Consider the following 269,712-nt stretch of genomic DNA (forward strand, 5'->3'; position numbering starts at 1 on the left):
TATGTAGAGGAAATAGTGTGTCAACAGAGAACACGCTGTTTTGCATTAAAATCATACAGCGCTATATAACCAGCTGCAACAGTAAAGTACCTGAAACATTTAGCGTCACTTAACCAACTAGATTTAACCTCCAGGCACTTTTACTTACACATTTGCTGTTACACATATAAGATTATTCTCATCCGAACAACACTCCATGAAATGATAGCTAGCACTGAGGTTCAGGATGTGGATTTGTAATCAGGGAAGTTTGAGTCCTTGTAACCTTGGACTGCTCCAGTAATATATCCAGCTCCACAAATAAAAATATAAAAATCATATAGATAAAACTTGTAAGTCACCTTGCATTAAAAATGTCGGCTAAGCAGCTAAAGTGAAGTCTTTGGAATATAGATGTACCTCCCCTTATATTTCAGTGTTAGCGTTACAGCAAGTATGGCGGCAGAATGAAAAATGCTCAAAGTAATACTTAGCGTCTGTCGGCTGATCGCTCTCACGTGTGACAGGGGGTGGCTTGCTCTGACCGCCTTGACGTCGTAATAAATCTGGCTCAGAAATTCAAAGGGCATTGACTGGGGGATAATTACAGCGGAGGGCAGGATAAAGCCCATGCTGGACGCTAAATGATGCATGATGGGGATTATGGTGAACAAGGTGAATCTATTCTGATGGATTTCTTCACTCTTGGACCTGAAGAACTTCAGTCGAATGGCTCAATGTGTTACACGCCTGTGTAACGAGTGACCTAAAATAACTAGGGGGAGGTATTCGGAAAGGATGAAGTGGATGTTTACAAAATGTAAAGCAATGCGTCTCGAGGAAATCAGACTGTGCATAAGAGGCTGCATCAATGGTCAGTTAATTTGGTTGGACTCAAATTAACATTGCAGCTACATTAGCTGATATATAATTCAGCTAAAGATATTGGTTGAATTTAGCTAAAGTCGTCCATACATCTTATCCAAAAAGGACCACGCGGAGCTTGTGGAATTTCCCAGAATGCAAAGGGCAAGGGAGGGCCTAGGGGTGTTTCTCAATATGTGTACTTCACCATACTGGTGTTCTCATGTGCTCGTTTCATGTCATCTTCCATGGCCAAAGACCAGTTCCAATACTAAGAACACAAGTACAGAGGACAGCAAAAATCCACTGACATTGGTCTAGCGCCGGCCCAGATATCAAAGACGCATCGCTTGCATCCTCTCCGAATGAGAACAGTCCCCTGATTCATTGCGCCCCAAATTTGATCTTGGGATGTAAGTTATCAAGACTGGTCTTACCAGGCCCACAAGTACTATCTTTGTGTGTTTCGTATTGAGGAACAATGGTGGGTCACGACCCAAAATGTGTCACGGAACCATCTTCACTGGGTGGTGGATTGCATGGTTTTTGAACAATGCATGTTCTATTTGGGATTACTGCAGTCTTTTTTTGTAAAATAAATCTGGTTGAAGATTTTAAAAAAATTTAGGTCGTGACTTAATGACCAATGAACCACTGCCCTAGATGGAATGCCAGTCCCTTAATCAGGGGCAGCATGTGACTCAGCACGCTAAGCCTCAGTGCTGGTGACAGGAAGCTTGCTGGTTTGAGCCCAGCTTTAGTTACGCGTAGGTAGTGATTATGGGAACCTTATGAATATTCAGTCCACCAGCCAATCAGGTAGAGCTCTCATTAATATTAATGAGCTTTGCTTTCCCAGCTGCCCTATACAATGAAAATATGCCCCCTTACCACCAAGCCTCTTCTCACCTACATATGCGTCTGTGTATCATGGAGCGCAAGATAGAGTAGCCAAAACAAAATTTCCCCAAGTGGATCAATAAAAGTGTCATTATTATTATTAATGCCCCATTATGGGCAATTTAAAAGAATCAATCCACTTACACTGAATGTCTTTACACTGTGGGAGGACACCCTCATAAAACCAGAGAGACTCTCAAGCACATCCCGAAATGGAAATGAACCCACAACCCTGGAGTGTGAGCACTATTCACCGAGTCAGATCGCATCCCCGGCTACAGTCGGACGCGTATGAAATATGTTTCGCTTTTCTGTACGTTATGAAAATATATGGATGTTACTCGGCTATCAGTACATTTCAGAGACTAGTTGTTGTATATTTAATTTCCCTCTAAATAGCTTCTGCTGTTCACCGTGTCGCCCACCCCCCCAAATCAGACAAGGTGCCAAGTCAGCCGACACTCCGCGCAGATATACGACACGTTTTAAACCGGTGCGTCGAGACGCACGTGTCGGCTTGAGTTTCACGCTCTCAGGTTTCGCAGCTCAGACGTGCCTGTCTGGCCGTCACGAGGAAGCGTCGGGCGCGTCAAAGCTTCCGGAAGCGTGGCGGCTTCGCCCAGCCCGCTAACAAACCGACTTCATATAATTGCGGAAATAAGCACTTTATCCATGTAGCTCCTCTAGCTCTACAAATAAACACGTCAAAAATAATGTTTCTCTTCCCGTGCCGCTAATTAGTATAGCCCTTCCGAAACCTACTGAATTCTAATGTTTATCAGAGATTTTGAAAATGAAGTCAAACAGGGACCATAGCTTGGAGGATTACGAAGGGTTCAGTAAACTGTCGCTTGCTTGATGGAGATATTTTTTCCAGTATTCACCTTTAGTTTGTTGCTAGGAAACAGCTCTTACTGCAGACGTTAAATATCACTATTATTAATCCTGTCTTGATCTCCGGGAGACAATAATGAGTCTAAATGAGACGCTTGTCAAAGACGGCCCTACTGACTCAACCTGCCTTTTGAGTTTAGTGCCACTTCCTTAAGCACTCTGCCCCCTGCTGGCCTTAGTCAAAAAGGACATTTAATAACATATAAAGGGAAGGTTTCATGTCCTGCAAGGGTACAAATATAATCCTAAACATCCTTACATACCGACTCTGTGTTTGACTAAACACTCGGGTCACATACACACTATGTAATGCTGATTAATAAGTCATCACAAACGGTGATATTCATGCGTGAAACTTTCAGTTCGTTGCCCCCAAGCGGCCAGCCGCCGTCAGTGGCCCCACCGTGCGTGACACCGGCCCCGGGAGCCTGCAGCGCTTCCGTCCCGAGGCTAAACGTGTATCAGTTCACGGCTGGAGGCCCCCCCCGGCCCCCCGTCCCGTGTGCAGGCTGCCACTCCGTGAAGTATGACACAAAAATTGTGCTGGTGCAAATTATCTAGGATCCCAAGCCACTGGGAGAAGACAGCTGACTGGTTATGCTACATTTCCACTGGTCAAGGCTTCCCATCTTCATATTTATGTCTAACCAAAATGCTATAATCGTACTTCTGCCACTGACAAACTGACGCAGGCTGCTGTGTATACACAATTATGACACAAAAATGATAAAAAAATAATAATACCACACTCACCAGTGTCCTGTCAGTGCATGCGGTCTTAAACTTTTCCCGGTGCTGTTTCGCAGACAGTGCTTGTCTTGTCTTATTTGGTGATAAGTGCAAGTCCTGCTGTCCATTTAAGCGCCCTGGAATTCTCCATGACAGCAAGCAGGTGAGGGTGGTCGAAATCCAGAAGAAATTGCTTTTAATTGTCCCCAAATCAACACTGTTCCGCATTCCCGTCTTCAAGAATGCGTCCTTCTGCCTGCAGCCAAGGTTAGGGGACAATTCCGGATGTTACTCTGTCCTTTTTGGCCATGTGTGTACTGGCATGACAGTCTGCTGTGGCGAAAGGCAGGCTTCAGGTTTACCTAAAAGGGCAAATTAATGACCCCGATCCAAGTAACTGCATGATATCCAACTGCGTATGCCACCCATTCAATCTACATGCTCACCTGATTAATATTATATGAAATATTTGTTTACATTTAAATTAACATATATTCTACCCATAAGGTTATAAATGTTTCCCAAAGTGCTGGCATAAACAAAGTGAGTTGGAGGTCCACACACAGTGTTCCGTGACCGATTATTATCGGAAACCAAAACAGAATCCAAAAGCCTTAAATAGTCAATAGGCAGAGAAGAAGCATATTGCAATGAGAATCCAAATGGCAGGACTGAGGAACAGGCAGCAAGTCAGTGAAATAATGGTAAATATCAATGCTAACCACAAGCAGAACCTCTCAGCACAGAGGAGCACTCAGAATACCTCACAATGAACAGACAGGAACAAGCGGAACAGGAAGTGCAATGCAGCTGAGCTTAATTAACAGGTGAGGGTGATTGGGGAAGGATAACTGGCTCTGCTGAAGATCAGGGCCGGATTTCGGATCCGGGTTGGAACTGGACTGAGGCCAAGGCAGCTGGTCTGACTATTTTTTGCCAGTACCCAGGAAAGTGAACCAGATTTATTGCACGTGTAAGTTAATGAAATTGACTGTAATGTGGTGGTTAATCTCTTAAAGAACAAAACCGGTGCTGTCATCTGTGCACAAGGTAGGTTTAATTTACTGTGATCAAAAACCTCCTGCAGATCCACCAACAAGCAGATGCTACATTAAACTCAAGGTCAGACTTGCCTTCAGCAGCTGTAACGTCATAAACAAACGGCAGAATTTCCCTTTGAAGGAGTTGGCTGATGAAGAGCGGGACGGCTTCAGCGGAATCTCGCCAGGGTGTAACGGCAGGCGGCCGCACCCTCGTAAAGCGCCGCGTAGAGGACCGGGATACGCTGGACAGGACCTCGCTTTTGAAGTGAAAAATCCTCCAAAATAAGTCTAATAACGAAATCCCAAACTGAGTACAATCCTTGCAAAAACATCAATAGCACTGGCCTTTATACATATGTAAGCCCCCCCCCCCCGAAATATCAGAAGAGACCAAACCACGACACGCCATGTCTCTGTGAACTTCAAAGATGCCATTTAAATCTCGCCCCGGAATTCAGGACAAAATGATAGGTCTTAAAAATCTACAAGGTCACTGCTTCATAGCACTGTATCCTGGGGCATATTACAGATATCTTGGATAAAAAGGCAAGCGATGTCATTCTTCAACAGGGGTCGCGCACTGCGGAAGCCAGACAGGCGTCAAATCCAGCCATGGCCAGCGCTATTGTGAGCTGGCAATCAGTAACCAGCACCGTGGACATTTCATTGGCTATATCCATCAAACCAGCGCTCAAACTCTTACCCAGAGGGTTCATGGGGCCTATCCGTGGCAGCACAGCATGCAAAAGGGGTACGCTCTTTTTGCAGGTCTATTGCAGAGCACACACACACACACACGCTACAGTTTTGCACAGCATAATGCCAGTTTGGCCAACAATGGACTGCATGTACGACAGTGGTCCCATAAGATTATAATGGAGCTGAAAATTCCTATTGTCTAGTAACGTTGTAGCTGTCGTTACGTCATAGAGCAACGCATCACATTTTTGGTGATTCTGATGTAAACATACTTACTGGGCTGCCAGTCATATACAAGTAAAGCACTCAGAATAATGTAGAGTACATAATACTTGATAATGATAATAAACAACGATGTTACTGGTTTATGTCTTTACTGTGCCGTAATTTTATCGTTATTTAGGGTATACCGCATAGCCTAAGTGTGTAGTAGCCATTTAGGTATGTTCACACTTCACTCTATGATGTTCGCAAAACAATGAAATTGCGTAGTGATGCTTTTCTCACAACCGGCAATGGATGACTGTGGTGGCAGTTAGCAGAGGTGGATAATTCAAATCCAGAGAGTAAAAATCCAGACCAAGATTTTGTTTCAACCAACCAGCTGAGTGCTCTGTGACTGTGACTTTTTATACGCAACTGGTTGGTTGAAATGAAATCTTGGTCTGGACTTTTACTTTCTGGGTCTGAAATATCTGCCTATGTGAATTAGTCTCTATGAGCGGAACAAAATTCACGTAATACGAGAAGAGCATACAGACTCCACACACACACAGACTCAAACTCCCAGCCCTAGAGGTGCAATCAGCTGAGCCATTGTACTGTACATAGTACAAACTGGGCCATAATTTCCAGCACGAGGTATGCAGACACTCCCATCGTTTATGGTACTGAATGCTCACGTCTTCACCATGACTGCAGCGTGGCCAATAGTGCAGTAAGCCACGCCCCCTCTGCTACCTCACAAGCTGGCACATCTGCGTGAGACACGGGCAAATGCACAAATATAGCTGTTCTCCGTGTGCATCGCAAAAGGTGATTGTTGCATTGATGCAGTGAACCTGTGGGCTTCACCGAACATGAGCGCATGTCGATGCAGGTCGGGTGGTGCTCCTGCATGTCAGATTGTTTACACCTTCTGTTTGGGAGCAAGACAAAAAAAAATGTATTTAGCGATTTGGTTAAATTCAAAGTGATTTTCACCGTCTGCATTCGTACAGTGTGTATACATATACATCTTGTACAGTAGTTTTATGTAAAGTTTGCATTTATTTAATGTACTGCACTGCTGATAGGAAATTCATGAGCCAAGACTTTCACTCTCGAGTTCACTCGTTCGAGTGAAGTGACAATAAAAGTCATTTGATTTGATGTTACACAGCTGGTTACAGTATAATTAACAAGATAGTGCATGTGCCCATAGTAGATACAGCCACCACATCAGGATCTGAGAAACAATCTCCAAAAAATTAGGGATTATTTAGTCACAAATACTCAATAGCGTTTCACTCACTATTTATTAAAACGTGTGCATTTGTGATGGTATATGGGTCTGTTGTTTCCCAGACTGTGCCTCTGGAAGATGAACAGTTAATATTTAGTAATTATAAAGAACGAGCAGCTTTTGAGCTGCACTGCGATACATTTCTCTCAGATATACTCCATAAAAACGGACATAAGAGTTAAGAACCCTGTATCTTCAATCTGTAGAGAGCCGGGGAGCGATGTTATTGTGTTTGCCGCATTTAAAAATGCTTATTTACATAAGGAAAGAAGAGGTGGAGGCAGAAGGGGGACGGAATAAAAGCAGAACACTTCGATAATTAACATTTGAATGATAAAAATGCAGGCACAGGCTATTGAACTTGAAGATGTCTTTATTTTTTGCCAACAATGTTGTTTCTTTTTCACCTGCATGATCATAAGCCTCAGAGAGAACTAAAATGTCACTTGTCATTTGTATCACGTGGAGCGTCAGTGAAGTATACTTATACACAAGAGTAGTGCGATACTCTTAGTGTTAAACGCAAGCCCCCCCTGCCCAAGAAGTGAAGCCGCGCCGCTCAGTGATGCAGTGCTTAGCACCAGGTCTGACCTAAACCTGCTCAGATCCAGTGGCTTTAGAGCTGCACACCTTCAGCTGAAGACTTACTGTATATGATGACTTTTTTTTTTAATTCTTTACAGAACCCCCCCCCCCCCCCCAGACCCTCAAGGTGGAAGGCAGAACTCTAGCAGATTTCTCTCCTTTAAGGCATAAATGTTTAATAGAACATCTGCATTTCCCATGATGCACTTCCTTTACCAACCTTCGAGACCATAATTACAAGGCCTTGACCTCCTCTATAACTGAGTTGATTATATTAGGTGATTCTAAAAGGCACGATCAACAGACACTTGATAAAAAGTCTTCTGTTCATCTTCTATACTGAAGATTCTCATTCTGATATGCAAGGCTAGTCCAATACAGTCACATAATATGTATTGAACTTAATAATTATTATTGGTGTTTAATTAATAATTCATTAATTTAGAGGACTATTAATGCCACTTTGGCTGGTCTGGTTGATCAGGGGTAGAAATGGCACCCCCAGACCCCCACACTCCTCCTCGGTGTACATGGGGGAGGGGTGTGCATGTTACCCCTGTGTTGTGTGCGTACTTGAGGTACGGTGTAAGGGTCTTTTAATTGCCCATCCAGGGTCTCCTCTGTCTTGTGCATCCTGGGATAAAGTCCAGCTTTCCCATGAGGCTGTAATGGATAAGTGATCACAAGACAGATGGCACAATATGACAATTCTTTAAGTTCCATCATCATATCGATCAAGTAACGGACAACAGCAAGATTCCGATACTCAAATTCTGGGTGATGTCATCTTTAAGTGAATCTCTTGGTGAACTGGGGATGACGTTATATTACGCTGCTTGAGAATATCATGAGAAAAGAAAATTTATTCACATTTACATTAATTTCCATTCATAGGTTGATGATGCCCAATTAGCGTTCTTAATTATAGTAAATATAATGTGAAATTTCCGTCTCCAAACCATAAAAAGCTGAAGTCATACAGTATTACTTTGAGGCAATGGAACAAACTAATAAGCTTACACCTTTGTTCAGATCTTATACCAGCTTCATATGGCTTAGAAACCCCGCAATAACTACTAGAACATTCTAAGGAAGCACGAATCGCACACACTCCTCGCTTCATTCAGGCTCATGTTCATGGAAATGCACTTATTAACCGGTACGTTGCGTCTTGTAATTCCTCAGTTGAGCAAAATTCATTTCGGTGGAAAGTCCCCTTACAGATTTACAAAACAGACTGGCAGCTAAAGTAAAGAATTGCTCCCTCATTCTTAGTATTTAAATCTAGACTGAAGATTTAAATCCTGGTTTATTTTCAGTATACATAACCGAAAATAGCAGCGGTGCCGGTGGTGACTGTACAGCTAAGTGACCTTGGGTCCCCCGGAGATGTGTTCCTACTACAGGCATTTCTGTTTCTTCCACAAAGTTTTTTTTATATAACCAGTTACACTTTAATAGTACATAAATTTGACTACTGTTGTGGCTAAATATTCGCTGCATACTTTGCAGGAATTATGCTGGGTAGGATGCTACATAAAAGTAAATTGAATTGGATACATAACCGTCTTACTATGCATCAGTAGGCGTTATTGGTCTTTTCTATTATCAGACCTTTCACCATCCTTAATGTATAGCGTGCGTGTCTCTCTATGGCACCGTTTTTAAACGTATAACATATGTAGACCTACTCATACGTATTACATTTTGTACTATTTAAATTCAAGCCATTTTCCATTGTCCTATTTTGTTACATACCACAATACATCTATGTTTATTTATTTATTTTCCCATACTTAACATAATGTAAGGTGACAAGTTTAAAATGAACAATGCCTAGCTTCTTCTTTTTACTGCATTCTTCTTAGCCGAAATTTTAATTCAGCCGGTCATATGCGAAAAAAAAATAATTTTATTCCATTGGTCACGTAAAGTCTAGAATCATATTTTGCTCGTTATATTTCAATTATCACCCTGGTACCCAGAAAACACATTTTTTAAGAATAATTCTTTCCTTTTGTTTTGAAAATTGATTCTCTTTATTTCACTTTACACCGTGTCAGAACAATTTAAACCCGATGATGGAGGCTGCGGTGAGTAAAGGAGAGACGAAATGAGCAGGAAAAACCCACATGCATGAGAAGCGCTGCGGACTGTAATGGGATTCAATGCAGCGGCTGGGAGTCACGAGCGCGATCGATCCCTTCATTTAGGTGGCATCGGGATTCTGCGCGGGCGTTCGGCTGCTTACAGCCCTTAATGCGCCCCGCTTAAACTAAGGGGGGCGGGGGGGGGGGATGCAAGCTGTTTACTGTCCTGATCGGGCAGAATTTAATTTAAGAAATGCAAAAAAATGATGCGGATGTGCATTGACTTGTATGTTGTTGATGCTGCGTCGGCTGGTGTGGGAGAAAAGTGCGTCTGAACCCTAATGCATTTTTTTCCGAGGATACGTGATCTTATTATTAATAACTAATTACGCAAAAATTCCATCCCATTTAAAATCGGTCTATTGGGAGGGGGTTGAGTCATTTGCGCCGTATCTAGGCATAAACTTATTTTAAGAAGCTGCAGAAAAGACAGCATTTGCTGATAAGGACGTGTAACGTTTCGCAGGCTATAGATCATTCTGCCTTTTGACTGAAAAACATCGGGGAATGATTCAAACCACTAAGGGATGCAGCGGCTTCTTTTATACGGAAAAAGAAAATATAACTTAATTTAATGTGATGTAATATGCACCCTGCAGGCTTTGCCTGGTATGAAATACGGTCGTTCCAATATGATCCTTCCCTTCGTTTTGAACAATATAAACGGACAGTATGTTCAAAAACTGCATAAAAAAACAACTGGCTAACATGGTTAAAGGCAGATTTCTTCGCTTTCAGCGGGCGCGAAAGAGCGCAGCACAATTTCCAGGCATTTTAAGTGCCGCGGGTTAAATTGAAATAAAACTTCTTAAAGCAACATTTACAAACTAGTGCTTTTTGAAGGGCTGTCGCCGGGGATAATGGGACGCTCACCTAACTGTCGAAGAGGTGTCGACTCGATCGAGGAGCTACAAAGATGGGAGAATAAAGACATGTTGTGACAAAGCTGACACCCAGTGGTCTCAGAGGAGCCAAGTCGACGTTTCATTTCTTTGTGTCTTGGTCTTACCGTTTCTCTTCGACCGTTTCCGCTAAACACATCTCAGCACAGCAATGGTACGCAGCTGGAATTTTATTTAACACATTCTTCTGTTTGAACACCTGCTACAGGGTAGGTGGTCCAACTTTGGTGCATCGATGTGCATTTCTGCTTAATGCAGAAGAATCTGGCAAAAGCTGATTCTGCCACCGAACCCAACTGATATGACGTGCAATTTAGGCACTGACAGTTACCCCCTTGATTAATGCCTATAAACACATCTGCCTGCCTTAAACTATGTTTCATTTCAGAAAAAAAACAGCCTTATCATTTCAAGAGAAAAACCAGCACAGTGTCTGTAGGTCTTACAGCCCCTTAAAATACATTTTCTTCCAAGGTTTGTTCTCGCACATCAAGCAAGCCTTAATGCCAAGTAAGTGTGACAAGATTTTAGTTCAGAATTTAACTCAAATCTCAAACAATATTCATCAAATGGGGACGCATCAGCCAAAGAAGCTCACAGTAGCCAAACTCCTGTCTGATTTGAGCGTAGTCTCATTCTAACCCAGTTAATGTGACGAAGCCAAGGCAAGTCGAGGCAAGTTTATTTATATAGCACACTTCAGACGCAAGGCAATTCAGTGCTTTACGAAGGCAGAGAAATACATTTAAATAAAAGACATTAAAATCACATTTAAAAGACAATAACAATAAGTAAAAAAAACAAAATAGTTGATTGAAAAGAAGTAAAAATTTAATAACAGTGTATGAATTGATTTAATTTTTGAAAAGCTGCACCAAAGAGTACTGGTTTAAGCCCTGATTTAAATGAGCTGACAGTTTTAGCAGACCTCATGGCTTGTTCCACAGATGGGGAGTACAAAGGGAACTCGCCTTCACCTTGCTTGGTTCTGATTCTGGGGACAATGAGTGAACCATTCCCAGATGGACCTCAGGGTTCTGGAAGTGAATTAGGAATGTAACCAGTCCGTACAAATCAAACTAAACACCATATTGTGGTCAGTGTCTTAAGTATTATCGCCTTTCATAATTTTTAATAATTGATTAACTATCTCTATGATGGTTTCGTGGAAGCTCCCAAATACTCTGTGCTGGATAAATAGTAGAAGGCAGGATGGATGGATTGATGTTAGAGTATTCCACTCGAAAACATTCAAGTACGGATTGCCATTCTTGCAGAAATATCAGACTCTACTTATAACGCGTGTGTTGTGGATTATAATATTGTCAAGTCGACAGTATAAGAACAAAAGAAAAAATCCATTCCCTAGTCGGTTCCTTATGACCACCGGCAGCTGATGCAAGGACGTGAAAGTGAGAGGGAGCTGGCTGCCTCATCAGCCTGTCCCCATTAAAACAAGCACAGCAGAGATCCAGAGGCAGGCCACACTGGCTTTTGTTTTCCCACCCACTGGCAAGGTCACTGGAGCCCTCCACTGCGACTGGCGCTGCCACGTCACCTTCGAACTTTGTCGAAAACTACTGAGTATGGAGCACGACCAGAAAAATTCCCTCCGGGGAGAAGGACATAAACCTGGTTTGTTTCATGCTCACCTCTTTCAGTATATTTAATTCAAAAATGTAGCATATACTGCAAAATGAGCAATGCTAAGTAATATTCTGAATTAGCCTTTCCCTGGTGACAGAAGCCTTGAAAAATTAACTTAACGATCTAGTTAAACTTCTGGGGCTGATGCCATTCATTCATCCATCAAACTATCCATTTATCCATTCATTTTCTAACCGCTTATCTGGGTCAGGGTCACAAGGGGGCTGGGAGCTTATTCCTGGCAACAAAGGGCTTATAGACTGCAGTACACACTGGATTGGATGTCATTCATTCATTCATTCATTCATTCATTCATTCATTCATTATAGCATAGCCTTGGATGCCAGCATTTTTGAAGGCTTTGGTTAAGATTCCTGCAGGTGTTGGGGTCATCCAACCCTTGCTAGCAGTTGGATTTCCTGTTATTGAAGACTGAATAGACAGTGACCGTCACAGGACAAGGACACCTCCGTCCTGATATCCGCTTACAAGCGGGGGATAAGTGATAGCAAGCAATAGCCTAACATATGACTGGACATCACTGAATGAAAGAATAAGGGGCGATGTGTGGTTCAGGGGGGTTACAGGTTCCCGCCCATGTCCGGAAGGGTGTAGGTTCAAATTCTTAACATAGAGTATTCTTGGGATATAGCAGAATATCCAGCAGCATATTCATATCCCTGCTGGCCCTCTAAAGCAAACCTTCTATGCTCCAAGGGCAATGGATGCTGTGACCTCTGACCCTAAAACATCCTCTCACATTTGTGGCTGTGTGTTTCACAGAGGGCATTATGGGATATGCAAAAACCAATGCAAATTCTTCCATGGAGATGAACAAAGTACTGCTATTCTATTTAAAAAATCCATCCCCCACAGGCACCGGTCACCTTATCGTTAATATTTGTTTAGTTACGCTCTTGCTACTGTGCTGCTTACTTTTATGGTTTATGGGTTATTTAACCGCACATTCAGTATCCTTTCATATTTCTGCCCTGTAGTGTATTTGCCTTGTTTGTGTTTAAAATGGCCTGCGTATACATTGCATGTTGTTGCACTTAGCCTGCCTTCAATTGCACTGTGTTGTCTGTAGTCCTGTGTTCATGTACTGTCTGATGATTTGCACAAAAGTCCATCTACACATAACCCCATTTTGTTTTATTGTGCCACTAGCCACCTCTGTATGGGTGGTGTGGCAATAAAGCCCTGTGTGTCTCAATTTGAATAATAACATATTGATTTTTCTTTTAATCCAGCGTTGCAGTTCACTCCTTGGGTCCTTCGCTCTGTGTTCTGTAGTGTCAGTGACACTAATATATCCTGTAGATCGCTTAAGAGGCCATTGTGGACGAAGTGAGGTGTCCATTTATTGTGACCTGCGCTGTATTACGTAAGAGCTATATTTGGAAATTTCCTTGAATCACCTTTTTGTGTATTAGTTTGTACTTCATACACTGATAGACAGATGTCAAATATAAATTGTGCTTGAAGATAGTATCACCTATGGGGCAGGTTAATGAAGGCTTTAATTTTAAATTACACTGTGTAGTATCTTGAATGGCATTTAACACTGTTCTGCTGTTAAAATCTTTCAACCTTAGTTTATGATTTTTTATCCTTTGCTTTTATTATGCCCCAGACCTTGTAACCCTCTAAGAGCAGATTTCTGAATAATAGCAGGGAGTAAAGGACAGTAAAACACTACAAAGTAACATGACCCTGTAGCATTTGAAGATCTTTACTAAAGAATATTTACTTCAACCACACTACATAAAAATGTCTCCCAGAATGCAACGGCAGTTGCTCTGGCTCCATTACGGAAATGTTAACCCATGTTCAGCTGTTAAAAACAAACAAAAAAAATGCTCACCGTTTATTTGCCTAAAACAAACAAAAAAAATGCTGTTTATTTGCCTAAAACAAACAAAAAAATGCTCACTGTTTATTTGCATAAAACAGGCAAAAAAATGCTCACTGTTTATTTACCTAAGTAATAAAGCTATAATAGTTAATAGCGACTCCTGACTAATCGTCCCGGCCCTCGAGACAGGCATCAGGCGACCCCACGTGGCTGCATCAAGAGGCAAAATGCCCAGTGCCACCAGGAAGTGAATTATTCCCTTTAATCCCTCCCCACCCACACACACTCGCCATTAGAATCGTCTGGCGTGCATGCCTCCGACAGCGCAGCGTCGTGTTAAATCTCCATGCGGCGGCCCGGGGGAGGCTGGCTGTTTCTCGGCATTCAGAGCGAGGCAGCCTCAAGCCAGCCAAAGTCAGCAGGCACAAAATAAGCCAGTTAAAATAGTGATGCGCAATCGGACAATAACACGCGTGTGTGTGTTCGCACGAGTGGCCCTCGTGACAGTAGGAAGTCGTGCGCATGACTCAGGTTTCTGCGAATCTGCGGCACGAAATCGCGGCGTGAATGGAAATGGAAACTCGGTCTGGAGCGTTTTTGGTTTTTTAAACTTACAGGCCAAGTGTGCGGCGGAAGCACACAGTGATTATTATTTTTTTTTGTCCCTTTGGGACGTTAGAAAAACAAGAAAGGAAAAGCACAACTTACAGAGAGACGTCGTCCATCCCCGTGGGGAACTTGAGCAGTTTCCTCATATTATGGAGGACGCAGGAGATTGCGAAGAGGGAGACAACGCTGCAGAAGGCTGCTCCGTGACACCTGAGGTTTATCACGGGAAGAAAGGGATCTACTGTGAGGTGATGGTCCATTCTGCACCACCATCCTCCGAAGTTCCCTACCCTGCAGGTAGGGGGCAGTAATCACTTCAGTGTGGTCGTCCTCCAATACCCACCTGCAGAATCACAAACATGCATAGCTGCCACCCTTTCTCCTGCTCCCTGGCTTCTTCCCCACACGGCCCCCACAAGGGAGAGGAGACCCGCCCCGCCGGATAGAGCAATCATCAGTAGCCAGCCGTGTCTCATTGACACTTCTCAGGGCCGGCAGTGAGGAAACCATGGTTACCGCGTGGTGCTGATCGCCACTGGCTTCCCCGTAAACCGTCATGCCGTGATTTCCCGCGTCTTACTCTATGAGGAGCATCCCGGTATGAGCAGGGATCGGAGCACAGGGTCGTCTGGCACTGCTGGAGCAGATGTGGTTGAGGACCTTGTTCTATGTCACAGTAATGATATGATTCAAACTCACAACTCGATACAGGTACAGAGCCCTGATCCATTAGGCTACACACCACAGATTTGGGGAGGTCAGGTTACTTTGTCACCTTATACAGATTTGGATCCGCAAGGTCAAGATCTGAGTACGTTAAGTTTGAATGTTCTCCAGGTTCCACCTATGGTACAAAGATATGAAGCTGAGATGGATGGATGGATGGGTGGATGGATGGATATTTGGGTTTTAGAGGGCAGTCCAGGGCTTGTCCTGCCTTACACCTTATATTTCCAAGAATAAGGCTCCACAGTCATAATTAAATGTTTGGTCATTGAAAATGGATCACTGCATGGTCTAGGTGGATGAGTATAGTGAAGACAACAGCTGGGATTTCCCCTGCATTAAATTAAATGAAATCGCAAAACCTAGAGGGACCACAGGCAGAAGACCACCAGACAGCCCACGGACCAAGGTCCTACTGTGGAAATCAATTTCTGATGAGAATGTTGTTTGCCCGACACCCCACTGGAGATCAAAACTCTGTTCCTCTGCGCTTTGCAGAATCGGGGATTCGGTTCTGGTTAGGAGATTACCGATTATTCAGGAGATTAGTGATAATTACATGCTTTATGAAGCCCCAGACAGCCCATCCCGGCACCTGGGCCCACGGAAGAATCGATGGCGGATCGATGCACGTACAGCCTACCCACCGGCCGAGTTTCATTATTTCAGCATTCTGGTCGGTGATGAATCACTGATTGCTACTTCCTACCTCCGTGTCCTCGAGGCTGCGTCATCGCCTGACTCATGGCGGACTCCAGTTGGAGATAAAAGCCTTATAAAGCAGAGCCATTGCGTTCCTGTCCGGTGCTACACCCCCAGACTACAGTCACAAAACCCTCAGATCATAAGAAAATACAAACCGGTGCATATAAGGCTGCCTTTAAAATATTATCATTAATCAATCCTTTGGACTCTGATTATCACCAAGAATAAAAATGGTGGTCTCAAATTCAGTCCATTCATCAAGCATTAATCCATCCATCCATCCATCCATTTTCCATGCCACTTTACCTCTTCCACACTGACCCTGGGACCTATGAATAATAATCATTAGAGAAAAAATATCATGAAAAGAATCCAGTATTATTTTTAGTTATATTTCATTTGATGGGACACAGATAATGTAATAGTACACTCTTACTTAACATGTTAAGTAATCAAAAACATTAGTTATGTAACGATCACATGTTCGTTCGTCATTAATAAATCATAAATTCATGAATTTCATGCAGTTACTATATTTGTTTATTATTTGTACCTAAGTAGTAACTGGGTTACTACTCTACTTGTGCCCCCTTTAGTAAAGTGTAGTAAAGTGTTACCTTATTCTTTTGTTTGCTATTATTAACTCAGGATCCAGTTCCAGCCTTTTTATTGGCTAATTTCTGGGTCTTGCCAAAAATATGTGCTATTGCCCTTGTTATAGTGCCTATCGTCAGACCTTTTGCCAGGAGGAGCTCCAGCAGGCTGGCACCAGCACCGTGGTCTGCTGACTGGCAGGAAAACTCAGCCAAGCTCTGGCCACCAGTACATTTCCAGCAGCCCCAAGCAGTCCGAGGTTCCGGGACGTGATAGTGACATGAACAGAACCTGCTGCTTGCGCTCCTTGGTAGCCCGGAGATGGAAGGGTATTTAAAAAAAAAAAGAAAAACATATTCCAGGCTTATGAAAATCGTTACAGCTGCATAGTACTTCATGGAGCAAAGAGAGACCTGAATAGCGTCATTAAAATTAAAATTCTACAACTCAACTAATTATAAAATTGTCCAAAATGAATTGTTGGTAAATTACACATGAATCAGCTCCAATCCTTCCTTTCTTTATATAAAAATCCCAAATTAAATCTGAAACGAGGAGAAAGTGTGGATGTTTTAGGGAGGGGAACAGCCCTTCTACACCGGTGTCGTGTAAAGGTCACTGTGTGTTAAAGATGGGGAGTGATAGAGAGCCTTAGAGAGTGACATATTCACACACAGGTTTGTAATTATATCTTTGTGGGGACTCGCCATTCATTTCTACGGCGAAAATTCTAATCCCAGCATGATGACCTTAACCCCCACCCAGCCCTAACCTTAACTATAAGTAACCAAACAAAATACGAGATTTCAGGCATTTTTAATTTTTTGATTGCAATCACAGATCTTTCTGAGAACCTGAAAAATGGTCCCCACAACTTCAAAATAACAGGTTTTATAACATTGTGGGGAACATTTGGTCCGCTCAATGTAATGTAAACATAATACACACGCACACACACACACACACACACACACACACACACACACACACACACACACACACACACACACAATCATCCATCCATCCATCCATCCATCTATCTATCTATCTATCTATCTATCTATCTATCTATCTATCTATCTATCTATCTATCTATACAGTACATATATATGTATATATGTACACACACATACACACACACACACACATATATATATACACATACACACACACACACACACATATATATATATACACATACACACACACACACACATATATATATATACACATACACACACACATATATATATACACACACACACACATATATATAGTGTTCTTCATACACATAAGTTCTGCATAAGTGTTTGTTTCTTTAGCCATTTACCTTGATAATGTGTTAAACTGACGAGCCATAGAAGGCCTTTTGTTACATAAGAGACATGGCGTTTGACGAGCGGCCAAAGCAAGTCCATGCACTCTACATAATCAGCGGGATGATGCAATCCATCCGCGGGGAACACGAGCCGCTCTCGAGCACTCAGAACAGGAAGGTTCATCGTTTTACATTAGCTAAGGTACCATCCCGCCAAAGGTGTTGTTCTTAAAAAAAAAAAAAAAAAAATCAGAGTGGGAAAAGATGAAAGTTTATGGAGACCATCCATTCAGGGAGGCCTGTAGGGAAACTAAGGGCTAATGAAAGGAAAATGAAGAGCGCCGAGTGCGCTCTAGATGGGTATGTTTTTGGAGATGTTAGCCTCAGGAAAGTGCTCTTTGCAGCACAAACCTCTCACCCAGCAGAAGAGAAAGGCTTCAGCTTGTTCTAAACACTAGACACCTTCACATCTGAAGACAACACTTGAAGTAAATGGGGATTTAAAACAATATAGCCACCACAAGTATATTCCTGTAAATAAACCCTCTGAAAACATGGTTCAAAAACACTGCAGTGCTTAAAAGAGGACAAAAAAAAAATGTTCCCATTTCTCAATCCGGTATGTGTCCCAAAATCAATATCATCACAGAATGGCATCCAAATAACATGCAGTCAAGGTCTCTGTTGTCATGGATTTTCTCTTGTTTTTCTTCCAGATAGCATTAGGAAACAAATACCTGTGGCCAATTAACTCATGCTGATTAAGTCATCTGTCATTAAAGAGCATGGATTTCAATCTTTAATCCCTCAGAATGTACTTTTCACACACATAAGAAAAGAATGTCGCTTCCTGCTTGCTCAGGGTCCAGCTTCTCTGTTTATATGAAGACACAAAATGACCAGCAGCTTCCTGAAGCCTCTTCAGCCAGTTCTCTCTATCTGTATTATAAGCAGTATTTTTTAATTCTGGGGCTGAAACGAAAAGCCTTGTTGGGTTTTCCAAGCCGTTGGCTTTTATGAGCTGATATGACCCGTGAGACAACTTTCCATATTATTTTGTTATTAAGCAATTATTTAATAACAAAGGTGTCACTCATTTTGCGTGTTTGTACTCAGTAGTGGATAATTTAGGTGTCTGGAAATTACTTTATCTGAAACAGCCCATAGTGCAGCATGTTTGTTGTTAAAGAACTTAAGACACCAATTCAGGTCTGATTCTGGGGTACAACAGCAGGGGCTTCACCTAGAGAACTATACCAGCGCCTCTAAGAAGCCTAGGTCTTCGAGGGCTGGGTCTCCGGCCAGTTCTGTTAGACCAATATTTCTTTTCCTTCTCTTAAAAGGTGTGTAACGCATTCGGCTGCATCCCCCGTATTTTCATATGAGCTACGAGCAGGCTGGAGACCATACAGTAGGGATTTAAATGTCTGTTTTATTATGCACTTGCGGATTAGGGGTAATTTCATCCCTGGGGAGACCATAATTCACTTTTTCCTTTAGTCATTCAAGCAGGGGGTCAACATTCATGCCACCTGTGATTTTTTTTTTTTCTCACCAGAACATAAATTCTAATTCAATCTGTGGGAAATGAACACCAATTTGTCTACACTATAAAATTCATGAAAAGAGAGGTTTCCTTTGCACAGGAAGATAGTCATCATTGTTTTTTTTTTTTTGTTTTTTTTGGAACCCACCAGAAATCAAGCAATTGTTACAGCGGCTTCAAGAAAGTGTAGTAGCCACCTTTTAGTTTTGTGAAATTACGGCAGGCACCGCGGTGTCTGCGATATCATGCGATGAGATCATTACGGGGGTCAAAGAGAGTTGAGCACGGTACTGATTCAATTTTAGTATCGGGGGGGGGAAGCATCAGTTAATGGACACAACTCACTCTTGCTTTAAATGGCTAGTGTGCGTTTCCGTCGGGCCTGAACGTCTGCCATCCGTTGGCTTTTCATCCTGTCGCTGCAAGTGACAAACAGGCAGAGCGGTAATGGCGGGGTACATGAATTCAGAGCTGCTCCCAGACTCCAGGAAACACTGTAAACACAAGGAAAACGGCGAGGTTAGGGTGTATCTTCTTCGGGAAAAAAATCATGCAGGTTCTGCCGATCTGCCGGTGAGACCCTGCCGGTCTTTTTGGTGGGAGACAAAGTCGACCACAGGAAGACAGCAAGCCCAGCGAATTAAAAAATATGATCATATTTATTAATGATATTAAAAACTTCTCATGAAAACCATGAATGTCCATACACAGTCACTGAAATCACCGAAGGCAAACCAGCCTTACATATGAATAGGAGCGAGGGCCTTTGTCCGTTTTACATCCTAGAAAAACAATTTAAACCAATAATGTGCAATAACTGAAGGTGTGGCACATGGATATTTGTACTGAAGATGGTAACACGCACTCTGCTTCTGGCTGTGAGTGACATTTAAAATTAAGTTGCATGTTCTTTTTCAGGATTGGCTAAAACAAAAGGCTAAAGCTAGTCATTCAGAATGGAGCATTCTGGGACAGTCCAGCAAGCCACCCTGATGGAACATGTACACTAGGTAACATACAGTTTGTTTCTGTCTTAGAGAATTAACTGTGTATTTCGACCAAACATTAACATCCTAGGTAAAACATATTAATATATGAACTTTATTCATAAAACATTGCTTAAATACACAGCAAATATTTAAGGCTATAATTATTTTTTTGTCAAAATATGTCCATGACAGTAAGGATGGATTAAAATTTGTGTGTGTGGGTCAGATATACATTACATTGTGGGGACCAAATTTCCCTACAATGTGATAAAAACCTGTTGTTGGGTATGTTTCGTCGTTGTGGGGACCATTGTTTTGGTTCCCATTGGAGAAATTAAATTTTTAAAAAATCTGTGACTGCAATTAAACAACTAAAAATGCCAAAATACATGTATTTTGTTTGGTTGCTTACAGTATGATTAAGCTTAGGCTGGGTCCCCCACCTCCCCCAAGGTCGTCATGTTGGTATTAGAGTTTGCCCCATAGAAATACATGGACAGTCCCCACAAAGATACAGTATGAGTACAGGAATGTGTGTGCGTGTGTGTGTAGTGGGGGTGGGGCAAAAAAATGATACCATCTATCATAGCAAAAAGCAAACATTTATCCAAAACGAGGACTTACAGAGTCTGTTATCAGTGTTCCCCAGAAAAACAAGCATCCCACATTCCTCGCACCATAATTCTAAACAATAATGTCTATTTGTTACTTCAGCTGCCTACATACTGTCTCCAGTCTCCAGTCAAATGGTACAGTGACAATGTAATATACAAAATCTTTTAATACAGAGCTTATATGATATATGACCATTCAAATCTATCACTTTAACATCTGAGATAACCATATATTTGTAAGGTGAACATATGGCTAGTACCCAGTACTTATATAAATAAACAACAGATTTGCAGTACAATTTTCACAACAATGGTGGAGGGGATTCACAAATCAGGGAAAAAAATATTTTAAACAGTAGCTCATTTGGTAGGTTTATGAAGAAAAAAACATATTGTCAAAACGCGTGACTGTCAATGAATGCCAAAAATCTTTGAGCTAACCCTAAGAAATAAAATGAAAATAAAATCATCAGGGGAAGGCAACAGAGAAAGGGGTGTTTGGTTAGTCTTTAAAGCTCTAAAAGAAAGCTTTAACTGCAAATGTGGGTGAGAAAACCATTGCTCACGGCCAGGAAAGTGTTCTAAGACTAAACGGAATATATATTGCATTATATACTGGATCTGTGTGTGAAACTGTACAACAAATAATTACAGCTTTCAGTGGTAGAGTTATCAATTAACAATAACACGTGTCTTTTGATTTAATATGGAAGGTAATGTAACAAGGTAATGCAACAAATAGGGGACAGGTGTTTTTATTATTATTATTTTTATTTTACATTTCTAGTAGAAATTTTAAACAAGTCATGTCAGAAGAGCAAAAATCAAATACTGTTTCATGACAATATAGAAACCAAGACCCCTTCAGTAACTGTGCCTTTTTGGAAACATTATATATTTACAAAGGTCAGTGACACTGAGTGAAAACGTCAGAATTGTAATGGTCAAACACAATATTTAACTACAAGTTAAAAGCTTGCTTGGTGGTGAGAACAAACGTGAAGGTTGAGGTTCTTCCTTCCTGACTTTATTTTACAGCCGTAATATAAACACTGTCGTTTGGCACCCGCTGTCATGTTCCGACTATGGGCAGTTTTACATCAGTTCCTTGTATGCGGATTTCATTTTTGCTACACCAATATCAATCAATTATATGATGTAGCTATCAGAAGCCCACATATTCAGGAATAATCCTTTTTGATATTTTTTAAATACAAAAGTAGCATATATTTTAACAACAAAACACAGTGCTTGACTGCTTAACGTTATATATTAGCAAAATAGGCAAATGTATCACATCCCCTCTATTTCGACTACAAAAATGCTACATTTTGTAATTGTGATATTTAGGCTGTGGTTTAGTGATGGTTTCCATGCCGTTCTCAAGTTTATTCTCTCTAAAGCCATGAGATACAGTCTGTTGTGGTTACAGCAGGTGATGCTGTTTTAGTGTAAAAGGGGGTAATGATATAAATGGTGACATTTCCATCAGGGTTATGGTTGGGTTGGTGGGATCCATTTATCCATCCACCCATCTTCTAAACACTTATCCAGTACAGGCAAATGGCAGGGAAAACTCCGGATGGGATGCAGGACACAAGGAAAATCACAGAAGTCCTTCCCATTTACAATAGTTCTTATGTAAGTTACATATAGTACTGTAGTACTCTCTTATATAACTTTATCACCAACATGGGGCTGAAATCAAAGGGTTCACAAGCTTATGACAATAACAGACCAAAATAATGATATCAACGTGTTATGTGATAAGTTTCACACTCAGCGTTACATTCGTCCCACAATAGGCTGCCGCATTTTCCCCTTCTAAGATGACTCAGTCCATTGTCTTACTGTGAGATACAGTCCCTCCTAGCTGCAAAAACACACATTTCCACCCTAAACCTGTCACCAGACAACATGGTGCATGGTTAACATAAGGAGGGGACCTCAAATGTCCGCCGATGGAGGCGACGGAATGAGAAAACTAGAAAATACGTCGGGAAAGACAAGAGTAGAGTATGGGAGTGGGTACAGGAGTGTGTTTGGGGGCAGCGATAACAGAAAAAGAACATTCTAGAAGGTGTGACTGAGCCCTAAAAGAACAGAGGATTGCATATTCATTCTTCTCTTAATGAAAACAATGGGGGAGTCAAGAAGGTGGTCGCGGAGCTGAAGGTGAGGTTTTCTCAACATGCGTCGCTCATCCGAGTGGAAGACGGGCTCTTTCAGCTGCTCTGGGGTTGACGCGGTGTTGCGGACACTTGGCACTGTACAACCAACGAAATTACTACAGGAACTTACCCTGCGGTCATCCTTTGTCAGCAAAAAACTGCTGATGGAACCAGGGCCACTAGCGAGACTCCAACGTCACTGGCTAACAGCTCCAATCTTACTCTCTAAATTAGCCAAACTGTAGTTCCTTTTCATCACCAATTGTATGACGGTCTATTTGCATTTGTATATTTCACGCTTTTGAACGGGTAACTCTAACCTAAGAACTTAGTGTCCATACTATGGTCAGCTGTATAATGACAATGACCAAATCGAGTTAAAGTATAAGAAGCTGAATATTGCCTGGCAGTTTTTAGTAGTTCTGAGATTTCCTTCACGTTTTTGATTCATTATTGTAAGAGTATCTTTTTTTGCCATTTTTGGCGCTAGGGCCACAGTTGTATGTGGAAACCCTGCAGCGCCCCCTAGAGTATGTGGTTGGGAGCATCAGTGTAAACCATAATGCAGCCGTCGCCAACATTAAAGCAGTTTGGGTAAGACGTCCTCTGAAGGGACATCATAGACAATAGTAACATTAAAACCCGAATCTCTGAAAAGGCATACAAAGTGTACATCTAGGACTCAAATTAAACACCGATTACAGCTTTCTGCAAAAAAAAAATCATGCCACAGTGAGGGACATTCATACAGTCTTTAATCTTTAAATAGCGTTACAAAGCATTTCTAATAAAACAACCAGTTGAATCTCGAGCTAAACCCCAGCGGTCCAGCCTCATCCGCTACTCGTCAGCAACCTGTTAAAAACGAAAGGCAAATCAGACAGCGAATCGGAGGGGAGGTGAGGCAGACTTTGGGCCAGAGGAAGTGGAGAAGCCTGATTTGGGTGACCTGGCCAACAGCGGAAAGAAGGAACAGAGAACAAACAGAATAACGGACTCCCTCGTGTGATAAGGAGATGATGGATGACAAGTCTCTCACCACCGTTAAAACATTTTTATCAACAAACATTGTACAAAAAAAGAGGAGTCCCTATTATCCATGATAACCGGGCTTCCCATGTACACGCCTCCCTGCCCACCCCTCACCAAACCCCTACCCTAAATCTCCCGGATCAGCCCTCCCACGTGAGTCTGGAGTCCCGGTGCTGAACGAACCCAACCGAGGGATGAAAATTATTTCTAATTGCAACTTAATCAGCAGAAGAGCCACCAAGCGGTTAAATTGTCATGCGCCGCACCAAAAATATCCAGTTCTTCTGTCCGCCAGCATTCAGCGCAGACGGAACTTACGTGACGATGCTTCATCTGCGAAAATCGGCCAGTGTTCTCCTTGCTTTTGATGGTGCCCTATTAGGGATTAAACAACAGTGCCTTGTGTACAGACCTAGATAACTAAACGTTCTACACAATAAATTGCCCCCCTCCCACCCCCAAAAAAAACAACAACGATGAAACAAAAAAAAAATTGGAGATATTTTTTTGTAAATACCTCCCTTGTGCATATTTTGAATAGTTTTTCAAAATATCTCTTTGTAACACCAGTATATACCCCCCACCCAACGCCACATTCCCCCACCCACCCCCAAGCCAGAATCCTTTGGGGCATCGTCTTCTTTTGGCTCCATAAACAAACGTCTGTGGCGCAGTGTGTATCGATGTGGATGCCTGATTCATGATCCTCTCCCATCCCTGTTTTCTCCAAACCAGCCGTATCATTCAGCTCGAGCTCCTCCAGTAACAGCAAATTGACCTTCTTTTATGCTTCCCATCACATATAAAAGAAATGTTTTCTATGTAATCCCAACATTTTTCCTTTATTTTTATGTATTTTTTCTTTATGTATTTATTATTATTTTTTTTTTACAAAAAAAGTGATATTTTCCCTTTCAGCAGTACCATATCCCCAGGTTCTCATGACAATGATTTGCAGAAAAGGTAATTCCCCACCGGCTATACCCTGGTTGTTGAATGTGAATGGGGGTGGGGCAAGGTGTTCTGTCCACTAGGGAAGGTGCTGAACGGGTGTAAGGATGGTATCCCTGGAATGCTGTTGGGGATCATGGCGATGGTGTTGGGGGTCATTAAGGGGATGTCGTCTGGGGACCTCCTCATGGTCAGTGTGTAATCTGGCGGACAGGCACTTCGGAGGACCATCTCGTGTGAGTGGATGCCGTCACACTGGTGGCCCAGGTCCGTGTGTTTCATCTGCATGGACATGATCTCCTCCTCCTGGGCGTGCGCCAGGTCGTTGGTGGTGCCGCGCTGAGGACTACAGCGCTGGTGCACGTTCTGCCTCCGCTTGTCCTTCTTGTAATAGAGGGCGGCGAAGGCCAGGATGTTGAGGAACAGCAGCGAGGCGCCGACAGCGATGGTGACGCTCAGCTCCGTGGAGTAATCCCGTCTGTCCACCAGTAGGGGGCGCTCCAGCTGGCTGTGCTCATCCTGGTTCTCCGTTGGGAAGGGGGTAGGGTTGGGCCTCCTGGTGGCAGTGGGGACCTTCTTTGGTGTCCTGGGCGTGGGCTCTGGCACGGGGCCTTTGGTGGTAGTGGAGACGACCTGTGTTAGGTCATTGAGGCTGTGCAGGTGGGGCACCAGTTCCAGCCACAGGTTGACCTTGTTGGCGCGGTAGTGCTCTTTGACGCGTGGTTTCAGGCCGATGTGCAGGTACAGCTGGTCCTTCTGGTTGTAGCGCGTCCAGGCCACCTCCTCAAAGCGGTTGGGTTTGGTGTGGATGAACTTGGTGTCCTGGGGGACCGGCTGATTGGGGTCGCTGCGGGAAACATCAAAAAGCCATCGATTTACAAATACCGTTCAAGCTGGTTATTTCGACATTCCGGTACTGACAGCATATGCTAAATAACGCCATACAAATACCAGAAAAGAATGCGATATGAATTATTAACAGGGGCTTAACTCTCGGGGCATGAATTACCATGAAATGAAACACAATGTCTGGACAAACAGGTCAAATACAATCCAAGTTACTCCAAAAGGAACTCACCCAGTTTTCGCGAAGTTTGTCCAGTACGTCATGACGACGGCGCTCAGCATGACATCGTTCTTGGAGAAGTTGCAGGGGAAGAGATCAGTGGGTCCAATCATGGGCAGGCCAAAGACGTAGGGGATCTCGTCGCCATGGGCGGCATCTGCCCAGGGGGGCACCTGGTCTGTCTGGCAGTGGTGGTAGAAGGCGTAGAAATAGGTCGGGGACCCGAAGCTGGAATGTAGGTCGGCCGTGGCGATGGCGGGGGCGACCCACTGGTGGTCCGTGAACAAGGCCAACAGCGTCTTCCTCCGGGTCTCCGGGTTGTGTCGGTCTGCCCAGTCTGTATACATGAACTTGATGGTCTCCCTAAGAATGTCCTTGCCGTCCGGGTAGCCGTACAAATCGTCCACGAAGCTGGAGACAGCGTAGTCGAAGTCGTTGGCCTGGACTCCATTTTCGCTGTCCACGATGAGCTCCACGAATTTCAGGCCCTCGCCCTGGTTCACCCCCAGCATGATGTCATAGTTCAGGAATTCCCCCTGCTCCATGAGGATCTGGGGGTCATCGGGGATGACGTCGCCGTCGATGACGGGCCCGAATGCGATGTGGTACCGGGCGGGTTGGATGTCTTGGTCCACAAGCTCCTTGTAATGCTTCTTCTGCAGACATTCCACGAGCTCCACAGTGCCCCGAAGGTTGCAGCCTACTTTCTTGGCCAGCAGGCGGGCATATTTAGCGGGCTGGAAGCTGACCGCCCAGCTAGACAGGGCCGTGCCGCTCTGTGCTATAGCTCTCTGGAAAAGTCCTGCAGAGAGGCAAGAAGCAGAGCACAATGCGTGTTATGGACGAGGGGGAAAGAGGATGCTGAAAAGCAGCATATTTAATTCACTTTCACTCCATCAGTATTAGCCTTCAAAATCATACAAGATCAAACAAATATAAATGAACCGGAATCAGAATCTTTTTAAATAAAGTACTAAAAATACGGGGAGTCTGTTTTGGTGCAGCTGCCGTCATTAGCATGCAGTTAAGCACACAATCAAGAGAGAAATACAAAAGACAAGCAGTAGAAACTTCAAATAATGAATAAATGTGCAGGCAAATAGATAAATAAATAAAGGTTACACAAGCAGACATGAGGTATGTACAAAAAATCCTTATGAAGTCCATTAGAGTATAGATTCGTATGGAAATTAAGTTTCTTATAATAAAACGGCAATGTAAATTCTTTTAGATTAATCAACATAATCCTGCAAGTTTTATATCTACCTCAGTCTTCTTCTGAATGCAGTAAAAAATAAGCTCAACATTTAATGGAGGGCCAGTACCCAGTACCTTTATCACTGATTTCCAAACAAGAAGCCCTCTGACAGCCAAGAAGAAAGTATTAAGTGAGACTGTCTAGGACTGGAGCCACTTGATTAATGCACACAAGAGGGGAGAGACTGGGGGGTGGGGTGCGCACACCTGTGAGGTGAGAGCGACGCAGTAGCACACATCATACCCGCTCTCCCTCACAGAATGCAACAAAGACAACAAACAGAATGATCTGGAATCACGTGGGACAACAAGAGCCCTAATGATGTCCCCCGACAAGATCTGACCTTTAATTTAGCTCACTGGGATTTCAAGCATCCAAAACATCAATTTTAAAACACGATAACCTACTTTGTTTTCATGGCTCACGCCAACCCAACTGTATCGGGGACAAAACTTTTTCAAACGTTCCGTGTTTCGCAACAAATGCGGGGTAGCTTTCGGCACACAGACACTTCAAGAGCGCAGCGTCTCTCTCTGAAGCTGACTGTGTTTGCAGATTTTACATGCCTGCTAACAATAACAAATCACTTTGCAATTTTGAAAGGAACATGACAGCTCTGTCCCTCCATGGGAGAGAGACAGGTGACGCATTGATTATAAGAGTTTATGCTGCTCATATTCAACACACAGACACTGACACACACACACAGAATCATCAAGACTGGCTGTTTGTGTTTGTATTAATGGAGCTGATACAGTCTCTACATCCAGCTGCATTAATATGGTTCAATATAATAACCACCCACATACAATTCTTATCATGTTCATAAAAATAGACACAACTGTCATCCTGTGCTGGATATGCAACTGGAAAATACATCTCATCCATCCATCCACCCACCCATCCACCCATCCATCCATCCATCCATCGTTAACCTTTTATGAAATATGATTTCTATCTATCTATCTATCTATCTATCTATCTATCTATCTATCTATCTATCTATCTATCTATCTATCTATCTATCTATCTATCTATCTATCTATCTATCATTTTACTCATATGGGTGCTGTGTTTTACTGAAGAACTTCAGCCCAAGGACTCAATGTCAGAACCGACAACCTTCACTTCCGCATTGGCTCTCCACAGCGGCAAGAACGTCAGAGGCTGCCTCGCGTACCTTTGGTCGAATTGCTCCAGCGGTTGCCCTCGGAGTAATGAGACAGGGTCAGCAGGTTGACGCACGAGGCGCCGGCCCCCGACCCGAAAACGGTGATGCGCAGAGGGTCGCCCCCAAAAAAGGCGATGTTCTCGCTGGTCCAGCGAAGGGCTTGAATGAGATCCAGGAGCCCATAATTCCCCTTGGCAGCTTGGTCGCCAGTGCTCAAAAACCCTGAAAGACAAAAAAGACGGAAACAAATAGCGGTGGGGTCAAAGCCTCTGTCATTTCAGGCTAAGGAGTGACATTATTATGTCAGGAGTGGATGTGCACTTCCAGGGCTACTTTGCATAACGCCACAGTTTCACTATACATATACGTTACCTGACAGGTTTTCTGTCATTCCAATGAAACCACTAACAGTGCAGAATCATATTGAACGACAGCATAAAATGTGCAGGGTGTTAGGATCCCATTCAATGTACAGGGTTTTATTGATCAGAGCATCAGATTAAACCCTGCCTTCCCTAATTCACTGATCACTCCAGAATATACCAAATCAACGGCCGGCTGCATTTCATTATTTTCGGCAATAAAATGCGAGTTACTGCCCAAAGTCAATTTTGTTTATGTCGAGTGTAATAAAATTCCGGAAATTCAATTTCAGAGTAGACACGGAAATATATTTACACTATAATACATATTTTAAGAAATAAAGGAAAACATGAATAAATAACCTAGCTATGTATGTACATACATTAATATTTTTATATGTATTCATACATTCACGTGCATCTTCAAAAACGGAACTGAGCCGGGAAGTGGAGTGTATAATTGCGGAAGGTACTTTAATGCTGTCATAAACACGCCTTCAGCCCAACAAAACAACTCGCTACACTTGTAGTAAAAGGATCCTGCCCAGTGATCAAGTAATTTAAGGGGAACAACCACCATAAAGGCCTATAAAGGAAAGAAGAATCACAAAGAAGAGAAAAGCAGAAGCATGTACATAAAACACACCAGTGAATTTAAACTCTGCCACACCAGACGCCTAAAGACCTGATTGGTTCAAAGAGAGAGTTGCTGAAATCGCCACCAACACACTTTATCATGCTTTGTGGGAAATATCTAAGTGACTGATTTGGGGTCTGAATCTACCAATCATGATGCAGCTTCTCCCCAGGTTACGATGGGCTTGTTTCGATAGAAGAAAACTTCGTAAGGCGAAAATGCGTTTTGATACGGTAAACCTACCCGAACAAACGTCACGGCCTAGCTTAGCCTACCTTAAACATGCTTAGAACACTTACATCAGCCTACAGTTGAGCAAAATAATTAACACAAACCCTATTTTAGAATAAAATGTTTAATATCTCATGTAATTCATTGAATAATGTACTGAAAGTGAAAAGCATTTACCCATCGTAAAGTTGAAACATTGTAACACAGACCATTTTAACCTGGGGAGCGTCTGTACTAGTTCTAAGCAAATCAAAATAAAGCTGACCTATTAGGAATCTCCTTTCCTGGTGCCTCTTGCAATTGGTCACTTTACCAAAAAGCACAGAGTCCTATTGGCCTGATCTGGAGGTGGGCGGCCCTCCTAGGTTGACATAGGTAAACTTTCAGGTAGAAGAGGGCATTCGGAAACAGGGTGACAGCGGCAGTCGTACCATTCGTGACAGCAGTAGCAGCAGTACCTCATGGGGAAACTGGTCCCCAAAAGGTAAAAAAAAATAGGTATTCATAACGTTGTGGGGACATTTGGTCCCCACAAGGTAAGGTATACCTGGACCAAACACACACATACACACACACACGCACAAACACCACCTACCTCGCTTCTGCAACGTTTCACAGCCGGCCCTGTCGTTTAAGCCAAGAAATTCTGCTTTGATGTCCACTTACCTCTGACGGGCAAAAACCGGCCCAAACAAATGGACTATGACTAACCGTATCAGTCACAAAGCTGGAAAGTTGACAGAAAGGTTACGCCTGCCTGGGAAATATTTTAGGAGGAGAAAACAGACCATTTACACTTTTATATTTTTGGATGTGTCTCCCGTTATGTATTTTACATCCCAAAATTGATTTCAGACTCGTCGAGTGATGCACCTCACTTATGTTTTGAAAGCGATTTTGGGTTTTGTCGTCCGGAGAACTCGAACACACTATTGGTCCGCAAGGCAAACGTTCATTAGAGTGTCAACCATGTGTTTCCCTACATACAAGCCAGCATCCTTTAAGCATTCAGTGGAAGAAAAATCCTTAAGCAAGAGCAATTGTAGCTGAATGGGACTTAATTGTTTCAGCCGAGGCAGGCTCAGGTGGAGGGGAACCGAAAAGGGTATGCAACCAATTAAAAGAAAAATGATTAAACAATTAAGCTCCAGCTTGCAAACTGCTGTTTCACAGGTTTGCCTACAACCTGCAAGATGCCCCATGTTTAATCTGAGTCTGGTTACTACCCATTGGATGATGAAGTGTTACCAGAAAATAATGAAACCTTCACCGGTGGGATTTAACATCCCAAAATCTTCTAAAAACCGAATTGAATTGAAATTGGAAAATTAAGAAAAAAGAGAATCTAATTCCTTGGGACGAGGGAATTTGGATTTGCTTGTGCATGTTAGAAATGCAAGGGTTCCAAATAAATTTTTTATTTTCTCTGGGCTATGATGAATCAGCTAGCTTTGCTCACCTTGCATATTTAATTTAATTAATTGCTGGTTATTTGAACTTAAACATCTTGGTATCCGGGTAAAACTCTTCTTTCCGGCTAATTAATTTGAAATTTCACCTCCCCAAGCTCCTCGTACCTGCCCCGAGGAAAGGGATCACGCAGGCTGATTTGCAAATTTGTTTCCATCTGCCGTCGACCTCTTTCGCCCGTCAGTTCAGGTACAGTCGATGTAAATGCACCGCACTCCATTGGTAACTTCATAGTCAAGTTAACTCACCAATCGCCATAGCTAAGGCCCAACCAGGTGGCGTGACATGACATGCTGCTGCCTGGCAAATCTGTTTGTGTTTCTCGGGTGAAACCTCTGGATTCCCTGCACTCATTGGCACCGTGTCCTCTATATTACTCTCAGCGTAAAGCCCTTCGCTCGAAGCGAAATCGACACGCAAGCAAGAACAGGAAGAATGGTCCTTCCAGCAGAGGCAGACCATTCCATTCAGGGTTGGGGGGGGCAGAAAGTTTTGTTCATCTTTCACATACTAAAGAATATTTTTTTATATTTTCAAATAATGCCACTTGGTATTGAAGTGTAAGGAATTTGGTATGATGATTGCATTAATTCTTAAATTTCTCAATGGGGTCACCCTTAATGAGCCTCCTGTCCTGTCGCTTTGGTTTAACCCAGAAATGTGTGTCTCTATAAATTATCTAAACTACGGCTGTATAACAGCGGATTGTAACAAACAGCCCTGGTACTGATGTGGCTACGGGTTAGAGAGGGTTTAGAAATGCTGAGAAGTTAAAGGATTCAGAAAGATTATGAGGGACAGGAAGTAGTTTTGTGGCGACCCTCTCAAGGTGACTTCTGACTTCTGACTGCATGGTGACAATCCGACCTTCACGAGCGTGAAGCTTCGCAGGGACGGCAGGGCACGTCCAGCCGCACGGTTCTCTCGCTCACGCTTAAAGGAGCCGCCCCCCCCGCTGCCGCGCCATCCGCCCATCTGCGGTCCATCTGTCCGCTCATCTGCCCCCTCCGTCCATCCAGCATCTCAGCGACTGCTCGTGGGAGTGGGCTTCCGGAGAAGTCGAGTTGGCCCTGGCCAAGGGATGCCCCGGATGTGACGTCACTGGGCTCTGACACCCACGTCGGCATGCACCACACATACACAGGCATGCGCGGAGTGTGGGACCTAACAATGGTCCCCACAAAGTCAAAATAATAGGTTTTTATTACATTGTGGGGGACATAATCCACACACATACACACACAAACACACAGAGACCTGCACTCATATCTTTGTGGGGACCATCCCTTCATTTCTATGAGCAAAACCGTAACCCCAACAATGACCTTAACGCCTACCCAACACTAACCATAACCATAAGTAACTATTACTACTTTTTTGATCGGACTAAAAAAAACTGATTGTTTCCTTGTGATTTTCCTGATTATTTTTTACCACATTTTGGTCCCCACAATGCCATCTATACATAACCCCCCCCCCCCCCCACACACACACACACACACACATAACCATAGTCCCCTGAACTGCATGCCTTTTAACACATAAAAGGAACTCAAACACACAGTCATAGACACACTCTCCAGGTATGCACACGTCTTCCTTTCATGCTATATTAGCATGAACATCCCTGCATCTTGATAACAGAAAGGCATTACGTCTATGGCAGCCCTTTATCTAAGTAAGCGCTTATCGCTGGAACCCAAACAAACACCATGGGGACTGCTCTCCGAGTGTCGTGTATTTTAATGACTTTTTCTTTCAGCAAAGTAAATACGTCGGATTAATCTCAATTTTGCCCGAAGGACGGCGAGGAGCAGCGAGCGACTGGAAGGACAATAGTCACGCTGTGTGTGCCTGACAACTTTCAAAGAGGCATTATCCTCTGTGACATCAACTGGCAGGACCCTGAGAAAATAAATAAAAAACCCTTTTTAATCATTTGGCAACCCCTGGCTCTACAAAACGGTACATGGACTTAACACATGGTCGCTTATTCGCTCGCCGTGTCTGCTTCCTCACGCAGCTGTAAACAATGATCCTTTCACGACACGTCTCTCTGAATATTTACAGTGATTGAGCAGCGATTCATTCACATCTCCCATGGCAGCCACCGTCTCCAAAGCCCTTTCAGCCGGGCACAATGCATTGTCCTGCTGGAAATGAATATGTACTGTAATATGTGCTGTTTACGTCAAAAGCGATTGAGGTTTCCTTGCCGACGGACTCGCTAGGCACTGCTGATCCTGCACTATCAGCCCAACAGTCAATAATCTCGTGGTCAGGAAAAAAAAAAAAAAAAAGGCTTTGATGTAACTCGTGACCAACCGGGAAGAGTGCTTATCGTTTCTCATTAAGCACCATCTCAATTATATCTAACTATCCTATAAGGTGCGAAACATGCCCACAACACTGCCCCCACTGGTCACGCACGTTATTGCGGCCTCTTTAATTAATCTGCACAAACACGCATTTTTCGCCCTTTAGCTTTGTGTGTTTGCTTAAGATAAACACGTAATGACTGCTTATTACCAGAATAAAGGTTACTGATGTAATTAACGTACTTGTAATTAATATAGAAAAGTTGCTTGGTGTGACTCTCCAATGTACACCGGTATAAAAGTCATTAATGGTCGCCCCCGGTGGGAATGTGGAGAAGGATATAATAGACCCTGTCCCCAGTGCTATCCTAACTGCAACACCACACGAGACACAAAATAGCCGCTCATATTTGCGGGAGATATTTCGTGTCAAAATGAAGACAAAATGCGGGTTAAGAATTCTGTCCCCGAGTGCACATTCCTGGGAAGAGCTGTAACTAGTTGTTTTATTAGCGGTACTCCCATTCCGGCTAACCTCCATTTAGCTCACAAGTTAATGGAGCTGGATTCAATCAAGAGAATAACCCCATTGCACACATCCACAGCAGACGGCATGGCAGTTAGGAGTGCAGGCTTATAGCCAGAATGGTATTGGTTCAAATCCCATAAGACCTGCTTATATGTTCTCAAGAAAGGTGCTTAACCTCAGCAATATCCAGGGTAAGTGGCTTTGGAGTCAGCTAAGCAGTAGCGGTATCAGCGACGATAAAAGATGCACACTGTGGAGAAAGCGACTAGGAAGTATTCATTCAAACAGGATGTTAGAGCCGTGGGTGGATTATGATAGGAAGGTCATTGGGTCAAATCCTGCGGTTGGCAGAGTGATTTTACTGTTGGGCCCTTGAGTGCGTCCCTTAACCTCAATTACTCCAAGGACTGTCTGACCCCTCTTTCGTGAAATAAAATATTATTGCGAAGACCACATTCAAATCTGGAATCAAAGTGGTCTAAAAACAGCTGCTAGCTAACTAATCCGACACAGTCTGAAGTTGGGGGAAAGACTTCCGTGGATGCTTGCAGCGTATGGTCTTCCAGAGCATATGTTCTGAAAGGACACAGGCTTCTGAAGGCCTTCTTGGCAAAAGATTAAAAAACAAAGCATTAAAGGAAGCCAGACAAACAAGCAGGAGAGAAGCTCTTAAACATTCCACTTTCTTTTTTTGAGGGGGGGGGGGGGGGGATTGGGGGCTGAATTTCTATGCCAAATATCCTCCTATGACAAAGTGATTTCAGAGAGGTTTAAAAATAAGCCCATTAGGAATAGTAATGCCCGTTGAAGAAGATACACTGTCAAATGGCAATAAGAAAAAACATGTAGATGACATGCGTCATTGCAATATCATGCAATAAGATGACATGCGTCATTCACAGATTTCCCACTGACGCAGCTCGTGCTGCAGTGCTGTAACAGCCCGTGCGATGAGATGGGAATCGCAACAATGCTCTGAAACGTGCATTACTGTAATTATGTGTTCTTTCAAATTAAATATGATTCAATTAGACTTAAGTACTGTAATTACAATATCCTTTGCCATTTATTTAAACCGTCGTGCATTTCAAATGGCACATTTTCTCTTAATAACATGCATGTCCAATTAAAGTTTAGTCGAGCGGGATGTTGTATCTGAACACAGTGAGACCTGCTGATTCTGCACTAACAAGCAGAGCAGGAGCGACTTCCGAAATACACAGCAATGCATAATGATTCCACTGCAATTTTGACAGAAGCTGTTGCTGTAATACCAACAGTCACTATTAAGAAAACCATCAGAAATGATATTATTCTGTTTATTTATTCATTTGTTCCAGCACGATTTAAGCCGGTGGTAGAATGGCGGCATGTAATTACCCATTTACACATGTGCCTTTTTTGCTGCATGACACATTTGGATAATGAATAAACAAGGTTTGTTGTTTTACATCCATGTTTTTATAAAGGCGTAAATCGACAGAAAGAATCACCACTGTTGAAATGCCTGTGTTAAAAACACAATATAAGTCAGCTATAGTAAACTTTACATCATGACTTTGTATGCAAGGTTGTTTTTCCTCTTGTTGTTCTAAAAGTCTCATATAGTTTCCATAGTTAATAATAAATGTGTTTATACAGTCGAGACATGGGGGCTTAGTCCAGCACCTGCACCTTTCTGATCTTCCATTCAGTCCCAAAACGTGATTAGGTGACTAAAATGCTCCTTTGGAGGGGCTCTTGTGACTCAGTGTCGTGCAATTTAGGGGAGATGTATGTTTATACTGGTAACATTATAAGCATTACCATTATCCACTAAACAAACAGACACGTTTATGCTAGGTAAGATAGCTATATGATTATGTAATTGTGGCTGCATTTGTGTTCTAACTCGTAAAGGTGTGCTTTTTGAGATCACGTCCGCAGGCACCATCCTGCCTGCCAACTCGGCAAGCCCCACAGGAGTGCGATCGTGTTGTTTAACGGGGCCACCCAGGTGTTACGTGTCGCTGGCATCATCGCGGCAATTAAAAGCGGGATTTCCACAGTAAGATACCGCATCGCCTCGTTGCCAAAGCCTGGGATTTGAAGCCAGGTGGTTTTCAAGCTAAAACTGACCAACGTTTCGATCATCTGAATGGGGCAAAAAGCCACTGTGATCAATATACACCAGAATATCCCACCGGCACATGCTACATAAGGCATACTGATGTTGTTTTTCCGTCGCCAAATGTATGCAAAATTAGACACGGTGGATATTACAACAAACGAAATTACAACAAACGAAAGCATGAGAAGAGAGCTGAGAAACAGTGACGAACAAACACAGAAATTATTACAAAATAAAAGCTCCATTCCTGCACAGGTTCCATAAAAGTTATGTCTCATACCCAGTGGCAGTTCTAAACCATTTCAACTGGGCAGGGGGGCAGATTGGGGCCAGTTGTTCTGTTAGGGGGAGCAGATGCAGGACCGTAATGTCCTCCAGGTATTACTTACACTAGATTGTCAGCATTAAGAAGCAAAAGACAATTTTGAAAATTTATGTTATTTATGCAATGCTTTGCAGTTGCTTTTTACATTTTTTAACAGATACGTAACACTTCTTATGCACACTGTCGTGCTTCCAAAAGACTGATTATGTTTTCTGTTAGTAACTTCACTTTTCACCAGCTGAAGCGACTCGACCTCCCAACGCACCCAGAAAATGTGCTTACATCCGCGTTTCGCCTGTTCCCAGCGTACAAAATTTTAGTTCACATATACAAATGTAGATAATAATAGTGATGATAATACATCTATTTCAGACCCAAGTAGCATACATATTTAAGCGGGGGTGGAGGGGGGAGCATGCATGTGGTCATGGGGTCACTGGCTCATGGGAGTTTTACTTAGACAAATATATGTTCTGAAAGCAGAACAAAAAATGATTGGTTCAGAGAGATAACTAATCAGATTGTATAGAAGATGGGTCCAAGCAACTAGAGGAGTCGGGACCAACCAATCAGGTGTCTTGGTCCCACCTCCTCTAGTTGCTTGGACCCACCTCCTCTACAATCTAATTGGTTACCTCTCTGAACTAATTATTTTTCGTTTTGCCCTCAGAATATTTTTGCGTAAGCACTCCCACAAGCCAAGGGGTACTGCCACCCTCCCCCCAGACCCGTCCCTGCTCATCAGGTTTGAAATGTTGGCTGTTTCTCAGCCTGAAATGCTAGCCGACTAACCGTAGAAGTGCATTATGGGAGCAGAACGGACAGTGAAGATAAATGCCGCACGTGGTGAAAATGCCACAGACGGATCCGTCACCTCCGCTGACAACTTTACGGGATCGGAGTGGCAGCGGAGGCAAGCCAGCGAAGACAGAAGGCCAGCGAGACGGGGCGCTGGAAAAAAATATTTAAAGACCGGTACATATTAAAGATTAAATATTAATAATGATCCTGCAGCTCCCCAGGGAGTGTCCGACTCACGCCCTTCTCCTGACAGGTGCGGGGAGTAACTTTTAAACGCTGCCAGCTGCATCCTGCGGGCAGCGTCTCCCTAATGAACCCCGACGGCTCGAGGAAAATGTCGCGGCTGGACACTCCAGCGCATCCCGCCTGCACGGAAAACAGTTTGTTTGAAGATGTTTTCATCTGCATATTAATTCTCTGGCAGTATAAAGAAAGGTCACACTGCAGCACTGCAGGTAGGGGGTGGGCATGAAGAACGGACAGGGAATAATAATAAAATAATAATAATTTAAAGACAAAAAACAAGCCACAGACCTTCTACATTAATCAAAGTGTAGAAGGTTGTTTTTATACTTTGTCAGAAATGTTCAGTTTATGAAATTACAAAGTGAACTGATGCACTAAACATTAGAACATTACATTTAATGCTCTTTTGGGTAAACAGTGCTTTCCACTGGACACCGTAGCAGGAATAAGATATATTACATAAAATGAACTCATACACTGTAAGGTGGAGCACTGGCTTGGTTGGCAACCCTCTGCTTTTCCTCCCATGGTTACCCAGGTCTCCTCTAGGACTTCTCCTGTCCTTCCCCAGTCCAAAAACACGCAATAAGTTGAAATAGTGTCTCTAGTTTGCTCTTATTGTGTAAATGAGTGTGTGCTCTGGGATGGACTGGCATCCTGTCAAGGATGTTGTAAAGCTTCATGTTTTGACATGGGCTATGAATTATTTAACTGGGAATGAGATTTAATGTGTCATCATTATAATTAATCTTATGATTATGAGACAGGCAGGTAGGACTGGATTGCTGTCACTGGGCAAGGCATTTGTCCTAAGGAGCGCACCATCCCTCAAGTATGTGACAGGTTTGGCCCGTCAGTGCCCTGCATACAAGATTCCTGTTTCAGTGGAGTTTCAGAGTCCCCCTCTGATTGGAGCTGGCCTGTCTACCACTAGTCTAATTTGAGAAGTTGGGGGGGGGGTGGTGGCAGAGGGTTACTGAAATGACTCAGACTGTTAAAGTGCAGGTCTGGTTTACAGGCTGGGTTGTGCATCTTGGGTTGAAAATAGTTAATGCTGGGACCCCATGGAGGTGAAATGGAAGGACCAGATATGTAGGCTTTAAATAAAGCTACCTCAGAATGTTCCTCTCAGGACCATCTGGCTACATCCCCTTCTGAGGGAATGTTGTTCACTCGCGCAAGTTTAGCATCGCTTTTGCCGAGGGACATGACGCAACTGGTCTGGGAATTTTGGCTGTTAGCAAAACTTTTGTTACCAGGGTGTCTCCTTTTATGGAGGCATCGGCCCTCCAATCAATTCTGAGCTCCAATTTACAATGAAAGGGGATTCGCCACCGGAGAGAGAGGGGCGGGGCAGTCCCAGGGTCATAAATAGAACAAGCACAGGTCAGCAGACAGGTGAGTCAGTCATACAGCAACATAATACCAAAACTAGGAGAAGGTGGCATAATAGAAAAGTTAAGCAATGGCTTTCAATATGTACAGAAGATGGAAATAAGGCGCTGCGCCTATTCAACAGTCATTGGTATTAATCTGCTGGGAAAACTGCGGATATTTCCACAGGAGGTGAACTCATTTCCATCTCTGTGATCCAGGAAGGAGCCTATTAGATAGTACAACGGCAGCTCAGAGATGGGAAATTGCTGTAGAAAAGTTCTTACATATATTTCCTCACCCATTTCACAGCGTCAGAGCTAAACACGCTGGAATCAAAAGGGGAAATTGGCTATCAATATTACAACAAAAAAACTGATCAGAAGGTAATTATTAATTCATGAGCAATATCACGACAGCTGCATAGAGAGCAATACCGCAGAGTACAGAAACTCAAAGGGATTACTGTGAGGTGTTCAGTCGGTTCATGAAATAGCTAAGCGCATTGAGATGTGGACTTAGTTCACTAAGGGTGTGGATATGGGTCCCACTGAAGCCATGTTCTTGGGGGGCAGTAAGTGGACTAATGGTTAAGGTTGAGGACTGAAGGTTCCAGAAGGTCTTGCTGAAAACTCCGGTGTTGAATGTAAAATATAACTATAATGCAGGCCACTTCAGCTCAGGGAGCAGGCCTACTTTCAGAATGTTTGTGATTCGATTTTATTCCATTTCTACTTTACTAAGAGTTTCTGTAAGATCTGCTTTGTGTAGGACGGCCAGCAGAGACACGTGACACAGGGACTGGAAGGAATGAGGACTGCGGAAGGTGACCGAATAGTGATATTTTATCCATCTCCCTGGGGAAATTGCATTTTCGCCTATCCCATCCTGCTCTCCAAAAGACACACAGACATATACAGCTGAGAAGAAATTGGGGTGTGGGAGGTAGGGGTCACAGCACAGGGTCAGCCAGTGTTTAGCAACTTAAGGGCCTTTGCCCGATGGTGAAGTCACTAATAAAGCCACAAGATTCGAACCAACAACAATCCAATCGCAGCCATAGAGTCCTACCCTGCTGATCCACACACCTCAAGAAGAATGGGAATGAGGGGGAGGGAAAACATGACTGCTGCATCTGCATCAGGACAAGAGAGGAGAGAAGATTCAAAGTGGCTGGTCTTGGGAAGCGCAACGAGTGGGTGTTGGTTTGGGCACTGGGGTGTGGGCATGTGTTCTGGAGCCCGAGAAGTTGACATTATATAGCTGGTAATTAGGCATGAGTGAAATGGGTGAAGGGGCATGTTGCCTGACGTAGCCCCATTCCGGAACATACAAACCACGACTCTTGTATCACAAATTCGTCTGTAGTACAAGCATACTTACATGTACAGTTCTGATAAGAAGAAATGGCTGCTTTTTTCAGGCTTCTTTTAAAATGTTACCCTTTATTGGCTCTAGTATATACTGTCCGCATCAATTTCTACCTTCCTGTACTTTGACATCTTCTAAAAGGAATGAGTTATTTAGGGGGAAATCTGAAGGGCAAGACTGAGATGCCACATGAAAGGAATAGTGTTTCCACAATAGAAAATGGCTCCATGGAAGCCAGAGCTGTTAACTTTGCCCGGCAGCTGAAATGTCTCGAGTGTCAAGAGCTGAGGAATCTGCTTCTTTGGGAAGCAGAAACCACCGACATCAGAGAGGAGGTGTATCAATCCACCACTGTACAGGGATGGACCAGGACGGGTGACGTCTTCCAAAATCGATGAGCCGTTTAAACCAGCTTAACGTCCTCAAAAAATGACGCCTTCCCAAATTTCCAAAACAGGAGGGTCTTGCCTATCTTCCAAATATTAATGTCAGCAATGCCGTTATTACTTAAATCAAAAGCAGAGTGTATCTGGCACGGATTGAAAGTTTCATACCTGAAATACAATGAGCTCCTCTCAATTCCGTGACTCTGACATTAGCTAATATAGCAATGCTTACCGTGATTAATACCAACACTTCCCACATAAGACGTCTTTAAATATACTCTTTCGTTATGCAATTGATCAGTTAGACGCCTGTAGGTGAAAATACATCAGAACCGAAACTGGCAACTGAAAATATGTTGCAAGTTAATATCTTTATTGCTGATTACATTACTGCCTGCAAACCCTTAATTACAGGTCAGTGAAGGCGGAATATGCTTTCACTTTAAAACATCGGACAGAAATCCAATGTTAATGGCTAAAAGTCTGCAGAGGTTATTAGCTAATTCGTCAGTCGTGCTCTGTGAAAGATGGTGTGCTGTGTGCACGTGTGTGTTTCTAAATATATTTGCTTTACATCACAGGACTCATAAATGGCAGTGAGTAATCCTTTATCTCCCATTTGTTTTGAGTCAAAACTTTCTGCTCTAGAGCAAATTGGTTCCGACACATATATGCCAGTGTGCTTCGTATCATATTTGACTCAGTTTTAGAGATTTAACTAGCTTACCTATATATTTTTATGACATCACTATAATTATGATTCTGATTATTAGACAGTTATGACTATTCCTGTGAACTATGAACTATACATATAAGAAAAAATATATAATTTTATGATTGATTTCTATTTGCATTCTTGATGAATTTCTATATTTAAAAGCAAGTTGTTTATGAAAACATTTGCCTGCTTCAGAAAGCAATCAAAAGTCTGAAATGAAATTAAGACATTTCATTTCTCCCCCCATTGCAAACATTGCACTTCCTGTAATGTAAAAATTTCAGTTTCATAAGCTGATGCAACAGGAAACGGTGGGTGCCAGCACAAATTTGATATAGATATATATAAATATAGATGTTGTTTAGACATTCAGACACAGCGCCAATGGCCTTGAGACGTATGAAAGAAATTCCCAAAACAAACCAATGTAGCTGACAGAATGCATGCGATGTCTCTTTCTGAAACCGTGCAGGAGAAGGGAAACGACACACAAACCTATAATGCAGCTGACAGCGCAACGGAAAAAAACTGCATCAGGTTAGTTTCGACAACATCTACAGGTAACGAAAGGGGCCATTCAGAACAACAGACTGTCAGTTAAGCACTCGAGAAGGAGGGACACAATTATCACACTTTCAACGGGGTCAAGTGATTCGGATGAAAACAGGTAACGTGACACAGGTGGAGAGAACATCAACACTGCAGCGATATTACAAGGGAAGGTAATAGCCCATTATTCCACTATTAGATTTACACCACAGTTGTCATTGAGCGTGACAAGATCTTTGTTGTTACGGGGACGCTGACAATCACGCCGTGATGGGATCCGTTCCTCCAGCGTGTGACTTTCATCCTGCGTCGGTGACAGGCCCGCTCGGAGCAGACCCTTGGCGGAGATGCGAGCGCGGCTGCCTGCTCGTCCTTTTTCGTTTCAGTGAGCAGCGGGAACAAGCATTGAAGCCCATATTCTGATCAGCCCCCCCGAGATTCTCCCAGGACCCATATGCTTGTTGTTCAAGGTGAACTACTCACAGTTTATATATAAAAAGACATTATCTATAAATGATCTACAATTTACATGGCCTGCTTTTCCTTTGGATTCAATCCATACACAACAAAATATTTTTGTTATTATAATTACATTCCGTATGAAGGTTCGCTTGAGCACCATAAATTTCTGTAATTAACAATTAATTACTTTGAATAACTAATGAATATATTTTTACTTTATTTCATGTTTTCTCAAAATACTCATTTCATGCTCACATTAATATACTGCAGTAGCATATAATCTGATCATAAATTAAGTACATCTGTGTAACGTGCCTCTTTCGCTAGTCCAAAGTACCATCTCCAACACCACACCCCTATTCCCCACTCTCTTTCCCAATGATGCTATTGCCATTACTATAGCTACAAACGATCTCCGAGGTTAAAGGCGCTTCTGCAATCTAGAAATGATTAAGACAATTAAATTATCCACTGAGGTTTCCAAACTGATCCATCACTCTGACACATTGCATCATTTATTTTTTGTTGCACGCTGACTGATTTAGTGGAAGTAAGCACTTTCCCTTATCGATTACACAGTACATGCATTCTATGGTTCTTGTGAGCATGACACTTATGACCTTTGGCATATGAACATGCTATCATATGTGCAACATAATAAGCTGTAATAGTATTGATTGCATGATAAGTGGCTACAGAAGTTGGATGGATGGGATAGTATTGATTGCTCAACCCATAGAGAAACCAAATAACTCGCATAACAGTGATCTTTACCTAGGACAAGGTTAAGTTATCACCGCGGCTTAAATCTAGCCAGCAACCAAACCTCCTGGCTCCTTATTCCTTCACTGAGGAGTCAAAATGCTCAATCTAAGCTCTCAAAATCTACACTGGGACTGATTGACCTTATTGCGCAGACAATCGCAAGCTTAAACCTACAAGGAATTTGTCAGCTGAGATCCAAACGCACTGAGCTGGAGTTTCCTCCATGCAGTGATTGCATTCCAACTTCTGCTTCTCCTACTGAAACGTCTACGACATTAATTTTCTATATTAAAAAGCAAACTGCTAAACTAAGGGCAACGGAGGTGAATAAAGAATTACAATTAACATTCATAACATATATATGAGGCATCCTTCCTTTCTTTAAAGTAGCAACGGCAGTTGCTTAAGAAAAACGTCAATTGGTCTTTAATTGCATTATTGGTTGCATCATTAAAAAGAAAATTGCATTTTTTTTTCTAAGAAGGAAACAGAGAAGGTAGGAAAGCAAGCAGACACCTGTCTAATAACATGAAGAATCAATATGTTGACTCTAGGGGGTTTCCCCGTAATCTCATCTTGCTCTACTCTGAACCATAATTTCTCACTGTGCTTGTAATGCTCGGAGGAACGGAAACAATTCAATCAAAGTCAGAAAACAAAAGGATTAGATCAAAAACAACTGCGGTGGAACTTTTTAATGGCAACATCTGCAGAGGTGCAAATATATCTCAGCTGTATTTATGTCAGTATACCAGCCTTCATTATCGCAAACTTTAATAGATTTTAAAATTTAATAAATCAAACCTGCAGTGGTTTGACCTTCTCCCAAAAGCAGTAAAAGCATAAAATATACTCTGAGTAATACAATATTCACTTAATGTCAGAAGTTGTGTCCATTATCGTGATAATTTGGTTGCAGTTTGGTTGACTAAAATTCAATACAACCGTGGTGTTCCTGAAAACGAATTTTCAGATATTGTCACAAATTTTCACCTGGGGACACTTTTTGTTGTCAGATGTTCCCAAATGTAAAAGGTGTTTATTGTTTCATTTCATTTTCACAGGACGGCACTCAGATGAAGCTATAGATAACCAACTTGATTTGTTTGTGAAACACAGACGCAACAAAGGACTGTTTACAGAGGCATTCCTTTTGTGTTACGCCAAACTCATACCCGGCTAACGACAGATGTTGGCCCCGCAGAAGCTACCATTCCCAGCTGTTCCAGGCATGATATGGGCAAAGTGAAACTCAAGACCAAAGAGCTCTGACAGAAAAAAGGGGACGGGGGCGTGGGGGGGGCACCACTTTTATTGCTCGCCTGCTGCATGACTGCGATTTGGCTGAGCGAGACTCCGGTGTGCCTGCAGTGAGGGGCGAGGGGGGGGGTCTCAAACCTAACACTCAGAAGCACAGCCCCTATCGATGTCCTCAGCCGTGTGTCAGCAGAGTGCGTGTCCGGACCCGGCGTCTGCTTCTGCTTCAGCTTTGTGGGAAGAGGCTCCCTTTCTGACGCCTTGATATATTTCACGGTCAAAAGCTAGTGGGTTATCGCCCCCCACCCCAAGCAGAAATGCTCGTCTGCACATGATACGGAAACGTCTATGCCCACTTAATTCCCATCTGGGTTCAGGTGCCCGGTGACTCACTGCGTGGACAGGAGACATGCTCTTATAAACGTACCTAGAGCCGATGGCCAGGAAGCGGCGGAGCTGTCAGGGATTGGCCAACAGCTGAGGGGAAACTCTGCTTTTTCAAGCCGAAAGGGAAGACCCTGAAATAACAATCAGACATAATCGCGCTCCAGGGCCGAGAAGAGCACTCGTGAACACGCAGCATCATGAGGGTGACATCATGCTCGTGTCGTATCGGGGATTCGGAAATGATTTTCCTCCCTGAAAAGTACTGGAAGAGATGGGGGGGGGGGGGGGGGGGGGGGGGGCGGATCCTGAAAAAAACCCGTCGAGCAGAACGGATTCTTGGCAATTTTTCCAGGGCTGTCAGTGAATGGGCGCCGAACGCAAAGCACGCGATGAAACACCAGCTGTGATTTAATGCACGTCTAGTAGGGCGTCCCACCCCCCCTCTTCAGATTCGGTTTACAGATCCAGTAATGCAATTAAATATTGCAAGTCTGACTTGCACCCATCTGTGGGTCTGATAAGCCTGACATGTTAGAAATCTAATCACAGCACAGGCATCTGGAGACAAGCCGTCCCCCAGCACCTGGAAAATGATGCATCTGACTGACAGCTCCAACCCAAATCGCCCGGCCACCACATGCCCCCCTACACCTCCACCATACAGTTTTATAAAGTCCCCCCTGCCTCAGTCTCCAAGACAACACACCTTAACCTCCCCCCCATCTTTTCTGTGGCAGAACACACTTCCAACAGCCTCACTCCCTGCCCCACAACACCTTGCAGGTCCCCGTTGCTGAGACAACACTCCCCACACGTCCCTGTCACCACGACAACACAAATCCAACACATGGTCGTCGGCATGGCGGCACGTCTCCGCTACGTAAACGTAGAAGCTCAATCAGCAAGAGCTTAGCAAAGGACCAATGAATGCTCATCCAAGTAGTGCACAAAAATAATCAACCGTGCCGTGAACAAATTATGTAACAGCCCCCAATATGATTTTTATTCTTCATTCACAGCCCCACCTCTTACCCACAAGAAGGTTGTCATGGCGACTTAGTGTTGCCTTTTCCTCCCAGGCTATGCGACACAACTTTCACTTAGTGTTCCGTAGTTCTGAAGCTTTCGGCTTTTAAGCTAAAGTTTTCTGTCCTATCCGACTCAAAGCGAGCAATGACCAATCCAATGCTTTTCATCGTCAAGATCTTCAACATTTTCGGATGAGCCCCATCTGTAGGCCATCATATGTCTCCAAAACAGATGAATTTAGGGAAAAATTCAATAACAGGACTCTTCTGAGAATCATATGATGCTATCGCAATTGATTTACCACTAACAACCCTACTGCAATATCCAAATGGTAGAATGACAGATTCAAAAACAGAATCCAGTAATACAATTAAGATGTATTTTGAAATGACACAGATTTTCAAGATGACCATCTATCTTCGGTCTTTTCAGGCATACGAGTGTAAATGATTCTTGACTCTCTTCAATTGTGTTCAACTGAATAACTTACACACTGTAATCGTATTTTTCATCCATAAATTAACATTTATTTAAAAGCTCTATAATAATAAATAAATAAATGTAATAGTAATAACGAACTTCTTCCTAGGTGGGTGCTTGCATCTCGGCTGCTCATGAATCCAGGTGCGATTGAATGGAATTATGAGATGAAGCTAACTGGATATGTAACAGGAAACCGTCACAGAAGTGTCAGGAGTGCTGAAGTGTCTGGGAGCACCATAATCAGCCGTGTACTGAATCTAACAGCTTCACCAACACATGGTTTCCATCTGGTGATGGCTGAACACGGCTCTGAAAGGACGGATCTCATGAGTACACCGGCGAATCACCTCCGTGCCAAACGAGGACCAGTGAAATTTCATCTGTGTGAGACTGACGGCACCCAACATCTTCACATCACAAAACACATTTGGCTCTTCAGAGTCTCACCAAAAATCAACAAGTCTGGAAGCACGGGTACCCAGCCAGGCAAGAGGAAGCTCTCAAACGGAATGCAGAAGCGGCAAATAATAAAATAAGCTAAACATTATTGTGGATGCTCATTCTGAGATGTTCCTGTGTCTTACCAGACTGGAAACACCTCAGGACAGGATTCTAAAGCATCAAGCCAAGTCCGGAATTGGCCTGCGAAGGTGTGGTGATCTGTCATTCACCCACAGTGCTTCAGGTGCGTGTCGTACTGGCGACTCAATTCGGGGGCTGTTTCCACAAATCGCAGGGCCAACGGAGCCCTTCCGTAGCACAGCGTTCTGTTGCCCAGTGACCACCGACGGTGCCAATCTGAACAGCCGCTCGCCAGACGACCCAACCTGGCTGACACCAAATGGACAGTCGGGGAAGATATCCCCTGCCGCACAACCCCTACCGCCCTCTCGTCCCTCATCCCAGGGAAAGTGAAGTTTACCCAGCCCCCACTTGTAAAGGGGGTGTCATAAATTACCAGCGGAGAAAGCAGCACAATCAGCCAATTAACTCAGGAACCCAAGAGGCCAATGCAATTTAATCTACATAGTGCCATGCTGGCACGAGCCGTAGCTTCATTATGGGGTGGGGGGGGGGGGGGGGGGGCTGACAACGACACTGTCAACATTTCTCAATCAGGTCCCCTTCATTTCCATTCTCAGTTATTTTTTTTGTCTCTCAGCCGCTCGCAATCGATTCATTTATGACTCTTAATTAGGGCGTGAGGAAGGGATGCGACTTCCGGAGCACTGGTGTGCAAACCGCCCACTCCGTCTCGCGCTCCTGTTACTATCCCCACTGCAGTGCCCGGCTCGCTGCCGCAATTAACTGTCAATTTGCGTAACACTTAGCAGCTAATGGGTAAAAGGGAAGAGTCACTGAGACGCCCATGAGAGATAGGGGGTTAGGGGCCAGTGTTGCCTTGGAAACACACTCCGTTTGGGTAAATGTCGGGCAATGTGGGAAAACACTGGGCTCAACTGTGATATTCATCTGGAGAGTAGTATGATTTCAACCAGGAAATTGTAATTGCATGCAATACATGATATTTTTTTTTATCTATCCATCTTCCACCTTCCATCATCTAGCACTTTGGCAGTACAGGATGACGGAGAGCCACCCCAGGAAGCACAGGGCAGGGGAACATTCCAGATGGGACGCCAGTCCATCCCAGGGCACGCACTCGCTCGCTACGGGCAGATCAAAGACACTTCATCACTTTTGTAGACTTTCGTTCAGATATTATCAGAGGGGGAAACTAGGGCATGGAGAAGACACCCACGGAAATGTCGGAGGAAATTCAGACGGGAATCGAACCCCAAACCTCAAGGTTCGAGTTTAATTGTTGAGCCACGGTTCTACTATACATCCTGTACAAAATACACGAGATATTGATGTTATACGAAAGCTTTTAATAGATCCAGCATAGAGGATGGCGAGAACAGGACCTCACAGGGAGCGAAATGGCAAGCACAGTTTGTCCTGGACCCGACCGGCCCTGATGGGATCTGCCTGCTGCCGCTATAAATAACACTGTCCGCAGCAGCTCGCTATTTCATTTAGCAGACTGATGGTCGGCAGCGGGGAGGGGGCCGAAAGGTCAGGCTGGCGACGGGCTCCACAGACGGCTCACCGCGCCATGCACCCTCCGCTCGACCCCGCTGGGGGGGGGAGGAAGGAGATGAGGCCCCAGCGGGATGCGAAGGCGGGACCGCGGCAGATGCTCAGCGGAGCCATAGCCTCCTGTATGCCTACCTCTCACGTGTCAAGCCTGTTTACTGTGTTAATATGATGCTGGCTAACTAATGCTCACTTGTACTTTGTTCTACAGGTAAGAGTAAAACTATTAAATGCCATGCAGTCTAATCTAAGACCGTGTAATAATAAAGCTGTTACATTCACCAGGGCCAAAAGGAGATATAATATAGTACAACATAGTACAGGATGGCATGGCTCAGTGGGTAGTGAGGCAGGGTTGTGGGACAGGCCGTGTGTGAAGTTTACATGTTCCCCCCAACAGCCCCCCCAGATGCTCGGCACAGCCCTCTATGAGCCAGGACGTCTGGATGAATGAATGTGTAATAAAATTCAATAAAAAAATAAAGGTCTTGCCAATACTTCTTACACTCCGTGTCAGGTCACCCCACTGAGAGCGGTAAAATATCGGACAGGAATCTGTGCAGGATGGATGCCGGTGTCATATTTTAGCAGATCCTGCATCCAAACAGCGTGTAATTAAAGCACAGGACATATTTAAAACAGGGCATTTCATCTGTTTTGAATGTGTGGGGGGGGGGGCATGGTTTGGGGGGGGGGGGGGCAGTAATCTCTCCCTGACAGTCGCCCAAGTGCGACAGATTTAATTGAAGGTTCTGAGACGAGACGGACGCCCCTTCCTATCCTCAGCACAGCAAGGCGGCGTTGTGGATGTGGCGAGGTGCCCGCTCTCAGCAGAGAGAGGGGAGGGGCATGCAAATTAACAAGGCCCCCCCTCTGAGCGCCCTGGCCTTCAGGACACGAAGACCATGCCTCCATCGTGAGGATGCGGGAGTTTTTTGCTTTTCCAGGAGCTCAGATGGGCTCTGCTCTAGAAGACCAGAACATATGCTCTGATTTTTACTTACCTACCTCTCAGTGGGGAGTCATTGATCCTTAAAGAAATCAGCAACGACATGGGACCGTTTTCAAACAACACATTCTACACTGCAGATTTATTATTCCATAAGTAAAGACCTGCAAGCTTAAATACACAAACTGCAAGACACATCATTTAAAAGTGCTCTGCCGAATAAAACCGAATGGAAAAAAAAAATGTAGCAAAATAATTCATAATTAAAAGTATCGGCTGAGCCATCAATCGGAAACTAATTAAAAATGTTTCCTGCGGCATTGTTTTGCTCTTCAGATCCATTATAAAGCATTTTAATGGGAGGTATTTACTCATTTAGCGTAACAAATAAAATGGAATCATTCACACTCCATCTCACGTTTGACCGACGTCCCACCGCTTCCTGACCTTCAGGAAGCTTCCACTCCGAACGCCGACATCGATAAACTGCCGATAGACAGCTAAACGACTCAGCCGTTAAGAAGCACAGCGGCGACGTTAACGAGAGCACCATGTCGGCCGTTAATTGTTTTGAGTTGTTGAGTCGGCCGCACTTGTGCCGAAGATGACAGAAGCTCGCGGCGTCGGTCACTCTCCAGATTTCCGGCGTCTGTTCAATGATCAGGAAGCTTGTTAGTTTTGAAGAAAAAAAAAAAAACAGCAAAAACTAAAATTCTTTAAAACAGACATGCCAATTATATTGCCATAACCGAAGGTCAGTAAAAAATTACTGAAAATCCCCCTGATCTAAGATAAAAGTGCAGCTTTTGAAAATCAAATACGACAAAATACCAACACAGAATTTGAAATTTTACAGAAAAACACGCCTTATGTACTTGCGCGATCACAAAGAGCTGACCTACACCAACAGATCGTTCACCCTGCTAATTAACTTCGGGCCATATCTAGAGAGCTGTATCCACAAGCAGAGGTTTGTGCTGTCCGTCGGCTTTATTATTGCAAATGGTCATTCGGATAGATGGATGAAGAGAGATGCAGGCATGTTGTCAGACTCCTGACCAAAAAGAGGACATAAAATTTTAATGTAACATAGCAATCATGTTTGTGCATTGTTAGACAGGAATCAATCAATCAATCAATCAATCAATCCATCCATCTTCTAACTGCTTACCCAGTTTGGTAGGGTGAAGGTAGGGGTAGAGCCTATCATGGGACACGCCCATGCCGGGATATCAGTTAGGTATTAATTTAGTTTTTATTATATTTTCAGTGGACCTTCGATTGTAACATAACATAATGAAAAAATATGACGATAGGTGGGTAAAATTTGGAACTTTGACTGAATCCTTTTGAACTCCATCTCAGTTTAGGCAGGGCTGGTAACAATAGCGGGGGCGGCGTGTGCTCCAGCGGGTTAGGACGCGGTGCCTGTGATCGGAAGGTCGCTGGTTTAAATCCCAGGGTCAGCAGTGATCTCACAGTTGCGTCCCTTCAGCCCCAGTTGCTCCAGAGATGCTGGCTGACCCCGCTTTGTCAAAAACAAACGACGTCACACTGGACAAAAACCATCGCAGACACATACAGCGCAACGCAAATCTACAGCTGTCGGGTGCGGCTTTTACGGAAAGCGGGGCAGATTTACTTGGGAGAAGGGCGTAAGAAAATGACTGGAGGCGATCTATGACAGGGTGCGGATGGGCTGCTAAGGTGTCTGCTCTGAGTGGAGCACAAGGCTTTGTAACTGTACTCCGGATCACGCTTTTAAGTGACAGCAGCTGATGAGCGACCTTGTTCCAGCCCCCTCCAGGGATAAGGCTCAAAACTCTTGCGCGAGGCAGATGGAAATGCAGATGGGGCTGTTTTTACCCCTCCCCCTTACCCCCCCCTCCCTTTCCCTCCCCACTTAGCTCGGTGTGCCTGACACCGACTTGGGCTCTCTGTCGAATCACAGCCAAAAAGACAGGGAAGGCCCTACTTCTCCTGACGGAGTTCTGCTCAGCTTCCAGGATGACAGTCTGTCGAGTTGCGCTCAGACGCAGGGCTTCACATGCCGACGGAGCCCCAAGCTCTTCACTTCTGTGAAATTAGGGACCATGTCCAACAGTGTGAAGCGTCCGTCCATCGTGGGCTCTTTCCTACTGCGGGGGGCCACTTCGTCAAAGAAAACCATTTTAAATCCTGCTGAAGCAGGTCTATCTCTAGGCTGGTGCTCCATTAGCATGGCATGGCATGGAGCTGATTTCATAAACCGCCACAATTCCCCCTTGCCTTTGTCATGTACACTAACCCCTTAACATATCACCTATTTCTATCCATTACAGATCAAGAATTGCCTCCACTCCCTACTGACTCCAGTCTCATTGGCCAGCATCGAGGAGCTGAAGCTCTTACTTACCAATCACCTGCCTGGACCCCAAAGGTCAAAGGGCAAAAACTCTGTACAGTACAGAACTTAATGCAGCTAGAGTTATTGAGACAAATGTGATGATCTGAAGCATAATTTCAAGCAAAAGGGAGTGTAATGAACAGCTCCTTTATAGATATTTTCCAATTAGAAAACGAAAAGCATAATAAAAGATTTTATTTAGCCCAAATGCCGCAGGCAAAGATGAATATTTAAGAAATTTTTAATGAAAATGGCAATCATTAAAGCCGCGAGTTCAGAACACGGACAAATTAATTCCACTTCTGCCATCATCGCAAAGACTGAACAAAGATGACAGACCATAAGAGAAAGATCGATGGACCAGATGAGTCTGGTGACCATAACCTTAGGATGATTTCGGATTTCGGGAGAAACGACCAGAGCTGTTTGTATTAGGTTTGTCCTTCGTGTGTATTATGTCAAGTCACACACTGTCCCTAAGGACAATATTCCAGTTAAGCACAGATACAAACTTCCATATCCACAGCCACAAACCCTGGGTACAACTCAGATACTCCGGGTAAAGGGGCTTTACTCACCCGGCCCCCAAGCAAACGTACCACCGAGCTTGTTTATCTGGGTTAAATATAAGAGACACTCTGAAGGTAAACCCACGGGGGTACAGGCACATGCCCTCCTGGCAGCGAGTCCGTGAGGTTTATTAAACGCATTTTAATGCAATCACTTGGGCGGGCGCCTTAAAATTGGACCTTATATGCTCTGGGCATTTAAAACAAACAAAAAAAACAAACAAACAAACAACCAACAACAATACGGGTGTGGAATTCAGGCTGCTGTGTTCCCCAAAAATTGATCCAGACTGAACGGTTTACCACTCTTTCAGGTAGCGCTCTCTGAATCGTTTGGATGCCGAGATGCTGAGAGAAAAGCGACAAGCGTGTTTAAAATAAAGCATGGTGTGGAATCAGATAAACTGTTATTTGAGGGGAAAGCTCACACTTCCGTTTCCTTGACTACCTTTGTCATTTATACATCACTTAGACACCTGTCCACCCATCTCTCATAAACACATATCCAGTACAGAATCACAGGGAGCCAGGAGAACATCCCAGGAAGCACAGGGCAGGGGGATATGATGCTTAGGATGCCAGCCGATCACAGGGCACAGGGCAGGGGGATATGATGCTTAGGATGCCAGCCGATCACAGGGCACAGGGCAAGGGGATATGATGCTTAGGGTGCCAGCCAATCACAGGGCACAGGGCAGGGGGATATGATGCTTAGGATGCCAGCCGATCACAGGGCACAGGGCAGGGGGATATGATGCTTAGGGTGCCAGCCGATCACAGGGCACAGGGCAGGGGGATATGATGCTTAGGATGCCAGCCGATCACAGGGCACAGGGCAGGGGGATATGATGCTTAGGATGCCAGCCAATAACAGGGCACAGGGCAGGGGGATATGATGCTTAGGATGCCAGCCAATAACAGGGCACAGGGCAGGGGGATATGATGTTTAGGGTGCCGCCCAATCACAGGGCACAGGGATATGATGCTTAGGATGCCAGCCAATCACAGGGCACAGGGCAGGGGGAAACCTGCAGGAAATCTGCAAACTCCACACGCAGGGCAAGTATTTATGACGAACCTCCAACTCTGGAGATGAGAAAAATCTCCATAGTCAGAGGAGCATCTCAAAGACATCATGAGAAGGTAAAAGGTCCAGCAATCAAAGAAGAATTCAAGCAGCTACCAAACACAAACCAGCTCTTCTGGAACCACATGATGATCAACCTTGAGGTTAGAAAATGGATGTATGTACTATACTGACAAAAATGAGCTTCTCCAAGTTCTACAGCTGATAAAGCAACCCCCCCCTCCCCCCCCCCATATCCTCACACTAGCCCCGTCTGCAGGTCTGTCCGCTCGGTAAGAACATCATGGAACTTCCCGGAAAATGGATCACTCTCCTTCTGGACCGAAAACACCTGGCAGGAGCCTGTGGAAGATTAAGGGGAAGCGGACCGGATCAGGCGGGCGGGTGTCGCCTTGGGGGTTCTGCTCATCTTGGGCTCACTGAGGCCAATGGCGGGTGGGGGACAGGGGGGGCCGACTGTCCTCCTTCTGTGGGAACAAGTGCTTTTTTTGGCCTTTTTTTTTACTGAACGTGGACATTTTACTAGCAACAAAAAATAACTGGAAAAAAAAACCCAAAAAATTGCCCCCCCCCCCCCCGCACACCCAGGAGAGCACATTCCCTGCATACTGCCGGGCCAGACTGAGCCTCGGGAGCCATGGTGTGGCTCACAGCCGTCCATAACCAGGCACCTTAACCCTCTTGTGCGTTCAGTCTTATGGGGGGAGTATTTCATATTCACGATAATAAGAAGGTGGGGGTGTGATCGCACCAGTTACTGCTTTAAAGACTTTAAAGAGGCGTGGGAAATGAAAATCTTCACTTCCCCGACTGCTTGGGGGGGCGGGGGGGGGTGGGGGTGTCCATTCCGTACAGTACTGTAAGCGATCTCAAGATTAATGAGGGGCTTTACCCAGGCTGGCCTGCCAATCCATAAACTCGCACAAAGCACTTCATTCATCAGCTGCATTGTCGACGGAAGAAAGGGGCCACACAATGGCATTAGGCACCCTATTGTTTCCGTCCACAATCACGCACGACGGCGGGGGCCCAAATCGAATTAATGCCCCCCCCCCCCATTGCCGTCGCCAACCCTGACGAGACGAGATGACCGGGCTTAATTTGGGCTCCGGGAAACCGTCGACCTGCCGACCGAGCGTCTGTGTCCGGGGCATAGACAGTCAGGGTCAGAGTGAAGGATGCTGGGATGCGGGAGGTTCTGTTGGGCACCATCATGCGTCAGGACCAATCATGGAGCATTCCGAAGGCGGGCCCAGAGACAGGAAAGAGGGCGGTGTGATCCTTGCCGCCCGGCTGATCCGAGGACAGCTATCGGGCGTCGGGCCCGAACAGCGCAGCGGATCTGCCCGGTACAACCTGGCAGGCGTGATGCTAGCAGAGCTGAAAATGTCATCAGAGCAGAGGACCGTTCCACCCTGACATCCATATGCTTCCGGAAGATTCTGTCTGCCAGGAAACAGGCTGCAGGTTCCAGGTTGAACTTTAGAATGACTTGCTTTCGTTGTTCAAAATGTGTCTGCGGCACGCGAGGCTGGACAAGCGGAACGGCGTGGGGATCCGTACCGTAATGCCGGCCCGCCCTGGAGGACGTCGCCACGGACGACCGGTGGCGCGGATCCCGTGGCGTTTTCACGGTGAGCGACGCGTAGCTCGCGGGTTCCGGCCTGCGGGGCGGCGACATCCTCGCCCCTTTCTAATAACACACCACACAATGACGGCTACACAGCATTTCCCCAACAGGTCACTAAGGTTAAGAGTGTAAGAGGTTTCCGGCGAAGCTCCGTGGCAAATCGGTAAACGGGGCTTTCGAGATGCACTCTCTTCTTATCTCAGGAGAAAATGTTTTTTTTTTTTTGTCTCCGGATCCCCTGGAAACCCAGCACAAAAGAAAGCAGATATCCCCCCCCCCCATAAGCACGATCAAAATAGCTCCACGCCCGCCACCTCTGCAGATAAAACGGTCCTGCAGATGGCTGCAAGGCTTCTGGGTGCGCTGAAGAGGGGCATTGTGGGGACCACAAGGACCTAAAATGGGACAATGTTCCCCTGATATCTCCCAGCATTTTTCCATCAGGAAAAAAAAGCAATTTGCAGCTGGAATCAGAAAGTTTGCTGCTCAGCCCTCCGGCCGGACAGATAAGGTTATCACCTCTATCTTGACAGTTGTGACGGCGTGGTGAAAAAATATCATAGCAGCTCAACCCGGGTAACAAGATTTGCAGGACACTTGTAAATTCTGAATGGCTTTTCGGACACGCAGAGGCATACTGGCATTTAGCTCCTATTTCCCCGCCATATTTCCGAGGCAATTTTCATTTCCATCAAGAGCCAGTAACCTTTAAGTCAAGTCTTGAATCCCTGATTGACCAAAACCGGTGACAGAAACAGCAACTGTAAAAAAAATAAATAAAAAAAAAAATAAATAAAAACACACTTTGTCCTTCAGGGTTTACGGAACTGTACTGTATTCCGATTTTGTTATGTAAAAATCCCAGGCTTTAGCACACAAAACTTGGAGAATTAAAAAATGAAGAATTAGCAGCTAAAGTAATCAGGGCGGTGTGGCCACACTGGAGGAGCGACCATGAATCTCCCCAGGAGGTCCAGGTCCACCGGGGGACCGACGTGGTGAAATTAGTATTTCGAGAGGCCGGTGCCTGGACTGGATTGCACAAATAAAACCCTTGACTTTACAGGCTCATGAATTAAACTGGGGAGGGGGAGGGAAGCTGGGCCTGGTCAGTACCTGCAACGCTGTCCTGGGGCAAGGACACAGACTACCCCCCCCCCCCCCCAAGAGGAGCCCCATTGCTGTGGTCACCTGAGCTCTGGGTAAAAGCAAAAACATGCAAGGATTATTACATTTGATTATGATATTAATGTACCACTGGGGAAGCGGGACACTGGAGGGCCAAAATGACCTGATTCTTTTTAAATAGTCTTCATTCTAGGCATGATTTAGGGCTGCTGCAGTAATGCGCTAAAATGACAGAAACGGTAATAACAGGCTTGTGCTGTTATTAATGCATTAACGAGTCGGGAACGAGGCACAAAGCACCATATCTCACATTATAATGCAGTAAATAATTTCAGAATGAGATCACTTTTATAGGCACCAGCGCTCAAAATTGCTATATAATGTGACATTACGACTGTTTACTGGCATAGAAAGACAAAAAAGATGAAGTTTTAATGAAGCTGCAGACTCACAGACAGCGCTGGCATAGCTAGGATGTGCGGTGAGGACAGTTAGCATGCTAAGGGAGGCTAAGGCTGTCCTCAGCGGATGCGTTATTCATGAAGTGTGCCTCAATTGGAGGAGGATAAGATGGTTTCCCCAAGCGGACCGGGCAACGTGAGCTGCTGCATGCGATTGTGTAAATCACTGACACCTCCCGCATCGTCACACCGCACCTACTAGACGTTACCGCTGTTTTATAATGGGGGGGGGGACGTCATTGGGATACGTTTTCAGGATCAGCCTCGGTGTAACAGAGGGTGGCGCACAGTGGAAAGTTATCGCCGGAGTCCGTTATCTGTCTTCTGGCGGCTCTGTAGCGCCTCCTGGCTGGAATTCAGCGTCATTTGCCGCGGCGTCTTGCCCACTGTACCTGTCTCTGCCCCCCCCGTCAAAAGCCAAAAGCAAAATAAAGGAATATGAACGGCACTGTGTGGATAAATGGGCTCAGCTCACACGCTTCTGCTGCTGGTTTTCCGGAGCCTTCCGTTCCGCCCGCTAACGTCGAACATCCTGCGCGGCTGCTGCCCCAAAGCTGCGACTGCGGCTGTACGTCGGAGCGCCGTGCTTCGGCGTGCTACCCCTCTATATTTCTCGCAGATTTCACTGAAATAGGACACAAGGCCCTCCTGTTAATTAATGCGGCAATTAAACGATTCAGTTTAATTGTTTTTAATATCAACAGCTTTATCGCAGATGTCGCCGTCGGTTACACAATGTGCAGAACTTTGACGACGCATAATAATATTCTCAATTATTCCAGACTAGAACCAAAAATGGAGCTGTGCTTTTTTGAAGTGTGAAAAGTTTTTCTTGACTGCCTCGGTTTGCTGGTAGGCAGTTTTGGAGAAGGCGCACGAAAGCCTGCGAGCTCATTCTGCACACGCTCACAATTCATTATGCCTGAGATGTCATAAACAAATAATCTTACAGGAAAAACCTTGCTCTGCCTCTGCCAGTTGCACAATGACGATCCTGGAACGGGACCAAAGGACTAAATGATTTACAATATGAATTCTTTGCATGGACAATAAACATAAAGTATTTCCAAAGGCATTCTGGGCATTAAAATGATACGAATATCAGCACGCCATACGAGGAGAAGTAGTTTGAAGCAGTAGGGGGATGTGAGGCCAATGTCACCAACCCACCTTAGAGACTTACCTCAGAAACTCACCTCCAGGACCCAACTAGGAGTCCTACATCAGAAACCCACCTTGAGGACCCACCTTGGGGTCCTACCTCAGAAACCCACCTCAAGGACCCACCTTGGGGTCCTTTTTAGCCACTAGCCTGCCTGATTTCCCAACAATCAGCAAGCTTAGTGAGACTCACATCTAGAAGGTAGACTCTCAACCATCATTAAGTGCTAAAAGCTTTTCTACAATTAAAGCAATTAAAAATGGAACAAACTGTTTCATGATTATCAAAGGGACCCAGGACAGAACTTAAAAACTGTCTATCTTCTAAAGCACATTCACATGTTTCTAATCTGTCCTACTTTGATTTCTTGTTTATGTCCTAAAACAGAATTGATTATACTGAAAGGCTGAAAATGAATTCACTCAAGCCTACGATGGAAATCATGACCATACGGTGGGCTGAGAGAGAAAGAGCTGAAACAGGCCTCCTCATTAGGCCTCCTCATTAGGCCGGCTGAAACGCCTGCCACACTCTGCGTTAAAAAAGATACATTCTGCTCTGTGAGCAATCAAGCTGAAACGCTGCTTTTGTTTACCCTCTCTGCGTTTCCGTGACGATAATGTGTGAAAATACTGTGCTGCGCAGCAACTGGATGAGAGGATTCAGCATACCTGCGAAGAGCCAAGAACAGCCGAGGGCCGTGAAACACACCCCTCATCCTCTGTAACAAGCACAGTCACTTTAACATCTGAAATTTCAGCTTGGCCCCTTTCAAGACTGTCTATTGCAGGACATCATTAAGACCTCCAGCAAATGCAAAACACTGTGACAAATCAAGGCAGTGTGTGCAAAGCCAACATAGCAACCTCGAATCAAGATCTTCACCACTGTGTCTGCCTCTAGGAACGAATGCATCGTAAGAGACAGATAGGGGTGAGGAGCAGAGTCAGAGACACATGGCTTTGGTGTCTGTTTCCATCCACAGCTCCCACGATGACTGTCTATATCCCATCAACATCCCTCCCATCTAGGACAAGGCTGATCACACCCTCCAATGTGGCAACCCATAGCTACATGATAATTAGGTTCCAGGTTTGCTTGCTTTCATCTTTTGCTGACTTATCTCTGGGTTAGTATTTAGAAAACGTCTAGACAGAAAACTTTTAGTCCAAAACAAAAAAAACAATTTAAAATTGCTTTAAAAAAAATAATAAAGTGAAAAGTTTGTATGGTTGTTCTGAGGTAAGCATACTGTCCCACAGTATATAGATACATAACGATTTTACGCTAAACTGAATCGGGAAGGATATGAACATCTCCATGATTGGCCAGAGCAAAGTCACATGAGCAGCTCTTCATTCATGTCGCCCATCTTCTGTTCTCCATGTCTCTCCAACGATCCAGACCCAGTCACGCAGTCCCCAAACTCAATGTCCAATTTCCCTCCCCCTGGTTTTCGCCAGTGCTAATGAGGACACGACTCACTTTCATTCCCATCTCATTCTTTTGATCATTAACCTCCCAAAACACTAAGAAATCCATAGATCACGTGGATCTATTTGCTCTCCAGGTGGAATCAAACCTGACACAATCAGACGCCCTTTTGTTAGTCCACTAATGGAAAAATCTACAATAGTTTGTGATTTTTTTTCCTGCCACATTGTCTGCAAAGTAAATATGAATAAAAATCTCATTATAATGTAGTAACTGATATATTTTTAGACAAGGCCTTGCCATTTTAATTGTTTTCTCATTATGTGGTATGTCTAATACTCTCTTGGGCTGTTACATTTCAATATGCATAAATGATTCATTAATGCCAAGTTTTTTTTAAACTGGTGAAACAGATGAACCATGACAAACTTCTCCAGCAGTAACTTTGCAAAACCTCTGCTACTCCATTCAGCTAAAACCAGCCAGCATATGAATGTCTTGGGCCACAGAGAAAAGTCCATCATTACCACGCCTTCCAGAGGCTCATTACGCACCGAAGAGCAGAGGTTTGATGCCATGGAAACACAAATAAACCGCGTCGGCTTTTCCCATGCCTGCCTCATCCGTATCCCACACACTGAGGGGAGGAGGGACTTTCCCAGAGTTCATACTCTGGATAATACACACGTCACCGGCGGATGGCGAAGGAATGGCGACAAACGTGAGCGCTTAAAGGAGGAAGCGGCAGATTAATGTGTCTCGCGCTGTTCGTTTACCCCCGCCGTGCTGGCCGAGGCCATGCGGTGCGAAAACTCCCCAGCCGTCTGCACTGCTATTTACTTTGGCCTGGGGCACCCAAAGAGAAAAACCAATGTAAACAAACAGCCCAGTTATGCAACCAAACAAACAACAACAAAAACAAACAAACAACAACAAAAACAAAGGGGCCCCGTAATGGGGGGAGTTTGGATGATTCCAAGGACCCCTGAGTAACAAGGGCCCTAAAAAATTTGAAAAATAACTGTACTGGTCTGGACTGGGGAGAGGGGGGTCCTATATGAACTGCTATCATGGGGCCCAAAATCTTTAGCAATATCTCTGGTTACTACTAATTGGTAATACTACCAATTCTACTCCTACTACTACAGTAATACAACTACTACTACTACTACTAATAATAATTATTATTATTATAATTATAATAACAATAATATCTTTGAGGACAAAAACTGAGAGTGAAACTATAAACCGGTAGCATTTTCATGGCAGAGAAATCCTTTCTTTGGTTACGTTCCGTGTCATCGTGAAAAATGAGCATTTCTGACCATTTTCCCACTTTTCCCATTTCTGTTCGCTCCCCATGCGATGTCCCAGTGCCTTGTCATGTCACCACTTCTCTCCCAAACTGTGCCTGGCAGCAGAGGAGGTGCCCGCATGAGTGCAGTGTGGATATCCGGATAGTCCAGGGCGCCAACTGTAAGGCTGCCCCATGGTCTTCCATACCAGCTCAGGGTGCCAGGGCACCACCCCACCACTACATGCCCTCAGATGTGGGTAGATTAGGTCCAGAGCGTAAAAATCCAGACCAAGATTTTGTTGCAACTCATATATTTCTTCAGTGGAACCTCAGGTTCCTTTAGTTGAATGATGAGGCAGGTTCCTTAAGCTTAAGCAGCTCATTAAGACAGAATGAAGATGTTACAGAAAGACGTTACACACGGCCGGTTCAGTGTCTGTCTGTGTCTGTCTCTGCCCCCACTGAGGGAAGCAGGTCCTGTATCTATGGTCTTCATACAGACCCCCGGAGCCAGGGGGTCAGACAGCCTTGGTGAGAGTAAGTTGTATGAGAAAGAACGTGATGAGCGAGTAGCAAGGATATAAATAAATGAACTAAATGAACATAATTAAATAACTACAAATTAACTAGAGAAATCCCTCACAACCAAACAGTTGAGCACTCTGTGATCATGATTCTTTATACTCAATTGGTTGGTTGAAACAAAATCTTGATTTTTACTGAACCTGAATTACCCACCTCTGCATATCCCCGCCTAAGCATCATACCTCTACCTGTGATAACATGATCGTCTGCCGCTATTAGCGCTGGGGCAAGATGCAAACTCTTCTTTTTAACCCAAAGCAAAAACGTACACAGAAATCGCATACAGGGTGTCTAATCTGGGTAGGGATAGGGAACACGGACTGTTAATTAATTCTGCTTATCTTGCAAGTAAGCTGCCACGTGAAGTGTCCCCCTGCTCGATGTCATCAAAAAAACAAGGAGATGATTGGTCTACAGTATCTGACAGGCTGGGTGGGGCCTGGAGCTGATTGGCGCAATGGCTGAGCAGAGAATGCCAATCTGACAGGGATGGCAGCAGTACGAATCATGTGCAAGTACCATCTGCGGATCGTGAATAGCTGCTCTTACGATAATGAATGTCTTAAACAGAAAAAAGGCTCTCGGTGAAACCAACATGCTGACATGGAAGCAACAACAGACAAGATTACTATTGTCTAACTGCCAATGAAGCCAGCAGTGAATATGCATCACCAATCAATTCAGCACAACCTTTTACATACTGTTATCCCAACAGACACGTTTAATAACCTTTTTTTGTCTCCTCACAATAAGGAGCCGCGAGTTCCCCAATTGGCATAATCCTGCACATCGTCTCATAATTAATGAACTGAGCTATTCCATTGGATGAGATTCTTCACTCTCCACAGAGATAAAAACCAACTGTCAATGATCGCTTTCATTTCTTAATTTTTTTCTTTTTTTTTCCTGCTCAAAAGTGAAAAGCACAATGGAAATAAACCCTCAATATCTGCCATATAATTGCATTCATCAACTCAGTGTCACTTCACAGCGAACCCATTTAGAGCAAACTTAACGAAAAGTGGCCTCCTTAAGAGAGTCCATTAAGGAATTTTCCACAACCGTAGCATTTTCTCGATCCCAGAAGCATTTCCCCCCCCACGGCAGGCCGCACAGCTCGGACATGAGGAAAAATGAAGACATGATACGGGACAGTGATTAGGACACAGGACGGCCATTAATCCATTTGCTATCCCGAGGTAAGACTCGGCACACGTACATTTGGCTCCTTAGCTTTAATGTGATGTATTCCTGTTTTAGATACAGTAGATGGAGATTTCACTGGAGCAGTTCAGGCGGAGTTTCACTGTTCTACTGAATTCCACTGCAGTAATGCCCCCCCCCCGCCGGCACATCAGTGAGCCCCCTTCAGCTGACCAGTGCAAGATCCTTAACCAGCACGCCCCCTGCTGCCAAGTCCTTGTTGAACTTTACTCAGAGAGCACAGCCATATCTTACTCCGTGGTTTATAAAGCACTGTAAACTGTAATCTGGTGAGTATTACCCCAAAATGATAAAAGTGCTTCTTTTAAAGGTATTCTAAGGCACTGGAGGCATTCAAAATAAAAATGCGTTTCACAATCACACATTTAAAAAATGTGAACGACGTCGCCTGCCCATTTTGTCCTGCACAGGGTTGCGGTCATCCTAGAGCTATCCCAGGATGCACTGGGCGCCACAGAAATCAGAGGTGGGTCTATCGTAGGATACACACGCTGGCCAAAGTCAGAGGCACCATCTCACCCCACCGCATATTTTTCAGTTGTGGGAGGAAACCGGGACAATCCTGAAAAATAATATCAGATGCTCACCCACCCACCCCCACTCCGCCGGGTCCCCAACAATAAAATCTGCCAAGTGCTGGGCACAAACTGTATACAAAAATACGGGACAAATTGATAAACGGTTTTAGATATTCTTTTTTTTGGCAGGGGGCTGAGAACCTAAATTGGATCTGGAACCACCTTTGGGAGGAGACCCAAGAACCCAGGAAGCCCACATAGCAAGGGGAGAACTCGCAAGCTCCTGAAATAGGCCATAGTCTGGGCTGAATGAGAACCCCCACCCTGGGAGGTGTGATGCAACAGTACTACCCAGTGCACCACCACACTGACCTGCACCTTAAAACATTCTAAAATGTTTTAATTGGCTTAGCACTTTTGTCATACTTTCAAAAAAGCAGCACAGAAAACAGGTGGCAGCAGAGAAATTCTGCTACAAATCATTAATGGGTTTGGATTAAGAAAGGATTAAGAGATCCCACAAACTGATATCTTTTAGGACCGACATCCCAAAGAAAGAGGGCTCCTTACACAACAACAGAACTGGTAAATGGCTAATAAACTCACAAGGCATGATGGGTCAGCGGTGAACCAACCATGAGTGGGATGTTCATAAGAGATCACTGCACTTAATTTTCATATATAGGAAAATGAAAAGATTGCAGTTTTGAAAGTCTCAAGAGTACTTGACCATTTCAGGATAATTTGGGACCCCATTAAATTTAATTAGACGAACTGAATGTACGCTCTGAAAAGTCCTTAGTGTTTACCGGAATACCTTTAATTATCCCAAAGACATTTCTCAAAGCAATCACGCGCATAACCAGCACGGGAATCTCAGAACACAAAGCTATCAACAGCTGCTTATGCGATTTTCGTCAGAGCCAAGCATGGGATCAATATTAATATTTAAATAAATGGTCACAAACGTGAATGCTAAACAGCTAATGACAGCGATGATATTGTTGAAAACGTTTCTTTTAGCTTCTATTAGCATTAATAATCTTTTTCTTGGAATTAAGAAGGCACTTCTGAGTAATTTTAACACAGAACAAGAATAATATCTTAAGTAGATATCTAAAAAAGACATCCTTCCTTATGTAAAATAATGCTAAATTCTAATAATGTTATTTCACAATGTAACCAAGGGGTGCGTTCAATTATCCCCAAAAGTCAAGTACGCATATTACAAAGTAATAAAGGGTTGATTTCCTGCTTGGCTTTTGTGCCCAACTTCCAGCATACTTGCTGTGTTCAGTTCTCTTGTCAGGATGATGCCCATAATTTAAGTCTCGATTACATTTTCATTATAATAACCCAAAGCCACTGGATTTGAGGTTCAGTGCACTGTTCATTTATTTAACTGACGCTTTTGACCAAAGCAACATGCAAGTGAGGATCAGAGAACAGAGTCAGCCAGTGGCCGGAACATTTGTGGTTGAGGACAGTGAATCCACACTGCCAGTTATGGGATTTGAAATGACAACCTTCTGATCAAAAGCAGTCGGCAATTGCAGAGCCACACGCGACCCCATTGAAACTCTGCCCCGAATTTCAGCAAACGCCAACCAAATACAAAAACAGTGCATTTACTAGGCTCTGATCTCTGATCGTGAACCTGAAATGATCAGCCACATTTACGAGAGTAACATACCTGATATTAACACATCTTCATTCTTCCATGGTTTTCTGTCACATTTCAGATTAGTATCTTATCTAACTGTAACTGGCTGTAACTGGGTCTGAGATACAGAGACTTCACCCAGGGCCAAGAACCGTCCTTTCTGGACAGCTGCTTTATGTTCCGTTTCCTCTTATCTTTGGGAAATAACTGACAGACACCACCACCCATTTACTAACACCGGCTAATTAGATCCTTATTTGAGCACACGGAACACAAAAAGCACCCCTCTATCTCCTTCCAGTAACGTTCCAGAACTTGGGAGTCTGTCACTTTTCGGCCTTATTAAAGTTTGTGCTTGCGGTGATGAAATGCTGATATGTTGCCCGAAGCACATTCAAGCAACCGCATTACCATGACCTGCTGTTATCGCACGTCACGTTGACGGACTCTTGTGCTTACGGAGGTATGTCTGGTTTTGTGTCAGCCTCTGCCGTCACGATGCTGAAATATGGCTACAGTCAGACGATCGCTTTAGACAGCAACCGGGAGAATCCAGGTGTGAAACCAGCAGGTTCCCCAACATCTGGAACCTGACAAAGCGTCTGATTGAGCTTCCTGAGCGAGCGTGAGGCCCAAAGGAAACACACTGCAGATTGAGGCAGAGTCCTTCCCAAACACTGGACGGTGACTCCAACTTTTTCCCTGAAAGTTGTTTCAGTAAGAAGATCCATTACACAACACTAAAAAAAATCACCAATAAGAAAAGCTGTCACTGCTTATAAGAGACTGAGGACCTTTCACTCAGCAGTACAAGCAGACATGCCAGTGCACATCTCCTGCTTATTGCATTGGAGGGATGTTTTTGGTAAGGCCTGGTCCATTAGGAAGGCTTGGGGGGGGTGGGGGGGTCCTGATACTGAAGTAAGACTGCCTTTCTGAGCAGATGTCTCAGGGACAAGGGAATAACTTCGGTTTGAGCAATCGGAGGGTTGATGTCTCCACCCATTTAAGGAGGTTGTATTGGCTGTTTTTGATTACTTGGAGAAGGTGGGAGGGAGGGTTATAATTTATGCCCATGCCCTGGGATCCTGCCCCCCCCCTCAAAACCACCCCAGGTCCATGCCGCAACCTCCCCACGCCATTCTTCAAGGTCTGGCTGGCTTGCAATTAAAAAAACAAACAAAAAAAAAAGATCGATGACACACTGTGGGATCACAGCCGTTACCAGCATTTACGCCGCCGTTATCATCCCGGCGGAAACAGGGCCGATTTTTACATGGAGACTGGACAACGTCATCACCGCAACGTATAAAGAAGACTAACATAATGTCTACCCCACTGAAAAACACTGCAATCTGCGATGCAGCTGGATAATTAACAGGTGATAAGACTGACCTCGTTCTCCCGAGTGCATCGCATATCAGGCCGTGACGGTGACACTTTCAGTCAACTTAAGCACTCCTCAATCCGTAATGGATTCCAGAGGGTTTCACTGACCACGACGCCCGCCGGCACACTGATGCAAATATCTGCTGCTGCTCTCTGAGGGTAAAGATTATAATCTTGCTCCTGCTCTTTTTAAATTACAGGCTTTGTCTATATAACAATTGGCCGGGTGTTTTCATTCTCTTCGGCGAGGCAGAGTGGCGATATCCGCTATAAATAAGTATGGAGGGACGGACTGCCGGGCCTGCGCCATCCTTCATACGGGAGTCGTTATACATCCAGGCGCGATAAAAATGACAAACAACAGCCGGTCGCCTCATCATTTCTCGGGATCCCTTATAACCATGATTGTCATGGTCTGGGGAGAGATTGATTTGGCTTCTCCGGAAGCACTTCCCAGCTCCCCTTCCAGACGGGATGGGCATCTGCGGGAGACTCGGGGCTCACCACGGGCGCGGATAACCGAAATCCGCCGTCCGCATGCCCACTCGCAGCCACACATCCTTCACACCTCCACCGACGGTCCGTTCTCACCCCACAGTAACTTACGACGTCTCCTTTTTTCCTTTTTTAAACCACCTGAAAGCAGCCCCAACAAATAGCATCAAGGTTAAATTATTATTACGTGAGTAAGTCTGAGGGTCTCCCTACAAACCGAGCGCCATTAATTAAGCTGTCCCACTGAGTTTTAACAGGTACTATACCTAAGGGCAATTTACTCCACGGGAAGGTTTATAACCCAGGCACTAAAACGCTCCCTCTTAACCGCAGATGGCTTTGCTCTGGCGAATGGGATGCTCTGTTCCATAAGTTCAGATCAAATGAAAAGTATTAAGGCTCACTCAGGTTTCACTCTCCAACCAAACGTTCATTAACTATTCATTTAACCTTTCTGCCAGCGAGAGTCCAATGTACAAATATCCTGAATGCCAAAGATACAGCAGTCACTCCCAGAAGAAAGCACAGCACTCTCTCCGAAATGCTGCTATTTGTCTAACATTTAACACGATTTCACGCTGACGTTTGTTTATGGATCTCTCCTTATTTCGGGTTACTGTGGAGGCCCCTTGTCCCGGAAGAAGGGACCTGGATGCGCGTTTAGCTTCTAAACAAAGGGACTCCTTTGAAAGTCATCACGCTAATGTCCACTAACTAATGTCCACTAACGAGAACGAGGAAGCTGCAGGAATGAAATAACATGGACCTGGAGAAAAAACACAAAACTACTAAACAGAAAGCAATAGGATCTAATATTAAAAATAGACATATGATGTCATTAATAAATTGCTGTTACTATGCACTGATCTGTATATTCATTTAAAATGAGCACTTACTCAGCAATAACACGATAAGTATGAATTTGCCGGCACATGGTACAGTATTATTGGCCATGATGTAACCGCTCCCGTGGGAGGGCACCTACACACACTTATACAAGCCAATTCTAATGATGGGTTTGGAGACACCAGTTTCTTTGAACTGCATGGATTTAGGTTGTTGGAGGACACTGGAGTGCCAGGGAGAAACTCTTTCGAACAAAGGGGAACCACGAAGTCGCCACACTCTCACAAAGCTGGGCCAAGATGAGTCATGCAAAGCTGACTGTGACATCACTCAAGGCACGAGGGGAGTCACCTATGCAGTGGCCATGCGGAATGAAAACAGTATGGATCTATGAACACCTTCATTAAAATGCATTCATAAAGCATGCTATGCCTATAAATATTTATGAAGAGGCATAACACATAATAGCGATGTTATCAATGCTTTATGAACGCTTTCATCTATGATGCACAAGAGGAACCTTCATAATGCAGTACAGAGGAACCTAAATGCTTTAATAATAATTTATAATGCATTATAAAGGTATCCATAGTGCATTATCGATGAGAGCTTCATTGGAGCTTATGAAGTATTATAATCGACACTATAATGGTCATTAGAAGATGCTGTAATGCTTAATTAATTCTTATACCGACCATTATAATGCATTATAACATTTAAAGTAAAAGACTAAAATCATTCTTATAATTATTACCCTGGACGATCCTCCCTGCTGAGACTCTTATTATTATGGGATGGATCACTCTTTAGGGATCCTTTAAGGTCATCAAGTAGCTGTTGCATCATTTTTGTCAAAAACACAAATCATTCGAGTGCAGAAGCGGAATGTAATCCTCACTAATATAACCAAATTGCCACAGAAATGAAAATAAATTAGCCTGATATGCAAAAACAATGTTAAAGAAATTGGATTTCTTACAGTGCATTTAATCAGCCGCAAAATTAATTAATCCTGACAAAATGGCAGTACTTGTATATGTTTCCACATAAATGAATTTCACAGTACATCAGATGCAAGCCTCTCCTGTAAATTCAAATAAAAATCACGGCGACACGGACGCATACACACTTACTGTTAACACCGTCTCAGAATGAGATTAATGAAAGCATCACTGAGTAAACACACCTAGTTCTCTATCATCCTCCTCAATGAGCACAGATAATGCGGTGATCCCATCTACGCATTTCCGCTGTAGATGAGGGCTTAGAACAATTTTTCTCTGTTGTTAGCCAGAGCTAAGCTGAAAAAAACAGTTTGGGTTCCTTGAAAAGCTCCATATTAGCGTACAGTTCATTCCTTCATTCATTCATTCATTCAGTCATTCTGGAGGGACAGGGTTTCATCGTTGTACCATGCAAAGAACCTTGGGTAACGCTTTTCTCATCAAATGTGATGACATGTAGAAGTGGACTTTTCAGGTCCAGAAAGTAAAAATCCAGACCAGGATTTTGTTTCAACCAACCAGTTGAGTATAAAAAGTCAGTCACACTGTACACAACTGGCTGGTTTAAACAAAATCCTGGTCTGGATTTTTACTTTCTGGACCTGAAATGTCCATCTCTAACAACATGCCAAAGGCCCAAAACTCCAACAGCGTGGCAACATGGACATCTCTACAGCTACCAGACTCCACAAGGTCAAATCCCACTCCTACAGATTCCAGAGGATAGATTTCAGTCAAACAGGAGCTCTCTTAGCCTGCCAATCTCATTTCTGATACGAGCAGCAACTTGATTCATCATGTCACGCAACCCCGAGTCTGATTTAAGCAGCTCAATAATGAAGGATACCTAGAGTAAAAGTCACAAATGAAATTAATGCCATGCATTCCGCCAGTGGTACAAACTTTAGTCCAAAACAATATTTGTCAGGCACTGTTAAACAAAACGTTTAGGGATCGTGTCATGATGTTATGAGCCGTCTGTAAATTTCACAGATGATATCAGCACGCAATTCAGACTTTCCTCTAAGGAACTGCAAATGGATTCTTCCACACCTCATTTGAGGGGCTCTTTTTTTGGCTGCTAATGGAATATTGCCTTCTGTCTGGCCACCCACCGGTTACCGTCTCCAGGCACACCCAGGGTCACATCGGCTAAATTCAGCCCAAGTGGCGGAGCTTGCAAAATTTGTCCAGTCGAGCAATGGATTAAAAAAGGATGTCGACAGACCACACCCATTGCAGCTAATTGGAACAGCCGGAGGACTGGAGCATTTCTGAAGGTTTCTAAGCCTTTTTTTTTTCTGGAATCAATCCAAGATTGACCCGCCTCTTTAGCATGAGATTGAGAAAGAGGGGAAAAAAAGTCACCAAACTTAAAAATAACTTCTGTCATTTGTTTGGAAGTTTCATGACAGGCTACAATGAAAAGTGTCACTAAAGAAAACACCCCATCCTCGTCACCGGGAACAAAACAAGAACATGTGACAGCCACCTGTTGGGGGATGTTGTGACCCCTTCAACAAAACAGAACCACCCACTGGAAATTAAATCCACCAAACTGTTGGGTCCTGATTACTACTGTAGTCCCCCATATTGATCCAATAAAAAATTGACACCATAAAGTGCCACAAAAACCACCCATTGGACGAGGTTTGGCCAAGGACAGTTTCATAGGATGATAATCTCTTGGTCTCCGATGTTCTAAGGACCCAAACACATGCACTGGACATCTGCCACTATTAATCATTCACGTGCATAATGAGCCCCTGGATTCAACATGGCAAACCATTAATAAATCATCACAGCCGTAACACACTCTGTATAGGATATTATGCATGTAGCTGTCATGTCGGCGAACATGAAACGATTTATAGACAGATCACAGAATCATGGGCTCGTCGGAATGGAAAGTTTCTGAGTCTGTTTCCTTTCAGCCATCGCATATTTTGTTTTAATCTTCCCGCGGCTCTGTGTCTACAACACACTGCTGCTTCCGGGACTTTCAATGCGTATCTTCCTGCAATTTAGGGCATTACTAAGGTATTACTAAGGTATTACTACTGCGGGCTAAGGGAGCAGGGCCCGGCTGTGGGATTGTGTTCCTCTGCTGCCTGCGTTCTTGAGCGTAGAGGGAAATGCCCTCCTTTAATTTCTCTGATTTGCAGGTCTCCGTAAATGCCGGGTTTCTCGGGGAACTGCTCCGAGTTCCCGATAACCATAAAATGAGCTTGAAGCAAGCTTTCACAGCTCCTGGATTTCAATGAACATCTCGCAATATTGTTTGGCTGTAAAGAAAAAAAAATGGCAAGATATATTCGTGGCAGATTCTTTTATTTTCAGGTAGGGAAGCCTGCAGATACTGAAAACTGTTTTATTCTTCGTATTTATCTACTGGTGTGGGGCATTCATATTACAATCATTCTCTTTATCTGTATACACAGATACTGAAATATCTTAAAGGTTCAACAACAGTATCTCTCATGGGACAAAAGCCTGGCAAAAAAATTGATGGCAGTTTTAAATCCTTAAATTATGATACGGTGCATATCTACGGATCTGGATTTTCTACCTGGATGAGATTCTGTCGAATTCTGCAAAAGAGAAAAAGCAATTTGCAGCGTGTTTTTGCATCTTAAAAGGTGCCAACCATGACCATGTAGGGTTCTAGAGCAACTGTCTTACATTTTTTAGTCTGACTTTTGACCGAACCCTGTTGTATTCTCTGGGCATCGGGACAAGACACGTGTACATGCAATGATGCAGCTCCTGACAAGGTGCGGAACAAAAATGTGCACGTCCCAGGAATAAAAAAAAATGTCAGCACAGGCCGTCACCTCAGGACAAATATAACCAACACTGAGCAGAGAATATGACCAGCGATGCTACTGGGGGGAAAATAAAGTACCCAAATTCTGGCAACATATGGAAGAACAAGCACAGGTGCCCCTAACCGTGTTTGGGATGGCAAAGACACGGCTGTCACCGGGTAACGGTCGGTCGCCACCGGAAACAGCTGTGCGCGGAACGTTCTGAAGAATATCTCAGTCCTCTGAGGGCGCCGTCTGGCGTGAGAGCGAGAAGAAAAGGCTTGAAGTTTCTGAACAGAATTTCAAAGAAAATCTTGTTTCCCTCCCCTTCTTTTAAGGCTCCGTACTCGGGAAGAAGAGCCACTTGGTAAAGGATTTACATTTGGTGAGGGATTTATGCAGTTCTTTACTCCTATACTCACATTTCAAAAGGCGAAAGCAGGGAGGGAGGGTCTTTAATGTGCAAACCGCTACCCTGTGCTTCCGGACGCACCCAGATTGTTGATCTAATTTGGGCCTCGGAGCTTCAAAAGAACACGTTATATCATGCGGGATATTATTAGCCAGACGAATCGGTGGATAATTAAGCCAGTGTGCCCGGTAGCTCTGGAAGGATACTGTAATAGTTGCAGAGCTCTTGCGGGAAGGTCTTCTCCAGATGTTTGTGTTCCTTCAGAAGTATTTACAATGAATGAGAAACACACTACCTAAGCGTGGAAGATGAGTCCGGGATTACTCAGACAGGCCCCAGGATTACATCAGTGGTTAAGAAATGGTTAGTTATGCTTATCTTCCAGTGTCATGAAAGTATCCATCCATCTTCCAGGACTCGCCCGTGATGAGAGTAGAACCTATTACAGGAAGCATATTTGAGGGGATACCCTGGACAGGATGCCAGCCCATTGCTGGGCAATTAAGAGACACAAAATAATCTGGGTACATCTTTTAGAACAGCAAGAGGATGTTGGAGAACCTGGTGGAACCCATGGAACCAGAGTGATAACCTGCAAACTCCACACACAAAAAACCAGAGTATCAATCTGTACCCTGAACCTGGAAGGGATAACAGTGTCACTCGCAGAGCCACCAGATTTTAAATAAAAGGAACGGTAAGTCTTTCCTTGAATAGATGCACTGTAATGGTACTCTTACTTAATGTATTCTTTAAATAGAAACTAAGTGTTAGTTACATACAATCTTAGATCAATGGATGTTCTGCAGTTTGTTGCCCCTAAAGTACGAACTGAACTGGGCAAGAAAGATTTTAGGTTTTCGGCACCTCATACCTGGAATGACTTGCAATCTAAGCTTCAACTTCAAGTCCTTCTTCCACTGAAGGATCTTAACGCCATGGTGATGTCATCGCAACCACTTTGTCTGCATGCAAATGTTTTATGTGAGAACATTTTAATGTGTTCATTAATGTATGGTTTTGTTGTGGTTGTGTTGCTGCCTTCTTAGCCAGGTCGCCCTTGTAAAAGAGATCTGTGATCTCAATGGGATTAACCTGGTTAAATAAAAAAACATACAGTACTCACCTGTCATTCATTCATCATTAATCAAACATAAAGGCTCATGAATATATTTGTTCATGTTTTGTACTTAAGTAGAAACCGAGTTACTCAGTCACTTGTGCCCCCTCAAAGAAAGTGTTTGCAAAGAGACTGCTAAAACACAATAGTATGATTAATGCATGTTGTACCCAACAACTCAGACGCATTAGGCACCGACTTCCATGTTTTTTGCTAAACATGAACAGACAGCTGTAGTAAACATAAGCTGGCCTCAAGGGTTATAAGCAGATGCCTGTTATGGTCATTTCGAAGATCTGGAGGCCAAACTGTTCCGGAGGATGGTTCCGGAGACCGACTGCAGTAATGATGTGCGCTACATCTGACGGAACCCAAACTGACATTCGGTGTTTTATCTCTGCCCCCTTCAAAAATACAAGCAGGACTGTAAAACAGCAGGCTGCGTTCTGTAGAGTTACTGGCCACCTAACACTGCCCAAGAGGATATCACAAGCTGGGCCAGAGGAGACTTTAACGTCAGTCTACCGTTAAACATATGTCTGCCGTCGGATAATTAAGTGCAACGCCGCGCGAAAAAGAAGGTTTTATCAAGGTGCATCGGTTCCTCTTTTTCTCTTCAAATTGCTGATATTTTAATTAACGCTTATAATTATCTGCTGATAAGGGTGAATAACTCGCTGCTCATCCACAGGCTTAGCCTTCCCTCAGCTGCCAATTTCGTCCGTGTAACAAATTGTGCTTTGTACCGAGGAAGCTGCTGCTCAGAGCCCATGTCCTTTACTGCTTCTGGGTATCTTTGTCTTTCAGGCCGGTGTCTTTCTGACTGTAACTACCTGGTACAAAGAAACTAATATTAATTAGCATGAAAAAAAGAATACTTCTCTAAAAAGATATAAAGCAGGATTTCCCAGTTCTGGTCCTGGAGGGCTATTCTGCACCACATTTTGCAAACTTCCCTGCTCAAACACGTCTACTAAAGCTGGCAATTGGCTGGTGAGCTGAATGAGGTGCTTTTGAATGAGGAAATCTGCAAACTGTGTCGCAGACTGGCCCTCTGGGTCTGGAATTGGGGAACCCTGGTATCAAGCACAACCCCATCCCATAGGCGACAATGTCGGCCTTTTTCTGTCTTAGAAGAAAAGCATACTTCATCCTTTCGAGTCGTCCTCTGAGCTCTTTTGTTTACGGCACCGGCAGTGTTCAGGATGGAATGTCTTTATGTAACTAACACTTAAGCATCATTCCGGGCCCAAAACGGCCCATGAGCTCCTTCGCCTTGACTGTAGCATTGCGGAGGGCACAGGTGACTTTAATGGGCGTCTCGTCGCCGCCAGTCACCGTCGCACTTCACCGTCTCCTTCGCAGCCGCTGGGGTGAAACGCTGCTTCATTTCTGCTCCACACCCCAGCAGTTCCAGCTGCTGTCATTAGCTTAAAGGCTAATGTCCACCAAGGGGATTACAGCTTTACGAATAAAAAAAAAAAAATTGCCAAACGGCTCCAAAGCTTCAGCCGCAGATTAACCCTTAACCTTTTTTGCAGGCGGTAACATAAATAAGCAAACATCAATAATAAGGATTTCGACAGTCATCTTCTCCTCGTTTCAGGCTCATCGTCTTGAAGAAAAGACCTCCTGGGTTCACAGACGAGGCCCCAACCCCAGAACATCAGCGTCTCCGCCATAATCATCGTAATAACCTTCATAATATACCAAAAAGATACCAAAGCAATTAAAACAATAGCGGGAAAAAAAAACCCAAATGCTCCAACCCCTCAAGGCACCAAGCCACAGGAGGCTGGTTTCCTATTCAAATACAAGCAGGTTTCAAGCAGACATCTGTAGCTCCATCACGTAAATTAAATTCTTTACTCCAAAAGGTACACCACCTGCTGACAGGCGCTGTCAGCGCACGCGGATGAGTAACGTCTGTGTAGATTCAGGAATCGTATCTGACATCAGAAAGTCAGCTCCCATCTGGAGAGACACACCTCTAGACACGGGCTAAGTAAGCACACCAGCTGGGAAACAGGGATCTCTGAAATATCCATCCATCCATCCATTTTCCAAACCGCTTATCCTATTGGGTCGCGAGGGGGGGGGGGGGGGGGGGGGGGGGGTGGTCCAGAGCCTATCCCGGAAGCTATGGGCATGAGACAGGGAACAACCCAGGATGGGGGCACTGGCCCATCGCAGGGCACACTCACACACCAGTTACTCACACATGCACACCTACGGGCAATTTAGCAAGACCAATTAGCCTCAGCATGTTTTTGGACTGGAAACCGGAGTAGCCGGAGGAAACCCCACGACGACATGGGGAGAACATGCAAACTCCACACACATGTGACCCAGGCGGAGACCCGAACCCGGGTCCCAGAGGTGTGAGGCAACAGTGCTAACCACTGCACCACCATGCCGCCCCATACAGTGCTAACCACTGCACCACCATGCCGCCCCCGTTCTAAAATATAACACAGGCTATTATGACACTGACATAACATAAAGGAATGCGATTTCTTTTTCCTCCTCTGTGACATTAAACACAGATGTGTACATGGCTCTGCACATCAGGCACAGGAGAAGGTGACTGCAGTATTAGCTTCGGGTTCTTCATTTAAACCACCAACCTTGAATGCTTTTCTGATATTTTTAGGTGATATTTTGTTAAGGACACATCAGGCACATCTAAAAATTAAAATGTGGCCAGAATTATGGTGTGATCAAGGAAATCAACCCCACTTTAAGCGATTAGCCAAGAAATCAAGATGGCCCACGGTAGGACTCTTAATTGATTTAAAATTACACAAAATATTTAGCACCCTGGAGACAGGAGTTAATGAGAATTTTATAAACAAAAACATTTTGGGGGTACAACACAGGATAGGAAATAGCAGATATAGAGAGTAACTAGTAACTCTTTACATTAACTGTCATAATGCATCCATAGAACATTCAGTGCACCTTCATAAAGCATTCATAGAACATTCATAAGCAGCTTGTTAATAGACCTTAACACAGTGTTTCGAAAACCAGTCCTCGGGGACCCCCAGATGGTCCACATTTTTGCGTCCTTCCCAACTCGCAAAAACGTGGACCGTCTGAGGTCGTGAACTGTCCGGGGGTTCCCAAGGATTGGTGTTTGAAACACTGCCTAAACATCCTAACATACCTTAACAGCTTTAATATGGATTAATAACAAACATTATCTGATCATAACAAACATTATAATCATATAATATTTATTCAGTCAATTTAAAGCTGTTAATGCATGTTAGGGTGCTATGGTATACTTACGTGCTACTTACGAATGTTCAACCAATGAATTACAAAGGTGCACCGAATGTTCTACGGATGCATTAAAAAGGCATTATGAAGGTGCAGTTAATGTAAAGTATTACTGAATAACCAACAATTTGCCTAATTGGGATTAGTTTTTGTTTGAGAAGGACTGTTACTTATGGGAGAACTCATGGTTAACTAGCTGCAGAAGTAGGTGCGAGAACTCAGTCAGATGTAGTTTAATTAAGAACTTGCTGATCGCACTCCAACACACAAGGCACACGGCACTGATTAGCATGAGCAGCCGCTAATCCAAGTTAATCCAGAAGTGAGCAGTGCAGTAACTCAGCGGTAGCACTGAAGCCTCAGAGTGTGGGGGTCAGGTTCCTACCCCTGGTTCTCTAAGTGTGTATCTACAGTATCTCGCATGTTAACCCCATGTTTAAACAGGTCACTTCCCGTGAGTTTTAGTGATCTGTAATTTGTTTTCGCCCTAATTTGTCCATTGTGTCGGTGCCCTGTGACGGACTGGCATCCCATCCAGGCTGCTTCTTTCATAGTCTCCAGGTCCTCCAAAGCCCTTTATGGAAGATAACTGAATAATACAGAAGTGCAGATTTTAATATCCTCATTTATGGCCGCAGTGCGAAAGTAGATGAACTTGTAAAGTAGCCAACGCAGCCTAAAATAGCAACTCGTCCATTAGGAACAGAATTACATCTTCAATTACATCGTCCCCTCACGTCGGCCATTTTGTCAATACACACACCACTGCACATATCCACGGACGGCGGGGAGCACTTAACACTGTTAGCATAAACGTACGTTGTCAGGTGACGCGAAATCACCAAACAGGCTCTGGCATTTCGCATTTGATCCTGCCGCTGATAATGATTTATTATGGCTACACATTTCTTCATGGAGACGGATGCTCTATTGCTGTAACGCTAATTCATCACTCGCCTTTGTGGCTGACCCACATGCTAATGACAGAGAGGGCTGAAAAAAAAACCTAGCTCTGTCCTACAAAATGCATGTCATCTTCCAACAGAGCGATGAACGCAGCACCAACCTAAATATTTATAAAGAAACAATATCGATTTCTTTTCCTGTGAAGCAGCTATTGACTCTATTTCCATTGCTGTAAGCGATCCTTCACAGATGCTAAGTTGCTAATCTCAAGGCTTAACTCCACACAAGAACACCAAACAACTGAATAAATGAATGCTGAAACAAACATTAACACATCTGAGTTGCATTAATGGAATCTGGTACAATAATTGAAAAGTGAAGAGTGTTAATCGACAGCCATTGATTTCTGTCACAGTGTGAAGGCACTGAAATGGACCACTCTAACTGCAACACCACTGCACAGTACTGTGCCATATTAAATGTTTTAACTTAAACCTTCAAAGTGCATAATTAGTACTGGATGGTGCTGCTTGCTATTTGCAGAATAATCTTAAGAGTCCCAAGCCTGCTCTTTTATCTCGGCATAATTGTCAGATGATTTCCCTGTCAGGCTGCCTTGCCATTAATCACAGCCATATATGAGCATTTAAACCTTAAATGAACTTTTTTTTCCATGCAAAGCTCCATTTCCCGAAAGGCTACGTGTTATTTTTAGCCCGCGTACCGCGACATTCGTTTGGGATTTTGTTTCAGTTACCAGGTATCCTTATCTGCAAGTCCATTTCAGCGTTGGCCTGTCTGGTAGCATTTGGCAACCTGATTTCCCGGTTAGATATCATGGACAACCTTTCCCCCTCCTCGTCCTCACTTCGGGCGACTGTACGTCGCTTTCATTCGAGGTGATTACAGTCGCCGTCACTCACTTGAGTACAGCCAGCTGAGGCGCGACGGCTCGGCGCTCCGAGTCTCACGCAGACGGAGGCTTTTATCGCCTCCACGTGGTTTCGCCCCTAATCAGATTTATAAGGAATCCCCGATTTACAGTGGCCTTCTTACACCACCGCGTCAGGGGATAAGCAAGATGGAAAAGAGGCAGGGCGTTAAACAGCCGACAGCCACCGTGCGAAGATCTGATTGGCCGTTTGGCAGCTGAGAAATCCAAGCTGTGACCGCTAGGCCATCGGCTTGGGGATGAGCTGTGGCCAAACATGTGAGGAACGGGATTTTATCCACGTGAAGGTCCATCCGAGTCAATGCGAAGGTGCAGAAACAGCAGGTTAAAGACACTCTGGGTGGAGGCGAATTGCTAAATAAGGCGTGAAATCATATGGAACACATGAATCAGGGGCTGTGTCACCGATGGACCCCATTAACAGCTCTGGAGAAGAGACAGACATTGTCACATATTACCTAATGCATGCTAAATCGTTTCTGGTTATTTAACCCATCTCCTATTGCATGGAGAAATCAGTCTGTCCACAAACCTCCCTGTCAGTGGTTCACAGACCTTCTCAAAGGTCACAGACCACTGCAAACTGTACAAATCCACTGCCAATCAAATATTCAAAAAGCTTACCCAAAGCAGCGGCCTAACTGACTAGACAGTGCTTTTCCGCTTCCCTTTACATGGTATACAGCACTGATTACTGTTGGACCAGGCTAAAACCCAGATTACAGCAGAGCTTAACACCATGTGATCTCCTGTGGATCCAGCAACGAGACTTCCACCACATTCTCTTCAAATCAACCCCGTAGCATGTAGCATTATCTGTGCGTGTGGGTCAATGCTACATTGTTGAACCACTCACTGCCCCTCTGTATTATAGAATATTGGCAGAATACTCGCATGTCTATGGGCCCCTGAATAAGGCCTGTAACCCCCCGCTCCAGGGGTGCCACACACTGGTTAACTCTGCAGTACGATCCCAATGTCTGCTCTCACCAGTCTCTCTGTCCGACGTACAGCAAGATGGTGTAGGCAAAGAGAAGCGTGCTAATGAATGTTTATACCTCGGCAAATGGCAAACAAAGGATTTAAACTGAATCTAATCCAGAGCATCGATGAGGGTGCTCAGTAAGATGATTATTAGGTCATTATTATTACACACCTACTGTTTACAGCATAAGTCACGTGTCGAACGCTAGGGTGCATCCTGGCTAGGATCCCAATCAGCAGCAGGGTGCTGCACACAGTCGCAAGCTAGAGTATTTTGAGCTTCTGATACGCCTGCATTGTGGGAATGAGCCAGAGTAGCCAGGGGAAAGGCACATGACCTCAGGGAGAACGTACAGCCTCTGGGGTAGATCTGACCCCACAACCTGGTCGCTGGGAGGCTTAAACACTCTCTACACAGGCACGTTTTAAAAACCGCCAATGATGATTTTATTATGATTAGGTGCTGTCAGGTCAGCATCAATTCCCGGTGACCATATTCATAGTATTTGCCAGGACATTCTGTTTCCTATTTAGGTCCACAGTCCTCCCTGTGACATATTGTGATGTTTGGAATAAATACATTGCAAAAGAATACATACAATATACAGATATGGACATTGTATAATGCATACCGCGTTAATCGCTGCAGTTACACGTAAACTGGCTTCACTCCGGTCTAAAAATACCCCCTGGAAGCGCTTACACTGACCAAAGCTTTTAACGGCGGTGATCCCAGTGGCCATTAGGACGTAAGGGCGAGATTGATTGCACTGCAGTGGGAATCCCCGGACGCAGGCTGGCATGTGTAGTAAATATAAGCTAATATCTTTGGCCGATCAGCTTCTTCCATTAAGAGGTTCCGACTCGGGTCCATTTACAGCACGTGTTCCATCTATACCTAATTTTCGACTGAATTAGTTAACGTAATTCACGATCTGAACTTTTTCCATCGCTGTATGCTGTTTGTCCCCTCCGCACTGTACCACCTGCTTAATTACCATTTACCTTTCAGAGATATAATCAATGTAAATGAAAATTTCCTCTCAGCATACCTGGAGAAATGAAAGATAAAATAAAAATGGACACGCTCATTAAAAACGGTCCGGGCTAATTAGCTTCTATACTTTACCTCACATGCGGCTAATGTACTTTTCAATGGACAGACTGCAATTAAGATCGTTATCTTCCGTGACATAAGGAGATGAAAGGGTAACCTTTAATGGTAATTCAGCTACAGCAAATCAACCTTTTCAGGGGTAATATTATCAGAGATGCACAGGGAGCCGAGCCGCATTCATCCGGAGCCCCGCGGCGCTGTTCTTGCGAGCTGAGGCCATGCGTTTGTCACGCCGCCGCCGACCCTTGCAGCCAGGAGAGCCGATTCCCCGCTCAGACCTCCCCTGCAAACGGTCTGCGGCTTTACGCAGCTCCACCTCCTGCTCGCTGCTCCAGGGCTGCAAACTCTAACGCATCTGCCGTGACACTCACGCTGTCAGACGCTTACGCAAGAAATTTTACGGTAATCTGTATTATTCCATTATAAAAGTAAAATTACTGACATCAAAAGCACTGGGGTAGTTTGCAAACCCAACAGACTATTAACAAGGTAATAAAACTGTTACGTATATGCAAATGCGTGTACATGTGTGTGCAGACTTGTCTGGATTTGAAAATCTCTAGCCTGCTGACCAAAACTGGCAGGTCACTGCAGCACAGGACCCCACCCCATGCTAATAGCACAGGAAAGCAATATCTGGAGTCAGCAATGAGAGGTTACAGAGAAAACAGAGGCTGTTTTGAGGGCGATGCTTCGATCGTCACACCCTTCAGGAAGGTCCTTACTGGGGTCCCTGATCTTCCCACGTGACTCATAGACACGCCAAAGTTAAATCTCTCCTAATGCAATTTTGTGCAACAGTATGAAGTTCAGGAGAAGCTATTTAGTCAACAAAGACATCCAAGTTAAAATGAGGTATCCCATTTTCCCCAGAGAAATGAAAAAAAAAGCTTTGAGCAGTATGATTTGTCCTGTGGGAAATCAGCGTTTCGGGAAGCTGGTCGTGGGCTCCGATTCACTCCCCATTAAGGTTTGCTGGCCTGTTACAAAATGTGTAAATTTGGCTCATAATTGTTACTCCAAGTGACAAGTCCTGTTAGGCAAACGTAACTGACGGAAAATAAGCCAGTCCCACCATCGGACTCATTTTCACAAATGATTATTCAGCTCAATTTGACGAATAAATCCTTATGTTACATTATGTTAAATTGCATCAGGTAATAAAGTTGTGGGCCGTTATTGAGTTTAACAGTGAAATTTTAACAGTAAACAGACCACAAATAAAAACTCATTTGTAATTTAAATTTGTATTATTAGCAACATGCCTCTAAAACTGTTACAAAGAATTACAAAAAGCAAAATGGGAATCATAATTTAGTCCACAGCTCCCTTTAACCGCTGAAAGTAGAGCCAGACTCCTGGAAATTCCCTGTAAAATGAGTTAGATACATGACGTGTCATTGGCCCCTCACCACGAACTCCACCTCTGCTCTGGGTATGTGTAGAGTTAGCATGTTCTCCCATGCAGAGGTGAACAGTTCCGGTTCAGAAAGTATAAATCCAGGCCAAGATTTTGTTTCAACAGACCAGCTGAGTGCTCTGTGACTGTGATTCTCTATACTCAACTGGTTAGATGAAACAAAATCTTGGTCTGGATTTGTACTGCCTGATCCTGAACTTTCCATCTCTGCTCCTGCGTTGTGTGAGGTTGTTCCATACAGTCCAGTTTCCCACATGCTGTCCAAACAAATGCAACTGGGCTAACTGGCATCTCTGTCCTGCCCATAGAGTGTGAGTATTCTGTGATGGACTGCCATCCCATCAATAGTCCAGCTTCCTGCGATAAGGTCCAGGCTCACAGGGGCCCTCTACAGCAGTGTTTCCCAGTCCGGTCCTCGGCGACCCTGAGACACTCCATGTTTTCCCTTCCTGGGTGCTCCCTGCCAGACAGTCCATGTTTTCCCTCCCTCCCAGCTCCCCGCCAGACAGTCCACATTTTTGCTCCCTCCCTGCTCCCTGATAGACAGTCCATGTTTTTGCTCCCTCCCAGCTCCCTGCCAAACAGTCCACGTTTTTGCTCCCTCCCAGCTCCCTGGCAGACAGTCCACATTTTTGCTCCCTCCCTGCTCCCTGATAGACAGTCCATGTTTTTGCTCTGTCCCAGCTCACAGCAAAAATGTGGACTCTCTGGTGGTGCCCAAGGACCGGACTGGGAAACACTGCGCTAAGGGAGAAGCGGTTGGAAGGTATATGACATAGAAACATAAAATGTAAAATAACCTGTTATTTTGTTGGTAAAATAGAGATATTTTTGAATCTGTAGAATGCAGTGTAATGTATCTGTAAACAGTGTTTTTATGCATAAGCTATGATATGATTCAAATTATATTTTCTCGGTAATTAGATTTTTTTGTGTGTTTTTTCTGTCATAATGGTTGACGCTTGGTGTACTGTAAAGAAACAGTCTGACCTTGATTTGAAATCCACATCTGTTATTCTGTGCAGGGAAAACAAGCTGTCTGCACCATTCACTTTCAGGGAAGTGCTTACATTTCATCATCAATGAATATTAATGGAATCCGTCTTAAGTGGCTTTATAGTTATGAGACGTTTGAGGCCACGTGCCAGCAGAGAAATTTATTCACAAGTAACCGTTTCAGCGCAGTGGCACAGTGGTTGACCCCATCACCTTCCTCTTCCAGAACTGGGTGGTTCGATTCCTGTGTCTGCGTTTGGCTCTTGTCTCATGTGGGTGTCCTTCAGGTACTTTGCTTTCCTCCTGCTGTCCAAAGACATGCAGTCCAGGGAAGAAGTATCTCTGAGCTGCTTTTTGAATACGATTGAGTGCGTGTGATCGCATGCGTGGGCGTGTGATGGACTGGCATCCCATCCATGCTGTACCTCAGGCCTGTGCTACCCAAGAGGCTCCAGACTCCCCTCGGACCCTGATCAGGTTAATCAGTTAGCAAATAAACCGACAAACTGATCATTCGCTATTTCAGCCATAACTATGCCAGTCGGATAACATAATCCAGCATTTTTGTATTTAAACCTGAACCCTGACAGCAAAAACTGCCTCGATACAGAACTTCGACAACATCAACATATTCCTGGTCGCCGAGAGGTTGCCCTTGTCATGAGCCATGATGTCATGAGTTGTGCCGCAGCACGAAGATGTGTGAACAAGGCTCCGGGTTCTTGTGTAAAGGACGTTATGCGTCTAGGGTGCCCCCAGAGACCTGACAGCTGCGTGGCAAGATATCTGCGGTTACAAGCGCGTCACACGGCGGAAGGCGTCCCAGAGGAACACGCACCTGTTGCCCCATTTCTCGCTCAGCTCTGGGTGTTGCGTCACACGCCGAGAGGGGCAGCGGGTACCCACAAGTCATCCCGTCTCATTGACTTTTCATAAACACCTCGCATCCGCAATCCATAACTAAATCGTGCTGTCAAAGACTCATCCAAACCACAGCCTGGACTTCGGCTACTAAACATATGACTGATCCAAAGCTGACACAGTACATAAATATTTTAGTTACTGGCTCTCAACTGCAGAAAAAAACTGCAGGCATTAGAATAAGCGGTATTAACCACTGTTTTATTATATGCTTTCAAACAAGAGAGCTACGCATGCACTCATAAAAACACGGAATTCAACTTTTGGTGGTTCCCTGACACAACTCTGCGGCGTGCACGATGCACTTTTGACTTTTCACCTTCAGACATCGCGCACGAGAATGAACTATTCAGAATGGAACTGAGCAATTACTTTTCAGCTTCGAGAGCCTTGCATGGGATTAATTTTATGATCAGGAACTAAGAGAGATACTCAGCCTTTCTGGATATCCCAGGATTATCTGGTTCTGGGTTAAAATGGGCCCTGAACCTATTAAATCTATAATAACAATAAAAGACTGGAACATTCATGAACTAAAGATTATGTCAGTCCTTTGTAGACAAGAACTTTTGTACTCATTTGGGCAAATAACATTCCCCTTTGGCTGTACTTCAGCGCCATTTCATAGTGTTACTTTCCATTACAAAAAAGAAGGATTACTCAAGGATAATGCTATAATATTAAGACCAATATTATTAAGTAACTTTTCCCATAATTCCTAGACCACTAGTGGAGACAAATCAAAACACATATGATGTGCAAAATGTAAACACCAAAAAACAGCACGTTGTACCTCTAGCTATATCTTCAAATGTAACTGAATTTTAATTGATCCACCACGGTTTATACATTTGGTACGGTGGTTAGCACTGTTGCCTCACACCTCTGAGACCCGGGTTCGAGTCTCCGCCTGGGTCACATGTGTGTGGAGTTTGCATGTTCTCCCCATGTCGTCGTGGGGTTTCCTCCGGGTACTCCGGTTTCCCCCCACAGTCCAAAAACATGCTGAGGCTGATTGGACTTGCTAAATTGCCCATAGGTGTGCATGTGTGAGTGAATGGTGTGTGAGTGTGCCCTGTGATGGGCTGGCCCCCCATCCTGGGTTGTTCCCAGCCTCGTGCCCATTGCTTCCGGGATAGGCTCCGGACCCCCCGCGACCCAGTAGGATAAGCGGTTTGGAAAACGGATGAATGGATGGATTTATACATTAAATACAGGATAGTTTATAAATTAAAAAATTGTGCCTCCTTTATTGTGCCTCCTATGGCCTAATTGTATTTAATTGCTGCTCTAACACCTATAGTTTCATTCAAGACAAATGAAGTTTCAATCAATCAATCTATGAATCAATGAATCAATCAATCTATGAATCAATCAATCAATTCTGTATTTGCCCACACCATACCAGAGCTAGTGCCGGGCAACAAAACACAAAACATTATAACACAACATTGAAATAACATTTTAACATTAACTGCAAAACATGACGCTAAAATAATATGTTAAGAGCTTGTAATTGCACCACAACACCGTCGTAAACACTCGGCTTTGTGATGAAGCCATTGTTTTACCCTTTTGGTTTTTTTCCTCGCGCTCATTTCGGATTCACACCATTGCACTTTTTACCCGCAATCACGGGTCTATTCAAACAGTCTCGGGGAAAAGTTATATTCGGCAGCTGGGTGATTTTCATAAATTATTCCAGGCTGGAAATTCTTTCTACATAATAGTGTCTAACTCACCTTGCTGCCGAGGATGGCACTGGTGAGACAGTGAAATGCCGGAACATCAGCACCAGAAATCACTGGCCCTGGTTCCGGGGGTTTTAACTTAAAATACATGTCCTAAATGCACTGTCTATAAATAAAAGACATAATACATGTCATGGAATTATTTAATAATCACCAGATAAAGGCTGGATAATGCATTTTTGCTGGTATATACTTTATAATTTCTCTTCTTTTGACAATTTATTTCTTTATATTGGTGTTGCATGACAGATACTGCAGTGATCCTCTAGCGAATTTTTGTTTTGCTGAATCAAGTGAAACGTGTGCAGGTGGAGATATATGATTTTGCATAAATATACACTCTGTGGTCAGTTTATCAGCTTTACACCTGCTTGTTGATGTGAACAGCCCTTCTGTTACCGACAGTGATTCGTGTCGCTGAGACCGAATACATACAGCAGAGGGTGAACAGGATCAGTTACTGTGTGGCTAAGCGTTAAAACCAGTGTGACATGTAATCTAATGTTGTGTAGTTTTCAACAAAAAAAAAAAATGTTCTGAGGGCAGAACAAAAAAATGATTGGTTCAGAGAGATAACCAATCAGATTGTAAAGGAGGTAGGGCAAAGCAACTAGAGGAGACAGGACCAGCCAAACAGATATCTTGGTCCTGCCTCCATTAGTTGCTTGGACCCACCTCTTCTACAATCTGATTGGTCATCCAACTGAACTGATACTTTTTTGTTCTGTACATTTTTGTGTAAGTAAAATTCCCACTAGCGTGCGGCAACTGGCGGCCCCAGCCTCCCAGAAACAGCCACATTCCTGGGATTTTCACACACTACAGCGTGTTGAGTTTACTGGGTGTTATGCCTACATCCAGCTAAACCCCCGTTTGGTCACACAGCCTGGCCACCATTCACGTTGCCGGAGTTTACTGGGGGAATGTCTCAGGACCTGGTTTCTTGCTCCCCCCACACACTTTGGGACGTGTTGTGTGTTCTCGGCATCCTGAGTACTTACTCTCTCTGTGTAAGTCTTTGGCCTGATCTCCCAGCATCCCGGCTCTTAATCTCTTGTCTCGGATTTGTTAACTTTGTTCTGCACTGCCCAGAGCTACAGCCTACTGCCTTTGTTTTGACTGTGGATTTTGGGGTTAAGATGTGGACGTGGATTTGGATTCTCTTTGCATTGTCTGCTCTATAACACAGCTTTCCATGTTTTAGATTGACGTTCTGGGAAATAAAATCTCTTTGCTTCCACAATTATATTCTCTCTTGTCAATATATTACAAAAATATTACATTTATTACCTCAAGCCATCAGGTAGTCTATTGAAAATGTGCTTCCTGTATTTTTTAAACTTTATACTTTATTATTGTCAATTTACACATCCCACATACAGTGGACACCTCATCCCCATATTGCACTGCTCACTTATCACTTATTTATCACAAAGGCTTTTTGTTCTTATATTGCACTGTCTTGTCCTGTATTGCATTTTGTTTTACCTTATTCTCCTCCCCTACCCACCCCCCCCCCCCGCCCCACCCCCTCCCATGCACCCATCCTTTTGCACCCCCCTGCAACTGTGGCACAAGAATTTCACCGCATTGTCCGAATATATGCGACAAGAAAACTTGAAATATTGGTGAGAATGTTGCAATCAACAACGAAGATGCAGCCATTCCATGGATGGAGACACGGGGGAAGGTTGGGGCAGGACCACCTACAGGAAACACTGGACTTCTATAAGGAGGCTTCCTTGCAAACGTGCAGAACCGCTTGCTAAATACCTAGCAGAAAAAAATCTGCTGGTAGTCTGAAATGGCTGCATTAATTAACAGGGATGGCTGCTGCTCTTTACGTGAATCCACAGTCAACATCTGAGCGTGACCTTCACAGATCCTCCTATTCGGCCGCCACGGCCCATACAGCAACGGGATGTGTTACACGAAAGCGGAATCACGCCGTATCCGTGCAGCGCTGTGCAGTTCTGGAGCTCTACCGTTCTCGCTGCTGGATTCGGCCAATTGTCACGGTGAGGGCGGGGCCTTGCAATGGCCCGCCCCTGCGTGGCCATCTAGGGCAACCGCGGCCGTATTTCGGATTCGACGGCCTAACTAGGCTGTTCTAAAAACAAACATGAATCACGGCCCCCTGCTCCTGCTGCTGATTGCCACGTGTTTGTAACGGAGCTGGGCCACAAAACCGAGGGGGGGCGGAGAGCAACAGGCTGCCACTGTGCCCCCTACACGTCTGTCGACCCGCTAACATCCAGGGGGACCGTCGAGGGGTGGCTATATAAATCGCCAGAACCTTGTTGCGCGTGCAACAGAGTGAATGCTCTTTGAAATACACGCTTGGTGTTCCCAGGCAACCCCCCCCGGTTGTAGCCCCATCCTCATGGACTCGTGCAGCCCTCTTTCCTACCGTGTCCAAAGCGCCCCCTGCTGTCTCTCGTTGACGGGCACTGGCCTGGTCTCCTCTACAGCTGGGTTTACGCCCTCCGCCGCCTCCCATTTTTTTTACGACGCTGGCTTAATTAAAGCCGCAGCGGCACGTCGATAAACACAGGTGTGCAGAAGTACTGCGGTTCCTTTATAAATCCAGCCACACACGCACGACGGCGTAGGCCAGCCTGGGGGAAGAAGGTCAGGAGATCAAGGCGGCCGGAGGAATTCATATTAAACACCAAAGGGTCACGACGTGCCCCCCCCAATGGTAACAGTGTCAGCACATCCCATGGGGCCACCCCAGCCTACTCTTTCTGCCCTGCCCTTGGCCTCGAGGTGCAAAGCAGGCGTGAAAGCCTCCTGGGAGGACACCGTCGGACGGAAAAGGTGCAAAAATGACTGACAACCCCCCCACCCTGTTCGGCGGTTGGACCTGCCCCCCCCCCCCCCGATCCACGGAATGCATGCATGCCTAATCCTTCGCTGAATCACCGTGACACCTGCGCGGTAATGCTTTCCGCGTGCACACGCACGCGCGCACCCGGACGGGCACGAAAAGCGGTAGCCGTGGAAACGGCGGGCTTGACGGCGGGAATTAGACGATCAGATGTGTGACACGCCAAGCGTGGAGGAGCCGTCGGCCGCCTCAGGCTTCCCGGGCACCGGGGTAGGGGAAGGCGGCTTCTACAAAGAGAAGCTAATGATTATTCATCTGCTACTCTTCATAAATATGCATTAAGGAAACAAAGTAGGGAAAAGGACATATTTTAAATGCAAGTTCTTTGTTCCCAGTAAAAGTGCATTTTCAGAGGATTCTTAGTGTTTAGTGCAGTGTTTTTATTTTGGGGAAAGTGTTTAGAAACTGGATCATGGAGAGTTACAGGTTGTGTAATTTAACCTCTTGCCAGAGATGTTCGACACCAAAACCCAAATGGCTTTTCTGCTGTACTGGGCTATTTTGCATGTGAGTCATGGAGCAAATAGAGTTTTTAACAACTGCAACTGCATTTCAATTATTTTAAAAAAGAACAATAAATTACCATTTCGATTTATATAGGAAAATTGGCGTTTACCCACAAAATGCTAATATCACATTGTAATGAAGTCCATTTGAGTGAGAAGAGAGCTCTTTTCATGCCAACAAATACTTCCCCTGCACAAAATGAAATTGCATCTCTTCAGCTGTTGTCTTGGAAACAGACCCTATGTCCCAACATTAACACGATTGCGTACTTCTGTGGAAGTCGAATTCATGATATTTTTTTTGACTACAGCACGGGCATGCGATGTCGTTGCCTTTCATGACACATGAACCTTTTTCGCTGCTCCTTTCCCTTGCTTGGTACCAAATGGAAGGACCACAGGAGCTCCGATAACAGAAGAAGTCAAGACGTAAACTTCCACACGCATCCTCCCCACATCTGTCCTCCGCGCTAACACGCTAACATGCCACCTTCTCAGCTTTGAGATACATCCACCGAACCCAGATGGAACTGCAGCAGATCCACTACCATGCTGCGGGAGGCCTTAGCACTGCCAATGCAGGTATCGGCCTGGTTCCAACTACGCATGGAGCCTACCGACCAGCATCTGAACAGACACAGCAGTTGCTGGGGAACCAGACGGACCCGGGCCCCTGTTGGGCCCCTGAACCGATGGTGTAAGGGGGAGGGGCAGGTGAGTTTTCCGCGAGGGGCACTAGCCTTTTCACAGGTCATTCCTTCCCTGGCTGCACACTGAGGCTGCCCCCGGCAGCAGGAAAGAAGGAAAATTAAGCTTTCAGTCGTCAGGGAAACGACGGGTGGGTGAAGACAGCGCCGTGTAATGAAGATGAACTTCGCTGCTGCCCTGTATCTGAAGAAGCCTCCATTAAACACACATCCTTAAACGTGCCATTCTTTCTCGAAGGGCCAAGAACTGGAAAGCTATAGAGGGCAGCCCGAGTCCCTTGATAATATCAGCAATGGCAAAGGCAATTCAATGAACGACTAATGGGAAGGCAGCAATAAAATTATTCCTACAATGCAATTATTCTTCCGATCCGCCTGAGTTAATAATGAACAGGGGTAGAGGCTGAACTGGCTATGGGCCTGATGTAAACAGGACGAGCGTACAGGGAAACCATGGATGGTGCAGGAAAGTCCTACACCCACATGCATGCCTGTACACACAGGAAATACAACAGAACTCCGTATTCACTGGCCTAATTATACTCAGATAATTCCAACATTGCTTTATGCTTAGTGCTAGAGGTCAGAGAAAATACAGGCAGCAGAGTCCCAACCATATAGCTGAATGGTGACTCTGAAAATAAAATCTGCAGAGAGGATTTGAAAGACGTTCAAAATGAAGTCAGCATCAATAGCTGGGTCGTTTCAGTTCTCCAGGTCAATGAGATCATTGGAGATGTTCTGCTTTGATGTGATCAGGGGGCAGACATCTTTAATTCGACGGAGAACGGGTGCTAACGTGGTCGCCGGAGTCTAACAGAGAATTGCCAGTGACCCTAGCCGGGGTTAGCTACTTAGCCCGACGTTTCCGGGAAAAGGTAAATGCATCCGTGACCCAGAAAGGGAACGTCTGCCGCTCCGGATCCTCTCCGCGGAAAGCGAGTGTCGGAGCTGCCGTGATTCGGAGCGTCGTTCTGGCACTGTGGAGACGTACCGTCGCTTTCCCCGCGCCTTCTTTCGGCCGGGTTTCTCCGTCATCGAAGCCACAGAGGAGGACACTCCCCCCCCCCCCCCCCCCCACCACAATCAATTCACTACGAAACCATGCAACTCCCCCCCTGCACCCCCACCCCTTCCGGCACAATTCCACAGAGGACAAATTGAAAACCGTTCATCATCCCATGAGGATTGATCTGAAAATAAATCCAATAAACGTAAACAAAGCGGCCGCAGGGAAACGTGCTTCCAGACAAAGATCTGGCGGGAAGTCCCTCTCCCTCTGATTCGCGGCTGACTCGTGGTTTAAAGCCTACGGAGATCTTATTAGCTATTGACAGCAGCTTCATAAGGGGGGGGAAAAAAATCAACCAAAATAATGATTAACACCCAATACTTCACAGCTTTCTGAATGAAATACAACCCAAATACATTGCATTACGGCTATTGAGATGGAACCTAGTGGTTCATGGTTCGGGTTTATTCATCCATTTTGCCACTTAGCGGTTTTATGACACACTGAGCCGATCAAAGGAGACCTTGTTAAACTCTTCTCGGGGAATGTGTGAAAGTTTTCTGCACAGTTATGGAGAAAACAAGGGAAAACACACTGATTCAGACATCTAGGGTGATGTACATAAACAGGCAGAGGGCAGCCTTCAGTTTCCAGAAAGGTGACTGGCCTCCATTTTGATTCTAAAGGGCTGGCAAAGGAATCGGGGAGGAGTCTGTGACTCTGCTCATCTTCATCCTGGTCAGTAGTGGCTGAGGGGATGAGGGGGTGTGAGGAAAGGACACAGCGGTACATTCCGGGTGTGAGGCGCAGTGTGGCTAGCCGTGGAAAAACCCCTTGGACGCCCCCTCCCCCGTCCCTTCACGCTGTTCTCTTACATCCTCCTCTGCTGACAGTTTGTTCTTTTGAGGGCTGATTAAAAGTTCCTGAGAAATTATTGCATCCCGGCAAACTAAAAAGGTGCCACATGACAAGATAATGTGAGTCCGATATGGGCCTGGGGCTGTTGCGTAACACCGTGCAGCAGGCCAAAGCCGCTGCTCGCAAGCCGGACGGTTTTCCTCCCTCTAAAACAAGCCATGCTACAGCTATTGATGATTCTGCATGGCATAAGGCTTTGATCAGTGTTTCTCAACCCCGTTGTCAGGGACTCTAGACAGTCCACATTTTTGCTCCCTCCCAGACAATCCACATTTTTCCTCCCTCCCTGCTCCCAGTACACCTGACCAAGCAATCAGGAATACAGAATACTTACTGCAGGTGTGCTGGGAGCTGGGAAGGAGCAAAAATGCAAATTGTCTGGGAGGGAGCAAATATGTGGACTGTTTGGCGGTCCCTAAGGAAAGGGCTGAGAATTATTGCCTTAGATACATGCTGAACAGAAATACATGCTCTAGAAATTTTTCACACTACACTGTTTAAGTATTCAGTACTGAGGAGTATACAGTATGTTACTAAATACCCAGGGTTCACATTTATAACATTTTTTTGCTCAATCTATTACTAATGATTCTATGGCTTTCTGCCCCAGATAAACCCTAGAATGTAACAATAAAACAAAAGGATTATGGCTCCTTTAATGACCATTGATTTCACACACAGCATTACACTAATATTTCTGTTCCTGGAAGTGATAATTACGGCCACTTTGGTGCCCTAAAAGTCATTAAGAACATTTTTAAAAGGCTGCATCGATATGACTGAATCCGTTTGAAGGAGCGAAGCTGGTCTGCAGAAGCTCGATCAGAAATTCAGGAGAATTATAAGGACAAAATAAGCCAGGGTGTCATGGAGGCTCAGACACTTGGCGGTTAATGGTCGTGGGTGTGAGTCCCCCCCACGCTTCTGGAGGTTGTGTTCTGTCCCCAGTTCAGCGTGGGTTTTCCTGCATGAGCGTGCAGTTACGTAAACTGCTGTTTCTGTCTGACTCTGTGTGTGTGTGTGCCTGTGAGTGAGTGTGTGTGTGTCCTGCTTTCTGCCCTATCTTTCCTGATACAGGCCCCAGACTCACCGTAATCCTTTACTAAATAAGTGGATCTGGAAGATGGAGAGGTGGATAACACAAGGTCCTTTTTAATATCTGAACCTTCTTGGTCACTCATTGCAGAAGATCCTGCTTTAAGACTCCCCCCCCCCCCCACCAAAAGAAAAAAAAAATCACATAATACGGATACTTACTGTATGCTTACTTTTTTTTAGAAATCATGGAATTCAGAAGTGCGATTTACCCTGAAATCCATGAAAAGGACAAGCCCGTGCTTGGGAGGCAGAAGGTTATGACACGCTCCAGTTTATCCCACAGAGAGGAGATCACGCTATCCACAGGGTCACGGTGCAATAGGGTGGCACTTAAAACCAGTCTCTCCCCAACACCTCCGGGGAATCGGGTACAGCAGTCCTCGGCCAGGATTTAAGCGTGATGCACTGTCAAAGGATGAAATGCGACCACATGCTCATTCTCTCCCATGCAGCATCCCGTTACATGACATCCTTGGCCTGCTTGCAGAACAAAGCCTGCACCTCTCAATAGCCATTTTACCTGCTGCAAAAAAAAGGGATTTTCACCCCGCAGTTCTAGCTGTTATCACCTGAACGTCCAGGACATCAACCTGCCCCTGCTGCATGGACTGTACCATCGGTGACACAGAGGGGTAAACACCTGCTCTGCTTTCCTTGTTAGAGAAGGATCTTCCCAATTTTGTGGCCAGAAGAAGAGAGGTAATGAAGCGAAAGGCTGGACTCCATTAGAGATGCACGATATATCAGTTAATATATCGGTATCGGCTGATGTTCAGTAAACCAACATGTCAACCATGGTCGATATTCAGTATTCAAAGTTAGCAGAACAGTTGTTGTTCCTATTTGCTGTTATGCTAAAAAGAGCTTTAGGTTTAAACTTCCAGCGGTATTTCATGTGATCAAACAAAACGCATCCTGTTAGCTACAGTACAAGCCATATTAGCGGTACCATGAAAAACGAGGACGACAGAGACAGTTCATGCTATCCAGATAACATCGGTACCGATAACCGGAAACCACGCAGGCAGAATTTTCTACACTGGGCTAACGTGGAAAACAAGTGGCACTAACCATGCATGTCAGATAGCTGGCCGGCAGGCTTCTCGCGCCAACGTTGCCGCTAATCCAGATAACCGTTATTTTTTACGTTACTGGTGTACGATGTGTGTCGGTGACGGTGTTTCGATTACGCCGCCTTTTTAAATGCTGACAGGCGCTGCTCAGGCGTGGACCACCTTGAAGTGTGACGCTACGAGGCGTCTGCTGGGCCGCCATGCTCCCGATGACGAGCGTCCCGGAAAGCACGGTGACATTTCGGCGCTGAGGCATTTAGGAAGTATGAGAATAAATTCAGCCGCCGAGAGCCATTCCTTTGATCTTCTATATTGTTTTTTTTCCCCCTTTTGGTAAGCCTCCGCACAAGCGCTTGTCGAGGCACTTGCAGGATGGGCCTGTGAGTCACGGCTTACTTCCATGTGAGGCGGGGGGCTGCCAGAGATGCCAACCAGAAGACATGTGGTCTAAAGTGGTGGTGATCCTGCGTGGCTGCAGGGCCAGAGGAATCAAGGGGATGAGAGCTTCCAGCAAGCAACGGTAAATGAAAAACCACAGCGACAATTACGAGAATAAGAAATACTAAAATCCATCTTAATTAATTGTCGAACTGTAATTTAACCAAATATATACCTGTTTACACAGCCAATGCCGCATGCAGGTATGATATTTAATTCCAGACATCATCATCATCATCATCATCATCATCAAATATTTCACATAGTCTTGCTATGTGAATCAAGCCTGCTGCGCATAATTCCCAGGCTCGTAACAAAATTACTTCAACTGGGCCTCGCCCCCCCCTCCCCCGCCCCACCCTCCCCCAATACAACTTCCCCAGTCGCCCCCCCCTGAGATGCCGCACCTGTTCAGAATTAATCTGGACAGACAGGAAGGTATGATAGAAACCTGGAGCATTCTCTCCCCTTCAGGAATAGCTGGAGGACAAGGGGAAAAAAAAAACGCACCCTTAAGGGCCCCCGTTCCTCCGTCCTACTGTCACCCCCTCCATCCCAACACTTGAGTCCCTCCCCCACAGTGTCACAGCCTGCTCATATCTGTCATTTAAAGAGTCAGCTGAGGCCTTCTGAAGCTCACAGAGGGTAATGAGTGCAGACGTCTCAATCCAAGGCATTCGCTTTCAAAACTTCCAGAAATTTCTGCTTAGGATCCGGAATGTCCCCGTCTGCAGACATTCCTTTGATTGAAGATCTGCAGAGTGAATCGTTAGCTTTCATAATGCTCTAACCCCCACCCACTAAAATCGTGTATTAAGCTGCATATAGATTGCCCATTGCAACAGCAGTTCTCACGTCCGATTCACCGTTTTTCTGTAGAAATGACATCGCCCGCACTTGACTTTGGCGCTAAATCACCATAATCGTGGACTGGATTTAGCCACCAGCCGGTGATAAGATCTCAAAACACCAGCGTGCTGATTACTGCTTGGTAGGACAATAAAAAACACATTTATGTTGGAGGAGAAAATCAAGCGATGAAGATACTAAATAGCCGTCAAGACCCTAATACTTCCTGGGACGTATAGATGAACTTGAAAAGAAGTAAAAGAGAATGTAAATTAGTTAAAGGTGCTCACTGGGAACCAGAGAGAAGCCTGTGGAAGTCACATCCCAGCACATTATGCGATTCCAAGAGACGGGTCACCAGAGCTGCTTACTACGGTCACAGCCAAACCAGGCCTCTTAAATCACTTAATGGATGCACCTTCACCTACTTGTCACTCGTTCAGACTCTTCAGAAGAACTCAGTGCTCAGAATGGGCAGAATCACTTTTTTTACAGGGTAATTATAGTATGGCTGTGTTAGAAGTTGTAATGGATCGGAGCTGCAGGTAGAGATCATGGAGCAGCTTCAGCGGAGATGGAGGTGAGCGTCCCCCCCCCCCTTAATGTGTCACGTGACACCCGGGTGATGTCACGTTACCGAAACGTATGAGTCCAATTAGATGGAGGAAGTCGTTTCTGGTGCTTCAGGCTTGGGACACGTAGATCCCCCAGAGTAGAAGGTTCAACCAGGTCTATCTTGCGAAATGTCGAGATTCCTCCGCAAAGTCCTCGGGTGGCCAGAGAATGACAAACAACGGTGCGGCCTGTTCGACTAATTACTCCGCCACATGCCTGTAGCCTTCATCCTTAGATTACGTTGGGAAGAGAAGGAGCTGGAAAATGAGCAGGTTGAGTTATTCCCCTAATCCCATTGGCGGGACAGCCTGCTTGACTGTACGCCCAGTGCAATCCCACACAGAATGTCAGCAGGACAATTCGAGCAGCCAAGGGGGGAAATGTAATCTCGGATTTCCGTTGTTGAGGCGTCGTGGAAACGGCCGCCAGTTCGGCGGAGCGGAGCAGTGCGTCCCCACAAACCGGAGCCTCACCGCGTACCCTCTCAGCCAAAGCTACTGTTCCTCCACAGCCCCAACCAAATCATGTGACTAGCTCACAGGGTACGATGCCCGGGCACAAAGCAGGGGAACACCCTGGATGGCACGGCAGGAAGGTTCAGCTAAATTCTTTACCTTCTGGGTCTGATAACCAAAAAAAAAAAAAGTGAATGAAAACAACACAAGGGATACATTAATCGTGATTTAAAACGCGTAGGCTTTGAGAAGCCGTCACTAAAGCGATTGCAAATCAATATCCAAATGAAAATTAATTCAGTTTACCAGAAGTGTCGATGTCTGTTTGCATCACTTATACGAGACTCTGTAGTCAAACATCTGTAAACAGCTCTGATCTCCAGATTTAGCGGTACGGTCTGGAGTGCAATCGGGAAGACGTGCTCATTGCCTCTAAAGTGGCTGCCGTTCAAATGAAACGAGATGGAACGTCCACTTTTTGGGGCTACATTTGCCACTCCAAAATACTCATTTGTATTGTAAGAGAGGGAGGTAAGTGTTAAGGGCCAGCAGTCACAGCCGCTAATGTAATGTATAAGCAAATTTCAAGACTCATTATAAATCAGTGAACGATTCCAAGTTGTTAATCTAGACCATGCAACCCCCTCCCCAGCCTCTTTGGATATCACCTTAAGGGTTTGCCCATAAGAAGATATAAACTACCTTCCCAACTCCTTTGGATACCACCTTAAGGGTTTGCCCATAAGAAGATATAAACTACCTTCCCAACTCCTTTGGATACCACCTTAAGGGTTTGCTCATAAGAAGATATAAACTACCTTTCCAACCCCTTTGGATATCAGCTTAAGGGTTTGCTCATAAGAAGATATAAGTTTCCTTCCCTACCCCTTTGGATTTTACCTCAAGGTTTTGCTCATAAGAAGATATAAGTCCTCTTCCCAACCCCTTTGGATATCACCTCAAGGGTTTGCCCATATGAAGTACATTCTTGATACTGGTCATGTGACATAATGGGCATGCTGTGAGGAGTGAGGTCCACTAGTTACATGTTGCTCATATGACTTTGCATGGGAAGGCCCTGCTCACCCCAGCTACCCACCAGCACAATCCCAACTAGACAGGGATGTCAAGATTTCCTCTACAACTCTGCCTTAGCCTTTACAAATCAAACCATTTAGAATGGTGCAAAATCTGCATAGAACACTGTAAGATTTCTCAAATATTCCCCAAATTCCATTCAGAGTAGGACACAAGATTGAAATGTATGGTTTTGCGTATTTTTGCTTCAAAAGGTTCTTCTTCTATTAAAAGAAAAGCTACACAGGAAAATTTCATAGTAATTCGATCATTTCAACTGTCGTACTGGGTATCAACACCAAATAAACCTTATTATGTTTAGATTTATCCAGAAAGTTGTGAATTTATCCGGAACTCAAGGACCAGAGACTGAGAAATACAGAATCCATCACTCATAAAAGCAGAAGCACCCCAATGTACTATACTTGAGTGGAGTGAAGGGGCGATGTTCAGCCGAGAGCGTGGTAACATCACAGGAGAGTTGCAGTTTAAGATACAGTAGTGAGAGGGCAGCACTGTGATGTGGACAGCTGCTGCAGAATCTGCATCCAAACGCATGGCCCACAACTGTGATGATAAAAGTTGCCCAGAAGTTGCATGGAAACAAAACAAATGACTGTCGTACGAAGGTCCCATCACGCTCTAAACGGATTTACAGTCATCGCAGAGGGACTGTGCCATCATCCCTTAAGGTCGGCCGTCTCCCATGCAACAGAAAAATAATCCCACAGCACACTTCAAAGAAAATCCGGGTTTTAGAGGAAGCCGGCTAGTAATGTGACTATTTTTAAATTAAACGGCGGTGAGTGGACAGACGTGAGTGTGAGAGGAAGGCGAGAGGGGCCGGCCATCTCAGCGAGCTGGAGGAAAGCGCTTCACGCCACATTAGCAAACAACGCTAATGTGAAAATGTGCACATTAACCCAGAGTTTAAAAACAGCTGGGGAATTAAACGGACTACACATGGCCGTTAGCTCACCGCTCGCAACACAGTGTGCAAAAACAGCGCCGGTGTCGTTGTTAACGCATTAAGCAGATGGGATTGGAAATGACTGTTTATTCTTCAAGCCACTTAGTTTCTCCACTGCTTCACTCAGACGGGCAAAAGGCCTCGTCGTTTCCATTCGGTTCAAAAATTCATCATGCGGGTTGCTCCAGGTTGGACAGCGACCACATTACGCGAGGAAGGGAGGAAGGAGATTAATTGTGTACAGTGGGGACGGGTTTACAGGAAGAGTGGGGAAAAAATGAAACCAGAGGAAGGCTGTTTTGGCAACAATGCAACAGAATTCACACAAGAAAAGGCATAAGGGTTTGGCTGTGGGTTGTAAGGACAGAGAGAAAACACTGGACCCATTCCCAGGTGATGGGCAATGCTAAGCAAGAGAATGTCACCCGTCTATCACCCCTCCCTCCTCTAAAGTCTTTTTTCCTAGCGCACCACCAAAGTGTTTTAAATCAACTGGCTTTTCAAACGTGGAAAGAAAACGATAACCGTGAGCTCGTGGGAGTTTTACTTACGCAAAAATGTTTTGAGGGCAGAATGAAAAATGACCAATCAGAGAGATAACCAATCAGATTGTAGAGGACACGGTTCCAAGCAACTTGAAGAGGTGGGAGTAAAACATCTGATTGGTTGGCCCCGCCTCCTCTAGTTGCTAGGCCCCACCTCCTCTACAATGTGATTGGTTATCTTTCTAAACCATTTCTGAATTCATTTTTCCTACTGCCCTCAGAACATTTCTGTGTAAGTCAAACTCCCATGAGCTAATCGTAATTCCAGTCAGGACTGGTCATAGCCCATGAGGTACCCTAGGCAAGCTTCACCACCAACACCCCCATCATCAACAAAAGCGCTAATTCAGCACCCACTCAGATTATGGCACCCTAGGCAGCTGCCTATGTCACCTAAAGGGTTGACAGGCACTGATTTCTGAGAAAGATAATTCTGACAGTCGGCAGCATGCAGCCATGAAGGGGAATGGATTCTCCAGGACTTAGTGAGATACTCACATAACTTAGAACATTATACTTCAGTTAGATATTTCTAAAGCGCAGCACCTTCCTTAAGGCTAAAATGACAAGACTCCATTTTATCAGCTCAGAACAAGGGGTTAAGTCTCAGTCTAATAGCCATAACATAAAAGGTTTTAGATCTAACAATCAAATAGGACACCAAGGGAGCATATTTCCATAACCACACCAGACGAGATCCATCTATCCATCCATCTTCCATCACTGCTGATCCAGAGTCAGACTGGATCTGGAAGCTGTCCCGGGAAGCACATGGCACAAGGCGGGGGACACCCTGGACGGGATGCCAGTCCATCGCGGGGCACATGCTCTCATACACGACGGCACGCTCCTTGCACTTCAGAGAAACCGAGAAACACCTAAACTGTACGTTTCTGCATGGCGGGACGAAAGATTCTTTACAGACGCGCTTCCATGCAGTCACTGCGTTCCACGCATGTTCGAGGTTCCTTCCACGTCAATTACAGCCGTCGGACAAAGCCAAGGTTTTTTTTTTTCCCGCTTCTCTTTCTTTTCTGCATCTTTCCTGCCGCTCGCCTGCAGATGGCTCACTCATAAAAAGCTCCTATAAAAATAGACAGTGCAGAACTCATATGAAAGTGTGCTTTGGCACGGAGACATACAGAGGCATCAGAAGGATACTTGGCTCGTCTCTAAGTGATGGAGCAGCTAAGAGACTGTGAAAAACTGTACGTCAGCGGCCAGCTCCAAGATTAGGCCAGAGCCATCTGCGTCTGGCGATGGCGGGCCGGGCGGCCGGGCGGGCGAGCGAGAGCGTGCGCGCGGGAACCTGGCACCGGCAACGCCGCTCAGATTTATTACATCAAGGTTCGCGGATAATTGAAAGAGTGAACGTTCTCAATGGAGACTAGAGAGGTAAAGGCACTCGTGCAGAGTACTGGTTTACTTAGGATGCTCTCGGATTCCTGGAGGCATTTCAGAGACTGGTAGACTGAACGATCATGGAGTGGGGGGGGGGGGGGTGGGATGTAGATGGATAGATGGAGAGGAATCAGCCCACCCACGCATCGCGTAACTCTTACCACCGGTCCGGGGTAATTGGGTAGGTCTTTTTCATTGAGAGAGGAGTAAAAGTGAATAAATAAACAGAAAGACGAAGGGCCAGCTTCAGACGAAGGGCCAGCTTCAGACAAAGGGCCAGCTTCAGACGAAGGGCCAGCTTCAGACGAAGGGCCAGCTTCAGACGAAGGGCCAGCTTCAGACGAAGGGCCAGCTTCGTCAGGAATGTTTTCAACTGAACGAACCCCACAGTTTTCTCGAAAAAAAAAGGTGACTTTCTGCAGGGCAGGACGCCTTAAACCTACTGCTAAAGCACCCGCTAACCTGCGGCTAAATGCTAAAGGCCGCTCAACGGCTGGACAACGAGGGGCTCCTCGCTTCCTTAAGGGCTCCTGGGGGGTGGGCCCATCTCATCAGCCCCCACCCATCTGAGTAGCAGGCCTTTTCGCACAATTAAGGCCAAGATCACTCACCTTTCCACTCGCCAGGGACAAACAGACCCTGCCTCTCCTGTACTACTGCCCCCCTGGTATCACACTGCACTCGCTGTATTTCTGAGAGGCAGATCCGCCCGATCGCTGACTTTATGCTCGCATCTCAAGCTACTGCTGCTTCCCACATTAGCAAACAGAAGACGGTACATCTCCCCAGGCCAAGAGGATAAAATGCAGATAATCAAAGCTATCCTCTGGCATCTCATTTAGAATGCAGAACTGGACCTAGATATATATATTTATCAGAATAGATGCCTGAACAATTAAAAATCCTGCAAGAGCTGACATTATGAAATGACAGTGAGAATATAATACCCCCCCCCCCACACACACACAGATTGATTTACTTTTGCAAAGATCAGGCTGTTGCAAAGTTTGTCAAAGAGTAAAGAAGTAATTTGCAGTGGATATTTTAATTGCATGCAAATGACAATTGGATTAGCCTCAAATTTGTCTGCAGTCAATTTCCAAAATAAACGTTCTTTCATATGGGCAGAATCATTTAAAAAAAAAAACACGTATACAACTCAATTTTAAAATATTTTGTTGGGGGCACAGATCTGTAAGAGGCAAATAAACTGTAGGTTGTTTTAATCTTCTGCCTCCAGGGTTCCTCCAGGGCACTGCAAGTTCAAGTCACGTCGAGTCGCTTTGTCATTTCACAGGCGTGAAGTGGGACAGCGATTCACTCAGAGCATCAGGCACCCAGAACAGCTGAGTTCTAGGTAATGAAACAGTAAGGGGAGGTTACTGTTTGTCTGACATACAGAAATGAATCTAGAGCAAAGCTGTTGTTACTTAATGCTGGAAACTCTGGTAAAACCCTAAATATCGATGTGGCTTTTTATTTGCTTTTGCTTCAGTCTGGTTCTGCCCGTAAAACAGATGAAACCTCAAACCTCAACCCCCCCACCGGAGGCCCATCAGGGTCCGAGCCGACGGCGGCTTCAAGGGCTCGTCAACAAGCCTCAGCGCTGAGACCCAGTCGTACGGACACTTTTCATAGCGATAGTCACTTCCCTCCCCCCAAATCATCCCTGACCGCACCCCCCCCCCCACGGAGACCGAACGGCGCACACTAAATCACAGCAATAATCCACGTCACGTACCTAATGGAATGTGTGTCAATCACGGCTGAGGAGAGGGACCCCGAAATACTGGACTGTTAGACCAAAGTGACCTTGGATCAAAAACAAACCTAAAATAATAAACCCTATTGATTCTCACAAGATGACGCAGCTACCGCCTCCCTTACGCCGTACATTAATATTAGCGGCAGGGCCTTGCTGTCGCTGACAGGTAATGTTATTAACTGAGAGGCGCGGATTTGAATTAATGAACAGCCGATCGTTTAAGGAGGAAGCCATCGGCTGCCTTCCTCAACAGCTCTTTAGAGGAGCACTTCGGCAAACCTGATTGTGTAAATATAATCCCGGCAAACGTAATTCCTGAGGTAAATGCCGCCGTTTTTTCCCCCCCGATGCCTCACAGAAAGCACGCCTCCGGGTCCCGGTGCAGGCAGCGGGCGTCACCGGTCAGGTGGGAGGGGGCAGCGTTGCTCATCGCTTCCGTGGAAACGAGGCCATGCACTGGGACCTGCAGCAAGTGCCCGTGGCCACAGCAGGACACCGAACAGGGCGAGGCGCCCGTTCTCCAGATGGGACGCGACATTCGGAGATCCACGTCTCAATCCCGCCATAGAGCCACTGAGAAATCCAGCACGCCCCCTCTCCCCCCACCTTGGGCGGCAGCCCAGCAGGAAGTGCCCCCACGCTTCTGAGCTAACACCCTCCTCCCAAACAACCCCCATTCACATCAAGCAGGAAGCTGAGAGAAACCAACATGCCCCCCAGTCCATGTTCATGGCATCAGGGGCAGTCCACCCCCCCCCCCCCCCCCCCACTCACCCGCTACGTGCTAACCCTCGCCCACCCCCACCCATGGCATCAGGGCAGCTCCCTGGCCTCTGACAGTTGGGTATGGCGCTGGTCTGGAATCTTACAGCCAAGAATCAAACCTACAACTCCCCAGCCATAGTAGAAGTGGCCTCTCTGCTTTCAGCGCCCCCCCCAGGCCTGTGGGGGCCTGTTATATACCTGCATTGGCAGCACTTACAAATTAATCTCTGCTCTCTATGCACAGTGGCCAAAGCCATTGTTTCATACCCCCCAAGTGCCTCAGGCCTGATCCCCACCTCACGCCCCAACCCCCCCACAGGCTGCAGTCAGTGATTTATTGACTGGCAGCAAGCGGAAGCCTGCAGAGCTGGCGGGGGGGGGGGCTTGGATTTCAAACCAGTGTGTTTGTGCAGGTGCCTCAGAGGGTTTCAGCACGTGTGCATCCCTGTGTGGGCGGGCAGACCTCTTTCACGAGGGTGGGGGCATGTTTACAGAAATTACGGGGGGACGCAGTTAGATAACAGGCATGTAGCCTGTGTATATATACACATTACATGCTACATTCCGCACAGCAGGTCATAACTGGACTGCACTGCAGAGAGAGGGGGAGGGCAAAGAGGCAAAGGCAGCCCATCCAGATGTCGATATGCATGCATGGCATCGACTGGCTCTGGTTTTGTTTTAGCAGACGCTCATTATTAATAATCATACCAATTAATATTGATGATTAAAAGTTGCCATTGCTGATTAGGCCTGGCACATGAAGAGGCCGTTTATAATTGCAGATCAGCCAGACCTTATTGTCCTTATTAAAAGCAGTGAGCACATGAAGCACAGGCACAGAAAGAGACGGAATTTCCAGTGTATCCAGTTAGGGGCTGGACAGAAACTGAGCTTGGTCACTGGTTTGTCCACTCCTGCTGCTGGTTAACCGGGAAACCACTTCCTTAGTGAAAAAGAGGCAAACAAATGTTTTACCGGGTAGGAGCATTACCCAGGGGAAAGGACCTCAGTCACATGACATAATTTAGTACCATGTGACTTTACTTAGGATCATGTGACTTTATTTAGTGCCATGTGACTGATGGCACATGTATCAGGAAAATGGCAGGCAGCTGAGTCCTGGCGTTTTTGTATATTTTTGGTGAATTAATACATTTGACCTCCGATCCAGTATGGAATAATAAATAAAAGGGGCATCGGCCCCCTCCCCAGGCCACTAGTGGATAGGATTTGACTGTGCTGGCTTGCTGGGGCCGCTAGACCATCTTCGACAGAATTTGTAATGAAGCGACTCGTTGGCGGGGTGGGGGAGGGGCATTTCGAGAGCTGCGAACGTGCTACATCATCGTCAACATCAACCCCTCACACGGAGCTCGCCCCCTGTTTAACTAGGACCTCCCGGAAAGCCCCACCCCCCCACCCCCTCCCAATCAGAGCTTGCTGTTTCCCAGGGACCACAGCGACTGCGGCAGCTGTAGGCATCGATAATTCATCTGTTGCCCACCGCCGCGAGTCTCTCTTTCTGCCGTTTAGAGGAAAGGCGCGGGGGTTTCCAGGAGGCTGGGGGGGGGGGGGGAGGCACTCCCCCGCCTGACTGTCCCAGGAAAAGCTACAACCCCCAAAGCAGTGGGCTTTTTCATACTCTTCATTTCTGTTTTCTTGATTTAACGTCCCTTAATGAAAGGTCTCAAATGACTTGTCCCAAGTCTCCAACCATGAGGGACTCCAGCATTAGCCCCAAGTTCCAGGGGGTCACCGACATCCCTGTACTCCCGCCATTAGGGACGCGGGTCCTTCACCGACATCCCTGTACTCCCGCCATTAGGGACGCGGGTCCTTCACCGACATCCCTGTACTCCCGCCATTAGGGACGCGGGTCCTTCACCGACATCCCTGTACTCCCGCCATTAGGGACGCGGGTCCTTCACCGACATTCTCCCTGTGCTGTTTTAGAGGCGTGGCCAAGCTGCGGGATGTGCTGACTGGTGAAGACAGGAGAGGATAGGAAAGGCTGTAGCGGGACAGTGGACTAACCCAGGATACCTCGCTGATCCCCAACAGTCAGGCCTGTCATTCCAGGCAAGAATCAGATCCCAGACACCAAAGATACACTTTTTTTTTTTGAGGAGTGCAAAGCATATCGTTCCTGTCCAGGAATCATAAGAGATGAGATATCGGGTCTGCTAAAGGGGGGAAGGCAAAATATATAAAAATTGAAAGCTCTCCTGTAAAGATCGGATTCAATGGGTCTGAGATGTGGTGATATGATTGTGGGCCTGTCAGACTCCAGCAGAAGCTGGGGACAGAAGCTCGGCCCGACAGTGGAGACGGGGCTGGAGGGGTGGTGGTGGGGGGGGGGGGGATAAATCCAAATACTCCCTCACCCATGACCCTGCGTTAGCAGGCTCCATCCCCTAGGGGTCAGTGTTTTCTCGCTCTACATACATTTACCATTCTTGTTTGCATCCCATAATATAATGCCATAGTGATCCAACGGAGACCAAAAAACTAGCTGCGCGCACCCACAAGAGTGCATCTAAACACCCTCTGCCAAAACACCCCCACTTTGTACTCTGCTTATTTTAGCGTCTTTAGCGTCTATTATTATCATTCTCCGCGGGACCATAATGAACACATGAATAAGAACAGCATTTCCCATGATGCAATGTGCGTTGGCCACAAAGGGATTTTGATAGAGAGGCGAGCGGGTGGAACGCGCGAATGAAGAGCCATTAAACACGCCATCAAGGGTGTTCATTTCCAAGGCACAGAAAATCACACAGCATGAAGAATAATAATATCCATTCGAGTGCACACAAAATATTAGGCATGAAAATTAAACGTGGAGACCAATTCATAACGCCTGCAAGCAAACATAAAACAATTCAGCACTCTCCGTCTGGGGTATTCCAGCGTATTCCCCCGACGACCTGTGGCACCCCCCGGAAGCGGGGGCGCCGCTGTCCTCTGCCCCCTCACCAGTCATGCACAGGTACGTCGGAACAAGGCTGACGAACTGCTACCAGGTGCATCGATCCATTAACAGTCATATAAGGGCCGTTTTTAAGGCCCGATGCGGGCAGGACGGTGAACCGAATCATGTGACCCAGAGATGGGAGGAGCTTACGGGAACTTAATGAGGGATTTACCCAATCGATGGGGAGACACAGAAGCAGAACTCTCACTACTGGCATCAGCGCACAGGAAACGACGTGGAGTCGAAGCCCCAGATCTGTGAGGGAGAATGAATCACATGGATCATATGTGACTGATAGCAACAGGCTCATCTGAGGTGGATAAATGTCCTTGTCACCTGACTTAGCCCCTCTTACATCATAATATAAGGGCTGGCTGCCCTACTGACATGATTTACACTTCCTTAAAGTAATTGTTTGTTTTTCATACAGTGAAAGAATAATGTGACACTTAATACAGATCCATACCTCTCCCCGCCTGCCCGGACGAAAAAGAAAAGCTTAGCATGCAGCACTGAAGGAAACGCGGCCTCTCGCTCTCGGTGGTGCCGTTACATATTTATGATGTGCTGCTGGCACCTTGTCCAGGATGCACCCCCGCCTGGTGCCCTGAGCCGTCTGGGGGTGGGCTCCTGGCCCAGCTGGTAACCCCAACCAGGGTTTACGAGAAGGATGGACGGACATTGGCCGGATAATCAAAACCTAAATGTACTACTTGAATTTAATAGTAAATGATGTAATGTTTTGTATCCTCTACTTCTGTTTAACTCCCATGTTCCAAAAAGGCTAAACAACAATTATATAACAATGAATGCAGAGTCATCCGGTGCAGCTCGATGCCCAGTCAATGCAGGCCGTCGAAGGGGCGGCATCTCTGTCTGAACACAAACGCAGCTCAGGGTGAGCGAGACCTCATTACGGCGCTTCTGTCCATCTGAACTGTCAGCCCCGGACTGTGAAATACGGCCAATAAACACGAGCGCCGATCCGTCATGTGACCTCAGGCAGAGAGCGGGAGAGATATGAGCAGGGCAGAAGCGAGATGCACTTTAATGCTCTCGATGCAGACGCACCTACATAATGAGCAGCTGGTCAATCACGAAAGCGCACTGGGATTCTTTCTGAATGCAGGGAGAGCTTAAAAATAACAGTATCAAAGACGTGAAAACCCGCCAATAACTATAGTATTGTCAATACAATTGAAATAATATTCCCCATAAAATTTCTCCTATTAATATGCTAATAAGGGCAATTTGAACCAAGGGTGCAACTTCCTTTCTTTGCCTGTGGTATAAGTCCTCAGTCCCAGTCCTCGGAGAGCCCCAGACAGTTCACGTTTTTGCTCCTTCCCAACTCTCAGCCAATCAGGAACACCGAACACCTGGTAGAGGTGCGCTGGGAGCTGAGAGGAAGCAAAAACGTGGACTGTCCGGGGCTTCCCCGCGGACTGGGTTGGGAAACACTGGTTTAAGTAAGGGACCTTTATTTATAGCGCAATTACATTCAGCCTCCACCAGGAGGCGCCTGATGGGGCAGGGGGCTGCACCCTTGATTGCTCGCTCTTTAGCTCGGAGAGAGAGGGCCGGGGTGACAACAGGCCGCAGTCGGTCGCGCACTTACCTGCCTGCAAAGGCCATTACAAACAACAACCCTCAAGAAGGTGCAGGGGCGAGTGTAGCTTTTTTGAAGGTGGAGGGAACAAGAGCCAACTTCATCATTAACCAATGATATATTTCGAATCATTAAATGACACTCCGAAGACCAATCAGCTTTCAGCTAGGACCGGTGCCCCTGTGGCCCGCCGCCCGCCCCTGACAATGCGTTTATGTAGGTGTGACACAAAGCTTCAATCTTACTACAGGGAAATTTCTGGAAATTTCCACGGAGCCATTTTCACGGACAAATCACCCAACTGGCATTAAAAAACATTCTTCCGAGAGATCAAGGACATATTTGAAAGAAAAGTTGTATCTGGATCCACAATGAACATTGACCATCTTGCCGGAACATTAGGAATCAGGTAGATTTATATATAGCAGGTAAATAAAATAAAATAAACGATGAATATGAAAACAGTAGCGGCCTTACCTAGTACTCCAAGCCGGTAGTTAACAGTGATGACAATGACATTTCCATAACTTGCCAAGATGCTTCCATCAAACATATTCCCAGTTCCTTCCATGTACGACCCACCATGGATAAAAACCATCACTGGTTTGGGGCTACCGCTTTCCCGGATGTCTGGAAGAGGAAAACACGTCGTTAAAAGGACATCAACCCCAGGCGTTGTAAAACTTGCAACTGACTCACACATTGGTCTTCACGGGAAGTTCGGACAGATGTTTCCTAAGCAACATTGTGCCATGTTCCCCATAACTGGCAATCCCTTTAATTTGGGACGAGGTTAGCGTCAGGAAAAGTTCTGGCCAAAAATGGTGGAACGTCTATCAGGTAGTTCCATTCCAGCTGGGAGGAGGGAAAAATTCACAACCACTACTGTACAGCTGGGGGCCTCAAAGCAGATTAAACACAGAACCCCCCCCCCCCCCACCCAAAAAATAAATAAATAAATAAATGAAGAAGGAAGCAAACATCCGGAAAATACTTCTGCTCCATGATGAAACAGCTGTAATCCAGAAGTGAGGCCCCATTCTTCTCTGCTTCACTGTTCCACATGTCTGGAGCCTCACACCAAACATGGATCTGCAAGTCAACACTGGGGCTGATTTTCATCTTCAACGGCTCAGCAGGGGAAGCTGCATATTTTTGCCTCATTAAGAAAGACTGGTGACTGTCATGAGCCAGTCCTTTGTGTGTGTGTGTGTGTGTGTGTGGGGGGGGGGGGGGGGCTGAGATTGTTTTATTACATCTTCTGTTCGCTTTGATAAATTCATTTAATAACCAGGCCAGCTGGATGCATCCAAGTACATAAAGTGCATTCGGAGTGATGTCAAGCACAATGCAATGTGCCGCATCGATCGCATAAACAATAAATAATTATGGCCGCGTGCAGAGAACGAGCAGCCGGCAAGCATCAAAACGCGCCAGCGTGGTCGCATTTAAATTACACTGAATTTTCACGAATCAATTTCCGCGCATTTTTAAAATTATGCGATACTTTCAAGTGAATGCAAGAAAATTAGCTTAACTGGTTAAAGAGCTATCGCTGACGTCATCTGACGTGAAACAGACGGAACAAAACAAAACCCGCGCGCGGGCATAGATCGGGCACCCGACACGGCCGGAGAGCAGCGCATCGCGTAATCGCCAATGCCGCCAGACTTGGAAGTCACGACTTCCCTCCGCCGTTAAAAGGAGACTCTTCCTGCTGAGTGACAGGTGTTCTTCAGCGCTGAGAGCTCAGCGTTTACAGCAGGCACTGGCTTAAGTGCAAAGATCCCATTGCCTCTGACCGGCAGAAGGCTGCGGTGAAGCGTAGCAAACACGTGCGCGACTCGAATAAAGTCTCCTTCGGAAAAATAAAAATGAATGCAGGACGTCTAGTCCCATGCAGGCGGCGAGAGAAGATATCTCCTTTGTCATCTCGACCCACGGTGAAAAGTTACAGCTTCCTTATCGAAATTCTGTTTACAGCGGATGGAAGGTATTATAGGGATCACCTTTAGGCTATGAATGTGAAACGTAAAATGCTTGATGAGGCAGACTTCTCTCCCCCTTAGCCTTTAAAGTCACCCTACCCATAATCCCCTGCAAGGAAAAAAAATATATAAAAACACCTGAGGATAACTTGGAAATAAAAGCACTAGGATGGGGTTCTCGGCGCTGGAAAAGCACGGAAAATCATTGAGGACGAGAGTGGCGACTATTCCATTATCCGTGAGTTTGGCAAGAACAGACTTCAGCACTCGGACATTAAAATGTTCTTAAGTGCTCTCAACAACTAACACTGTCCATCCCTAGGTTTGTAGGGTGTCTGCGGCCTCTTTTGGGAGAACATGGCTGTAAAACATAACACAGGATGCAACCTCCTGCACAGATCCAAGGAACATAACCAAATGTTGCTTAGAAAACACTCAGTATCGCACCGCCCCAAACAACATGACCTGACATGTTAGTATCAGTAATGTTTACAACACCTTTCTCAGTATTATCCGTTTAACACTGAAAAATTCAATGAGTTGGGAGGGGAAAAAAACATGCAAAAACGGTGGTGATACGAGAGTATTAGTCAGTTTTGACAGTTTTGTGGAGGTGGGATGAAACATGTAAATATTAGAGGTAAAACAAAAAAAAAGAATTCAAGCAAAAAAACCTACGAAAGGTTTTGTACAATGAGGTATTCAAGAACGAGGAGGGACACGGAACACCAAGCAAAAAAAGATCAAACACATCCATCGAAAAACAGGAGGGAAAAATTCTTCAATTTTAAAAAAGGACAAGAAAATTAAGAGAAGCAAACGAGGGGAAGAAAAAAAAAGAGATTTCCCTTGTCATGCATATCAGTTTGGCATCAAAAAAAATACCTTCATCCTCAGCATCGTCATTATCACTTAAATCATCATTCTGTTTCTTTGAAAGGGGACCTAGAATCAAGAATGGAGAAAATGGAGGAAACAGTGCATTCAAGAGCAGACAAGCCAGAAAAAAAGGCATCGTATTATAGAAAGGCTTTACTTTAGGTGTCCTTATGAAGTCAGAGTCCTCAGACAAGAAAAGAAAAAAAAGAACACATTCATTTGATGTAAAGACAACTGCGCGATAAGAAAGTTATTCAAAGATGTGTAACACCAAAAACCACACAGAGAAAAAAAAAATACTCAGAAACAAGTTCTGCATGCTTTCAAATTTTTAAAAGAGTGACAGGATTAAAGATATAATATTTTGGGTTTATTAATATTTTTCGCTTGTCTCCACCGTCCACAAACACAGCGAAGATCCACCGGCTCGCCGCAGTCATTCATGCCGCCTTTGAAAACTTTCTGCTTTGTATCGCGTCAGAAATGTGCTGAGACAGAGTGCAGCCACTCCACACAAGTTCATACCAACCTTGAGAAGGAATCGAAAATCAAAAAAACACCCTTAGGGTAAAAATCCAAGCACTTTAAGTGAAGCGCCATCGCATTTAGCGGCGGTTGCAAAAATGCGGGCAGGGTCACTGTCTGATATATAAAGCAGGAAGTTATCAAAGGCTACGGTGGATTATTGTTACTGGGATATAGTTCTAAGGGATACTGGGGGAACAGGAAACATGTTAGCAGCATAGAGGAAAAAGACACTTCAGAACCAGACTAATTCCCAGAATGGGTTTATAGCAGAGGTGGTTGGTCCAGAGAGGTAGAGGACGTACCTCAATATTTGAGATTAAATTATGAAATGAGTAACTTATTACTAGAATTTTATTGTCTTTTAAAAAACACATTTTTTTCTCTTCTTTGGAATAACTCCTGTGTTTCTGTAGGAGTAATTCTCCTGTCTGTGAGAATTACTCCGGTAATTCTGTTAAACGTATTATCTTCTTACCTCCTCAATTTTTTTTTTTTGCCACCAGCCACCACTGGTTTATCGGTACATTTCAGAGACAGGGATGAAGCAGCAAAAGCAGAAAAACATGCATGTGCAGGACAGGATACACACACACACAGACAGCTGACATATTCAAAACAATCATGCAAAATATATGAAGATCACAGTAGTGTGTATTAAACCTTACAATCAATAACCAGTGTCAAATGGCACACTTCCAAAAGCAGAATATAGTCGTGCTTTTTTAATCTCCCACATTTATTATACATTTTCCCACCCTTTCGCAGTGGCTTAATTGCAGTCGTCATGACAACACCTTTCTGCATGGCTGAAAGTGTGTAAAGAAATAAAGTTTGCTCGTGGCAGTACTTGATGATTTTACATAACGAATTATTCCAGTGGCTGAAAATGAATTAATGCCAGAGTTTTATATTTTTAAAAAAGCACCTGTAACTGGCTGCCATTTTCCAGACAAAAAGGACTCAAACATAATGCAATAAGACAGCACTTCAGAAACTGCTATAAAGGCAATGTCTGATATAGTGGCAATATCTTCACTGCACAGGTGAATTTAACCAGAAGGAACACCATCATAAAAACTTTAATAAACACATATGATGCATACCAGTTTGTCATAATTGCCCAATAGCATTTGGGGGGGGGGGGGGGGGGGTTGTAATTTTGCTGTAATCACACCTTCAGAGTATTTCTGTGAAACAATATTGGATATTGCCAAAGTGAATTAAAGAAATTGCTTTCAAATCTGATAAAGGATACAGTGAAATACAAGCACAGGTGAACTGAAATAACCATGACATTCCTTGGAAATTTAACGAAGAAACAGACTAACTTCATTACTTAGAGAGATAAGACGATCAGCAATCAGACAACTGGGATACACTCTGACCTGTGCCATACAGTGATGGAAAACAGTGCAAAGGGAAGGCTACAATGGATGGATGGATTACTGTCAATCACCAGCCGCTTAGACCTACATCCCATTGGCTCTTATTAGGACGCCTATTAAAGATTACCATCCAGCACGTAGCATATGAGGTTACTATCCATGAAAGATGGAATTAATCTCTTTCACCTGAGAGAACATGACAAAAAGTGGGGAAAGGATTAATACCTAAAGAAGATCCAAAGCACCGCCTCAATTGATCCTTATCTCTATCCCCAAAGACGAACAGGTAACGCACAGCTAGAACTAAAAATCACATCAATGACACATCAAACGTACCAGGCTGTATGCCAGTTAAAAGGTTGGAAACCATAAGCTGAAGGTTGCCTGGACAAGGTCTGCTGTAATACAAGCTACTCGCCTCAGCCTTTGCTAGTAAAACATCCAGCAATATAAACGATAAAACCACATGTTGCTTTGGAAGAACCGTTAAAAAGCACTTAGTCTTTCAATAAATAGGGCCCTATTGAGTAGTGACCGGGGTTTAAAAAAACGCCAGGCTGATAGTGTTTTGGTTTGGTACCCATCACAAATGCAGCAGCTCTTTCTGAAAGCAAGGCGAGGATAAGCACTGAGGCTAAAGACATGAAACATGCCAGGTTCACAGATCAAAACCTGTTTATGGGGGGTTTCAGCTGCCACTGAGATTTAGTGGGTGTGCGGAATCTCGACTCCTCAAACTTAACTTTTAAACTGCCGAGATTATCCGACAGACACCTTCATCCCACGCCACTGAGAAGGACACCTGGCCCCAACGTGATTTGTCATCCTTCAACAGTAAAATATGCTCCTTTACAAGAACTACTCGATCCTGCTGGTGACCCCAGGAGCTGCTGAACTGACGTCACCAGGAACTGTTTTTAGATACTAACTAAACTCACTTCTGACCATCGCCAACTTGGTCGATCAACAAGTAGTTTATTCTAAGGTTTCCGATACTATTAGCAAGAACTTAAAGCATGTAATATAAAGCCTTTCTGTCATGTTGCTCATCATTAACTGTTACTGTTGATGACATGACTGCCATCATCAACAGTCAGAGGAAATGACAACCTCTGATACCCCTAGGAAGGGTTTTTCCTAAAGTACATTTTTTATGCAATAAAATTCAAATTGAGAAAGTTTGTTTAAATGTTAAAGTTGAAAACGACTTAGTTATAAAGTAATTACTGAGTGGCAGGCATTTATCACTGGTTGATTAGTCTAATTATCAGTCTAATTACCCCAGACATAAGTGCTAAATGTAATGGCTCAGCAGAGATGGCGTATAACTGCAGGAGTTTAGAAACACAGATATAATTGTTAATGCAAAACAGACAAAACAATGTAGCTGTTCATTGTGATGCCCCAATAATGGTTAGGGAAGCGCACTTGTAATTGACAGATTTCAGGTTCGAATCCCCGACCAGCAAGGCACCACTGAGGTACCCTGAGCAAGGTCCCGCCCCCACGCACTGCTCCCCGGGCGCTGAATTAGCTGCCCCCTGCTAAGTCACATTGTCACATATGGGTTAAATGCAGAGGACACATTTCTTTGTTGTGCACTGTGTGCTGTGGTATCTTAACGATGACTACTGATCACCAAAAGGTTCTAAAATTTCACTTCAGACGATGGCAAAACGTTTTATGGGTAACACTTTACTTGAGGGGGCACAAATGACATAGTATTAAGCAATAACTTATTTATTAATTAACCACAAACTAAGTCTTAGTTACATACTGATCTCACATTCATTCATCATTAATGAATCGTGACACATGTAATATATTTGTTACTGTCTGTTAAATTTGTAAACCTTTGTGAACTACTGAAGGAACTACTAAAGGAACTATTGAAGGAAAAAGTAATTACACAAGTGAAATACCGATATTCTGTTTGTTAATCATTAATGAATCAAGATGCATCTTTTATCTCTAGTAGCTACTATATTTGTTCATGATTTGTACTTCAGTAGTAACTGAGTCTTTGTGCCCACTTCAAGTAATGTTATCAATTTATGACATATTGCTTATATTAAAATGCTCCAGCTTTGTTTTGATTTAATACACACGCTAATTCAAAAAAAATATTTATCAGAATAGGATCAGAATACTTTGCGCTGTGAGTGACTTTAAGAATAATTTTATTAGTAACATACATTAAATTAACATGCTGAATGTAAAAAGTGCACTTACAAAATCTACTTTATTTTCAGAACATATTTTCATTAAATTGCTACGCGTCTCCAGGTATTATCCGAGCTGTCATGGTAACAGTAACTATTCTTAGTTTGCTGTACCATCAATCTAAAAACCTGCAGACACTTCTACAGAATAATGAATCTCCACGGCACTTCTGTTAGAACCGAACACATTTTTCCTTCATTTGTATAATTGTGCAAAATGAGGATAGAATATTGTTTTATAATAAATATAATAAATAACAAGTCCAGTGGCTTGCATAGATAACATTGTAGACAAGCTACAAGTTATATATTGTCAACTAAACTTAATGATATATATATATATATATATATATATATATATATATATATATATATAGATATATATATATATATATATATATATATATATTATATTATATCATTTCTGTTCAGGATGAGAAAGGAACCACATGACTGCTGTGGATTCATAAGATTCACCAGTTTGGATACTAAAGTTTTTGTCTGGATTTGGGTCTGCAGGCCAGAACCGATTCACAAAGGTCCCCATTAGCTATATAAGGTGAACAAACAGGTTCCATAAAAGCGGAGATTTCTGTCTGAAGGCAGAGACCATTTGCTCCCTTTAATGACCAGCAGATATCAGTTTTAAGCAAATAACATTTTGTATTTGCATTCTGAGGACACGGTTCACCAGCTCAAATGGAAATTTCTTTTGGTCGGTTTAGAAACATTACATTTTGATCCATTTTCATTAGAATGATTTATAAGCTGGGTAATACACACAGTACTTCATAGCAAACTAGATGCGTTTAGTAATTATCAGTATGTGAGGTAAATTGGAATAAATTATCCCTTTGATTTTACATCTGAGGGTTGAGTTTATTAGTCTGCCCTCTTGTGCCCCAGCTGTGCCAAAGGTTATTAAGTGAGATATCAAAACATGCCTTTCCTGTACTACGGCTAATAAAATAATTATCTGCACACTTGAAATTTTGCAGGATCTTGACGCAGACTTGTTGCTGTTACAGAGAGTTTCGTCAGTGCAGATTAGCAGCAGAAGTGTTTCTGTTACCTTCACTCACAATATCCACAAATATTTAATTTAACGAATCTAATCTAATGACTCTGCAGGTCTGCTTTCCCTGATCTGCCTGCCAATCCAGCATCACTATTCATGGTTTTCCTTAGCACACGTCACACGAGCTGTGGAACTGGCATCCAGTCTTGAGTTTACATGTAAATGTACTCGGTCTTGTCACGCACTTGGGTGAATTTTACTCGTGACTTGGATTCGAATGCCTTCCCGGGTCCATCTGAGTCCATAGCACACATGTGCAGCCTGCATGCAGCCCCTCGATTTCTTGTCTTAGCTTAGCTACTGTAGTATCTGTCATTTATCGTTTTTCAATTCAGATTCAACGTCGAGAATTAAGCTTGGACTTGGCTACCCAGACTGAGTAATGGTCTCAATCTTGTCTTTGAAGGCAGCCCCCCCCATTGGACTTGGTCTTGCTCCAACCCAACTAATTTAATTTATTAATTAATCATTGTTGACACACCACAGCATACAGTGCACACAGCACCACAACACAGCAGGGAGCAGCTAATTCAGTGCCCTTTGATGGGGGCGGTACCTTGCTCAGGGTACCTCAGTGGTGCCTTGCTGGTCGGGGATTCGAACCTGCAATCTTTCAATTACAAGTGCGCATCCCTAACCATTAAGCCACCACTGCCCACAGCCATCACTGCCCAAGGTTGACTCAAACACGACTCTGGTATGTCACTAAGAGGACGTCTCGAAAAGGTCTGTAAATTGCTCTTGGCCTGTGCTCCCTGTGACAGTCCACCTCAGGCACTGTGACTCTGGAACGCTCCTGTGATCCTTCACTGGATAAGAGGCCACGGATACATAATGGACAGATGTCTCAGAAGAAGATCTAGTCACATAGCCTGATTGGAACTTACTTATCAATAATCAGGGTTGGTACAGTGTGTTATAACGAAATGAGAAACACTACAAAGAGCTGTTTCATTTCCAAGGGCCAGCTGGGAAAGAGGCATCACATGAGCACAAGGCAAAGGAGGAGCATCCACTGCCGGCCACATGCTCACCCTGACTAGGTTTGGGCAGTATCCGTCTTTCAAACTATGCACACAATTTATAGGAATAAACAGTATTTTGATGGTATTTTCAACAGCATTGCTTATAATTCATTATTAGTGAATTGCTGGAATAAAGTTCAGTGAACAAGGGGGGCATTCACCAAGTGGGGGTGGGGGGTAATTACTGTAATACCGCCCAAGCGTAGTCCCAGCCCATCAGGTAAACAAGAGCAGCAGCCAAGAAGAGTCCCTTACTCTTGAGTAAAATGACAAAAAATGTAAGCATTAGGACACAGATGCATAATAAGCCCTCGTTTTAAAGTCCCCCCCAAATGCAGAATGGTCTTTCCCAAAATCTTAACAACACAAGTGGCCTCCTGAGCTGGATAAGAAAAAGAATTCCAAAACACCGTGTTCCGCTTCTGGGACATTCTCCTGATGACGCTGGCCTCGCTGTCCCGCCTGTACGTACAGTATATAGATCAGCAGTCACAAAACGTTTAATAAATATTTTATTCACCTCACACGGCTGACATTCTCTGAGTCTAAACACAAGGGTCCAAAAAGCCCGGCGAAAAAGATCTAACATCGCTTTCAAATACCAGCCCTGAATGTCAGAAAGGAGGTTATTTCTTAGGATCCTCCCTGGGGGGCGCGCCGAGGAGAGCTGATCTGAATGTCAAGGTGGCATCAGGGTAAAAAAAAAAAAGGCAGGGCTCGTTAGAGCAGGAAGGGACATCATTTAGAGAGGTAACATTCGGGGAGAGAGGGTGGCGTTGTCAAGGGGTAGGTGATGACAATTTCATTAGGAGCAGGGAGAATGATGACAGGCTACAGCGCGCAATGACACATCCCATAATGAGCGCCGGGCACGTCGTGCGGCTTAACGCCCCTGAAGTGGAAATCCAGGCACGCGGTCGCATAAACATCCCGGCACGGTACTCCACTGACACAGCGCTGTAGGTCCCCCCCACCCAGCCCCCCCACCACATAGACAGGAGGGGTCCTGAAGCTGAGGATCTGCTACTCAGGAACCGACATGTTCATCTCTAACTCAGGGATCTCAGTGCTTAATCACCATGATTACGTTTCTCAATAGGGAAGTAATGAATAACTCAAAATCTGTACCCTAATGAAGCATTTTATCGGAAAGAGTAAGGAAGTGGGGGGGGGCAGTTGGGGGGGTGCCTGTGCATTCAAAGTACCTCCCATTTAGAGGCCCTCTTGAAGTTTCCCTTTTGGACCAACTTAGCAAACCGCAACCCGATCAATTTTGTTTTTGTTTGCTGAGGGGGGACTGCACCCCCACCCCCCAGCAGAGCACCCATCCCTTGAAAATTCTCTGCAAACCCAGGGAAAGAGCATCCTTGTAATTGACTGAAACAGAATGCAAGTAATTGCAAACAATTATTGAGCTGAACTGCATGAAACTCTACAAATTGTAGCTTTCGCCTGTAGGGTGTGACATGAAAGGCTCACGGCCACAGAGAAAGATGGTTTTCAAATGCAGTTTCACATCGAGCTCAGAGCAGCGGAAGGGAAAACGTATTCTTGTCTGCAAGCTGAAACATCTGTATGTTTTGTTCCACTTTGTTATATCAAGACGACTCGAGAACGATTTTAGACGTGGAAACTAAGGCAGGAGATGGAATAAAGCCTTCCGAGGGCAAAACGGTGCGAGCTGGCAGCTGGTAAGGAGGTGAAACAGCAGAATAGACTCAGAAGATAATGTCCACTGACAACGTCCAAAGCGTGGAACTGAAAAAAGCTTTACTGCTCCCAGATACACCTGTAGGGCTTTCTGCAGAACCCAAACACTCCCCTTTGTACAGGACACCCTTCTGCTCTAGCCCATCTTTTCCCTTTTGCTCTCCCCAAGGGCTCTGGCAGTGATGACTAGGAGGTGCCCCCCCTCCCCCCAAACCCCCAGCCCAGAAATTTAAAAGGGCCCTTCGCTGGCAAAGAAACCCAGGCTGGTTGTTTGTGACGGTTCTGCAGAATATGGCAGCACTGTGCTTTTTTTCCAGCCGCGAACAAATATTTTGTCTCCCCAGTATAAAATACAAGAAAGAAAACCAAAAAAGACAGGAGGGCTTTGAGACCGTTTGATTTAAACGCCCCCCCCCACCCCCCCACCCCCCCACCAATAAAACATGCCCATATACACAGGAAGACAGCGTTAAAAAGAACAAAACATCCACCACATCTTTCCTCTAAGAGGGTGAACTAACTGGCCTGATTTGAGGCATCTGGGCAGCGATAGATACTGCCTGGCACTCCGCGCCCAAACACTAAGCAGCCTCTCCCAGTCCATAAACCAGTCAGGCCCGTGATGGAGTTCAGAGAGATTTTACCCCTCGCTACCAGTTAGCTGTAATTCACAGACACAGGGGCACTGGGCACCTGGTTCTGACAAGGGGGTGTCAGCAGACTCGAACACCTTCTAGGGGAGCCCGGGGTTGGGGGTGGGGGCGGGCAGACCAAGATTCTTGGCGGGAGGGGGAATTATAAAGCGGTCACGCGCGCTGGCCAACAGCAAGGGGGCTAATTTGCCACCGAATTACATTTTCAAACGATTCCAGTTTCAAAGCTCCGAACCAAAGGGAGAAAATCTGGACGGCGGTCAGCGTGTCTCGGGTTCCGTCCGGGCTGGCGGCGTTCATGAAGCCCAAATCCGTCACCAAAGCCAGGGGGCGGAATTACTCTCCCAGAAAAATCAGCTTCATTTATTCATGGAGCATATGGCATTCCCGGTGCAGCCAAAATAGGCCACTAGGACCATGACACGGTGCTTTCAATCTCACCAATATCACACGAGGAAAAGGTGGCCATCAGTGGTACCACTACAGATTTTAGGCCCCATGAAAGAATATTACACTGGGACCCCAACCCAGACCAATTTTATTATGTTCCAATGTTTTTTTAGACAATCACAGCACGCTTGGTGACAGTAACTCTCTTATTGAGAAACACAGACTCCATACTGATCAATTTCAGCCTCTAAATAGGTATGACATTCATTCGCATTAATGACAGAAGTGGCCCCATCGTCTTCATCACATTCAGTTGCGGTATTTTAAATCCATGATTTTGAATGCTGCTTTCATTCAGCTACTCCCACACAGAAGGTAACCTAACCCCCCCCCCCCCAACTGCTTCAGTTCTGTAATACCATAACTCTGATGAGAGTTCAGCTCCTTGGAACTCAGTTTTCACACTAAATTGGTAAAAGCTACCCCCCCCCCCCCGCCCTACCCCCAGCATCTATAGAGAGCAGGACAGTTATTTATCAGGGTCGGAAAATAAGTAACAGGAAGATCCCTGACAGTCATTCACCGGAACAAATGGGAAACAGTTATGATGGTTTGAGCAACAGTTGTCATTGAAGTCTGTGGGTGGAAGGCGGCTGGGTGGTGGGGGGGGGGGGGGTGTGGTGCTGTAACTGGGCACCATGACAGAGGCGATGATGGAATCACATGAGCACTTTAGCTTCAGCTCACGTTCTGGAGAAAAACCCTTCAAAGCCAAAATGTTTATCATCATCTTTTCACACCCCCACCTGAGCATTCACAATATATCCTGCTCCATTTTTAATTCTTTTGTTATTTCTACATTAAATATTACATCAAAGGACCTGCCTACTCCCCACAGTGAGGATTTATAAGAAGAGTCAATCAAAGGCAATAGCTACAGAATCACATATTCGATGTGTGACTTTCATTTTTGAGTCTGTCTTCTTTTAAAATCCGAAAACACGGACAAACTGATTCTGGCTTTTTTTTTAAAAACGGGGAATGGGGGCAAATATAAAGTGTATATTTATCCAAACGGTGCAGTGGGATATAAAAATAACCTGGATGAGAAGAGTAGGAGTACAAACTTTTTCCACTCGCCAGAATCCAGCCGCTGTCTCTGCGATTTGTATTGGTCGGTGGTACGTTTAATCAAAAAGTGAGACGTTTCACATCACTTGTCTTCAAAGGACTCCGCTACATCTCCCCGGAATACCTCCCCCCCACCCCCCCCCCCCCCACCAGGACAGGGAATAACAGCCTTTCTGATTCAGTAAATGCTCTTCGCTCAGTCCCAGATATATCCTGGAAGCAAAACTATATACACAGAGATTTAAAAACCCGGGAGAACGGATTCAAATTTAAATATGGCCGTGTTGCCGGTTTGCAGAACCAAGTTCTGCTGAATTACGCTGGAGAATTATCAGGGTAAATGTCTACATACTAACACTGCAGGAAAAGGGGTAATGAACTGGGAAATTACTCTCGGGCGACTTTAATTACTATTGAAGTATGTCAAACTATAGGCAGGCCGTTAATAGGCTTCGGGCTTGACTGAGAGCCATCTGCGGGCAGGGCAACCTGAGCAAAAACTGGGTAGAAAGACTCCCTCACAAAGGACAGGGGGAAATGATTCAGCGCTTCTTTATGCAAATATACATGAATTCCTTGTCACTCAGGCATAACGCCGTCCCCTAGTTAAATCCAACAATCACAGTGAAAACACCCAGTGGGGTGGTGCAGTGGGTAACACTGTTGCCTTGCACCATTCGGACTAGGGTTTATATCTTTGTCCTGGCTGCGTGCCCCACGATGTGAATAAAACCTGTTATTCTGACATTGTGGGGACCATTTCTCAGGTCCCCGCAAAGATCTGTGAATGCAATCAAAATAGTACAAATTTAGTTTGGTTACTTATGGTTAAGCTTAGGGTTGGCTAGGGCTTAAGGTCTTCATGTTGGGATTAGAGTTTTCTCCATAGGAACGAATGGAGAGTCCCCACAAAGATATAATTACAAAGTTGTGTGTGTGTGCGTGTGTGTGTGTGTGGTGTGTGTGTGTGTGTGTGCGTGTGTGTGTGTGGAAATTGAATGTTCTCTCGTTCCCCTCCCCCCCCCCGTGTACCATTTAGTAATCGGAATTACCAAATGGTACACATGCCCTGTGATTGCTTAATTCCCCCATGACAAGTGGGTACAGAAAATGGATGGAATGCACCCAGCTGCATGGGAGAAGGGGGTGGGACTAGTGCATGAACTGGGATCATGGCGCAAGTGTGTCCAATAGGTGCAAAGCAAACTCAGCGATGCAGATGGGTGAATGCAGTTCAGGCCCGGCAACAGATAAATCAGCTAAAGACAAGGATTCCTGACCATATGGTCACGGGATCAAGTCCTAGGAAAGGAGTGCGGTTTGGACCTTTGGGCTGGTACTGTGCTTAAGTTTACCTGCCTCAGCAAATGTTGCCCTGAATTAGCAGAGAACAGCGAGAACATTAACTGGGTTTTCTATAGAACCGCCTGAGTATCTTTAGCATTAGCATCACTTAGTATCTTTAGCTAATGCTAGCTGATCACAGCTTTTGAACAATATCTTCAAGAGTAACAACATCTCACAAGACAACAAAGTTTAAATAGAGGAAACTGACGAACGACAAGCATTTACTGCTAGTGTTTACTGTCCTCCCTATACAGAATGTGCTTCACTTTATATTGCGGACAAGGTCCTTACTGCCCTCCGATAAAACAGCCCATCCATGCTAGTCTCACTTTTGTTACCTTACAGATCAAATCCAGCGTGCCCCCCCCCCACCTCCCACCCCCAAGCCTGAGATAGCAAACGCCTGTTGCTTTCACAATTTCCGCAGAATAGGTGGGTTCGGGGTTGCCATGGATATTGCATCGCTACGGCCTGCAGTTTTTCTTCTCTTTCTCCTCAGCACTCCAGGGGATAAATGGCAATAGATATTGCGTTCTGGTACCACTTCACAGCCTCTAATACACTACAGAAGTTAGCGGAGATCTGCACCTGATACAGTCATATCGGCTACGTGATCTGGCCAGTCGGATGCCAGATGCCTCCGGTGCATCTTAGACCAGCTAACCTCACCGTCGATGGATGATCAAACCAGCCGGGGAACCCGGCAGTCAGGGACGGGAGACAGCAATTACAGACCGTGTTTCGTTTTTAAGCCACACACAGCGGAAAAAGCCGAAAACGACACCAGCGATGCTCAGAAACTCCCCCAGATCTGATCCATCGATCTGTTTATTACCGGAATTTATTAAACGACTCCAGACTCTAAATCATACGGGCTAATGAGCCCCCCCCCCCCCCCCCCGTTCCCCGGTGAAAGATATTTTTACTCAAATCCCCTATTACCTATTCTGGGAGTGACTCCCTAGTGATAAGGATTTATGGCACTCGCAGGTAGCCTTGAATTCCGCTGTCGGATTTCGCAGCTCTATCGAGTGGGAGTCCTATCAGATCAGGGCCGTCGTCTGAGATCTCGATTTAGCCGCGGCAGCATACGCATGCGCGAGATCAAATTAAGATTCCTGGCATCGAGAGCAAGTCAAACCAGGCATTTGTTAACTAACACACTCACGAACTCTGACCACACCCACTTATTCTTCATTAAAAAGAATCTGACCTTATGCTGGCATACTGTACAGCATGTGTACCTGTTTCTGTATGTGTTTCCCAATCCAGTCCTCGGGGAACCACAGACTGTCCACATTTTTTCTTAGGAGCTGGGAGGGAGCAAAAATGTGGACTGTCTGGGAAGGAGCTGGGAGGGAGCAAAAATGTGGACTGCTGGAAGGGAGCAAAAATGTGGACTGCTGGAAGGGAGCTGGGAGGGAGCAAAAATGTGGACTGTCTGGGAGGGAGCAAAAATGTGGACTGTCTGGGAGGGAGCAAAAATGTGGACTGTCTGGGAGGGAGCAAAAATGTGGACTGACTCTGGGTCCCCGTGTACACTGCTATACAATATTCGGTTGATTGACTGTAACAAAAAATACTACGATGGAAGCAACAACTCTTCCGGCTTCATGTGATCATCTCCTCTTTTCTCCTCTTCTGAATTATACTCCCCACATCCTTGCTGGCTTTATAGTTACTGACCCCCCCCCCCCCCCCCCCCTTTTAAATGAGGAAAGTGACAGAGTGAGAGGCGGCACCCAAAGAGTGACCGAAGACATGAGCTGAAGAGGTGACAGCCATTGCGTCACGCCCTGGGGTGGGGGTGGGGGATCTGTGACATACCTCTGCTCTGCTAAAACATCCAGCTGCTTAAAGAGTGAAATCTGTGCACTTCCTTTTGGACTGAAAGCACAACCAAGGCAATTAACGGCAGAACTTTTGGCGAGATCATCAAAGTTCTACCACCGTGATGTATTTTACGAGTCTGTCCAGGTAGACGCTGGCTCCTGCTGGCCCACTGCTATTCCATTAGCGCACAGTGGGGGGGGGGGGGGGGGGGGAGTGGAGGGAACAGAGAGGCACTCCCACTGTCGCCGTAGTAACCAGAAGTAATGTCAGAGATAAAGAGGCAGAGGGGGATTTTAATAAGCAGCCCGAACATCACCTGCGCGTCTTCATCACCCCCCCTGTACAGGCCCTGCAGTCGGGCGCTGATGTGTGAGTCACCCCCAGTGTGGGGGCTGTCAGACTTCTGCTCCACAGCCATGTTTATCCGTCTTTACTCATCACTAATTTTGGGCAAAAAAGTTCACTCTTTTTGTTTATTGCCCCCTTCCAGACACATGCAGCAAGCCCGCAGTCAGCACTAAACACTGATTAACGCACTTATAGTAGCTCCGGCAAACATTAAGTGACGTTTGAGGAATTTACTCATGCCACATATACAGTGAATTTAACTGGCAATTAAATTTAGTGATCTGAATGCATGAAGCTGGCTTGTCACGCAAACCCTTAAAGCCAGGGTTAGTTGTTTTAATAGCGTTTGAAATGGCGAGTGTGGCAAGGCAGAAACGCGGCAAGAGCCCCGCCCTTTCTGTCCCCTCACGCTCCTCCAGAAACCCAAGGTTAATGTATTACCTCAAAGAGCAAAACTTGCCAATAAGGTCCCACGGCCTGACCTAAACTCGGTTGCCACGGCAACGGCGCGGCTGTTAAATCGCCGTGGCGGTCGGCTCGCCGACGTGACGTGCATTGCGATGGGGGGGGGTCTGCCGGCTTTCGAAGGAAGCCCTAGGGCTCCAGTGCTGCTCCCATGTTGACTCACACACACGCCTCGGCCACCGGGGGCTCACGTCACAGGAGAGCTCCTCGGTCTGACACGCCTTGACACCCCCAGATGGCAGCGAATCCGGCAGACCCCCAAGTCAGCGCACCATCTGGCTTGACGATCCATGCACCGCAAACTCTAAACCGGCTGGATCTGGGATCTACAACAGCCAGAAGAAAGAAAAGAGGTAATCTATTTCTACAGGCCGACCCAAACCTTAACGGTCATAGGGGACTCATCGAGTAGTCAGACTCACTGGTTACTGGTACTTCTACTGGACAGAATCTCGCTTCAGACCCAAACATGCCCTGCCTGAATAGGTTGGTCCCGGGTCGCCCCAGTGAACAGTGATGTTTCACGTGCCATTAATTGATTTCTTTGCCTTATCTCTCCACCACAGTACATGTACAAGCATCCTGCCCTCAAAACCTCCAGGACGGCTCCCTTGTCATCCCACGCATAATGAAGTTCCCTTCTGCTTAAGGAGCGGAAGATTACAGAAGCCATGCACGTCACGGCCGGCAGAGCGGATTACGCCAAACTCAGTGTGGGATCCCACCAGAAGCATGCCTTCGTCGGCCATTAGCAAACAATTATACACGCCCTTAAAGGACATCAGTCTGGGAAATCGCACCATGACAGTCATGAGCCGCCATCAAAGTCGAGGAAGTGTGACACTAGGATGTCCAAGGTGTGTGTTCAAGCCAGGACACACAGCATCAAAATGGTATGTCCAGACTGAGTAGATAGAATGTATAGATATGTGACACCGAAACCGATAAACAATAATCAATCTCACTGCCATGTCTATATACTGCAACACATTCACTGCGTCTCTTAGTGGATTAACAAAGTACTGCGTCCCTGTATTTACCTCTACATTTATTTATTTAGCAAACACTTTTGTCCAAAGCGATGTACAAAGTGAGGAAGTAAGTACCTTACAGGCATACAGCTGTCCAGGAGTCAGGAGACAAAAGTGCAACTAGGCTGAGCTTCCAGTGCGTGCCCAGTTACAAAAGAAAGTAGCTTCAGAGCTAGCCAGAACAGTCGACCCTTTCACAAAAACTGTGTACATTTTTTTTGTCCCCTTGGCAAGCGGAGTGAATTGAAGCAAAAGATACGAGAAACACTAGATACAAAGATCACTGTGAGATCACTGCGAGATCACTGTGAGATCACTGCGAGACGATATGTGAGAGGCTGTTATAAACACGCTTGACGTCCCCCAAACCGACACTGTACATGTGTTTTATCCATTTATGAGTTACTAAACTTTTTGTGTGTTGGCTTTCAGAAAACTCCCAAAAATTCCCATTTAATTTCTTATGACGACCCTGCGATGTATCAAAACTGCGACAGGGAAAAAAGTCGTGCAGAAGGGTCGATTGTACAGACATAGCAAGAACCTATCAGGCAGCTATTCAAAAGAAGACAAATTGCAAGAGCTGAGGAGGACCAGAGCAGGACATTGGTCTAGGGTTAGCAGAGGCGTAGGGCTAGCAGGGGTGTAGGGTTAGTGGAGGTATAAGTCTAATATGGGTGTAGGGCTAGTGGAGGTGTATGGCTGCCAGGGGTGTAGGGCAAGCAGAGGTGTAGGGCTAGCAGGGGTATATGGCTAGCAAGAGTGTAGGGCTAGCAGGGGTGTATAGCAAGCAGAGGTGTAGGGGTATCAGGGGTGTAAGGCTAGTATGGGTGTAGGGCTAGCAGGGGTGTAATTGAATCAAGTTGTTGTAGAGAGAACCGTCACCGAAGACCAGCTCAATGTCTTGCCCGTATGTGGAGGTCATAGAGGTTACCGCCAACAATCCCTGTCTAGCAGCCAATCCTGACATGTGGCCACGGGGAGATATTTGGGGTAACTGCAAAGTGGAGATCCTCCTGGAGGACCATGCCAGGCTGTTCGTGCCAGACAAGCCAAGCCTCCAGTCGCTGTGTTTCTGCCTCGCTGGTCTGGATCAGGACATCTCTAATAAGACTTGCCCTTTCCCTCTGCCTGTTCCAGTATGTAGCCCTTAATCAATGCATCTGTGCTACCGAGTGACTGATTCTGATAGACCTAGGCTCTGGATTAAGCACCTTTAATTAAACACTGTTATAAATTGCTAAATTATATTATTTACTCTACACAGCGGCAATCTGTCTCGAGTGCAGCGCTCCACCGCTAATGATTACATTTAGCGTGAGCCTGATTGAGTGGCATTCAGCATGTATGATGAATCCCATTAAGAAAGTGCAGTCGCTCCTAGAGCAGGTTTTTCCGCAGAAACGTGCATCAGCCTCGCATCCGAATAAGCGGATGTCACGCGCCACTAGGCGGGCTCCTTTCGGGCACAGCTGCCCACCCAACCCCACCCCTCCTCTCCTCCAGGGCTACTCACACTCCGACGCCTCCCCCGGTTAGTATTCAGCACTCCCAGCAAAAGTTCAAAACTGCCTCAATCCGCACCCCCCATCCACCCCGGGGGCCGCCATTTTGTTTCTCTGTTTGTCAGTTTGACACCATCCTTACAAATCACAAGGGTCACGGCGGTACCCCTTTGGGCCCGGCGGGGTGGAGGGGGGCACCCAATTTTGACGTGGAACACGAGTCTGAACGGTACCCAATGACGTGGTGCGGCTGTCATCCCTCACCCCCTCCTGCCCGCCCCACCGAGCATCTTCCTGCCTGACTTATGTGAGATTTTGACAGAAAGAGGAGTTTGCGGCAAAACACCAAATTCCAGCTTCCCTGTCTTAGGGCATCATAAACGCAGCCCTTCCAGACCTGCAGGTGAGGTGCCTCTTTGGAGATACCATCACCCGAGATCAGTTACCTGCTGCCGATCGAGCACGCTTCACTCATCTGATGAAAGCAGCAGAAGACTGTTAGCAGAAGGTACAGTAGCTGGTTAAGCTTCCAGGACGGGACCTGCTGTTGAACCCTTGAGGAACCTTAATCTGGATTGTTCTATTAACGGATCCACAAGTATATCTAGATAATATCATACTGGATGAGTTTTTACAGTAACAAGAGTAAATAACACATGGACAATGTGTGACTCTGCAGGTTAGGACCCTGTGCCCCTGATTGGAGGTCACTAGTTCAAATCCCCGGGCCAGCAGTGTGATGTCACCATTGGCTCCTTGAGCAAGGCCATTAACTCCACTTGCTCCAGGGACCCATCTGACCCCACTTTCTCAATTGTAGGTCTGTTAAATAAATAAAACATGAAGCGTGAAACGGTGGCAAAATCCAGCACGTGAAGGTTTGCTTTGCGGCGATGTCCCTACAGCCAGCCTGTTTGCCCAAGTCGCTGATCCCCACGCAAACATCCCAGCGGGGGCGCGGCGAGGACCTTTACGGCCGGCCAGACACAAAAGCGAATCAATTCGAGAGGAAAATATCACGTACAGATCAAAAGCTTGATGGAACACAGTACGGCGTCTGCTGGAGATGCCGATGCACGTGAAGAGGCGAACGATGAACCTGAAATCCCAGTGCAATGAGCAATTCGGGCGGGAATACAGCAGGTAAATATTTACGGTGGCCGATCCAGGAATACCAAGCATCTGATCTTACCTCATCCATCAAGCCACACCAGCGCATTCATCATACCTCTGTATTTACAGTAAACAGTTTCTGAGCAGAAAATGCTTCCCCTGTCAAGAATAATTAGATTCCTGCTTATTCAGAGCATCTGGGATTGATTAATTGCACCAAAAGTCATTAGTTTTACAAACCATTTTGCCAATTATGAACAATAATTATCCCTGTTGCTTTATTAACTGAAAAAATGTTTAAAAAAAACTAAGAGCAACAAAGAAATAAAATTATTGTTAGTAGTAAGTAAACAAATGAATGCAATTAAAACACCTGTCGACTGAATACAACAAAAGAGTCAAACATTGGGTGCATTTCAGAATGCATTGATGATCATTATAATAATGATACAATTACTCATTCGTCTACAGACTGAAGTCTCTTGATAAAGCCTAAGACTGCACCCTCACCCCCTCATTAAAACCAAACTAAATAAATAACAGGCATGTTCAGTGACATTCCGATATGAACGCAGCCCGTAAGAAAACCGTCCTCACCCCATCCCTGCGGGTACGAAAACCGTCCCCACCCCGTCGCCACGTATACCAAAACCGTCCTTACCCCGTCCCCACGTGTACCAAAAACATCCCCACCCCATCCCCACATATACCAAAACCGTCCTTACCCCGTCCCCACGTGTACCAAAACTGTCCCCACCTATCCCCACTTGTACCAAAACCATCCCCACCCAGTTCATTCAAGTACCAAAACCATCCTCACCCCATCCCCACGTGTACCAAAACTGTCCCCACCCAGTCCATGCGTGAAACAAAACCTCCCCCACCCCATAGTCGCGTGTACCAAAACCGTCCCCACTCAGTCCATGCATGTACCAAAACCATCCTCACCCCGTCCCCACATGTACCAAAACTGTCCACACCTGTCCTCGCGTATACCAAAACCGTCCCCACTCAGTCCATGCATGTACCAAAACCATCCTCACCCCGTTCCCACGTGTACCAAAACTGTCCCCACCTGTCCTCGCGTGTACCAAAACTGTCCCCACTCGGTCCATGCATGTACCAAAACCATCCTCACCCCATTCCCACGTGTACCAAAACTGTCCCCACCTATCCTTGCGTGTACCAAAACCGTCCTTACCCCATCCCCACGAGTACCAAAACCATCCTCACCCTGTCCCCACGAGTACCAAAACCATCCTCACCCTGTTCCCACGTGTACCAAAACTGTCCCCACCTATCCTCGCGTGTACCAAAACCGTCCCCACTCAGTCCATGCATGTACCAAAACCATCCTCACCCCGTTCCCACGTGTACCAAAACTGTCCCCACCTATCCTCGCGTGTACCAAAACCATGTACCAAAACCGCCCTCACCCCATCCCCACGTGTACCAAAACCGTCCCCACCCAGTCCATGCATGTACCAAAACCGTCCTCACCCCATCTCCACGTATACCAAAACCATCCCCACCCAGTCCATGCATGTACCAAAACTGTCCTCACCCCATCCCCACGTGTACCAAAACCGTCCCCACCCAGTCCACACGTATACCAAAACCGTCCTTACCCCGTCCCTACATGTACCAAAACCGTCCTCACCCCATCCCCACGTGTACCAAAACCGTCCCCACCCAGTCCATGCATGTACCAAAACCATCCTCACCCCATCCCCACGTATACCAAAACCATCCCCACCCAGTCCATGCATGTACCAAAACTGTCCTCACCCCATCCCCACGTGTACCAAAACCGGCCCCACCCAGTCCACACGTATACCAAAACCGTCCTTACCCCGTCCCTACATGTACCAAAACCGTCCTCAGCCCATTCCCGCGTGTACCAAAACCATTCCCACCCAGTCCACGCGTGTACCAAAACCATCCCCACCCTATCCACACATGTATCAAAACCGTCCCCAACCTGTCCACACATATACCAAAACCGTCCTCACCCCGTCCCTGCGTGTACAAAAACCATCCCTGCCCCGTCCTTAAATTCACCTACACACCAACAATACAGTGTAAAATTAAACATGTCCATATTTAAATAATTTTATTTACTATTTAGTATTTTAATTATTAAATCACTCACTTGACACTGCCACCAGATGGTGGTGGGGTAAGAACAAATAATTTAACAGCTCAAAAGCACTGATAATTCGTATAGCAGATATAAGAATATGCAGCTTCATTACCATTACCGTGATGTTACCATACACTTTATTCCCTTCCCCGCAGGAATACCACTGCCACTGTCACCACAGGAATATATTTGTTTTCCCGGCTCCGGCGCATTAGCGTGGATATCCTCAGTATTACCGCTTTCCCCATTCCCACGTGGCCATCTACACTGAGCATACCTGAAGGGGGCTGGGGAGGATTGGGAGGGCATACTGTAAAGTCATGTCCATCTGTCTGTCTGTTTTGTTTTGAAAAACAACGATGCAACCTATTAAAAAAAACATGCATATAATTCACACTACAGTTTTATTGGTTTGAATTAAACTATTTGCAAGTAAATTTTTCACGATTGTTCCTCACCGTAATCTTAATGATGTTCCAAAAGTTACTTGGCACATGGTACATGGAAAGGTCATTGAGATGGGGGGGGGGGGTGGGGGGGGGAAATCCCGCATAGGTGAAAAACTTAATTTAAAAAGTCTTAATAGTGTCCGACTCCACAGAGCTTCACCCGTCAGCAAAATCCTTTATTTACGCCGGAGAATAGTGTTTGCTAGCAGATAGGGCTATAGGTAATCATGTGGATAGAAAATGCCAGGCAGGACTAATTGCTTATCTACAGATCAATATATCAGTAAATTGGTGGGAGCCGCGGAAACAGTCGGGGTGGGGGGGTTGTGTCTATTTCATTTCTCTCAGCAAGAATTCTCTGTGAACTATATGGTGACATTTGGCCAGGAAGGGGGGGGGGCTTAAAGACAGTCCAGTTATTATCCCGTAGTTGGAGAGGCAGGAACAGGACATTCTATTTTCTTTCGCGTTATACAGAAGAACCATGGAGCAGGCAGCGGGCGTTTAGCTTGCCATGTTTGTTTGACATCAGCGTACATCCGAACGATTCTGGTTTTTAATAGTAGCTGTGACGCGAGTTAACCTGTGGTGAGATTAGTCTCAAGCCGCTAAACGGTTTGCCGCTTGTTTATCTTTTGCTCTGGTTTGTTTACTGTCATTTCCTAATGACCATGGTTGTCTCACTGGGAGTGCCAAATGAGGTTTGGGTAAACAGGGCGGGGGAGGAAGGGGGACGAGAGGGGAGCGTTTGAGGGGCAACACCACATCCATCTGGAGAGGACAGGCCTCTTGTGCTGACCCATTAAATTACCCTCGCCATCCTCTGCCCAGCTAAACAACATACGCCAGCTTCAGACCCCCTCTATTAATCTTTTATTAATCCATTTGCACGTCTAAGGTTCTGGCTTTTTCCTCATCTCCTCGTTCGCCGTCCGTCGACAGTGAAGACGAGCCCAAAATAGAGCCGCCGATTTGCCCCGGAGGTCCGGCCTGTGATATTATCTGAGAGAAGAGGAGCCGCAAATGAAGCCAGTGACGACTCTGTCAAGAACTTTAATTAACTAACCCGCTGATATAAGAGCAGTCTTTGGGGCCCAGTAGACTGCCATTGCCGACCTGTAAAGGCACTCGGAAGGCTATGGGTTTGAGTCCCACTGCTCTCATGCATTGAAGAGAGGAACTTCAACTATTTAGGTGTAACAGCCAGTCATATATGTCGCTCTATCTAAATCTCTCTTGACTATTGATAATCTAAATGTTAACAGTGATCCAAATAATATTATATTATAATAAGCTCCTATTGCAGTCTGTAAAAATGTCATACAAGCTTCATAGTGACTTTTCAAAAAAGTGTTACGAAAAGAATGGTTACACTTCCTGAATATATTTAGTCCAAAGTCCTGTGTGGTGGTTAGATTGAGGGGGGTGGGGGCAAAGGCAGGAGAACAATTCACTAACGATTCATTTCAAAGGCACTGATCCAAGGAGGTTTAGAGCTTTGGGCTGGGACATCCTGGGCGGGACAGCGTCAGGACACTCTCAAAGTCACACAGTGAGTGCAGTTCACCCAAGCGCATGCTTTTGGACTGTGGGGGGGGGGGGGGGGGGGGCACAAACCCAGCAGAGCAGGCGCGCAGCTTGAACCTGCAACCCCGGAGGTATGCGCCATCCTGTCTCTACTTAATTATTAATTGGTTAATTAGAGAACTGGCTTGCTCAGGCTGTGATCAAGGTGCCACCTCTCTCCCAGGCCGCCCCCCCATTCCGGTGTCAGCATCTCTGCTCCCCGGAGCGTCTCCTATCCCAGTGTCCCCCATGGCCTCCGTTTTCAGCCGCAACCCCCGCGCTCCTGAAAATAAATCTAGCGGACGTCACGCCCCGATGGCTCTCGTGGTGAGGGTCCGCCCCCGGCACGGACGCCGCACTCTTGCCGCAAAGGTCCAGGGCTGTGATTGGGGAACGATGCCCACGCCTTCTTGGCCATGTGAACCGGGGGGGTCCAGAGGAGGTAAGGGTACAGTAGCTGTCACAGCAGAACACGCAGCTCCTCAAACAGGCCACGGCGGAGAGCCCTACTCTGACAGGGAGCTGCCGGCTCTCCTCCCTCTCCCCCCAGCCATGCTGCTCCGGTGGGATGAAGGAGTTGGATAATTGATAAGCCACCTGAAGCCCCTGGGGTCCCCGAGCCCCCCCACAGTAGAGCATAGGGCCAGGGGAATGTTAAGGCTTTTTAGGAGATCCTAGTTCCCATGAAATGTTCTCCAATCCCCCGAAACCCCCGTTTTCATAAATCTGCAGCGACGATCCCACATGGGGCCCCCTTCGGCTGGCGAACCACTGCTGACTTCACATGGAGACCCTTACCCCAGACTGGGGGGTAACTGAGGGCAGCGATGAGGCATGGGCGAAGTGGCAGCCTTCCCTGCTGAAACACACTTTAATCTGAGCATTGGTTAAGGGGGGGGGGGGGGGGGGGGGGGACTTTCCTTCAGATAGTGTGTCGTGACATCAGGTAAATCAGCAGAGTGGCTAGGAAAAGGCTGAAAACCGCAGTGGTGCATTAGGTCGCTAGGTCGAGTCCCATGAGGCAGTGCGCCACTGAACCTGAGAACAACGATTGCATGGGCGGTCTTCTCACTTCAGGTGTCTGCAAGACTACCTGAGTTTCTCTTGCCAGTCATTAGAGTAAGGCGTGCATGGTCTGCACGCCATTTCCTGCAGTGTTGTCCAATCCATGCTCACCCATGACCACCCTAATTGGCTCTTGACTGGAACGGCAGCTAAAGATCGGCTAATTAACTTCTAATGCTAGTACCGCTACTAATTAAAATCTAAACGCTGCTTCGAACACACGGACTGAGTGTTTTTGCTGTGGGAGGGACACAACCTCTCAGATAATTAGCAATACAGTCAAGTTAAGGGGCTGTGACAGCAGATTGAACACCCTAGCTGGCTTTCATGCTGACGCGTGAAGCAGTAAAATCCAGACCACAAGTGGTACGGGTACCAGAGTCCATCTATCAACAATCCACCCATCCATTCATCCATCCATCCATCTGGTCATCCATCTGACATCCATCCATCTATGATCCATCCATCCATCCACCCAACCATCTATCCATCCATTATCCATCAATCTATTCATCATCCATCCATTTATTATCCATCACTGCATCATCCACCATCTATTCATCCATCCATCTATGATCCAACATCTATCTATCAATCAGCCATCCATCCAACCATCCATCCATCCATTAATTTATTTTCATCCATCCATCTATTTATCATCAATGCATTATCCACCGATCTATTCATCCATCCATCCATCCATCCATCTATGATCCATTCATCCATCTGTCCATCATCCGTCTATCCATCCATACATCCATCCATCCATCTATCCAACCATCCATCCATCTATCCATCCACCCATTAATCAATCACACCATCAGGCAGGGGATCAACCACTCAAGGCAATTTAGAGAGACCACTTCACGAAGCTGCACACTCTTGGACTGTGAGAGGGGACGCAGGGATACTTAGAAAGAACATTCCAGCTCCAAACACAGACAATCAAACCCTGCAGGCATGAGGCTGTGGCTGCACCCCCAAGCCAGCCTGGTAATAATAATAATCCCACTTTTAAATTAAAATGAAACTCGCACACAGCTTTGTGGAATAAGCAAGAATAAAAATTCAAATATATTTGCATTACTAAAACATTTATGCATATTCATATATGTGAGAAATACTGCCTGCTTTTAATGTGCTAAAGCATTGTCTGCCCCCCCCCCTTTTGTTTTAAAAATGATAAATAACATGCATAATGTCTAAGTCGATTAGCACCCCTCCCCCAGCAAACAGGCCGCAGGCGTCTCCTTCCCTCTTTCAGGCGCGACTTATAAATGCCAACAAGTGCATCGGCGAATTGCTCCTTTCATTCGGCAATTATAACTCTGATGGATGCACAGCTGTCGCGGATTATCCTTTAACAATGGTGCTGTCGTAAACGATGCTTCAGGGCTTAAATCTCCGCACCCGCAACCAGAATTCCAGCCTTGCTCCAGGTGGTGTTTCTCCGGCGGTCAATGTGCCGTCTGGCCAGACTTAAATTTTTCGTTCATTCGTTTAGTTTGTTTGGACGTTCATTGGGACGTTCGTTCAGATGTCCGTTCATTCGTCATGCTCCGCGAGGAATACAATACAGGGGACTACATGACAAGTGAACACAAAAACCGGGGCTGTGACTAAAATAACCTCCGGCGGGTCCCTTTGTCCCCTAAAAACCAAGCAAAAAAAAATAAAAAACCCAAGACAAAGCTAGGATATAATAGGCAATTTGGCTGGTTAATGGCTGGTATTACAAGAGCTGTCTCCTGTAGGAGGCATATGATTTAGAAAGACACTCTGGTAATAGCTTTGCAAATTTCCTCCACCGTCTGACGACGACTCGCCGCTCCACGGCGGAGGGGAAAAGGTTAGGAGTCAACGACTATCCATCACAACATCAATCTTCCTTTACTCCCGTACTGGAGCTCAAATAGCAAACATCCGCACACGCTGCCATTTCACTTCCCCCAGGTAGCGCCAATCTGCCAGGTCAGTGCGTCCAGCTTTTAGTGTCAAGCTTCCTCGCTGCCGCCTCCCGTGTGCCTCCCCTCCAAGGAAAATGGCAGGGATCCTTTGGAGTAGTTTTGCTCTCGATAAAAGCGGTCCTTCTCCCCCCCACCTGTCGTCTTCCGTCACAAGCACCGGCGAGGGTGGTCTACACATTAGGGCCTCAGAGCAGATTGCTGAAAAAGGGCATAAAAGAAAGACAAGGGGACCTTCGAATGGACTCATCGGGTATGGGGGGGGCGGGGGGGGGGCGGGGGGTGTGGGGGGGCACTGAAGTGGCAGCTATTCTTCAGTTTCACAGAATCACGGAGCCATACTAACAAGTCAGCCGCTTACTGTGTGTCGTACAGTCGCCAAACTCCGGCATGCTGGGCAGATCAGCAGACCAGCTCATGGGAGTTTTACTTGCACAAAAATGTTCTGGGGGCAGAAGGAAAAATGACTGGTTCAGAGAGATAACCAATCAGATTGTAGAGAAGGGGGGGTCCAAGCAATTAGAGGAGGCGGGACCACAACATGATTGGTTGGTGCCGCCTTCTTTAGTGACTTGGGCCCCCTTCTCTACAGTCTGTTAATCTCTCCCAACCAATCATTTCTCCTTCTGCCCTCAGAACATTTTTGGCTAATTAGAGAACTGGCTTGCTCAGGCCGTGATCAAGGTGCCATCACTCTCCTGGGCCGCCCCCCCATTCCGGTGTCAGCATCTCTGCTCCCATGAACAGCAAACCACTGCCTCCTCTCCTCCTCACCCCACTGTATCTCAGCACACCCCCACACCTAATGCTCCCTTAGTACCTGAAAATGCAGGCGCCGTTACACAGACAATGACTTAGCAGTGGGCACAACATTCCACTCAGTAAGTTCTATAAGTAAGTACTGTATTTCCGCATTGACTCCCTCGCCCCAACCCGCCTGCTTTAAATGTAACTGAGATCCGCTTCGCTGCTTGTTTCATACAAAACCTCAATGCTTCTGTCAGTGTCCTTCTTACAAGTAGACAGAGGCAGATTCATTTGGCCTCTAAAGATGCCAGGCCTAATAGCCATTTAAAATACATCTATGTTGCCACTACAAGAATGCTATTTCAATGATTAGTGTGGGTGTGCAGCCTATCGGAGAGCAGAAAACAGGACACGCCTCCTAACCCAGCCATCTTCCATACCCTAAGGTACAAACTATTTCAGTGATTAGTCTGGATGTGCAGCCTATCAGAGAGCAGAAAACAGGACATACATCCTAACCCAGCCATCTTCCATACGCAAAAGTACAGACTATTTCAATGATTAGTGTGGATGTGCAGCCTATCAGAGAGGAGAAAACAGGACACACCTCCTAACCCAGCCATCTTCCCTACCCTAAGGTACAGCCTATCAGAGACCAGAACACACTAAAGGACAAGGCTTCAGAGCCCCGCCCTCTTCACTAACCTAAATTTAAGATCCTTTTACTTATTCCGAAACCTTGTTTTGTACGCTTCAAAAACACCGCTTTTACCAATGCTTGTTCGTTAGATCGCCTCTTTCGCAACAATCCAGCTTGAACGTTTGAATTTATCGGCCTGTTGTTTACGGTGCCCAAATTGTAATTACCGAACGGCAGAAGCAGAGTTAGCCATTGGGCGGCACTTGTGGAACATTCCGGCAAGTGTGCCATAGAAAGGCAAACATCGCATGCCTTCTGACACGTGCGTCTCTGCACACACCCCCATCATCCATTTGTCCGCATCAGCCGCATCCTCAGAGAAACGCGCAAAGGTCCCTCGTCGGCCACCTCAGCGTGAGACGTTTCAGACACAGACAAGCATCGAATGAGTGGGAAGCCCGATGTGTTTCAGCGGCTTTCTGCAAAAGGTGCATGGTGCTCTCATGCAGCGTGGAGACGTATAACTTGAAAAAAATGCCCAAAAAAGGAGTCACAACAGTGCAATCTTCATCTCTAAGTGCTCTAGATGATGGGCACCACGGCAAGAAAATGGCCTCTGAGTACAATCAAAGCCGCCCATGCAATATGTTAAGGCCTTGGAGACGCCACCGAGGGCGTCGCAGCAGTGCATGCGGCGCTCAAAGGGCCGGGGAGCGGCGCTTCCCGCCATGCGGCCTGTCATCGCGGGCACTTAAGGACGAGCGCTATGGAAGCCCGTACCTTCCGATGAAATGGTGCCTCATCGTCTGCATTTCAAAGTAAACGAAAGTGGCAGACGTGGCGGGGGGGGCAGAGAAACATAGGTGTCTCTGGGTTTGGTCTTCCATGTCAAACTCAGAGACGCTTAAGAGTAAACTGCAGCCTGACAAGCTCTTGCGGAAAACGTTAATTGGGGCACCAGAAAGAAACCGTACTGCGTCTGGTACCGTATGTTTACCGCGGTGCCAATGGAGGTGCGAAGACAGGCGCCCTCAGCGGGAACAATGTATTAGACTGAAAAACTGCAATATTTTTTTAAAGAAAACCATCCACCTGCCCATTATCTAACCACTATCCAGGTCACGCGGGGTCTGGAGCTCGTCCCAGGCAGCACGAGGCTGGAGTTCACGCTAAATAGGACGCCAGTCCATCACAGGGCATGTACACACACAACCATGCACTATGGGCATTTTAGCCACTGAATTAGCCAGAAATGCATGTCTTTCGGCTGCAAGAGGGAACTCTTACGACAGAGGCAGGACTGGTCAGCTCCAGAGGTACAGGAGATGGGAATCAGGGTCCCAATCCTGGAGATGAGAGGTACTAGTGCAACCCACAGAGCCACCGAACTGGGGGGGGGGGACATTTATCATGAAGTAAAATGTAGGGATACAAAAAAACAAATCTTATGAGCAAGGCAAAAATTAATTCAGGCTTGCAAAATACTGGATGCCATAGAATAAAACTCAATAATTTGCCTTTATCCTCCTCTGCTTTCTGGTTTTCTCATAAATAAAACCTTGAATTAACTACTATACGTAAATATCATCCACTATTATATACTGCGTGCATGTCCTCAGTGAGACAAAAACAGGCATTATAATGAATTCTACTGCTATTTGTGGTGTTGTTGCCTATATCTATAATAATAATAAAATACTTTCTAAAGGGCTTTCATAGTGTTGCTTATTGCGGCAAAATAAACTCTCTTTTTTAATTCCTGCAGAGTACTCTACTAGCTTACCACACATTTCGCTGATTATCTTGAGTTCACTCACGGCTCGCGAGCCATTCCCAAGCATTCCAGGATTAATAATGCGAAATGAATAATTCAGGATAAACAAAGTTGTATGACCAAGCGTATCAAGCCATAATTAAGAAATGCGATTGTTTCCCCTTTACGCAGGTCTGCTGCAGATGAATCACCCATTCCCTCCCAGACTGCTTAAAAAAAGGAGTTTATTTAAAATGCAACTGGAAATACACAACTCTGAACGGGGTCGAAGAGAATCACGATTTTGCGTGAAATGTGTCACCCGAGCAAGAAACTGCTGCCTGTCCACCTATAAGCAAGTTTTATTTTATGTTTTTAACAGGCTATAATGTGTTTCTGTTTGTTTTACTGTTTGCATTGACAGGCTGTATGCATGCAGTTTATCACATTTATTGTGAGGTGAGTTTTTGTGTTGATTTTTGCTTTTCCAATATCCTCTGTCGTATCCCCTATTCAATCTATCTCAGACCAACACTACACTAGCAGTGGATCCTTAAAACAACAGACATCAGTAAATAAATATGACTAAAGGTAAACATTAGTTGATTTTGTGAGCTTTTATGAGCATTTGTGTACTGTTAGTTTAACTTTTAAATGAGTATCAAACACTGAAACAAACTTGAGGTCTAGCAAATCAAAATATTTAAAAACCTTTAAGAACGGTGTGAGTATTTTTTGTTTGCAAACATCACCTACTGTATGTGTTTAATCTGCGGAATTAGTGCGAAGGTTTGCCTGTTTGTTTAACCTTTGTTTAACAAACCCTGCTGAGGAGACAAATCTCTTTCAGGTAGTGGGCAGAATGTGTGATATAGAGAAACTCCCACAGAAAATTTACAAAACAAATTCACCAACAAAGAAAAATTTGAATAAAATAGGGTAACGCTTTACATTAACTGCACTGCAAAATGCTTTTATCTTGTATTCATAAAACGTTCAGTGCACCTTCATAATGTATTCATTACGTATTCATAAAACATTTGAAACATCATTCATGTATCCTGACATGTCTTAACAGCTGAAATAATACATTAATAACGAACATTATATAATAACAAACATTTTAATTGTACAATCATGAAATGTTTGTTATTAATGTACATTAAAGCTGTTAAGGGATGTTAAGATGTTAAGGTGTATTTGCATGCTGCATATGAATGTTTAATGAATGCATTATGAAAGTGCACTGAATGTTCTATGAATGCATTATGAAGACGCATTGTATGTTCTATGAATGCATTATGAAGGCGCACTGAAGGTTCTATGAATGCATTATAAAGGTGCACTGAATGCTCCATGAATGCATTATGAAAGTGCACTTAATGTAAAGCATTACCGAAAATAGATTAGCAAGTAAGTGATGTCCTCCAAACCCATAAAATCAAACAATGAAATTAATATCTCTTGTTCAAACAGAAACAGTTCTCCTGACCTTGGTGCCTATGGTATGACCAAGCTGAATTAGTCTGGAAAACAAAGGACTGGAACTGGTTTAAACCAATGGCTACCACTTAAGTTCTGAACTCATAATTAATAAGCATTCATCTAGAAACCGAGTAAACAAACCTAGCAGCTAGGAAGGCCTGAATAGGAAGCACTCAAGATGATGAGTTCATTTGCGTAATGCCCTTGGTGATGAATTGCCACAATGGAGAACCGCAGCAGAAACATACTGCGTGCAGCTAGAACAAAAAAAAGAGAAAAAAAAACACATGACATCATATTAATATATGTGACTCGTGTGACCTGGGGGCTTCAGATATCCCAGGGCAATAACAAGGGGAATTAAGCGGACAAGTCTCTCTCTTGGGGTCCAAGTACACCCCGACATGCTAAATTCACCAAGACTTCCAGATTCGCTCTCTGACATTTTTGGGATTATCGGGCTGATGGATCCGCCGGCGCCCTTGTAAACAGAACAGCAGGCGCGTCCCCAGACGCTTCTGGCTGCTTCCGCTCCGGCTGGCTTTAAGGAGCACACTCCCAGCGTCCTCTCATTTGAGAGCTTTCGCGGGATTTCTGCGAAGCCGCCAGAGGCTCTGCACAGTTTAAACAGAATTGGAACTCGAGGACGGACGAGGTAGATGCATAATTTATCTGAACATGGGCAGAAGCGTGTGTTACAGCATTAAAGCGACGAGCCGACCACGAGAACGGAAACATAAACATGTCTCTCCGCTCGGTTCCTGCTCCCTCTGCAAAAGAATAACCTTCCTTTTATGGCACGCCATAAAATGCAGGAGAGAAACTAATAACCAATTAAGCAATTAAACAGAGTGTGAAACCAGACCAGCGTGCATCCAGTTGTAAATGTGACTGGCTAGCTAACAGAAAGCGCATTTTTGCAAAAAGGGCAAGGAACGATAAATATTTATTTACCCATGAATAACAATAATATCCTTTTCATTAAACAGTGGCCCAGTTTAAATCTTGCATTGCTAAATTCAGCGCCTGTTTGAGGTCTTGGCCTAAATTTTAGCAATATTTAAGGAAAGAACTTCTTCTTGCCCATTAAAAGTACAGAAAGGACTTCAATCAACATAAGCCTTGTAAAATCTTAAAAGGGGAAATGATCTCTGTATCTGTCTGAACTCCCCCAATCCTTGTACAGTAGCTAAGGGAGGCTGGTGCCAGATTCATTCACTAAGCTTTACACTTTAAGTTCCTTTTTAATTGATAGCTCCGTTAAACGCAGGTGTGCGGTAGTCTGTGTCTCAGCAGGTAACCGTAAGGTCCTCAGGTCGAATCCCAGGACCGGCAAGCCAATGCAACCGTTGGGCTCCTGAGCAAGGCCCTTAACCCTCGATTGCTCCTGGCTGACCTGAGGTGGGGGCTGCATGCTCACCTCTATACATGTCTGTGTTTCTCATGGAGAGCATGATGAGATAGGCAAAAAAAAAGACAATTTACCCGCAAGGATCAATGAAACATCACTATTCCATTCTAAAACATTAATACAAACCAAAATATACCCTACACCCTGGCAGCTGACAAAGCATTTACTCATTTCAATAATGAGTGAAAACGTCTCACACTAAATCGTATAATGAATATGTTCATGTCAGAGCAAACCCTATAACCAGATACAGACTCCGAGCTACCCAACTCTGCGTTGCGGACATCACAGACAGGCCCCTTGGGCATGGCAGGAGTGATGAGTTATCGACGACACTCGTCATGTTCAAGTCACGCCGGTGCTCACTGCTATAGCTTCGGCATCGAGGAAGCCCATCGATTTTCCAGGCCCGGGTCGGCATACGGTGGGGTGGGGGGGGGGGGAGAAGGAGGAGGGGCCAGAATGCGAGGGGTCCATCCTTTTACCAGCAGAAGTCTTCAATTCCAATTTGTCATGCTTCGAAAGATCACTTAAACTAATTAAGGGCTTTACTCCCTGCTGATAATTAAATGTGGTCAATGGCAAGAAGCTGGTGAACTGAGGCATCGGTAATTCGCGCTTCACCCGCCACCGACGGACGTTCGCGTGACACCCGGCATCTACCGATTCAGAGACGCAGCACACTGGGTTGTATAAACGGCACGCTGACACATGACATCATAAACAAATGTGTGAGATTTTATATTGGCTGATCAACACCAACCACAGCCGCTGCTTTCACCCCTGCCTCAAACATGCCAAAGATGTAACAACAAATATCCATGGCTGGACTTACCAGTCAAAAGTCTGGACACGCGACGTCGCCTAACTAGAGCGATAGTGTCTCATCACATGACCTGGCCTCCTGATATAAACACAGTATAAATGGAGTAGTCAATGAGTACTCAACATATGTGGGACCTCCTTCAGGACAGCTGGAAAAACATTCCAGGAGGCCACCTCATGGAGCTGGCTTACAAGACAAAGTAGGGTTAGCCCGCTGGTGGAGCAATTGGGGTTAAGGGCCTTGTTCAAAGGCCCAATGGTGGGATCACTCTGCCGAACATGGAATATGAACCAGCAACCTTCCGAGTCCTAACCAGTGGGACTGCCCCTCCCACCAGCAATACCTATTTTAAATACTGGTAGGTTAGTGCATAAATCCCTTTGTTATTTCACAATTGTAATGTCTATATAATTATTCTAAAATGTAGAGAATAGTCCAAATAAGCCCTTATATGGGTAGGTATGTCCAAACTTTTGACTGGTCCTACATGCCAGAGCCAACATGCGCCGTGGCCCAGTGCGTGGATGTGCGGCCCAACAGCAGCTCACAGCCCTGCAACATCAGCCAGAGATGAGTAGCGTCCGGCCGGCCGGGTGGGTGGGTGGGTGGTGGTGCTGGGGAGTAACCAGATATGTGTAACAGCGTTATATAATTAAATTACAAAACAAATGTAACTGCAATCTGTAACAGTTACTGAGAAAAAGTGTAATTAAAGTACAGATACTAATGAAAATGTTGGTAATTAAATCTGAATGTATTCTCTTTGTTAAAAAAGCCTATATGTAGAATATAACATTAATTTAGTTGTTTTGCATCTTTTTGCCGCGCAGAAATTTTTCTTGCATATTTCCAGACAAGGAGGATCAGCAAAGTCATTGGAACTTTTCAACTTTATTTCCAAGTTTAATGTTTTTCTTAGAAAAGTAATAAAAAAATAACAAAATATAATAAGTTACATTACTTTGATGAAGTAATCAAAATAGTTAATTCACTTATTACATTTTTAACAGGGTTACTAGTATTCCAGCATAACAGGTTGCATTTTAAAATGATCCTTTCCAACACTGACAGCCTAATGGAGCCTAACGGCTGAGAAACCGTGGGAAACGGGGCAGTTACAGTAAACAGGGCGGAGCCCCCACACATCATCACCATGCGACAGAGCGCCTCATGCGTACCGGGGTGCGAATTGTCTTTTTGCATGGTGGTTTGGAAAACCTTCACGAAGTGCTACATGATTGGCCAACTCATTAATATTTATGAGAACCGCTACCCGATTGGCCAGTGAAGGTGCTCCCATTGACATGTGCCGCCTGTTCTTTCTGTCTAAGGCATTTACTGGCCAATCAGGAAGAGCTTCTTTCATGAATATTGCTAAGCTTTCCTGAACCTCCCTGTAAAATGCAAATTTGCATCCAGGTCGTCTCCCATTCGTGAGCCACCTGCTGCCGCGCCGTTCCGATTTGTCGCTTTGTCTCGCCGTTGTTATTTGCGCCTCCCGGCAGGTAGCCTGCTTGCCATTCACGCTACGGGGAGACAGTTCTGCCTCTCTGGGAATTAGTCCAAATGCAGAATGCTGGTTTATTCAATCCAGCAGGCTCTCATTTAACATAAACTGTAATTAAAGTCATTTGGCGATACAGACGAAGGACGCTTCGTACGCAGATCACATGAAAAAAATTGAAATAAAAAATTTACAAGCGAGCGGGATGGTACTGTTATTGCAAATATTTTGATGCTGTATTTTTCTCGAGGTCATTATGTGTAAATTCAGTTGTGCCGGGGGGGGGGGGGAACTGTATGTTTTGTAGACTGAGAGTTTCAATCGACTCCTCATTGTCCCCGTTCATTATCTAAGATACCCTTGAAGATAGCAGGATAGGTTTGAATGCGCCAATGGGATTTAAGCTTATTCCTACGAATGCAGGAGGGGTGTTGAATCGCATGCTGTTATTGGCTAATATCACCGCATCAAAATTAAAGTTGTGATGCACTCCCACAGGCTCGTGAACCCGCCTCCCCACCATGAAGCTGTTAGCTGACGTTTGCCGCTCGGTATTTAACTAATGCGGACAAAATCAGTGGTGTTACTGTAGGAATTACGCATTTTCAGTGGCCAGCGGGAGAAGCGCAGCTGGAACGCACAGCGGCAGGGCGCGTCATCTGGCAGCGGGCAAACCAGCTCGTTTGTTCAGGTCCGGAGCCCATTCGGTGGGTCACACCGGCACCCGCAGGGGTCGAGTACGGGCGGGGCTGACAGGAAGTGAAGCAGAAGGGAAAGGAATCCGCCAGTCCAAAGTGCCAGGGGGCACCACGGGCCAGCACACACGCACCACACCCACATGTGACCTCGTGCCATTTTCCCGGTGACACAGCACAGCATGCATGGACTCCGAAAGCTAATTCCGGAACCGACTGAGAACGGTCATTATGCTTTCTGTTTAAACAGAAATCATAAATACATCAATGTCTAACCTGTGTGGTTGGGAGTTTGAGTCACACTTGGCCTCTGCGTGCGTGGAGATTGCAGGTTCTCTGTGTCACGTGGGCTTCCTCCCGCCGACCGAAGACATACAGTTAGGCTAATTGGCGTCTCTAAATTGCCCAGGGTGTCTGTGTGCCCTGCGATGGGCTGGCATCCTGCCCGGGCGGCAGCCTTGCCTTGTGTCCTGTGTCGTATAGGACATGTTCCAGGCTCCCTGTTATTCTACTCAGGATAAGCGTTTGCAGGTGGATGGAAATGACAGAATTGCACTTAGAATATAAGCAAATACGTGTCCATATGTTATTACTACAGTGCCAGTCCAAGGTTTGGACACACTGACTCACAGAATGGTTAATTTGTACTATTTCTTAAAGTTTTAGAATAATTATAAGGACAAGAAAACTATAAAGCAACATTGTAATTACGCACTTACCAAAAAAGTATTACACAAAATATTTTTTTTTGGGGGGGGGGGGGGGCGGCTCTGTGGGTTGGGACTCAAGAGGTTGCCAGTTCAACTCCTACGGTTGGCAGAGTGATCTCACTATTGGGCTCTTGAGCATGACCCTTAACCCCAGTTGTTCCAGGGACCGGCTGACCCCACAGTCTCCTCTACTCCAGTTCCATGAGGTGACCTCCTGGATGCTCTGCCAGCTGTCCTGAAGGAGCGCCCACATATGCTGAGCTCTCATTGGCTGCTTTTACGTCACTCTCTGGTCAGACTCCTCCAAAACCATCTCTACTGTGTTTAGGTCAGGTGCCCAGGTCATGTGATGCGACGCTGTCACTCTCCTTTTTAGGTGACTTGGCCCATGTGTTTTCCGTGTTCATGACAGATCACTCCAAAACTGAAACAAGGTGAAAGGTGTTGATTGGAAACCTGCCGCGTGCAACTGCGTGTGCAGAGAAGAAGTATCAGACGCTTGGCAAGGCCTTCTGATGTCACATCTGTGCTGCCTTCAGAACTGCGAGATGAAGATGTTAGGAGGCTAAATTTGGAGATGGTTACAAAAACATCAGCTTTGAAGCTTCTCTGGAGAACAGGCGAGTTCCAGGTAAAATCCCTGTGGTCTGGCATGGAGGGGAAAACATCAGGACATCAAGGTGCTCTTCAGCAGATGGGACAGGGAAGCTTGGCATCGTCACGGCTAAGTAGGATGGACCCACACACAGCAAAAATCCCGATTGACGCTTCCTGATCCAGAGCGCCACGTGCTTAGGGGGAAGATTGGCATTTGAGCTTAACGATGACCCCAAAGACAGAACAGGCACCATATAGACGCCTCGGAAGGCCAGTATTGTACAACATAGAGCGAAAGCCCAGGCACTGAAAATCGGCATTATGACCTGAAAATAGCCGTCCAGCAACACTCAGTCTAACAATCAGCAGCGGAGTGAGTCTCCATGCAGAAACGGGATACAACTCCAGACCTACCCACACTCCCCCGGGCCTGAGACCGAGGTCCTTCTACCTGTCTGCAAAATATTGACATGTTTTGGCTTGGAATGGTTCCGAACACTAGAGATGAGGAAAGACATATATATTTTATTTATTGGAAGATTGTTGTAGACTGTTGTTCGAAACGGCAATATATGTGAGGGACTAAGGAAAAAGAGCTGAATTTTATTATCACTGCGAGCTTTCTGTATAGTGCACAAAACACTTTTTTTTTTGTTTTAATAATCTAGGCTGCTCTGAGGCATCAATATTAATGGGTGTGGGCAGAAGCAGCTTTACTTGGGAGGTCGGGGGGGGGGGGTCTGTCTGAATGCACGGCCACCCTTACCGGACACCTGAGAAATGCTTTTACGAGCACGTAAAAGGACGGAGGAGCCGCGTCCCAGCACACCACAGCCGACGCGGCAAACCGTATGTTTGCTCTCTTCAGCCGTGCATTATGGGAAACCCCAGAGGACTATTATTGGCTGTAAAAGCAACCCCGTTGGTATGTATCTGTGCCTGAAAGGGTCGCCTCACAGCACCGGCCTGCCGCCAGGCCTCTTACTGCATTGTGCCGAGTTGTGCCACCCCCCCCAAGCTCAAACTGCACGGGGGGTGTGGGGGGTCACGTCCACATCTCTCTGGCAGGCGATTTCCATTGCCCAGGGGGGGCCCACGGTGCTGAGCACACAGCGCTGCGTATCTGTCTTCTGGAAGCTTGCACGGTCGTGCCCACTGCCCCCACAGCAAGACACCCCCCCCCCAACCCCGCCCCAGCCTGCCCTTCTGAACACCCCCACCAAGACACACTGCGGTTTCATCTCCCGCCTTCCAGACCACGTCCCTGCGGAGGGGCACTGGAACACAACTGCAGAGGAGCTCTGAAATTTATTTGGGGAGGACATATTTATTTATCACCCACCCTGTCCCCCCCCCCGCGAGAGGCACACATTATACGTCGATCCCTCTAGAGCCGCTAAAATCTAGGCCGAGGGATTTGGCTCTGGCTGCACTCACCGGCCCCCCCCCCCCCCGGCCAGTGTGTGTCACGCCCCCCTGCACATCTGACACACCCCTCCATCTAGAAATGCTGACACCATAATTACAAATAAAAACCCACCCTGTCGTCGGCTGTATTGAACTGGTGAGGCAGCCTCACCAAGATCTCAGACAGCGCCTGGCTTTAAATACCCCTCCCGTTAATTACAACGCCGATGAGGTCACAGGAAGTTGCAGAGGACATCACATGACCAGAGTGAGGCGACTGGCCTACGATTCTCCATCTGCTTCCATTACTGCCAATGCACACTACTTCCCTTCAAACTAACTGCAAGTTCTGCGCGAAAATATTATGAAATACCTTCATAAAATATATATGTATTTATAACACATATAGACTTCAGCTTCTCAAGCTTCAAACATTTCATTATCTCAAAGATGACAGATCCGTGCAGAGGATTATTCCTGCTTATCATGACCAAAATTGGCACACGGTGGAAGCGAGAGGGCCTCTCTGCTGCTGTGACACGACAGTTCGAGTCCTCAGAGGATGAAGGGAAGAGAAAAGGCGGAGGACGGGCGGGGGTAGTGAGGGAGAGTCACCTGGGTCCAGCCTCGGGGACAAGCCTGCGAAGGCCTGGCCTCCTGTTGGGGCAGAGATACCCTTTCGGCCCTGTAGGGGGCGCTTCCTGTGCACCGGCAGAACAGGCCAGTGGCCAAAAATCATCCAGATTCATTAACAACCCCCCCCCCCCCCCACAACACACACACACCTGCTCCAATGGTAATAAAAATAACACAGCCCAGGGCTCTTAATGTGACTGTACATGCCTGAACCTGTTTAGGGACTACTTTCAATTTTTATCCCTTTTAAAACACTTTAAAACAAATAAGCCATTTAGGGCAACTGTAAAAGCAAATATTTTTCTTTGGAATTTTACACACAAACAAGCTCCATACTATCTATAGCTACTAGTGTGGAGAACATAAGCCATTTAGAATAGAACTGCACGGTAAAGCGCTTCTGAAATACCGAGAATAGGGAGATCTGTTACTTCTCGTTGAAAAAATGTAATTTTTAGTGCAGCAGTATCTTTTATTGGGCCCCGGTGTGGCCTCCATCGCCCCAAAACAGGGTAATAGTCATACTCTAGTGAATGACGGCACCATCTCACATTCTGCTTCATGTTCTTCTTCAAGTTTCGGGCCAATTTACGCTGTAAAAACCTGACCGCTAAGGAAGGATCAGGCGGCAAACCCCAAATAAAATCGGAGTCTGCCCCGCCTTTGAATCCCTCCGTCAGTTCAGCCTCTCCCCAAACCTGAGGGCCTTCGTAGAGGTGTGGAAAATGGGCCGCCCCCGCCCTCTCTCTCTCTCTCTCTCTCTCTCTCTCTCTCTCTCTCTCTCCGCGGCACAGAGCTTTGCGTGTTTCGTTCGCCAGTGGATACATACCTCCTTTCCTACATATTTTCTTTCCCGGTTTTCTGGCACATTCCTTGGTTATTCGTTTTACTGCAAAATGAATAGAAGACTAAAGAATAACACGGGCGTCCGTGACACACTGGAGCATTCAACAACACTGTCGCAAGCTAAATGGAAACAGAAAAGGACAGAGGCTCTCCGTCACTCCATCTAATGTCATTACGGGCGACCGTCATCGTCACGGATTCAGCCCAGCTCAGGGACACACTCGTCACGCCTACACACACATATGCAGACGGGGCGACGGGGACACGTCACACAGGACAGACTGGGCGCTGTAAGCAGGGGGGGACACACGCACACGCACAAAAAGAAGCGGGGGCGTGCAGGGGAACATGCACGCAGCATGCTGTGTTTCCTGGGCCGCCGTACGATTAGGGAAACGCTAATGCCTCCCTGTGGCCCCTGCGAGTCACTCACCATCCTCAGTGGGGACGTATATATTCAGGAAGAGGCAGTCCTCGCTCTGGTCCTGCACATAGGATGACACCACCTCCAGGCCGTTGGTGAACCACACAGGCAGCATGACGTCGGGTAGCCTGCCCTCCAGGACCGTCTGAGGGCACACTGGGGCAAACTGGGTAGTGTTGCGGGTGCCCGACCATGGTATGGGCGGCTCCGGGGGCTGGAAGCGGCGGCCACCAGTAGGGGGCGCCGCATAGGGGACACCAAGAAACTGCACCACGGGACCCAGGATGTCGTTTCCCAGCTCCTTTTTGAAGCCGCGGAGCTTGCCGTAGGTCGTGGTGACCACAGGGTCGACGTCGTCCATCTTCTGCTGCTGTAGCGTCACGGCGGCCGCCTGCAAGGCCACACCCAGCGCCCACAGGGAGAAGGCGGGGCCACCCGGCCGCGGGCGCCGCCCCGGCATCCTCCCACCGCGCTCCAGGCGACAGCGGACGGGTCCTCTACAGCTCCGAGGCACTCGAGCTCTCTAAACGCGCAGGCGGGATGGGGCGCTCAGAGGGGGGGCGGGGAGCGTGGCAGACGCGAGCCGGCAAGGCCGCTCAGAGCGCGCGCGCATGGCAGGGGGGGCCCATCGATCTCACTCGCAAGGGGGGGGGCATCATCCTCACTTGTCGCCATCCATCAGCCGAATCCTATTGACAGTCGTGTTTCCTTGCCGGCCGGGCGGGGGGCGCGGCCATTTGCTGGGAGACCCTCGGCCGACAAATCAAATCCAGCTTGGCCCCGGGTGCGAGTGACCTGTGGGAAACAACACAGTAACTAATTAGAATACATATATCCATATACGGGCAAAGAGGAGTTCATTACCATGGCAACAACTCCGATTTCAGGCCGACACCTCATCAGTCACCTCTGGCTCCCCGTTCGCACTTTTGCTACCGAATCCACCTTCACGTAACGAGGCAGCAGGCTGGGTGATACCAAGGAGCGTCTTGTTTACCTCTGGCCCCCTCCTCCCCTCTCAGCTAGCCTGAGCAAACCGCAGATTGAGCTCTGAAGAACAGAAACCGTCAGGAGGATGAAAACAGTAAGTCGTGATCCGGCTGCCGTTGACCACATTCGTTTATTCGTAATACGATGTATTCCTCTCTTAAGGAGAGCACCAATAACGAGATCGAGGGCGACAGTACCGTTCGCGGTTCCGGCGTGGTTGATTTTTATTATTAAAATAACGGTTTTTTTTTTGGATGCTACGCAGGGGTGCTTTAATGTATAGGCTTACCTAAAAAGGAACCTCGACTACGCTTGCTTAGTAAAACAGCCCAGGGTCCCCCCGACCATGTTAATGTGTCTCTGGTGCTATATTTAGACACTCTACGGAAAATTCAGGATTAGACAGCCAGATGCGGAGAAACATTCCCCGGGATCAATTAAACAAAGCTCAGCCGCGCCCCCGCCCTGCGACAGCCGGACAATCACTCAGAATAAATGTAACAGTATGTGACCCTTCACGCCAACGCCCCACTTGAATGTCCGTTTTCATATGAATCGAAAAAGAAATGGTTTCAAAGTTGGGTCCATCCCAGCCCATCTCGAGGGCTCCCTGGCCAACAGAGGGAGTCGTAATGATAATCGTCTGAACGTTCAATAGGAGCAAATGTGCAGGTGTGACACCAGATTTCACAGAGTCAACAGCAGGCGAATCGACTCTCACAATGGTGCCGTGCAGCCCGTCCCGAAGCGCTGCTAAAAATAGCCAACAGCCGATTGGACCACTGAAACGGATCGCATCACTTTCCACGCTCCGTCCGACATTCCCGCAGCTTTGAAGTCACCCACGGACGTTCGGCTGCATTTGAAACAGTTAAGCTTTTTAATAGATGATTACCACAAACCTTTGTAAAACGTTACCTATGAAAACTTCCCACAGGAGTAATGCTGTTATCAAACGGAAGGGAAAATGGCATCTTCCCATGGTTATACTATAAGCATTTACACAGCACCTCTTACAGTGGGCAATCCATCCAACCTGGAGAACGATACCAGCCACCTTCCTGCCTCCTGAGCCTGAAAACCAGCTGCTTTTGTCCACAAAGAGCGTAAATATAACCTGCATTCTGTCACCCTGTTGCGCTTATATTAAACTCCACATGGGAACAAGAAGACCAACTATCCTACAATTTCCTTCGTTCCCTTGGAAGCAAAATCATCATAATTATCTTCAAACCCTTATCCAAAAGAGGGCTGTGCATGCGTGCATGGGTGTGTGTGTGGGGGGGGGGGGGGGGGGGCTATCCCCCAGGCAGCACAGGCCACAAGAAGAGGTGGATTGTACAGGCCCAGAAAGCAAAAATCCAGAGCAAGATTTTGTTTCAACCAACCAGCTGAGTCCTCGTTGACTGTGATATTGTATACTCAACAGGTTGGTTGAATCCTTGGTCTGGACTTACTTTCTGGACCTGAACTATCTATCTCTGGTCACAAGGCAGGAAAACACCGCGGATAGAATGACCAGTATTATATTATAGTACAAACCAGTTTAAAGATCCCATATAATGATGTTCCAGCTGCTTATCCAGTAGTTCCAGGGTGAGCCCAGTGCTGATTCCAAGCTAAACATGGCACAAGCCTGGACACTCCCTGGACAGGATGCCAGTCCATCACAGGGTCCTCATACCCAGTGGGCAATTTAGATACACCAATCCACCCAGCTGCCCAACACAGGGAGACTTCAGACTTCAAACTTCAACACAGGGGTAGGATTCAATGCCCAACCCTGGAGACATGAGGCTATAAAGTTACCCTCTGAGCTAGAGTCTCACCCAAGCAAAGATCTGACACACAAAATTCCTCCATTGATTAACCAAACGAGTGTTGGGGGGGGGGGGGGGGGAGGGGGAGTGCACACTGAGACATAATCTGCATCTTTATCATCGGAATGTCTGCAAAGTGGGTAAACATTGAATTGGGCTCCCAAATATTTAGCTTTCAAATTGGCTGCCTGACTGTCTGGCTTTGATGCAGCAATGGGGGGTGGGGGGTGGCTTAGGGGCTGGGTTGGAGGTGGGGGGGTGTCTGTAAATGGGTAAGCTAGCTTACAGAAGGATAACAAAAAGATGATGGGGGAAACATTCCAGGAAACAAACGTCACCTCCCGAGACACTGCAGGCTCCTCGGAACACAGCGATTGCACCGCCGGGCTTGACCCACGAGTCACCCAGGGCTTTTTGCAATGTGCCTCGTTAGCAGACGAGCACGATTCGATTACTCGGGTGAACATGCCTGGCGAGTTCCCGCCCCCCCCGACTGCGACGACCCCCGTATCCGGCACAGATGCAATGCCGGCGACAGAGCACATGGCCAGTGTTATGTGCCTCGCTGCTCTCCTCCGCGGGGGCACAGTAAATGACATAAACCGCGATCAAAGAAACCCTGGGGGAAGGGGGGGGGGGTTCACCGCCATAGGGGCCGAATGGGCAGCTGGAGTTTCTTTTCCGGAATGTTCCAAAAAGGCCACTTATTTTTATATGGCTCTCTCCCTGAGAGCCCTCGAGATTCAGCAAACATATCATGAGAGGATTTGAAGCAAATCAAATCACAGAATTGGAGGCAAACGTAACGCCAGTTAATTTAACATGGTTTTAAGTCTGTCTAAGAAAATGAAAAAATGATGATACCGCAAAAAAGAGGATAGAAATGAAGACAACCTTGGAGAGATGTGATGTTTTAGGAAGGATGGGGTGTAGGGTGGGGGGAGTGTGCCGGGGCCTTTGAGAGTCCAGCATGACGGACAGCACTCAAAAAAAGTCTTGGGACACTTGCTTAAATCAGTAAATTTTATTACCATTATTTAAAAATCGTTATCAGAATCAGAATCAGAATCAGAATGGACTTTATTGCCAAATGTTGAGCAGGTTTACAACATCAGGAAATTGCTGCGGTGTTCAGTGCGATATTATGCAATACTTAAACAGAGGGAGACAGTCAGTTAGATAAATAAATACTCCATTCATTTGTCTGCAAAATCACATAAGAAACAACCAGTAGTATTAAGTAAAACATTAATATCAATAAATTGAAACCCAAATTGTAGCTCTAAAAGAGATGTTCGGAATTAAAAAGTTCATCGACAAGCAGCCTCACTGGGTGTTTTTTCACCTCCGCAAAAACAAAAACCACCAAACATTTAGCATCCCTTTGGGAGCCACTGACTACCATTGCAATTAATGGCAAAATGGGAAGAATAAAACTAAGTTGATCAAAAAAACATTAAGACACTGAATAAATAGAAAGGATAACATGTGCAGATGCGTTAAAAACTGCCCGTCAATGGACTTTTGTTATGAGGCCTTTAAGTTTGCAACATTTTTATAGAACTAAGCAAGCGTCCCAAGGCTTTCTGTGGGCACTGGAATGAACTGGAATAGATGCCCCCATCCTTAGAGATCAGCACCCCGTACCCCAGCTTACAGGGGGCTATTGATTGGTCGGGCTGTGTTACTGGAACACAGACGAGCAGGGTGGGCCACCAGCTGGCCCTTTGTTAGCCCGGTGGCTGGACCCATGACGGAGATATGTCAACCATGTGGACTGGGTCAGGACTATGTGAGGCTCTGCTAATCCAAGGCGGCCTCCTTCATTAACCCCCGACGAGCAGGTCCGAGATTAAGGTCCTGATGCGGGGAGCGATTTTCCAACAAGACAGTCTAATTCCTTTTATAATCACTCAAAAAGAACCCCCGTCTTCCCAGAAACGTTAAAATGCCAAGCAGTCTGTCAGCAAATGTCTATTTTATTTGCTGTTTGAGTCTTACATCAGCAGAATGATGGGTACGTCCTGCTGCTCTACAGAAGAAGCGTTGAGATTCCACCGGCTTAAACAGCGTTAGATTAAAGGCTGCCACTTCGCGATGCTAAGCATATAGAATTTTTTTTCCTGCAGTTCAAGTGTCATATCAAAACAAGACGGGATCTAAGTCGCAGACTTGCATAAAGATATTGAATCTGAAGTTATAACAACCCGCTGCATGGGTATCTTACATCCATCACACGACGTATACTTTAACTCCCTTTTGGTGACAGCATTTGTTAAGCAACAACATGGCTGACATTAAAGCTTTCATGATATGCTAAGGTATTATAATGCGATACACCTAATCAAAATAAGAATGATTCTGACAAGAAGGACAAAATAACAACAACAAACACAGGCCACTAAGATAATTTGTCCATCCGTTTTCAGTTACCGCATAGCCAGTACAAGGTCCCGAAAGGTCCCGGAAGGTCCCGAAAGATCCCTAAAACAACAGATCAGGGAAATCCCTGGATGGGAGGCCAGGCTGTTGGTGAGCACACACACATTAGGCATCTATATCTTTGTGGGGACTCTCCATTCATTTCTATGCGAGATGTCTATCGTCTAGGAAACAATGACGACCTTAACCCCTACCCAGCCCTAACTTTAACCATAAGTATCGAAACAAAATACAAATCTTTTGGCATTTTTGGTTTTTTTATTGTAGCCATGGATTTTCATAAAACTGAGTGTCCCCTAGTGGGACTGAAAAAATGTCATGTGTTACATTTGGTCCCCACAATGCGAAATACACATGGTAACACACAGACCCATTCACACTCACACTCACTCGGAGCCGGTGATTCACCAAATCTCAAGTTGAGCTCCCACACAAAAAAGCAGACTCTGACTACGCAGAGTGGAAAATAAACTCAGAACCCCGGACGTATAAGGAACTAACTCATACCAAAGTCCCAACGATTCAAAACGGGCAGAACCTGGGAACCACAACCAGACAGAAATGCAAAAGTAGAATATATGCAGTCAACAGACAAAGCATCACAGGATTAAAGCGTTTGCTTAAAGGCAGACTTTGGCCATCCTGAGCTCATTCCAGAGGCTTGGGGGGGGGGATTTACAAACAAGGTGTGTTTCAGATTCAGAATCAGGATCAGGATCTTTTATTCACCAAGTACACAGAAGTGCAATTTCTTTTGCTTCAGGGGAAGTTACGACTTAAGCAAATTAAACATACAACTAAAAATCTGCGTGTACAAATACTAAGACAGCAAATAGAATAAGGAAAAAAAAATATATATATATATATATTGGGTAATAGTGCAAAGCCGTCGATAACGGTACGAAGCTTGTGCAGCGGTTGCTTAGATTATGAGACAGTTTCTCCTGGGTCCTTATTCAGAAGGGCGATGGCCTGGGGGCAGAAGCCGTTAAGGAGACGGTTTGTCCTTGTGCTCAGGGCTCTTGTTCTTCGCCTTCGCCGAGATGGAAGACGCCGGAAAAGGGAGTGGCCGGGATGCAGGGGGTCAGACATAATTTTTTTGGCTTTGATCTGTCTTGGGACTATTTCGGACAATACGCTTAGTTGGCACGGCCTCTACGCCACAGGAGAGGGGGCCGATTCCTGGAGACGCCCGCAGCCAGCCAAGAGAACGGCACCATAAATTAGCTTTGGCGCCCCCTCTCTGTGGGCGTATAAAATCACCCCCGCTTTACTCCCACAAAAGCACTGTAAAACTGGCAGTAAAAGGCCCCGTAATAGCCTGGTTGAAACGCGGGTCCTGTTCTTAGAGGTCAGCACCTTGCTCTCTCCTCCAGGCCTACGTCCCACTCCAGTTCAAACGCGCCTCGCTGGCGTAACTGAGCACAACGTGCCAAAATCACACACTCTCTAAGACCAGGGGACTCCAGACCAGGGCAGCAGCACAGTCATGTGACGCAGTGTTGCCGCGGCGATGCCGACGGCTGCTCCCTCTCCTCCTGTTTTATCATTTCAGTCAGGTCCCGCCACAGCGATCGCTGGACTCCACAGGAAATTGCAGCGTAGGCAGGAACTCCAGAGACCTGAGCAGTGGAGACGATGGTTTGCGATACGGCTGTGTCTGCAGGACAGTCACGCCACATGCTCGTATTTTTAAAGAAAAGAAATTACACGGCAATTAATGCACTTGCAGGAGACTCTACCTTATATGCCAGGAGCCAGTGATACAGCATTGGTGCAAAACCTCCAGCTCCTTCTATGCAGTAGATGAGCATCAAAGACACATGGGTTGCCCTGTTTAAACTGCTCGTGGGAGATTTACTTAGACGAAAATGTTCTGAAGGCAGGACGAAAAATGATTGGTACAGAGATATAACAATCAGATTGTAGAGGAGGTGGGACCAAGACATCTGATTGGTTAGTTCCACTAGCTCCCATTGCTTGTACCCACCTACTCTACAATCTGATTATCTCTCTTAGCCAATCGTTTTTCGTTCTGCCCTCCGAACATTTTTCTGTAAGTAAAACTCCCACAAACGTTTAAATCCTGATCGCATTCCCTGGCGTGTGGACAGAGATGACATGCTGACCTCCTTAGGACTTTACCCCACCTGCCCCCACACACCGTCCCACCCACCCAGACAGGAAAGGAAATGGACCTCTACAGTTAGTCAAACGGCATCTAGAAGCAAAAGAAACGTTCAAGAAATATTACGATTAATAATCAAGGCAGACGGCGGGCAGCTAAACTGCTCCAGCATCCACAGGACCCAACGATACGAATAAATCAGGAGCCTGAAACATCCGGCTGAACAAAATCAATGCAGTGCAGCACTGGGGGGGGGGAGGGCACAGTGACACTGTGGTTAGTACTGGGGCTCAGTGGGACTGGGGTTCTGATCCTTGCCCATGGCTCTGTGTGTGTGTGTGTGTGTGTATGTGTGTGTGTGTGTCTGACAGTGCAGGTTCTCCCTGTGTTCATCTGGGTTTCCTACACACCCTCTCTCTCCTCACACAGCCCAAAAACAAGCTGTGATATAGACTTTAAGTTGCCAATAATCTGGGGTATCCCCTCACCCCGTAATGGATGGAAGATGGAGATATGGAAGGTGGATAGATGGAAGCATACCACTGCAAGCAACCTAACTGTAATATAGAGTAAAGCACTGCAACTATCAAATCCATAAAATGATGGTGTGGAGCATCACTGCTTAACCGAAGGACCGTTCTGGAGCCATTTCTTGCCTTACATTTGCTCCTCTACTTGCTCCTCTCCAAAGACTCTGCACGCCTCACTACGGCAGCTCAGCATTGATTCGTCATGGCAACCCCATTCTGTGCATTATTTCGACTCATTACTCATTATTCATGCCACTTGGACCGCGATATCGCAGAAAAAAATCTGCTCCGCGGGGTTTTTCCTATACGTGAAGAACGTGATTGTGTTTTATACATGGATATCACCCCTACATGCAAGTTAGCAAGTTTGCCAAAAGCGACTTAAGGTTTTGCTGGTTTGATGTTCTACTGGAGATGTTAAGGTTTGATACCCTGCTCAGGGGTACAAGACGGTACCACTAGAGGCAATGTATCAGTCAGCATATTGGTATCAGTCGGCGTTCCTTAACAAACAAGGCATTGCTATTGGTCCAGTGTGACAGTCTTGGTCAATATTTAGATATTTGCAATATTCAAATTTAGCGGCACTAGAGCTGAACTGGACATAACCGCTAAAATAATGTAGACGATTGCGTGGGACGATCATCCATTTTCCGTAGTGGAGGACGAGGGATTTCGTCGGCTCATTCGCCACTTAGAACCTCGCTAGTCTCCCAGGTCGATGCTACTTTGCTGACGTCTCACTGCCTGAATTATAGGATGCGGCCGCTACTCAGATTCACGGGGTCTTAAGAAGTAACGTCACCCACGTCAGTTTCACTATAGATCTGTGGAGCTCAGGTGTTAGCCAGTCATTATCAGTATCGGTAATATTAAAGAAAAATATATCAGCATCGGTGAAAATCTCTAAATCGGTGCAGCACTAAGTACCTCTAAGGTCTGTAATCTCTGTAAAGTCTGTAAAGTCTTTGAGGTGAGTCCATTTGCTTAAAAGAGCCGGTGACCCGCCATCCTCCTGCTGCCTCCCTGTCGTCTCCCTGCCGTCTCCTGAACAGCCAGGCTAACCCTTCCTGTCCACATAGACAAATTCACCCATTAACTCCACGTAGCTACCCGCTCATGCATGTCGGGCGAAACTCCCCGCAGCACACTCACGCTCAGATGTTGCACCAAACAGTTTACCAGTCTGAAAAACAGCGCCCTTTGGGCGCACGCTGTCACCAATTATCCCCCTCTGTGACAACAACACGCAGCATCCAGGGCCTGATCAGATTATGCAAGGTAAAAGCTGTGATCGCACGGCGCATTTAAACCTCCTTCCGTTCAGCTGAAAATATTCCAATATCGCCCACGAGCATCAGATGTTGCGCAGCGAAAGCTCCCCTGGTCTCTGGCGGCCTGCAGCTCGCTCCGGCGAAGCTGTCCTTCCTCGGCGGAAAGAAGAGAGAAACAGAGACATTTCCCCCTTTCCCGGGATGACAAATGCAGCTGACAAAAGGTGAGAAATTGGACTCTCGAACCCCACACCGCTCTAAGGAGAAAAACAGCAATCAGAGGCATAATCCACCTGCGGACCGCAGTCATACAAAAGTAAGGAGAAGAGGGAGGCTGTGGCCAAATGTATGACACACGGTTTATAATGCGGGAGGCGGCCGATTGATTAATCGCAGGATGGGGCCGGGTGCTCGGGTCCTGACGGCCACGACGCCGTGTGTCGAAAACAGGAATCGATCAGCAAGCAGGCCGGATGAAAAGAGAGTCCATTAATGCAGCTACCGCACCAAGCTTCTCCTGCCTCTCTACCACGAGTCTGCATTGCTTGTTCTCAAACGCCGACATTTCTCCCAGAAGGAAACAGGGGAGATGCCACTGAGCTTCCCAGGAGCCATTTATAGAGATGTGCCCGTGGATCTGATCCCGGGTCAGCTCTCCCGGGACGTGTCACCTCCTTTCATTTATACTGGGGTGTTAAAAACCTCGGCTGAGGGACATCAGCATGGCCGAAGATGAAAATGACTGCCAGCGAGCCAGCCGGGGGGTGGGGGGGGGGGTCTGCAATGGCGGGCAATCATGCCAACAGAGGCATTGTTATTAAAACTGAAATCCTTTCGTGCCCCTAGTCTCCCTGATCTTCTGGCGACGGGCAGAAGGGAAACATTACGCTTTTAGTTTCAGAGTCGGGGGGTAAGGAAAAGTAAGGGAAATTTATTCCTAAAACAGTATAACAGTATTGCTGAAATGCTGTCGAGTACCAGTGAGGTCAGTCGCGCCAATCAGACACAATAAACCTACCGCAGCCGTTGAATCAGTAAGTAAACCTGGAAATGCACCTTTATGTTGTAAACTTAGAATTATTTGGGGGGAAAAAATCAACTTCCCCAGTTAGCTTTGACAGCGCAATTACAAAAACTGTTACTACCTTATGCTCTTGATTTAACCCTCGACAAAGGACAGATAACGACGTTTTACGTTCAACGGTGACAAGCACGAATCGATCTGAGAAATGAAAACAGAAGACTCTCCCAGGACTCAGTGGGAATAGCAAAGACTTGTTTTGGGCATGTCACATCCCTGGGCAAAGCAATGTTTCATATCATAGCTCTGAAAGCCCCCAGCTGACATCTGGTCCACCAAGGGCCGTTCTGCTGTAAAGCTTGGCGTAAAGGATCCTCATTGGCTAGGGCCCAGTCCCGTCTGCCGCTGTGTCGTGGGACCACCCCCCACCCCCCATAGCCGCGGGACATGGTCCACATAAAGCTGGCTCCACAGCTCATACACCAAATGCTCCTTTCACGCGAGAAGTTCAAAGGCAGCCCCTTGTCTTGCACAAGGGAACACGACACCGTGTAATAACGGGCGCCGGCGAAGAGTCAACGCAGACCAGTCTGCCCATTAACACTGCTAACCTCCAATGGGAAGCTGGCTGCGGATCCTGGTTTCTCCTGCAGCATCGTCACCTCGCGACTTGTAACGTCACGTACGATTTACGGGTCGCGAGGTGAAACGAAGTCCTTTCTCGCTGCGTTATATAGCAGCACGGCAAGCAGTGGGTGATGCATGTGCATGCAAGGCAGCAAAAAATTATAAGGAGTTAAATTAGTAAAAAAAAAAAAAGTTATGAATTAGAAAGCATTTATTATATAATTAAAAGACTAAAATATTATAATGACGTATTAAAATCTAGTCAAAAATAATCATTCAGCAGGAGGTAGATATCCCATTAATACTAGTCTTTTATAAGTATTTTAGTTTAAATGGACTATATACACTATAATATAGAGAAGGAGGAGTGCATAAAAAGAAGGGCGCGAGCTCTAGTAAGCGGTTTGGGGAATGGCACCATTATTTACGACCTGGTGGCTCCCTCCCCTGTACGGAGCGGGTAGAGATGCAGACGGACTTGAGGAGAGAAAGCTGTCACGGCGTGATGTGGAACTCCTGCGAAAATATCCCCTGATCCTTGAAATCTCGTTATATTACCACCTTATTTATTCCCTCGGTAAGGCAGAGGCTGGACCGCCCAGCACAAGCTATGGTGTTCGATGGTAATTGCAGCTACAGGAAAAAGTGCAAACCTGGTCGTGCATAATACAAAGAAACCTCTGGCGGCATGTATAAAAGAAAAGTGAATTTGGAGCATTTTGTGGGACTCGCCGTCCGACCTCCACTTCCAGGCCAGCCCCCCACAAGCCCTTAAAACTCAGAGAAATTGCACTTGCTGAAAATAATGAGAGTCGAGTGAGTATTTTTTCATATGTTTAATGTGGCATGAAAAAGGAAATATTTTATCGAATCTTTCTACTGGCTTCGTGTTAATCAAAATTATCCACTGCATGTATATTGCTTAGTCCAATACAGCTATGTATCCTACATGCAGACATATGTATAGCCTGGTGCAAGTTAAAAAAATAATAAATTACATAAAACCCCTTATTTTGGTTTTCCTGGCTGTATTTCAAGTTACCTGCACCAAAAAAACTTGCCATTTCCTATCCCAGGATCTTGGATAAATTATAAGTCAATTAATAAAATAACTCAATTTGCCCGGTTCATTTTAATTAAGGCTGCGGGAAATTGATTTATCCGGCGACAATGAGGATGATGTCCCGCCACACTTTGCGGAATGAATGACAGGCTTTTCCCGGCGCTATAGCGGCAGGCAGGCAGGTAATAGCGCTCGGCGCGGCTGGCCGGCGCAGAAGGAGCGTCATTCGCGCTCCGGGCCGCCTTTTCATTTCACACCTAATGCACGCAAGCTGAATGTAATCACGCCTTTTAATGCGGCTTACTTATTTGGATAAATATCGAGCCGTTTTTTAATGTATTTGGCAACTGGACGATAAAACGAATCACGACAAATTCGGGTTTACCTGATCTAAGCCGCTTTAAACACCAATGACTGAGTGCAATTAAATCAAATATATAGCATTCTAGTTTAATACCGAAATACAGGAATACTGCTTCAAAAAATGCCACGGGAAAAGTGTCTCCCTGTTTTATTTTTTCTGACACTATATCCTAAGAAATACTATTATAACTGCCACACAGATCAACTCGCGAGATGCCCGGGTAGCTGTATCTGAATGCTAACTTTGACTTTGAGAAAATAACGTCATATTTACCATCAAACTTGGTTCGTAGCCCTGCCACCACAAGCCGACGTCTTCTCTGCCATGCCAAGTACTCCAAAGTGCACTCCTTCCTCCCCAAAGCCCGAATGCAGCTACCTCCAATTCTCCAAGTCAAAATGAAACCGATTCTATTTTTAAATGATATCCTCGATTTTGTTTTCACAGTAGTTCGTTTTCGGATCCAAAAAGACCATTAAAACAATCCTGCGATTTCCTTCCACTGTTAATATAATTATCTAAATTACAATGGCGTAAATCCAAAACGCTCGTGTATTTTAAACAACGGACACGGTATTTCTTGCAGATCTCTACCCGTCATCTCCATACACTGCAATGGTAAATGATTAATATTTTTTCCCTCTTCGCATCATCTCTTTCTGGTTCTGCTTGCGCCGCCTGTTAAGCCGCCGACTTTGCCCCCCTTTTCCCCCGGTACCGAGCGCATGAAGTGCGGTGCATCGCAGGCTCTGGATGGAGCAAAGGTGCGCCCAGTGGCCGCTGAAGGAACTGCAGCGCCGCACGATTTTTATTTTCAGAGACAAATGTCGGTTATAATTATTGAAGGAAGCATCGGAAATTCGGGACTGATGCTTTAAAGCTATAATCTAAACAACTATCCAGCTAATATCAGACGTTCACGGTTATGCATAAGCTGCATCACGCTATTCCATCATTGCCCAATCTCTATATATCCCGGTTCACGGTATCCTGCTAGCGGGTCAACAATCTGCCTGGCCGGGTGGGCACGATCCCTCCTGTCGGACTTCTAAGTATACGCCGGACATGCCCTGCACGATCGGGGTGGACAACTTCTAACTATTGGAACAAGAACTGCTATGGGAAGAAAAACATGTAATGCTGTTTTTGTCTTCCATTATAAAATGGAAAAATTTTGGTCATTTCAATGTCAGGCTAAACTACTTTCAAATATCCAGTTGCAATATATTCCCACTACGGTTCCATAAATAATCTGTTATTACTTCACACCGTTAAATATCAGGCTCACTCAATTTTCAGCGCGTTATTGAAATGGCCAGAGCTGTTAATTACCCATGACAGTCATCTTTGCTCCAAAAAACAAAACAAGCCACTTAACTACAAAACAGCTTCTTAAATTGGTTTGGCATTTTTATGCAACCGTAGATTTTTATTTTTCCTGCCGCAAGTTAAATGGTTATTAGTGGAAAATAAATACCCTGTTGCTGTAGAAAAGACTCCAAAGGAAAGGCAAAATGTCTCCTGTCAAGCTAAGGAAATCATTATCAAAAGCAACAGGTGCCTTTGTATACCTCGAATGTAGGCCTTGCTCATATTTCCAGGTTGGGTGGAACTGTCTCTCTTGAAGGTCTAGGCTTTCAAAGCATGCTGCTGACGGAATGTTAAAGAATTCGTAATAATCGCGTCTGTTCCTTTTCTGTCATAGAATACTAGGCTACATTATGACTGGGACAGGGTCGTTCAACCAAATCTGAGGGGCTACACAAAATTTAAGATCCAGCTATTGTAATTCCAGCACAAACTTTCAGATTCAACCATTCAGCGAGAAAGTGCCAGGAATACCCAACCTGCACTGTCAGAAAAATTGAGTACCGGTTTATACCTCTGCTTCTCACTGGGGCTGTACCCTCAAGGGTCTGCCAACTGTACCCTAGATAAATGTACCGTTTAGTCCAGGGGTGGGCAATCAAAAGGCCGGTGTGTGTGCAGGTTTCTGAGGTAACCTTTAGGTCAGCTGTTCAAACCCAGTGCTGAGGACTCTACAGCCAATCATCCTCTAATTAGTAATCTAATTAGGGAGTTGCAGCTAAAACCTTCATACACAGCGGCCCTTTCTGGGTAAGACTGCTCACCTCGATTTTAGTCTGACTGAAGATACAGAAATGGACTCTGAGGAACATGTCTTCAAACAATATTAATGTACCCTCAATGCTACAAAAAAATCCTGAGTCCATGTCTTTACCTTAAAACGTACATCTAAGGGTACAATTCACAGACAAGCAAAGGTACAAATTGGTATTCTTTTTACAATGATTAATTGTCATTGTTGACACGCCACAGCGAAATGTGGCCTCTGCATTTAACCCATATGTGACAACGTGACATAGCAGGGGGCAGCTAATTCAGTGCCCGGGGAGCAGTGCTTGGGGGTGGTACCTTGCTCAGGGTACCTTAGTGGTGCCTTGCTGGCTCGGGATTTGAACCTGCAATCTTTAAATTACAAGGCACGTCCCTGACCATTAAGCCACCGCTACCCACAAATGTTTCTCCCTGACAGTGTGCAGACATCTCTGGAACTCCTAACATTTCAAATAGATCATGAATAAAAACATATATGAAAATTATAGTATATGGGCCTCAAGTGCGTTTTGTAAGTGATACGGGCTGAGATCCCTTGCAGTTAGTATTTACTGCCTTTCCCAATCACCTACTGTTTTAGTGCAAAGAGTTGCAGCAATGAAGTAATCCGTTTGTCCGTGTTCCATAAGAGCTTATCCAGAGGAAGGTCACCTGGAGGTTTAGGCACGATTCAGGAAGCAGAGGGCATAAGGCAGGGGACATGCCAGTCCATCTCAGCACACATCCAGCCATAAAACAACCAATGATCTCATTTCTTTCTACCATTTTTTTCTGCTATCACTGTTTCCTGAATGCCCTGAAATGTCAACAGTGTTAATGTTAAGTGGCACTGTCATGCCCTGCTCGTCGGCTCCTCCTGTGTGCCACGCCCCCTGCCTACCCACGTGTGTTTCCCGGATTGTACCCAGCTGTGTCTGATTATTTTCAATCAGTCCTGTGTATTTCAGTCCGTGTCTTACCCGAATCCTTTGTCCGTCATTGATGTTCATTGATGTTTGTGTGCGTGAGATCCCCGTATTCCCGATTAAACCCCGTTCGTCCCGTATCCTGCCTGCCTGCTTCCTCCTTCCGCACAATCGCCGCTCTCCGCCGCGCTCGCGCACCACGACCCGTGATAGGCACCATTTCAAAAAATTATTTTGAGCACTTATTATTTTGAAAAATCCATTCAAATATATTCGTAAAAGTCAGTCAAAACACAAGCTATGGATATGTTGCACATTTGGTATGTATTACATTTGATTTCTCCAGATCTAAAGGATAAAACTAAATGTAATTATCCTTCCAATAACTTTTCTAGAAATATCTACAGCTCAAAGGCAATTTTCCATCAGATAGATCCTTGAGGCAAACTTTACGTATATCACAGGGGTGGCCAATCTTAGCCGCACAGCCGGTGTGTGTGCAGGTTTTTGGGGTAACCTTTAGGTCAGCTGTTCAAACCCAGGTGTAAGGACTCCTCAGCCAATCAGTCCTGTAATTAGTAATCAAACTCAGGACTTGCAGCGAAAACCCACATACACAGCAGCCCTTTCAGGACAAGATTGCCCACCCCTACTATACCAGCAATCAAAGGTGATTAACTCAAGATGTCTGTTAGATACAGCATCATTTCATATTTTCCATGACCTCCTTCTGCGTGTTGTGCTTCCACACACACATGCTGTACATCACGGCACACAGATTCCTCATCGCTTGTAGGATCTGAAGACCACAGCAGGAATCCCCCACCCCCACCTCCAAAAATCCATTCTTTGCAAAGCCCAGACGACAAGCTCCCCTGAGCTCCACATTGCCCAAACAACTTCTCAAATCCCTTCCTGACGGGGTCCACCTCCAAGATCAGGGCAGAACCAACACCAGCAGCACCTCTGTGGTTCTGGAGTGGCGATCCCAGAAGGCGGCAGACTCCGGTCAAGCTCGCGCTCCTGGAAACGCGGCCTGTTGCCTTGGGGGCTTCGGGCAGCGAATCTGAGGACTGTGAATCTTTAAAGGGGGGGGGGCATGAATTTACTGCAAAATACACACAGGCATGGGGGAGGAACAGCTGTGGGGTCCGTGAGACTTCCGGGTGCTTCCAAACACAGTTGGCTCCTTCAAAGGCACCATAATCACACCCATTGTTCATTTCCCGCCACGCAAAGTGGGACAAAACTACAGGCAGCCAGGCAGAGGACGGGGGCCGTGGCGGCCCAGAGCCGGAGCCGAGCGGCCCGGAGCAGACTGCACTCCTGAGCCTGGATATGGGGCCCGCCCGGGGCCCCTCGGGACCTGTCATGAAATCATAGCACCACGACAACACTGTGGAGGCACTGGTCCCCTTCCCAGCCGGGCCCGACTATAAATAACGGCATCCCAGCGCGTGCCATCCCAGCACCGGCAGCCCAGCCGGATGCTCGTCACGGACCAGCTGGAAAAACCGCTGCTGGCCAGGGAGGCGAGGTGGGGTGGCGTTCCCGGGCCTGCGCGCGCTCGGGAATGCGGGCCGGGTTCGGGGACGAACGGACGGCTACAGATCACTGCCCGCCCATGTTAGCGCATTAGCAATTAGCGAGTATGGTAGTAACCCAAATATAGACACTGCAAAATGCGTTTTTCCCTTTTTTTTCCGGCTAACACGGGGAGTCTGATGACTTGCACAGAATCCGACGTCCTTGAAGCCCAGTTTTCCGGACGTGGATAGGAACCTCTCAGTCGGAGCTCCTCGACTGAGCAGGTGATTGGCAGCTCCATCTGATATGCCTTTACGGTCAGCAAATAAGCCCAGGCAGCAAAGCCCCCCTCTAAAAAGCCAAAGCGTTTCAGGTCGGTGCCGGAAGCTTCTGAGACAAGTGGACCTCCCCCCCCCCCCCCCCCCCCCCAGCACCACTTTTGTTTTTGCTTCTCACCTTCCCCTCGGTCAAGGACAGTTTTGCGGTATAATAAATCACCCTTAAGGCCTGTTGCACGTCTGCACAGAGAAAACTGTTCAGCCACGTCAGATCGGTGCGCAGGAACGATAACAAGAATGGAGGAAATGGCCGACTATATATTACTAAACGGACGTGAGCGGGCGGCCTATTAAAATGCATGAAAAGTGCAAAAACAGCCCACCGGAGGCACACTTTATTAGACAGTCCTGCAGAAAAGATCCTCGTCCCGGCCAGGGAGGACAGCAGCAGGGCGCGAGCTTTCCGGAACGTTCCAGAATGCTCCGGAGGTGCCGAGCCAGGTAGCCGATGGGCAGCAGGTACATTACTTAACATGCTGTAAATCAAAGGCACCATAATCTAAACGGGATTTCAATAGGCCGTCTGAGCCTGGGCCTTCCACAGTCCGTAGCTACGATGTCCCGGCGTGCACTACGACAGCCAGAATATTTCTCCGGCTGATTCCGTACGAGCGTCTCATATTCAGCAGATCTTCTCACCTTGTTTCCTTCCAACATGTCTCGTTACAATCACATGTATTGGAGCTAACTGGCTCAGGGAGTGAGAGTTCTGGATTAGATTTGACAACTGGGGGGGAGAGGCGGGTTGTGCTTAGTACCGCTTGGAGACAATCAGTCGATATCATCAAAACTCATTGGAGCAAAGACAACAAAATTTCTCCTCGGACACAGCAGACCTTTAATCCATCCATCCAGGGGGGAAAAAAAGAGAGAAAAGCTGAATTGCGGCCCAAGTTTGAAGAAAACAGCCAACCAGCAGGCGCTGTGTACAGTCGGCATGTTGCTGACGAACATCTGCATTGTAGTAAGTGGCGTTCAAAAATGGTTCATTTAACGGAGAGAGCGGCACGCCAACATGGGCGGATCAGTGCCGCAATCACAGCCGGCGCGGGAAATCGCGGGCGGAGGAGATGAGTGTGGGATTTATTTTATTTTATTCTTTTTTTTTAAGCTTGACGCTCATTCCAATTACATCAGGACCGCGATGCTCCAACTCCTTGGCACGTATCGACCCATCACTAAATCTTGTTTATATGGGGGCTGAGGGTCTGGGAAGGCTGGTCCCCAGTATGTGCTGCTTCTGGTGGACTGCTGGAGCTATTGGGGGGGGGGGGGGGGGCTACAGCCTCGCGCAGGCCCTTGAAGCCGATTGCATGACAGAGATGGGGGATTTTCTGCAGTGCTGCCAGGTTAATAATTCAAGAGCGCCAACTTCAGCGGCGGAGGGAAATGGCTCAGTGTTAAAAACAGACCCTCACAGTGCAGGGAAGGCAAGCGAGTGCTCATTATGCGCCCGTTCTGATTGTCAGCTCTCAGTAAACATCTTTTTTTTTTTTTGTTCCTTTCATTTTCTCAGTTTCATTTTTGGGCCGGATGAAGATATCAGTACCGAGAAGCCTCCTCCACGTAACAGTGAAACCCTGATACATTTTTAAGGACCGATTTCGCTACGCCCCAGCGTTACAGAAAACCGAGAAATAAATTCTGTCGAAGCTGCTGTTTGGTATAAACTTTACTTTTCTCCCGCTGGGGGCGCATAAAACCTGGTACATAATGCGCTTTTATACGCTTTGCCATTCTGTTTTATTTATTTATACAGCAGCTAAGCAACTTGAACAGTTCGACCGGTTTATTCCAGTTCACACATATGTGCAGCTGATGTATTTTGCCAGTAGATCTTAGTACCTTGCACAAGGTTACTGCACAGATGCGAGACCCTCGCAGTTGTCCTTTTCACTGTTCCTTGTAGACATGGTCACGCCGTATGCTTGATCCGCAAGTTGACCGTCCCAGAATACGATACATTTTACGTATTATTTATTTAGTGTTTGTTTTTACCCAAAGCGACATACTTTGTCCTTTTTGGGAAAACAGGGTCAGACAGGAATAACAAGGGATTAAGGGCCTCGCTAAGGGGTCCCGCGGTGACATCACTCTGCCAACCCTGGGAATTGAAATGGTGACCTTCCAATCACAGCCTCCTAACCTACTGCCCACTGCCCCGCCCCCCACAAACACACGAGGATGTAAATCGATTGAAATTACTAATTATTTTGATCTATCACCACATGTCTGACCACAGATCCAGTTCAGGGTCGTGGCGGCCACAATCCTGCAGTATCGTATTTTTTAAGACGTCAAGGTGACCGAAAGATTGTTACTTATGAACTAAGAAGGGGAAAAAAAAACAGGAAATCTTGGGGACAGTAAACAAATTTATTGACCCAGATAAAGTATAAAATGTAGTGCTTGGCAGTGTGGTTAAGCTACTGTAATATCTCATTATAATATACTGTAAGCCATCCATCCATCCGTACTCTGTAACTGATTATTCAGTACAGAGTTGCAGGGGATCTGAAGCCTATCCCACAATGCACAGGGCACAAAGCAGGGGGCGGTCTGCAGTGACGGCCGCCCCAGCTCAGGGCACAAACACTACTCCTTCACACTATGCATATATGTATGCTGTATGTGGCCATGGAAAGAACAATGCTGAAATATATCACAGCTTGTTGTTTGCTCGTTATTTATCGCAAGGTCAGGAATGATGGGACTGTTTTTGGAATTCTGCACAGACTGTACGAAAAAAGAAGCCGAGCTGACATTGAAATCACATTTCCTGTTCTCACAGGGCAGAGGTAAACTATCTTGCTTGGCGCATAAGCTAATTTGTATTCCATGACACACACAACACAGGCTTGGGTTATGAAACAAGGCTTTCTATCTTCTTTGATGTAAAAAAAGGATGTCTTACTTGGATTTTGACAATAGAGGACGAAACGCTGGTGCAGGTGCTCTTCCCATATGCGCTGACGTCTGTCCTCACGCCCCTGACAAAATGAACCTTGATTTTGTCTCCTAAGGTACTGAACTGATTCAATGTAGACAATCTGTTTGAATGGGGGTAGGGCAGATTAAACACTGAGGAGTATGAATGGTTTTGATTTCCATCAAAATATGGAACACAGGGACTTTCCAATTAATGAACCGACTGGCTCTACTTGAAAAATGTACAGATTTGCGTTCTCCAATAAAGTGCATGAAAGTTTCATCGATTAAATTGCCTACGACTCTCCGTGGTTGATCTCCTCATCCATGCACAGAGCACCTGCATAGTCAGTAACTTCCTTTGTATCACCACTTCCTGTCATGGACAGGTTCGCCGTGGCGAGCTTCGTCTGTGATCACAAACAGGGATTTCGCTCTTTAAGGATGGCAAATATAAAAGGGAGTACGGAAATCCACAAAGGCAGTGCCGCTGTACGACTCGAGGGAAACTTTAATGTGATTTTAAGCCCCGGATTCAGTCTGACATTTTTTTTCTTCCCAGAGATGCCAGTTTAGGCCCCTAGAGGCCAAACTTTTGGTGTGTCGATTAATATTCCGCGCATGTGGAACTGTGAAGGGCATTCGAGAATTATCAGGCGTTTTACAGGGAGCAGGCCGCTAGGCGACCACACCGAGCAATTGTGTCTCGGTTGAAAAGGAGGCAAAGGATGCAATCAATGGTGAAGGGGCAGACCGGGAGCACCTTAGAGGGCAGGGGCACTAAAAAAGGTCTCTGTATTATTTTACGGGGAGGACAGAAATCCTTTATGTAGAAGATCCCTACAGGGCGGCTGATTACATGCAAAAATTGCCCAGCCCAAACATAAACAGACTGTATCGATCCCTTCCGCCTGTTTTACTACCCCAGCAGCAACTGCGTACCCCTAGCCGACAGGAAGAATGTACAAGACAAGCGCTCTGCATACCGGCACTGATCTGGGGTCAGAAACTGCACCATGTTCCACTGGCCTCCCCACCTCTATGGCGCCTCCTACTGTTAGTCGCGTGCATTACACCACCTGAAGAAGCCCTCGACACGCGGGCAGCGCTGTCTGTACACATCTGGGAAGGAGCCTCCCCTCCCTGTGTGCACTAAGGGGGGGGGGGGGGGGGGGGGCTGTAGCAAGAGAGGGACAATGAGGAAAACGGGCCCTGGTTTTACTAATGTCAAGGAGCACAGATCACAGCCTAACTACAAAGACTTTCACATTCTCCACTGTTTGGGCCTCCTACGCTCTCTCTCTCTCGGTTTCTCCACATATCCTCGCTTAAAGGATACAGATTTTAAATCCATCACACCGATGCATCATGTCCATTATATACTTACACACATCTTATACACATACATTCATTCTACTAGAATGTAGTGGTCCAGCAATTAAATTGCACTAGTCTGAATTATTAATATCTCTCATCTAATTCCACATGCTCTGTTCAGAATTAATTGAGCTAAATGATTTCTATATGGCCTCACCATGCAGAAGTTCAATACAAGTTCAAACGTAGTTTATCTAGAAACAAGAAAGTTTTATTGCAACCTTATACTGTAGTAATTATTAACTTAATGCTTGTATCTGTTCATTGTCCTGACACACTGAATTTCCATAATTTCTATTCTTATGCTCTTTACTGCTCTGATGATATATCTATGTACCTGCTCTGTTTTCATGTGTCCTATCTCAGCACAGACAAGGGCCCGTTTTGAACAAAATGGCTAGTTTCTGCTATGTAACATCTTCCACCCTAATGCCAAGCTCTCGAGCGAAAGAGGAATCCACTTCATCATTCTTGGATCAATTGGCTAATGACCCGCATGTATTAACTCTAAACCAAGACCAGGCTGCAAGAATTGAGGGCAAATTTAACACGAATGGCGTCGAAGCGGTTTCTGCATTAAACAAACCCTGCCCAGTGTTTCAGTGTTAAAGTCACAGGACCAACTTCGCTACATAATTTCTCTCTTATTGTAACTCAGGGCCACAAACCCTCTAACAGTGAATTAATGCAATGAAAAGAACAAAGTTTGTTTATTTTGTTTATTGTATTCATGAAGCCCTCTGCTTTAGTTACAAAGATAGATATTCATTTGTGATCATCTGTGTAAATGAAATGTATAAATTGTGCCTCTATACAGCCACAATAGGGACTACTGAGTTCCCACTGCCCTGACCAAAAACATGGTTAGATGGATGGATGAATGGATGGAATTGCACAGAATTAAATTAATGTCATTAACTTCTTAATTAACTTCTTCTGTAGCAGTTCCAAAGCAGTGCTAGTGTTGCAGCAGACGCCCTACAAAAGCAAAAGAAGTTTCTGATTATTACGATTAATAATCAAGGCAGACGAAGGGCAGCTAAACTGCTCCAGCATCCACAGGACCCAACGATACGAATAAATCAGGAGCCTGAAACATCCGGCTGAATAAAATCAATGCAGTGCAGCACTGGGGGGGGGGGGGGTGGTTGGGGGGCGGCGGTACAGTGACTCTGTGGTTAGTACTGGGGCTCAGTGGGACTGGGGTTCTGATCCTTGCCCGTGGCTCTGTGTGTGTGTGTGTGTGTGTGTGTGTGTGTGACAGTGCAGGTTCTCCCTGTGTTCATGTGTGTTTCCTACACACCCTCTCTGTCCTCACACACCCAAAAATCTGCCCTTATATGAACTAGTGTCCTTAAATTGCCCACAGTGTGATTGCATGTGGAAGTGTGTAACCTGAGATGGACTGGCATCAGGGTATCCCCAACCTTGTCATCTACACACTCGGGGATATGCTCGACGCCCCCACCCCCCAATGACCCTGTACAAGGTAAATGATTGGAAGATGGATGGAAGGCTTATCTGTACAATTAAACGCACATAACCCGTATTCTTCTGTCATGGTGCAGGGATTCCCTCTCCCTGTTCCTGTATTGTGTTCTGTTTATCTACTGTATAAATCTCTTTTCTGTAATTTTACTGAGTTGAACTTTATAACATTACATCACATGCACAATTTGTAATGACTCAGCAGTTTGCTCAGTAAAGGAGAGCTGCACGCGTCCGCCCATTTCAACGTCGTTTATCATATGTGCCCTGCAAGGAGTACAGATACAGTAAAACATAACAGTACCTAGTGCCTCCTGGGGGGGGTGGGGGGGGGTTCTCAATGACCCTGTACTGAACAAGTCGATTGGGCGAGAGATAAATGGAACCTTTGTTTTGAAATTTTATATGGCAAAGTACTTACAAAAATTAGCGGTTATCAGAGTGTGCACGTTTCATTACACGGGCCTAGAGGTCGATCATCCCAACAGCATGACGAAGTCAGCATCCTCACATTGACTGACAGACATCAGCCCTGCATTCCAGCACTGAGAACATTTCCAAAACTCACTCACCCTGCTGGGAAAAAAAAGCATAAAACTAGCATAATTGGTTACTAGTATAACCAGCATAAAGCATGCTGGTTATATCAGCATATGTTGTGTTTTGGTGCTGGTGGACCAGCTTCATGTGCAGGTATGCTGGTCCACCAGCTACACCAGCACCAAACCAACACTAACCAGCACCAAACCAGTATGGGCCAGCATAGAAATCGTGCTTTTTCCTGAGGGCAGTCGATGGGATACATGGACTGGGTACTGTAAGTTCATGAGTAAGTTAAATTTTTCTGGAATTGTGGAAATGTAGCAGAAGCTCTTTGTTGGATCATAGGAGGACTGAGTTAGTTTTGGATCCCGATACTGTAACAAATGACGAGGAAGTCTGACATTGGCGGTCTCACCTCAACAAAGAAAAATGGTCTGAGTTTTGGAAATTTGCTCTTCAATTGCAACACAATATGAGCTACACCTATCGCAGAGGTGTTGTGAAAGTTCTCAGTGTAAGACAGGTGTCCTAAGAGATAAAACTTCATAATGTCCCTTCAAAACAATGAAACTTTTTCTAGGCCGCCTGCTTTCACCAATATGACAAAGAGAAAAACTTGTCCTGCATCTCCAGTTCAAAATTGCCATCTCGAAATTAATTTCTGCTGAACTTCCATGTCATTCGTTGTTTTGTCAATGCTGTCCCCACTAACGTTGCCGCAGAGTATTCAGTGATAAAGTAGAAGCATCATTTTAACCCAAAAACAAAAAACGACTACTTTGCAATTGATGTTATGCTTGTTTGTAAAGAAAACAAATTAAAAACACCGTGTATAAAGTATCCACGACAAGAAAGCTTAGTATTGAGAAACTATTGGCACGAATTTACCGTAAAACCATTTGCACCTATTAAATGACTCATTTATACTGCTACAATACGCTTTATATCCTGTTTGCGTTTCTTCATGGAGAACAATGTTCCTCCATAAGATTCTTGCATTTATTCCGTGTCCGCGAAAATACGTGCGGGAAAACGAGTAACACTCCGACTGCTGAATGACAACCTAATTTATGACAGGCGATGCATCTGAAGAGAATTTGTTTCCGTTTTTTTTTTTTGTTTTTAAATAGCCAGCAACAAAACAATATGCAATTTAGAGGCTCCAGCGACGGAGATAAAAGCAGCGGCACCCAAAGAGGCCCTGACTGCACTAATTCTCTGTGTGACAGGCGACCCTCCCTGCGCTACCATAATACTCTGTAGATGACTTTGTTTCCCCATTTACTGATACGGTCCAATTTTCGTGACAGTTCAGAAAAAGCAAATATCAGAGGCATGCTTACTTCAAGAGCTCCACGTGCACGAAGTATATGCGGGCGATCGGCCGGTTTGTCAGTCACTGCCAGGAGGGGGGGGAATCCAGTGAGACCCGTCTATCAGCATTTCTCCCATCATTAATACATAGCTTTTAGAGTTGTGACGTTCGCGAACGAACCGATTCTTTTGAACGGCTCATAAACATGAACGATGGGAGCCGAGTCGCGGCTGGGGGGAGCCGTTCTTTCTGTCGTTCTTTTTTTCCTATGCGTGTTTCACACAGATGCACACAAATTAGCTCCTCGGCGAGACAGAACAGTTATAGGGGGAGGGGCGCACCCAGCGCAGGGGTGCTCCTGCCTAACAGCATGATGATAGTTGTGCACGCATCCTTCACGTGAGTGCTCCAGTGGAAATACACCCTGCATGCCTCTGTCATTGGGTAGGAGCGGAGCCATTACTTGTGCACGCTGCCGTGATAACAATGTTCTTGTGTGGAAGTGTTTGTAGTAAAAGCTGTTTTACACAGAAATTCATTGCAGCCGGCTTTGTTTTTGATGTTTATTTGTGAGTAGGTATTGTATGAATAACATAAGTCAACTTAGCTTTACGCATACACACACTTAAGGTAAATCCAAAATAGTGATGTCACTGTCTAAGCAGAGGGATGTTGTGCAACCCTATGGAATATAGTCCACACGTGACAAATGAGGTAATAATCAATATTTCAGAATAATTCAAACTCAGATATTGGTGTGTGATATCTGAGTTTTAATTATTTGACTACAAATCTCACCTCATCATTCCTACCAGTGATTATTTCCAGGATAAACTGAGATGCCCCCAAGCTGGCTTCTTAAAACTGACTAAATATTTTAAAAGAGCCAAAAGAGCCGTTCTATTGAACGGCTCTTTGAAAGGAACGGATCGCCAAGATCCGGATCCCCTCAAAGAGCCATAAATCCCATCACTAATAGCTTTAAATAAAACGTTTCACATTTAAAAGATGGGAAATGTTACGCGTTTCACATCATATTCTCCAGATTTCCATACTCTTCACGCAATATTTAAAGAAATGCAGCGATGATGTATTTCATGATTTATAGTTCCGAATTACTTCGCAGACGTCGGCGGAGAAATGCTTTTCCAACAGAAATCTAACACCGAGCCACATTTTATGTCTGTTTTTGGACTGGATTTCAAGATGATCGCAAATAATTAATTGACTTAAATTGCATTTAGCGTCTGACTGACACATTTTTGCGATGTGTTTCCTGCGTGACGCATATCGTAACGTTAATAGAAGGCGGTATATTCGCCAAGGAGACCGCCTCGTGTTTTTCATCATTCCTAATGAATGGTCCTATTGTAATTTACCCCATTGTTCTGCCCAGACTGTCATTAGACAATCCGAAATAAATTTGCTACTTTAAAAAGCCCATTTAAGTTTCTACAGCATTCATGTTTATGTATTTATGGAGGTTTTTTAGCAAAAACAATAGTCTTATATTGGACATGGAACCGTGTTAATTTTACAGCACGTGATAAACAGCATTTTTTATTATTGCAATTCTCTGTAAGCAACCGTTCAAAACTCAACACTGTGTCTGCAGATTTCCAGTCATCTCCAGCCCGGCTCAAGGGCCAAATCAAATATTGAACAAATCCTCTCCGATTAACCAAAGCTTCCATCAACTCATTTCAAGTTGCTGGTATGCTGCTTGGAGCCCAACTCCCAAGTTAACCATAATCGCCCTTTAAAAAAAAAAATTAAAGGATGCAGTTTAGCATTGTGTATTAGTCAGTTCCTAGGTCAATGTCCATGAATCAATAAACAGATAAGTCAAGCTTTATTTAAGATACAGGCTTTTTACAAGAAAACTGATGTCACAAAGAGCTTTACAGTAGATGTTTCAGATGGAAAACTGTAGGCCCATTTACTAATACTGTGAAAACTGAAAATGACTCACTGACGCCTTCGAAGGGGGTGATCAACTATCACTTCTGTGACATAAAATTTACAGATCACAGATGCAAATACAGCTATACAGCACACATGAGTCACGGGCCCTGCGATGGAATGTGATAGGCTCCAGGTCCTAATGAGACAGCCAGTGAAAGATGGATGGACGGATGGATGGATGGATGGCTGGATGGATGGATGGCTGGATGGATGGATATGTCACTTGATTTGTTGCGGACAATCAGTACGTTTACACAATAAGAAAATTGAATTATTGCGTTAGTCCGACTAAAACCGGACATTTAAAGTACATGTAAACATGTTAGTCCTACTGAAATCGTACTAAATCACATCTTTTTTGGTCTGACTAAGACACTCAGATAATGCAATTGGGAGTCGATCTGCTCCTGCATGTATACGTTGCATCGCACTCAAACTGGCCTAGACGCTCTGCACATGCTCCACAGTTACCCAACCCCCCCCAAGAAGAACAGAAGAAGCCGGTACACAGAAGAAGCACAGGGAATAGCAGAGGTCACATTGCACTCCAGTCCCATAGGGCGGCGCCGTCTGCCTTTGGATAACACCATAGCCACAAGGAATAGCGTGCATCTGATTTGTAAAATAAAAAAAAAATCCAATGTACAGCAGCAAGTACGAAATCCAGCATAAACAAAATGTACAGTCCAATCCAGCGCTCAAATAAAGGGTGCTTTTCCACCGCATCAGGTTCTCAGGCTCCTGAAAGTCAGAACGACCAACAGACGTTACTGAAGTTCTTTTGTATCATGGGTGGCTATCGGCAACTAACGAGGGTGGTCTTGTTGGAGACAGGATCATAAAGTCACCTCTGAGTCACTATAAGATAATTAAAATAACACCATGTACTTCCATAATGAAACAGACCAGAGGGGGGCGATGTCACCCCCCCCCAGTTCCGGGGCTGCTGTGCTCAGGTAATCTTGGGGATGAAAGTGGGGTCATCCTTGTTTCTCATTTTGGTTTTTTGTTTCATTTGTTTCCTTTCGACCATGTATGGAATTGGAAATATACCGAAGGAGGTGTAACAAATCTCAGGTCTCAGTGCAAGTGTGCCTCTCCTTCTGGGAGATAAAGCGATTTTACATTCCTAAGGCGCTCCTGGCCCCAATATTCCTCTGCATGTATGTAAATACCGTGACCTAACTGCCTACCCAAGCAGACAGAGACTCCGCGTGCTGGCCCCCGCCCTGGCTTTAAATAGATGGCACTGTCCTCCTATGATTGCGGCCACAGTTCTGTGATTACAAAGGGGTAGGGGCGGGGGGGGGGGGGGGTAGGATGGACAACAGAGAGATGGGGGAGCCGGGGTGTTCAACTCTGCACTCCTAATTGCTCATGCATGTCACCCTGACTGCAGTTCTGACTATTTCGGTTTGGGGGGGTGGGGAGTTTCAGTCCTTGGCCAGGAGTCATGCCTTCGGTAACTGAAAAGAGAGTCATTTACAAGGCATACCCACAGAGACGGAGCGAGCTATTTTCAGCCTGCAGGGGAAGGGGGTGGGCGGGGTGAAATGCACAAAACATACAGCACACCTACGTGGCGGGCTCTCCAAGGGTGCGGATGTCACGAGCGCCTGTGGCCTGAGGAGGGCGCCACCGTCGAGGGGCCGAGAAACCTAGCGGAGCACCGTGCCCACCCGCAATAAGTCAACAAATCGCCGGCATCACAGGGTCAATATACATACACGTCTTACATGTTACACGTTTTTTTTGGTCGCAGTGGTTACGTAATAATCTAAATTTTCACGCGATATGCTGATTGGGTGCACTTCATGGCTACGTCAACCATGTCCAAATTTAGCCAACCATGATGTGATTTAACTCTACCAGCATGCAATTAAGTCTGCCTGTTCTAACCTCCCAATCACATGATCCTAATAACACACCAGCTAGACACTAGTAGTATTACCTGTAATTAATTATAGCCAACTAATTATTTGTGTAATTGAGGTACCACTTCGACGTGAAAATGTCCAGCGCTCTCTCTGATCTGCATCTCACACGTTCCTGTCCACCAAAGTGCTTATACCAGAGCCACGGGAACTAGTGATAGAGAAAACACCGGTTTGAGACCCCCACTAGGTGGAGTTACCCTCACCATCAATCACGAAGATTACACCCATTACGGTGAGCATTGCTGGTTTAGTCACTCCACAGCTGACAGCGCACATCGATCCCACTCACCGTGGCGTTGAGGGGGGGGTGCTAGTTTCCGTCATCAACGGTAAAACCCATTCTGAGCTTGCATAAATAGGGCCGGTTATATAGTGTGTAATGTGACTCCTCTATCACCCACTATATCTAAACCCGTCCTGCTAAAGCTACTTGCCCTTACAGTGGTCACGCCCCATGCTTAAATGCAACTGATGTTCCCACTTCACCGTCGGCCCCACGCTGGATCTGGGAGATTCAAACTACTTTCTGCCAGTCCTCTCTGCTATCCCTGGGGACCGTCGGGTGGGCTGTTAGCGTTCCCCGCTTCTGGGGCGCATCGGCGGAATTGCCACACAGACACGGAGGGGTCGATGGCTGCCAAGGGGGGCGCGGATTAACGACGCAACGCGGGCCCATCGATCGCCGCTGCTGCCGCCGGCCTTTTAAGCGACCACCTTGGAACAGCAAGACGTTAATTTGTCACTCGCAGCAACACTCGCAGAGAATTAACCCTCCCCTATGTGTGCGCCCATCCATTCCCAAGCAATACGACCGGGGAGCCCCATGGAACAGATTACTTATGTTTTTTTTCCCAGCCATTTTTGTCCGAGATGCAAAGAAATTACCATTAGCCAATGGCATGTAACATTTAACTGACCGTTTGACCTTTAACCTTTAACCCTAACCCCACTTCTGTTTTTTAACATACTGTCATATACATGTGACACAGACACCCGGATTTAATTTCTGTTAATTTTTTTCATTCTATAATTAATGCGTTCGGATAATAAGCCACAGAGGATCCAAGCGACGTTTAAAGAAAGGACGACAGAATGTTATCTGGACACACGTGAAAACACAGTCATGTTCAATGTTCCATCCATCCATCTATCCATCCATCCATCCATTCATCCATCTATCCGTCTTCGAAGCACTTATTCAGTACAGGATCACAGTAAGCCTGGGGCTTATCCAAGGAACCACAGGACACTGGACAGGGAACACCCAGGACACCCGGGGGGGGGGGGGCATGAGATTCATTTCAGACAATCACACCACAAGTAGTACAGTTCCATCCATCCATCGGTTGGCCCACACATTGTCACGCTGAGCGATACGCACTCTGCAGGGGACTGTGGGTGGAGGCCGGGGGGGGCCGGGGGGGGGGGCTTGCTCCCCCAGCATATCCCATCACGCCAGTACCATCCCTCAGAGAATCTCTCCCTACAGGAAGCTGGAACCTGCCGGAAAGGTGTGGGGGGAAGGGGGGTTATCTATGACCCCTAACCCTCCCCCCCCCCGAACCCCACCCCATGAGATCTGTATTATTCTTTCCCAGGTCCATCGAAGTAATAACCTCAATGTCCCCCCACCCCCACCAACTACCTCTCACTTCCACAGCTGATGTGCTTCTTGGCTTGGGGCCAACCCCCCTCCCTGAATGAACACCCCCCAACCGGCATCTCTGTCCACCTCGTACCTTTAAATGCCCCAACGAACTGGCATAAGTCGAAGAAGGCCCCCCCCCCCCAGTGTATAACGTGGTCGTATGAGTTTTGTCTCTTATCCTACATGCTTCTGCTTTTTCTGTTTCAGTCTAGACACTAAAGATGCAAAACCTCCATCTTGTTTATATATATATATATATAAAACGATTGAATATGTAAATTTAATCCCATACACTGCAGCAATGCCAGGCTACCACTAAACAAATACACAATGCCAAAGGGGATTCTCATTCATTCATTTCTCAGGCCGTCTCCTCCCCACTCACACTGCATACAGGACAGGAGCATGAAGCACGGGGATTGGACAAACCCTCATCTACGGGACAGTCACATGACACCCGCCGGCTGCCTCCCGCTCGCCCGCGCTAAGCCTCATTACTTCTCTCTGACACAAAGTAATGAGATTCCTACACCTAAATATGTTAAGGATTGGCTTTGGGGGCCAATGCGGTGCCCCGAGCAAAACAGGGATTTGCTCTTAGATATTCGAAAGCCCCGCCCACGTGCTGTCACATGACGCAGAGGCTCATAACTGCGCAAACACTATATGCAAATCGTTCTCGGCATCTCGGCAAATCAACCTTGACGGCAACCTTGCAGCTCTTATGCCTCTCACTGCCTTTAACCTATCATTCACCTTCGACTCGCTCATTCCGGGTCTTTCCGTAAGTCTCCTTTATATCTTCTCCCCGTTCAGCACAGATGAATGTAAATTGCCGGCTGTTAAACTGCATAATCCTGCACGCACCTTCCCATCTGAGTCAGCTCTAAATCGCGGTCCTATCCCGCCTCGTCCACATCTCCCTCCTCTGTTTATGTTCTGGTAATGGGGAAAGCGGGGGCCGACGACCTTGCCCAAGCGGTCCGGCAGACTCCAAGACGAATGTGTCTGTGCCTGGTCCCAATGGCCTTCCGGTGCATTCTCAGAGAAATGTATGTCAACCATATCTTTACTGATCATCCGTAGCTTAAATCCAAAAACATATATATAAGCACATTCAAGAATAATATACAGTCCATTTAATGTCCAGTTTCAATACCATGAAATATTTCTTCTTAAAATGAATCACATCAAACAACTTTTTGAAATGAAATGATGTAAATAGGAATTCTTTTAGTTTTCACACATCTCATCTTGCTCTCTTTACAACAAACATATACAGGTAAGAGTGAAAAGTTGGGTCAGCCATTTACATGGTGCCCCCCCAGCAGTTTTTAATCTGAACACGTCCAGAAACATTTCACTTTGGCATCCATTTTCCATAAGTGCTCATCCTGTATGGGGTAGAAGTGTGAATGGAACTCATCAAACACAGAAGACCAGGGGCAGAACTCGACGGCGTGAGCTACCAAGCAGCCCAGCATCTACCCGGGAACTTCAGCTCACAGACTGCAGCGCTACATCACAGAACAAGCTCCTCTTCAGGAGTCTGCGGCCATCAGTTTTCCTTAAGGCGTGTCCGGAAACAAGAATTCCCTAAAACTCTTACGACAGTCTTTCGGAAATATTACGTTATGACCTTGGGACCTATATACTTCCCCGCTCCAGGGAAAATTTAATAAAAAATAATAATAACGTCACCCACCTACCAGGATTCCTTTAAAAAAGTAACATTTTTCTTTTTTGATGAAATTAATGTAAATCCTCAGCTACTATCGTGTGTTAGGCAGAGAGGAGTACGGCAGCTTAGTCCCGAAGCGTACAATGGGCCAGCACGAACCAGGAGAAACACGAGAAAGACCTCGAGTAATCTCATTATTGTCTGGCCACTTAGCACCTCGCTGGCTTACCTGCCGGTGTCGGGTCACCGATGAAGAGAGGGGCCGCCATCTCTACAACGTAGGCAGGAAGGAATTTAACGTCAGAATAAAACACCTGAGGAATTTGCTAGCTGGAGGCTCGGTGTCACTCTTTGTTATTGACGTATCTCTGTTTGTGACGTTCGTGTCAGAGGCGTGGAGTGTGCAATGGGCCCCTGGGATTTCCTGACGTGTGATCGAAGCATGCACTGTCCTCTGCGGTTCGGAGACGGGGGGGGGGTTGTGGCTCGCTGTGCTTTGTGTCCTCAGAAAGCAGTGAGCAAGTGGGTCCACCAGCAGGCTAGTTAGGGGATCGGAGGACATTAGCATTCCGTAGGGAACCGACAGCAGAAGCGGCCACACAACGGACTCAGAGAATCCCTCTGTAACCCCAGAAGCCTGGCACCATCCCACCTTGTGTGGGGGGAGGTGGGGGGGGCTGGTCTCCGGCCACACATTGACGGCCCCCGACTGAAAAGAGAGCCCCCAGGATCTACAGTGAAAGGGGAGGGTATTCAACCTCGACGCTAGAGCCGTCTGCAGGGCAAAAAAAAAAAAAGACACACACACACACACACACGGACCCCATCGCAGAATAAAGGTCATATTCTTGTCCCCCGGTTTACGGGAAGGCAGCGGGGGAGCTCGGTGGGGGCTGGAGGGAGGGGGGGGGCACCAGTGCTAACTCCATCATTTCATGCAAATTACCCGCAGCGCAATATCCTGTTGTCCCAAACTTCCTGATTCCTCGTGGCCTCATATCAAACACAAGAGTGATTTTTGCTCTCCTTATCGCGGGATATCGCACAATTCATCCCAGATTCTCTTATCTACGCTTTAAGTAAAGGGAGGGCGCTTTTATTTCTTTTGTTCTGTCTGTGAACAAATTTCTTTGATAAGCAATCTTCATCTCAAGCCCTATATCTCAAGGGATAATTGGCAGAATGTTTTATACCGGGAGCAGAAAAAATCATTAGGTGAGCTGTATTATATACTGACACTAACCAGTTGTGATGGTTAGTTTGATAGATACCTTAATATGAGCAGAGGCCATAAAGCACCAATACGAATGGTGAGCTTTACAGGGCAGTGCATGGTGCAGCTTCAAACCGCATATCAACCATCTGCAAATCAATACCTCCCAGTCATATTTTCTTCCTCTACCTTTATTCCAGGACTTTGCCCTGTTACATGCTCTAGGTAGCCCTGGGGTTACCTGCCCCCTGCTGGCCATTCAACCCACTCTTACAGAGGACCCCCCCCGGTCCACATGACCTGCAGGCTGACTTGCCGATCAAGCTTCACAGGAAGCACCTGAGCTAGTGGCTGCATCTTCCTCCTGTAAATCAAAGCCCCTCCCCAGCCTGCACGGCATTGGCAGGGGGGCACGGCGTGCCAGTGGGCGGGGCCCCCCCAGTTATAACTTGCTCGCTGATACTTCTGTATTTATGGATTCCATCAGATTATATGCATTTAATGGGCTAATTGTGAGGATCCCTATCCCATCTGCTCAGGAGTTTATTACAGTGCTAAATTGGATTATTTCTGTGGAGTGGCTCTCTGGGTAATTCACCGGCGCGCGGCTGGCAGAGGGCCGTGCGCGGCCCCGGAAGCGCAGGACTCAGGACGACGTGTGCACGGGGGGGGGATGGGGGGTGACAAACCCGGCGCCAATGTGCTGCTGATGTCCACCATGTGGCTCGGCTGCGATTTCCGCATGCGCCCTTTTCCATGTAGTGCGATACGCAGTTGACTGCCAGCGCGGTCATATTCACGGTGCACGTGGGCCCCTGTCCAACAGGCAGAGGGAACCTGAGCATGTCATGAGGAAAAGCAGTGCTCCCACTGGTCTGTAGCAAAACTACAGCGCTCCTATTGGCCCACAACAAATCAACAGTGCTCCTATTGGCCCACAACAAAACAACAGCGCTCCTATTGGCCCACAACAAAACAACAGCGCTCCTACTGGCCCACAACAAAACAACAGCGCTCCTATTGGCCCACAACAAAACAACAGCGCTCGCATTGGCCCACAAAAAAACAACAGCGCTCCTATTGGCCCACAACTAAACAACAGCGCTCCTATTGGCCCACAACTAAACAACAGCGCTCCTATTGGCCCACAACTAAACAACAGCGCTCCTATTGGCCCACAACTAAACAACAGCGCTCGAATTGTCCCACAACAAAACAACAGCGCTCCTATTGGCCCACAACAAAACAGCGCTCGTATTGTCCCACAACAAAACGACAGCGCTCCTATTGGCCTACAGGAACACAATATGAAAGAAACACTTCAGCAGATTTCAAGGGGGCGGGGTAACAGGGACACTGGCCCAAAATAAAAGCTGATTGGCCCCCATTGTGCTCCGACCCTTGTCACTCACCGATTCAAAACATATTACTGGCTAATGATAAGGTTGACCCATCAGCATGAATTATGGCCCCTCTTATGGCCCACACCTTTAAAAAAAATCCTAGAATCGATTTACTTTTACTGCTTAAAAGTACAAAGAGATGAAACGACCCAGCACAGTCTAGTAACTGCTCACTAAAATGTGCTCCTCTGATAATCAGCATTTAATATTGTCTGTTTCTGTCTGGGTTCTCTGGCCAAACCACTCACCGATAAATAATCATATGTTACTCATGCGGCGCTTAAATGTTTATTTATATATAGCTACAAATAAAAGGTGACTCGGTTGTTAAAGTCGACGAGTGTTCGTTTTTTTTTCATTAGGAATTTAATTACCTTTAAAGATTTAGAATCTGAAATTCAGCCATGTGCCAAGCATGTGAGATCCATTTTAATTTGGGCAGACGGATGAAACTGTTCATCTCTGAGCGCCGGCGGACGTCGCACCCGGACGCTGAATGAATGTCACGTCGACCGTTCCCTGAAAGGCTATTTCTGTGCAGGTCTGCGGTCCGTGCACGCATTGTTAAACGGACCCGGCCCCCAGGCGACTCCGCGCCTGTGCCCTCCCCGGCGGTAGTGGGCTAATAGGGTGTCCGTCCCGTATCCGCGCAGCATCACCGGTGGGTAGCGGGGTGCCTATGAATGGAAGAAGCCCGTCCCGATCGAGCTGAGGGCTGACCCAGAAAGCCAGAGCCACGAGCGGCCCAGCGCTGCCATTCTCCTGCCCTAAATTCTGCGGCGGAGAAGTGGAGATCTTTCCGGAAGCGAAGACATTTCCCACGAGTCATACTCCCACCAAAGACATACAGAGAGTCGCACTTGACTTTCCAAAGTCGTGGGCAGAACACGGGGGGAGGTGATAGTACAGTCAGGGGGTGGGGGGGGGGGGGGTTATGTCCCAAAACAGGTGAAAGAATCTTAGGTGTGCTGTTGTTCTTTGCACCTGGGTTGGCTGGCATTTCAACATCGCAGGAGCATTGTAAACTGTCAATGCCCAAGGGTGGTGGGGGGGGGGGGGGACTACATAAATGAAACACTGGTCCAAGGGTCAGGGGGTGTCAAATATAAACAAACACACACAATGCAGTGCATGCGCCACAACTGCTGCATGCGCCCTGGTTTGCTGCTGCCGCAGGGTCACTACACGCACAATTATAATAATTATCCTGTTGAAACAATGGCATTCGTGAGAGCGGCGGCCGCAAGCAAACTCCCAAATTAAGGTTATTAGGGGCTGTTTTGAAAACTAAGACAGATGGGGTTCATTTGCCATCGGAAGGCGCTCGGACACTTTGGCGCGACCAGCTACTGGTCACGCAGAGTAATATTCATATTATTCATATGGCTGCATTTAGTGAGAGTAGCGTTAAATAATAGGCCGCTGCGTTCCAAAAGCATCGCCATTTAGCATAAACCAGGAAAATTAAAGCTAAAATCGAATAATTAAATGACATCCATGAGTTTTTCACAGCCAACACATATTGGGCCACATGCGGTAAAACTCCCTTTTATTGCCCCAGATAAAAGTGTCGCATTGTCTAGGACTGTGCAGCAAAAGACAAAAAGCAGGGCCGATTCTAGGGTTTAACATGGGGGGGGGGGGGGGGGGGGGACAAGAGAGACCAGAATTCATACCGGGGGATAACTCTATCATTAGCCAATGATATGCTGTGAATTGGTGAGTGATAGGGGAAGGGCACTCCAGGAGCCAATCAGCCTTCAGCTAGGGTCAGGGCCCCGCCCTTGTGTATGGCCCTGACAGAAATGCAAAGAAAACTAAGCGAATAGTGAATGTCTGTAAACTGGAAGTCAATAAACTCAATCTGGTCTTGGTATTAAACAGCGGAGAGATGTTTTCGATCGTTTCCTAACAGCATGGGGGGGGCACAGTATCGAAGTCACTCATCCACTCCATTACCCGGGAGCCCACCCCACACAACTGTCCGTTTTGCCATCATGTCAAGCGTGAGGTAGCAGTAGTAAATGATCCAGCACCCCAAAGTCTCACACCCTCACACCGCTCTCCTTGACAGGGCGTGTAAATATAGACATAGTGGGTCTTTGCAGCCAGAGGGGTCAGCGAGAGGGGAGTGGGGGGGTCCACGTCAACCTCGATACGGAAGTCACCCCATGACATACGATGTCAACCCCTGAAATTATTCCTTGACCTGATGTAAACTAGATATTTCCATTGCGATACTGCACACCCCCCCCCACCCCCCATGAGAGAGGGAGAGCTATAATAAGCACATCAGACAGAAACCCCCAATTCCCCACCACAGATGACCTCCTCACCAGGACCAAACACTGACTAAAATAAGTGACAGTTATGGAAATCACAATTTTTAATGCTACTCAAACTCTGATACTGATATATATTCCCTTGTTGCCGTGCACTTCTGCCTGTTAACACTGGGGTTTTATTTTTAAATTACAGTATACTTAGCCAACCGCGTGTGCAAGACACCTCTTATAAGAAAGCAGCCATTTTGCATTCACAGTGAATGAGTTCACCTACCGTATTTTATTATCCACATCCATTAAATGCCAACTATTCAAGTGATGAATGACTGACATAGATGAATAGGTCGCTAACAGCCTCAGTCGTCTTATGAAAATGTGGCTTCGAGCAGCTTTTCACGTACCGGAAGCGTGTTTACCACGCCAGGAGAGTCACGAGCTTCTCGGCACTGTGCTGCACCCCTTTGCAGAAGACAACAGGAAAATGACCTTTAACAGAGCGCCGGCAAAGGCTGCAACCGGTTACTGCTTTTCACGTCAGTTGACTAACATTTTACTGCACGTAAAATCCCACAAGCCTTTCCCCAAAAGGTACAATGGGAATGACGAGTAATAGAAATGCCAGACCTGTATAACATTACATTTAAAGCCAGCCTTAATCACAATCCATTCATCTTCCAGAAATGCTTATCCAGGACAGGGTGACAGACCAGAAAGCCTGGAGCCCATCCCAGGTAACACAGGGGATCTCGGCTGGAACGCCGCTCTGTCGCAGGGCACAGACTCAGGCATAACAGGCAAATCAGAGACGCCGGTTCACCTGACCGCATGTTTCTGGACTGTGTGGGAAACACAAAACCCCACACAGACACAGAGCCAGGGGTCAAACCTGAATGGAGGTGTGAGGCACCGGCGTCAAACACCAGACCTCCCCCCTCACCTCTGAGTCACGATGCTGCCTTATCACACTCCAGTTATGACATAACTAAGAATGAACTCACAGTCACAACAGGCAAGGACTTCTTTTATAAGGTCGGATTATAATTCAAAATGAACCGTAAAATGCCTTCAGATTCTCAAACCTACATGTTTACATTCATAGAAGAGGAAAAACACACAAATTGGCTTCTAATTCACTCAGAGTAAAAATCTAAACATTTTGATGCTATTAAAGAGTATTTCGGCAGAGCGTTTAGAATCGGGCCGGCTTAGATGAAAGCATATCTTGCGGTTAGATAATCGCCAGCAGCGGGGAAAGCGAGACGCAAAGACAGCATGCGACGGAGGAAGTTTAACGTAACAGCATGCGACGCTCGGCTCGATGGCACGCCGGCTGTAGCGCACTAACACAGACATCTGACAGGTCCGTGAGTAATACCGGCAGCCCTGAAATAGTTCGCCGGACCCGCGCCAATCCCGCCGAACGACGACGGTGTGCTCAGGACCGCCCGCGATTCCGGTGACACTCCTCCGCCCTCGTCTCCACCCCCTCGCGCGCCGGGGAAGCAGCCTGGATCAAACTCCTCCATCTGCGGCCGATCCTCCGAGGGAGGTGTGCAGGAGGGGCCTGCTGCACAGGAATGGTAGGTGCCATTCTAACCAGTGTGCCCTGTCAGCTACACGGGACAACCCCCCCCTCCCCAAAAAAATAAAAAATCCCAAACTTCTTAGATCACACCAAGTCTACAAAAGTGCCACAACAGGAAACAAAAGTAGCCCTGAGCAAACCACACTGTGCCTATTGCTTCAGTGCCTATGCAAACAATATAAACAGGATTTAAGCAGCAGTGTTGTGATGTGGTGTGATGTGGTGTGATGTGATACTCTCCTTGCAGCTTCATGTGCCTCATCAGTCAATCTAACGCAGTTACCAGCCTCTGCCCAAGTTCGGTGGGTCTATTTCAAAGCATCTTGCTCCCAATTCTCCTCGTCCGCCAGTATCTCCTTACCTTCAAAAGCTTCCTGAAATCACGCAACGCCTCTCAGGACCATGGCCCCCATCAGACAATGGTCTCTCGTTCCCAGAGTGCAAAAAAATGATCAACGAGCTGATGCATTTTGTCTTTACTGACATGTGTCAATAAGAACAACAAGATTATTAGATTTAACAGCATTGATGGTTCTCTGCTGTATACCTGCTACAAATTGCTCCTGAACTAATCATAATCTTATATGATACTAGGGCTGTGAATCTCTCTGCATCACCCACTCCTGAATGCATGCTATTCAGCCATCAGCTGTCTAGCTATATACAAATATACAGACTTCAGACAGCTACACTGCACATCAGTAAGTGAATAAGCCTCCAACAATTAGCCAAGAATTGACCAAAATCTCCATATTTGCTTTAGGTTCTCTCACTTAAACCCACTGTACGGCTGTTTGGGAATTAAACAACAAAGGACGTCTCTCAATTTAGGGCAAATGAAAACCAATCCTTTACAACTCGGGACAGGCTGCCAAACAGGTGTAGCGCACGTCATCGTTACAGAGGGGGGGACCAGAGATCCTCCAGCGCCAATCGGTATGTATTTCGAAAAGCGTCGGGTAATTATTTTCCCCAAGCGAGACTCGCTGCAGGAGGTTTTGGTGTCGAGATGCGCTTGTGCGCCGATTTTAGAAATATGTCATCTTCTCGGAGCGGTGGCCAACCGGGAGTCGCCGGTCGCCAGGAAACGTGACCGGGCGCCTGGTTGTAAAACATGGCACAGGGGGGCACAGCTGTTCCGCTCATAAATATTCATGTGATGGGCTGGATGCCCCCCTCCTGCCATCTCACCACTACAAAACTGCACGGTAGGAGCCCGAGAGGCTGAGCCACCAAGCGCGGCACCTTTAATCTCCCACGGCCTGCCTTTGATCACTGCCAGGCTCCGGACCCTGCTGATCAACATGCAGCTCCTCATTCAACACACCGCAGGTAGATCCTGCACGATTTCCAAGATTTTTTTGACCTCCAGTAGATTTAGGAAACAGTCAGTTTTACCTTTAAGAAGTGACATTTCTAGCTATAGTATAACCAAACCTAAAAGCGAACATAAAGATTCATCATTGCCACAAACACACACACCCACGATCACACACTAACATTTTGTTATCCACCCGCACCGCCGAGGGTAACAAGATTAATTGTGTTGTCCTCGATGAATATAGAAATGATCTGTACTGCCACCTACAGACAATATGGTCATAAAACATAGGGGGACAGAAAGACACCTTACCTGGCGAAGGAATATCAACGTTTTCTTTTATTACATTACTGTGTTTAAAATGCCAAGTGGATTTCACGCAGAGATCCCGGTATCATGACTCACACTTATTTCACCAAGACGGCTGAAAAGGTTGTCTGGTGGAAATAGCTTTCAAACAACTTATTGACGCAAGTAGGAGAAATCCTGGTTGTTTGCGGTTTTTATCCTACTATATTGCGATGGCGGCTTTTAATAACGCGTTTCTCTTTCCATGATCCGAAAGAGGACGAACGAGGGAGGCTGTAAAATCCGGCTGCGTTTCTGAGTCGCCTTCTACTCCAAAGCAGCACTTTGCACAGCCATGCAGCCCCGAACCCTTTCCAGATTGTTTTTTTTTCCAGCCAAGATCTTTGACAATCATTATCATTCAAAAGAAAATGTATTTAAATGCTTCATTTGTAAGAAAGAGGAATGCCTAAGCTAAAATATATTAAATATATTCAGAACAAAATTGTCTTCGACCAGATAGCTACGTGTATTCATTCACATAATTTAAAAATGATTACTGTGCTGTACATTACTCGAAACATGGACTAATATATACTTTTTTGTACTTATATAACACTTAATTCGATTTAAAATCCTATCAGTAGAAAACAACAATACGCAACTTTCATCCTATAATTTAAGAGGAGGAAAATATACATATTCCAGCCAAAATGTAATTTATAAATCAGATGCATCTCTAACTACTTCGTCACACAGTTTTTTTAACAGTGAAAAGATGAAACCTTACCGTTTGGCAAATTTCAAGTCGATTGAGTACTTAAAATACTTACAGGTGATGAGAGCCCAAATAAGTCTCCGTCGTGATCGCAAGTAGATAGATAAATAAATATATAAATATCAGGAAAAGTCGTGCGGTGTGATCCAGCGACGGCACTGACAAGTTGCCTATAAACGCTGTTCTTAAAACAATCTTTCAATCGTAATATTAGCACCGGCATAAAGATCTAAATAATCCCTTTCTGATATTCCTTTTTATAGTGCAATTTGAGTTTCCGGACATCAGAAATTACCTGGGTGAAGGCGGAGATACTGCCTTTGAACGGGATTATTTCAGGTCCATCGGTGACGGGCAGGAAAGTAGAAAAAGCTTCTGCGTTTGTCACAGTTTCTTGATGGTTTTAAAGAACGACACTTTTCATTTCATTTTTCTAGGCAGAGCGCAAGCAAAAATGAATAATTATTATTATTATGCACAGGAATAAAGCCAAGCTTCCCGTTACTTCCAGTTAGATAAGTAGTCTTCTGGCGCAATGTGTATATATATGTATTTTTTTTTTCCAAAATTGAAAAATAGCCTGTTTTCTCCTGCTGATTGCGGTGAACTTCGGCTGCTTGGCGCTGACCGCTGAGTCCCCGAAATGCCGAGAAGAAGCGGTGCAGCGGTCCGGAGGGGTGAGCGCGTCAGACGTGACGTTTAAAGGGGAGAGCTTTAAACAGGACGTGTAATGATGCGTCGCAACATATTTGCTTCTAGCAAAAGAAAAAAATTTTATAAAAAAGGCAGCCTTCCAAATGGTTTTTATTCCAGACAGGACCTATTAAAACAGCGACTGCTATAATTCACTCGCATGGCAGAGCGCGAGCCATCCTTCTGCAGGCTCGCGCGGAAATCAAAGGGTGCAGATTCTGGCGCCCACGGAAATTAATAATGCAAGAATTAAGATGCAGGTCGACCTATATTTGTTATGTAGGCATAAATATTCACAAAGATGTATTAATCTAATATTATATATATGTTAAAATACGGAGGCGAAATCTAAATTTTCTATTCCGAATCGCACTGTCTTACGCAACAGCAGTGCATTTGCGTTGTATCGATAAATAAAATATGAATATTCGGATTTTTTTCTTCATTTTGATGATCTCATTCTGTAGTAATAATAATAATAACGAACACTCATCGAGATGAAGTTCAGATGAAGTCCAAACGCATTCATTCTGAAACACAGACCAATTTGTCAGGCATGATTTTATTATTATTTGATGACTCGTGTAAAGCACCTTACTGGCATTACCCTAAATTCACTTTTGACACCTGGTAACTGCATTCTCGAGCTTCCATTATATAACAGGACCGGATAGGTGCCTTGAAAGGTTATTCTCTTCTGTTTTAGTGACACATTAATCCAAACAGACATTATCTTATTGGCAGGAGCACTATGAAAACATTACTATATCTTAAGTACAGTATAGGAGTATAGAGATATTGGTTTTAATGTTCTTCTAGCTGTAAGTACTGTCAGATACACACCATCATATAGTAATAATTTTAGTTTCGTGAGTAGTCTGCTTTGTGAGAAGTAACTTTACAGAGAATACGTTATGAAAATGACTTCACTGGTGACTTGCCCGAGTAGACAAACCCAGAGGAATGAGCCTCGCTTTGAAACGTCTCCACAGGCAACCAGATTCATTAATGGCTCTCAGTTGACAAAACTAACGCAAATACACATTTCTGTTCCGATTCAGTCACCAGATTTGTGGAGGTCAGCGCAACCAAGACATTTCCTCTCAGATTCAGATCCAGTCACCGGGGCTGCGGAGGTCAGTGATGCAGAGAAGTCACGGTGTGACTTCCTGTTTTCACCTCACTTTCCGTCAGAGCAGATCTCCGCATTAAATACGAGAATTTAATCCTCACTGGTTTCACGTCAATATGACAAGTATGTCGTCGGGTTGCAGCAGGGCAGAATCAATGCCCCCCGCATATCGTGAAATAGGAGCACTGCTTCAAATGCCCCATGTAGATTCGTTAGGTACAGTGTCGTTCCTGCAGAATGGGACGTGTAAAACCACAGTGTACACAATCCCTTCGAGAGGTACAGCTAATTGTTTCATCATTTGCAGTCTCCAGCCTTATTTACAGTGAGAGCCACTTTTACAATTAAAATATTCTTTGGTGCCAACAGTATAAGTTGGGTACCGTTGAGTAAAGTTGAGTATTTTGCTGCCGGGGGGGAACGGTGTCTGATTGTGGCAAAAGACTACAAATGCCTGTAACGTCGACCTGTCGATCAGGATCGACTGGCTGGTGACCACTCTTTCACATAATACCTGAACAGCTAAAGCATTTACACCCCGAGGCGGTGTGCTCACCCTCAAAGCCCATGACTTCCTTTATCATATGAGCGCATCTGCCTGGCTCACCGTAGCGCCTCAGGAATGACCAGAGCAGCGTATACTGCGGAGTACAGTGACGGTGACTGCCTCCTGACGCTGTGATGCCCCCCACATGTCACCTTGCACTAAAGCAGTACGCCATTAGCTCTTATAGATCACCCCTGTATGGCCAAGATGCTCACTGGCGCCTGAGCTGGGGGACATGGATGCAGTGTAGTTTTAACACAGCTGCTATTGGACCATCTCTCTTTCCGCCTCTAGGGGGCGCCCTGTCTGCCTCTCTCTCTCTGGCTCCCTTATGATGACTATATCCACCTTAATGTTAGGCACATGGCCTCCTACTCAGCCTACTTATATGCTGGGGCTTTCTACTTCTTTAGCATCATCCATCCATTCATCCATCCATTCATCCATCCATTTCTATAATCACTTATCCAGCACAGGATTGGTTGGAGATGGAACTTACCCCAATAAGCAAAGGGCAAGTGGCTGGGTAAGACCTAAGATAGGGTGCCCGTCCATCAACAAAGTAAGTTAATTAGCTCTTAAGTATCCAACATACCTCAAAAGGTTATGGTATTTAGGGCAGAAATCTGTGAGAAGTGTTTAGAAGTGAATAGTTGTACTTGTGCAGACTGCATGGTTTAATATACCAATTAATTTGTCACATTCTTCACAGTCTTCATTAAAAAAACCTAATGTTCTAGAACAGATTGTCCCTTCCAAAACTATTCCAAAAGAAAATGTATATTTGTGTATGCACATGGGTGTGTGTGTATGGATATAAGTGTGCGTGTCCATGAGAATGACTGTTTTCCTCATAGAGGTGACTAAGATTTAAAAAGTGTTTTCCTGGCCTTCGTTAAGTTTTTGTCCATGAAAAAACCTCACTTGCTTTACAACGCAAGCTCCATTTTCTATCCTTTATTTTATTTATTTTATTTTTTTTTGCATGCTTCCTTTGTAGTTTTTGAGGAGATGATAATCAAAGACCCAACGTCGTTAAGGACACCTAGGGCACTAAGATCTCAAAATAAAAATAATTGTTAAGACCGAAAGAATGATAATTAGGTTCAGGAAATGTGTTGCGCTTCTATTATCCTCGGATGAATTGCGCTTCATTTTGTTGTGGGTGAACACTTGTGTCTGGCTGCTTCGCTTTTGGTCTCTAGTAACGAGTCTAACGAAGTAGCGCGTCCTTTCTTCCTGGGGCATTACGCGTTTTCCCGGCTGAAATCACATCACAATTTATTGCGTTGATTTCGAAGCGTGTTACAATTTTAAAGCGACGTGCTAAATGCGATGGGATGTCTTGGCGGCAGCCTCTCCTGCTCCGCAGACCGATGGCAACGAAATCGATCTGCAGTTGTAAGTAAATTAATCAAAATGGAAACATAGAGACAAAAAGAATCAAAAGAGAGAGAAAAAAGGATCAAACCCCAGCTGAAAACTTGGTTTACGAAAGGTTGTTGGGTTCATTTTGTAATCGTGTAAAATCTTGTGAAATTTCATTGCTGCTCACAAAATGCCCATTTTAATAAAAATCTGCTTTATATCTGCTTGATATATATCAAACTACTTATAAACAAACAAGCTGTAACTTTTGTCTTGCGCAACATTCATGTTATCCAAGTGTTGCTTTTGGACACTGCAAGATCGTCTCAGAATTACTGTTTTTCAGAGTTTTATTAATTATGGCCGGGTTTTGCAATTATCACCACGTTTCGACTTCAACATCAACATATAGCGTCCATTCAGCAAGATCAGCAGAGTCAGCTGGGCAAGGAAAGCCGTGGATAAAGTACTTGTGGGTCCTGAACAGAGATCGATGTCCCGTTCAGCTATTACCAGAGCTGTGTCAGACTGAAACTCCCTGCAGAGCAGATTCCCTAGAGGGCTCCCTAGCATCTATAGCCAGGTGTGAAGAGAAAAAGACTATAGAGAGCCATAGACAAACATGAGCGACATGGAGAACTGCAGGACGTGATGTCCTTTGCAAAGGCAGCCAGAGACTTGTACCCCACCAGCCATGACTGAAGGACGGGCCGCAAAAAGGCAGCAGGAAGCTGCATCGGTACAGAGCACAAATTACCCAGAAAGCAAAGGGCTGTGAGTCTGGACAGACATGGGTGGTTTGGGATGCCTTCTCTCCATTGAACAGGATGTACTGAGCTTTGCGTCAATTTAGGTGGAGGCCCTTTAACATCATTGGATTAAAAAATGAATTACCAGCAGTGGCGTATACAGGAGTAGGGCCAGAGAGGTACTGGCACCTGCTGAAAGTTGATTGGCTCCTGGTGTGGCCCCTCCCCTGTCACTCACCCACTGAAATCGTGTAATTGGCTAATAATAAGGTTGTGCCCTGTTTTTGAATTACGCCCCTCGCCGTCAAAAATCGTGGAATCAGCCCTGAACACCAACATGAAGGTTAAGATTCCATTAGACTTTCTGCAAGTGCATACTCTCTTCTACGTCTCAGAAAGTCAGTGAAGTAATTGGCACTCGGAATTTGAAACAACCTTTAAACAATAGATTCCACACCTCAGACACACTCCAGTGGCAGAAATATAATTCTTTCATGTAATTCAGCTTTTTTTTTGGGGGGGGGGGGTGTAGGGGCAGCTACTGTTTCTCAGCAACAAGATGGCTTTCGCTTGTGTACAGTATTCCGAACAGCTCTGAAAACGTACCGCTCTCCCCGTTTAATTAAGTGGCCTTTGTGCGACGCAAGTTATTCTCCTTTATTTTGACAGGCGCGCTGATATAATATGTGGGCGGAAAAGTATAAAAATGTCAAATCCAAAATAGCCGAAAGGAAGGCCAACACGACTGACTGAACGGAAAAAAAAAAACAAACAAAAAAAAAATAAACGACGACGACAACAATCACCGGTGGGCGATTAAAAACAACATGAGATTTTTATATATTATTCATTTCCCTTTCCTGTTTTCTCCCCATCGTTTCTTAGGCCTCTTAGTCACCGGGATGAATATGGATGAGTAATCTTCAAAACAAGACAAGGAGGGAAATGGCGAGACTGCAACACGCGGCGATAGCGGACTGCCGGTGCGACTCTAAGTACGCGGCACTGGAGCATGCAGTGCCCCCTCTGCATCTCACTTAGACGAGGGCATCACTTCAACATGACCTTACACACCAATGTACCTCCTTAGGGACCTTATACACCACACAGGAATAGCTCTCTTTACCATTAATGGCTTATGACCTTATGCTTGTGGATTCTCCTTCATTGGCTGCTGATTGAGGCATCGGGGAAAAGGAGCAGTAGTTTATTTGCATCATAATGCAAGAATAGCTGCATCCACTGTTTTGGCGCATTAATGCTCTGTCACAATGCGGCAAAGGCGTTTACAGTTACCTGGAGCTGCTAATTAATTTGAGTTTCATAAGCACATCCGTAACAAGCACCCCCTTATTGTTCAGTATTAATACATATTAATAGAATGTACTGATAGCGATTGTGGTTTTTGTGAGGGGCTTTTTGCAAGTGATAAAAAAATCTAGGTAATCTAGAAATATATCAACTTGTTTGCTTTTTGGGTTTATTAAAATAACACCATTACATAATTGATGTAGATCACTAGACAACAAAAGTGAATGTGCCAAAAAGCAGGGTCTCCTTCCTGCTAGACCAGCCAAAAAGCAGGGTCTCCTTCCTGCTGGACCAGACAAAAAGCAGGGTCTCCTTCCTGCTGGACCAGACAAAAAGCAGGGTCTCCTTCCTGCTGGAACAGCCAAAAAAGCAGGGTCTCCTTCCTGCTGGACCAGCCAAAAAGCAGGGTCTCCTTCCTGCTGGACCAGCCAAAAAGCAGGGTCTCCTTCCTGCTGGACCAGACAAAAAGCAGGGTCTCCTTCCTGCTGGAACAGCCAAAAAAGCAGGGTCTCCTTCCTGCTGGACCAGCCAAAAAGCAGGGTCTCCTTCCTGCTGGACCAGACAAAAAGCAGGGTCTCCTTCCTGCTGGACCAGACAAAAAGCAGGGTCTCCTTTCTGCTGGACCAGACAAAAAGCAGGGTCTCCTTCCTGCTGCAACAGCCAAGATGCAGGGTCTCCTTCCTGCTGGACCAGCCAAAAAGCAGGGTCTCCTTCCTGCTGGACCAGCCAAAAAGCAGGGTCTCCTTCCTGCAGCAACAGCCAAGATGCAGGGTCTCCTTCCTGCTGGACCAGCCAAAAAGCAGGGTCTCCTTCCTGCTGGACCAGCCAAAAAGCAGGGTCTCCTTCCTGCTGGACCAGCCAAAAAGCAGGGTCTCCTTCCTGCTGGACCAGCCAAAAAGCAGGGTCTCCTTCCTGCTGGACCAGCCAAAAAGCAGGGTCTCCTTCCTGCTGGACCAGCCAAAAAGCAGGGTCTCCTTCCTGCTGGAACAGTCAAAAAGCAGGGTCTCCTTCCTGCTGGAACAGCCAAAAAGCAGGGTCTCATTCCTGCTGGACCAGCCAAAAAGCAGTGTCCCCTTCCTGCTGGACCAGCCAAAAAGCAGTGTCCCCTTCCTGCTGGAACAGCCAGAAAGCAGGGTCTCATTCCTGCTGGACCAGCCAAAAAGCAGTGTCCCCTTCCTGCTGGACCAGCCAAAAAGCAGTGTCCCCTTCCTGCTGGACCAGCCAAAAAGCAGGGTCTCCTTCCTGCTGGAACAGCCAAAAAGCAGGGTCTCCTTCCTGCTGGACCAGCCAAAAAGCAGGGTCTCATAATCAATGCGCACTTGGCTGACTGACAGCTTCCCCTACTTACGTTTTGCTTTGCATGCACCTTGCAGCTGCCCTTTACCAGGCTTTTCCAGGGTCTCTAGGCCAATTTACTGGGATGCTTCTCCGAAATACACAACCTCAGCTACAATGGCTTTGGGGGGGGGGGGGGTATGGGTTCTCCTACACATGACATGAATGGCAAAGGAGAAAGGGGACAGTTTATCAAACTCTAATAGAGTGACTTAAAAATGCTCCAGGACCAAATCAATAAACTATAGTATGCATTATGCGTATTGCTGTACCTGGCTGGTGCCCGTCAGTGCCCATCCATGTGAAACACGAAAGGTGCTTTTACCGTGAAACTTCTACTGTATGGTGTAACATTACTATAGAAGCAATGCTGGCCTTGTGACTGCGATCATAAATCATTATTTGTGTTTCAAATGAATCGTCATCTCTCGACATCAGCCGATCAACCAGGCAAGTAAATGTCCTGCGGGAAGGTAAACGAACTTAGTAGTTGTTGTTGCTTATCTGATTCATTGTGAAGAAGGCTTGATTGGTCTCTGGCTTGATCTCCCTACTTAGATACAAACAGATACAAATTTCCTGTGTGAATAACAAGAAACTGAACATTACTGAAGTCTATTATATAACAGCAATATTACCATATCCCTGCTGTGCTCGGTTGCTTCACTACTGTATTCCCCACCTGACAAACAACAAGAGCAGTTGGTAACCCTGTGACGGATTTCCCTAGTTAGTTTGTGGTTATTTAATTATATTCATTTAGTTCACTCATTTATAGCTTACATTTTTCTTATTTTTAGATTTATTCCTGTCCTTACTACTCGCTCATCACGTTCTTTCTCATACAACTTACTCTCACCAAGGCTGTCTGACCCACCGGCTCCGGGGGTCTGTATGAAGACCATAGATACAGGACCTGCTTCCCTCAGTGGGGGCAGAGACAGACACAGACAGACACTGAACCGGCCGTGTGTAACGTCTTTCTGTAACATCTTCATTCTGTCTTAATGAGCTGCTTAAGCTTAAGGAACCTGCCTCATCATTCAACTAAAGGAACCTGAGGGTTCACTGAAGAAATCTATCACCTGTACTCTCCCACCTACTGGGTTCAGATCCCTCCCCCAGCTCTGTGTATGTAAAGTCTGCACGGCTTGCGGATGGCGTGAGGCTCAGCAGGTTATAACACTGTGCCTTTAAGAGGAAGGTCGCCGGTTCAAATCCTAGGGTCAGAAGAACGATTTGACTCCAGGGCTCCTGAACAAGGCTTTTAACCCCTAGCTGCTACAGGGACCGTCTGACCCTAATTTCTCATAAAATAAAGTACATTACTTTGGATAAAAAGCCCCTTCCAATAATATGGAGATGCTTCCTCCTTGTGGTTCCGAAAATATGCAGTAAGCTAAACTGGCCACTGAAATCGGCACTACTGTTGGCGCCCCCCAACCAGTGGGTCCGCTGCCCTGTCGGTAACCCTGGATACACTCCATGGTTACCAAGGCCCAGTACTGGGTAAGAAGTTATGGATGAAGTTAGTGATGAAGCATGATACAAAAGGAGCCAAAAGCTCTATTGTATGAAATGCTTCGCAGATGTATTTTGGCACATGTGATAGTATGCAAAGACATCACAGCCACCAGGAACCAATTGGAAACCAAAGGTCCGTGTAGCAATAAGAGTGAAGCAGAGCAATTGCAGTAGTAATTGTTTTCCATAATCCATTCTTCCGTCACATTCAGCAGAGGGTTTAACGTTTGGCCCTTCCTCACTCATATGAAGGTGAGCCCAGTCATTTGCTTCCATGAGACATGCCCTCGTTTTACTCACTTTACGTTCGACCGTAAGTACAACGGCTAACGCGGACATATGGTCCAGACATAAATTGAACGGTGGACCTAATAAAAGATGAAGGGAAAAAAAAACACTGGTCAAACATAAAATGTCAGCAAATGAAGTGTAAAGGGCAGGTTTAGTCAATCAGCGGCGTGTATATGGCTGGTCGATATGAGGTGCAGTCCGTAAATTACCCAATAAAGATGATAGAGAGGGTCGGTAGGAAGCTGCCACACGGTGCTGTTTGTTACTGTTCCGGGGACAGCGGCGTGTGTTTCCTTGTCGTTACTAATGTTCATGCAATTAACATAAAAGATGCATCTTTGGTCCCTGTGGGACACTTTGAACCATGGGTCAAATTGTTAAATTGAGTTTATTTTGTCTAAGGCAGTGTTTCCCATTTCACCATAGACAGCCCACATTTTTGGTCCCATCCAGGGAGCAAAACTGTTGGATGGGAGCAAAAATGTGGACGGCCTGGCCAGGAGCTCGGAGGGAGCAAAAACATGGATTTATTGTGGGTCCCCAAAGATCGGATTTGGAAACACTGGTCTAAGGAAATACCTTACTTGAATATAGGGGCAGCATTGCGGTTTTGGTTCCTAAGGCTGCAGGTTCGGTTCCCACTCTGAGTTCCCATGTTACCCCTTTTGTTCTCATAGGTGTTCTACCAGTTCCTCCCACAGTGTTGAGACGTACAATTTAGTTAAACGGGCCTCTCTAAAGAGCCCATAGTTTGTGTTCCCTGGGACAATCTGGCATCCATCCAGAAAGAACTATGTGCTGAGAAAGGCTGAGGGCTGGCTGTGCCCCCGCATCAGACGTGCCGCTTGAAGGAAAGGAATGAATGACATCGACACTTTTATTTTTATCGGATCTGTCAGGCTGATGGGTTATATCGACACGGAGGACCGGCAACGGCGTAATTACTGCAGCACCGGAGACAGGTCCACAGCTGGGCCAATTAGCATCCATTCCATCTGATCTGTTTCCACACATCAGCAGTGGCAACACCTTCACTCAGCAGCTCGTGCCCGCCTCGCAGGAAGTGCCCATCAACAAAGCCCAGCGACGGCAATTAACGCCATTCCGAGCGGGACGTGAGAATGCTATCGATTTAGGGCAGGGATGGCCCAGAAAAGTCGCCGGGTCCCCGGGACCCATGCTAGTAGACCACAAGGCACGCGGTATCAGATATTAACTGCAAATGAATGTATTGTCCGCGGTCAGAGTGACAATGCTGGCCCAAGTCGCAGGACAGAGTAGGAGTGCCTCTGACAAGTATCCTAAAAGCACAAATCTGCATCACAAATATCTGTAAAGGCTGGGGAGTGACTCGATCTAACCGCCAGCATTTACCCTCGACATTTAAATCGGCACAGAAATAAAGGCTGGCTCTAATTGCGAGGGATGATTACATGTCTTTCCGGCCTTTTCCCACCCGTTTTACAACAGCGCAACAGTATAAACCAGCCAGACCCATTTAATAAAATTGCTTAATTGCTTAACGAAGGACATGACCGTGGGTTTGGAGGAAAGCAGTGAGCAGGAATTTTGTGGCCAGAATTAGGAGGAATTGTAAAAATCCGCTCCGCTCATCTGAGCCGACGAAGATAACCGAAGCAACACGGTCTGACCGTCACAGGTCACGTGACGAGACGAAAGCTCCGGGTTTTTGAACTGCTGGCTTTGAAAAAAAGCCTTTTCATCTTTTTTTTATCTATAGACGGCGAGGGCCTGTGTGAGAATCCTTCCTTGACCGTGGCCACGTTGCCGGTGACTGCTGTACCAAGTACAGCACCAGCACGACAATTTATCATTCTCGTGCTACAGAATGGAAAGGAAAAAAGCCACTTTTGACCATGAGTCTGGCAGCCTGTGCAGAAGGAGCCAAGTCGGTCCATCCCACGGGTCATGGCAGAGTGTACAGCACTAAATGTGCAGCTAAACTGAGAAGGAAAACCCAAAATCTCCTCAGAACCAAAAAAATTAATAAATATTATATACATATATATACATATATATACATATATATACATATATATACATATATATATATATATATATATATATATATAAGCTACAGTAAAGATATGAAGAATAAAGCCTCATTTTCATTACTGTAGGGTCATGGGATTTGAACTAGCGACCTTTGATCACAGCATTCTAGCCTGATGAGCTACACACCTTCCCAACAACACACTCCTCATCGGGGAATCGAACCCCACACTTGATTGTAACCAGCAGGCATACTCATCACTATACCGACATGTGTACTAGTATGCTATCTATCTATCTATCTATCTATCTATCTATCTATCTATCTATCTCCGCCTGTGGCCCCGACGGGAGCATGGGCCGTCAACCAGCTCTCTCCAGGCATTTCGGTTCTGAGCGAGTCTTTCCAACTGTCCCCACGTACTACAGTAGGATGCAGTACAAGCTAAATACATACATGCACTTTATGCCACATTATGCCAAATCAGTTTTTTTATTTTTCCCTTTTGAGTGGCTACAAAAAAAGGTGAAAGCCGTTCGCAAATGGCTGTAGTCAAGCTGCTTGGTGCTACATCTGCTATGGGCGGCTGAGGAGAACGGTGAGCTTGTGAGGTAGGGCCAGGCTCCCCTCTAGAGGAGGCAGGCCATACTTTGTGGTAACGGGCTGCGGGGAACCGAGGGGGGCTGTCCCTCTGTGATACGGGAAGCGAAAGTGCAGCCGCTGACATAAGTCTTCGAATTAAATGACAAGATGCAAAGATTTATTGCTAACTCCACCATTAGCCGCGTTTTATATTGACAGGCGCTGGGCTCGCTAAATTAGCTCAGTTGGTGCAACTTAATCACCGTGCTGATATAAATCAGAGCTGAAGGATGCGTGTCTTGTGATTGTCAGATAAAATGACAGCACTGAAAGCGCGGTGGCGTGCCAGGACACCTAGAGGATGGGGGGACGTCCCGGAATTGTACTATTTTTTTATATTAAATATGCAGGACATTTTACGGGAAAGTTATTTCCAAAATAAGGAAACACTTTAAATCAAGGCATCATGGCAGGATGCACTTGAGTGGTAATTCCAAAGTAGCATACATGGAATGAAAATGAAAAAATCCCATTTAAAAATAAAAATTAAGCATATTAAGGGGGTTTCTGAAGTGCCTAGTCAATCGATGCCACCAATCATCAGTGTCAATCATCGGCAGTTAATAAAGATAAATATGGATAGTTAAAATGTAACTATTGCTCACCACTTTCCGGTGCCCTGACAACACGGTTCCGTTGTCATTACCGCGGTAACACCTTCCTGCCGGATTAAGGCTGCCTGGGATGATTCGACATCCTTCATTGCATCTCATCCAAATTTTTGGAGTGTCATTTAGAATTTTTTTTTTGTAATTATTATTTTTTTTATTTCAGTCCTGCAAAAACACATCAGTGATATTACTTAGTCATGTATCACGCTGGTAATCTTTCACAGCGTAATGGGATTCATCAATCCAAGAGAAACAAACTTTTACACTCGCACTTATATTATGGCAGTAGAGCGTTTTACATGTAAGCTGCCCTCTTGTGCCTCTGAATCTCCATAGTCCACCCTTTTATTTGAGCATTCATTAGCAGGATTCGCAGACAGTCCTTTGGTTGTTATTTTTGTCTGTGGTGGCCGTCGGGGGGGGGGAGGGGGGGGGGTTGCAGTTCTTCCTGAATTTCTGAGCAAGCAAAAAAAAAAAAAAACAACGAAAATCATGAAAATCAGGCTTAAAGGGACTGACTCCCAATGACCTGCGGAGAGAAGCTGCGAGAAACAGAGGAGGAGGAGGAGGAAGAGACGCTGCAGTACGTTCCTAAGAAGAGCGAAGCAACAAGCATGGCGGAGAGCGAGAGGGAGGGCGAGAGAGGGAGAGATAAGACGTGTGGAGAGCAGAGCCGGGCCTTGGGTCGGATAATGGAGAGGACTCCGGCGCTCCGCCGCGCGCTATCAGCGAGAAAGCGGCCCGGACGCGAGTGGGCGGCACGTTCACAGACGGGCGGCTCGCAATCAGAGCGCCGCACTGAGAAATGGAGGGCAGAGCGGGCTACACTGCATCGAGCCTTTCCTGCCACGGGGAGGGAACTCAGGGAGAACTCGCACGCATCAGCCGGACAGGAGCCATACATCACCTATAAGTATGTATGCGTGTCTACGCTGTGTAATATATATAATGTATATATGACAGACACACTTTAAAATACTTCTTAGAATCCTTAATATTTATATAAAATATGTTTTTTTATATACATACTGTATTCCTTTGCTTTCGTTAATTTCATCATTAGTTTCTTGAAGTTATCCTTTCATATGCACCCCCGGGGCCTTGTGACTACAACTGCACGCACAAAATCCCTGCATCCCTTATATACACGCCATATACGCCCCATAAACTTTTAACGCCATATGTCACCTTTTAAGTTACTGGATTTTCCAAGAGCTGCTTTAACGGTCCGACCCCCGACAATCCTTGTTTTGCTGAAAAATTGCAGCATCCATCTTTCATAGTGTATTATCTGGGGTAGGTTCACGGGGAGCCTTCAGCCTATCCCAGCAAGTGTGGGGCACAAGAAGTCCCCCCCCCTCCCCATTTCGGGAGACACAGCTTAGGGGCACCTATACACTAAACCATGTGCTGTTGTCTGCAGAAAGAATCACAGGTAATATGCATGCAGAGTTGGGATTCAAAGCCCCAGCAGTAGCAGAAGCCATAGAGCGACCCCCCCCCCCGAAAGCCAGCCAACCTGATTTGTTTTACTTAATTATTTTAATCCCTTTTTTCATTTTTTTTCTGTAATTTCTCGTTTTCAAATTTCAAGAAGTGTCACAAACCAAGCCGGGCCCATCCCCCCTCCCCCCCCCCACTTGGTTGGATTTGAACCCAGTGAGGGAATTGGTTCATTTACATACTTTATAGTTTTATATTTAGCATGGATGTGAGAACACCATAGACGTATCTTTAGAACAGCAGCCTGTTAGAGTTTTCCTCTCATACTTAGCAGAGGTGCTGATGGGATGTGAAGGCTTGGCATGCTGTAACTATAACCTATTGTGTAACACACTGAACTACATTTCCAATAACCCCCTGTAGTAATACATGGCGTAACCGCGGCTCGCCGCGGCCCAGCAAATCAGTCTGTGGACATAATGGCAGGAGAGGAGAACAGGACATGAGCCATAATGTCAGCGCATTAGCATATGAACGAGATACTACGCCGACAGTGAATTCACAGCCCAGCGGTCACATATGGGAAATTCTGAATGCAGGAGGTCAAAAATTACATTACGACTATAAAAAAAAGGTGGGAAGCTGTGGAAGTAGTTTGATGGCTCAGGCTGTGCACTGTAATCATGCATAATCTCAAGCCACAACGCGGGGCACTTTAGTGGAGTAATTAATGGGCATTAATTCTACGAAACCAAGCACATGAAGGCAGGTACACCCCTGAGGACAATATACATAGACTTAACTGTACAAAAAAGGTGACTAATTGTGTAACACTGAGAGCTATGGGAAAAAAACTAAACAAATAAAATGAGCTGTAATTTAAAACTAAAAGTCTATGCCCAGTGTGCAGGTCTATGGAAAAAAAAAACATTTATTTCTGTAGGTCACAAAGGCTATACGGGTACATTTCATCATCTTCCGTAATTCATTACATTTTACCTGCTGTATAATGAGTCCATTGTTTCCTCTGCATTTCAGATGAATTACCATTAAAAAAAAAATTGCTATGTCGAAGCATAAGTTGTGTACGAATTAGGGACGGTCACCTCTTACAGAATCGGGGCTAAGGAGCTCGCAGTGTTGCATCATACCTCCAGGGTTGGGAGGTGGAATCCTCTCCCTGTCAGTGTGTGGAGTTTGCATGTTCTCCTTGCGTTATTTGGGTCCCCATTGCGAAGGCTAGTTTCCTTCAGCAGCCCAAGCACATGCGATCGGAGTCTCTAAAATGTCTATTGTGTGCATGTGCCTTATGCACTTTGACGGACCTCTACCTCACGCCCTATGCTTGATAGAAAGATGAAAGGCAGCAGGTCCTCCCACTCAGGGCTGAGTTTGTTGTTTGTGGGGCTTCACAAAAAAAAAAAAAAAAAAGTCACTTGTCCCGCCGCCCAATCCCTAAGAAATCGGTCAGCTTAGGCAAATTTTCTAGTAGAGAGAGAGCGAGTCCGAAGATAGTGTCGAGCTGGATGGTCAGCGGAACGCGCGGCTACAGCATCTCATAAACGCGGGTCAACGCCTTCGCGAATTCTGACGGACATTTTGATCAAAATTCAATTTTTCCACAGACTTGATATTTAGGAACGTAGCCTACACAGTTTGTCGCCGTGGACAGGTCGATGATCCTTACTCCTAAGTAAGAATTGCATTTATTTGCCATTTAGTGTTACAATGGCTTGTGGCCAACAGGGGGCCCACTATGCTTGTTTTGAGTGATGGTGAATGCCCCTCCCACCTCCATCATGCTGACCAGCATAAGAACATCCATCCATCTACGCCCACTTGTCCAGAACAGGGTTATGGGGATCCTGCTCCCTTAAAACGAAGGCGTGGGGCCTGGATGGGATGCCAATCATAGGACCGTACTGATCTATAAATACAATGATGATGTAAAGACAAGAGAAGGCATAAAAGACTGAATGGAAGGAAAGACCGCTTGGAATGACAAAACTCAACAAAATTAACCATAATGTCTCCTGATAATCAGATAAGATCCCCCTTCCCAAACCCAAAACTGTACAGTGTGGACTTACACTGTTTACTGCTGAAATACATACAGTGAAACGGTGCATGTTTACTGCTGAAATACATACAGTGAAACGGTGCATACTGGCATTTCGGCGACGGAGAGCATGTACGACGGTGCTGTCTTAAGACTATAATGGAGCTAAAAAATTCCAACACCGTAGCTGCCATGACATCATAGTGCAACGCGTCAGACTTTTGTGGTGCTTCTGGTGTAAACAAACCTACTATACTGCCAATAAAGCACTCAGAATAATGTACAGTACTGTACATAATACTTGATAATAGATTGCTATGTTACTGCTTTCTATATGTCCTACACTGTACTTTTAATCGTTCGTTTCTAGTGTACTACTTCTACTTATGAAAAAAGTCTACTGCACAAAATGAGACAAATGCCGTATTTCTTAGAACATAGGCCAGTCGTTAAGTGACGCATGGCTGCATATGAAAACAGACATCTAAATTACAAAACTCAGAGTTCCACAGAGAAATTATATGAGGTGGTATGGTGTTAAAAATTCTGCTGTGCTCCCCCCCCCCCCCCTCCTCAAACTGACCCGGAGCACCTAGCGGGGTGGAATCTTTCATACTCGCTTTGGAGATTTCGCCAAGTCAGCCCACTTAAGTACAGCCTGCCCTAATCAGCCCACAGGGTGGCCTGCCTTAATCAGCTGCAAGCATATGAAAAAAGCAGGAAGCAAAACTTTGTTTTGGAACATGAACAGCCCTCTGCCAATGATACCTTACAAAGCAAGACCTTAAAATCCTAACAGCCACGACTGTTAAACCACCATTCCACCAAATTTGCTACATATATATTGCGTATGTATTGCTTCACTTCCTATATTCCACTATCTTGTGTCTTGCACTGTCTTTTCTTTTATTGCACTGTTCCTGTCCTATTGTCCCCCCCCCATGCACCTGTACCCTCCCCTGCAATTGTGGCAATAGAATTTCACTGTGTTCCTCCGAACATGTCACAATGAAGCCTCAAAACTTACAAACGTGGAAGACAATGCTGTTAAATTAACTGCCAGGCAGGGACGCTATTCTCCTCCTCCACCTGCAGAAACACTGGCACAGACTCAGCCTTCACAACTGTGATAAAGGTAAACAGCTTTCATTTTGCCTTTAGTTGTGCTATTCTGAACATCTGGTATTTTAGATCATATTAGCCAAACGTGTTTTTTAAGTATGCCAGATAATGGCTTGGTATTCCCTGCATCTGGTCTGCGAAGAGGGCAGCTCCACCATCGTTAATAGGTCCCACGCCCCCCTCCTCCGGTAGCCCATTTCCCATGAGGGATCACAAGCTGCATCGCTCTTTGCCCCCACTGATACGAGAAGGATCCCAGCAATACATTTACCACAAAACGAATATCTTGGGACTCGACCGCGAGCCACTGGGTTGACCGTAATCGGCCACGGCCAAGGACTGGAAGACCATGAAAGAGTATCCGGCACCCTTCAAGTCACACAGGACCGGCACGGCTTTGGAATGGCTATGTCCGACGCGGCCACTTAGGAGCGGAAAGCTCATTCGTCATTTTCCACTGAAACGGCTGGGAAATGTCATCAGGCGTGTGTAATATACGGATGCACCTGGAGTTGGAAGCGGGCAGCTCCCGCACCTCGCGTCAGCCCAGCTTACCGTAACCGTGAACGACCGCCCGCCCACCCCCAGTGGGAAAACCTGGGCTCTGTCCGCCTGGCCCAGCACAATCGGCCTTCACATCCTGTCATCACCCTGGCATTTCTACCCTTCTGATTCGCCGGTCGCTGAAAGCCGCTACCTGCTCTGCTGTGATTGGCCCGCTCCGTGTACACGTCTCCCTCTCCCGTTACTCTTGAATTATGCCGAAGCTCGACCGGATCCGTGTCCAGCTCCCAGTGAGGGATAAGGGAAGAAAACCGAGAATAAAAGAGATATGCGAGCATCGGGGGCAGCTGCTTTGGCCGTTCATGTACGTCATGAAGTTCCCAGACCATGCTCATTAACATGAGCGTGAGACTAGCTGCAGTTAGCGTCCGCCGCCTGCACTCCCAGTGTTCCGCCCCTCAGGTGTGCATTTATCCTCTCGCGTCATTAATTAGCAGAGACGCCAGACAGCACCCTGACTCCCGGCTCAGCACCGCTGCCTTGCAGGCACATGCTTGGGGTGCTCTGCAGTTGGGGACGTTCTGCCAGCCCAGAGTCTGCGTGACACCTCAGGATTCGTCTACCCACTGCCTGGCAGAGGCGGAAAGTTCAGGTCCAGAAAGTAAAAAAATCCAGTCCAAGATTTTGTTTCAGCCAACCGGTTGAGTCCTCTGCGACTGTGACTCTTTATATTCAACTGGTTGTGTCTGTGATCACAAGGTCATCAGTTTCAGTCCCAGCCTGGGTGGAATGTGCCAGATAAATAGCTACTAAACCTGCGGTCGACCCAAAGCTTCACTTTGTATATGTGTGTATGTCTCTAAGGGGAGCATGGAGGGATATGCAAAGAGAGATATGCAAAGAGAAGCATTCCAAAGCACTTGTGCAACTGGCAAACGAAGCAGTATTCTATCTGAAGGTGCTACCAGGAAGGACTGGCATCTCTTAAGGACGAGAACCTGCAAGGACGACGGCGATAACTGGCCGCGCTGTCCAAGGTATGCCGCTGCTTTCCGGAATGTGCCGCGGGTCAGCAGGATGACAGCGATGCAGCATCCAGAACGGGATGGACGGGCAGATACATGAAAGGTCGTGGCATTTTGCAAGAGGGCCCAGCGCAGCAGGCTATAGGCTAACGGCCAGCGGACTTCGGAGCCGTGCGTCACCCAGCGCATACTCAGATATTCCTCGACAAGCCTGCTCTGAGTGTCACTGCTGAACAACTGGGAATCGGTCAGGGAGTTTAGATCCCCTTGGAAGGAAAAATTATGCTAATTTCTGTATGTGACGCAGCCATACTGGGAAACTGAGGAGGGAAAAAAACACATCTGCATTTGAACTTTGTAAAATGACATCTTTAAGCTGTGCAGGATGACAGTGTTTGCATATTGCTTTTGTGCATGTTGCTTGCGAGTGTCCCAATTCTCTTCAGAAATGTCGACTCTCCAGACGAATACCCTTTCCGTACAAGTGCCATCCTCCCTTTGAAGCATCCTCTCTTACCTTCAAACCTTCAAACTTGTTTCACTCTAAGGAAATCCTCCATACATCCAAGATGATAAAAATGTATGTTCTAATCATTCTTACTGTGGTTATTGACAGTCCAGAAAGTAAAAATCCAGACCACGATTTTGTTTAACCCGAGCAGTTGAGTATATACAGTAGCAGTCACAGAGTACTCAACTGGTTGGTTGAAACAAAATCTTGGTTTGGATTTTTATTTTCTGGACCGGAATTGTCCACCTCTGAGACGAGCTATTCTGACAGTGATATACATGGAAACATTCATGCCATCACTATTATTACACCTACTATTTAGGTGCTATTGGCTGCACAGTGCATAATCAATCATGTTTAATTGGTGATGGGAGGTAAAATGTGACTCAGAAAATATGAAACCGACTGTCACTAGCCTGAGTCATCTGGCAATTGGTAATATGAACACACAGAACACAGTTTTTTTTCCCTAAGTATTCAACATTTCCTTAAGCAGGAAAGGTGAGATCATAAAGGCAAAAATGCCGTCTTTCTTTAATCTCTTGAAATTTGTACAAAGCGTAGAACAGGCTGCCAAATCCATTATTGGGGATTAGCAAAGTTTCCAGCGAGTTTCAGAGACACTACAAAGGAAAGGATGTTTGTTGCCCTAGAAGCACGAGCTGAAGCGGTATTCCTGCAACGTTAACCGCGGAGACGTTCGAGGGGGAGAGCAAGTCATGCGTGTCAGCGATAGGGAACAATCCAGATGGCAAGATTTTACTCCATTTTCAGAAAGTTTTTACAGCTTGAAGGAGATTTCGGGGGTGGGGGGGGGGGGGGGGTCCTGCCTGAAAGCGTTTCTATCTACTCCAGTGTCTGTTCGAGTTCATTTGCATGAAGTTAAAGGCCCAGCCGCTTACGTGGAGAGCAATATTTGGCCCTGTCAGCGGCTGCGTCAGGCGGAGCGAAGGAGGAAGAGGAGCAAGAGGACTTTCCACCCCCAGCTCTGCACCTGGCAATTTTAACCAAAGTTTTCACGTAGTGCTATTCAAAGATTCCCCAGTGAGCCCTGCTATGAGCGATGCTCACGTAAGAGTGAGTCTCGGAAGTTTTACGTCAACCGCTGTAGGAAAATTACTTATTTGGCTTTAGAGAAGCCAAACGAAGGACACATGTGACTTTGGTCCAGCAAGCACAAGTCTGAGATTAAAGGCTGAAAGTAACAACAGGTGACCACGACGCTACATCCTCAGCAAGGTGCAGCCAGCAGCTCCAGGGGGCGCCAGTGAGCACCCAGAATCTGTAATCTTCTGGAAACTTTCTACTCCAGACAGCACCCTATTGATTACTACATGCTTGTTAGGTACTAGAGCTGGCTGATTTCCTATCATGCACTTACTATGGAGGCCAGGAATGTCATATCTATCGTGATAAATATCTTGTTATCTCGAGAATACGCCATAAAAAAAAATAATTGCAAGAATGGCCGTCCTTGGCTTCTGTAGAATGCGTGTGTGGGTGTTTCACATATTTTACGCAATTGGGGGCAGGAGAAAGTAGTTTGTTGCTGACAGGGAGGTGGGTAACTGGGAGGGAAAAAGGATAACAAGGGGTCCATAAGGAGGATATGCAACAGGAGTCCAGATAGGGGGCTGGAAAACCGGGAGAGTGGTGACCATAATAGTGAGCCGTTTGTGTGGGGTTACTCTGCTTGCGTGTCTATATTAATCGTCTCTATTTGCTGCATTTTGGCGATTTCTTAGATTGATGGTCTTACAATTAAGATCCCTTTCCTGTCCCTGGGACAGCCTGTTTGTCTCCACTTCCTGGAGAAGTTCCTTGTTAGCGGTTATGAAGTCGTCCCGTGGTTTGCTGGCTTGTTCACTTTTGACACACGAGTCTGGTACATAAGTTCACGAAACTTTGCAGATCACGTACAGGCATCCTTGGCATGGTCACACCTCCCTTTTATGCATTTCAAACCGCATACATACCAGTAAAAGCATCCGAGCTGAGTCACCACCATGTCCCTGCATCACTCTCCCCCCGCCCCCCTCAAGACGTAGGAGCAGCTCTTCCACCTCCATGCTGGAGTTTAAGTCGGCGTCTCCTTAAGCACATTAACGACCGACATCCCGAAGAGAAGGTGACACAAATGTAGGGTATTTGGGGACCCGGAGAAGGAGCAGACGGAGCGGCAAGACTCGAGGGGACCGGCATGGACTCGACAGGAAGGCGGTACCCAGCAATCTTACAGATTAACGAGGCCCCGCAATGATTAGTGCAATGCTTCTGACCCGCTAATTATTTACCGAACAAAGGCTGGACGGATTAATGAATTCAGCCAGAAGGAAAACATAGGGGCGACCAAAGGGGACGCGGTTTCTAATGGTTACGCTCACACATGGGAGCCTGTGGCAGCATCTTAGTCAGGGAAAATGCGTCAGATGTTCCTCAGGTGGGACCTGCTAATTAGCCTCTGCGTTAGCCGGTGACTCTAGCGCTCGTAGGCAAGGCCGAGGCGAGCGGGGGTGCCGCGTTTCTTGTTACGCAGAGGCGCGGGCGGACCGGGCCGCCGTACCCACGGCTGGCTGACGTTTCAGACGCGAGCCGCCACGCGCTCAGAGCCAGCAGCCTTTACGGGGCCTTGTCAGGGCCCGCCGCCCGTTAGTGCTGCTCGCTGTCACTCCGGCACTCTGTCTGCAGGTCTTCCCGGCCCTTTGATGATGAAGCCGCCTTGATTACGTGGAGGAATCTTTCAGACGCCTCTGCTTCACACACCGTTGCATCAGATTCCCCAGCCAACCCACCAGGTTTATTTTTTGTTAACTCCTACTTTGAGCTGCCATGGCTGGGCTGATGTCCACAGACAGGTCTGTCCAGTCTGGCCGACTCGTTCCCATTCCAAGATCTCATGGATCCCAGTGTGCACAGTGCTGTGGGATTGACTTGCTGCTCTCAGCTGGTCAGGTATTATTCCCATGCAAATGCTCACCATCACCCAAAATAACACTCCCAGCTGTTCAACACTGCCCAGTGGCTCTGCTATAACAGTCAAGGCATGAGTCACTTGGTTCGTGGTGTGTTGGCTGCATTACCTCCAAAAGTGGATTAAATAATTAAAAAAAAAAAACTTGCAGTTACTGATTGTTCAGGATGTGTGTGAGCAATGGTCCAGCATTCAAGGGTTTCTGTTCAGTTCAATTTTTGGCTTGAGAGCAAAATGGTTATTTTTGTATGCTCGCCTACCCATCAGTGTCCCCAGGGTGCCAATAAAAATCCTCGTTCCGTCCTCCAGTCCCCGTGTCACTGTGATCTGCTCCCAGGCCAGAAGGCCAAGGTTATCACCCATGTCAGTTCTGTCTGGAATATATGTGGTGCCACAACTGTGGTCAGTTGTTTTCCTATTTCGTCATGCAATCGTGGACACTGGCCTGTGTATTTAAACCTTTTCTTTCTCTACTTGTCCAATATGTCAAACTTTATCCAAGAACACTTGGATCTGTTTGTGGTGCAGGAACTGAGGTTCGATAAAAGTAATTTCTGTCTGCAGAGAATGACATTCGCCTATGCACTTGAACATTATTTCAGGCACTCACTCTTTAAACACTTATATTTATCAAACGTGCACATTTTTCTCGCAGCTGGGATCACGACAGCCAAATGGTTCAGCTCCAGATTTGGCTGTAGAGCCTAGTCAGGTATTCCACCCTAAGAGCCCCATCGGTGGTCATGACCAGAGTTGGGTAATTCAGGTCCCTGAGACTAAAAATCCAGACCATGATTTTGTTTCAACCAACCAGTTGAGCATAAAGAGTCACAGTCACAGAGTACTCAACCCGGTCTGGACTTTTACTCTCTGGATCTGAATTACCCAACTCTGGTCATGACCACAGTTCTGAAAGCATATGCTAGCAAGTCAGGGTTAGAGGAGAGCGGACGGCAACGCTAAGAGAGCAGGGAAGTGATTATGCCCGGACCTAACCTACCCACTTCCATTAACTATCCCAGGGAAACAGTGGAGCACAAGTTACAAGTTACCTGGAAGTTAGAGGGCGGCTGGCAACTTCCAGGAGTCGTTATGTAAGCATGCAGGGTGTAGAGCTCTGTAAAAAGCACGCATCATTGGAGAGCCTTACTCACTGTACCCAGGGACCTGAGACACAAGGGGCAATGGAGTAGGAGATGGGGCAATGGCAGGGGGTGGAGCCAAGGTTCAGATATTCATCCATCTTCTATAGCCATTTATTCCATGCATGGTGGTCTGCAGCCTATCCTAAATGCCAAAGGCAAAAGGTAGGGAACAATCCAAGATGGGGCAACGACCCATCACAGGGCACACACACACACACACACGCATACACACACAAAGCACCAGCAGTACATTAAATATCCATCAAATGTCTTATCCTGGTCTGGGTTGTGCGGAGGCCGGGACACTTTCACGAGCAGCACAGGGCACAGGGCTGGGATACGCCACTCTCAGGACGGCATTAAATATGATGATGCTTATTTATTATTAAGCAGAAAATTTAACTGAGACTGCCTGGTGCCATGGCCGAGCTGTACCTTAAGGCAAATTAATTTCCATAAAAGGCATATATTAAAATGGAATGGAATTATTACAGGAGATTCCTGATCAAACTTTACTTGCAAGAACTTTTGAGTGCACACGCAAAAACAAATATCGGATTAAAATTATCGCTCCGAGGAACTTTCTAAAGATGGCAGAGATGACGTGTGTGCCTTTTTATTATCCTGACAATTCACCTAAATTAATTTAAATCTGAGGTAAACACAAAGTAAAAAATTAAGACACTGGGATAGGGTGCGGAACCATTGCCTGAATAATATCAGTCAACATTATATTTACCCTAACCTCAAAATGACATGATTCCCCAGCACACTGTGCCTCATTGTGTAACATGTTTGCTTAGCACACGAAACGGTCGTCATCTACACCACACCATCGAGCGATTCTGCCTCACGCGCAAGTCCATCGCCCCCCCCCCCCCCAGACACAGCACATGAGCCTCACACCCCCTTCAGGAAGGACACGCATTGACTGGCACTCTGCAGGGACACGTCGAGCATCATCAATAGATCCTCTCAGCATAAGGATCTCGCTGCATATCGGCCGGGCCGGAACAAGTCGATAGAGAGAGACATTGTACAGTAATGACAGCCCATTTATTACCAAATGGCCCCAGTACTCATTTTTTTCCAGGTTCCAGATGCGATATTAGACAGACCCGTTGTGTCCATTTATGCAATTAAGGCGACACTCACAACAATGGCCCTCTGATGGGATAATTCATAAATATAGGGCTTCATGTTGTCGGAGAGCTTGGAAACGCGTCGTTTTCAATATGGCCAAATAGCATGACTGTCCGCGAGAGGCGACTGCAGCGAGAAAGCACTCCAGCTCCCATTCAGCACGCTAACAGCTAATAACTTTATCTCAGCCAACATGCAGGCCTGTATACGCACACATAAGCGCGTGCGTACTTATGAACATGGCCGACGTGCACGTTTCTCTCACTTGTCCAGCTGAACCAACACTGCACCTGCATCCTCACCTTAATTAGAAAGGAGGAGGACGTTAGCTTGGGTAGGTCGTGCACCTGAAGCGTGAATACATGTCCGAGGTGTTAAGGACCTGAACTGAACTAACAAGCAGTCTCCAGTTTGACCAGAACGCTGGATTTTCAATAGGTAAAATAGGGGAGGTTTTTTAATAACAGAAAGAAAGATTAAGCACTTGGGAAATCACATGTATATTTTTTATCTTTTCCAGTACACTTCACGCCACATGTTGGCACCCCTCATGATTAATGTGCTAAAATGGTACGTATTTGTTCCTGTGGTTCAACTGAAGTTGCATTTAAAACTGGTATTTACAGTAGCATCGGACGATGTTATCCATCTATAATACCTATTAACTACCCATCCGTCTTTCCATATCCCGTTATTTGGGACAGGGTTATGGTGAGCCTGCAGACTTTTAGCAGGAAACAAAGGGCAAGGAATTAGCACCTTTGTCCAATTAGCTCTGCCCAAAGACAGTGGGCGTGTCTATGCTTCATAAAGAATCAGTCAGAGCTTCTGTTTACAAAGTGACATAGTCAACCTAGTTAGTGATACAGTGAACAAAAGAGCCAGTCTTACAGTCGGATGTTAGTCACATCTGTAGAGAATATTACCCATGATGCTCACAGCAACTCTTGGGTGTCATGTGATGTCGACGTGTCTTATATTTTCACTGACATCTTGTCGGAGCAGCTCCACAGCACTGGAGCAGCATGTGAATCGTGACCAGGTTTCTCTCAGAGTATTAATAATACAGGGGTGACGTTGTGCTATCTGCCCCCCCCCGAGTGCCTCCATTTTGTGCACAGCTAATGGGGATGGGAATGGGGGAGGGCAACATGGCCGGCGCAGCCTCTGAGGAGTCCTTTTTCATCCCACGCCCTCCGTCTGAGGACCAAACTCGTCTGACACAGCGAGGGCCATAATGAGACTTTTCATTTGCCGTTCACAGAAGGAGCCGTGCTGTCAGCTACATTATTATCCTCATACGGGGCCCCCAGCTCAGAACTCTCCATACTAGCCATCTCTCTGCTATCCCTTTGATACACATCTCATTGTCCCGCTACCCCCATGGGGTCTGCGGAAAAGACATAACAAGAAGTAAAAATTAACTTGACCCCCCCCACTGTGCGCTGCGAAGGTGATTTTTTTTTTCCTGAGGTACCTGCGTCGAGATGAAAAAAAGTAAAGCAAAAACGCTGATATGAGACCAGAAAGGCAAAGGAATAAGTGAACCTTCCCAATTTCCTGAGGAGTCGCATTATTACTATTAATAAATGTTGTCATAGAATGTTAGCAGAGAGACTGGATTTCTGGATTTGGGTGTCTGGGGAAAAAAGCTTCAGCTTTCCTGACTCCTTAACATCCAATTTCATTCTGGTATCCCCTGTGGAGCAATAAAGGAAGTGTGAATGGATCAAAGCACAATCGGGGACCACGGCACCTGTGATTCTGGGCCTAACAAAGCGATACCCAAAGCAGAGGACTGATGCAGGAAGCGCAGGCACACCACCTTTCACCATGACCTCGCTTCTTTGCTCCCTACCGACTTCACAGAGAGCGTCGCCGTTTAGAAAAGAGGATAAGACACTATTGCTGGTAGAAACATTATTTTTCAGACTCATTTATCAAGCATGGATGTACCTCTGCACCCAAGGGATGTATCGATCTGCCGATGGCTGCGGTTTAACTGAGCGTATCCAGAAATGCTCCATCCTTCTCAAACAATCAAGGCAGTACTGACGGATTCCCTGTGGGACCATTACTTTGCGTTTGGTTTGAGCATTCACTAATTACTGACTAAATATTGACTATCGACGGGGATTATCCTCAAGCTGTCTCAACACAAAGTGTGTTTGTAGGTAGTAGATGAAATCATGCTTTGTGCGCTCTAGGAAAAATCGGCATGAGAGGCGAGATCTTCAACGCTGGCTCCAGCTCAAATTATTGCAGGCTGGTAGCGCTACAGCACCAAGTCCACCTCAGCAACTAGCTATTGCCTCACATCACGTCGAGCAAACCGGGCCGAGATCCGCCGCCACAGGCACTGTGTTGCCTATCGGATCCCGGGAACGATCCATTTCATCCGGCAGGAGCGCTTAGCTAAAGCAGCAGAATGCTGTACCATTTGGAGGTGGTCGTGGAATCTGCCTGGTCTTTCAGATTCTCATTAAGCGTCTCCAAAATACGTGGGGTAATAAGAATGAAAACAAATATGTTAAAAAGCTCCCCGCTTGCAAAACGCCAGGACTCGTACTCGTCGGCAGCAGTAATGCGACCTGACATTGGAACATTTTATTTTCCGTTTTTCTTTTCTTTTTTTTTCCAGCGACGCAGCATTTCAGGTTGTGCTGGTGATGCAGAGCCGCTCCAGGTCCTTATTTGTGCAAGCCGTTCACTACTGCATTTGGATGCGGGGGCTTGGTGTGGGGGGGCGGGGGGGGGACACAGGTCATTTTTGGGTGCCGTTTCAATCTGTCTTATACCTTTTGGCAGCTCCCGCTAACGTTTCAGTTTTTTTTTTTTGTGCATACACTACCTCCCCCGCCCGCACCCCCACCCGGTGCCCCCGCCCCCTGACTAACAGATGTGTGGGGGCCTCCGCTTCTTGCCACGCACCTTATCCGAAACTGTCTGCGTGTCTGCCCACATCATTAGGAACGCCTTGACTGCTGACTGCAGGGATCAGCCAGCTGGGGGGGTGGGGGGGGGTGGGTGGCGAGGAGGATAAGGGGCAGATAGAGGCCGGTTCTTCGCGCCACATCGGCCTAGTCAGCGCGGGAGATTAAAGATCGCCGCTCACGATACGCCGCCCCGGAGGAGCTCTCGGGATACCAAAGTGAGCCTTTGCACTAGGCAACGGCTCCATCGCACCAGGAAACCACAGCTCGTCAGCACAGGGGTCCGGCGAGCAAACGCGCTTATTCCCTTTCATGCTGATTCTGTCACGGAGGCTTTTACCCAAAACTGGATATTTCTCCGGAGGGGAACCGCGTGACTACAACTGCCTTAATGATGGGGAGATGTAATTTTCGAGAGCGTCCTCGCGACTGAAGCACGGCTCTGCACATTTAAGGGCAGCCCATTTTCCTTTCGCAGTCTTGCTAATAAGCGAGTGTCTGAGATTTTAATTCTATTAAATATACTGCTGCTCCCCCACGGCTGTTACAGGCTTTGAAATTGGGTTTCAATAAACTGTGATTACAATGAGGTCGCATTTGAACCTGAGCACTTAAACCTTTATTACCTTCTGCAGATTACTGGTGTGGCCGGGGAAACAGAGAGGCCGTGAACTACTTTGATACTGGGAGCCAATCACATCAAACAGAAGAATCTGGTTTTATTTAACCTGTCGCCGAAGACGCTTTGCCATCGCCATGGGAACAGGGGCTGGGAGATCTCAAGATGGAAGCCTTGGCTAGGAAGACAAAAGTTAGTCTCAAAAGGGGGGTGCGGTCTGTGTTCCAGGGACCTCCGACCAATAAAACCAGCAACGTGGACGCAATGCAGCTATAAAGCCAAGATTGTAATTAAAATTTACAACCATGCAATTAAGGTTTCTTAACATTCACCTCAAGAAGTACAAACCTTTCAGAGATAATAATAAAAAAATATATATTTAGTAACTATTGAATTATTTGGTAAGTCTACCACGAAGAGTAAACTTGCTATGAAAAAAATTTTGGGAGATAGAGGTTGTTTATTTGCTGCGCATTCCTTTGTGTTTGATCTTGCAGTATAAATCATGCAGAGGCAAAAGTTTGCAATGCAGTGGTATTGTAGTACGGTGGGTGGGGGGGTCCCATTTCACAAGGAGAACAACTGGTAGTTCTGAGCAGGATCGTAGAGGGACATGGAGCCTATCCCAGGCAACAAGGTACTAGGCAAGGTAATTATGCAATGCTATTACCGCTCGCCAAGATGTGTCTACCCTTCGAGGACTATATGACTGTATGGTGGAGTGGTTGCGTGTTTTACTAATCTACAGAGTTGCTTGTTCGGGTGGTGCCCACCAGTACACTTATGGTAGCTGTGCCCCCATGTAACTCAGCTGTGCTCAGCACTAAACAGTTATATGGAACCAACCAGCAGGGAAAAGGTGGGGCTCAGGTACAGTGCCAAGCAGCAGTGGGAGGGACGCTCGTGGGAGTTTTACTGACACAAAAATGTTCTGAGGGCAGAACGAAAAATGATCGGTTCAGAGAGACAACCAATCAGATACCAAAGGAGGTGGTACCAAGCAACTGGAGGAGGCGGGAGCAAGACATCTGATTGGGTGGTCCCGCCTCCTCTAGTTGCTCCCTTATGACACATCTCTTCAATTTGATTGGTTCTCTCTCTGAACCAATCATTTTTCATTCTGCCCTCAGAACATTTTCTTGTATAAGTAATATTCCCATGAGTGGGAGGGACCCAAACAGATCAGGCTACGGCAATGGACCCAGGCTTAGGGAATCTGACAGGGAAGAAGCTTAAACTAGTGCAGGAGATAGAAAAGTACCGGCAATAGAGAGTCAAGCTTATCTCCACGCATAGTGTAGGCACCAGAACCAAGCCTCTTGATCAGGGGTGAAGTGTCACCTACTTGAAGGTATGAGGATGCTCATAAGTCTCAGGCTGGGAGCTGTGCAGCTGGAGTTTTCTTACTGAACAAGAGGCTTGCTTCTATGTGACTGCATGCTCCACAGAGGGAAACTCTTGTTTGTGTGCATGAACCAAACAGCAGCTCTGGGTACACACAATTCTCTGAGAATGTGGGCGAAGAGCTTGAAAGGGCAACGCCTACGTACTCCGTGATCCTCCTGGGACAGCAGTGCTCACGTGGAGATTGACGGGGATTCCTGAGGGGCATGACTGGAAAGACTGGCCTCTCAGATGTGACCCTGATTGGATGATCATAAGGATATATGGCACTAGAGCAGCTGAGGCCGAGAGGCAATGATGTTGTAGAGGGTGTCATTTCATGGGTCATCATCTAAGCATGGATATCCTAAGATCCAGCAATTCATTTTTTTCTTCTGTATCTCTCTCTCTCGTACTGCATATGCCAATCTATTAAGTCCTGCTATTCAGTTAGGGCTTTAAGATGACATCATATGCACGGGGGTGTGACCTTGCCAACTTCCTCTTTCTGTCAAATCAAAATTATCATCAATATTAAAAAACTGTTCCTCCCCCTCCCCCCAGATCTCAGGAGGATATATATACCTTAGCTTAAAATTCACACAAAACTGCTGCGTGGATTATGAATACACCCTCCATGCCCAAACCCCTGAATCTGCAAAGTCATCAGATCACATCAAAGCTCATCCCACGGACCTGGATGCGGGGCGGCCCAGAGCAAGGCCTGCCTGAGCCCTGCTTTCGGCTGATTTCCATCTCCTTGTGAATTCCACTGCTGCACCGGGCACGTCCACGCATCTGCTACCCGGCACGGATTCTCATCTTGAAAAGAGGAGACGTCAACCCCCCCCATCCCGGCCTGCTGCCAGCTGCCCGCTCCCTGTAGCGGATTCACCATGGGGTGCCCGTCCTGTCCCAGGTGAAGGCTGTGAAGATGTAACCCCAGTGACAGGCCACACACCCTCCAGGAATGAGTCACCGTCTGCCCCAGTTTCCACCTCTCACCACGGGCAGCCCAGAGGTTTAGCTGGGCTCCTCCTGGGTCACTCCACCAACGACTATTCCCAGCAGAGAAGCATTTTAAACCCAAAAGCTAAAGCGCTAGGAGTATAGTCAAATTCACATACTGTACAGGTATTTCTCTTTTCACGCTCCCAGTCCGCATCTATTTTATATATAGATTATCAAATAGATTTTTATTTCTATTTATTTCCAAGTAGCTTTTGGTCGCTCAGGTAAAATTGCCACCTTGCCACCGGATGTTCCATTCAAATATGAAATCGACGGGGAGACAATTTTGATGTATAGCCTGTCATATGACGTGGTAACGTTACACGGAATCACCAGAACAATAACTATTCCATCTTACGGAATAACAAAGATTGAATGCACGCATTAAAATTTAAGGAATGCTAAATTGCAGTAGAATTGAGGAAGAGGTTTTCATTTTCCTTCCCATTGTTCATATTCAGGCTTGGGTACCTGTCAGCAAATTCAGTCTTACAGCCTTTTCCTTGAGTTTTTTTTTTTTTTTGGGGAGGGGGGGGGGGGGTTCAGGTGCATGTTAATGTAGAACATAATATTTTACTAGCTCCCTGTACTCTGGCAAAGTCGTTTTGGGACATCGTTCCCCTTTTAGACTTGGGCAGAGCGTTGGAGGAGCACGAACTCGACCTCTGCAGGATTATATGAACCTCCGAGCTGTGTGGCGTTAAGCAAACAGTGCATTTGGCAACCATTTCCTCAGTGCCACTCCGCACTCTGAATTACTAAATTATTCTACCGGGGGTATTCATGCACCTTTCTGAAGGCTGAAACAGCGGGAACCCTCCTTGGGCTTGGGCAGGTCAAGAGGCCATGTCCTTTCCCACTATGCCACCCGCCGTATACATAATATCCCCCGTGTGTGTTGGTGTGTTTGTCTGTGTCAGCGTGTCGATGTGGACTTATTTAGGATGTAACAGGCTCCCACAGTTCAAAAAACCTGCAGCTACATTGGTGACTCTAAGAATGGCCCTTAGAGCGTGTGACTGTATGTGTGTTTCCTTGTGATGAACTGCCTTTCCATCCACCGTGTCCCCTGCTTTGTTCCCTATGCATGCTGGGATAGACTCCAAGCTCACGGTGACCCTGTACTGGATAAGCACTATGAAAGATGAATAGACAAATGTGTATATATACAATTACAGCTTCTAGTCATCCAAGGTGAGGCTATTTCTGTGCCTTTAGTGGATGTTTTTTTTTTTTTTATCTAAAGCCACTTGTGAAGTTTTTATACTTCACACAGCTACTTATCTCCAATCTGTAGCTGTAGCCCTTTAGCCACAAAACTCCCTGCTACCCTCATTGCGATTCCTGGAAAATTCTTAAGGACGTCCAGGCGTCATCTGGCCAACTAACCTTGAGATGAAATCAGCCGTGATCATGTATTTTACAATCACCTTTGACATCTATCGACTTGCATTGTCTCGTATGATTAATGTATTCTCGAACTTCAGGAGATCCAGGAACAGAATTCAGGAAAAATAATGCAATGTTCCCGAATCAATCAACCAATGAAAATTTAGATAGATAAGGTGCGTTCATGTCGAAGTTCCGGAACCTGTTCCAAGTTCCTGGGCTGTCGACCGGATACTTCTGTATCTCCTGGCCACTTTTGTGTGTCACTCTCACACCACACAACAGGAAATCGGACCTTTATGCTAAATAAGCAAATGAGACAGGACAGGTTTATAGGTGAAACTTCACACACAATGTCATACGAAACTACACCGACATGCCAAAACAATCATCGATACGTTTCATTGATCCCTGTGGGGATATTTTCGTTATGCCTCCCCCAACTTCGTCTCTGTAGGTGAGAGTAAACTGGCCGTGAAGGGAACCACTCATAGCAGCGCCCAGAGAGCTGGGGGTTAAGGGCTTCGCCCAAAGACCTACAGATGTGCCGAGGGCAGGCTCGAACCCGTGACTTTCTGATCATGGGTACAGAGGGTTAGCCCACTGATTCACACGCTGAAAGATCAATTAGTCCTTTTGTTAGTTATTTGTTAGTAATCGGGGGGGGGGGGGGGGGGGGGGTCGCTCACGATCAAAACGGGACACAGATTTATATTTATATTTTACTTTTATAACCCAAGACATATTCAGAAATCTCACCGGAAGATCAATCTTTCGTTTTCCACGAGAAAAAAAACCAGTGAAACATTATCCTGGCAAGTTTCACCACCGGCAATATTACACAAAAGTGACTGAACTTTCCCATACAGAAATATGGAAAAAATGTATTAATTGATGCCTTTAATGTAATTCGTCTACAAAAATAATTCCATTTGCTCAGTGTTTGCTGCACTACCTCTCCTCTTCTGTTCTTCTGTGTAACGTCCAAGTTAGCACTGGTGCATGTGATCAACCGATCAGCAAGCTATTGATACAAGTATCTCCCCTGTAATTTGTATTCGAGTGAAAGGAGCATCTGGAGTAGGGACTAAAAAAAAAGGTTCTGGAACTTCCTCTGTGGGACTACAATCGGGCCGAGTTCCTGCGGTGAAAACACAAAAGAAGCCCCGGGTTCCAGAAAAAGGTTCTAGTTCCAGAAAAAAAAGGTCCAGCAGTGAGAGCACCTATAGACAGACAGACAGACAGACAGAGACAGATGACTATATGTAAACAAAGTATTTATCGCTCTTTCTACATTCTGATTGGCTGATTGCTTTATAGGCTGATTGACTGAGTACCTGTTGGGTCTCGCACAGTGGTCACTTGTTCCTGTTCCTTTCATATAAAACATGACAGCTCGAATTCTTTTTGGGCAGCCAGCAGTATTATGAAGCCCGGAGCGGCATAGAGAGCAAAAACGCCTCCATGATGGCAGCCAGATCTTTAGCGTGCATGTAGAAGATCACATCAGTTACGGAGGGAACAAGCAAACAAGCCTGCACTTCCACGTCTCCGTTCTGGTTGTCATGTCAAGTCGCGCGCGTCGCGTAAATGACACAAACAGGCCACTGGAAACGGCACAGGGGACATCTTTGAAAACTGAGGTGCAGGGAAAACAGGCATCCTACTTGAGATCTCGCGCTCTACATATACAGCAGATGCCAGAGGCGGCTGTAGGAGCAGCTCAGTCTACTGGGGTACCAAAGATCTACTGTAATCTACCGTAATCTTGGACATCAGCCCCCTCCCCAGTCACGACAATGCTTATGGGCAGAAATCATCGGCGAGGGTAAGGAACAAATGAGTGTCCGGCAGTGGTGTAACTGGAAAGAACCCGGAAGGGGGGGGGGGGGGGTTTCTATCGCCGTTCGTGTGGACGGCAGCTAAATGGATGGACTGGCACAGCCGCAATAGATCAACGTTGAGGGAGACCTTTAAAACAAATTAGCCACCTCGATGCCACGAGTCTTCCCTCCATTTTTTTTTTCGCCCCTCCTCTCTGGCGCATCGCAGCCGCGCGTTCGTCCAGAAGCGGCCCAGGCTGAGTGCTCAGCAGATTCGGCAGCTCATTAAGACCCCGGGCCCCCGTCACTTAATCAAAGTGCAGGATGGCGCATACATCACCGTGTTTGCCAATGCGGGGGGGGGGAACAGCCGCGCTGGCTTGCGCACTTTTCTCAAATTTCAGGCAAACATACCCAGCTCACTGTTTCACGCCTCACGTAAACAGAATTCCATACGTACAGCCTGCATAAGCAGCTCATAAATCTTACCTGTAATACTTCCCGCCCCATTTTTCCTCCCCAGTAAGGATCATCATGTACGTGACCAGTTTTCATACAGCAGCCCTGTGACTTAAAAGGAATTACCACTTTGTGAATAATTACTGCACATGTTGTGCGCTGCATCGGAGAGTTGAACAGAGTCCAAATTAAGCACTCAAGCCATAATTTAGCAAATTGGCAGCTAATGGCAAACGGCAGCAAGGTGAATAGTTTCTGTAGGTGCTCAGACTTGGAGTATCTCATTTATTTATTTGTTTATACATTTATTTATTTGTTTGGCACAGGTGGAAGAACAGGCATCCGCGTGCTTGCCCGTAACAATTCTTTTAAAGGCGTCGATCTTCTCTCTGGAGTAACGGCTCTCGTCACAGCTTCAGTCGTCATCGCCTGGGCTACAGCAGTGACTCATCACCTACACCATGTCTTTCTGGAGCCCAGACAATGAACTACGTTTGGTTTGGTCTGCACTCATAGCAGCCTGGAGAACAGGCATCGAAGAACTTGGAAAAATAAGACATCTGCACGTTCACCGAAATGTCCAGCGCAGCAAAGATGAAACATCGAAATCAATCAGCATGGATGTTCCGCAAGATGACCGTCTTCCACAAATACTGACATTCTTCAACCACAATTAGCTAAACAGACACACTCTATAAAAAAGTAACAGCACAAACCCAAACTGCCTTTTCACAAACGCTGGTTAGCCCCAGTGTATCCCTGATCCGAACTGCTTCTTCTAAATCATCCTGCCATACAAACAAGTTATAATAATAATAATAATAATAATATATTTTATTTATATAACGCTTTTACATAAACTCAAAGACACTTATAGAGTAAGTACACAAAACAGATAACACATTATGCATATGGAAGGTTAAATGCCTTAGCAAGATGAAAGGTTTTTAGCTTGGTTTTAAAATCTGAAACAGAGGTCGATGAAGGAATAGCAGTAGCAAAGTTCCAAAGGCGTGGAGCTAAACGGGAGAATGCACGGTCACCATAGCTATGTAATTTTGAAGTGGGGGGGGGGGGGGGGGTAGAGGAGGGAGCCAGTGGTGGAACATCTAAGTAACATAAAAAACCAGTCAAGTTACCATGGCTTATTGTGTCTAGTAAGCAAACGAATGATGTAATGAAATGTAACCAATCTCAAGATAAAATACTGGCCTTAGGATATTACAACCAATCAGCTTAATCATGCAGGTTTCCAAAATGCGCAAATATACATGAGCGGGAGCCACAGGCACCCGGAGGCGCTATTTAAGGAGTTAATTATTTACCTTGGTGTCATGGAGGCTCCGTGGGTAACACTGCGACTGCTCACCTCCACGGGCCTGGATGTGTGTGTATGGAGTTAGCACTACGACCGCACACCTCCACGGGCCTGGATGTACGTGTATGGAGTTAGCACTACGACCGCACACCTCCACGGGCCTGGATGTATGTGTATGGAGTTAGTACCGCGACCGTACACTTCCACGGGCCTGGATGTACGTGTATGGAGTTAGTGCCGCGACCGCACACCTCCACGGGCCTGGATGTGTGTGTATGGAGTTAGTACCGCGACCGCACACTTCCACGGGCCTGGATGTACGTGTATGGAGTTAGTACCGCGACCGCACACTTCCACGGGCCTGGATGTACGTGTATGGAGTTAGTACCGCGACCGCACACCTCCACGGGCCTGGATGTACGTGTATGGAGTTAGTACCGCGACTGCACACCTCCACGGGCCTGGATGTACGTGTATGGAGTTAGTACCGCGACTGCACACCTCCACGGGCCTGGATGTACGTGTATGGAGTTAGTGCCGCGACCGCACACCTCCACGGGCCTGGATGTGCGTGTATGGAGTTAGTACCGCGACCGCACACTTCCACGGGCCTGGATGTACGTGTATGGAGTTAGTACCGCGACCGCACACTTCCACGGGCCTGGATGTACGTGTATGGAGTTAGTACCGCGACCGCACACCTCCACGGGCCTGGATGTGTGTGTATGGAGTTAGTACCGCGACCGCACACTTCCACGGGCCTGGATGTACGTGTATGGAGTTAGTACCGCGACCGCACACTTCCACGGGCCTGGATGTACGTGTATGGAGTTAGTACTGCGACCGCACACTTCCACGGGCCTGGATGTGTGTGTATGGAGTTAGCACCGCGACCGCACACTTCCACGGGCCTGGATGTACGTGTATGGAGTTAGCACCGCGACCGCACACTTCCACGGGCCTGGATGTACGTGTATGGAGTTAGTACCGCGACCGCACACTTCCACGGGCCTGGATGTACGTGTATGGAGTTAGTACCGCGACCGCACACTTCCACGGGCCTGGATGCACGTGTATGGAGTTAGTACCGCGACCGCACACTTCCACGGGCCTGGATGTACGTGTATGGAGTTAGCACCGCGACCGCACACTTCCACGGGCCTGGATGTACGTGTATGGAGTTAGTACTGCGACCGCACACCTCCACGGGCCTGGATGTGCGTGTATGGAGTTAGCACCGCGACCGCACACTTCCACGAGCCTGGATGTACGTGTATGGAGTTAGCACCGCGACCGCACACCTCCACGGGCCTGGATGTACGTGTATGGAGTTAGTACTGCGACCGCACACCTCCACAGGCCTGGATGTGCGTGTATGGAGTTAGCACCGCGACTGCACACCTCCACTGTGCTAATGTGGGATTCCTGTGGGTGGTCTGCTTTGGGTGAACTAGTGTCTATGTGACAGCACTGCACTCGTGCTGCTTCCTGGGAGAAAAATGGATAGTTATTTCCCTTTCCCAGAATGTTAAAATGCATTATGTTCCTGTATTTAAGTACATTTAAGAAGCAGAAGTCACAATGAGTTGGGAGTTTACAAAAATTTAAAAAATACAGGATCAATACTGTAAGCAGCATAAGTAAGATAATCACCCTAGTATTGCATGGACTACCAGAGACAGATGAGAAAAAGGCAAAAAGGTGGGAAGCACAATCAGGCCGTCAATTCTTTTGCTTTCTGGTATTTATAAAATCATCGCTAATGTTAGACGTTTACCCTGGGAAGATATTAATGCACCTGCCATCAACAAAATATTATTACGCTATTCAAAGCTACCCTTCACCATACGTATATTATAATTGTCACTTGACTAATTGCTATTGAAAAACTGTTTAACTGTTTTTTTTTAATGATACGTTGCGGGAATCTGCACGAGTCTTAGAGCCCGAGAAGGACGAACTCTTCAACAGGGCATTACGAGTGATTATACGGATTTAATTCCGATTACATCTTGAGTTATAATGTTTTCTGTGGCCAGCAAAACTTGATTGTCCAAGCATGTGTTTTAGACTGAGATCAAGGTTATTCAGGGACTGAAGAGAATGTACCATAAGTATTCCAGATTGAACAATTACAGTGAATTTTACAGGAGAAGGAGTGTGTAAATATAGACACCCCCAGCTCTCCTGCTGTTGATTTGACCGACTTTGATTACATTATACCTGCGACAGGAGCCGGGATTATTTTAATTTTCGTTCCAGCGCCAGCACGACTGCAAAATGTGATTTTCAGTGAGAATCAGAAGAGACGATACTTCTTCCCTCCAAACAATGTAGTGCGGAGTCATAACAATAAACCAATAGAATGGTATTTAAACGCAAGCTGCAGGGAAGCACACTGTACGACGATGAAAGAAGCAGAATATTGAATATGGATGGGTAAGAAAATGAAATCAATCTTTAAAACAGGCAGAGAGCCTATGAAATATTCACCAGGGAGAAAACAACATCAATCGTAAAGTAGGGGAGCAGGTTTTTTTTTTTTTTTTGAGGATATTGAAGGCAAACAATGTGGCGGTATAGACGTGGGGGTGGGGCAATGTTCCCTCCAAAACAAGAGAGACGAGGATAATGAAAAAATTATGTGTTCCCGGTGATATGCATCTGTAATAAAAACGAGTGAAGGGGAGGCAAAGGTATGGCAGGTTGAAGACCTACCTCAGACTTGGGAGAGGAGCATTCTGGGAATCCTTCGTGGAGAAAGGGGTGTGACTCCCAAAGCCCGCCACCTGCTGGGGAAGAAAAAAGATGGCCGACATTTTGTCAGAGTAAATAAGTGGGAGACCTTTTAAGAGCAGCTGGTGTGGAGGCAGTAGAGGGGTGGCGTCAGCAAAAGGAAAAGGGTTTGGGGGCATTGAGAAGCAGCTTGGTAAGCATGATCCATCCATGTACAAAAGGAGGCTAGATCCCGGTTTCTTTGTTTTAACGCTAACTGATCATGAAGCTACTCGTATTAGCGAAATCGTTAAACGGATGCTTCGGAATTTTCAATTATTAATTTTTTTTTCGGTACCCTTTGTCCTATACAAGGTCTAAGAGGCCCGAGACGTATCCCAGTAGCTATGGACACAAGGCAAGGAATAACCTAGGTTGGGGTGCCAACCCATCGCACCACATTCACGCCTATGGATAATTATACCAACTCCGATCCGCCTTAGCGTACGTTTGGACTGGAGAACCTGGAGGAAACCCCGCGACAGCACAGGAAGAACATGCAAACTCCACACGTAGACCTAAATATTCCTGATAATGCAGGGCTTCAGGAGTGGTACTTAGGAGGTACCTGCGGAACACTGAAAAGTGGTCCATGAGGAACAATGATCCTTGCTATCCTAGTGAGAACCAGATTTTTAATGGAGTCGCACAGGCAGGCTATGAAGCCAACCTGCATGGGGGGGAGGGGGGGGCTTTAATGTGGAAACTACCAGAGCCAGCGGAAGAGGGCGACAGGGCAGTGCCAGATCATCAATCTGGGCTGGCAGCCGGGTTGGGTACATAGGACATCGGCTAGCGGGATACGGAGACGGGTGAGCGGTCCGTAGTTACTGTCCCTGTTTTAATGTGCGTCGGCGTGGCGGACAGAGAACGCGGTGACCCCGAGGAGACCCAGAAAGGCACCAGACATGGCATCCCCAGAGGGCTCACGAGGAACACAAGACGAGAGTCTCAGAGACGGAGAACACCTGAATGAAGAAGGCGTGCAGAGTGACAGTACAGTCTGTGCTGAAAGTAACAGCATGCTGACGGAAAACCTCAACTGGGGGAAAAGATTTTGGGGAATGACACAGGTGAAAAACACATGAATAAAGAGGGAAATTATATTTTACTTTCATTCATGTTTTTTATTGTTGTCTTTTTTTTTGCCAGCCGTTGGAGAATAATGCCATCTGAGCGCATGAAGATTTTTTATGTTGTTTTTTTGAATGCTGTGTATAAAAATGTGATTTCCAGTTTGCGTCACACTGTCATTTGCTTGAAGTTTATCACCGGTAATAAAGGCCATTTTAAAGGTTTGTAAATGCGAATCTGGCTGGGACATGCAAGAGAAATCGAACACGATAAACTCTACTTATAATGGTACATTTTCATATGCAATTCCCAAATAATGCTCTACCAACCGCAAATACAAAATACAAAAAAAAAAAAAATACAGTAAATACAGATTATGGTGAGGCCGTTGTCAGTTTAACGGCATCAGAGAGGGTGTAAAGCGCCGCTTGGAAAAGAAGGCAGTGAAAATCACCTCTGCTTGCTGTTTACGGTGATAGCCAATTCGAGCGCCCCTTTTACAGCCCCCCACGGTGACCATCTGCAGGGAGATGCCGTTTTGGTGGCATATTCATCACTCTGCCGCGATGAACGTTGGTATTAGCTAGGCCATTGTTCCCAAGCTTTGGTATACAGTCTGTCCAGTGGAGCCCTTCACTTAACCCCCCCCACTGTAAATGAACGAAGACAAGATGGCCGTCCACACTCATTAGGAATTAGCCATAAAGCCGTCGCCCAAACAAATGACTTTTTAATTAGCTTTTAGAACTGTGTGTTTAGCGACATTACAGCCAAGTGTAAATAATACCTGTGTAACGTTTATCTTGGAGCAGCAGTTGCGGGTGGTAAAGGCGACAGACACCATTGGAAGGAGAATCGGTAATAACAGGAACCTTCGAGAAAGATATTCCAAATACAAAGAGGGAAAATACAGAGATAACGACTACAACGACAATATGGAAACGTCTCGAATTAAATAAAATTACGTCTTAAAAGGAGTGAAATAAGGATTACCACTAATATCCATCCATCCATTTTCCAAACCGCTTATCCTACTGGGTCGTGGGGGTCCGGAGCCTATCCCGGAAGCAATGGGCACAAGGCAGGGAACAACCCAGGATGGGGGGCCAGCCCATCGCAGGGCACACTCACACACCATTCACGCACACATGCACTCCTAAGGACAATTTAGCAAGTCCGATTAGCCTCAGCACGTCTTTGGACTGTGGGGGGAAACCAGAGTACCCGGAGGAAACCCTACGACGACGTGGGGAGAACATGCAAACTCCACACACATGCAACCCAGGCGGAGACTCGAACCCGGGTCCCAAAGGTGTGAGGCAACAGTGCTAACCACTGCACCACCATGCCGCCCCATACAGTGCTAACCACTGCACCACCATGCCGCCGCATACAGTGCTAACCACTGCACCACCATGCCGCCCACCATTAATATCACAAAGCAAATATAAGCTTAAAGAAAAAAGAAAAGGACTTGAGAGTTTTTAAATGTCCCATAGAACTAGGAGGAAAAATGCTTTTCTTTTTTTTAATCCATGCATATCAACACAGATCACTTGTATGTCTGTGCATTTCGACCAATCAGATGGGGGTGACACAACCAACTCGGTTTGGTCACACTTTCGGACCTCCTAGTAAGCAGGACCATGTCGGCATGAGTATGGCTCGGGTATGGCTTGCATAATTTACAACGGAAAACCTCTTTGTGGTACAGCTCGCGTACGGCTCAGTTCTTGGTGGCAGTGGAATAGCGGCACATCTTCTTCCATTAATTAGCTTAATTTCAGCTTTACTGTAGCCGTTTTTTTTATATAGTTATACGAACGAGGACAAGCCAAAGAAAAGGTGTCCGGAGAGGCGCAGGTATCTGTTTCACAGCTGACTGAAAAGAAGCTCTAGGGCAGGCGAAACCCTAATTACATCAGGGAAAAAAAATCATATGCAAAATTCAATCACTTATTTCATTCCCCATTAAATCTCCTCTAGTTGGATTTCCATCGATTTTCTATCCACCACCCGGAACTTATTTTCGGAATACGCCTAACAACAGTTGCCTACAGTCTATTGATATAGAACGGTGCAGATTTGTGTGACCGACCCTTTTTCATGAAAGCGATAGACGCATCCGGGTTTCTGCAGGAACCCTCCGCCGCCCACCTCCCCCCCCCCCCCCCATATCACTGGCGAGGCAGTGATGGATGGGGAAGAGGCAGGCGACGTGACAGCGGCCAGCGTGAGACCGTTTTCTGTGCCTCTGGCCTCAGCCTCAGCGCAGCCAAGCGTGACCACATGAGCGGTCAGACCTCGTCGTTAGCGACGGTCAATACGGACCGAAGCCGTTCCACCTCTGCAGTCCCCAGGCAACATTTCACAGCCGGTTACCTCAAACGGGATGTATTATATACACCTAAGGTGCATTTTGTCAACAGTGCGTTCGACAACAACGATGTGGGGGGTGGCGGTGTAACCTTGTACCAGTCTGAGCGTCGATGAACACTTAGTCACCAGACCACAGTCCCAGAACAGACCCAAGGCCTAATCTAAACACTGAAATAATATCACAGTCGTAGGACCTGCAGGGCTGGTCGGTGAAGGCTACATTTCTATGACTTCAAATACCTTTTCTTCTACCTTGGCCTGCCACTTTCAATCTGACGAAATAAGGGACACCGCCATCTCCCCCCTCTATTGAAAATACTGGACAAATCGCCTGATGATTCCATAATATATGGGAGGGTTGGTAACTGTACTGTCATCATCCATCCATCTTCCCCCATTGCTTACTGGAGTGTTGGTACTTGGTCACAGGGAGCCCAGAGTGTATTTAACGCCGTCGGAAGCACGGGCATGTGACACCTCTACTATCTGTCTTACTTATACGTCACTGGACAAAAGCTTTTGCTAAATAAATATATGTAAATAGATTTAAATGTACCCAAGGACACCGTGGAGACAATGTCCGTCCATCACAAGGTGCACTTTTCGAATTCCAACCCTACATGAAGTACTCTGCAAAAGTCTGAGGCAGTGAAAGAAGACGATGCTTAAATGACCTTCATGTTCGAGTAAAACAAAAATGATTTAATGTGTGTCGAAGTATGTCAGCTTATCCATTTCAAAACCTCTCCTAAAGTCACTGTTACTGTCGACATACATATGTTCTAATGTTAAATTGTGTTGTTTTCTGAGCAAATACACCTTTACCGCAAATATAAACAGCTTTAAACATTTCCATTTTAAACATTATACAGTAAAATACAGTACTGGGCAAGAGTAAAGTGTTCACCGATACATATGGCTCCACATTGAAATGTGACCTGTGGAATTCCTGACCAGTAACGGTTTTCCTATATGTAAGGAAAACCACACTGCCTTCCTCCTCTCATTCTTTCCACACGCTTGGGTCGCATGACGACAAAAAGTTCCATCCATGGGTACGTTACATGAAGACTCCCGTTAGCAACCATGCTTGCTGCTAACATTGTTAGCGACTTCACTTTTCAGGGAAACTTACCCTGCATTAGCGGAACGACAGCTGCCTTGAGCAGTAGGGTGGGCGAGGTTGTGTTGTCTGAGCCTTAGCCAGAGAATTCATTCTGATTTTGTTCACTCAACAAAAGAATCGCATGTTTCCCATGGATAATTACATGGAGGAGGCTTGTGTATATGAGCTAATGATGTGCTGAACAGGGCCGTCCTCCACACAATCTCTGTATCCGTATGGATTTCTCCAAAGCGCTCAGTCTTCATACCGCACAGCTGTTTAGTAGGTAGTGCTTTTCAGTGGTGGATAATGAATTCGCCAATTTCACTTAGCCACTGAATAAAAGGAATCTTGCTTAAAGAACCGCAGAAGCCATCAACAAATAGGTCACTGTATAAGTTGGTCTGTATAATATATGTAAGATAGAACATTATGTCTTTTAACGTGACATGGTGACTCACTACTGGCTCATACCTCCCGGCTCGGGGGTTCAAATTTCACTAAGTTGCCTCTGGGAACTCTGGTTTCCTCCCATAGTCCAAAGACACGTGGTTAAGATAATTGGTGGCTGTAAATTGTCCACGGTGTACGAGTGTGTGCCCTGTGATGAACTGGAAGCCCATCCAGGGTGTACCCCAGCCCAGTGCTCTGTATCGCCTGGGATCGGCTCCAGGCAACCCTGACCAAAATAAGCAGTTGGAAGATGGATGGATCGTTGATGTATTTTAAGCAACATCATACATAATGAAAACAATACAGGAAAGGACACAGTAATTCTGTACAAATCTATGGTTTTACGTAAAATTCACTTATATATTGTACATCTATACAAGCAATTTGCTATAAAACAAGTTAGAAGGCTTAATAAAAAGGCCAGACTGTGAGCATGCATGTTTTATGAGGCAAGTAGCAGAGCTGTATTTGAGACGGGCAAGTTATACTGTATCTCGCTTTTCTGTTTTCGGCTGTGGAGACAGTAATGTATTTTGCAAATGGCTGATTCATATCAGAGCGGCTGCCTAACAAACACATTGTCCAGCTAATGAAGGCAGGAAAACAGGGGAACTATTTTCTTGTACAGCCAGAATGCAGCACAAAACGGTGTCACCCTGGATAAGAGGCCATCCGCGTTTACAAACGTCACCGTTACTGACATTCTGACATTTACTAAGCGCATGTTTGTAAACAGTAATTACAACAGAATATTACATTTTCATGCTTGCAAACATATTATTCAGACAGCAAGTTTAGTCCACGTACTCGGGATTTTTGAATGTTGTGCACTTGCAGATATAATTATTATCTTCACATTCCCCAAAACGAATTAATCCCCTTCGTGACATGCAGGTTCCTCCCAGTTACTCTGATTTCTTCCCACAGTCCAAAGGCACGTAGTTTGTAAGCCAATGTCTTTAAAACTGTCCACAGTGCATGACTCTGTGTTTCACTGTATATGCCCTGTGCTCAACTGAAATCCCATCCAAGGGTATTGCCCAGTTTGAGCCCACTGGTTTGTTTCATTCTGCAACCCTATACTGGAACAGACAAAAGATGCAAATAAATAAATAATGATGAATCCACTGCAGAAAATATGTTACAAGACAAATTTTAGTGGATGGGCTATATGCTGAAAGAAAAGACCCCAGTTTCCAGTAATGTAGCTGCAGAGGAAAGCTGAATGTTATATGATGATATCAGGATTATGAGTAATAAAAATGATGTGGTGGTTATGGGTGATTTTAATTTACCTGGGATTCAGTGGGACACAGTCTCTGGCTCTTCTGTAAATGAACTTGAGATGGTGGAATTTCGTACAGGATTGTTTTTTTACTCAGTTTGTTAATACCCCTACCAGGGGAGATGCCATTCTTGATCTTGTTCTCTCTAAGAACCAGGATAGGATTGAAAAGTTAGAGGTTTTAGAACCACTGGACAGTAGTGATCATAACATGGTTAAATTTGAGGTTAATATTAGTGTCCAAAGAGCAAAGTCCAAAGCAAAAAAATATACAATGTTAGGAAGGTGAACTTTAATGGTATGAGACTGAAACTAGAAACTGCAAATTGGATGGAGTTAAATAGCATAACGGTTGAAGTATATTGGTGCAAGTGCAAGAGGACTTCATACCCGTTTCCAGCAAAACTAAATTTAGGAAACTGCAACCAGGGCTGTTTACTACAGAAATTAAGAATAAAGTCAGGAGGAAAGGGGCTCTGTTCCACAACTGGAAAATAATTAATGGTTTCAAAATAAAGCAGGAGTATCTAAGTCTACAGGTTGAGTTAAAAAAATAAAATTAGACTCTCCAAGAGGAATGTAGAAAGGAAGATTACATTGGAGGCTAAGGATTAGATTAAAAGCTTCTTCCAATATTTTAACTCTTACGAGCTCTAAAAGCTGCAATCACTAATTTGGAGGATACAAGGGCCTTATAATTGAAAATGAAATTGATATAGTAAATGAGTTTGATTATTTTCCATGGGTGTTCACAGCAGAGAACACGAGTAACTTACCAACATTGAGTATGAATACAGCATCGTGTATGACCAATATATGTATAACTGAGGCTGATGTGGTACTAAGCCTAGCTAAGCTCAAAATAGATAAATCACAGGGGCATGATGGCATCTTACCTATAGTTTTAAAAAGGCCAACCTTTAACTTTACTATTTCAAAAATCCTTATCTGCTGGTGTGGTACCTTCTGATTGGAAGCGTGTTAATATAATGCCCATATTCAAAAAAGGGGATAGAAGTAATCCAGCAAACTGTAGGCCAATCAGTTTAACTTGCATAACTGGAAAAGTCATGGAAGCTATAATCCAAGTGAAAATGGTAGATTACCTGGATTCATATAACATTCTGAGGGATAGCCAACGTGGATTTAGGAGAGGTAAATCCTGTTTAACTAAACTAGAGTTCCTTGAGAAAGCTACAAGAGAAATTGATCAAAATAAAGGTCTATGATGAGATCTACTTGGATTTCCAGAAGGCCTTTGATGTTGTCCCCCTCAAACGGCTCTCGCTTAAGCTCAAAGCTGCAGGGGTTTTAGGAACTGTAGCAGCTTTCATTTAAAACTGGTTAACAGACAGGAAGCAGTGAGTAGTTATTAGAGGTACAATATCACAGTGGGCCTGCGTTCATAGTGGGGTACCGCAGGGTTCAATTTTAGGACCATTATTGTTCCTAATTTACATGAATGATATTGACATCAATACAAACAGTAAACCGGTTAAATTTGCAGGTGGGTGCACCAGCCAAGGTGGGTGGTGTAGCAGATACTGATCTTGAGTTAATTAGTGACTGGGCTGATACCTGGCAGATGAAATTTAACGTAGATAAATGTAAGGTAATCTATGCAGGGAGCAGAAATATAAAGTACAGATATTTTATGGGTTCCACTGAAATAAAGGTAGCTGATTATGAGAAAGATCTCGTTGTGTATGTTGATGCTTCCATGTCCCACTCTCACCAGTTTGGGGAAGCAATAAAAAAGGCCAATAGGATGTTGTGCTACATCTCTAGGTGTGTGGAGTTTAAGTCAAGGGAGGTGATTCTACGATTATATAATTCCTTGGTAAGACCCCACCTAGAATATTGTGTGCAGGTTTGGTCACCATACCTTAAGGACATTGCTGCCTGGGACAGGGTGCAACGTTGGGCTATGAGAATGATTCCTGGTCTTAGAGAGGAACGTTTTATGAGGAGATGTTAGCTGAGCTGAATTTGTTCAGCTTCAAACAAAGGAGACTAAGGGGGGTCATGATCCAGGTATATAAGATTCTAACACATGCACATGTCTACTCCCGCTTCGGAGTGTGGGATTGTCATTTATTTCATGTTTATTGCTTTTGTGTGTGTGATTTTTCATCGGTGTATTAGTTTTATATTAATCGTCAGCAGTATTTACCATTAGTCAGGTGGGTAGATAAGTTTAATAGGCAATCATTTGGGGGTCCGGAATGGATTAAATTCATTTACATTATTTCTTATGGGGAAATGCAACTTGGACTTTGACCAAATTGCAACTCGTGCAGCCTTCTGGCACGAATTAGGTTTGTGTTCCAAGGTATCGCTGTATTTGATAAACATGGGGTAGCAGTGGGTTTGTTTTCCACTGCTCGCTCTGCGTGTGTGGGGTTCACATGTGCGCCCTGGAAGGAACCCGCATGCTGACACGTCTCTCTGAATTCCAAATTGCCGCATGGGTAGGCCACTTGCGCTAATGGTTGCGCCGCCTGTAATCGGGGCTGCGCCTGCCTGACTGGGAGGCTGGGCGCTACACACACGCACCACGTGACTGAACCCCGAGAGGCTGGAGCTTTACAAACAACAACAAAAAAAAATGCTCGTTTGGTGCCATCGGTCTCCAAAAATAGACAGATTGCACCACTTGGCAGCCGCTGCAGTCCTCATTAGCGCAGGAGGCCGTCGAAGGCTGCTTTTCGCGGCCGGCTCCGCGCCGCCTCCTCTCCTTACACTCACCATGTGCTTTTTCCATCCCAGATTCATTTGTTGTTGTTGTCTTTCCCCCCGCGGATGCATGCTAGCCGTGGACTCACTCTCCAGTTCTAGTCCACGGCCAAGCGACGATCCGTCCGCTTCATCAAAACCAGAGGAACGAGAAACGACAAGTAAGGGGCCATTATTACGTCCCTCGTAAATGTCAGAGCAAAACGAAGATGTGTTGGTGGAATGAGGCTCAGTGATGGGTACTGGGTACAGAACGTTACAGCCACTAGAGGCTGGCTTTTAGCTCAGCGAACGACCTCCAGCTTCCTGAAAAGTGCTCTTGTGTCATCAGAAGACAAATGGAGGGAGTATGGAAGCACATGTTTCACCTCTTTGACCACATTAAAGATCTGCTTGGTTCCAGCCAAGATTCCACAAACGTGTATCTGGTCAAGCACTGACAAGACATTAGGAAACATCTCCTGCTCTGCTACACTTTGCGTTTCTAAATTTTGTTCCGTCACTCATTTATGAATCAAATTCACAGAGACATGACATAAAACTGAGATATTTAGGCTTCTTTGACCAAAATCAATCAGCAAGTTCAACTCCATGATATATAATACACCAAAAATACTGCGATCTACCAACCGCGAGAAAACAATGTGACCTTGGTGCAGTAATGAGACTGAAATACGTAGTATTTCTCAGAAACTTCTCGGTTAGAAGAATGATGGGCTGGGTGTTAAAACGATATCATTATTTTGAGCAACTGGAGAAGGGAGTGTGAATCCCCGTTATATTTTTTAGTTAAGGTTACATCACCAGTTATCTATGTTACCAATATATATCCATCCATTCATCTTCCAACCACTGAGGCCCATCTGGTGTTCAGTAACACTAAAAAGAAACTTAGGATCTCAGCGCAGTGCTACATTTAAGATATCTGCAACAGTTTTTGATGGAACTTTTTTGTGGTCGTGCTGCAATTCATTTACGTTAAGCTCTCTCAGTGTTAATTTTGCATGTAATTTTGACTGGAAAAAAGTACAGGCTTGACACCAGATGGAAATGTTCTCAAAATTAGAACACCACATCTGTGAACTTCATGAAATTAAAGGTAGAACATAGTTATGCCAAATTTACCAGATGAATCAGAAGTCACCCTTAGGCTTTAACAGCCCTTGAAAACCCAGGTTCTCTCAAGATTTCAAAGAGGCAAAGCTGCTTTTCAGAATGTTGGGAGGGTTACAGTTGGGCCTCGCGTCAGCCTCTCTCTCACTTTCCTGTTCTCTGACCAAAGTTTTTTCTTGGGGCTATAGCCAGTTGCAGGTAATTCTACTCACACTAGACCTCAACGGTCAACCACCATGTGCTGCAGTTTAACCCCAGGATACAACAGAAGCCGTAACAGTTTGGGAACAGTTTGCATTGGGACTTTGACTCTGGAGTCAGTCCTGATTATTGCCACACCATTATTTCACCTTAAATATCTCTATTTTTATTTTTGTGTTTAAATCTGCATAGTATGGACCAGGGGCAGGCAATCCTACCCAGAAAGGGCCATTAGATATGTGGGATTTTGCTGTTGCTCCCTAGTCATGGAGTGCGAGCTGGGGCATGCTACTCAGTGGGCTAAGCCTTGTGAAACATGCCACGTGCTTATGAGCAGAAGGTTACCAGTTCAAGCCTGGACTTGGAACATCAGCAGGACCTTGAACATGGCCTTCAATCCCTCCGTCTCCTGCACCCTGAGATCGACAATAGCCGGCTGCCCATTACTGCCACGCTTGCTCTCATGGAGAGTAAAATGGGGGAAGTGAAAAGAGAATTTCCCCATGGGCATCAATAAAAGTAAAAATTATTATTAATTAGATTGCTAATTAGAGGACTGATTGGCTGATCACCCCAGGGTTTGAACTGCTGACCTAAAGGTTATCCCAGAATCCTGCATACACACCGGCCCTTTGCGGATAAGATTGGCCACCCCAGCTGTGGACTTTCAAAAGGAGAACCCAAAACTTATCAACTATGAAGGTTTTACGTTATTTATTATTATTATTATTATTATTATTATTATTATTATTACTATTATTTTAGCAAGAAGGTTTCGTTCTGGTTTTTAAGTTCCCCATCACTAAAGCAGGTGACCATGAAAATTTTATTTGCACAGTAACTAGAAGTATCCATACTCACTGATTCATTCAGATTTCAGGAATTTTGAAGAATATTATTTTCCTACAGCCGAAAAAATAGCACAGTTGGTTACAACAATATCCGTTTACTTGCATTTGTCTGCATACTGTTATGGATATTGTAAATAAATGCAATATCCCACACCTTTTCTGCTCCTCTCAATGCAAAAAGCAAATGCCTAAAAAAATCCACCTTGCTTGGGGATGGACAAGGTCATCTCCCTGTAATCCTTACATGAAGTGTAACACGAGGGCATTGTGAATAGATGGCTCAAGGTTTTTTTTTAAACTCTCTAAGCTTTATTCAAAAAACGAAAAGGAATTCCTGAAAAAAGATAATTTGCCGGTTATGATTAGCTGGTATCACCAGGTTCCTTTGAAAGGAACGTACACAGCTCTGAAAGAGCATCTCCACAGAGGATCTTGCTTCATTCACGCTTCGTACTGACGATTACAGAAGCACAAGTCATAAAATATTCAGGTGGCACTTCTTGTGGGCAGATGCCTTAGTCAATAGATCCTTCAAGGTACTCAAAGCACTTACAGCATGGAAACACTGGAACTGGAGAGAGCTTACAGACTTAAATTTTGAAAAAAAAGAGGAGATATTATATGCTTTTAGAGAACTAAGGATATTAAGAACTGGTATGTTGAAAGACGTGCGGACTATTAATCACGGGTAGCATGGTCCTCTTCTGAAATTTCTTTTAGTTAAAAGCACATCAACTTCTATCTTGGATTCTTCAGCCTTTTTTCATAGCTGCAGATGGATCTAAAAAATAGATCCCCGCAGGGTGTTTCTGAAATCCCACTGTTGCAAAATGTCACTGATCATTTTCCAGCTCAGTAATATTTCATCCTCTAAAGCACAGGGCACAAGGGACTCCGATTTCGATGCCACCCATCACAGGGGATACCATGGGCAATTCCAGGATATGACCCTTGGGGGGGGGGCTCAACCGCTAAAGAAATATTGGCTGTCACCTCCCATGAGTAAAATTAGGAAGGCCGAAGCCGACCTACATTGGGTCTAGAACTGCCGACAGGGTGTTTCTGTCCCACATGAACACATCTTGAGCTATTTAGGCATGGAAATTCACCTAATCTACATTTTTGGAAGCATCTGGAAGAGGCAGAAAGTGAAAATACAAAAGTCAGGATAAAGATCAAATCCACAAGCCTGAACGTGCATGATGCCTACTGAGCGACCACGACCACCCACTAATCATACTCTGAAATATTTTGTTCGCAGCTAAAGTCTCAATTTCTCATGTGATTCACCCAAAACTTAATTTTCAATGCTTTTCTTTTACTAAATTCGCTGTCCAACAGAAAATTTTATAACAACCCAAAAAACACTTTGACAAACAAAGAATGTTTTCCATTATTATTGACTTACAAATATTCACCTGTCTTCTAACAACTTCTCCTGGTCAGCATACTCCGGGGGCCTGAAGCCGATTCCAGGCCACACAGAGTACAAGGCTGGGGTATAGCCCGGACAGGAGCAATTTAGGGACACTAATTAGCCCAACTGGACTTTGGAAGGAGATCTGCACAATACAGGAAAAAAACCCTGCAAACTACACGCACAAAGAGAGATACGCATGAAGTGCGATTTCAGTCTCCAGGCCTGAAAATGTACTACTCCCTGAGCCACCAGTATAAAGATACCCTAAATATATTTCTACATATTAGTAATTTAAAAGCTAAATATTGTTAAATACCTCATTTCAAAATATTGATATAATTTAGATATCCGAGTAACTCTTTATAAAACAAAAAAATGTATGAATACATTGCAGATTATCTGTAAGTGACGATTTGCATTTCTGCGGTTTTTAATGAATTGAAATGCTCAGTCACATGTGGGCGGTGAATCGAGTCCAACAGCACTCACTTTTATTCACATCGAGTCCCTCTGGGAGGCCCCCGATGAGTGTTTGCGGTGAGATTTGGGTGAGAACATCACAAAAACGTAGGAATAGCTGAATTAAAATATCCTGACAGTGATGTAAAACTCAATTGTAAGTAAAGGTTCAGTTCACTAAGGAATAAATTAGCATTATTTCAGAGGGGGTCACAAGCCGTTGGCATTGTGTGATATTATCACTGTCTAATTACATTGGTGGCATTCGCTAATTGGTTAACAATCAAAATTCTTAATTACAATATGCATAATGTATACAACGATAACTGACCTAATTTTGAGGTGCAATTAGTAGATATATTAGCTTCGTATTATAATTATTAATTTATCGAATGGTCCTGTCATAAACGTTTTTCATATTAGAAAGTCAGAGTGACGAAAGCCTTCAAGAATAAAATAAATGATAAAGTTTCTGAATTTATGCTAAGTAGCTGGGTTGATTAAACGCTGTTTCCTCGGTAATTTTCTCCTTTCCCCTTTTCATAAGCATGTGCACACAGAATGCCTAATTGACTTCACAGCTCGCCCGAGCTCAAGAGCCAGTCCTATCACTTGGGGCAGGGGGGGGGCTTGGCGCCACACACACTGACGGCAGAAAGTTTCCCTTGTCGGCGGGGGCTGAAACGGAGCCCGACGTTGACGAGCGTGAGGTAGACTTACGGCCGGTAACCTCAGTCCTCACCTGAAAGCCTCGATCTCCTGGCCTGACAGGCAGATATCAAGGGCACCCAGCTCTCCGGGTGAGACACCTGGTCATGGCGAATGACTCAGGAAACCGGAGGCCACATTACCGCCGATAAAGCCACATTACCGCCGATAAAGCCACATTACCGCCGATAAAGCCAGACTACGGGACAGACAGGTGGATACACAGAAGGCCGGAAAAAAAAAAAAAAAAAAAAAAGAGGTTACGGTATGATTCACTCAAGCACAATATGAAGAGAGAGATGAAAACAACACTCCAGATCATGAGCTGTCTCGTTGGAGCGGGGGGGGCTGATTAAATGTTATAATGGAGCATTATGCAGAAGGACCCAGGAAAAATGCCAGCAAAGAAGGATAGTTTGTCAGCCGTCAAAGCGGCAATGAGCTTGTGCTTAAGCTGTCGTCGTCTCCACCCCCCCCCTCCCCGCCCCCAGTGGAAATTCCACACTGTCACCATTGAGGCTTCGCAAACAGGGTGTGGAACGGGGAGTCACAGTGCCAATAATGAATTGTTGTAAAAACTGGAAACAGCATTTAAGATCCTAGCGTTCAGTCTATTTGACTAACAAATACGCGGTTGTCAGGGAGACGGAGGGATGGAGGGAGCCAACTTGTCAGACCTCAGGAGCAGGGTGTGTGTGTGTGTGTGTGTGGTGGTGTGCGGGAGGGGGGCGGGGTATGATGTGCAATGCCTCAAGCGGCCTGTGCTTCGGGACAGCTCTCACCGAGGAAAAAAACATGTGGTTTCTGCTCTTGTTGTAGTCTTCTTATGCTAAGCAGTTCCCTAACTGTGACGGAAGGTTGCCGAGATCGAGAAGAATGACTGCTAACAGATCTGCGAAAAACATGAGCCGGCCGATGACCCACAGCTAACTTACAACCACCACTGTAAAAACTACCGATAGTTATTTTAAATGTGCCACTCATCCATAGATATTCTAAACCCATGTGCCTTATGCAGGAGTACAGAGCCTGTCCTGGAAGCTAGGGGTGCAGGGCAGGCAATGAGCCAGCAGGGGGCGCCAATCCCTGGTAGGGGGGTATTATAGATGTGTGTTTAATAATAACAACAACATAACCACTTATGGTTATAGAGGGAGACTTGATGCTTCACAGTGCCTACGCGGACGCATACATACACTCTGAGGGAGAAGCCAGAACAGGGCTTACAACATCCTTGTACTGGCCCGAGTGGCAGAATCCATTGGGTCATGGTGACTCGTACATTCAATGTAGAGCGGGGTGAAATCCAAAAAAAATTAATTTGAGATATTTTCATTTAAAAATATTGGGATAGAGGCGAGTAGAAAGGAGGCCAGACACGCAGAAGGGAGTCATACATCTGACAATTACACCTAGCAGTAAAATTTTAAATGAAACTGATGGTGAAAATCTTCATTTTTCAGAATGAGGGAGCGAGTCTGTTGAGTAAGGTTTGCCGCAGATCCGTTCAACAGAAAGGCGAGACACTTATTCCAAGATACATACAAGAGTCATTGCAGAATCATAGAGTGAAAATTACCTCTACTGGCGATGGACTAGCATCCCGTCCAGGGTCTCCTCTGCCTCCCAGACTCTTGGCTCCTGGAGATCATGTACTGGATATGCAGCATGCAAGGTGGATGGATAAGCTTTATTAATCATGATTTATTTATCACTTAAAGACATCCATTATTCTGAAAATCAAAAACAGGTTCCTTTAAGTGGTTTGTATAAATCAAACGTTTGCTGCAATAATCTAGCATCTCATTGAGAGTTTCCTTCTTAATAGTTAATAGTTATGGTTCTTTTTTATTTACATTTATTATGTTAGACACATAGCCAGTATAGACAGTATTTGCTCCCTTTGTATGAACAGCACAGGGTGTTTATGATAGTGCATTAGAAAGGTTTTCCTGACTTCCTTGCATTGAATTCGGCCAGTTGGATGCTGTTAACAACAACATAAAAGGCAGTATTTAACAAACACTAGGAAGACCCGCCTACATTATCTTAATAATTAAATATATTTAATTTCATCATGCCGCATTTGATTATATAGACGGCGCGAGCCTTTTATGCAATTTGTCTGTCACGCTCTGTAAATTTTCCAGGATACTGTCCATGTTTTTTTTTTGTAACATTTTACTTGGGGGGGGGGCACAAATACTTAGAACTCAGTTACTACTGAAGAACAAATCATGAATAAACCATGAACAAATATAGTTACTACTTGAGATAAAAAATACGTCACGATTCATTAATGATGAACAAACATGAGATAATTTCACTTGTCATTAATTGTTCCTTCAGTAGTTGATTAAGGTTTGCAGAATTAACAGATATAGTAACAAATATAGTAACTTCTTCAGATGCATCATGTATCACAATTAACTAGCAATGAATTAAAATTAAATCAGTATTTAACTAAGACTTAGTTTATGGTCATTTAATACAAAAGTATTAGCAATATTAATATTATTTGTGCCCCGTCAAGTAAAGAGTTACCGTTTTTGCGCCATGGCGACGGATAAATTTGTTTTTAACAAAAGCGGTCTTATTCAGGTTCAAGAGACGCCGTTTTCTAATTATTTATAGGTTTCAAAACCTCTTCAATAAAGGTTCTACAGAAAGAGCTTTGCATCGGACCAAAAACCCTTTGAAGAGCAAGGCTTATAGGAGCGCTAAGAAGAAAACTAAAAGTTTGATGGTTATTTAAACGATCTCAGACTATGCGGGCAATAACGGGGACAAAAAAAAGCGTCTTTAAATAGCTAAACTGTAGGCGATCGCATCTCACCGAAGATCAAACACCAACCTGCTCAGAGCACTTTTGTAGTCCTTGAAAACGTCAAGTATTTTTTCTTCCCCTATTTAAAATAAACCTCTTTTTTGGGTAAGGTTACGATGTCTTTGCGATTGAACCCCTTTTACGTCAACGTGAGCCGCAGGTGCGGAAAGCAGCTGTTTAACAGGAATACGACCTGGCCAGTTAAGCTGGCTGAGTTTAACCGTTTCAGTTTAGAAAAGGACTATGAAAATGAATTCGAGGGTAGGATCGAGTACCGTTGCAGAGACTCCGATACACAGATATATAAATGATGATTTTTCATGGTGCAGCAGTTAACACCATTACCTCACACCTGTGGGATCAGGGATTGAGCCATTATTCCATGTGTGTGGAGTTTACATGTTTTCCCCGTGTCATCGTGGGGTTTCCTCTGGGTACTGTGGTTCCCTGCCCGCACAGTCTAAAAACATGCTAAGATTAATTGGAGTTACCAAATTGCCTGTGTGTGTGTCATGTGACGGGTTAATGCCGCATGCTGGATTGTTCCCTGCCTTGCCCCTGTAGGCCTGTGGCCCTGAATATCACAAGCGGTCTCAGGGGATGGATGGATGGATGGATGGATGGATAATATTTCATATTTTGGGGCCCTTATAAGATGATGGGCCATCTTAAACTGCTTTGATACACATGTCTCTCAAAAGCCCTCAACAGAATCAATAACTTAATAATGACTAATTAGCAGGGATGGATTATGGGTTGTGTGGGCCCCTGGGCAAAACGTTCGCGAGGCCCCCCACCACCACTAGCACCACCACCACAACCACCACAATTCAAGGGCCCTTAGCAGCCAAACGCCATCCCTATAGGGTCAGGGGCCCTTGTAGGCAAGGATCAAAGAATGTAGGCCCTCTAAAATAGACAAACGAAAATACATTGTTGATAAGCGTTGCAAATTGTTTTGGGCTAGGGGCCCCACGGGCCCCCTGCACCCCAAGGGCCCCTGGGCAGCGGCCCCGCTGGCCCGGTCCGTAATCCGTCCCTGCTAATTAGAAGATGAATCCTGTCCTGAATCTACAGGTCATTCTCAGTTATGATTTGGCCAGGCCTGGTTTTAAACAGGCCAAGTTCTCATAATTACTGTAATCATTAATCAAGAATTTCCCCCCTGAGATCAATAAAGTTAATTGTAACTGTAATTATTATTCATTGGTTATTTGCTTATATGGTAACTGTAGTGCTTGTTTAATATTGCTACAGAACAAACACAAGCACCGTCGTCAATGAGGAATGGTCACATTCATTCAGCGGGTCAGAGATGATGATGATGCTCATTCCAGTTTGTTAAAGTACAATAATGTTCTTTTGTATCCTCTCCAAACTACCCACACCCATAATTTGAACCAAGGACATTAGTGTCACTTCCAGAAGGCAAATACGCTAAAAGTTCATCTGTGCTTACTCGATGTCCTTTGAACGCACAGAGTGCTTACAATTAATTAAGAAACTTTTAGAAGTCGCAATTACTGAAATAAAGACTTGGACAAAGGCCAATGAGGAAACTTAGCGGTCAAATATGTAGCAGGGGAGAGGGGGAGAGAAGATAATTTCATTCCGTGCAGAAGTGTGAGTCAATCTAAAACCATTCATTTTTATCTTCATTGAGTGACCATCATTCAAGGCACATGCCATCAATTATCTTGGAAGGAAAGGTCCCCAGATGTCATTGAATAGGCACAGCCCCGATTGGGCAGTTTTATCATTTTATTTAGTTAACAATAGGAGAAATGCAGATAAATGAGAAGAAAAATATATAGCAGAAATATTCATGCCTGTAGGTCAAGAGGCTTGACAGAGTTAGCCTCGTTTTTACAGAAGTGGTGCTTGACTGCTATCTAGAGATAAGTCTCTTGCAGGGAAGGAAAAAAAAAATCATTTATTTACTCGTATGATCACTTGTTGCTTTTTGTCAGAGGACGGTTGGTTGTGGTGATATGTATTTTTTTTTGTATCCCTTATTTATTTTTCACACCCAACTCTCAAAAGGCATCAGATGAAAGCTACTGTGGCCTGACAAGGGATGGGTGAGAAGGAGCTGGAGAATGAGTTTAAATCTGGCATCGCCAGGCAAAGGCCTGACTGACACAGCCCTTGACATCAACACAAGTTCTGGGAGGCTTGTATAATTTCCTTGGAACTATAGTGTTCTCCACACCTGCCAAACCACACCTCCTACCTTCTGTTTCACACAGGAATCACAGGCACGCATCAGCATCCTGTTACGCACTTGAAATGTGCATGAGATCACCAACAAGCAATACAATGCAAATCTGTATCGCATATTTGCACCTCACACAAAGTGTAAGTACATCTGTAAAGGAAGCACACTCAGGGTACTAAGCGGCATTGGTGCCAGAACAATAACGATGACTGGGCCTAAGATTTTTATTGGGGAGCAGGTAAAAGTTGTTGAGAGGAGGGAAATCGGTTGGAGAGGTACATCAGTGTTTCCCAACCCAGTCCTCGGGGGAACCCCGGACAGTCCATGTTTTTGCTCCCTTCCAGCTCCCAGCCAATCAGGAACACCGAATACCTGGTACAGGTGCGCTCAGAGGAAGCAAAAACGTGGACTGTCCAGGGTTGGGAAACACTGAGGTAGATGATCTATTCCCACCCATAGCCATGCCCCTGTCAAACAGACTAATCTTTTTTAGCATCCTTGAGTGATTTTTTATTTTTTCTTGGGCACCGAAATTGATATAAGTTGCTCCCTCCCACACATGTAAGATACATAACTGTGTTAGAGGCCATCAGGCGACTTACCACACTGACGGTGCCAATTTTGGGGGCAGAAAAAAAGCAATAGCACAAGACCAAAGTGAGCGAATCTTGGACCTTTATTGCTTTTCTGCATTTTCATAAGCGTATCAATTACAGGGGATGAAGGAGACAGTCATCCTGGCTTTCGGCTGGTTTGTTTAGCGCTCTCTCTGTACGCAGGGAGGAGATAACCAGCTCAACTCCAGATTTTCTGAGAAATACAGCAATGCCCCAAAGGTATGATGAGGACTGATTACAGGGCTTTATACTTCGAGCTGCAGGGGAGAAGGAACGTGCTGCCAAAACTAAAAATGCAAAGAGGCGCAGTTCAAGGGGACGGATTTTTATATTGCAGTCTTCCACTTTAATCATTCATTCATTCTCAAGAGAAAGATATCGAGAACATTAAACGTGTTTTTAAGTGACCGGAGCCTCTGCAGCGCGAGGAAGAATCTCCACAAGTTCGGCGTCAGTGATACAGGGAATGTTTGAAGCTCCGAATATGCAAGATAAGTCACCAGTAGTCAATTAAAGCAAGTCAATTGCAGATGTACATGTATGATACTTAGCAACGCGCTAAAAAAACGAACTTTGGACCAGCTGCCTCCTTCAAAGAGCCGGAAATCTTCTTACTTACCTGCGAATTCTTTGGGAGATCTGCAGTACCTTTGGAAACAGTTCACGTCTTGGATTTTTTCTTTCAGATGATTATAGTGGAACAAAAAAATTTAATTCAGTTTTATTACCAACTTGCATCCCACTGTACACTAGTGTAAGACTTTTTTATGAGTCATTGTGCTACTTGACTGTGCTATAACATTTACTGTACAAAACAGTGTGAACAGGGACAGCGCATAGTACAAATTGACAGTATGAAATAATATCCACACACAATAGTGTGTACAGTATATATTGTGTGGTAGTGCATACTTGGAAATGACAGAATTGGCAAATGCTATATGAAGAAATAAATTTAGAATAGGTAGAGACTAGGACAACATGGTCATTCAGCGGAGAGAACTTTTGTCTTACACCTCTAGGGCTGTAGGTCAGAATCCTTCCCCTGCTGTGAGTTTGCATGCTCTCCCTATGTCATACAGGTTTTTCTCCCATAATCCCAAGATATATAGTTAGGCTAAATGGTTCCTCTAAACCAGTGTTTTTCAGCCGGGTCCTCGGGGACCCACCGACGGTCCTTGTTTTTGCTTCCTGCCAGACAGTCCACATTTTTGCTCCCTCCCAGCGAGCAGCTAAAACATAGACTGGATTGGCAAACACTGATTTAACAAATAAGTAGATGAGTGCAATGAAGTCAGCGAAGCAATAGAGGCTTGGTGGCGAATATGCACTTTCAGTACAGGAGTAACACGTACTTTAAGTAGAAATCCCCTAACGACCATTTTGGGGATTAGATCAGTACAGAGGGGAGTATATGATTTGGGGTTATGCATTCTACAGGAAGGCCATCGACTGGGCGTCGGTGTTCAAACAAAGGCTGTGTTTGTTTTCCAGAAATGAGGCTTTGGATCAGGTGGTGTTCTGGATGGGAGGGGTGCGAGATGGTGACGCCTGTTCCAGAGACTACCACAGTGTCACGGTCCCTGCTTATCTGCCCATGACCACATCGCTTTTCAAGGCAACCATCTTGCAGGTCTCTATTGTGGCAGCTTATCTGCTCGCCGGCTCCCTTGTGTGTTGGGACAGTGGGGGCTTCCTCTGCTGTAGGAAGTCTGTTAAAGAATCCGTGAACAAAGGGGTGGGGGGGGGGGGGCAGCAAATATGGGGAATTCCAGCAGGTGAGCACCCTTGTGCTGCTTCTGGGAAGGATGCCTATGTGAAACGATGGGGAGCTTTTAGGAGATATTTTTAGCAAGGCAGAAAGGGGGTGGGCAGAGCTGTATGGCCTGTTCGTGTCTCCCCCTCCACCTGCTCTCCCCCGACTCCAGCCAAGGCCAAGGTGGAGCTCCGTAATCTGAACTCTGGCAGAGAATGCATGCCAGGAAGGCAGCGTAGGGTAACATCATGAGTGTTCAGTGTGGAGTAACACCCTGAATGTAATGCCAGTCCATCACAGGGCACCAACATATGTCTACTGCATGGACCATTTAGAACAGTATTTATCAATCCAGTCCTCTGGGATCCCCCAGACAGTCCATGTTTTTGCTCCCTATTAGAAGCTCGGAGGGAGCAAAAATGTGGACCGTCTGCGGATCCCTGAGGAACGGCTTGAGAAACACTGGTTTCTGTCTTGGGGTTATGGGAGAAAAACCCATGAGACATAGGGAGAGCATGCAAACTCACAGCAGCAGGATTCCAACCTACAACCCTGGAGGTGTAAGACAAAAGTTCTGTCCACTTAACCACCATGTTGTCCTAGTCTCTACCTATTCTAATTTTGTTTCTTCATGCAACATTTACCAATTCTGTCATTTCCAAGTATGCACTACATACACACGTTATACACCATTGAATGTCTATATTGTATTGTGTACATTATTTCATATTGTGATACTGTACTATGCTCTGCACTTACATTTCATTTTCACAATATCTTGAGAACAAACACTGGGTTGGAGTAAAATAGAGACCTTTACGATCAAGTTTTCAATAACAGAGTGTCATATAGGGCTCTCATTCAAATCTGGCCCGCGATTCCAAATCCAGGCCTTGCTTTCAGTTCACCCCGACAGTTTAATAATTATTGATTGATTGGCCAGAGGCTTCACCTCTGCTTCCCAGATAAAGGAAGGCTGGAAAATGAGCAGGACCCCGCCCTTGAGGACGGATTTGAATAGCCCCGATATAGACCCTTTTCCCCCAAACGATCACGTTCTGACGTGACTGGTAATGCAGCAGCACTTTCGCCATGCAGTCACAACAGCAGCAACAATGAGAGGGTCCGGAAAGCACAGGTTTTATGGCGTACCACAGTGCTTTTTGTAAACATGACAGCCATAGTTTTCTGTCCATTCACTCGCAAAAAAGAAAACCAACAACCGGAGACGGGTGCAAACCATTAGGAGAGATGAATTACTGAATTTTCAGGTCCAAAGGAGAAACAAGTGCATATGTAGCCAGTACTTCACTCCCACTGATCGTTGTACAATTTTAGAAAATGGCGATGTTTCTATATTCGTTGTACTGACATCTCGTACATTCTGTGCCCAACAATGTACCCTTGCATTTTTACTTAATTCCTGTATTTAGCTATCAAATGCAAGGAAAAAAATTGACACTTAATTCCCCTTCATACTAATTAATCTATAATACAACTGGACGTATCATCATAAGGGGAAACTATAATAAAAAATAGCGTCTTACCGTAGGCCTTGATCCTGCTGCCGGGTAGAAAATGACATTCTTGTCATGTTTTGGATAAAATAAGCAGTAGAGAAAATCCTCTTTAATACAAACGTTAATCACATTCAGATTTGCGTGGTAGCATTTACTGCTTGTGTTACAAGTCATTGAATAGCAAGGCAACAACGGTACATCACATCAAATAACTCAAAAAATCCAAAAGGTGAAAGTCAGGGCACTCCACTGACCATCTGGAAACATCCAGCCAAGCGTGAGATACAGATGCATGCAAGTGTTGCATCCCAACAAGTTTATGGCCTATTGTGGACGAACATAATCCCCAATATTCAGAAATTCAGCAATATTAAGCAGTGCAGAGAGAAGGGGGGGGGGGGGGAGAAGTCGTCAGACTCATCTCCACCAGCATAAAACTGATAGGGATTTATACATCAGCAGCCCAATTCTTATTTCTGTGGAAAAGGTCAATTCTACCTTCCACTGACCTTTCTCCATCTTGAAAGTGACACTACCCTGCCTTCTTCCAGGATGAACAATCAGCTGTAGATTCATGGTCAAATTCACACTGATGCGTAGATGCTCCATAACACATCGCTTTTCCCCCAGATAGAGTGGAGGCCACAGCCAAAACCCAAAAGGAAACATGGACTGCAGCCTGGACACACGGTAATTATTCTGATCAAATGTGTGTATGTAGGAAAGGGGGGGGGGGTTAATGAACCTGTCTGGCCAGAATAAGCATCAACAACATGCCATAAAGCTCTTTATTTGCTTGAAAGCATGCAACTGCTAAAATTAGTCCGTTATTAGACCATGATAAAAGGAGGAGAAGTACATAGTAGACATTGATGCCCCACACTGGCTGACAGCCACCATTACAAAGATACCACTGAGATTAACAGAAGTCTGAGAGTTTTAAAAAAACAGCAACAGGACACAAATTAAGTTAATGTAAAACAGCAGCACCGCTCCAACAACCAAACAATATTAAGATTATATACATAAAAAGAAAGACATTATGGGTCTTGGACAAAAAGAAAAAGCACACAGAACTAAAATGGCCTTGAGGTGCATTAAACACCTGCATGAAGATGCAATGTTTCGCAGAAGCGCCTCGTGTGCCGAGAGGTTTTTTTAGCAGCTGAATTTCACGGCTGTCACAGCAGGTGACTGGTGGACCTGCTGAAAGCCATGCACTTCCTTTCAAAGGAGGACGGCAGGTCACCCAGAGATGGGGAATGGAGGCCCTGCAGAGACAGGGGACAGCGGCTTATAAAGGATATTCACACAATCTCGTGTAAACAGCAAAACACACGGCAGTCAACAAATCCAGCGTTACCTGCAGAATCCCTTTGTCTGGGGACGTTCAGAAAGTCAATTTGATATGTATGCTACACTTTGTATAGTGCTGTGTGGTCATTACCCTAAGCTTGACTGCCTGCAAAATTAATCTAGCTGGAAAAAAAAAACATTTAAAAAGAACAGGATGGTGCCGATCTGTAGCAGGTTATGATGCTATATGATGGATGTGGGAAATATAATATGTGGCCAGCACAACATCCTGCTTGGCGATTGTTAATAGCTAGATATCAGGTTGGAAAAAGCATGGGTATCATAGGCAAGGGTAAATCTAGGATTTTTTTAGGGGGAGGAGCCATCATTTATACAAAGGGGCTGACCTTATTAGGAAATATGCTTAGAATGGGTGAGTGATAGGGGGCAGGGCTCTCCGAGGGCGAATCAGCTTTCAGCTGGGAGCAGTGGCTCCACCCTTGCACGTGCTCCAATCATAGAATGGCGACAAACATTCCAAGCTTGACTCGGAACTGTGGTAACCGTTGGTTGACGGCAGATTTGCGCCACCTTGGCCCACTTATTAAACTATTCCCCAAATGGACATCATAGACAGCTTGGTGTGAGTGTGCGCCGCAGCATTTCAACCGTCGCACTTCTGTCGAGAAATATCTGCTGTATTATTCTTTTTAGATTAACAATTTAATGCAACGTGTGCGCATTAGTAATGGCGAATTGCAGTAAAAAGCCCGGCATACATGACCTTTTTTCCCCCACCCCCATTCAGCAAGCATCAGTGACAACAGCCGGCAATAAGGATGCAGCACTGGGTGCAGGAATGCGTATTCTGAGGTAATTCCAGGAAGCTCCATTAGGGGGTGCTCAAGAACAGGAAACAAAATTTAAAAAAAAAAAAAAAAAAAAGGGTGACTAAACACTGTGCCTTGGGTCTACCGTGTGCTCCAGAGGTGCAAGCACTTCAGGACTGTCCAATGTCAGAGTTAAGGATGAGAGCAGCACAGAACAGGACTGCTGCCGAGGTGCAGTGTGGAGATTAACAGAGATGCTTCATGGAAATCATAGAAAAAAGAAAAACTGCTTAACCTCCTCACCACCTTCGCAGCTTTACAAGTCAAATAAACAAAACTCAAATACCGGCACAAAGCCGCCAAGATCCAGTCGAGGTTAACGGCTGGTCCTTTACACCAAGAGCCAGTGGTGTGGTAACAAAAATGCCTTTCGCTCAAAAGCCAGTCTACATTCGGGTTAAAAGAAAAAAAAAAATTAAGTTTGATTGTATTCTGCTCGAGCACAATCACCAAATGAGCCGGCACGGAAAAGACGCAGGTCGCATAAAATGCACTCATGCATTAAAACATGCAGACATATGTTTGAACTCGTATCCATAAGCATTTCTTATTGACTCTAATACCACAATGAATAATTCCTATCCACAAACCCAAAAACACTGGGAAGGCAGCAGATTCTGCTCTTAAAAATCTACGGGAACATTTCCCTTGTGAAATGAACGAAGCACTAGCCGAACGCAGACATGTCAACCTACAGTAAGCGTGGAGCGGCCATCCAAGTGGGCACCGCGCTCCGGGTCATGCAGGGCGCTGGAACCCATCACGGCCCTCTGGATCACACGCTTGGGCGTCTTGGTGAAGGAGAAGGCCCTGGTCACCTGAAAAGCATCCCAGTCCACACAGTCAGCTCCTGATTAGAAGGGCACATCACTACAGCAACAGCCAATCACGGCTACTCTCCGGATTTCCTGGTAGCTCCACACACATTCATCGTTTGCATCTGTCATTATGAAATCTTCATCTAGGACTCGCCTTTTTCGATGTCTTCTTGATGGCTCTAGATGCCCGACTCAAGGTGCTGTCCATATCCTTTGTGTTCACTTGGATCGATTCAGGATCAGTGTAATGAATTAGATCTTCCTACAGAAGATTAAAACATAAAGCCCGCATAGTATTAATACAGTATATAAAGAGTTGCCATTGAAAAGGACAGTGAATCTAATTTTTAATGGCCACGTCGCCACCCAGTGGACGAATCCATACCGGCAGCACACCTGCAGGATGGTGATAAATCTCAGAGTTGATAAATCACTAAATTTTGTACTGCAAAACATTTTGCCTTTCGGAGCAACTTTTCTTAAAAATCAGACCTACTGTGAAACGTTTTAGCCTTTGATTACAAAGTGACGGCAGCTCTGATCCGCATCTGAAAAGTGTGACTTTTTATTCATTTATTATTATTATTATTATTTTTTTTTTTTAAAATCAATAGCAGCATATAATGATACATTGAGAATATTCCCTGTGGACATTATGGATACCTTCCATGTTCTGTAATATCCTTTGCGCATTGGCAAGCTGAGGTCATTTAGTTTGGAAACTTTTAAATTAAAAAGTGGGAGGAAAACACACTAAAAAAAAACTTCCAGCCAAATTAGTCATACTCCATAGTTCCATAGCGAAAGAAACACCAGTTCTCAAGTTTAAACCCTTTGTCATTTATATCATAATCAAAATGAATTCCACCATGTCAGAGTTACAACTACCAGACTGCTCTTGCACCGCTACAGCAGTTGGTGTTCAGTCTGTAATCACTGTTGGCTACCCCGGATCTGAGCATCTGTTAAACAAATAATTAAACTTAAATCCCTCCCTCGCCCAGTAGGAGGCGCACTTACCGCATCAGCCTTACAGATGGTGTTGGCCACATGTCGGCAGAGCGTTCTCAGCCAGACCGACTTGTCCACGTCCTCAGTCGCAATCTGGAAGCTGAACAATTGGTAGTCCTGCTCCGTGGGCTGGTGTACCACCAGGGCAAACGCATGCAGGCAGTCTGCTCCCAAGACAGACCGACACATTCAGCCAATCACATAAAAAGGGTGGTGCTGGGGGATTTCATTCTCATTACATTCATAAAAAAGGAAGCTTTTCACAGAAGGCCTTCAGAATCATTTATACTGGAATAGAAAGCAGAAAGCATGCTGGAGTCGAACTAAGGCAGAGAGATTTTCCCAGATACGTGGTCATTTCGATTCTCCTATAACGTGAACTACGGATTTTTTATTGTTTGCTGTGCAGAGACAGTTGACACTCATCTGAGCATGGCTACCATCTACCCAGCTGTCACAGACAGGCCTGTTCCTCTTTGTCAAATGACATCAGGGGAAAAGAAAACGATTTAACATGTTTTAAAACGGCATCGCTTCATCAAGTTGCTATTCATCGTTATGGTAATCAAACTTAAAAGCCCCACCCGCGTCAGGGAATAAAACGCTCACAACCTTTCTGCCTGAGACCTGATACCTTGAGGCCTCGGCGGGATGGAAAACAAGAGTGACAATCTGAAGCGAGGCTCTTCAGCCCAGGTCCTGGGGGGGGGGGGGGGGGGGGGGGGTTTGGTAATTTCAGCCTTTTGTTCCAGCTGGGGTCTCCACCATCTGACTCCACTACATCAGCGTCCTGATTGAATCAGCTCAGCTCCATTTGCTAAGCTCTAGAGGAGTGGGTTTCATGGCAAGCCGGGACCCAGCCTTGGGCCACCCCACGCCATCCCAACGCACCCCCCCCCCCCCCCCCCCCAGCAATCACCACTAATCCACATTGAAAAGGCAGCTCACCCTCAGTCTCCTGCAGGTCCAGAACCCTCCGGATTTGGGAGAGAGGCATGAGGGCGACATGCTTCAGCGTGGCTGGGGGCCGCATGGGGCCCAGCGGACTTTTAAACGTCGCGATCGCCTTGTTGCGCTTCCTCGCGATCTGGAAACAATATTGGGGGGGGGGTGGTAGAGGCATAGTCAAAAGCCAAGACATTAAGGTACGGCTCCAGTGCATTAGCAGGCCGCTAATTGTTCGTCGCTAGTCCAGAATAAAATTTTAAACAGGAGCGGGATTTAAAAAAAAAAAAAAAAAAAAAAAAAAAAGTGCAGATTTTTATTTTTTATATATAATAAATAAAAGCTGATCGATAAATTGAGAAAACCCGCTGTTTCTTCCCCCTCCCCCGCTCATTACCAAGCTGGTCCGACATTCCTGAAATCAGTAGGCTTAAGATTCGGGGTTTGATTGCCAAATCCCGGCTAATGTAACCCACCGCTAATGAGCGAACCAGTAATAAGTGCCGTCAGCAGCTTTAATGCGCGTCGCATAAATAATTCATTTTCATAAACACTGCTGCGCTTGCTTGCCCGCAAATAAAAAGTGCACTTTAAGCATCTTGGGCAGAAAGGCTCCCAAATTTAAAAGCAGGCGAGGGTGAGCTGGTACCCGAACAAGTGTGTGCGCTAAAAACGAGAACGGAGCCTCCGCTTCAGAAGAGCGAGCTGGGACAGGTTTCAAATGCGAGGGTTTCTCGAGATTGCGCTTCTCCACACAGTGGCGAGCAGATTCTAACCTTCACCACGGGAAATAAAGAAATCTGGGAAAACAAGGCTTTGCGCCACACTGTATGAAAGCTACCTGGTGTACAATGTGACCAGTCACCCCCTACCACCCCAAGTTAAATAATTAACTGAATTCTCACACCATGCCAGCAGCTGAACCTATATTCAGGATGGGGGGGGTTTCCAAAGTTGGGGCCGTAAGACAAATAAACATAGTCTAAGAACTTTAAAAACATGAAAATGTATTCTATTTCAACTGTAACAACACTCAGCTGATGCAATCTACCAAGCCCCCCCCCCCGGCAAGGGGGAAAACAGGGGTCGTGAGTCTCCGGCACTCCAATTTTGGGAGTCGCCGGCTGAAGTTTGGGAACCCATGAGCTAAGTTTATAGTTATAAAGAATGATAAACGGAACAGAGTACAAAACACAGAACCTCCAATGTGCCCTTAAAAGTAAATGCATCCTGCAAAGCATCAATTATAAAAAAAACGCCCCTCCGTCCCAAAAAAAGCTTATCATTCGAATCCACAGGTTGCAGGTGCTGCCGCCCCCATGTCACCTCAAGACAGTCGTTGAAGAGGAAGAGCGTGACGTGTTCCCCGCGATCGCAGGGGTGTTCACCCAGTGCGATGGTCTCCATCCTGTGGACCAGAGTTCGATGAGAAGACAGGAGGTTGGCCTGGGCAGGGAGAGAGAGATTAAGGGAGGATTTAGAAAGTCACCATTAGTGACAATGAACAGAAATACAAGCCAGTGCAAGGAGTCCTTAATTACTGCAAAGCTATAATGTGCAGGTAGCAGTGTTCACGTCATCATTGGGGGGGGGGGGGGGGGGGGGGGAGTACACCCGTCCTCCCAATTGGCCCAGTGTAAACAGCGAGAAGGCGCCCCCCCGAATCGCGTCGAGATGCCCACATTCAGTCACCCGTACCATCGCAGTCAGCGGCACGAGAGCCATAAATCTCGGAGCAGATAAGCGAGAGTGTCGCTCAAATGCGGGACACACAGGCACGTGGGGTCCGGAGTGGGAGGCTCCCCAAAGGGAGATGCAAGTACTCCGCCGCAGCGGGTGAGACGGTGCATCACCACGGAAAAATGCACGAAAAGAGAAAACAAAAACACAGAGCAATTCGGCAGGGTATAAAAGCCTCACCGGACAGCCATCAACTTCGTAAACTACGTCAAAGATCTGTTTCTGCGCTTCCGTTTTCCTCTTATCCTCGTTAATGTGCCTAAAAAAAAATTATTACACACACATTATGAGACGCACGGTGGTCTACCTATCTAAACGGGGACCTTCCAATAAATTCTATGGGGAAAAACCCTAATCCCAACGACAACCTTAACCCCAACCCAGGCCTACCCATAAATAACCAAACAAAAACAACATTTTTGACACTAGTTTTTTTTGACTGCAGTCACAGATTTTTATGAGATTATCCAAATGGCAACCTGAAAAAATGTCCCCCAAATGGTTTCAGGTTTTACTGCACTTTGGGGACATTCTGGTCCCCAAATATGATCTATGCAAACCCTTAATAGCTTAATACAGATAAAAAGTATCTATTACTTACGTCATAACTTCCTTGAGCGATTCGATAGCTTTTCCCAGAGTGACTTTATCAGGGTCACTCTCTGATGTGTGCTTTCTTATATCTGAAGGGAGGGGGGGGAAATTAACTGTTACTCACTATATTGGGATCCCACCTAAACACACAGCGGCGGCAGACAGGAGGCTGCTCCTCCGCGCGGCGGTGCGGCGCCTTACCGTTCAGCAGCAGGGCGATGCTCGGTAGCCGCTGCACGGGCCGAATCAGCAGCTCCACCAGCGTCTGCCGGCCGCATTCGGCCTTCGCCTGGTTGATCTGCGATACACAGAGCAGCAGTGCAACCAAGGCAGTTCTCACACGAGCAGGTGAAAGAAAATCAGTACGTTCGAGCTTTAAATGGCGCATAAGGCCAGCAAAGCTGCAAAACCTCAAGCAATTTCCCCATGCAGGAGGGGGCTGCTGTCCCGAGGAGCATGACTCCCTTAGGGCTGATTCCGTAGTGGCTGAGAAGCATGGGTGTGAAATGCTAGCTTAAAGGAAAACACACACACACACCTATTACTGTACGTTACCGCCAGCCACCAATGCTTCCTATGACATTTAATAAGCCGGATATTTAATGGTTCATTATCTGTCATGGATCCCCATTTCTTTGGGGACATTTTCCCCCTTCCCCAAGCCGTGTAACAAATCTTATAGGTTTTAAAAAAAAAAATAAAAATTCTGTATAATTTGAAAGACGAACAACATTTTGAACTAAGTACTTAGGCTGCCTTATATCTACACATATCCATTACAAAAATGTTACTTTCACATTATGCAAGAAAACTCTAATTTGAATGTGGCTGCCATAGCCTGGCAGGGACTGACCCACGTGGAATTAGAAATAACCCGCAAGCTGATTATCCGCAAGCGAACAAAAAAAAAAAAAAAAAAAAAAAAAAAAGCGTGAGAGTTGTACCATGTGCATGAGCATATTGAAAAATGGGCAGCACTTTTTGCCAGTAAAAAAATCCTGCCGTCGAATTTGGACCCCATTCACGGCAAAGTTTTGCAGGCAGCGAGACTGACTGCTGTCCCTTTTTGAACAGGCATTTTTTTGGTCAAAAAGGCTGAACACTCGTAGGACCCCACAAGGGAGTGAGCCTACCTTCAGGAATGCGTGGAACCTCGGTTTCGTCTTCTCGCATCTCACTATAGTGTCCTTGCTCATTTCCAAGAAGTTTATAAACTGGGGGTAGGCCCTTATCAGGTCTTTGGACTGTAACACACACAAAAAAAAAAAAAAAAAAAAAAACACACATTTTAGCATCTGTATGGAAGCAGAAAAAAAAAAAAAAAACTTGAGGAAATGCATGACCCGGCAGGCTGGCACACCTACATATTTCAGAATCACATTCCCGACACTTCTGTCTTCTGACCAGTTCATCACAAGATCCTCCAAATCAGCCTACAAATTAGGGCAATTCATCATTCAAAACTCAATGTGTGTGTGTGTGTGTGTGTGAGTGAATACAGACAGATGGTCCATGCACTGAAAACCGTAACTAAAAATAAGATTTGATTTTTACCTTTATTCTCGTGTGAACTTCATATATGTCAGGAATGCTGCCAAAAATAGTCTTTATCTCCTCCGGGGCGAGAATAGGACCCCCAACGAGTCCACCTTTTTCTAGAGGATGTTTGAACAGCTATTTTTAAAAAAAAAAAAAGAAATACAAATTTCAAACAAGTGGTGACCCTACAATTTCGGCTGAAGATATGACTTCATGGTTATCAATTTATAAACAACAGGAGAGGCATCTAGGAAGCCAATAGCATTTTAATTAGTGGAGGGGAAAGACTCCAGAAACTGGACCAAAGGGTTGAGGGGGAGGAGCCTTGATAGCAGAGGAGTCATGTGACCCAATCATGTGCAGGTATAACTGAAGAGAAGGCAGTGTAGGACGGACGGACCTGTAGCACGGTTGTGAGGATGTCCACGTAGTTGCTCTCGGTCTGGTACAGCTCCCTCGAGACCTGCCACCGGGCAGACAACTTTGGGGGGGGCACAGTACATTTTGATGGCTTCTGATTCTCTGTGAGGGCCCCACCCCAACCACCAAGTGGGGGGGGTAGAAGAAAAAAATAAAAAAATTGTACTATTCATGTCTTTGTGGGGACCATCCAATCATTTCTATGGGCGTAACCCTAACCCCAAAAATGACAACCTTAACCCCCACCCAGCCCTAACCTTAACTGTAAGTAACCAAAACAAAAAATACAAGAATTTTGGCATTTTTAGTTTTTTGATTGCAGGGACAGATTTTTATAAAATTGAGTTTCTCCTTGCGGGGACTGAAAAAATGATGTCCATGATGTCAAAATAGCAGGTTACCATCACATTGTGGGGACAGTTGGTCCTCACAATGCAATATAGACATAACCACACACACACACACACACACACACACACACACACACACACACACACACACACACGTAGAATGTAATCTGACAGCTCAAACCCTTTGCGTTACATAAACCGCGGGACACGAAGTAACAAGTTCCGGGTCTCATGGCACTGACAGGGCATCGCTCCTGTTATTATTTGCAAGTCATTACCAAAGCAGGAAAAGTCCTGCATCTGCTCTTCCAGGTGTAAATGAGTTGTTAATTAAAAGGATCTCAAAAGCCAACCTGAGCGCATAGCCCCGGGGGGGGGGGGGGGGGGGCTAGGAGAGTATAAATCACTGCACAGCTCGACTAACTGACCTCACGTAAACACAGCGATAAGGGAGGGACTATCAAAGTCACTGAACTGGGCTTGGAAAAGGTTAGGTTGCATCCTCAGTCTTAACTGACCCCCAGAAGGCCCCTGGTGATACAGCACGGCGTCGTAAAAGCTGCCGATTAACACGTCGTCTCTTTCGGCCATCAAGGGTAACCCTTCCTCAACCCACTCTATGGGAGGCTCTGTTAGCAAAAGCCCTCGATCAAAGCCTCCCAAGATGCCTCCGGGCTAAAGAGCCCATGGTGGGGATCGACCGAGCCGCTCCTACCAGCCGACCGTTGGCACGTATCAGGGACCAGAAGCATGATCTCTTCCACCTCTCTGCCTTCTGGGATTTTTAAGGCACTTCCATCATGCGGCAGGAGCAGGCCAGCCTACTGCGACTACGCACTCTGAGATCAGCAGGGAACAGCAAGCCATGCCTCTCACTGAAGGCCTGCTCGGGGGCAGCCACTCAACTCAAAACTTCAGAGGATACGCAAGAGCCCCCGGATCACCTTTCCGCCACGTTCATCGCGAAAGGATGGCGAGGGGCGGCCTGAAGTGGCAAGACTCTGGGGAGGCTGGAGATAAGACAGTTGAGAGGGCAGCACCTACCCCCAGGAGACCTGGCTGACTCGGGAGCGTCGGACACGTCCTGCAGCAGGCCTACGGGTCCCGAGTGGTCAGCGGATGGCCGCTTGCACGGTGGGAAGGACGGCATCTCCGTCTCCTTGGTCAGCTGGGCCAGGGTGTCCTTGAGCCGGCGTTTCTTGCGGGGGCAGCCAGGCACGGAAAGCGAGAGCAGGGACACTGCCTTCTTCATGGCGAGATCATCAGACTGCGAGGAATAGACCCTTCCAGCTAAACTGGCCAGTTTGCGCGGCTGACATCACGCCAAGATGAACCTGGAGCCCGTTTGTGTAATTCCTAAAAACACCCGAGGCACATGCACCACGCCCCCCTGACCTGGTTGGCATCAATCCCAGCATGCCACCTGCTCGCCACCTTTCAAATTGCTTCACCTCCCCTGATGTTAATTATGCAGCTAACGGCATTATCTCAAGGGTTTGCACCTGCAAGGGTTTCAAGCAGAAAGACCTTAAAAATGCACGGCGTCTGCAGCCGGAGGTCGCACCTTCTCGTAGAAATACATGGATTCGCCAGCTCTGGCGTCCATCTGGATGCTTCCCCAGAACCACTGGGCCGGGGGGGGGGGGGGGGGAGGAGGAAAGTTGCATGTTAGCATCTCAAGGCGAGTTTCCGGGATTGTTGGAGTGACGACATCGCAGCGAAGCTGGGTGAAGGATTCACCTCCTGCTTCACGACGTACAGCTTCTTCAGCGGCTCGAACGGGAGCTCCTTAACGGTGTTCTCCTCCACAACCACGTGGGTGCAGCGCTCGTCACCGACCTCCATGTGATGACCACCTTGGCAAGAAAAGGATAGCGAACGTTCCATTAGAGATGCATCAAAATTGGGGACTTCCTTAAAAGGCAAAAAAAAATGGCAGAGAGGCATTATGCAGAATCAAAATGGAGTGAAATGTTGACTTGGGCAATGATAGTACTCAAAGGCTCAAAGGTTCTACTTTGCATTGCAGCACTCGTATCATTACTTAGAGCACAAGTTATCACACCTGGAGACTCAGGTGAAAAAACCAGTCTAACTGAAAGGTTACTCAGGACTGACAAGGCTGAAGGCTCCGATTCCCCCCATGCCCGTTTTCTGGAGAACGTCACGCAGGCCCACCATGCTTTAGGGTCCTCTCCTCCATATTGGTCTTCTCCTCCTCAGAGAAACCCAGGAAACTCAGCACACAGTCTTGAAACGGTGGGACTTTGAACTTGGAACGAAAGTCGTCGTCGTCGGCGCTGAATTCACTTTCAGAAGACCGGGGGCGCGGAGTTTTAGGGAAGGAATTAACAAATGAGAAACCTAAAGTTTAGCTTCTTAAAAGAAAAAAAAAAAAATTGGAAATTCAAGAAGCCCCGAGAGGGCTGTCGGTACCCCGGTGGCAGGACCTGGTACTTACACGTCGTTTCGCTGCTCCCAGGCTGCACAGATCCAGGCCGGGGTTAGGATGGGGGTGCCCAAGCACATGGCCAGCTGCCAGGGAGAGGAAAAAAAAAAAAAAAAAAAAACTGGGACAAGCTGAGTCTTGTTTAAAAAACCCTAGAGAGATGAAGGAACTTCCACGGCGGAAAAAAAAATAAAGAGAATTAGAATAGTGAGTCCATAACGGACCCGCGACACCTTTTCTGAAACCAAAAGACGCCTCTCAGTGGGGAATCAGGGCTATGACCCATCAGGATGAGAAAATGGGCAAGAGACAGAAATCCTGCTGCACGCCGGCATCGTCATGACGACCACGAGCCGGCATCGTCATGACGACCACGAGCCGGCATCGTCATGACGACCACGACAACCACTCACCCTGTACTTCTCCCCGTGGGTGGAGCATGCGACCAGGTGGGTCACTTTGGAACTGAAGTCCTTCCGAATGATTCCTCCCATGTGATGGACCAGGTTCACCAGATCCACCTGTGCAGAGAGGGTGTCCAATAGGGCTCCTTTCATGTACAATCGCCCCCCAGAGACGGATTACAAGTTAATCTTCATTATGCTTGTCGGGACTTCAGTAAAAATGTCTGCACAATTTCATTGCAGTTTAAAGAGTCTAATTTGCAGAGAACTAAAAACAAAATCAGTAAAGTGGAATTGTACAATTTAACCAAGTTCATCATCTTAATCCTTCAATTGGTGTACCATAATAATCCTAAACCTCTTTATTTAAAAAAAGAAAAATTAAACTTGTCTGTTTTTAAAGGCTCCCTTGAAGCACTTTACATGCACTGGGGGCGACTGCGGAGGGTCTGAATCACTGGACTGGTTTGATCGTGTCGCCCGGCCCATACTCACGACTTCATCCTTCTTGCGGAAGCCGGTGAAGCAGAGGGAGAGGTTCAGCATGCTGGGCGAATAGAGCGGGCGTGAGCTGAAGGGCAGGGGCTGCGGCACAGAGAGGAGGGCGTGGCACAATGCGGCCCCAGCTTCAGCACTGAGCCCACCTGACCCCAACCCCCTATTCATCTACCAGCCACCTGAAAGACTTTCCTGCAATGCTAACTATCCTATTTCTGACCTTTCACTTAAAATATAGAAGCATCACTTCAAAAATATGCAGTTACACCCTACCCACCCAATTAGCAAACAAGGATTTTGCAGTTTGTGAATCCCACTGGAAAATCCAAAACATCTAGCTCATGGAAGTTCTACTTGCGCAAAAATGTCCAGAGAGCATAAAGAAAAAAAATGACTGGTTATCTCCTTGAACCAATCAGATTGTAGAGGTGGGTCCAAGCAACTATAGGTGAAACCAACCAGATGTCTTGGTCCTACCTACTAGTTGCATGGGCCCGCCTCCTCTACAATCTGATTGGTTCTCTGAGCAAAATCATTGTTCCTTCTGCCCTCAGAACATTTTTGTCCCACAACATGGCTGGGTGGCTGGTCAAATTGAGTCACAGCTAAAGTTTCCCAGCACAATTAAAGCAGGCAGCTTAACATCAGCATTCTAGCCCCATGATAATGTTCTGATCCAAAAGACATTTTTTTTGTTAGCCAAGCTGAACAGGTGCACTATTTAAAAAGGGTGAGACCCCTGATGTAACTGATATGCTTCACTGGGACAATTTGAAGAAACTCTGGAATCAATTAAGCTGCAGTGAAATTTGTTCAGCTACCAGATGATCAAAAGGCAAAAAGCAGGTAGCGATTCGCCACGTCGCCCCTCATAACTGCTCAACCAGCACAGAACCTGATGCTCGTCGTAGTCGGCACAAGGCAGCGTGCCGTGCTGGATGGGGCTCCGGTGCATCACAGCGCATATAAACACTACAGGCAACTCAGAGATGCCAACCGTGTGTTTCTGGACTGTGGGCGAGGAGCAGGGGTATCCAGCCGGAAGCCAAGCAAACTCACCGCAAGGAACCGAGGGCAAGAAGCGAAGTCCCAGCTTTCAAGACGTGAAGCCACCGAGCCACCATGTTACCCTATCTGATCCAATTAGCTACAAGCAGTGCTTCAAGTAGGGAAAAGTGCAAATACTCCCCTTGCTATTCAGTACTGGGACGCAAGAAAAACTCCTGGCAGAGATGGGTGGGATGCTTTTTGCCCATTATCCCCCCAAACAACTGAAAGTGCCGGTTCTCAATAACTGACAACCACGACCAATTAAATCAAAGGGTGAAATCTTCACCTGGGTGTTAAATCACCCCAAGCCACACCCCCCGCAGCACCTCCCCTCTAGAAGCCTGAACAGATCACCAATTCCTGGTACTCAGATCAAAAAGACAATGAGGTGCCAGTACTAAGTCCTGATGAGTATTAGCCCCATCAATCCCCGAGTACAAGATGTAGGATTCTTACCTCCTCTCTAGCTGCACAGTGGAGGAGGACCGGGGGACCCACTATCCGGTGGTCGTTCTTGTACAAATAGTCAAAGTCGAGGCACTTGAAGTCACACAGCACGAACACGGTCTCGAACTCGGCGCTCTCGCCGTCGCCAAACTCCTTGACATTGTCCGTCTTGAGATAGGGCCCATTAATGGCCTGTGCAGACATTAACATTAAAGTAAGGTGGGGGAGGGGGGAAGCTGACTGCGCACTGCTCTGCATCGGAAAACGCAGCGCCAGCCTTGCCCCGTGGGCCCAAACATTCCAGTCGAGTGCAGCCACTTCCCAAGGTTGCTGAATAGCAGGGAGGTTACAACTTACTCCAGGCATCTCATGAATGCAGACTAGCTGCTTCCCACCCAGGCTCACATTTCCTGAGCGGCTTCTTCAGAGCGGCAGCGTCTCAAAACAGAGGTCAGGCATTCCAGTGCCGTTACAAGAGATAAGATTCTCAAACGGCACCGTGCCGCGTGAAACCGGCCCCCGATTAAGGCGTCTTAACGAGCAGTGCTCTGGCGTTAGGGGGAGGCTGGGGATTAGAGAGCGACCTACCATATTAACGATGGATTTGATCAGCTTCTCGCCGGATCCGCTCCCCGGTCCGTCGCCATTAATCTTCACCACGGGGACCTCCATTATCTGGATGTCCTGCAGAGACCAAGGATTAACAACACTGCTTCAATTCACAAGCAGCCCCCCCCATCTAATTAAATTAAAAAATACAGAAATTGTCAAATATGCAAAGTGAAAAGAAAAAAGAAAAATTACATAAAAACATGAAGTTCAACACCATTGGCGGCCGAACGCCAAAACATTTCGCCGAAAGTCTTCATGCTCTCAACATCTCAATCACGTCCACGTCAATATCTGCTTTTGTTTTACACAAGTTAGATGTGTCCCGGCGTATTACGCGGAAAGAAATCTGCAGTTTACGTATCACATGCAAGTAAATAGCAGCAGCATTTGAGCAAGGCTCAGATTCACTTGGGGGGGGTTTAAATCTAATCAAAGGATACAATATAAGATAAAGGATCAACAAAGTTCAATTAGGGGGGGGGGGTCATCCACTAGCAAAACTGCATGAATAAAATAAGAAAAATATGAAAAGCATAAGTAAATAAAACAATAAGTGTGGCTACAGCACTGGTGGGAGAATGAAGGCAAAGCAGAAGGTGTGTAGTTAGTACCAGTGCCCTCATTATGTGTGTAATCAGGAGTACTGCCCTCAGGGGAATAAGGCAACCCCTGCTTTAATTTGCTGTCATTATGGACATATTTGATTGGTCAAATATCAGGGCTGGACAGCCCTGCTTAAACCTATCAGAGCGTAGAATGCCTGACCCTCAGCACTGCAGTCAAACAGCAGGAAACATCCACCCTACAGTCAAACTCCCTCTGGCACAGTCAGCTCAATTCCAGTTATTATAAAGTGGTGCCCTTTCCAAAATGCCGGCCCCCTAATCTCTCTCGTTTGCCTCTAAACCAGGCTTCCACAACTCCAGTCCTGCAGGACCGAAATCCAACACGGAGTGCAGATTTCCCCACTCAAACACAGCTGCTAAACCTGGCAATTGGTCAATTTAAGAGCCGTTTCAGCAGGGAAATCAAACTGCGCTGGACTCTGGTCCTCCAGGACTGGAACTGAAGAACCCTGCTCTAAAGAATCACATCAGCAAAGAAAAAAAAAAAAAAAAAAATTAATAAAATAAAAAAGTTTCAAGAGGAAAATGTGAAAAAGCAAATACAGATTTTTAAAAGAATACGAAACAATGCATCTCCTATGCTTCAAATACAGAAATCTGTCCATAAACAAAATTATATATACCACACACTTGTTTGTACTCTTGACTGCCCCCCCCATGAAATGCTCAAGAGGTACACACACATTGCCATTTCTCAAATAGCTTTTATAAGGACCTTTTGAAGTGATTACGTACTGCTTGATGGTGTTCGATGCTATGTGCTCATTTACAAACATTTGAATTAAGGGTGTGTTGACAGTGTATCTGGAAGAGGGGCATCTGCCCTCTTATATAAATGCATACAGTCACGGGGCACACAGTGCATGCTGTGCTAATGCAAATAAACAGTGAACACAATCCGCAACTCGCCTGGATCATACCTTCACTGCCCTCAGCAGTTTCTCATCACCTCCTGCTTCTCCAACGAGGACAATTCTGGCAACTTGTGGCAAAACATCTAGAAAACAGATTAGGACACTGAAGACTGGATGAATAAAGAGTGAATGTTATGACAGGGCTGACAACACGCATCTGGTCTGACACCCACGCTTTCAGACTCTCACGCTCATGCAAGAAATCTTACGGCAAATCTATATTATTCCATTACGAACCTAAAACGTGTTGCAACAAAAGTGTCGGGACAGCAAACCCTACAGATTTCGCAAGGTAATAAAACTCGTACATACATGGAAATTCATGTGCATGTGTGCGCAGACCTGTCTCGAATTGAAAATCTCACGCAAGCCAGCTGACCTAAGTAGGCAACCCTGGTTACAAATATCTAGATGCTTGGATAAAAACTGTAAAAGCATCACTGGCTTCGTCTTTAAGAGCCAGCTTAAGAAGGCCTGACTTATTCCCAGTAATTATTTCACTTACATTCAGCATCTTCCAGTGACAAGGCCAGAAACAAATTGTCTCTGGATGTTTCGGTCATCCTTGAGTCATAGACCGAGGAATCGGCCAGCAGATGCTGGGGTATGCCCAAAGTCCCAGGGCAAACCACAGCCATGGCAGAGTCCCTGCACTGGGGTGTCAGCCTTCTTCAGTAACACAAAACAGCCTTGGTCAAAAAAGAGCATTAATTCAACCATGTCAAAGAGTCCCTCTTTTTGCGTAAGAAAAAATTTTTAGCAACTGAATTATCACGCTACCAAGTATTACAAAATAAACACTTTTGTTCAGACACGCGCTGCCCTGCATTTTTGAGCAATTCCTTTCCAATAAAAGAAGAGAAATGCTTGCACAAAATGTGCTTTAATTCTACATTGTTGTTTATTTAAACAGCTTTTAAGACAAAACACACACACACCTACCAGCAAACTGGAGCAAAACGATGATCAGATCTAAATCCGCTCAAACTGAAAAGGAGTAAAAAAAAAAAAAAAAAAAAAAACAAACATTATGCGGTATTATGTTTCATTGTTGCACTTGACGCAATTAAATATTTATGTACGTACGAATAAAAATTTAGGTATGGAAAAAAATATTACCAGACTGACGAAGAAAAATGCATTCACTACATACAAAGTTTTGAAAACTGTATCCCAAATAGTTAAAACATACGCAACTGACAAATTGCGCTCTTCCCAACACAGGGTGCACACTTGGGTAGGCAGTAAAAGTGTGGGCTTGTAGTACAGTGATAAAATGTGCTTATTTTAAAACAAAAAGGAGGAGAAGGTTTTGGTATTGGTAAAAGATATGAAAAATGTGCAGCCAAGGAGTTCCCGAAGCAGTCCTGCAGACACCTGCGTGCAATAAGTCTTTCTCTGCACCATTATTTGTCTTTAAAAAGTTCTCACTTCAGTTGTTTTCAATGTTTTGAACGTATCCGCCCAAATAACAACTCACCAAAACACCGGACCTATAAAAGCAGTCAGGATCCAACCAAAAAGCAGCCACTCTGTTATACAAATTTACTAATTCTGAATTAATAGGCGTCTCGTAGAGCGTGGCAGCTTTTTAAACCCACGCCGAGGAAGCCGAGCCGCAGTCGTGCGTACGAGCGGCCGACGTGACCCGGTTAAGGCGCAGGTTGTGCAATCAGACTCTCAGTCGCCCGTCATTTTCCGCAGCTACATTGCAAAGCAGCGCAGCCATCGGGCTCGCAGCGCCATTGGAGAAGCGGCGGCGCGCCGTACGCAAGTAACGCGGCTTTTATGCTCATGCGACTGATACCTCCCGCAGCGCTACGCATCCTTCGTAGTAATAGCGACGCTCTTTACGCAGTCGTCATATTCACTTTTATTTTATTTTATTTATCATTTATTTTACCAGGAAGGTTCCACTGAGATACAATATCTCTTTTCCCAGGAAGTCCTGCCCAAGATGGCAGTAAATAACAAAAAGACAAAAGTTTCATATAGGCTACATACATACAGAGATGATTAATATGAACACAGACTAAAACAAATACTCAAACAATGCATAGAATAAAAAAAATTATATGAGACAACGACAAATTTTCGTTTAATTGAATGCATTATAAAGCTTACTTATTCGAAAAAAAGTTTTAGTTTCGTAAAGTGCGCGGTTTTTGTCTGCTCCGCCCCTCTTTAACACATGTGGGATATGAAGAGCTACGACTTACGTAATGTTATCATGAGGGCTGCCAGCTCCCACGCATCCGGCGTGACTCTCACGCTCACGTAAGAAATCTTACAGCAAATCGATATTATTTTATTACAAACCTAAAATTAGCTGTATCAAAAGTGTTGGGGTAGTTTGCAAACCCTACAGACTATTTACAAAGTAATAAGTGTGTCACATGCATGCAAATGCGTGGGCACGTGTGTGCAGATTTGTCTCAAATTGAAAATCTCACTCCAGCCAGCTGACCAAAGTCGGCACCCTGAATTATACTTAATCACTGTTTCAACCACTTGTTTGCACTATTAGTGGCTTAAAATAAAGCAGTCACACGTGTGATGGTTGTAAACTTGACGCGACGGTGCCAGCACCAAAAGAGGGCTTTTCTGTTGAACCTTTGAGTATGTCCATAAGTCTATAATTACTTCAGGAGATTATCCGGCAGTGTCGAAGGGCAAAATTGCTTGTCAGTTTAGGTAAATATGTCGGCACAGCAAAATTCCGTTGCCGATAGATTGAAAGTAGGTGGTGTAAAATGAATAGATAATAGAATTTAAAATTAATTAGGATACATAGGGCTGTGTGGTGTGCATAGATCCCCAGTAGCACTCTTAGCCCACCGTAGCTGAAACATCTTTTTTATTATTATTAAATCTTTATATACATTAAATTGAAATCTATGTTTATCATATTGTAAATCTAAAAAACGATCGTGGTTACTGTAAAATCTGCTGTACTGCGAGTACTGCTGTATGGCGCGTTTTCCTCTGGGTCACATGAATGGATTAGTAGAGGGGGTCAGCATGGGAACGTGATCGGTGACTGTGGTCGTGAGCCTTTAAGTCTACAGATCGTCGTATTCTGAACGCTGCAGAACTTCACCCAAAAATACATTACACTGTCTTTATGAATGTGAAAACGTAAAAGAGATCAGTCACATGTCGGAAAGGGCTCACCACGTTTAATGACAATAACGATGATTGTGTAAGGGAAAAATTACTTCACACCCCCCCCCCCCCCTCCATCCAAGGAATGGCACTTTTTAAAACTCATTTACACAGTGGGATGTAATATTGATTTAAATGAAGGGTACAAGGCAAGACCTATTCTGGGATTTTAACTACCAGGCCTAAGAATGAGTCCACACTCTCTGCCCCAGTGGTACCAGTTGCCCCAAAATGAGGATCGATGGGAAAAAGTGGCCTTGTTAAGGGAAGTTATACATTACAGCATGAGAGTGATCAGCTTTATATTCAGGGTGCTTGAAAAAGATGGGGTTCCTTTCAACGTGCTTCAGTAAAAGCAACTGATA

The 269,712-nt window shown here is 45.7% G+C and overlaps 2 protein-coding genes and 1 long non-coding RNA gene across 9 annotated transcripts; all 3 read right to left on the minus strand.

Annotated features, from left to right (window-relative positions):
* Positions 1-24,675: 24,675 nt before the first annotated feature.
* Positions 24,676-189,849, minus strand: LOC125716424 (neuroligin-1-like). Of its 6 annotated transcripts, none has more exons than XM_048988701.1 (8): positions 189,303-189,849; positions 148,094-148,879; positions 147,644-147,703; positions 109,459-109,518; positions 107,063-107,215; positions 28,514-28,726; positions 26,088-26,877; positions 24,676-25,856 (listed from the first exon to the last, which is right to left on the minus strand). In XM_048988701.1, exons 2-8 carry the CDS (start codon positions 148,542-148,544, stop codon positions 25,037-25,039), a joined length of 2,547 nt encoding a protein of 848 aa, XP_048844658.1. In that variant the 5' UTR covers positions 148,545-148,879; positions 189,303-189,849; the 3' UTR covers positions 24,676-25,036. The 6 variants fall into 6 exon arrangements, with proteins under 6 accessions (XP_048844658.1, XP_048844659.1, XP_048844657.1 ...); XM_048988702.1 differs by lacking the exon at positions 189,303-189,849 and adding an exon at positions 189,063-189,155; XM_048988700.1 differs by lacking the exon at positions 189,303-189,849 and adding an exon at positions 160,617-161,111.
* A 46,068-nt stretch (positions 189,850-235,917) lies between these two features.
* Positions 235,918-243,742, minus strand: LOC125716313 (uncharacterized). Its single transcript, XR_007384314.1, has 3 exons — positions 243,496-243,742; positions 242,221-242,296; positions 235,918-236,017 (listed from the first exon to the last, which is right to left on the minus strand). It is a non-coding gene; the product is annotated as an uncharacterized LOC125716313 (long non-coding RNA).
* Positions 243,743-250,353: 6,611 nt separating this feature from the next.
* LOC125716493 (protein ECT2-like) lies at positions 250,354-267,930 on the minus strand. Of its 2 annotated transcripts, none has more exons than XM_048988829.1 (26): positions 267,663-267,930; positions 267,125-267,169; positions 266,688-266,851; positions 266,189-266,265; positions 264,619-264,714; positions 264,040-264,222; positions 262,531-262,620; positions 262,045-262,152; positions 261,644-261,717; positions 261,361-261,491; positions 260,923-261,038; positions 260,747-260,809; positions 260,227-260,449; positions 258,813-258,934; positions 258,428-258,547; positions 258,238-258,306; positions 258,007-258,117; positions 257,075-257,171; positions 256,881-256,962; positions 256,460-256,538; positions 255,866-255,985; positions 254,543-254,681; positions 253,604-253,758; positions 252,738-252,845; positions 252,461-252,583; positions 250,354-250,850 (listed from the first exon to the last, which is right to left on the minus strand). In XM_048988829.1, exons 3-26 carry the CDS (start codon positions 266,818-266,820, stop codon positions 250,761-250,763), a joined length of 2,709 nt encoding a protein of 902 aa, XP_048844786.1. In that variant the 5' UTR covers positions 266,821-266,851; positions 267,125-267,169; positions 267,663-267,930; the 3' UTR covers positions 250,354-250,760. The 2 variants fall into 2 exon arrangements, with proteins under 2 accessions (XP_048844786.1, XP_048844787.1); XM_048988830.1 differs by having other exon boundaries at positions 266,688-266,871.
* Between the last annotated feature and the right edge of the window lie 1,782 nt (positions 267,931-269,712).

Source organism: Brienomyrus brachyistius, chromosome 21, assembly GCF_023856365.1.
Source record: "Brienomyrus brachyistius isolate T26 chromosome 21, BBRACH_0.4, whole genome shotgun sequence".
Classification (NCBI taxonomy): Eukaryota; Metazoa; Chordata; class Actinopteri; order Osteoglossiformes; family Mormyridae; genus Brienomyrus; species Brienomyrus brachyistius.

Excerpts from the sequence above, each read along its gene's own strand:
- LOC125716424 (XM_048988701.1), bottom strand. The coding sequence starts at position 148,544 with ATGCCGGGGCGGCGCCCGCGGCCGGGTGGCCCCGCCTTCTCCCTGTGG. Across the intron at positions 26,878-28,513 it reads CTGGAGCAATTCGACCAAAG|GACTTTTCCAGAGAGCTATA; the intron begins GTACGCGAGGCA and ends GCCTCTCTGCAG. Across the intron at positions 25,857-26,087 it reads ACAAACTTCGCGAAAACTGG|CGACCCCAATCAGCCGGTCC; the intron begins GTGAGTTCCTTT and ends TGTTTCCCGCAG.
- LOC125716493 (XM_048988829.1), bottom strand. The coding sequence starts at position 266,820 with ATGGCTGTGGTTTGCCCTGGGACTTTGGGCATACCCCAGCATCTGCTG. Across the intron at positions 261,718-262,044 it reads CCCACGGGGAGAAGTACAGG|CTGGCCATGTGCTTGGGCAC; the intron begins GTGAGTGGTTGT and ends TCTCCCTGGCAG. Across the intron at positions 257,172-258,006 it reads GGTTCCACGCATTCCTGAAG|ATCAACCAGGCGAAGGCCGA; the intron begins GTAGGCTCACTC and ends TGTGTATCGCAG.